Raw genomic sequence first — 288,358 nt, 5'->3', positions numbered from 1 at the left:
CAGATTCATTTTGCAGAAAGCAAGAATTTTGTTATTTTCTATATAGCATTTTGTATATAGTGTAGTATTTTTATACTACCACATATTACATGTAAATGTAATACACACACCCGTATTACAATGTACTGTAACAGTGAAACCCCAAATCCTCTAATTGAAAATACATGCACTGATGTATAAAACATCTGCATATCTTCATCATTTCATTGTTTAGAGGAGTGGGCAAGGGAAGTCAAAGGAAAATTCATGAACTTCAGAACTATAGTACCATACTACACTATGTAGAACTGTTGTTGGCCTGTTGGGCTTGGATAAGGGCAAAAATATGAACTAACAATGTTTGTCATTTTCATACTAATGATTTATTGCATCCTATAGCATTCTCCAGTCATTGCTGTGCCAAAAGGCTATGAAATCATGGCTTTTGTATCATGCCTGGGGATCTGGTTGTGGTTTGGAACTGCTAGATGGTTATATTGATTGACTCTAGTCTTAACTTACATTTGCCTGATTATTATTATGATTATTATATTTGTTCTAACTTTGGTTTTATGGGGATTATTGTTTTATTAGGATCTGCTTTTGTTTATTTTGAGATTGTTTTAATGATATGAGCCAAACAGAGTTACAAATCTAAGATGGGCAGCTCTACATATCATAAATGGCATGGGTCCGGACTATCTTCGGGAGCACCTGCTGCCAGCATCAACTTCCCATCGTCCTGTGCGCTCCCACAGGGAGGGCCTCCTCAGGGTGCCGCTGGTCAGGGAGTGCCGGCTGGCAGCCCCCAGGGGGAGAGCGTTCTCGGTGGGCGCGCCTGCCCTTTGGAATCAGCTGCCTGTGGAACTCCGGATAGCCCCCGACCTTCGCTCATTTTGCCGGGACCTAAAAACTTGGCTATTCGAGCTTGCCGGCCTGGACTGAGGGTTTTAGGTTAAGGTTTTAATTTTTAATTATTTTGGGGCTATTTAATTTTATTTTATTTTAACCTGTATATATTGTACTCTTTTAATTTGCCCTGTAAACCGCCCTGAGTCCCTCGGGAAAAGGGCGGTATATAAATCGAAATAAATAAATAAATAAATAAATAAATAATATATCAGTAATGAGGACAGGCTTTGTATCACCCTGGTATTGGCTAGAGGATTAATAATAATAATTAATAATAATAATAATAATAATAATAATAATAATAACAACAACAACAAAACAACAACAACAACAACAACAACAACAACAACAACAATAATAATAATAATAATAATAATAATAATAATAATAATAATAATAAAAGTTGGAAGGGACCTTGGAGGTCATCTAGTCCAACCCCCTGCTCAGGCAGGAAACCTTATACCATTTCAGGCAAATGGCTGTCCAGTCTCTTCTTAAAAACCTCCAGTGTTGGAGCATTCACCACCTCTGGAGGCAGGTTGTTCCACTGGTTAATTGTTCTAACTGTCAGGAAGTTTCTCCTTAGTTCTAGGTTGCTTCTCTCCTTGACTAGTTTCCATCCGTTGCTTCTTGTCCTGCTTTCAGGTGCTTTGGAGAATAGCTTGACTGCCTCTTCTTTGTGGTAGCCCCTGAGATATTGGAACACTGCTATTTATTTTTATTTTATTTTTTATTTTAATTCCATTTATATCCTGCCCTTCTCCAAAGACTCAGGGTGGCTTACAAGCTTAGCAGTAGCCTTCATTCTATGTATATGCCTGCTTATTAGGGCTTTCACACACACCCCAAGTGGCATTATTACAAAGTCAGCTTAATTGCCCCCAACAATCTGGGTCCTCATTTTACCTACCTCGGAAGGATGGAAGGCTGAGTCAACCTTGAGCCTGGTGGGATGCGAACCTGCACTAATTGCAGGCAGCTGGTGTTACTTAAGGAGGCATTAGCCCACTGCTCCACCCCTGTCACCCCTCACCCTTCTCTTCATTAAACTACACATACCCAATTCCAGCAACCGTTCCCTATATGTTTTAGCCTCCAGCCCCCTAATTCTATGTTATACGTCTCCAGTGCCTTGTCAAATTATTATAATGAAGCATGCACAATGAATATTAAAAGATCCATCCAAAAGATGCTGCTGCTTTACCAAATTATTTCTTTCTAGAATGACAGGATTAATTATTCTTCATACACAATACTGCTTCTTGCATGCAACCCATGAGAAAAAGGAATAAATTGCTGTTGAATTAATTTAACACTAGTTTTGCTAGCCAAGCAAGAGCAAGCTGTACATTTCTAGTTGTTGATTCAGCAAGAAACCAGTAAAAAAATTGTAGTACAATCCAGTCCCTGAAATCCAGGAAGATTGCTCTATGGCTGCCAAAATTAACCATTCTTTCCTTTAAAAGATTTCTTTGTCAAAAAAGCGTCACTTTGTCCCACCCCCACAGAAAATAAACATCTTGGGAAAGTAACTCATATTCTCATAGTGCAACAATCCTAGAATATATGAGTTGGGTTGGACTTTATAGGTCATGTACTCCAATTTTCTACTCTATGCAGAATAATTCTATTGGATGATCATTCACAAATGCTATCCAGTTCTATTTAAAAACCCACAGCCTTGGAGTTGATCCCTAATCTGTGCACAGTAGATCAGGGGTCCGCAACCCCCAAGCAGCAGATGGGTACTGGTCCGTAACTTGTTGGGAACTGGGCCGCAGAAGTGAGTAAAGTTGCATCTGTGTATGCAAGGGAATTAGGTAGCACACGGAACCATCCGATCTGTGGAAAAATTATCTTCTTCAAAAACTAATCACTGATGCAAAAAAGGTTGGGGACTGTTGCAGTAGATAGTTCCATTGCTTAATCAGGAAATTCCTTCTAATATTCAGCCTGAGTGTCCTTTTTTTTTAAACTTTCAGCATGTTGCTCCTTGTCCTGCTTTTGATTTCAACAGAAAAAGACTGTCTCTCTCTTGCATATAATTGCCTTTAGATATTTTAAAGTAACATTTTCCATTAGGCTTCTCTTGGGCAACCTAAACATGCCTAGGGCTTTTAATGGTTGCTTTTAAGATTGGATTTCCAAAGCCTCTTGGCAACTCTCATCTGGATCCACTCTAGTTTCTCCAAATCTTCTTTTAAGGGATGATGTTCAATACTCCAAGGGTGATCTAACCAGCACACTTTTCAAAGGAATAATTAATTCTGGGAATTCAATACTTTTTTTTATAACGCAGCTGAAGTTTTTGCTCCATCACACTACTTCTTCACCTTGGCTGGGGTCCACCAGTACTTCCAAGGTCTTTTATATATAATTCAGTCTCTTCCCTTCCCTTTCCTTTCTTTATCCAACACACATTCTTCCTATTTTCCCCATAACAACAACCCTGTGAGGCGAGTTGGGCAGAGAGCAACTGGTCAATTTTAAAATCATCCCCAGATTTCAATTACATAATCTAAAATATTGCTTTAGGAAAACTAACCCTTCCTTCTCCATTCAATTTCTTAATGAAGTTACAAGATGGAAATTGAGGTATTGGGCAATATATTTTTGGCTGAGACCAAGGATCAACTGCAAAATACCTTTGGTTCCCAAGTTTAATCATTCTTTGTACATTTTTTTAAACTTGCCATTTCAATAAATGTGTTTCACATTTGTTATATTAATACAACTGCTGGATTTTCAGGCACATTGTAATTTTTTTCTGATGCAGGTAGTCCTTGACTTACAACAGTTCATTTAGTGACTGAAGTTACAACGGCCCTGAAAAAAGTGACTTATGACCATTTTTCACATTCATGACCAGTGCAGTATCCCCATGGTCACATGATTTATATTTGAAAGCTTGACAACTGACTCACATTTATGACGGTTGCAGTATCCTGGAGTTATGTGATCCCCTTTTGTGGCCTTCTGACAAGTCAATGGGAAAGCCAGATTCACTTAACTATCATGTTATTAATTAAAGAACTGCAGTGATTCATTTAACAAATGTGGCGAGAAAAAACATAAAATGGAGCAACACTCCATTTTAAATTCTCACTTAACAACATAAATTTTGGGCTCAATTGTGACTGTAAGTTGAGTACTACCTGTATTCCAAACCATAGAAGCACGTTCTTCCTTCTTTCCTGTCCTTTTAGATTTTTAATCATTTTGTCTAATGAAAATGTTACAAAACTCCGTTTGGGTTTTTAACGTAGTATAGCTTTAAAGTCGATATAAACTTTTTTCTTCTCGCTCTCACAGTAAATTGGCCAACTTCTACAAAACGTTAATCAATCTAGGCACGTGATATCAGATAGTCTATATTGGAAAAGAAGCTTCTTTTCAGATTAAAATGGCTCCACGGGGATGTTTTCTGAAGATGCCGCGCCCTAAAATAAGATGGCGGTCCCTAAAACGCATTCAGTATCAACAATCCAGCCCTTTGAATTTCAAGATGGCGGTCGTCATCTATAGGTTGGCTTAGTTATGCCCTCCTCCAAGATGGCTCCTATATTTATCTTCAGACCGCCAATTTCACGTGACCTATGAATGCCAACATGGCGGCGCCCATCCTGAGAGGCGTGAGAGGTCAGGGCTGGGGTTTGTGCAGTGTCGGATACCGCCAGATATTCCGGAGAGGTAGAATTTCTTTTTTTCCTTTGCGTAATAAAAACTGGCTGGTCTCAGTGAGCGGCTAACGCTGCAGCCAACACTCCCAGGGCTTCTTTCGTTCCTTCAAGACTGGCCACCTGTTTGGCACTCAGATTTATTCCTTTAAGGTGGTTCTGTGCCTTTCGCTATTTCGGGAGCAGTATAAATTCAATAGTAAAAATCTATTCAATTTCCATAAAAGAAATTCAATTTCTGTTGAATTTTCCAGTCACGCTGCTGTTTAAAGATACAGGCAGGATTTAAGATGAGGATGCCTGGACGTTTTTCTGTTAGTGGGATCCGCTTTTGGGGTAGGGGGTGGAGATTAAAGGACCTGATCCGACAGTAGTTTTTGTTGAGGCGATTGTCAGTTTATTTCTTTTAGTAGAGGAATTATTGGCAGAGCTCCAGAATTAAATAGGCAATCGGGGAAAGTGCAGATTTTTCTAGCTTGGGAAAATGTGTATTTTTCAAGTGAGTGCAAATCCGAGCGTGAACTGAACCTACTCATAACCATCTTAAATTTCATTGAGATTGTTTTCAAATAAGCTTACTTAGAGAGGTTGTATGAATATTAAAGTCTTTAATTAAATATATGCAATAAAGGGGAGTGATACATATGTTTTAAAAAAAATTTCTGATGCTAAACTGTTTGTTGAGCTGACAGCTTTCTGTTCTCACATAATTCATTATACAGGTGAAACTCGAAAAATTAGAATATTGTGCAAAAGTTCATTTATTTCAGTAATGCAACTTAAAAGGGGAAACTAATATATGAGATACTCATTACATGCAAAGCAAGATAGTTCAAGCCGTGATTTGTCATAATTGTGATGATTATGGCTTACAGCTCATGAAAACCCCAAATCCACAATCTCAGAAAATTAGAATATTACATGCAATCAATAAAACAAGGAGTGTACATAGAACAATATCGGACCTCTGAAAAGTATAAGCATGCATATGTACTCAGTACTTGGTTTGGGCCCCTTTTGCAGCAATTACTGCCTCAATGCGGCGTGGCATGGAAGATATCAGCCTGTGGCACTGCTGAGGTGTTCTGGAAGACCAGGATGCTTCAATAGCGGCCTTCAGCTCTTCTGCATTGTTCGGTCTCATGTCTCATCTTTCTTGTATTATATATGATATAACATGATGTAAACATTCCCTTAAGTGTATATGTTAACAGCACAAAAGCATCGTCAAAGCATATATAAGGGAAGCCGCCTGACAGGAATACACGCGGGAACTTTGACAGCTGTCAAAGTTCCCCGTACTGCGCAGGCGCCTCCACTGACAGCTCGCGGCTGTCAAACTCCGGACCGTGAAGAAGACGGAGCTGTCAAAGCGTCCGCCACACTGCGCAGGCGCAGCCACTGACAGCTCGCGGCTGTCAAAACACCACACCACGCGGAAGCCGGAGCTGTCAACAGAAGACGACGCTGATTGGTCCCTGCCTGACACGGCGCCAAAATAAATACATCTGATTGGTCCTCGCTACCAGCTGCCGGCTATAAAAGCCGGACAAGTTATTCTCTGTCTTGCCTTGCTCTAAATAAACTTGTTGTTTAACTAGCCTGTCGTCCCGAGCGGTCCTTCGGCTACTTCACTGGCGACGAAGGTGGGATAGCTCCGGAGCTGAAGTCACGGCCGAGGAAGAGAGTTCCCGGCAAGAGCTGACACGGAAGTTTTAACTTCCATCGGAGCAACCCAGGACCGGACGACATGGCAAACTTCGGCCGTGTGAGGGAGTTTGATACCCGCCATCCCGAGAGATGGCAATCACACCTCGGCCAAGTTGAAGGATTTCTCCTCGTCAGTAAAATTACTGACGACCGAGCAAAGGCCGCCGCCCTGCTGTACATCAGCGGGCCCCCGGTGTACGACGCAGCCGTCGGGCTGTTCAGCCCAGTGCCCATCACGGACGTCTCCTACGCGGACCTGGTGGACCAGCTGAACAAGTACTACATGCCGGCTCGCTCGGAACTGTACTGGCGGGTGCAATTCGCACAAAAGAAACAACGGCAGGACGAGCCCGCCAACGAGTTCATCGCCGGGGTCAGACACGCCGCGCGGAACTGCTGCTTCCCCGACCTGGAAGACCGCATCAGGGACCAGGTGGTGATCGGTCTGAGGGACGAGAAACTACAAAAAAAACTGACGTCCAAACCTGACATGAATCTGGCTGAGCTGACCAGGGAGATCATGGCATATGAACACAGCCACAAAAAGAAGCCGACGAACATGACCCCAGAGACCCCGGCGACCGTCTACCAGGAAAGCGCAACCTTCAGCGACAGCGGAGAGTCGGTAGATTTCACCGATGGAGAAGCCCTACAGCGCAGGATGGAGCACCGACAGCCGAGGAGGGGAAAAACGTCGGACCGCCGAGGAGTCAGGGACCCTCCACCGCCACCCCCGCGTTACGTGCAACGAGCCGCCTGTGCCAGCTGCGGGGGCAACCATGCCCGTGGAAGCTGCCGCTTTAGGAACGCAAAATGCCACAACTGCGGGAAGACTGGCCACATCAAGCCGGTGTGCCGCAGCAAGGGCCGGGACAACGTCAATGAGGTGGAGGCAAACCCCCCAGGTAGGCCAGCTGCCCAGGCCAACAGGGAAACCCCACCAGGCAACCGGGTTGAGACAATCGATAGGGTAAACTGCATAAGTTCCAAGGTTAAGGTCTGGGTCAGAATTCAGGGGGTGCCTTGCCACATGGAGGTGGATTCAGGGTCAGCGGTCTCCTTAATTTCGCTAACTACCTATCAGGAGATCTGTCAGAAAGGCCGAAGACAAATTCCCCTGAAACAAACTCAGGTTCACCTTGCAGACTTCCAGAAAACCCCTATTCCGCTGGAAGGGAAAGCCAAGGTCCTTGTACAGTATAAGGGGTTCAAAGGCACCCTGGAGGTTTTAGTTACGCCAGGGAACCGTACCAACTTGATAGGGCTTAACTGGTTCACGCCACTAGGCATCGCCTTATCTGGGGTTAATACCATTCAAACACCCAGCCTGGAAGCCGTTTGCGAAAAGTACGCCGACGTTTTCGAGGGCACTTTAGGGAAATATACAGGTCCCCCCATTTCCCTGCAATTAAATCCAGCAATCCAACCAATTAAAATAAGAGCTAGGAGGGTACCCTTTGCCCTCAAAGAAAAAATTGAAAATGAGCTTGACCGACTCGTGAGTCTAGGGGTGCTGGAGCCAACAGATGGGGGAACCTGGGAGACCCCTATTGTCACCCCAATCAAACCTAATGGCGAAGTGAGAGTATGCGCTGACTATAAGGCGACAGTCAACCTAGCCCTCAGCCCCCATGCTTACCCGGTGCCAGCGGTAAGGGACGTATTTGCTTCCATCCGCTCTGGCACCATTTTCGCCAAGCTCGACCTCTCGCAGGCATATTTACAGCTGCCTGTCACAGACGACACCGCGGAAGCGCAAACTATTGTCACCCACCGCGGTGCTTTTAAAGTTAAGAGGCTTCAGTTCGGCATATCTGCAGCCCCGGGTATCTTCCAGGGTATCATGGAAAAGACCCTGAAAGGAATACCCGGGGTCTGCCCCTATTTTGACGATGTTCTCATCGCCGGAGAAAATGAAGCTAGTTTAGCTGACAGGCTGTCAGCTGTGCTGAGCCGGCTCAGAGAAGCCGGTCTCAAACTTAAGCGGGAAAAGTGCTCCATTGGAGTCACTTCTACAGAATTCCTAGGGTATAAAATCGATAGCCAGGGCATCCACCCCACCTCTGAGAAACTAAGGGCTATTCAAACCGCACCCAGCCCTAGGAATAAGCAAGAGCTTCAATCCTTTTTGGGACTGTTAAACTTTTACCATGCTTTCATTCCCCACAAAGCCACTATTGCAGAGCCTCTCCATAGGCTCCTCGATAAGGGTACAACTTGGTCCTGGACCAAAGAACATGAAAATAGTTTCCAATCGTTAAAAAAAATTATCTGTCAAAGCTCAACCATCACCCTTTTCAGAGAAGACACCCCAATATGCATCGCTTGCGATGCCTCTCCCTACGGAATTGGGGCAGTCTTAAGTCACCTATTCAAGGATGGCACACAACGACCCATAGCCTTCTATTCTCGCACTCTGACCAAAGCAGAAAGAAACTATGCACAAATTGACAGGGAAGCCCTAGCGATAGTAGCAGGGGTCAAAAAATTTCATGATTATCTGTATGGAAGACCATTTACGATATTTACAGATCACAAACCCCTGCTAGGCATATTTACTTGGAATAAAATTACACCACAAATTCTCTCCCCGAGAATCTTAAGATGGTCAACGTTCTTAGCAGCCTATTCTTATCAACTAATACATAAACCAGGTAAGGAATTAGGACATGCTGACTGCCTCAGCAGACTGCCCATACAAACCAGGGACTCAGATCCAGCCCCAGCCAGCCTAATTTTAGCAATCTCTCAGCTTCCAGAATGCCCCCTGACGGCAAACATTATAGCTAATAATTCAGCAAAAGATAAAATACTTGCCAGAGTCCTCAAATGGGCCACAACAGGGTGGCCAGCTCAAAACCCACAACCCCAATTCCAACCTTATTATAACAGGAAAAACGAGATTTCAACACATAGAGGATGCCTACTATGGGGAAATAGGGTCATCATACCAGAGAAAAACATAGACCAAACATTACACATTTTACATGAAGGGCACCCTGGAATTGTAAAAATGAAGGCAATGGCTAGAAGTTATGTATGGTGGCCTGGCATAGATAAACAAATTGAAAAGTATGTGGGTGGGTGTTATACCTGTCAGGAGACCAGGAGTGAACCCCCCCAGGCACCGATCCATAAATGGGAGACTACAAGGAACCCCTGGTCACGTATACATATAGATTTTGCAGGACCTATCCAGGGCCAAAGTTTCTTAATAGCAGTAGACAGCTATTCCAAATGGCTGGAAGTCACGCCCCTTAGGAAAACAACGTCCGCAGCCACTATTCAAGCCTTAAGAAAAATATTCGCAACGCACGGCCTACCTGACACCATAGTTTCCGACAATGGACCTCAATTCACCTCTCGTGAATTTCAGATCTTCGCTACGAAGAATTGTATTAGGCTGGTCACGTCGGCGCCGTTCCACCCGTCGTCGAACGGAATGGCTGAAATTATGGTACGATCCACGAAAGAAGCATTAAAAAAATTCGTTAAAGGGAACTGGCAGAGGCGACTCAGCCAGTTCCTCTTGTCACAACACACAATGCCATGCTCCACAACGGGCAAATCACCAGCGGAATTAAGATGGGGGAGGAGGCTAATAACACGTCTCGACAGACTGCACCCCGACACATACCCAGAAGAAAAACAGCACCCCCACCCCGGCCGCACACTCAACCCTGGTCAATTAATATGGGCAAGATCATACACAGATAAAAACAAGTGGGTTCAAGGGACAGTAATAAAACAAACAGGGCCCATCTCATACCTCATAGCTACGCAGGCACAGGGCAACATACGCCGCCATATTGACCAGCTCAGACCCAGACAACCGCCACACAATTCCAAGCAACCAACCAACGCCGACTTACAACCCCCACCGGAAATGCTGCCTATCCCAAACCAGGAAGTTGAACACCAAAACGAAGAACCAGAACCAGACCATCCACCACCCCTTCGCCGATCATCCAGGAATCGAAGACCACCCACCTACCTAAAGGACTATCAGTGGGCAGGGTCCAACATCCAAGAGGAAAGAAACGCACCAGGGGAGGGGTAAGGGGTGTATTATATATGATATAACATGATGTAAACATTCCCTTAAGTGTATATGTTAACAGCACAAAAGCATCGTCAAAGCATATATAAGGGAAGCCGCCTGACAGGAATACACGCGGGAACTTTGACAGCTGTCAAAGTTCCCCGTACTGCGCAGGCGCCTCCACTGACAGCTCGCGGCTGTCAAACTCCGGACCGTGAAGAAGACGGAGCTGTCAAAGCGTCCGCCACACTGCGCAGGCGCAGCCACTGACAGCTCGCGGCTGTCAAAACACCACACCACGCGGAAGCCGGAGCTGTCAACAGAAGACGACGCTGATTGGTCCCTGCCTGACACGGCGCCAAAATAAATACATCTGATTGGTCCTCGCTACCAGCTGCCGGCTATAAAAGCCGGACAAGTTATTCTCTGTCTTGCCTTGCTCTAAATAAACTTGTTGTTTAACTAGCCTGTCGTCCCGAGCGGTCCTTCGGCTACTTCATTTCTCTTGGCAATGCCTCATAGATTCTCTATGGGGTTCAGGTCAGGCGAGTTTGCTGGCCTATCAAGCACAGTAATCCCACGGTCATTGAACCAGGTTTTGGTGCTTTTGGCAGTGTGGGCAGGTGCCAAGTCCTGCTGGAAAATGAAGTCAGCATCCCCATAAAGCTCGTCTGCGGAAGGAAGCATGAAGTGCTCCAAAATCTCCTGGTAGACGGCTGCGTTGACCCTGGACTTAATGAAGCACAGTGGACCAACACCAGCAGATGACATGGCTCCCCAAATCAACACAGACTGTGGAAACTTCACACTGGACTTCAAGCATCTTGCAGTGTGTGCCTCTCCATTCTTCCTCCAGACTCTGGGTCCTTGGTTTCCAAATGAGATGCAAAAGTTGCTCTCATCAGAAAAGAGGACTTTGGACCACTGAGCAACAGACCAGGTTTGTTTTTCTTTAGCCCAGGTAAGACGCTTCTGACGTTTGTTGTTCAGGAGCGGCTTGACAAGGAATACGACATTTGAAGCCCATGTCCAGGATCCGTCTGTGTGTGGTGGCTCTTGATGCACTGACTCCAGCCTCAGTCCACTCCTTGTGAAAGTCCCCAACACTTTTGAATGGCCTTTTCCTGACAATCCTCTCCAGGCTGTGGTCATCCTTGCTGCTTGTGCACCTTTTTCTTCCACACTTTTCCCTTCCACATAACTTTCTATTAATGTGCTTTGATACAGCACTTTGGGAACATCCAACTTCTTTTGCAATTACCTTTTGAGGCTTTCCCTCCTTATGGAGGGTGTCAGTGATGGTTTTCTGCACAACTGTCAGGTCAGCAGTCTTCCCCATGATTGTGATTCCTACTGAACCAGACTGAGAGACCATTTAAAGGCTCAGGAACCCTTTGCAGGTGTTATGGCTTAATTAGCTGATTAGAGTGGGACACTTTGAGCCTAGAATATTGCACCTTTTCACAATATTCTAATTTTCTGAGATTGTGGATTTGGGGTTTTCATGAGCTGTAAGCCATAATCATCACAATTATGACAAATCATGGCTTGAACTATCTTGCTTTGCATGTAATGAGTCTATCTCATATATTAGTTTCCCCTTTTAAGTTGCATTACTGAAATAAATGAACTTTTGCACGATATTCTAATTTTTTGAGTTTCACCTCTGTTCATTAGAAACTTATTTGGGAGGGCAATTTAATTTTTTTCAAATTTTGTTGCTTTACCAGTGGTTCACTTGTTTATATTTTGCTCCACTTTGTTTTTATAATCTAGCTCATTGCTATGAGTAACATTTTTGCTTAGAAAGAATGTTAGAATCAGTAACAATTGGTAGATCTATTCCCAATTAGCATACAGTAGATAGACTTCAAAATTGTCCTGGAATCAGGTGGCCACTAATTACTATTATACACTATTATTCTGTTAATGGCTGGTTACTTGTCCATAATAAAAAAAATCTTCCATCTTTATATATGCTGACATGGAAAAATGATTATTACAAATAAATTATAGCTTCTGCCTTCTGAAACGCCATCACTCTCCCCCTTCAAGATTAGATTGGCCATCTTTTAGTAAAGCATTGAAGAAGTGGATGTGCTCCAGAGCATGGGAGCAGAATGTTAGATAGTCCATGAATTGTCCTAGTCTTGTTGAATGTTTTGGCAACTACTATATAACAGTTTTTTAAATGTTCTGTTAATACTGTTCTCTTTTATTTTTTGTAATTATGAACCACACAAAATTTCATCTGTAAAGTGGATGTCCATAAAAATTGATTTACTAAATAAAATTATTATTTGGTGACAGGTGAAATTCCAGTGGGAAGTAGCTATAACTCTTTTTAAATATTAACCATTTGTTATCAGATAATGAATGTCTTGAAATTGCTTCTCAGTAGCTACATTTTCATAGGTTACACTTTTCTGCTCTACATGTCACCTTTTAGATTGTGAGCTGTCAAGAATCATTGAGTCAGTCAGCATACAAGTTTTATAAACTTATTTATGAAAGATTTGGGCATAGATGGGCTTTCCACTCCAAAATACTGAATTCCCTCCAAATTAGTTTATTAACAATTGCAGTACTTGTGGGAATCAATCCTACAGGAGATATATGTCCTTGATAAAGCTTGGTATTAATGTATTGTCATTTACAGTAGTTGGATGCCATGTTCAAACATTTGGAATAATTTTAATTATTAAATCTTTTAAAATGTTGGTTACATATGTACATATTATAGCAACCCTTTTCTGAAATAATTCCAGTTATAAAGTGCAGATGCATAATTTAAAGGAAAAATATTTTTGAACTATACCTATGCAAACTGATGCAAGTTTAACTTAATCAGCTAAGTATATTTAACTGAATGAAAGAAATGCATTTGCTAAACTAATCATCATGTATTACAACTTTTCTGGCCCCAAACCTTCCTGATACTTTGAACTGGAACTCCTAGAACTCTTGGCCTTTTCGTTGTGTTAGTTAGGAATTCAGGGTGTTCTCAAAGCATCTGAAGGATACCAGGTTGGAAAGACTAGATAGCCAAAATATAACATTATTAAATGATTAATAGAAATGTGCCGCTGTCAACAGGAGTTGGTAAATTGTTTTATCGAGTTATGAAGACAATTCTTAAAAACAAAGGAGTCACATGTAAAGGTAAGGCAAATGTTTGGTCCTTATACATGCTTTTCTTATTTCAGAGATCAGTTTCAAATTAGATGAGAAAACAGCCCACAGCAGCTTGGATTTATTCAAAAAGGACACAGGTGTCCTCTATCGCATGCTGGGGATTGACCCCACCAGAGTGCCTCGAAACCCTGAACGCTTCAGAGACTGGGCTGTAGTTTTGGGTGATACCACCATCTCCAGGGGCTGCCATTACTGGGAAGTGACTGTGAAACGATCAGAACAGTTCCGCATTGGGGTGGCAGATGTGGACATCTCCCGGGAAGTCTGCATAGGAATGGATGACAATTCCTGGGTCTTTGCCTATGGGAATCGTTGCTGGAATGCCATGTTTGCTAATGAAACCACTCCAATCACTAACATTGGCCAATCAGAAAGAGTAGGTCTGTTCTTGGACTATGACCGCAAAAGATTCAGCTTGGTAGATATACAACAACACATGTTCATCCACAATATGTCACCAGAGTTCCGAGGTCCTGTGGTGCCTGCCTTTGCTCTCTGGGATGGTGAATTGCTCACCCATTCAGGCCTGGATGTACCTGAGAAACTCAAGCAAAGTTGAAATCTATTCAAGAGTCTTGATACTGAGATTTTTTTTCTTGGAAGGGCAAGTTCTGCCAAAATGCTATTGCCATATTACAATCCAGAGGTTCTCAAGTTTTCATAATCCGACCCACTCTCCTTATAGGAAATACCATATCTCTTCCTAGCAGATTGAAATATATTTCATTTTGCCATGTTGTAAGATTTGACTCAGTAATGGACCAACGCGCTTAGACATCTTGTTTCCTTGCCTTTTTGAGTGAAATTTGCCATCCTTTACCTATGCCACATTTATCTTGCACTGCTATTTTGGTTTTGTCAGGAAAAGATTTTCTTGGGGTAGGTTGAAAAAATGAGCTTTTTTAAAGCAGCTATTATCTATATGATCAGCTACACCATTTGATACCTATGCCTTTTAATTATATAAAATCTCCTTTTCCTGTTAGAAGTATTTGCTCAAGCTTTAAAATATTTAAGAGATTTCCATTTTGATGAGAACAGTGGTTTTTTAACACAAATGAACTATTGCCTCCTACTGATGTGGTGGGAAGGCAAATTAGCTTGGAACTAAGCAGATGGCATCTCGTGACCAGTGGAAATCCAACTCCTGAATTCATAAACAATATGGTGCACAAATTAATTTTATAGGAATTACTTTATTAATACCAGCCCCAGATCATCCTGTACTAGATTGGTTGAAGGAACAGGAATCAACCCAATATACGTCTGCAGATACATATATTCGTGAAAAAGGAATGATAAAGAATTTGCCACAGTTTATTACAATCATCATAGTTAAAATTAGCTGAAATCGACAGATATTTAAGCAGTGTTTTCTTTTTCTTGGTGTTGGATGTAGCAAGAGCAGGTCTGTATGCTCTGTTGATAATATTGTAATAAGTAAAAATAAAAGCATCTAAAACAAAACGTCATTTTATCTGGACTTCTGATTGAAAATATCCACTGTTTGGAAATCTTGTGGTAAAAAAGGCACACAGTAGTTTAAAAGTCTAGATGGAAAAAGTAGCCTACCAACCCTGCAGAAATGTCAGGTTGGCAGCAACAGTGAAACACAGCGTTGTACAGCTTCGAGGTTTCGGTTTTTCCTGTTCCATAGTGACTGATTTATGATGAGTATTTCACCATTCTACTCTAAAATAACTGAACGCTTTTGTTGGAGCAGTAGAGTGGTTGCTGAAAAGCTATCTGCAGGAAAAATGATAGTGCATTTCAAGCAGCTGATGGTCTTTTGCCATGTTAGGACATTGCAAGATTGCACGCATTAGCCCTCTGGAATTGAAGAGGGACTTATTTCCTGTGTGGCAATGCATGTGCTTAGGATCGGGCAGTAGTATTCTAAATATGGGGGTAATGACTGAATCTTTCCCTATAAATGTGATTAATTTTTAGGAGAGAAGGAGAGAAATTAATGATTGGAGTGTGAACAAGTGTTTGAAGTAGTGACCCAGAATACGAGAGAGCAAAGGTTTAAATAGAAGTAGAAAACCTATTTCCCCATTTTTGCTTTCCATTTTGGTGTTTCTGTAAATTATTTTTAACCTCTTGAATTTGGCTTTCTCAAAATGGAGGTTTGGGAATGGCTGCAAGCATCTTAGCAGTCATGTTGTGACTGTGCATGTAACATGCCGATGAAGATTCTCAATCATCCAGACAGAGTTGACTGAAGGTTGTCTGAAGTTGTCTGGTTGAATCATTGCAACTGGACTAATTTTTGTTGTTAGTTTGAGAGACGTTTGTGCATGTAACACCTTCAGCATTTCAAATGTTGAAGGGAATGGAGACTTGAAAACTCCCTACCACTTGTTACTTAGTCATTGCAAGTTAATTTCCTTCTTAAGCCCTTGGACTTTCCTTAAAAGCTAGGGCAAGGCTTATTAACTACGTCTTCTTGATTTAACAGTGTTAACATCTTTATCAATTTATTATTTTTTGAACATGCCAAGAATTGCTTGAGATAAATGTGTACAGGTAGTCCTTGACTTACAACCCCAAACTTTCTGTAGCTAAGCAAAACAGTTAAGTGAGTTTTGCTCCCTTTTACGACCTTTTCTTGCCAGAGTTGTTAAGTGAATCCCTGCAGTTGTTAAGTTAGTAATACAACTGTTAAGTTAATCTGGCTTCCCCACTGACTGGTTATCAAAAAGTCGCACCTGGGGATCACATGATCCCCAGGACACTGCAACCGTCATAAATATGAGTCAGTTGCCAAGCATCTGAATTTTGATCATGTGACCATGGGGATGCGGCAACGCTCATAAATTACTTTTTTCAGTGCCTTATAACTTTGAACGGTCAGGTAAACGAACTGTTGTAACCCAAGGACTACCTGCATCTTTTTGCTGTATGCGCCTTATGTCACTGTACTTCATTTCTTAAATGCCACAATGAGAGCACTAAATTAAAGTTGTGCAGTATACTGAAAAGTTTTGCTCCCAGGTACAGAATATATTGTAAGGCTTCTAGCAAGCAAGGCAGATCTGGAAAACACATAGACTACATCCCTTTTTGTAGCCCCCACCATTCTATCAAATAACATGACCAAAATTTGATGTCATGCATTTTTTAATGAAAATAAGAAGCAAAATAGATGCACTAAATTTCTGATTTGGTCATCAGCTACTGCACTTTAAAATTCAATTCCCTAAAAAGCAACAGTTGTATCTCCACACCCTCCAGTGGCATAACTGTATTATGAGATAGCCCTGCAGCTTTCCCGGATGGTGTGGGTGTAGGAAAGGGAGTGTAAGCTGTAATAGCAGAAATGGTTGGTTATTTTTGAAGGTGGAGACAAGACAAAAGTGAGAATTCATTAAAAACATTAGAAACAAGCATGTTTTCCCTTCTTGCTTAAATACCTATTGGGGGAATGGTTGGACAAGGGAGAGGATGGATTCATAGTGGAGGAAATGTTTTATTAAGTTACACAACTGAAGGAGACAGGAACTGAAGAGCCCTTTTTCCTTAAATGAATTCAGCCTTTATAGTGATAGCTGCTTGGATTTTATCAAGCAACCTAAAATGGCAGTTGAGCATTCTTTTTCTCCTTTTTCTGAAGCTAAAATTGGTTTCTCACCAAAAGTTACTCGGTTCCTGGGGATTTTCTCAATTTTACTTGTGCTGTCAAAGGAGGGTACTGAACTTTCATACAAGGTTCACTGGAGTCTCTTGTACAAGACTGTTTTGGAAAAATACCAAACAACTCCGTACTGCTCAACTGGACAGTTATGAGTTTGGAATGAGGAGAATATAGTTCTCTCTATACATCTCTCTTCTTCTTCAAGTCCTTAGCAATAGTATGTTTACTGTTACACTCCTTTCAGAAGTGAGATGAACCAGTCAAAACAGGGATAACGAAGCAGCTACAGAAACTACCATTCTCACACCATACTTTCCAAATTCTCCTTGGAGAGATCCTCAGCTGCTTCCTTGGCCTGTCTGGAACCCAATATGTAGTTTTCTTGATAATCCTTGAGCAACTTCACCACTTCCAGGTGATGAAACTGGATGGCATCATCCAAGGCAATGTTTCCCCATCTGCAAAGAAGGCAACACTATGAAGATTTGTATACTGTAATCACTGTCCGTTGAGAACAGTTTTTCTCAACCTGATGGCCTCTACTGGGTTGAGGCTACAAATCTTATAATTTCTAGCTAATGGCCAGAGTGCATGCCTGGCTGAGGAATTCTGGGAGTTGAAGTCCACAAGTCATAAAAAGGGCCAAGTTTGAATTCCCCTGCCATAGTGAATAAAACTCCTGAGAACTCTGTTCCCAACATATGCTTAAGATGCCAGAGTGGAGAAAACTGTTCTAGGTGCTGAGGAACAACTGAAAGCTTGAATCACCTCTTTCTCAACTAAGCAGTTCAAAAAGAAGTATTTGTGGATCAGGTATCCATATTGGCTTCAAATTAGGTTAATTTATGTGCCCCCTCCCCCCCCCAAAATACTATGTTATAAAGATTACTAGAATATTTTGTACTATGTTACAAAATGAAGATTACTAATAAAACAAGTGGGGCTTTATGTTTCTGGGATATCAAATCATATTGCATGCACTAGGAGAATGTAATTTCTTAGACCATCAATGTTCAATGAAAATCTTTCTTCCAAAAACATGATATGTCAAGTAACAACATTTCCCCAAAGTTATGGCACGCCTTATTGAGACAAGGAATCTGACAGTTTTTGTACTGTTACAGCAGTTCCTGATGTACCAGGGCAAAATAAGGAGACTTGTCAACACTCTACTTTGAATTTACAGAGCATCCTAAATTGAAACAAACTAGATCTAAGTTTAACAATATATGAACCTTTTTCCTACTCTGGATCATCAACTGTAATGCATCCTTTTCTCACACCTGAAGGAGAGAGAAGCTAAATTACAGCTGAGGCCTTTAGCTATATATGGATATCTTGATAGTCACATTGCATCAGACTAAACTTTTATTTTTTTCACAATTCTGTTCCAACAGAGGCCAATCAGCCCCAAAACAAGTTATGAGCATGCAAACGTCTTGTGTAACAAGATCAAAAAACTGATTTGATCAAGGAGTACTGAACAGAGAAACGGGAAATATATTATAGGCAGCTGCTGTTGGAAACAGCAAATAAGGTCCCTGTCATTGGCTTAGACAGGGAGAAGCTGGGTCTAAGATTGTATAATTCTGAGAGTAAAAAGCAAGATCTTGAATCTGTAACTGTCAGCCCATTTGTTCCTCACCTGTCCTTGACAAAAGGATTGACTCTGCAGGCCTCCATCAGAAACTTCACAACCTCCAGATGTCCTGTGGAGAATCATAAAGCTGGAACAATTTAAAAAGAGGCTCTTCCTCTCTCTTTCCAAAGATGAGCTTTTGAACCATCCCCAACGGATCATGCAACATGTAACCTAGTCTACAGAGTTCTTCAAGGTCCAGGGCTGCAGAATAGGGGTTACCAAGAAAGTCACAGTAGACATTTCAAGGATGGAAAAAATTTGTTTCTGTTCAGCTATGTAAGCTCTCTTGTAAGATGCAGATTTCCAAAGAATCTCTTGGTGTTCAGCAACACAGATCAGGAGAGTTGACAAATCAAGTGTTATTCTGAGTGTTTCAGAATGCTTATACCATCTCTTAGGAAATGTACTTTGGGGAAATTATTGTGATTGTGCAATTAGAGGTCCCATGCTTGCTGTAAGTGAGCTTTTTTATTTTGGAGGTGAGACAGCATGATTTATTTAAACCTTTACTTTTAAAACTCTTTTAAAAACCCTTCCATTTACTATATCAATGTTTGGAGAAATTTCTCCAGCCTGGAGACAGAAATATATAGTATCCAAATTTGCTTAACATAAATCTTGCAAATCTGAGTACAATTTGCAGTTGGAGGAATAAGCACTGAGCTTCTAGGAGTCTCAGTCATATAGCACTGAGCAGTTACTTAATTTTTCCTTTCTTTTTGTTTTGTGGTAGGAGAAAAGATGGAAGAGATAACAAGAAGATGATGATGACACCTGTTTAAGACAAAGCAATTACATAATAAATGTCTGGGAGAACATAGAATTTCCTATCTTTACACCTGAAATTGCTTTGGATTTTTAGAGAGATCTAAATGTAGGGAAATTCATACATCGATAGAATTCTCTTCATTGGCAGTATTATATTTAAAGGTAAAGGTAAAGGTTCCCCCGCACATGCGTGCTAGTCGTTTCCAACTCTAGGGGCCGGTGCTCATCTCCGTTTCAAAGCCGAAGAGCCAGCGCTTGTCCGAGGACGTCTCCGTGGTCATGTGGCTGGCATGACTAGACGCCAAAGGCGCACGGAACGCTGTTACCTTCCCACCGGAGTGGTCCCTATTTGCCTACTTGCATTTTTACATGCTTTCGAACTGCTAGGTTGGCAGAAGCTGGGACGAGTAACAGGCGCTCACTCTGCTACGCGGCACTCGGGATTCGACCCGCCAAACTGCCGACCTTCTGATCGACAAGCTCAGCGTCCTAACCCGCTGAGCCACCGCGTCCCGTATTATATTTACCTCGTACTAAATACTTTTTCACCTTTTACTGATACTTTTCATACAGCATCTTCCCTCAGATCCATTACATTGTTTTTATGATGGCTTATTTTTTTAAAGTGCACACTGATTAATGGTGATGGATCAATATTATATTGAACTTATATGAATGAGAACATTTCCTTCCCTTCACAAATCCCCCTTCCCCATTTTTGTTAGAAATGAGCCCCAGTGAAGCACTAATTACAAAAGGTCTGGTATGTGTTTCTACCATGCAAGCCTGCAGATGCAAATGTGGATAAAGAGCAGGTGCCTAGAAATCATAGCAGATTTGCATCCCGAACATGATACCTTCAGCTGCAGCAACATGCAATGCTGTGCGAGAGTCATAGTCTTTCTGTTCCATGTCCATAGCTGACAGAGCAAATCTAGAAGAAAGCCAAGAGGACAGAGTTAAATGTCATGGAAGGAAATTTCACTTATTTCACTTAGACTCAAGATCTCTCTTCAGCACCATCTTTCTCTGGATAAGTAAAGTCATACCTCCGAAGAGCAGAGATATCTCCACTGTGAGCAGCAAACAGCAGATTCACAACAGTTTTGTTCTGAAAAAATATGAAGTATATTGAGCACATCTGGCCTATAATAACTCATCTTCATGATTCTGGAGGCTTTTAAAAAGTCTCATAATGAAATATTCTGAATATATGCCCCCCCCAAACAAAAATCTTCTACAGCTGGGTTAGAATGTAGCTAAAATAAGCTTCCAGTTGACTAGAATGGAGGAAAACATCTTCATTGGAGGCAGTGCTGGTTGCTGTTTCCTTGCAGTTTTCCTATACACCATGACTGATCAACTGTTTGTGCAACTGTGAACTGGGGGTGGAAAGGCATCCCTGCATACCCACTTCTCCAGCTTATTTGTAGCAGCAAGAGCACAGCAAAGGTTGCAAATCAGAGCTACAATTGGCATCCAGAGTGGATGATCATATACATTGACTGACTGACTGATCTTTGCCAAGAAGGCAAAGATCTCTTGTGTTTTTAATAACTGTACAGTCCTCCTGAATTGAGAGCTTTACCTCTCTAGGTTGGCAACCCTTACTCTGTCCTCTCTAAGACTTCAGGTCCATCATTTCTTGATAAAATCTCTTTTATGCATCTTAAACCCTGGGCCATTCATCTACCTCTGCTATTCTAACCCTCTAAGTCTTCTGAGTTTCTCCTCCACTCTGGTTCACTTAAATCTGTAGTATCTTTCCAATACAAGGGCCCTTGGTCTCTTACCCTAACTTCATCTCCTTCACGGCGTGGGTCCATCTTGCGGGTACAATGCAGCAAGTTGTCATAGTTGTGAAAGTTGAAGAGGGACACCAATTCCTGAAAAAATAACAGTCAAAAGACAAGAAAAAGAATCAAAAGGGAACCCAAATGAAAAGTTATAAAATAAACTGTGTAATGCTTTCTAGTAATTGGTTCAAAGTAGATGGAAGCAATATCAACATCCAAGATGCCACAGAACAGTGGTTCTTAAACTCTGGGCATTTTCCTCCAAAAGGCTAATTTGAACATATCCTGGGAGTAATTAAACAATTTGTAGTTGCTTCTTAATGACTTGATGTTCCAGTTTAGAACTCCTGCTGCAAAATGCTCATGTAAAACAACAATCTGGGGATTTTTGTGTGTGTGTGAGAAAGGTAATGATGTTTGAGACCAGGAAAAAGGGTAATTGGGTTAATCAGTTTAAGAATCATTGCATTAGAAGATACTCCCTACTTACAAAAATCTCTACATTAGAAGATGAAGTCAGATCAGCACTTGGGTCATTACCAAGTCCGAAGACAATAGGAATTGATGAAATATCTACAGATGTATGGCAAACTACAGAAGAACAATCAGTTCTAGCTTAGCTCTAACCAAATTATGCCAGCAAATCTGAAGTGTGAGAAGATTCATTCTTCTAATACCAATACCAAAGAAACAAGACTTAATAAAATATGCAAACAATTGCCTAGTTTCCTTAACATATGCCAAAAAGTAATCCTCAGGACCATCCAATGCTGATTGGAGCCCCTTGTGAAAAGGGAAATACCAGATGTTCAAGTTCATTTTAGAAGAAGCTGAGAATCAGGAGGCAATACTGCTGAGAAACACTGGAAAATCTAAACATCCAAAGAATATCAGAAAGAATCAATTATTTTTATTTATATCCCATTTTAATTTGTTTAATAAATAATTCAAGGTGGTGAACATAGCTAATGCTCTTTCTTCCTCCTATTTACCTCACAATAACAACCCTGTGAGGTGGGTTGGATTAAGAGAGAGAGAGTGCCTATCCTAAAGTTACCCAGGTTAAGGCAGGACTAAAACTCACAATCTCCTGGTTTCTCTCCTGATGCCTTAACCAGTAGACCAAACTGGCTTTCAGTTCATGTTTCATTGATTACAGAAAGTCTTTTTATATTATTGACCTGAGTAATATCCTTAGGAAAATGGAATCTCAAATCATCCATATCCTCATGTGAAACTTATATATAGGACAGAAAGCCACAATCCAGACAGAACACGGCAAAACAGACTGGCTCCAGACTGATATAGAAATGAAACAAGGCTATCGACTCTCTTCTCCATATTTTACCCTATATAATTAATATATAGTGAAGGAAGCTGGATTGGAAGAAGATGAGAGTGGTTTTAAAACTTGAAGAAAAGAATTCAGTAACCTGCACTATGTTGATGACACTACTCTAATGGCTGACAATGCAAACGATCTAGAAGCTCTACTAATGAAATTCAAGGAGCATGGAGAAAATTGGATTAACTATAAATGTAAACTATTAATAAGTATAGCAACCAACCTTCATACTAATTGAAGGCAGATAGGTTCTGTCTTTTAGGATTGACTGTCTAGTAAAGAAACTAGCAATCAAAAAATAAGTCACTAGCTAGCATTTGGTAGAAGAGAAATTAAAGCCTTGGAAAAGGTTTTCAGATATGACAACGTGTCTGCCTATAAATATCAGAAACATGCATGAAATTCTTTTCCCAGGGACAGTCTATGGAAGCAAAAGTCAAACTCTGAAAAAACAGGATAGAAAGAGTATTGACACTTTTGAATATAGAGGTTTCCTGAGAATACCATGGATAACCAACAAACAAATGGATCAAAGGACAAATCAATCCAGAATTTTTATCTGAGACCCAAATTACCAGATTTTGGATTTATTATGCAAAGACTTAGTCCCTTGAGAAATCCAGGATGCTAGAAAAAGTGGAATAAAAAAAAAGAAAAAACCAGTAGCAAGACTGATGGATCTGATTTCAGCAGCCATGAATGCATCACTGGAAGACCTGAAGGGCCATGTTGGGGACAGATCATCTTGGAGAAGTTTTATTAAGTAGTTACTACTGTGTTTCCCCGAAAATAAGATCCAGCATTATATTATATTATATTATATTAGATTAGATTAGATTAGATTAGATTAGATTATTATATTATATTATATTATATTATATTATATTATATTATATTATATTAGATTAGATTAGATTAGATTAGATTAGATTAGATTATTATATTATATTATATTATATTATATTATATTATATTATATTATATTATATTATATTATAATCTCCAAAAGAGGCACCAAGTCTTATTTTCGGGGAATGCACTTCTTCTGCAGCCATTAGCCACTACTCACGTGCATTGCCCCCGGCCTCCATTTCACTGTCAGAGGCCTTCTGGAAAGACCTCTGCAGCTGAGAACAGAGCTCCAGATTGACATGCGTGGCGCCCCGGGCTCCATTTCACCATCAGAAATCTTCAGGAAAGACCTCTGCAGCCGAGTGCGTCAATCCAGAGCTCCATTCTCAGCTACAGAGGTATTTCCTGAAGGCCTCTGATGGCGAAATGGAAGCCGGGGGTGATGTGTGCAAATGGCAGCGAGTAGCCACAGAAGAGGGCCAGCGAGGCAGGTGTTGGGGCATGGGAGGCCTGGCTACAATGATAAGCAGGAGTAGGGTGTGTGGGTCAGCTCCACCCTCCCCATCCCCACCGTAGCTTGATTTTTAGACATGTGCTGCACCCCAAAACTAGGTCTTACTTTTGGGGTAGGGCTTATATTAGCGCCCCCCCCCCCAAAAATCAAGCTAGGCCTTATTTTCAGAGTAGTTCTTATTTTCAGGGAAACACAGTAAATATCAACATCAATTTGATTATCAATACCAATACAATCAAGAATTTCAAAATTTGGCATACAAAAAATGTGGGATTTCAGCAGTTCAAGCGCTTCATGGTAAAACTATTTGTATTTTCTCATAGATGTTAATTTTGATATGTTTTCATTGTTATGACATAAAATGTAGCCCTTAAATATCACAAATACATCAATTATATTGTCATTCCCCCCCCCCCAATTACCCTTTGTTTAATATGGAGAGTGCTTTTCATATTTATCTTTATTATAGCATTACTCTTAAGAAATGGAGACCGGGAGAGTGGCTTGCACAAAACCTCTGTGCCCACCCATCAACCCAGTTCTGTCATCATTCCATCCATGGTTCTCACAGGCTCTTTTTAAAAGGTTCGTTCTGTCATGTCTATAGTTTCATTAAACTTGCCTGACAAAACCCAATTCCTCTTGTGCTGTTGCCAGCTTTATCTAGAGGGGGCGATAGACACATCACTCCCATAACATTGGGCACTACCAGCAGGATAGCCCCAGAGACTGCAGATTTGGCAGGAAGACCAACCTGGTAATGAGAAAGAGATTACATGAAGGATACAATGAGTCACATTTTAAGTATCTCAAATCTCTTCCTCTTATTCAGCTTTAAACCAAATAAGTATAATTGAGGGACAAAGAGATGAAGTTGATCACTGCAAATGGCAAAGCAGATACCCAATCTGCAGTATATTCCAGTTGTATTATTAATTCTGGAAGCTCTTTGCAGGTGCAAATTAGGCTTTGCCTGGTGCAAAATTACATTTCATGCTGGGCTGGGAAAATGAAACTGGTGGCTATTACCATGCAGATGAAGCAGGAAAATAGCACTAGAGAGAAAAATTTCTGAAAGCAGAAGTGGATCTGTATATAACTACTGTAACCACATTTCTGGTCTGCTACATGCACACCTATTTTTAAGAATGGTGCATTTTTGGTTTTCCCTCTTTTGCAAAGCATCATGCCAAGTATTAGGAGATGACTGAAGAGAGTGGATAGGTACTACTTATCATTCAGAAACAAGTGCCCAAGAGAGGAGCTTGCATTGCATAAATCTAAGAAGTACCCTATATTTTTCCAGAGAATGCCAGTGTACAGCTGTCAGAAATGAGCTGAGATCAACACAAGCCAAGAGGTATCCTACAGCATCTTGTGCCTCAGCAAAATGTCTCCCTCTGAACCACAAGTCTCCAGCATGTACAAAAGCTTCTCTAGACAAAATTGTACCATCTCTTGATTATCTTGAATATTTGTGTGAGGCAAATATAGTATGATGTAGCTAGACCTAGTTCACACATCATACTATGATATAATGTGGCTTATTTGGTTTTAGTTGACTACGTCATTTGAACCCAGGCAATTATACAGGTAGTCCTTGACTTATGACTTCGATTGAGCCCCAAATTTCTATTTCTGTTGCTAAGTGAGATGGTTGTTAAGTCAGCTTTGCCCCATTTTACGGCTTTTCCTGCCATGGTTGTTAAGTGAATCACTGCAGCTGTTCAGTTAGTAACATGGTTGTTAAGTGAATCTGGCTTCCCACTGACTTTGCTTGTCAGAAGGTATCAAAAGGCGATGACATGACTCTGGGACACAGCAACAGTCAAAAAGATGAATCAGTTGCCAAGCGTCCAGATTTTGATCACGTGGCCATGGGGATGCTGCAACGGTCAAAAGTGTGAAAAACAGTCATAACTCACTTTTTTCCAGTGCTATTGTAACTTTGAACAGTCACTAAATGAATGGTTGTAAGTCGAGGACTACCTGCATTTTATTAAATGAGGCAAGCCATGGCATAGGCCTCAGCATAGTACAGGAACTTGCAAAAGTGTTGTTTCTGCTTCAGTAGCACCTGATTCATCTGAGCATTTCAATGGAGAGGAACGGCCTTTGGAAGAGAATTCCCCCTGAAATCAGCTTTTCATGGAAATAGTCCTATCCTCTTTCTGGATGCTCTCTGTTTCTTCCCACCCACCCAAAACAGAGCAGAAACTTACATGGAAGGCAAACTGCCCCGAGAAGTCGTACATGCCACAAGAATGCATGAGGCTAAGGGTGTTGCGGATGGCTTCGTCACTGAGGACACACTCGCCTGTGATAGGGCAGATGCCACCATTGGCAAGAGTGGCTGCCATGACACTGCCAGACTCACAAGTCACTTCAACAGAACACAACTTCATAAAGGGTGGGGAAAAAGTTTTCAAAAAAGAGAAATTAGTTATAACAACATCTTAGTAAGAAGCCCAGAAATCAGTCCTAAACTCTGCTTGGAGTGAAAATTTAGGGTCTGTACATAAATGTGGTTTAACACAGAGAAAACACCTGATATAATATTTCTTGAAAAATGACAGATAATTCTGATTATGTGAAGGTCTCTCCAGAATCAACCTTTTTGATCTGATGCCTGTTATATGCATCAGTGTAAACTGTCAGTCCCAAGAATCTGCTAGCTGGGGATGATGGGGAGTATAGCATATTGCAGTTTGGAGACACTGGCCTGTGGGATATTAATCTAAAGTAGGAGTGGGGCACTATGGCACCTTTATGATCTGAGAACTTTAACTCCCAGAATTCCTAAGCCAGAATTCTGGAAGTTGAAGTCCTCAAGTCATAAAGGGGCCATAGTTCCCTATCTCTGATATAGAAGAATAGGTTTGGATGAAAAAAACAACCAAATGCCTCCCCCCCCCAAACTCAGAAGGATTGTTTTGTATCCAACATACCACCTCAGCTCCAGTTCAAAATGCAACTTACCTGGAAATACAAGTCAAGAGCTGCCATCATGTCCGCACCATGTGGAAAGCACTGCCAAGTAGGGATTAAAGAAAATAAAGTTGGATCAGATCTTGGCAAAGTTGGTCTTTCCCAGTGTGAGGGGTTTCTTTCAACTTTCAACTGCATTTATCCTGGTCTGCTAGAAAGCCCAGGGTTTCTCTCCCCCACCTTTCTTCTTGTTACCTTTTTGTCTTTGAGATAGTAGCCAATGGCATAATTCCGATCTCCTGTTTCTTTCTCTGACTGAAACCTGCAAAGAAATGGGCAGAAATCTTCATTTCTCTCAGCCTCTGGATTACTCCATTTGGAGAATTATCATTCAGATTAAACCTGACATGCTGCTAAGCACTCTAACTGCAAGCCCATACATAGACACAACACATGTGCCTTACGTGGTATTGCTGAATCCCACAAATTCATTTCCAGCCATCTTCTTCAAATAATCCACCACCTAGAACAGAAACAAAACTGCATTTGGAAGGGACCTCTTTATGATCCAGCTCTTTTTTTTATTTCAATCTGGATTTTTCCAGTCTTTCAGTAACCCTTCTTTCTTTTTCTCTTGCCAGTCAATTAATTGTATGCCTAATTGCAGTATTTTTAATTTCACAGAACAGTTTGGTACCTATTTTGTTGATTATCACTCATCCTTCAAAATAATAATAAAAAAAGCGCATTAAAAAAATAGGGATGCTGGACTGAATGCTCCTGTAAGCTGCAGCTTCCCCATTCTTGTCCCTAATTGAATGTATCAGAACTACTGCTTGTCACTTTGTCATTTAGAAACCATGCCCTTGTGTTCTGCATGTGTTTCACCCTTCATCGGTAAATATTCTAGGGGATTTTTAAACAAATGACTAAATCAAATGTCAGGGTTGCATTGCAAGATAAATGACTTGATCAACCAGCATTTCCAGAAAATCAATTTCCCCTCCAACCCTGAGAAAGGGCAGACTCACGTAGTCAAACTTCTCTGCTTTATTGCAGCCCATCTGAGGAGGAAGAAGAAAAAGAGAAAAGAATCGAATGCATTCTGAGACCCAGTTTAATCTTGACAAATGTAAACATCCAGGATGGTGGTTGTTAGAAAGTTTAGAAATGCATTCTAAAACTTCTAGTTAAGATAGCTACAGGGGTCCCAGATCAGTTCTTGGTGGAGCAGTGGGCTAATGCCTCCTTAAGTAACACCAGCTGCCTGCAATTAGTGCAGGTTCGCATCCCACCAGGCTCAAGGTTGACTCAGCCTTCCATCCTTCCGAGGTAGGTAAAATGAGGACCCAGATTGTTGGGGGCAATAAGCTGACTTTGTAAAAATGCCGCTGGGGGGGACGGGACGAAAGCCCTAATAAGCAGGCATATACATAGAATGAAGGCTATTGCTAAGCACATTGGTTTGTGCTTTAGATTGTAAGCCGCCCTGAGTCTTCAGAGAAGGGCGGGATATAAATGGGATTTAAAAAAAAGTTCTTGAATTGGATAGAAAAGCTGTTAAATCTTGTGTAGAACTTCAGGGACAGAAGAATGGAGGAATATTTATCTTTGAGAGAGTTTTGGGTAGATGAGAAGAGGCTTGAGCTCCACATGCATCTGACATGAAACAAGGGATCCCTCAACTTTGGCCAAGAGTGAGAGAGTAAGACAGTTGTAAGTCTGACTAAGGAAGAAAATCATAATGGGAAGATCACTGCAGTGACAGCATATTATAAATGCAGCAAACAAACCCAAATTATCTGTAATCCTGCACCCTGGAGATAAATTGGAACCAGAATCTATCTTTGTAGGACCATATCAAAGCTGATCCTTATCAAATAGCCCAAATGCTACTTCTGGGGTGGGAGGAGTAGATGTGACAATGTGTGTATTGCAATATAGACTTTGCACCTTATGTACCGTCCCTTATATGGGAGTTATTCACACAGTGTCAGATCTGCCATCATACTGCTGCAGCCCTGCTTCGCTTTGATGGCATCCTACCATAAAGTATGGGAAGGGCAGATGGGAGGATATAGGGAGCGGGGATGACAGGAAACAGAAGTGCCAACCAGAGAAAACAGTTGAATGATCCAATGGGCCACAGGCGAGGGAATGGAATGCGAATGCCACCAAAAAGGTGCCAAATTTTAGAACTGTTACCAAAACAACTGGTTTGAACCTTATTGACCACTAAAAAAGATGAGCAAGGGGAGAGGGCCTGGGAGAAGAGAAAGTTACCAGGTTTACATGGGAATCCTCAGATCTGGCTTTGCTTAGCTGTAACCACTTGGCCCTTAGTAAAAGTATACTTTTCACTACAAATGGAGTTGAGGGTCTTTCTTTCCTAGATGCCCAAGCTGGGACAGGCCTGACACACAGTATACTAAGTCATACTGGTAGTTTACCAAACACAGAAGCTACTGAGTTCAAGTTACATGAAAACCAAACAAACCACATTCCAGTATTTGTGAAGTGAGTCCAGAGATATGTTGTCTTTAATCCAAACTGTATTATACTCTCCATTTGTTGGGTGACTCCAGCCCATGTCTAATACCAGTACTATAGCCAAAGAAACTTTACCTTGATAAGAGAGCTCACCACAATGGCTCCTGCATTCACCATAGGGTTGTGTGGAATCCCTGAATGCAAAGGAATGGATTAAAACAGGATTCTTTAAATTTTGCACCCTCCTCCTCCTCAATTAGGTTTCTCTAAAACACTGGCCTTCTCAATATAGTGGAATCTGTGTTGATTGTGAGGTGGAACTGCCAATCAAAGCATAGTCATGTAGGCCACCACCTTTCTGTTTACATTCTAGAGAAAAACTGAGGAATTATGGATTTGGGATGTATAGGTGGACAAATCTGAGAAAGGCTGAGAGTTTTAACCCTAGAAAATCTCCGTCAGTCAGGGAAACAGAGTTAGAACTAGTGCTAGAGCAGTGCTAGAGTAAGCAAATTGTGATTGGCTATAACTACATTGTAGAATCAAGTTAACTTATTTAATGAACTATTTAAAATTATTTAATGTAGGTCCATTCATTTCTTTGCTTTAAAATTAACCAGGTAAGAGTTGTTGTCCCTTATCTTACCCGTGTTCCATTTAGTCATGTTACCTCAGAAATAAAGGATAAATAAAGCTGCCTGGAGTCATTCCAGTTTCACAACCTTATAAGTATAAGAACAGAAAAAAAGAAATTCCAAACCTCAGCAGGGTTATGATGGCAGCAGGACAAATAGATCTTGCAGAGATCTTGCACAGTTTATGGGATTCACTTTAAAATTAATTAATTTTAAAATTAACAAAAAGAAAATAAGAAAAGTACACTCTCATCAAGAGGTCTAATTGGTGCCAGGTTTTTGTTGTTTTTAATGTTTTAATTCAGAGGTGTCAAACTGCCGGCCTGCGGGCCAGATGCATCACGCAAAAGCTACGCCCATTCCAGCTCCGGCAAGGGGAAAAAAGTTCTGACGTCGTGACATGTCATGTGACGTGGTGAGTTTGACACCCCTGCTTTAATTGGTTGAGTTTTATAGCTTTGAAAGTGATTTTATATGTCTTTTAATTTTTCATTGGGAGCTTTCCAGAATTGATTGAAAGATGGGACACTTTAAAAATGTTTTAAATAAATAAGATGGGACCACAGTTTCCAAATCCTCACTCAGTACTGACCAACTTTTCTGGCTGGATTTTTTAGGAGCTATAGAAGCCATTGATCTGCAGGACTTCTGAATTGGGAAAGAACCATGGTGGTGCAGTGGTTAAAGTCCAGTATTGCAGGCTGAATCTGCCTACAGTGAGGAGTTCAATCCTGACTGGCTCAAGGTTGACTCAGCCTTCCATTCTTCCAAGGCTGGTAAAATGAGGACCCAGATTGTTGGGGGCCATAGGCTGACTCTGTAAACTGTTAGAAAATGCTGTAAAACTCTACGAAGCGGTATAAAAGTTTAAGTGCTAGTGCTATGCTTGCTGCAGTCTTGTTAACAGTATAATAAGAACTATTGTTTTCATTTTTAGCATGACCCTAAATTATTGTTTATTCATATGCCATTATGCAGGCCTTACCGAAAAAGAAAAAAAATCCACAAATACTTTAATGAAGGATGCATACTTTTTCACAGGTTTGTTAAGTATCATTCACTTAATACATAAATATACAAATCATAAGAAAAAGTAGGACCAATGAACTAATGGACTGTTAGGCACATATACCCAATGATCAAACAAACAGAAAAATAAACGTAAGAGGTAAACAGTTCTCACTCCCCCCTTGAATATTTTCTGCGGGAAGAACTGCCTCAATTTTGCAAGGAACTTAAAGTGGACTGAAAGAGAAAAAGGTTTAATGGGGCAGATGAAGATTCAGAGAAAAGCTCTCCTTCTTACTTTCCATGGGAATATTAATAGGGAAAATACAGATATTTTATGGCCTGCATTTTCATACAATCTTTTAGTACACCAGGGCCTGTACACTTTTGCCATCCTAGAGGCTTAAAGCAAGTGTTTCACACATATTACACAACAACAGACTTTGTCTTTCAACAGAAGTTGCATCCTGGCTCAGACATGGGAGGTACAGATGTTTTCATCACAACTGGAATGGTCTCATTCACACAGTAAGGCTTTTAGTAGTCAAAGGGGCTGACAAAGGACAGCACCTGTGTTACAACAGGGTCTGCAAAGATTTAAACTACGGTCTCCTGTTCCTCAGCACACGTAGGCTCCTCTCCACTACTCACCTTCTTCGTTGAGAGACAGTTTGTCGTAACGCAGCCCACTGGGCTCTTTGCCTACATACTGATGGACTCTCTCTGTGCCCAGTTCACTCACAGCAACGGCATATTTTAAGGGCTTGACACATGACTGCAGGCAGAAGGGAGTCATAGTGTGGCCCATGGAATGCCTAGGGGAGATGGAGGGAGAGAAATAATGTGTACCCAACAACCCTAACATGGTAACCTGACATTTGTGCAAAGTGTGGGAATGCTGTTCCCAAAACATTGGACCTTCTGGTTTTATACTGCTAACTGACTAGTGGAAACTTCAGAATTTCTAACAAGGGGTGTCCAAAATTAAACCAAAGGACTCCTACATGTGAAGAACTCTGATCTGTGAACTTCAGTCAGTCTCTCAAGGCCCCAGGATGAGATACTTAGTGACACAGCAGAGTTCATAATTCAGAGTCTCCAACATGAAGGGAGCTAAGGGTACACATGGAAGATGGAAAAGCTCTTTTTTTGCATATCCCCAAAACTTGTTGCAGGGGTTGTGGCTGATCACAGAATATCAGGAACACCCTCTATCCCCTCCTTTGATCGTCTCTTCTGTCTGAAAGACCAACACCAGCATATTGATAAAGAGGCAGGCAGGAGTTTATCCCCAGTAGTTCATGCCACAGCCAGGCACAAGGACTGGTTCAATCAAAGTCATCATTTGACAAACCTGAAGCAGCCACAGTGGCTGGGCTGACAACATCCTAAGCCCAAACCAAACTGACTTCCCTGCTGTTACCCAGAACTACAGTACAGTACAGGTAGTCCTTGACTTACAACAGTTCAGTTAGTGACCATTCAAATTACAATGGCACTGGAAAAAGTGACTTATGACTTTTTCACACTTACAACTGTTGTAGCATCTCCATGGTCATGTGATCAAAATTTGGATGATTGGCAATTGGTTCATATTTATGACGGTTGCAGTGTCCCAGGGTCATGTGATCCCCTTCTGCGATCTTATGACAAGCAAAGTCAATGGGGAAGCCAGATTCACTTAACAGTTGTATTACTAACTTAACAACTGCAGTGATTCACTTAACAACTGTGGCAAGAAAGGTCGTAAAAACAGGGCAAAACTCACTTAACAAATGTCTCACTTAGCAACATAAATATTGGGCTTGATTCTGGTTATAAGTCAAGGACTACCTGTATTACAGTCCCGTTGAATTTGGTTTGGTGGTTAAAGCGCCAGGTTAGAAACCACGAGACTGGGAGTTTTAGTCCCCCTTACGCAGGAAAGCTGGCTGGCTGACTTTGGGTCAGTTAGACACACTCCGTCCAGCTCACCTCACTGAGCTGTTGTTTGGGGGAAAATAGTTTTTCCTCTTCTGTAATAATCACCACCACCCCTTTTTTGCACCTCAGTTCTTTATACACACCGTTGTCCGTCCACTGTGCAGAGAGATACACCCCAGATGTCTGGATTACATTTGGCCCTTTGTGGGATGTAATTTGCTACCTGTATAAAAGGAAAGAGAAATTGTTCAGATGTGGGACAAGCCCTAGGGAACAGTCATTAACCATTTGAGCCTTGGTGGAGCAGTGGGCTAATGCCTCCTTAAGTAACACCAGCTGCCTGCAATTAGTGCAGGTTCGCATCCCACCAGGCTCAAGGTTGACTCAGCCTTCCATCCTTCCGAGGTAGGTAAAATGAGGACCCAGATTGTTGGGGGCAATAAGCTGACTTTGTAATAATGCCGCTTGGGGGTGTGTGTGAAAGCCCTAACAAGCAGGCATATACAGAGAATGAAGGCTACTGCTAAGCTTGTAAGCTGCCCTGAGTCTTCGGAGAAGGGCGGGATATAAATGGAATTAAAATTAAAAAAAAAAAATTTGCAGCCCATCTAACTCAGGGCAATGGAGGAAGTTTCCCTTGGCCTCCCTTGTATACCAGTGAGATTGTAGGATTAAACTGAAACTAAGAGAAGCAGTCTGCATGAGTGCGCTAATGAGCAAAATCCGCAGCAGAGGAAGATATCTTAGACTGCTACATACATTTGTGGTTTTATTTTATTACGATACAGCCCTTGACTTGCAACCGTTCATAGCAACCATTTAAAGTTACAAAAGAACTGAAAAAAGTTTTGGAGGGATTTTAGTAAGAGTTAAGGGTACTTAAGGGGAGATAAAAGGGACGCGGTGGCTCAGTGGGTTAGGACGCTGAGCTTGTTGATCGGAAGGTCGGCAGTTTGGCGGGTCGAATCCTGAGTGCCGCGTAACAGAGTGAGCGCCTGTTACTCGTCCCAGCTTCTGCCAACCTAGCAGTTCGAAAGCACGTAAAAATGCAAGTAGAAAAATAGGGACCACTACGGTGGGAAGGTAACAGCGTTCTGTGCGCCTTTGGCGTCTAGTCATGCCGGCCACATGACCACGGAGATGTCCTCGGACAAGCGCTGGCTCTTCGGCTTTGAAACGGAGATGAGCACCGGCCCCTAGAGTCGGAAACGACTAGCACGCATGTGCGGGGGAACCTTTACCTTTACCTTTAAGGGGAGATATTCATGTTTCCTCTTCCCATGAAAGTTGAATAAGACAACCTCTCTCCTTAATTCTAAGGCCAGCCAGCCACCCTCTTTGCCTTCCTATCTGCCACTCTCCTATTCCACCCAAGCCCTGGGGAGCTTTCCATAAATATTCTTTTTTTTTTGAAGGTAGCAGTGTTCTGAACCAGCCCTCTTCTCGCACCCCTAATCAAAAGAAGAGACTGGAAAGCGTCCAAGGCTAAAAGGCTTCTGCCAAGATTTAATAGTAAACACACAAGAGCTTATCTTCTCAAGCAAAAGAGTTGCTTTCAGCAACCAGCCCCTCCCCAAACACTCCTTTTATAGAGAGCTCAGGGCGTGGTCTCCCTGTGCCTCCTCCCGAGGAGTCCCATAGCCTTCCTTTGTTTGTCCCTGCTCGACTGCCTCCTGCGTCGGGCGTCCTTGAACAGGGCCAGCTGTGGGTCATCATCCTCCGCACTCTCGGGCTCACACAGCTGAGCAGAGGTTCCCGGCTGAGGACTCTGCAAAGTCTCCAAATCATCATCAGCCGGTTCGTTTCCCTCCTCCCCCACATCTGAGTCCTCCGATACATCGGAGCCGGCTGTCGGACCCACAGGCTGACCCTGAGTCACAACACGCAGAGGAATCCTATTATTTACCTTCTGCTATGTGCAATCAGATCATTTTTACCTTGCCCTCCCTAAGTCCTTTGGTACACTCAAAGATCTGCTCCACGTGAGATGTAAACTCCTTGAAGTCAGGGATGACAAATTTCTTCCGGAAAGCCTGGGTCAAGAGAACTATGTTGCTACTCACACACCTGAAAGCCAAAATTATTGGTGAAATATTGAATGGCACATAGGGGAAGAATGTAGGATGTCTTATTTGGAGACCAAGCAGACATGAAAACTGTAACGACCATTTTATCTTCTTGTTCCTTTGCCTTGAAAAGCAGCTGACTTGGCAATATCAACCCAACGACTCAGAAGCATGTTTCCTCTTTTCTTGCACTTTGAACATCCAAACTTAACAAGTTAGCCAATTTTTTTTTAACTTTCAGCTTTTAAATGCTAACGGACTTATCATCTCTCCTATCTTTCTCTATAATTCTTTTTTTGGATAACCTCCTGTAGCTTCTAGCTGCCGCTTGTAAAGTCCATAGGAAAAAGAAGTCACAGAATAAACCTTCCCTTCCCATATATTGGTTGAATTGTATAGTGTAGTGTGGTATGGTTTGCTTGGTTGTAGTTTGTTTGCTTGGCCACAGTTACCTGGGTTCACAAAATGGAATATGTTGTGATTGACAAAACTTCACAGGTTGGATTCATTCAACAAAGCACCCAATCGAAAAAATACCACATGAAAACAGTATGTTGCTTGAATGCAGCTACCATTAAATCAGACATTAGGCATGGAGTAGAAATTCAAGTTATCCAAATAAAAACTTGAGGTTTTTCCAAAATAATTGGACATTTCTTTTAACATTTTGAAGCTATCCCTATTTCATATTTGCTGTTCCTGAATGTGCAAATTTAAGTACTGTAGCATGTATATTGCTTAACCAAAATAGCTCTTGTGTTTTTAGGCTATGAAAAATTGTGGTGGGCTAAGGGGAAGAAGATATAGTCAGGTAGGAAGAGATGCAAACTGGAGATATGTGAGAATATGACTACAGAAGGAATTCTGTGAATCGGGGTGCGATTGTTTACAGAACAAAATTTGTGTGCGACAGGATGAACGAAAACTAAATTTGCCTGCAGGAGCTGATATGCTTTGTTAAACAAACATAGATTGAGGGCTCCAGTTGCAAAGGGGCAGCCACAGCACCACCAGGAACACTTCAGTGTAATTCCTACCTCCGAAAAAGTTCTCGACTCAGCATTCCTCCACTGCTAGATCCTTGAGTTGCGGTCCGCATCAGATTAATGCAGTCGTGAAGACGTGGATCTGAGGTCCAAAGGCCAGTGCGCTGTAAGGCCTGAATGAAAAAGAACATGTCAGGGAAGAGGGTTGTAGTACCGTATGTGGTACCCAGTACAGCTAGTCCTCGATTTAGGACCTCAATTGAGCCCAAAATCTCTGTCATAAAGTCAGACATTTGCTAAGTGAGTTTTGCCCCATTTTACAAGACCTTCCTTGCCACAGTTGTTAAGTCAATCAGTGCAGTTGATAAGTTATAAGCTGGTTGTTAAGTGAATCTGGCTTCCACATTGACTTCGCTTGTCAGAAGGTTGCAAAAGGCGACCTCTTGACCTTGGGACACAGCTACGGTCATAAGTATGAGTCAACTGCTAAGCATCTGAATTTTGATCACAAGATCATGGAGATGCTACAAAGGTCACAACTGTGAAAAACAGCCATAAGTCACATTTTTCAGTTTGAATGATCACTAAATGAACTGTTGTAAGTTGAGGACTACATGTACTTTAGAACTCATTGGTATGAAGGGTGAATTCTTAATTAAACTTTGGTACATGCATGCATGTGCTTTTGCACGTGTGGAACCTCCCCATCCTGTTTTTCAGAGGGTGGATGGAACTCTCTTTAATCAAGTACTGAAATTGAAGGCTCCAATGAAAAATTATGGATATTGCCCAGAAAAATTAACTGTGAGAGTCAATTGTATTATAGGTAAAACAGAACCCATAGATACTCCATTTCAATAGGTATCAGAATAGCAGATGTTATTGTAATCTTTCCTTCCTATGGGGTAGCAATTATGACAGCAGCATCGCAGACAAGGCTCTTTGCAACAATTTGAATGCTGAGTGAATTCATGGGACTATGACAGGGCTTTGTTTTCAGACACCAGAACCTGCAAGATCTGCTCCAGAAAGATTAAGGCAGGGGAGTGGTGTTCTCCCTGAGTTCTTAAAGCAGGGGTCTTCAAACTTGGCCCTTTTATGACTTGTGGACTTCAACTCCCAGAATTCCTCAGCCAGCATGCCTGGCTGAGAAATTCTGGGGGTTGAAGTCCACAAGTCATAAAAGGGCCAAGTTTGAAGACCCCTGTCTTAAAGCTTTGTTAGTTTAATTCCAATTATATATACTGCCATTTGTTTTACTACTTGTGCAATTTTTTTTAAAAAAAATCTGGAATTAATCATGTTAACCTTCACTTTGCATTTCTATTTTATCTTCACATTGTCACAGTTTTTTAAAAAAAAATTAAATGTATACTATTATTTTCAAAATAACTGTACAAGATCTAAAGAGTTTGTATGATAGGTATCGCATTAGTAACGCAAGGTTTTTACAATTCTAGTATTTCCATTTGTCTACAATGGATTGTAGAATAATTGCCCTTTATAAACCTAGAGATGCAGCATGAAAACTTTTTAAGCCATTTGAAAGACCCGTTTTAAATAATTTTAAACAATCGTAGCCACTCTTAAGGTCATATCTTACAGTGGTAAATTTGTGAACAGAGATGCTTTCCTGTCCTTCGGCTATTGTGTAAAAGAGCAGATCACTGAGACGTGGCAGCATCCCATTCACTGAGGGGTCCCTGGAGAGAGATGGGAATGACATATCTATCATCATCATCATCATATAGCAAGATGTAGGCTTCTTCATTGAAAATTACAGATCATAATACCAATGAAGGAGAATATTTGTAGCTCAGGGTTGAAATGAGGGGTTCTTGGTGCTCTCTGAGCTTGCTTGTTTTCTTGCAGACATTTCATTACCCTAACTACGTAACATCATCAGTGCTGATGAGGCACTGATGGGAACACTGGTGATGTTACCTAGTTAGGGTAATAAAACATCTGCCAGAAAACAAGCAAGAACAGAGAGCACCAAGGACCCCTCATAGATCATAATTTACCATGGTGGTCCAATGTGGTTTGACAGATGTTTTCCAATTTTCCAGTCTAGGGCTTAGAAAATGTGACTGGCCAAAGTCACCCAGCCAGCTTCCATGCCTAAAGGAGGACTACTGTAGGTCTCTCTGCTCCTAGATACCAAAATTAATTAATTCCTGGGAAGAGAAGTATCTCCTAAAAGAAAAGAATATGGGCAAATTAAAGCCATGCTACCAAGAGAGACAGGAAACATTTTCCCCACGGGAAAACAATTCCACACTCAATTTATTCTCTTCATTAGCTCCTACAGGTCTGCTTCTCAGTACTCAAGACAAGAAAAAAAATAGATTTCCCCTTACCAAAGTTGGAGAGTCACCAGTATCAGGGATGGTTTGGAGCAGAGTTGATGGGACTGTACAAGGCATCAATGTCAATGATATTTGTCATATCATTAAAGTAGTATTAATTACATTATTTTCATATAATGAAAATGTGAGGTTTGATGAACATCTGAAATTTCATGGGGTCGAAGTTATCTATGTGGACTATTTATCAGGACCCTTCTGACTCTGGAATTCTGTAAGTCTACACTGTTCCAAATATTGAAATGCCTCATAATCAGGATTTTCTGTATAATAATGCTGGGGTAACTCTCCCAATCTAGCCATTTAGTTTCTATTCTCTCTATTGTCATGGGCCATGGGAACATAGAATAGACAACAAGATAGTTAAGGGAGGAAGGAATGCTGGCACAGAAGAGATTCTTGAATCCCAGGGAAGCATTAGAAAGAGAGTAATTCTGCCTTAATTACACTAGATATAAGTTATGCAGAAAAAATTACTGTGCTATGCCTTTAAGATTTTGTTGTATTGCTATACAAACAATAAATATATTTTTTAAAAACCCAAGTCTTTTTGTTTACCATGGAACTTGACATCTACCTAAAGGTAAAGGTAAAGGTTCCCCCGCATATGCGTGCTAGTCGTTTCCAACTCTAGGGGCCGGTGCTCATCTCCGTTTCAAAGCCGAAGAGCCAGCGCTTGTCCGAGGACGTCTCCGTGGTCATGTGGCCGGCATGACTAGACGCCAAAGGCGCACGGAATGCTGTTACCTTCCCACCTATTTTTCTACTTGCATTTTTACGTGCTTTCGAACTGCTAGGTTGGCAGAAGCTGGGACGAGTAACAGGCGCTCACTCTGTTACGCGGCACTTGGGATTCGACCCGCCAAACTGCCAACCATCTGATCGACAAGCTCAGCGTCCTAACCCACTGAGCCACCGCGTCCCTTTTTGACATCTACCTACAAAACTCTAAACTGGCTTTTGCTTTTTAATCATAAAGGTAGATTCAAAAATATCCCCATTTATTTTTTTATTCCTGAAAAATCCATTATACCTCATTCAAATTCATGTTTAATAATTCTTTGGTACTAACTAATGTGGCCTGTTATTTTTAATCTTCTCCATCTTTATTAATTTATTTCTGGCAAGTATTTGATATTGTAAATTTGATCATTGAAACTGTGGAACACATTCAGTTCCGGCATCTTATTTAATATAAAAAAAGATGCTAGAATCAGGGGAAAAGAAGAAAAGAACTAATAAAGCCTAATATTTTGAGATATAAATTGTACAGTGGATAATAATGTTCCAATGCTATTATTTTATTATTTATTATTTTATTATTTAAAATTAGTCTGAAGGAAAAATAATTTCTAGATAAATGAATTTAAAAGAAAAAAAAATCTATTTAAAATGATTTTCAGAAATGCATGGGTTCTAAAAAGTAAAGGAGCATGCCACCATAATAGTGATATAATGGACACTCATCAATATACATTCAGGTACCGGCACATTGAGTTGCACATCAAATATGAAAAAAGAGAGACAAAATAGCAAGAATAACAGCCTTGCACCACAAGTGGCAAAAGAAACATTATGTACAAAACCCCAATATTTCTCAACAACTAAAAATGTTATTTGAATGTTAGAAAAATGCATTGAAAAGTAAAATATGTATTTCTATGTTTGAATCTACAGTGTCCAATTATGATCAGATCAGGCATCCGACAGAAACACAATCGCTATCATTTAGGACATGGTGGATATTTTCTGCCCTGGAAAAAAAATTCCCCACAGTATTAACCATGTCCGATATATTTTAGATCATAAAATAGCGCCAAGGCTCAGTTTGTTTTTCCTTTTCCATAGTTGGTTGCATTTTGGAACAAGTGCAGTTCCGCTGCTGAGGGGATGTTTCTGAGGCAGCCAGCATTTCTGCTGGGAACAGCCTCAGATTTCACCCCTCAGATTGGCAGAAGTGAAGATGCTTAGCAGGTCTCTAAAAGTATTACTGGCTCTAAATAAATAAATAAATAAATAAATAAATAAATAAATAAACAAACAAACAAACAAACAAACAAACAAACAAACAAACAAACATGAAAATGCCAAAAACCAATAGGCACCAACCAAAAGGCAGTGACAATGACTTCTGTATATTTAGAGCAGGGGTAGGCAACCTCGGCCCTTTTATGACTCATGGACTTCAACTCCCAGAATTCCTGAGCCAGCCAAGCTGGCTCAGGAATTCTGGGAGTTGAAGTCCATGAGTCATAAAAGAGCCGAGGTTGCCTACTACCCCTGATTTAGAGAATTTAGTCAGAAACCTTGATGTTTCTTTTGTGTCTTGGACTGGTAGAAAACTCTCCGATTGTGGCTGCGCAGGCAGTGTGAAGGTCTAGATGCGTTAAAAAAAAACGAAAAGAAGCACCGAATGAAACAAATTAAAAGGCTGACACCCTGTTTGGGGAAAGCTTTCTTTTTCAACCCCCTCTCCTTTGCCCATCTACTTCATTTACTTGACTGAACAAATAAAGCTGGAGTACAGGTAGTCCCTGACTTATGATCACAACTGAGCCCCAAAATTCTCTTGTTAAGTGAGACATTTATTAAGTGAGGTTTGCTCCATTTTTACGACTTTTTTTGCCACAGTTGTTAAGGGAATCACTGCAGTTGATAAGTTAGTAACACAGTTGTTAAGTGAATCTGGCTTCCCCATTGACTTTGCTTGTCAGAAGGTTGCAGAAGGTGATGACATGACCCCGGGACACTGCAATGGTCATAAGTATGAACCAATTGCGAAGCGTCTGAATTTTGATCACATGACCATGCAGATGCTGCAAAGGTCGTAACTGTGAAAAACGGCCAGAAGTCACTTTTTTTCAGTGCCATTGTAACTTTGAATGGTCACTCAACGAACTGATGTAAGTCGAGGACTACCTGTAGCAGGAAAGCAGCATTTATCCTTGGGTGCCAATGTGAAAAAAAGTCTGGACTCACACCCCTGGATCTATCACATGGAGAAAGTTCACTAGTAGAAGCAAGGGGCTGCATACTAGAAAAAGCCAAAGATTGGGATTAAAGTGATCTTGCACATTTCGCCATTGGGAATGGCCAGACGATTCTCTCTCCCCCCCCCCAATTTAAGATCCCCCAAACTACAGCGTGACAAGCGGTAGCCCACGCCTCCCTTACTGGTCAGCGAGGCGCTGTTTAGGCGGCTGCGGCTGCTGGTGACGGCCATTCATCACCGCCTCTCTCCCTCCGGCGGAGGAGAGAGCTCTGCTCAAACCCCCGGGAAGGACCAGCTCCAAATCGCGTCCCGACGACCCTCTCCTCCAGTGGCGCCGAATCTCCCGCGTCTGCAGCGCTCCTGTCACGATCCTGAAAGCGCCCATGACCGCCAGCCGATGCGTTCGGGTCTCCGGAACGGGAGCGCACCTTGAAGGTACGGCAGGAAGCGTCCAGGAACAACGCGGCCGGCCCCGCGGCTCCTGGCCCTTTAAAAGAAAAACATCAGGCCGGCGGTTTCCAAATTGGGAGGGAGGGGCGAGGGGGAGCTCCAGCCAATCAGCAAAACAACAATTTTAAGGAACTGTAGAAAACCAATGAGGGATGGTGGGAGGAAAGGTCTTTGTATGGATTTTGCATTCCCTACCCTCCCAAGACAATGCTTCTTGGGTCTCTCTTTCAGTGACCTGAGGAACTACAGCATATATGATATAAGCATCTTCCATTGGCTTTGTATTCACTGTTTGGGATGCAGGGGTCTTCAAACTTGGCTCTTTTATGACTTGTGGACTTCAACTCCCAGAACTCCTCAGCCAGCATGCCTGGCTGAGGAATTCTGGGAGTTGAAGTCCACAAGTCATAAAAGGGCCAAGTTTGAAGACCTCTGGGATAGAGAGTACTACTAACACGATTCTTCCCTGAAATGTTAGAGGGGCAGCTTGTATTAAAGCTGTCCCTTACACTTGCTAATTAACAGTGCTAATTCTGATACTAGTAGAGATGCAGTGATTTAAATTTATGGGGATAAAGCTTCTGTACTTTTTAGACTTTTTTGTCCAGCTTCTGTTGTTTTTATAAATAAGTCAAGGTGAGGAACTTACCTAATACTCCTTCCCCCTCCTATTTTTCCAAAACAACAGGTAAGTTGGGCTAAGACAGAGTGTCTGGCCCAAAGTCACCCAGCCAGCATTGCAAGTTGAAGTTCTCTTCATTGAAGGCTATGGACTGTGTTCCATTATGCTCGTTCAGTGTGGGTTGATAGACAGGTGTTTTTCAGGTTTCTAGTCTATGGTTGAGAGAAAAAAATTGGCCCCAAATCATCCAGATTGCTTAAGCAGGACTGGAAGCTGGATTTCTTTCTTTTTTCTTTACTTCTTTTTCTTTTTCTTAATCTAACACTTTAATCACAACACCATATTGGTTTTTTATATATATATACTTGCAGACCTATTAATATGGGTGTGTTAATCATGGTTTATGGAATTAACATCTTCCTGGGTTTACGTGACACAGGGAATCATATCCTAACCTTATGGCTTCAACCATGTAGCATACAACACTCATTTCTGTAATGTGATGGATAAATGGTGGTTTGGTACGTGACGCGGAACCTGTTTCCATCTGAATATGTTAACATTTTTAAATTATCAGGTTTAGTGAAAGATAGAATATTATATAAGGTTTCATGTGGTGCCGTGTTGTTTTTAATGTGGCCATTTGTGTTATTAAATAATCTTGATACTTACCTTCTTTTCTTCAATTAAACGCATGCTATAAACTATGTGTTTGATTGTTCTACCAATTTTTTTAAAAGTCAAATTTTCCAAGGAAGCAGCTTTGTTTTTTAACTTGGATTATTGAATATGCAGTACAGCTAGTCCTTGACTTACAACAGTTCATTTAGTGAACTGTTCAAAGTTACAACAGCACTGAAAGAAGTGACTTATGACAGTTTTTCACACTGATGACCACTGCAGTTTCCCCATGGTCTCATGATCAAAATTCAGACTCATATTTATGATGGTCACAGTGTCCCAGGGTCATGTGATCACCTTCTGACAAGCAAAGTCAACGGGAAAGCCAGATTCACTAAACCATGTTATTAACTTAATGACTACAGTGATTCACTTAACAACTGTGGCAAGAAAGGTCGTAAAATGGGGCAAAACCTCACTTAACAAATGTCTCAGTTAACAACAGAAATTTTTGGCTCAGTTGTGATCATAAATCAAGAACCTGCCCTGATACAAAAGACAAGTGAAAAGATCAAAACTCAGATCAGTGTTTTGGCTTTAAAAGTAACAGAAAACCTTGCAGTTGCTTGTAATTAAAATGGCCATTCCTGAAAAGATAATTCTGTCTGAATGGTGTTGTTTCCAGTACTATGCTAAGTTGCTTTAGCTTCTTACTTATAAAAAGTTATTCAGATCATAAAGCTTAGGGGCAGCAACATACTCTAATGAGATTCAACCAGTGTTTATAGCTTTACATTCAGGAAAAAAAAGTTATTCCTTTGTCTGGCCTTAGGGAGAAATAGTGTGTAAAAACTTAGTATCTCCTCACAGTCATTACATTCATTAAAGGAATGTTTTTTTCTGTCATGAGACCCATTCCCTTCGAGGAAACCATGTTAGCTGTGGGGAAGACCAAAAAGAGCAACAGGGATGACCTAATGTAAAAGTGGTTGCAACCCAACTGCCTTCTTTTCATTCCCACTGCCACAATATATTGTGTTTTTCTATCATTTTCTCTCTTCCCATCTCTTATTTCCCTGCTTCCCTTTTGGTTAAAGTCACTTGGTCACTCATCCCCTGAAGACAGATATTTGAAATTAGGATAAATTGCTAATCTCTCCTCTGATTTAAAGAGCATATAGATATACTTTTCACATAGTGAACTTTACGGGTAGTCCTCATCTTATGACCACAATTAGGACTAGAATTTTGGTTCCTAAATGTTACAATTGTTAAGTGAGTCATCACATTACCAAACCCAATTGTACAACAATGTTAATGTGGTTGTTAAGTGAATCACATTATTGTTAAGAGAATCTGGCTTCCCCAATTGACTTTACTCGTTGGAAGCTGGTTGGGAAAGTTGTAAGTCACAATCACGTAACCATAAGATCTGCAGCTCTTTTAAATGCCAGCTGGTTGCATGTGCCCAAATTGTGATTGTGTGACTATGGGGGTGGTATGACAGTTGTAACTTCAAGGACAGATCATGTCAATTTTTTTTGAGGCTGTTGTATCTTCGAGCCGTTGTTAAATAAATAGTAGTAAGTCGAGGATCCCTGTATTTAATCATGGTTCTTTCAATCCATGATTGATTGGGTTCACACAATTTGCTAAATGTAAAACAGTAAAACCAATATTTAAACTTAGCATGTATGAACTAATAATATTAAATATTTTAAAAATCATGTGGTCATTCACTACTGCATTGAGACATGCCACTAGATGGTGATAGTTCTCCTGCTTCCCAATCAATTGACAAGTATCTTTTATTAAGAGTTCTGAAGAGAACTGTCAGTTTGGACAATATAGGGCTTCAGAGTTATAGGAACTAAATGAAAAATAGCTAAGCAATTACAGAATAACAAAGTTGGAAGAAACCTTGGAGGTCTTCTAGCCCAATACCCTGCTCAAGCAGGAAATGCTATACCATTTCAGACAAATGGTTGTCCAATCTCTTCTTAAAAGCCTCTAGTATGGGAGCACCCACAAGTTCTGGAAGCAGGTTGTTCCACTGATTAATTGTTCTAACTGTCAGGAAATTTCTTGGTTGATTAGTTTCCATCCATTGCTTCTTGTCCTGCCTTCAAATGCTTTGGAGAATAGGTTGACCCCCTCTTCTTTGTGGCAGCCTCTTAGATATAGGAAGGCTGCTATCATATCACACCTACTTCTTTTCACTAGACTAGACATACCTAATTCCTGCAACTGTTCTTCATATATTTTATCTTCCAATCATGTTTCTTGCTCTTCTCTGCACTTTTTCTAGAGCCTCAACAACTTTTTTATATTGTGGCGAGTCACTGGCGACCAAAACTGGATGCTGTATTCCAAGGGTAGTGTTATCAAAGCATTATATAGTGCTATTATCACTTCACACGATCTTGATTCTCTCCCTCTATTAATGCAGCCTAGGACTGCATTATGCTTCATATTTCATATTTTCATGAAAATCAGAAATTTTGTACATGATAGATCTATGATCTTTTTTGAGAGACATGTTGATAAATCCTACATAGTCAATGACACTTTATAATTCAGTGTATCTTGCAAATCTAGCAAATTGAATATATCATGGTTATATTATATTGATTTGACTTCAGTACTTCTCTAACCTAGGAATTCTTCCCTGTGATCGGAATCTATACTGCTGGCACCATCTGTGGGAAAAAGGTCAACAATGAAAAGGTGTCTATTGTAACAAGTGTGTCTGTGTGTGTCTGTATGTGTCTCTGTGTAAGAGATCTCAAATAGAGAATCATCCTTGTTCCTTTTTGCCCATCCTGTTTGGATTTCTGTTTCTTGGGCTTTTAGACATGATATGAACTGACAAAGGTGGTCCTCAACTTACAACTATAATTTAGCCCAAAATTTTTGTTGCTAAAGCAAGACATTTATAAGTGAGTTTTGCCCCACTTTATAACTTTTCTGCAGTTAAGTTAGTAACATGATTGTTAAATGAAACTGAATTCCCGTTGACTTTGCTTGTCAGAAGATCAAAAAAGATAATCACATGATCCCAGGACACTGCAACCGTCATAAATATGAACCAGTTGCCAAGCATCTGAATTTTGATCATGTGACCATAGGGATGCTGTAATGGTCGTAAGAGTGAAAAATGGTCATAAGTCACTTTTTCAGTGACATTGTAACTTTGGTCACTAAACAAATGGTTGCAAGTTGAGGACTACCTGTATTGCTTTTATTACCCCCTTTTTTCCAGTTGTACTTTGGTAGCAATTATTTGGTCAGATTGTAGCAGAAAAAATGCTGCACTACTGTAGTTTCATTGAAAGACCAGGATCTCTTAGCAATTCCTTTTCCTGAATAGGATGAACTCAGGGCAGTTCTTAAAACTAATTCTCAACCTGCACATGCTTTTTTCTCATCCCTCTCAACTACTTTTCCTCTTGTGATATATTCTTTAAAATATATACCTGAAAACAGGAATTGTTTCATTACTGCTTTTTACACTTTTACCACAAGCTATGTTTAGGCTTACTCTGTTACGCAGCACTTGGGATTCGACCCGCCAAACTGCCGACCTTCTGATCGACAAGCTCAGCATCCTAACCCACTGAGCCACAGTGAGCACCTGTTACTTGTCCCAGCTTCTGCCAACCTAGCAGTTCGAAAGCACGTAAAAATGCAAGTAGAAAAATAGGGACCACTACGGTGGGAAGGTAACAGCGTTCCGTGAGCCTTTGGCATCCAGTCATGTCAGCCACATGACCATGGAGACGTCCTCGGACAAGCATTGGCTCTTCGGCTTTGAAACGGAGATGAGCACTGGCCCCTAGAGTCGGAAATGACTAGCACGCATGTGCAGGGGAACCTTTACCTTTACCTTTTATGTTTAGGCTTATACAAATTATGGCGAAACATCTGGAAATATTATAGACTTTTCAGCCAGTCCCTGTCGATACCACTTTAATATCATTATCTCTGATAATTCTGATTTTTATGCTCCAGCCTCATTGCTGATCTTTGCCTCCAAAGCTTGTGTTACAGCACAATAGCCAGCCTTCCTTTTCTCTTTTTCAACTCCTGTGAAGACCTCTTTTGGAGCTGCAGAGTTTGGAACAATACAACTTTCAAGAGGAAACATTTGAAAGGTGTTTTTCCTAAGTTGACAATGTGCTTAATTTTATAAAAGACTTTTTTTAAAAAAATTGCTCTCTGCTTTTTTGCCCCTCGTCTCAGGCAAGCCTCTACAATACACATACCAGCTTTTACTTTTCCACGCCAAGAAATGCAGACAAGCAATAATATACTTTAAAAAAAACACAACAGCAGTGACTCCTGGCCTGGATTTCCTTTATCTGGAAGCAGTGCAAGTGTAGAGGGATTAAATACAACAACGGCTGGGGTTTGCCATTACTTTGCTGTTGCTCCCTTGAAGCCAGCTCCCCCTCGAGTCCCGTCTCCAGCAACATATTGCGAAGTCAGCCGTTTGGGGTCACTACAAAATAGGACCCACCCATCTCTCTTTCTCTCTCTCTTCTCTGCCTGCACAGAAAACGGATCCTTCAGCCAAAACAAACTGGCTGCATATTTCCCAACCATTTTGCCCCCACCTTCATGAAGAGTTGGGCTGGCATCCAACACATCTGCAGTTTACGGTCAGTCTTGCCAGCTGGAAAACCAGAGGCTGTGACGCTAGCAAAAGCTGCTTGGCCTGACAGTTCCCCAGATCTCACCCTTTCTACTCCAGGAGGAGGAGGAGGAGGAGGAGGAGGTAAAAGCAAGGACTTTCTTGGGACAACACACTGCCTCCAGAGAGATTAGATTGGCTTCAGCACCACAACTGATTTAAGGGCACACTAAAAGATCTGTAAGAAGTAATAACCACCAGCAGATCCTAATATATTTCCAGCTACACCATCATAGCCAACTCTCACAAATCAAGAATGAAAGGGCAGCGCTTTCCAGACAGTGTCCGTGCTTCACCTTAGTTAAGAAAGATGTGGTTTACTCACCTAAGTTATGGGTCTGCATTACACAATGGACCATAACCTAACCACAGAGATTGGGTTCATAAAATAGCCTAGATTGGAATGTGGTTGACTAGTTTGTGAGCCTGCGTCATGCAAGCCTGAAATAATCATGTTTTTTTTAAAAAAGTAAAGTTATAATTAAAGTTTGTGTAACTTACTATGCAAATACTAACATTAACTTAATAATTATATCCTTCTCTTCCCAGGAAATAGTGAGAACTGTAGTCTTGAGAAACAACCCTGGTCTACAAACCCCAGAAGTCTGCAAGTTAGTTTCTAATTGTAAGATAAGCTTAAAAAAATAGGGGAGAAAGTAAACCATATTTGGTGAATCTGTGGGATTTATATCCCACTTTTTGCTACTGTATTGTTATAGGTTAATCTAAAATCTGATGGTTTACTTCCAAATCCCTATTCCACTTTTATAAAACAACAATGGGTTCACCTCCAGTGTTGCATTCTTTAAAAACTGAGATTTCATCAGCTGGCCAATGAAATGTTCCATCCCATACCATGTATTCAAAGATACTCAGCTTTAGTCAAATTTATTTGGCAACATTTGTCCCATAATGCTGATTCATCAGTCAAGCTAATCCATAAAGTGGTGATTCAGTTTTCATTTAGCATCCTGGGCAAAGTAGCCATTATAGCTTGTAAGGGAATTTATTATTTAATGGGAAAAAGGCAATTCATTGTTTATTTAGTAAACCATGGCTTGCTGGAATCTGTCATTTATTTACTTAGGAATGTACAGCCAGCTCTAACTAGAGTATAATTTTAGTCTAGCATCATTCAATCCAAAGAAATGTGCATAACGTTGCTTACAGTAGTTTTTTTTTTATTTATTTTAATCACATTTATATCCCGCCCTTCTCCGAAGACTCAGGGCGGCTTATAATTTAAGCACAAACCAATGTGCTTAGCAATAGCCTTCATTCTATGTATATGCCTGCTTATTAGGGCTTTCGCCCCCCCCCAAGCGGCATTATTACAAAGTCAGCTTATTGCCCCCAACAATCTGGGTCCTCATTTTACCTACCTCGGAAGGATGGAAGGCTGAGTCAACCTTGAGCCTGGTGGGACGCGAACCTGCACTAATTGCAGGCAGCTGGTGTTACTTAAGGAGGCATTAGCCCACTGCTCCACCAAGGCTCCACCAAGGTTGCTTACATATCCCTATTTTTTCAGTATATCTAATTAGGTTTGCTTCTGGTATAATAAACTGGGTTTATAATCATCTCCATATTTGCTTACAGGTAAATCTCACTGAATGCAGTGGGATTTTTTTGAGAAAAAAAATACATAGGGATGCCTAGTGATAACTCTCTCTAACACAGCATATATCTAATTCTAAAAGTAAAATTTAGTGACAGATTTTATTTTCCTGGGCTCCAAGATCACTGCAGATGGGGACTGTAGCCAAGAAATTAAAAGATGTTTGCTCCTGGGGAGGAAAGCCATGGCAAATCTAGACAGCACACTAAAAAGCAGAGACATCACCCTATCAACAAAAGTGCATATAGTCAAGGCTATAGTCTTCCCAGTTGCAATGTATGGCAGTGAAAGTTGGACCATAAGAAAGGCTGAGCGCCAAAGAATTGAGGCCTTTGAACCGTGGTGCTGGAGAAGACTCCTGCGAGTCCCTTGGACTGCAAGGCGATCAAACCGGTCAGTCCTAGAGGAGATCAACCCTGACTGCTCTTTAGAAGGCCAGATCCTGAAGTTGAAACTCAAATACTTTGGCCACCTAATGAGAAGGAAGGACTCACTGGAGAAGAGCCTAATGCTGGGAAAGATTGAGGGCAATAGGAGAAGGGGACGACAGAGAATGAGGTGGCTGGATGGAGTCACTGAAGTTGTAGGCGTGAGCTTAAATGGATTCCAAAAGATGGTAGAGGACAGGAAGGCCTGGAGGAACATTGTCCATGGGGTCGCGATGAGTCAGACACGGCTTTGCAGCTAACAACAACAACAAAAAGTAAAATTGTTTGCTTTCTACAAAGGGGCTGCTATTCTGATTCTACAAATATAAACCTTGGAATCAGAGGCACACACTAAGTTAGCTGCTCATCCTGATGAAAAGGAAGGTTCCATCCCTCAGCCCGTGAGATTTGTGTATCTCCTACTCTCACCTCCTTCAAGCAAGCCTTTAAAACTTGGTTTTGCCCCCAGGCTTTATGTTTGGATGGTGGGTCGCTGGTGGGAATGCTGTATGTATGTATGTATGTATGCATGCATATATGTTGAGAGGGTACTGCTTTTATCTTTCTCAATGTTTCATTAACTTATTTGAATAGTTGTGTTTAAAATTTGATTTTAATACCATATGCTGCCCAGACTTGCTTTTGAATAGGTGGCCTTAGAAATTTGATAAGCAGTGTGAGCAGAATAGGGTGCAATAACTAGGTCCTTGCTATCACTTTTAAAGTCCTTTTGATGTAGGGCCTGGATACTTGAGGGACTGCCTATCTCACATGGTTTCTGCCCATCCAGTTTGGTGCACCAGGATGTCATCTTGTGGGACCCAGGAAGCACATCTACAGTATTGAGTTGCAATTCCTGGCCTCTGGAATGACCACTCCCAGAGATTCATCCCTCCCTAGTTCTTCTTCCAAGCCTTGCAGACACAGGGTGACAGGGGAGCCTGATTTTATCTTTTCGCTTGTTTAGTTTTGCATGGGTGTTGGTTTGGATATTTGATCTTTCAGTCAATTGTATCTTTCACATATATATTTTTATATGCATGTTGGTTCCTGGTTATAAGCTAACCAGGGTCATTTGGGAGCCATAATGTAAATAAATGAACAACGGAGCCACAGGCAAGAAATCAGTTGTTCAAGTAATGAGAGGAACAAAACCTGCAAATGCTTATAGATAGTCCTCAACTTACAACCATTCATTCAGCAACTGGCTATCCCACCAACTCCTTAGTCATGGGATTATAATCTGGGCAATTACTTATGACTGGTTGCCAAGCACCTCAAAATCAAAGGTTGCCAAAATCAAAGGTTGTAACCTTTCCTGCTGGCTTCCTCAGAAACTCAATGGGAAAGCCAGCAAGAAAGATCACAAGTTGCTGGGATGTCTCTCCCATCTATGCACTCTCCCCAACCCCTCTGCACTCGCACTGGCCACTCATGAACCACCATGCACCTCCCTGACCCTTGCCATGCCTCCCTTGCATACCCTGTTGCCTCCCTGTTCAACCTCCCCAACCTGCCCTGAACCCCACGTAACCTCCCTGACCTGCACAATATCTCTCACACATATTTGCACTCCCTTCTAGCCCATATAGCACCTCTTCTGCACCCTTTCTGAACCACAAGTTGCCTTTCTCTCTCACACACACACCTGTGCACTTCTTCCCTGCCCCACCTGGCAGTAGCCACTTACCTGCTTGCCAGTCTGGGACTTGCAACTTCCAGTTGACTTCTCCACTGACTTTGATTATGGGAAGTCGGCAGGAAGTTGTGTCACATAATGACTGTAGTATTCATTTAATGATGGCAACCAAGATTGCAGGGATTGCCATCACTGCAATGATGCAGTCATGTTTTATGACCGCATTGCCTAACAATGGTAATTCTGGTCCCAATTGTCATCATAAATTGAGGACTATCTGTATTGCCATGCACAACCATGTCTGTGTATTAGCAAGAGTGGCAACAAACTGAATCAGAAGTTCTTAAGTACCCAGCTTGAATTCAGTGGCTGGATTTGGTTCACACACTGAGCCTCTCCAGACTCAGTCTTGCCCTGGGATAAAGATGCTCCACCTATTGTTAGCTGAAAGTTTTCCTCACAAGTTTGCTTGTATCTGTCAATGTGCTGCTAAGACAGTCCAAGGATGGTTTAGATCAGTTTTTCTTATTTTTTTTTAACCTTTAGGATATTTTCCCACTTAAAAAAAAATTATGGAGTAGCCCAAAAAGGTTTTGTTTGTGTGGATTATATATATATTAATAATTACCATATTAAAGATTTAAAATGATGCATTCGCTACCACTACTGTACTAGTCTTACTATTGTTTGATGGGATTGTAATATTGTATTACAGTATTTTTCAGCCTCGGCTGGTAAATGATTTTGATTTTGTGCACTTCCGAATGAGTTTTTTGGGTCCTTGGACCACACTTTGAAAGACACTGGTTTAGATACGCCAGGTAGAAATTATGTTTTCTGTGGTATGCCAGCAGAAACATTTTAAGCAGACATTAGAATGGCATTTTCTCCTTTCTGCTAATACCATCCAAGGATAGACATAAGCTCCATTAAGATCAGTTAGCCTTTGTGAACCATTTCTTGGAGGGAAATAAAGGACTGTAATGGTTTGAAATGAGGGTGGATGGGAATTATTTTCTATTAACTTGCCTGCTAGACTTGTTTGAAATGAGATAGGTGACAAATAAATTTAATAAATAAACAAAATAACTCTAATGTGGCTGAATAGTGCTGCAACTTGGCAGGGGGAAGAAGTGTGAAGTGTGAACTGGCCTTAGATTGGGCTCACAAATTAACTCTGTTTGAATTAAATGAGCCAGGATTGTTTAAATCATAGACAAAATCTTTTTAGCCAGGGGTACAAAATGGTTGTCAATGGTGATTCATTGATCACAAAATGGCTACTGTAGTAAGCATAGCCAGTCACTAAAACACTGTCATTGCAGTGAGATCTTTGTTAGAATCCAACATTTTTAAATAATTAGCTGGGGGAAGAACAATTTTTGATTATATTTAAAAGAACATCAGGTAGAATATAAAGGCTGATATCCACAATGTAGATATATTGGTGTCTATGGGCATTGTGTTGCATAGGCCTGTTTCATGATTAGCTCTTTGAGGTAGTCCAGACAAGAAATATATCAAGGCATAGTAGCTCCATCTTTATTGTAAGATTTTATTTAACAGACTCCTGCAAAACTGAAAATAACTCCCCCCACCCTGTGAAAAACTTGGGAGGATCCCTTCTGAAACGCTTCCCATGCTTTTCCCTCCACCTGCAGATCCAGCTGCCTTTTATCAGACTATTGCCTAGCTGCAGGCATTCTTCCTTTCTCCCAAGGTCATTCCCACATATGGTCATATTTATGGAGCAAGCCAAAGTTGTGTCGTTTGCACAAAGTTACACTATGACAATGTGTCAGGTCTAAGTTACATTATAATTTTGAGGAGTTGGACAGGCTTATGCTTAAACCATCATGTGTGTTGTTGTTGTTTGACTTGTTAAACTTGTTAAACTTCCAGTCCAGTGGCTCAGTCCTTGTAAAGGCTGCATCTCACAGTATGCCCACCTTTGCAAGTTCTTCCACTTGACTCTTATTTTGGTTACTTCAAGATACTCTGCTTTTAAAAGTCTCCATTCTGTATTGTGGGGAAAAGGAAGAGAAAAGGACAAGAGAATTCCAAATAGGCTTTGGAGGTGGGGTTATAACAGTCTCCTCCCACACAGACTTAGAGAAGCTGTAACCTTTTAGTGAGAAAAGAAGAGTGAAAAAGCATGCTACTATGGCAACCCTGTGTAGAGGTGAAGGAACAATGGGAATAAGAACAGGGTTGCTGCAATTATTAGGGGTCTTCAAATAGTTAATGGTAAGGTGTGGCATCTTTAATAATTAATTCGTTGGTATTATATGTGAATGCTATATTTTATCTTCTTTTTCGTAAAGTGGCCTGGGAATTCTGCTAGGAGTGACAGGAAATGAAATATGTTTCTGGCAGAAGAGATAGGTTGCCAATTATTAAAATAAATATTAATGAGGTCACTACAATCAAACCAGGCCACGTTTTCTATCTAACTCTGGAGGTGGAGCCTCTGTTTAAAATGGTTGAAACATTTTCTGCCTCCTTTTGCATCAGTCCCTTTCATTGTAGGCTGTTCTGTTGGGATTTCTCTGGGATTCAGATGAGCTTTGTGGATAATTTTACCCACAGCAAGAGAGCTTTGTCTTGTTGGTAAGTTTATAGAGCAACAGAGAAAAAGTACTTTCAGCTTCATGATTTCTGTTCTTCCAGCAGCTGGGCCTTATTTCCACAGCATGCTAAATCATAATGTGATTTAATTAATTTTGGCTTAGCATGTGAACCAATTGTGGCTAATTCAGCAAATTGTAGCAGATTCAACTCTTGAGTGAATCTTTAGGCCTCTGGCCCAAAGATGGTGTCTGGTAATATTACACTAAAAACTATCTTGTGGTTATTTTGTTTTGATTTAGCTCATAGTGTGTGAACTAAATTGCTTGTCTTTTAAGAAACATTAATTAAGGGAACCACATCTAAATATGATAATGATGAAAAGTCTTCATCAATAATGTGACCAGGATCTCATTCTACTCAGTTTGATCTTCCTGATCATTAAAAGTAGCATGTCCTGTGATCACACTCCCTACCCCAAAATCAGGACTTAACACTAGAAGACTTAACAGAAAATAGTAAATTTTCAAAAAAGTCAGTGGGTGGTAGGTAGAGTAAGAAAACCAATATCAGAATATGCGTTTGCCACATGGTACACTGTTGAATCACTCTAAAGCACTTTCCCTTTTTTCTGATCCTTATTTTTTTATAATTTTCATGAACTTCAACAAACTAAAGGTTTGTTTGCCTGACTCCTGACTTCTCTGTCACATTTTAGTTCTTGATTTCTAAATGTTTTCCATATTTTTCACATTGTAATTATTTATTATTATTCTTTTACATTAAAATATTATATATACACACACACACATACTCTGTGTGTGTGTATATGTATGTTTCTCCCAGAAGAAGGAAGCTGAACCCACCAGCCTGAGGATGACGGATGGGATTCCGTCGAAACGTTGCTCCCACACCTTCAACTCTACGCGGGAAAACCCCCGAATGACCAAAGATCCATATATATATATATATATATATATATATATATATATATATATATATATATATATATATATATATAATATAAAGTTGGAAGGGACCTTGGAGGTCATCTAGTCCAACCCCCTGCTCAGGCAGGAAACCCTATACCATTTCAGGCAAATGGCTGTCCAGTCTCTTCTTAAAAACCTCCAGTGTTGGAGCATTCACCACCTCTGGAGGCAGGTTGTTCCACTGGTTAATTGTTCTAACTGTCAGGAAGTTTCTCCTTAGTTCTAGGTTGCTTCTCTCCTTGACTAATTTCCATCTGTTGCTTCTCGTCCTGCTTTCAGGTGCTTTGGAGAATAGCTTGACTCCCTCTTCTTTGTGGTAGCCCCTGAGATATTGGAACACTGCTATCATGTCACCCCTCACCCTTCTCTTCATTAAACTACACATACCCAATTCCAGCAACCATTCCCTATATGTTTTAGCCTCCAGCCCCCTAATCATCTTGGTTGCTCTTCTCTGTACCCTTTCTATATATATATATTTGGCTTGCTAACAAAGAATAAAGGGAGACCGATATGATCATTTCAAACTTATTTGTTCTCATCAGTCAGCCATACCCTTCTGAGATTCATATATACTGCTCAAAAAAATAAAGGGAACACTTAAACAACACAGTGTACTATATTTAATAGTAGGATGTCTTATCTTGTGTTCCCTTTATTTTTTTGAGCAGTATCTATATGTGTGTGTGTGTGTGTGTGTATGTATATATCTGTCTCTGTCTCTCTCTGTGTGTGTCTCTCTCTCTCCCTCCCTCTCCTCAAAGCTTCTTTCCTCAGAATTTTGTGTCTCTCCTTCTCCCCCCACCTTCACTTCTAAAGCAAGTAGCACTGACTAATTTTGGGAAATAGGATTTTTTTCCAAGGATGGAGTTTCAGTGGGGTATTTAAGCTGAGAAACAACATCAAACCTAGCCTTTTAGCTTCCAAGTCTGTTGAGAATGATATGATCTGGATGGAGATATTCAGATATTGCTCCAGCATTGAGTGTTTTGAGTGTCTGATGGAGAGAAATCAAGTCACGTAGAATAAAGGATATCAGAATGGAAATTGAATTTGTCAGTTAGGCTCGGTATGAATTTGCCTAAAAGCAAAGACAGAATTACTTCCTCAAATGAATTAGTTTTAAAAGAGTGCAAACTTAAATTCACCAAAAATATAGTTATATCGATAAATGAGATTTTTCTATTTTATGTCTTTTTGGGGGAGGGCTGGTCTTAAATTGAGGGTTATTTTCTTTTTCCTTTTGGAGCAAATATGAATATGTTTCAGAATGTGCAATTCTTTGTATACTTTCTTCCTATAGTTTTTATGTGATTATGGGGACTGGTGGTGCATTTCTGATACTCCATTTCCAAAAAATATAAATTAAGGAGGTGATGTTGAATGCTTTGTCCCAGTGGATAAAGCCATAAGGTGAGCAATGAAATCAGTGGATGCAACTGTCCCTGATTCAACTGCTTATTGCCATATTAATTTCTTAATAGTTTCTACCTTAATTAGACAGTGGGGTTTTTTCAAGATTCTAAAGAACTGCTGAAGGTCAGAAAACTTCTATATTTCAGTATTTCATTAATAACTTGGATAAGGAGGTGAAGGGAATGATTATTAATATATGGTAGTCCTTCAAGTCTGAAGAAAACATATTGTTGTTCAGTTCATCTCTGGACATGGAAGTAGCTCTGAAGTCCTGACCTGGACAGTAGGGCCATTGGTACTCCATTGTTGTGGTAACTGAGTGTTATTCTGTGATGTTCATGTTTTTTTATTAGTTTTGCATGGCACCTGTCTTCAAAGATACTAGAGCCATAATTGCACAGCGTTCCTCAGTGGCATCAATCAGCAGTTGCAGTTTCTAGTTTCCTTGACTGAATGTCACCATGGCATAGTGCCTCTTTCACAGTGTCTTTGTAGAGCTTGCATGGTTGACCTTGTGGTCTCCTCCCAGGCTCCATTACATTATGGAGAAATTGGTGAGGCATATGGCAGACATCATTTCTGATGACATGCCCTACCAATCTTATCTGGGTTCTGATAATCAGGGACTCAGAGCTGGTGGACAAGACCTCCAGGTTGGAGACACGGTCTTGTCAATGTGTGCCAAGAATGGAGTGGAAAGCACACATGGGAAATTTCTTCGGTTATTGATGGGTCTTCAGTACAGAGTCCAGGACTCACAACCATATAGGAGGAAAGGCATAACCCGAGTTCTGTAGATTTTCAGCTTTGTGAAGATACTTGGGATGATGCTTCCCAAGTATTTGAAGCTGTTTACATTTGTCAACTAGGTATCATCAACAGTGATTTTAGGTTCAATGAGCTTGGTATTTAGCATGGACTGGTAAAGTACTTCAGTCTTGTTCAGGACGTTAGGCCAAAGAGAATAGTTGTATCTTTAAAATTTGTTAAGCATCAACTGTAGATCACTGTAAGGGTTTCTTGAATGACCATATGGAGACACTTCTTACATTCAACTGGCGAAGGGCAGAGAGAAAAGGTGTACATTTCCTTCTTCAGACCCTGGCTCAAATTTGACAACATGCAAACGAAGAATAGATTATATTGGGCTGGGGCTAGTACATAACACTGTTTTACCCCATTGGAAATGGCAGATGTAGCTGGTGTATCATCGTCGTAAAGAACCTACCTTGTCATTCTGACATGGAGTAGCTGATGGTGGAAATCTGGTTTGATAATAGTCCGTATGAAAAAAATACTGTCATAGTAGTTGATTACGAGCTGAATTGACAGAGTGGCGTAGCTGCAGAAAAGATGAATGCATGTTGCATCAGTAAAAATGCAGCTCTCTAATCCAAGAAAGCAGCAGTTCAACCCATACAGTTCAGATGAACTGTAACAAGATCACAGAAAGGGCAATAAGAACCAAAGCATATGACTGAAGAAATGTTTAGACTTGAGAAGACTATGGAGGAATATGATAGTAGTCATATTCAAATACTGGAAAGGTTGCCACCCAAAAGAAGGCCAAGACTCATTCTCTAGGGTTCTTGAGTGCAGGACACAGAATAATAGCTTTAATTGCAGCAATGTAGGTGGCAATTCAATATTAGGAAACATGTCATAATGATAAAAGCAACTTGATAATGGGACCCATTTCCCAGAAAGATGGTGGTTTCACCTTAATTTGATTTCAATCAAATTATCTTTGCACTGAGCAAAGAGTTGGACTCCTTAGTGCCACATTCCCCTTCTGTGTCCTGTGATGACTTACTGTCATCAGAAAGTACTGAAGGCTTAAGTCACAATCAGGAAACTACCTCTCTCTCTTCTCTGGGTTAAGGTTGTTCTGCTCTTTGCTATTTCAGTTGTGTTTCTGCCTGGGAAGCAGCTACCAGGGTAATCCGCTTCTGTTAGAGGGAAGATAGGAGACAGTACTCATAAAGGTAAGTGATGAATCCCTTAATTCTGACGGAGAGCATATGAGTAAGATTCAGCGTTAACAAATCTAGGGTGCAAAGAGCATGAGAGAGATGTCTTGCGAGCAAGGAGTGGGATGTGGACCAAACCTCAATCAATCAAGAGATCTGGCAAGATTGTCTTAAGAGTTCCCACATCATTTCCAAGGAGAGAAAAGAGAAGTTTTTTCAAAAATGTTTCTTCCAATGGTGCCAAAATGTGTAAGAGAATACCCTTATTTTTTCAACGAAGATTAATAACTACTTCGTATTCTTTAATTACCCCTTCCATTTTACTCTGTTAAATAAGGAGGGCTGGATTTGTATGCTAATAAGGAAGCAAGAGTTGCTAGCCAGTGAGAAAGGAAAATATCACGGCCTGCTCTTGGGCTTTAAAAAAACACCCACTTTAGTTTGCAAAGCTTTTCTTAATATAGATATACTGTTATTGCCTAATAATGTGTGGATGTCACATATTATACTAAAGTAAATGTGGGTTTGGATTTGGCCTATTGTGTGAAAGCAGCTATAATTGTCTGTAAATCATGATTGATGACTTATAAAATGTGGGAATCCAGACATTGTCGATATCAAGCTGGTTTTAAAACAACTTTGATGAACCTGTTTTTGATAGTGGCACAGGGACATGTTGGTATATGTACACTGTGTAAATGTGGCCATGTGCGCATACACACACAAACACACAAACTACAAGGGATTTGTTTATTTTGTATAGCTGACTAAGGGATTCTGTGTGGTGAACAAAATTTTAAAGTAAAAACAATTACAGTAATACAAAAGATAAATACATAGCTGAGAATACATCACTCATCATAATCACTAAATTAACCAATAAATGGCTACCGTCATATATTCGGGGCCCAAGCATAGAGCTAGGCCTTTAAGGACATACCAAAAGCCAGGAAATTTGGGACCATCCTGATCTGGAGGGAGAATTTCATAAGATGGGTGCTATTTTAGTTTTGTTCAAACTAACTAGATACTAACTAACTAGTATCTAGTTGATACTAGACCCATGTGGTTGGTGTCCTGTGCTCAGATGACATAGTAAGTTAAAGAGGCATGTGCATTAGGATCTAAAATGGCACCCAGTATTAACCATGTGTTTAGTAGAACAGTAAGCAAATGCAGCTTTTATGAAGAAAGATAAGGACAATTTCTAGCCTATACAGTATTGAGCTAATTCTGGCTTATCATATTTCTGATTTGGGGGATTAACTCATATTTCTGGTTACAGGGAACCTATTTTTACTTTGGTTTACCATGCAAATAGATTTGAAGTGCTATAATTATCTGGAACAAGATGAGCTGCTCAGGAGGAGCTTGTTGCCTTTATGAATTGCGGGAAATCAAGTCTCTGTGGAGTTTATGGTAGCAAGAGGAGGGCGGATGCCTTTAGGCTAATGGTTTTCATACTGTGTTCTGGATAACTTTTGAGATTCTTCAGATGCTTAGTAAGGGCTCCTCAGAGCTATATCAGTAATAGAACATAAGGTTGCCCCTTGGTTACCTATGTTCCTACTTAGACTAAAACTGCAGCAGAGCACAAATAACATTATCCATTCAGGTAGAGGAGATGGAAGAATGGCTTAATAGTGCAACATGAGTGAGATGAATTCACTTCCCATACTAAGCCATAATACTGTAGGTTTCGGTTCACTTCTGAATTGGTGTGTTATGTTAACCCAATCACTTATTCATGCAGCACCCACCACATTGGCTTAGTACATTATGTGAACACAGTCTTGCAGTGCTTCCCCAAATCCTTTGTAAGATGCTCGAGTTGTTCAAACAATTCTATGAAATCTGAACCTGATTATTGTAATGCTTTTCTAGAATCTAGATAATATCCTAATGCAGGCAGGGAAAGATCTGTGGCTCTTCAAATGTTGTGGAATTACAATTCTCTGTGTCCCTCATAGTTGGCATCCTGCTGATGTTGCTGAAAGTTGCAACTCAGCCAGAGGTTCCCAACCTGGAGGAGATACTTGAATTCATATGATTAGTCCAATAAAGTTTAGTAACGTAGACCAGTGTGTGAGTGGGAAGGCCATTGAAAATCTCCAGACTTTCTCTAAAGTCACAGCTAATGAATTAACTTGAAATCCTTTTAAACTTGTGCAGTGCTAGAGGTAGGTAAATTTTCTGGAGTACTTTGAGTTTCTTGTGGAAATTAATAGGATTTAAATTATCCCACCTGTCTCAGTATCCATGATTTGGTTAAAGATTTGGATTATTTTTTGAAATGAAAATAAAATTAAATCTAGCATCTTACGTAGTCTGCATTTAAAGAAATTAAATTCTTTATATGGAGCAAAAATACTTTTCTTGAGAAGTTGAATCAATATTGGGCAGTGGCACAGTAAAGTATAATGCAGTTACCATGCATTTTAGCTCTTTTTTATAGTTTTTTTTTAACAAGCACCTGAATAACAGATCTCATACAGCTTTAAAACTTTTGAACATACCCGAAGTGGAAAATCTCTGCAGTGCTGACCTAAAGAAACTAAATCTTGTAAGTACTCACTTATACTAAATTTGCATATTGTTCTAAAGTTTTTGTTGGCTTAGGGTATTGTGAAAACCAGCCAGTTGTGGTTTATATAGTAAATATGGTGAAATAAGCCTTGCATTAGTATAATGTATGAAGTTGGCAACTGTGTGAGAGTTCACAAAAATGAGAATATGAATGTGATAAAGGGTATCCAGATAAAGGGAGGAGAGTCTGCTTATTCCTTTGGTGTTTTTTCCCCAATCAGTTTGAGAATATGATGTTGAAATGCCTTTCTAGATGATATTCTTGCATACTTTACTGTTCCTTACACTTGAATGTTCCAGCAGGTCAAGCTCTAGCAAAGGGAAGTCTCCAAGATGAAAAAGGATCCCTGCGCTCCTTAGAGACTTATTCATCTTAAATATGAATCAAGAGGAAACTGGAAGGAGAAGGCAAATGAAGAATGTACCTACCATTGGCACATTGTTCATAGATCTGTTTTTGAGCCTTGGTGGAATCTCTAACTGATTGCAGAAGTTTTGTAGATGAATCATCAAACTGCTATTGATAGTACTTAATGCAGTATGTATCATAACGGGAAAGAAAGGTAGGTGAATAAACAGATTTCTGATTAGTTATTTCAGTGAAAGTTTTGCAAATCACTTTGAATTTTTCCAAAGTGATAAAAATACATGAACTGGGTAACAATGACTTTTAAAACTGTGAAATTAAGCTATCAGTATCACCAGATCATACAAGACTGACCCATTAAAGAACTGCAATGATTGATCCCAATAAATATCAATTGGAATCAAATTCATAAACAAAAGGGCTGTTCTCAAGAAGGCCCTATTCCTCATGTCAATCAACTGATCTTTTTGCCGGGCTGGTGTATGCTATAGAATCTGTTCTACTGAACCTCATCAAGTGGGCATAAAAAGTTTTGGACTTTAAGCCCAACATCAATACATTTACATTGCAAAGATTAGTGTAATCATTGCAGCCAGTGAATAATATCCATGTCCAGTTGCTTTGCACCTATCAGTATCAATACAAATTTTCTGAGCTAACTTTAGAAGGAAGCTTTACAGAAATATAGACCAATTTCTAGAATACTTTTTAGCCAGCAATAGGCTGGGATTGTAGTGTATATACTAGTCAGGATTAAGTTTGGAGATGATTGCAATCTAGTCATAAAAGAGCCAAGGTTGCCTACCCCTGCAATAGACCATTAAAAACTGGAATAAAGTTTATTCTGTCAAAATGTTATCTCAATATGCTGCTTAATCTGGTAAGAATTATGAATTATTGCAGGCCCCATAGATTTCACATACTCCAAGGAATTTATCAAAGTCTGATTATAAGCCACCATCCTTGAAATGTTGGACTTCTTACACAGAGTTCTTTCCTCTTGCCTGAGTTAAGTCTTAGTTGTGCCCCAAAAGCAGCTCCAGAGACCAGCTCAAAAGTTGCACAACAGAAAATGGAAAGAGGTGAATGCCAGTCCAAAGCTTTTAGTGATTTCATGCAGATAATAAAAGTTGAAGCAGATAGAACAGACTATTGTGGTGTCATCTAAGACCCTTTAACACAGTTCTACTTTTAGAAGGTTTCATGCAAAAATGGGCATGATAAAGGACCAAAATGGCAGGGACCTAACAGAGGCAGAAGAGATTAAGAAGAGGTGGCAAAATTACACAGAAGAACTATACAAGAATGAGCTTAATGTCCCTGATAATCACAATGAGGTGGTCACTGACCTCAAGCCAGACATCCTAGAATGTGAAGTGAAGTGGACCTTAGAAAACCTGAGCAACAACAAAGCTAGTGGAGGTGACAGTATTCCAGCTGAGCTATTCAAAATCTTAAAAGACGATGCAGTAAAAGTGCTACACTCAATTTGCCAGCAAATTTGGAAAACTCAACAATGGCCACAGGATTGGAAAAGATCAGTTTACATTCCAATTCCAAAGAAAGGCAGTGCCAAAGAATGTTCATACTACTGCACCATTGCACTCATTTCTCATGCTAGTAAAGTTATGCTTAAAATCCTACAAGCTAGACTCCAGCAGTATGTGGACCGAGAACTACCAGAAGTACAGGCAGGATTTCGAAGAGGCAGAGGAACTAGAGATCAAATTGCCAACATACGCTGGATCATGGAGAAAGCTAGGGAGTTCCAGAAAAACATCTACTTCTGCTTCATTGACTATGCTAAAGCCTTTGATTGTGTGGATCATAACAAACTGTGGCAAGTTCTTAAAGAGATGGGAGTACCAGACCATCTTATTTGTCTCTTGAGAAACCTATATGTGGACCAAGAAGCAACAGTGAGAACTGGACACGGAACCACCGATTGGTTCAAAATTGGGAAAGGAGTCCGGCAAGGCTGTATACTGTCACCCTGCCTATTTAACTTATATGCAGAGCACATCATGAGAAAGGCAGGGTTAGAGGAATCAAAAGTTGGAATTAAGATTGCCGGAAGAAATATCAACAACCTAAGATATGCAGATGATACCACTCTAATGGCAGAAAGTGAAGAAGAACTAAAGAGCCTCTTGTTGCGGGTGAAGAAGGAGAGTGCAAAACTTGGGTTGAAGCTTAACATTAAGAAAACCAAGATCATGGCATCCGGCCCTCTCAATTCCTGGCAAATAGATGGGGGAAAAATGGAGGTAGTGACAGATTTTATTTTCCTGGGCTCCAAGATCACTGCAGATGGGGACTGTAGCCAAGAAATTAAAAGACGCTTGCTCCTCAGGAGGAAAGCCATGGCAAATCTAGACAGCACACTAAAAAGCAGAGACATCACCCTGTCAACAAAAGTGCATATAGTCAAGGCTATAGTCTTCCCAGTTGCAATGTATGGCAGTGAAAGTTGGACCATAAGAAAGGCTGAGCGCCAAAGAATTGAGGCCTTTGAACTATGGTTCTGGAGAAGACTACTGCAAGTCCCTTGGACTACAAGGTGATCAAACCGGTCAGCCCTAGGGGAGATCAACCCTGACTGCTCTTTAGAAGGCCAGATCCTGAAGTTGAAACTCAAATCCTTTGGCCACCTAATGAGAAGGAAGGACTCACTGGAGAAGAGCCTAATGCTGGGAAAGATTGAGGGCAATAGGAGAAGGGGATGACAGAGAATGAGGTGGCTGGATGGAGTCACTGAAGCAGTAGGCGTGTGCTTAAATGGACTCCAGAAGATGGTAGAGGACAGGAAGGCCTGGAGGAACGTTGTCCATAGGGTCGCGATGAGTCGGGCACGACTTCGCAGCTAACAACAACTTTTAGAAGTCATTTCTCCAGGCAGAAGTGGAACCATCATACCACTGTGTTTCTCAAGACCAAGATTAATGGCCAGTCCAGGAGTATCAAAAACTGCTAGGGAATCTTTGAAGGTAGCTAGGAACTTCAAGACTTATTTAATAGCAGTTGCCTGCCCCCAGTTGTCTCTGCTGGTTCTGAGTATTCAGTTGCAGCAGTTACCATTCCAAGGAAAGAAGGGAAATGTATTTTCCCGGCAAAAGTATACTGATGTGAGTGAGGCATGTCTGTTTGTATATGAAATATCTGAATGGACATTTAAAACCCCTTAAATGTGCAAAAGACAGGCTCCAGTTAAAATAGCTACATTGTTGTTGTTGTTGTTGTTAGTTGTGAACTCGTGTCTGACCCATTGCGACCCCATGGACAACATTCCTCCAGGCCTTCCTGTCCTCTACCATCTTCTGGAGTCCATTTAAGCTCACACCTACTGCTTCAGTGACTCCATCCAACCACCTCATTCTGTGTCGTCCCCTTCTCCTTTTGCCCTCAATCTTTCCTAGCATTGGGCTCTTCTCCAGTGAGTCCTTCCTTCTCATTAGGTGGCCAAAGTATTTGAGTTTCATCTTTAGTATCTGGCCTTTTAAAGAGCAGTCAGGGTTGATCTCCTTTAGCATTGACCGGTTTGAACGCCTTGCAGTCCAAGGGACTCGCAGGAGTCTTCTCCAGCACCATAGTTCAAAGACTTCAATTCTTTGGCGCTCAGCCTTTCTTATGGTCCATTGTTGGTATTAAGAGAAGGTATTTTTCCCTAGTGGAGGGCAATGAAATCCCTGGAGAATTTTGCACTCTTAATGTTATAGAAACACAGTAATGGGCATTTTATATCTTTTCTTTATTTGTCATGACTTGCTAAATCCTCTGATTTCCTTTAAAAGAGAAGTGTATGTGTGTGTGTGGGGGGGGTACCACTTGTTCTCTTTGGAATATTTGCACAGATAGGAGAAGCTGCATTGTTTTGCTATCCTGTCTTATTTATTTTTATTTATTTAATCCCACCATTATTATTTTTACAAAAAACTCAAATAGCATACCTTCATCCTCCTTTTTTTCCTACAACAACCCTGCGAGCGAATGTGGGGCTAAGAGTGAGTGACTTAACTCAAAGTCACCCAGTTGGTTTTCATGGCTAAAGTGGGACTTGAACTCATGGTCTCCCACTTTCTAGCTTGGTGCCTTAATCAGTAGGCCAAACTGACTCTCGATCCAAACTGGCTCTCTTATCCCCTATCCAAAGTTCTCTGAATACTGCTCAGTTATAATATTGTGAAGTTGCTGAATTTATACACATCAAGACATGGTTTACTTTAACCATGATTGGTTAAATACAATGGCTAGATTTATAAGACTTGATTTGTCAAACATAATGTCTTAGTTTATATACAGCTAGTCCTTGACTTACAACGGTGCTGAAAAAACTGACTTAGAACTGGATCTCGCACTTACGACCAATGCAGCTTCCCCCTGGTCACATGATCAAAATTCAGGTGCTTGGTAACTGGCATGTATTGTGACAGTTGCAATGTTCCAGGGTCAAATAATTGCTACTTACGACTTTCCTAGCTGGCTTTCAACAAGCAAAGTCAATGGGGGAAGCCACATTTGTTTAATAACTATGTGATTCCCTTACAATTGCCATGATTTGCTTAAAAACTGCAGCAAAAAAGGATGTACGATTGGGTATGATTGATTTAACAACCACCACACTCACTTAATGATGGAAGTTCCAGTCCCTATTGTGGTCATAAATCAATGTAAATAACCTGTACCATAGTTACCGTTTGCTCATAGATGTATAAGTATAAGGTATATTAATTTAATTTCTATAGAATGTATTATAGAAATTATACATTACAACCAGGACTTTCAAGTAAATTGAGGTTACTTTTTTCTCCTGAATCAATAGTACAGGTAGTTCTCAACCATCATTGAACCCAAAATTTATGTTGCTAAGTGAGAAATTTTGCCCCATTTTATGACTTTTCTTGCCACAGTTGTTAAGTGAACCACTGCAGTCATTTAAATTAGCAACATGGGAATCTGGCTTCCCCATTGACTTTCCTTGTCAGAAGGTCGCAAAGGGGGATCCTATGACCCTGGGACACTGCAACCGTCATAAATGTAAACCGGTTGTCAAGCATCCAAATGTAAATCACATGACTATGGAGATGCTGCAACAGTCATAAGTGTGAAAAAATGTCACAAGTCACTTTTTTTCAGTGCCGTTGTAACTTTGAACGGTCATTAAATGAACTGCTTTAAGTCGAGGACTACCTGTATACAATTGTGGAACACAGTTCTATCATGAAAGACAACTACTTAATTTGTTTTAAAGTCAATTGAGCTGAGAGGAAGTTGCATCTCTGTATGATTACATGATCTTACCTTGCCCCTCTGCCTCATCTCCACAAGAGGGTGAGTAATTCATTTGAAACTTATCAATGAATGTAGCAGAGGAGTATTTAATTGTTCCACATACTGGGACGGCAGAATTATTGGCCATCAGGGAAAGCTATCCCCACAAATGAAGAACTGTGGTCTTGCTTGTGTTTCAGACTGAAGCTACCCTCCAGAGCAATGCATTGTCCACAGTCAACAAAGAACAGCTTCTCTCCTCTGACTCCGAATCTTGGTTGTTAAAGAGTAAACTTCTTTTGATTTTCCCCAGGTAGGAAAAGAAAACGTGTTCTAGAATTTGGAAAACGTGCGATGGCTTTAATCAATAAAATACTCTGAGGCTCTGCTTACGCTCAATTGTAGAAATGACAGATAGGAGTCAGTTTTATCCAGGAAAGAAAGGAATGGTCCAAAAGACACAGAGTGTATTGGAAATTGGCTATCCCAGGAAATCCGGAATGCAGCATATTCTTCTGCAACACTCCTACCGGTAGTGAGGTTTTAGTTTGTTCATTAGTCACGTAACGTGGTTTGGGCAGTTGTTGGCATATAGCATCCTGTGTGGTGAAAAGAAGGGGCATTGCCAGTGCGTGTTGGACACCTGATAAATAGCTTAGCCATATGACATTTCTATTTTTTAGGGCAGCCAGAGGCCGGAATCAGTGACAGGAATGCTTTTTGGCACGTAAGGTTGCTTATGGTTTAACTTCTGCACTTAGTTTCCCAAATTTCCAGTTCCTTTTGAAGGAACCTCTCTTGGTTTATTCTAGTGTAGGCATTAGGACCTGGCGGAATGCAGGCACCCTAGTCCTAGATTCCAAGCTGGCTTGCTTTGGTGACGTAAGCCAGAAGCCCTGTCTCTCTCTCCCTCTCTCTCTCTTTTTTCTCTCTCTCTGTGTGAGTGTGTGTGTGTCTCTCTCTTTCTCTTCCCCCCTCCCCTCCCTTTCCAAGCTCTCTAACATTTAAGCGAAAATGCTTCTTTCTGTGCCTCCTCGTGCAGGAATTGCCACTTTTGGCTACAACAAGAGCAACAAGAAGGTAAGGAAGCCGTTCACCCCATGCCCCCCCCCCACCTCGCTTCCTATTTCCCAAGATCTTGGAAACGTCCTTGGCTTAAAGAGGGAGGATAGGTTAAAAAAAAAAAGGAGGGTTGTGAAGGTTTCCCCCCCACTCTTCCGAATATCCTGGTACTGCAGGGGAGGGGGGTGGTGGCAGCGATGAAGGAAATAGAGTCTTTCCAGTTTGGGGGAGATTAGAAGGTTGCCTTCTCAAAAGGGAAACAAATCTTTGGGGTTGGCTGATTGTAGCTCCGTTCCCTTGGTGGAAACCACCCCCTTGTCCCCATTCGGCTGGCCCTCTTGCTCAGGCCAGAGTGTTCCCAAGGGCGAGTTTCAGTCTGGAGTAAAAAAAAAAAAAAGGGAAGGGAAGGGGGGAGAGCAGAAGAGCCGGAGAGACGAAACACAGGCAGTGAAATCCCATTTCGCAGCACTTGCTGACTTTCCTCAAGACATCGATAGCCTCTCTACGTTCTTCCCAGCACCCCTGCTTCAAGGACTTTGCATGGGGAAGCGAAGGAGGCGAGGGATCCCCAAGAGACTGGGGGTGGTCTCTCTCTTTCTGGAAAGAAGTCGCAGTAGAGATTTGAGACTTGGGCTTCAAGTCAGAATCACGCCAAGGGCCTGGTTTTTAACCCTCTCCTGATGCTCTCCAGGGTGAGACCGACTTCTGAGCCCACCCCTCACTGGGTGTTCTCGAGGGTGGGGTTCCAGGATGTGGTTTCTATGGCATCCATGTGTTCTCAGGCAGCCTGTGCCATAAACAAGGCTCCTCTTCTCCCCCCCCCTCCCCGCCACCCTCTGTTTCCCCCCCCCCCCACACACACACACGTCTCAGGCACGGAGACAGGAGTATGTGTGCCTAGGAAGATGGAACCTCCAGCTTGTAGGAAGCTGCAAGGGAGTTGTAACAAATGTGTGTTTGCCAGGGTGGGGGGTGGGTGGGAGTTGTATGACCACCCCCACCCACAAGCAAAGCTATCACTGGAAACCCGAAAGGCCTTGTCAGCTAGGGAAAATGCAGGTTGGCTAGCCTGGTTGGTTGCTTTGCTTGAAGATTGGGGCGTGGATTAGTTTCCCCTGTGGCAAGAAGTCTGGTTTAGTGTGGGTACAGGGCGTTGAGGCACCTAAGTTATCTCGCCAATGGGGTTGGGAAGGTGGGGTGCAAAGGCAGGAATTGAGAATCAAGACTTCCAGCATTTTAAAGAGCTTATCTCTATTGTTGATTCACTGAATGACCTTGTATGCCAGTGTTGTGAATTTAAAAGAAACGGGGTGGGGGTGGGGGGGGAGTGGAGAGGAGAGGAAGGGGAGGGGCTCTTTCTGCTTCTTCTTTTTTTTTTAAATTCCTCTGTGTCCTCTCCACAGCCAAAAGCAGGAGTTGACAGTTTTACAGTCAATGAATGGGCACATTAAAGCCTCTGTAATAAAGAGAATGGGTAGGAACCTGATAAGAAGGAGGCAGGCTAAATTTGGATTATTAATTGTGTTTGTCCATATTTGGGATGGGTATGGTAGCGGAAGGATTTCTAGCTTTTTTATCCTCCCTGTGCTTCCCTGTCAGCCTGTTTTTGAACCTGGGTCCCATTTTTTTTTAATTTTCTCATTCTGATTTATTGGATGATGGAAATATATACAAGGAGGCAGGCTGAACTTACAGGATGGTGGAAGAGTGATGTAGGCCTGAAAAGATCAGAGAAGATTTTTGTGTGTCATATACTGTTATGAAGATACATATTTGTGTGTCCTAAAAGCCCACTTAAGGACAAATCACCAGGCATCTTTTAGATTCGAAGTAAAGTTGCAATTACTTCTGTAGGTTTGTGTATATGGATGTACATTTCTCAGTTTTCCCACCGCATGAATCCAAATTATATGTGTACATTGCACATGTGAGTTTGAAAATGTCTTCATTATATTGTTTTATTTCAAGAGTGTTCTTAAGTGAATTTATTTAGGCTAAAGTTATGGATTTTGTGCGTGTATAAGTGCTTGTTTTCTAGTAATTAGATTACCAACAGTAAGTATGGGGGAAATTCATCTTTCTGTGCACTGATGAACAGGTGTAACTATGATAATAGGTGTGCAATCCCATTTAGGTATTAACAATATTGAATTTGTATGACAGCACAGATATGGGCGTGCATATCTGGATATAAATAGAATTTGATCAGGCGAAATGTCACAACATAGGTATACAGATGCATCTTTGGAAATGAGTCTGATGGTATCTGTGCATGGTGGTGATTTGGATCTACAACAGGAGTGCAGAGTCTGTGGGCTGGAGGGTTGCAGGCTTGCCGGGCATGTCAAGTGCAGCACTCCAAATGGGTTGGGCTAACATTCCCTGGGGATCTTGTGAATCTGAAGGAGTCTCTGCAAAACTTGAAGCACCAATTTTGCACTTTCGCTTTTCCTCTCCGAATTACTTAAAAAAAAAGGCCACATGTCATGCTCTGGCCGCATCAATATGGAAAGCTAGTAGGCTGTAGATAGACAGCTCCTTGGCTGTACTTTTGCTCCACTGAGCTACAATATACAGATTTTACTTCAGCTGAAAAACTTCAACTTCCCCATCGCAAAGGTGCTCTCTAGAAACAAATTTCATTAAAATCAATGGATTTCTGTTTGATTTCAGAGCCAGATGTAGCCAGCAGAAGCTTTAGGTGCAATCCCCAGAGCCTTTGCAAAATTTGTGACCAAATTGCAGATGTAATTTGTTACAGAAGTGGAAATTATCAAATACCTGGGGAGTAATCCCATTAACTCTTTTGAATTTACATTGAGTTAAATTGGAATTAAATCCGTTCTTGTCCTAACTGAGGGAGAAAGAGAGGAGGGGAAGCATGTTTAGGATTGTAATGGTAGCCAACGGGCTTAGGCACAAAAAGTTGAGTTTAAGAAAGCTCTGGGTTTCATCCTGTGTTTCTCTGAATTGGGTCTCATATTGAGGTTCTATTCTGAATCCATGACCACATTTGTGTGAACAATATTGCCCTTACGATGTATGTTGATTGTAGAACCTCCCTTGAATACAAAAACATGGCTCTTAGATTATGAAAAGCTATGTTAACTACAGGTTCAGCCATTTGCATTGTTTACCTGAATGCAAGTAACAGAAATAATGCCGTTGTATGGAAAGCAGGAGATCTCAGCCTGCATATCAATGGCACTGGCCTTTTGTGAAATAAGATTAATAATGAACTTGGTGGACATGTTTCTTTCATTACTCTGCTGTGGAAATTATACATCCAGCTTGCTTTATCACGGATCCGCTGTGTCTGGCATTAGCATCAACATGAGTCACAACTTGAGCATCCATCTTGAGTCTTGACCATGTTGTGTTGACTCAATGGTCTTAAGCATGGCTTAATTGTGAGTTGTTAAATAATCCTTTCCCTCATAATTTTAAAACCACACAAAGTACACAATGCCTTAGTGCAAGGTACAGATTCACTCTACTATATATATAACTACCCTCTCAGTGAAGCAGATGGTACAGCTTGGGGAAAACTGTATCCATCAGGAGTTAAAAGCAAACTTGGTTATTCCTTGCTGGTGAATGGAAATAGTCTTTCCTAGAAATTTAGATATTTGGACCCAACTGGATTTCTCAAGCAATTTGGGCCTGAAAAAGGGTTTTAAAATTAAAATTCTAAAAATAAAATTATATAGCTGTTGGTTGATTGGTTGGTTTTTAGATAGGAATATCCTTGATGGATCTAAAAGATGTAGAAGTTTCTGGTTAGCTCCTTTGTCCAAGTATACATCTGAAAGAAAGCAAAGGATTGGTGTCTAGTGGTAGATCTTGATGTGCTCTGAAATAAATGCATGAGTTTATCTAATGGCAGTAACAAAATTACCTACTCTGGATATACGAACAAACTCTGAGATAAAGTCTGTATTCAATTATTGATGTATGTCTTTTTATACCATCTGCTTGTGAGAGGACTTCAGGGCTTTAATAAAGTTAAATCAATAAAGTATAACTTCTTCAGCTTTGAAGACCCGAAACAAGTGGTTCTTCTCTGCCCCACTATTAAGCTGATAGCATTTCTTTTGTAGAATCAACTCTGTCCTTTCTCATTTTCATACAACATCCTGTTTGCCCACTTGTTGGAAAAGCCATGTGATATTTTGAGATTTTTCTCTCTTGACTCCTTTTTGAAATTGACTTCCTTCAAATGAGGTACAGAGTCCAATTGGGTCGATTTTTAAAAGGCTCTTAAATGTATCTTTCCCCTGACCCCCTGCTCATTTTCAGAAACTCAAAGAATGAGTCTTTTTGGCTGTAATATGTTATGGTCATGCTGGGGTTAGATAATTGTTAAATTCATGCATTTATTTTTGTGTGCTCACTTAATTGTTGTATGCTTCCACTATGCTTAGATATAGAAATTTTGTTTGCTGTCAGTCAAAAGTACCACTACCAGTACTACTGGGGAAGCTAGATTGAAAGATAGTGATTTTCATAAACATCATGGCTGAGTAGGGATGTGCACTGTATATGTTTTGCATGTTGAATACTAATCAGTTTTCAAGCCTTGCCTTTCATTTGTTCGTGAACTGGTCTGGTCACTTTCTGTTCTTCCCCAAGCATTGCATTGCATTGCATTTATTTCTTCATCTTATAGCTGCATTCTTCATGTAACTGCTTTCTTTAATTTGTAATAAATGGCTGTTGTAAAACATCTATATTAAAGATGGAGGAGTGGATGGGGTGCCTGGTGAGTACTATTTAGTAAGTACTGTAAAACATTGATCTGAGAATCCCAATCTCTGACACTTACTAGGTGTCATTTCTTTAACTTTTCATTTTTTAGATCTATTGATTAAAACTAAAACTAGTAGGCAGTTTGGCAAAAGATTTGGAAGAATTGAATTAGGCATTCTCTGAAATTGTCATCTTTTCGTTCATTTACTCTTTATGGTATATCGTCACAATTTTCATTTTATTTCATTTTAAGATTTCTTATGTTATCCCTTTTCTTTCACTTTGTTATTATATTTATGACATTTTAAAAAAGTAAAACAAAGTGCAATCACAGCCCATTCCTATGTAGCTTGTATGGACAAAAGAGTACAAATTTTCTAGGCCTCTTGTATCTTTAATTAAAAGATTCCCTATTTTCAGTCCATTTGATTGAATTCAAATGGATATGGGTGAAAGATTAATGATGAATCTATAGCTGTATTGCCCCTTGAACAGTCTCTGTTAAATTACCAAGATTCAATGGAGAAAGATTTAATTACTGTTTAATTTAGTTAGTTTTAGAGTGCAGGAATCCTATTCTGACAAGAATTAAAAAAGTAATCTGAATAAAAGAGTAATACAGTCTTCCATTTTCTTGCAGGTCAAAACTTACAGAGCAATTAAAAGAAGCTAGTGTATCACTATTTTCTTTCTTACATTGTCCTGGAAGTAAAAAAAAAAACTAGTGTATTTACAAGGAGGAATCTATTAATTAAAGTTGCAGTGCTTTGCTTAAATATGAGAAGGTCTTTATTCAAAAGTTACCATTGCTAGATAGTATTTTAACAAATGATTATATCGAGCCTATGTTTTAATTCTACTTTCTTATAGTTGCAGAAAAGCAAAAATTGCAGGAATAAACTAACAGGGATGTTAGTATCTCCCAGCTTATATTCTCCCTGTGAGATTTTAGGAAATAAAAGTGGTAAAGCACTTTGTATGCGCTAATGATTTATATAAACATGAAGTGGTGATGGAGTTGTCAGCTTTATGAGTGATAACTAATAGGTAGCTTCCATAGTCAACCTTTCTTCAGTTTGGGTTAGAAATGCTGAATGTTTGCAGTATCATTTCTCTCCTTCAAATGTGTTCCATGTTAGAAGAATACACAGTGTAGATTTTTTTTGTCCGTTTACTCCACTGAGTTCTGTTTTTACCACCCTTGCTACCAGAAAGGAAATTTAAGCACTCAATGTTTGTGTGTGTTTGTGTGTGTGTGTGTGCTACACATTATTTTGACCCATAGTTTATTTTAATATGGGTTGTTGACTGTGTAGCATCACAGTCAGAGAAACTATGTTATGCCTTAGGGCAGGGGTCTTCAAACTTGGCCCTTTTATGACTTGTGGACTTCAACTCCACAAGGACCAAGTTTGAAGACCCCTGTCTTAGGGCCAGAGTAGGGAACTATGGTCATTTTATGACTTATGGTCTTCAACTCACAGAATTCTTGAGCCAGCCATGCTGGGAGATGAAGTCCACAAATCATAAAGGGGCCATAGTTCTCCACCTCTGCTTTAGGGTAACGTGTGCATCTAGGCCCATGAAACATTAAAACTACAGAGTACTGCTCTTCAGTGGTTCTTTAGATGTATTATGTGGCATAAGATTGTTATATATTCTGCCATTTCCCACAGCCATTGGTCCCCAATTTCATTGTTAATCTAAATAATCTTTTCAAAAAGTTAAAAGATTGCATTAAAGAAGAGTTACTGTTCAAAGAGTGTACATTTAATGACAATGGTAAATATGTTCTTCAGTTTTATTCATTGTTTAAGAAGATTGTTTGAGCCTAGGCCCACAAAAGAAATATATGTGAACCAATGCCTCTCTCAGGATACATTCATTCTTGGAAAGTCTTGGTTGTCTTTGGCCTTATTTATTCACACCCACTGCCTTCCAAATGATTATTTCTCTGATGTCTCCGATCAGGGGTAATTAAGATGCAGCAAATGGTTATTCTTATGGAGCTTTGGATGGATTGCTTTTGGTATCTTGCTTTTCCTCTAAGAAGCTTAGAGATAGGAAAAGAACCTTTGTTTGGACTGTAATCGTACCAGTAGCAATCCATTCATTTTGATGGAAAGACTTGATCTTCCCTAAGGCCACTTGATAGTTTCCTTTTGGAGAAATCAGCTTTCGTTCTGCCTAAGAAGTTTCCAGCCCTCAAAGCTTTTAAGACAGTTTAGGAGATGTAGATCCATTTTTTTCTGTGAGAACCCATACATTTTTTGTTTATCCTAACTGATTTAGTGAATTGTCTGTGTGATTGCAAAACATGCTATTTAATTTATATATTCATTAATTTGGTAACCTGTATTCTTTCTCAGGGAGATCAGGATATTGTTATTTTGTTATTTTATCCAGTTTTTATATATGGTCAACGCAAGGTAGCAAACATACCCACTATTCCTACAACAACAACCGTGTGAGTTGGGATGAGAAAGAATGACTGGCCCAAAGACTCCCAGCTGGCTTTCATGGCTAAGGCAGGACTAGAACTTACATTTTCTTAATTTCTAGACCAGCATCTTAAGTGTTACACCAATGTACAAATTGTACATTTTTTATTATATAAATTATTTTATTATGTTATTATATGTAATTAATATAATTATACAGATTATTACACAACGATGTTTGTGTGTCAGTTTGTTTACATTATCAGATTGATGTCCCACCTTTCCTTCAAGAAAACGATATTGTTTCATAACGTCTTCCAAACAATCCCAGGAAGGTAGTCATAATTGCTGAAATAGCATTTGATGGTACCATCTCAATGTTTTTGGTTATCCAAAGAGGAAATCCCAATGCTCCATTCCTTTTTCATTATGAAAATAATTTTTCCTTAACCCAAGAATTTTGGAAAATTACTTCATGTTTTATCTTTTGGATTGAGCACAGCTGCTAAAAATAATAAAGGTAAAGGTAAAGGTTCCCCCGCACATGCGTGCTAGTCGTTTCCGACTCTAGGGGCCAGTGCTCATCTCTGTTTCAAAGCCGAAGAGCCAGCGCTTGTCCGAGGACGTCTCCGTGGTCATGTGGCCGGCATGACTAGATGCCAAAGGCGCACGGAACGCTGTTACCTTCCCACCGTAGTGGTCCCTATTTTTCTACTTGCATTTTTACGTGCTTTCGAACTGCTAGGTTGGCAGAAGCTGGGACGAGTAACAGGCGCTCACTCTGTTACGCGGCACTCGGGATTCGACCCACCAAACTGCCGACCTTCTGATCGACAAGCTCAGCGTCCTAACCCACTGAGGTAGGGCTTAAGTGCATGAATTTTGAGTTGGATGGGGATTTTGTATTTGAGGACCTACTGGTTGAAACAGTACTATGTTGTTCATCCATATGCTTTGGGGGGGGGTATAGCTCTTCCTATAATCCACTGAAAAAAGTACCTTATGACTGTTTTCACACTTAGGATAGTTGCAACATCTCTGTGGTCACGTGATCAAAATTTGGATGCTTAGCAACTAACAGTTGCACTGTCCCAGGGTTGTGTGATCATTATTTGTAACCTTCCCAGCTGGTTTTGAACAAGCAAAGCCAATGGGGAAGCCAGATTCATTTAACAAGCACATGATTCATTGAACAATTACAGTGATTCACTTAACAACTGTGGCGAAAATGGGGCAAAACTCACTTGACAACTGCCTTGTTTAGCAGTGGAAAAAATGAACACAAAACTAGATATTTATGGTTACCAATTTAGTTAAGTTCCTCATCCAACTAAGATTTTACTATTATGTTGCATACTGCTCCAAGCTATATGTGTTCATGTTATCCATTATTCTGTATTAAACTGGCATCTTTCTTTTTTAATCCTTCGAAAATAGGGTATTTAAATAGGTATGATCAACTTCTAATTAGCACTTTAATCTGCAAGATACGGGTTAGTTCATTCTGAATACGAATATACCAAAATCAAATTTCTTAAGCATTCCTAGAAATAAACTTGTCTACCTCCTAACCTATATATCTGCAACATTGCTTTAGCATTAAGTGCAAAATATTGGAGAAATGGAGCAACACCCACCCAGTATCAGATAGATGAACCTCTGGGTACATATTTAACTATTATGGGCTTGTTTAGCCTCTAGCATCATCTTCATTTAATGACACTTTTGGTCCCCACACAGACTTCACAGGCCTTTTTAGAAAAGAAAATGGATGGGTGACTGTTTAAAACTTGCTTATTGGCCCAGAGGAAAAAAACTCAAAGGTCAGCCCCCGTGGTAAAGAACATGGGGGGTGGGGAGGAATGGGTGTGTGTGCAGTGCCCCAATAATTAACAACTTTCTGGTAATTTAGAGTTGGGTTGACCAGACATGCCCACTATAGCAACCATTTTGTATCTAGGCAGCCTTCCCCTCAGCCATCATGTTTTCATTTTCCAGAAGAGCTCACTAATTCCAAAGAAATGGGGGCCTGTATCTGGATCATATCAGATCTTTCTTGTTTTTTTGCCTATTAACCCCATCAATGGGAAAAATAGATCTCACTAGCCTGCTGGAACCAAGCTTATAACAGTAGTCCAAGCCAAGAATTTTGTTGTGCTGAATATTTCGTAGTATGTCTCATTTTGTGTGATCATTACAAACCTACCTTCCTTCCTTCCTTCCTTCCTTCCTTCCTTCCTTCCTTCCTTCCTTCTCCAAAAATATGAGGGCATCAAAACATTCTCTAAAACTATCCAAAGTAAAACACAAATCAAAGATTAAAGGTTCTCCCGTAAAACAGAAATCAACAATAACAGCCAACAATCACTGATTAGCCAAGGATGACAAATCAGTGGGAGCCCAAGGGCCTTGCATCATAAAACAGTTTTTGTAGCTTTTCTAATTGTTTGGGGCCAGATCTCTTGATGGGACATTGATTGCTGGTTTCTCACCCCAAACATTCAGAGAGGGAGAATCTGAAGCATGTCTTGTTTGTGGAGTTTGGTCTTCAGGGAAACAAAGATTATAAATAAAAATCCTTGATACAGGTATTGTATGTGGGTTATCAACATATGGGCTGTGATCATTTCTCAGAAGAAGGAGAAAGGATAATCCCAAAGGGGAAGGAGATTTTTTTTAAGTGAATCCCTTGTGCAGTAAAGTAGGAATGACTTTGGGAGGGAGAGTGCAGATGGCGAGTAGGATGTAAAAGAATTCAGCCCCAAGAGATGGTGTGAGAAATGTTTAAGAAGGGGCTTTCCTTAGTTTTCTGGAGAGTAAAAGGAAATGAGGGAAGAAATACTTTCAGTCCTGGAAAATTATGTTAATATAAATTTACAATGAAGGTAGAGTAGTACTTCTGGTTATGCTTCTTGTCTGGACTACCTCAGGAGACTTAACATAGCACTGCAACAACAATTAGGGATCGGTGCCAGTATTAGGAGTTTGTGTGTTTTGTTTGTTTACACAGGTTACAGGCTGATCTATCAACTCTGAGCAGTGTGCAACTCCTCAATACATAATTGGGATTAAAAATATGTTACCTATCTAAAAACAACTACATAGTATTCCTATGAAGCAAGGAGTCATGAATACAGTGACAGTAATAACAAGCCCAATCCATTGAACTGAGAGGTAATCACAACAACCCAGCCCCTGAAAGTTGATGGAACACCCAGGTTTTTGCCAATTTTTTAAAAGCCAGGAGCAAAGGGCCGAACTAAAGGAATGCTAGATGGGGTGGGGCAGGGTACTGTCACAAAATGTCTGCTGTTGGAAAGTGGGATGAGGTGTTGACTCCTTTGTTGCACATTCAGTTTCCTGTATATTAATTTCCTTTATTGGATCTAAATGAATCTGCATTATTAGACCAGAACTTCTTCCAAACCTTGATTGTCTTGTACAATTTATTTTGAATCCAAATGACTATTATCTTGAGGTAATTTGCTTTTTTGCCCTTCTCCTTCCCAGTTCTTTCTCTTCTGGATCATATCTTTTAGACTGTAAATCTGAAGGCTTGTAGAAACCTATTGTAAATCAAGTGTAGAAATTTCATTTAAATGCTTTAAATAAATATTTGTAGAATAAAGTTGTGAATCTGGGGAAGTTTTTTTTTACTAGATTATACTCAAGAAAAGGGCTTAGTATTTGTTGGTATGCATTTGCCCATAAAATGATGTGTCCAAACATGAAGTGTTATGAAACATATTAAACAGAGGCAATTGAGTCCAGAAAGAGTCAATGGTAGAGAGATCTTGATAAGAGAGATTAATTTTAAAAATCGTAGCTTTTCTCTAAGCACTCGGAATCCTTAAAAAAAAGACATGTTTGATACTTATAATAGTCAGCTTCTCATTAAATGTAATTCTAAAGTAGGGATATAGCTTTTAAAGAAAGCTAAATAAAATGCTACACAAAATATTTTATTGCGCAAAGAACTACGTGAAATCCTTTTTGTCCATACTTGAGAATTTATTATATATAGTTCAGAAGGCTGATGCTGGGCAGTTAGGATCAAATCTCTTATCTATGATGTGAAAGATTTTGAAGCCAATAAAAATGTATGGCTCATTGGAGAACCGGAGATGGCATGTATTCAGCCATCTTTTCAGTCTCCTTCCAATATGATGCCGTCTCATTGGAATCCCCAAAGGTGCTTTTCCAAAAGGCAACTGGACTTTCTTGGTTAACCAAGAAAGTCCATTTACCTTTTGGAAAAGCACTTTTGGGACGCTAGGGACTCCGATAATTGTGAATATCCATAAACATCTCTCATTGGAATGCGTATGCAGTCATGGTGGTTAGAAGTTTCTTCCTAGTCTGAGGAAGCATCACTGACACTTTGGGTTGGGGAAAAAACTTTTTTCTCTCTCTTGAAAAAATCCAGGTAGTTTGAGAGACTCCCAAGAAGAAGCTGTTAGGGTATGAGTTGGGGATGGGGAACAGGGATGCTTCTTCAGAAGAACCTTTATTGCCACCTCTCCTTCAACTGAACCTATTCTGTTGGCTGAGAAAGAGGTACAAGGTCTTTTTCCCATCTCGGAAAAGCTTCTCTGCATTTTCCGTTAGCACCAAAAAATAACTTGCTGCTCTGGGGAATGTCAAGAGGAGCTGAGGAGTCTTCTCCCCTTCTTTATTAGGGGAATTAGAATTCCTTCTGGCTGTGACTTCTGTGGCTCTTTTAGGTCTCAGAGAGCAAGAAGAAACAAACCATGATAAAAGTTACAGATCATCCTCATTTGCAAAACGACCTATCCATTTAAAGATTGTAGAACCAGGGTATGAAAATATTTCCATTTCTAAATGTTTTGAGTTCCAGGCACTTGCTTTTGAGTTCAAACAGTACAGTTGTGTTTACTGACACCATTCTAGTATTCTTACTACTCCAGAAGTATTCCAAGCTTGAAATAGCTCTATATGTGTGAGAACAGTTTGAAAGAGACTAATTCGCGTTTGAAATGTTCAAATTTGGAACATTTTGCATGATCTTCCTGATTTCTCAATTCTTCCTTTGCCCTTAGGAGCAGATCTGGGGTATGCAGAGCCCTGGTGTGGAAGGGAAAATTTAGTCCATTCCTTCAATAATGGCATGCTCTACTAATGGATTACCAGATTAGAATTTCTGATGATTGCTTACTATAGTTAAGATAAATTGAAAAACTTTTCAGGGGTTGAGTATTTTTAGGGGTCGAGCAGCAGATTATGAACAAAAATCAAAACCAGGTTATCCTCAAATTCTTACATTTCATTCTAAAATTTAATTAGACGTTGGTGTTCTTGCCTGACATTTTGTGAGATTCTTACTTTGAACGCTAGCATTTTACTAGATTTTTCGCCATTATAATTTTTTAAAATTTAATCCTGTTGTATCTGTGAATCACTATCTACTGGGGATATATAAAACTCATCAGTTGAGAAATATAATGTTCCAGAGCAGTCTGGAACATTCCATTCCCTCTCTGGACTATGCTAAGGCTTTTCTTGAATGATGTTTGCCAGGACCAGTCCAGAGGTTTCCAGAAGGTTTCCTCTTGAGAACAGACAGATCCTGGTTCTCTGGAATGATCCTTTCCCAAATAATGAGTTTTTGCATAATCCTACTCTTTGCAAATGTCTTAGAATAATACTTTTGCATCTGCAGGTGTGGTTTTTCCATCCTCGGAGAAATCCCTGCTGTATTTGTATCCACATTTTTGTATGTGTGAATGTAAAATATATTCATGGATTATAGTTACCGTAACCCTGGTCATATAATACACACACGTGCCTTTTAATGGTTCAGGTCTTACTTTGTTGTAAGGATTCTACACACTATTATGTTTCTTTGTCTACCCTAAGAACAAAGAACTTTTGTGTGATGGGGCATGTGCCCTCAAGGAACTGAATGTCTGCGCTGCTGCACACTTCAAAGCACCTTCATGGTTATTTGCCCATTTAGGAAATAAACGGCTTGTTTCTGCACAGAACTTGTTTTAGACAAAAGCAGCTCTTGCTAATCAAACCTGCATGGCGGCTGAGTCCTGTCCTAATGCAGAAAGCATTCAGAGGCGCTGTGTTAGGCTTGGGATTACACATAAGATCAGAAGGCATATCCAGGTGATGATGTGCAGGAATGACAGGGATTTTCTAGGTGACTACAAAAAGGAAATAAGAGGGAAGAGATTCAATAGCTAGCTTTAATGGGGCAAGGAAGGCAATGGAAAAGGGAAAGTTGACAGAGGTTTATTAACTCAGGAATCACTCAGAGCAAATTGATTTGGCAGGAAGTTTAGGAAAGGGGAATTTTTTTATTAATTTTGGAGATTAAGCTCTCCTGTTAACACCATCATGATTAAAAATTAAATATAATCTAACAACCTAAAATTGAATGCATTGAAGGGAACCAAACTAAACCAAGCAGTATTAAAAGTATAATTGTATTTTTAAATTCTTAAGAATAATTTTCTTATTTTTAAAAAGTCTGTGCAAATAACTGCTTTGGCCACAGAAATACCAAGCAAAATATTTTTAAAAATTGGAACAAGGGAACAAAGGTAGGTTAAGGTTCCAAAATGCAAGACCACGGGTATGAAGTGTAGGTAGCCCTCAACTTACGACTGTAATTGAGCCCAAATTTTATGTTGCTAAGTGAGACATTTGTTAAGTCAATTTTGTCCCATTCTTGCCAGTTGTTAAGTGAATCACTGCAGTTGTTAAGTTAGTAACACGGTTGTTAAGTGAATCCGGCTTCCCCATTGACTTTGCCTGTCAGAAGTCACAAAAGGTGATCACATGACTGGGACACTGCAACTGTCATAAATGTGAGTCAGTTGCCAAGCATCTGAATTTTGATCCCATGACGATGGGGATGCCGCATCAGTTGTAGAAGCGAATAATGATCACATCAACTCTTTTCAAAGCCATTGTAACTTTGAATGGTCACTAAACAAACTGTCATAAATTGAGGAATGCCTGCAGTTAAGCTGCAGATCTGTTAAACAGATGATCATAAAGGTTACTGAATAGGGAAAGCAGCATTCTTTAGATCCAGAATGCCTGATTCTACCTGATCCAGAGCACCAGAAATGACATTGCTTAATCTAAATCACTATGTACATAGCATAATCTGAACTGAATCCTGAAATTTGTGATTTGGAAAAAGTGATCTCTTTAAAATTCGGCAAGGGAGGGGGCTCTTTTATAAGCATGTAAAAGTTAGTAGAGAACCAGTTTGATATAGTGATTAATGCAGTAGGCTAGAAAACAAGAGGACAGTGACCTTAGTCCTACCTCAGCTGGGTGATCATGGGACAGTCACTCTCTCTCAGCTGTAGGAATGGAGGCAATGGCAAACCACTTTTGAAATCTTCCTAAAAAGACTGCAGGGATTGACTTGAAGGCATGTGTCGCACACACACAATATCTGTGCAGCTTTTTAGTCTGTCTATTTTTTTTTAATGTCCATAATGTTGTTTTGGAATAGAAGGTAATAAAATATATAAATTATATTCCCAATCAAAGCACCCATGCCAAATTTCAAAGAGATATATTGATTTTTTTCATCAAAAAGGAATAAGTATTTTCAAGTAATTCTATAGCTATGGTAGGGCTGATTTGTGGGATATGGTGCAATTATAGAGGATTAACTGTTTTTTTCATGAAATAAATCAATTGCTAGATCAATTAGTTCATGCAATTCAGAAAAACAAACAAACATTGTGCTACTCACTACTCAAGATGAGAGAGCGCCAATGATATATCACGAAGCAAATGGTCGTACCATCTACAAATTCTCCAGCTCCAAGAGGGGTAGGGGTAATTGGTGGGATCTGATGGGAAGGATCAACATGACAGAAAAGCAGATCTCTCAGTTGCTGAATCCAAGATTTATTTTCCCACTCTTTTCCCTCATAGCAACTTATATAGATGCCACAAAAGGCTTCACAGTACCCCAGAGCTGGATGAAGACTGGAATGTCTCAGAGGCCCAGAATAATGATGGGTTCCCATTCTTGTATTTAGACAAATCTGATCACATGCCAGTAGTGGTGGGGAAACTTTAAGCACATAGAGCAGGGGTCCTCAACCTTTGCCTGCTGCCCACTACGGTGCCTTGAGCCTTTCCAAACCAGGCCATGTGAGCGATGGATGAGTGCACGCACATGCGCTCCATTTGCGTGAGGGGCGGATATGTGCACCCGCCACTTGCACAAATGGAACTCCGTGCTTGCGGAACCATCCCTTCTCCCTCCCTCACCCAGTCCATAAAGCCGAAAAGGTTGGGGAACTCTGATATAGAGATTTCTTTTCTAACCAGAAGAAAGACAGATTCATGTGCACATTATTTGGTTGGCAATGAATTGTTGAAAACTGAGGAGAAAGAGCAGAGTGTCTCAGAGTGTTCCACTGTTTTAGGGTTGTTTAGTCCCAGCTTGGATCAGTGAGTGAGCATTCTTGATTGCTGTCTTACTCAGCCTGCCACAATAGCTTTTAGGTTGGCTTTTGCTTTAAAATGTTTGCTTCAGACCTGGGACACGAAGAAGAAGCCATAAGCCAAGCATGTCCCGGTATCAGCCATTCCACACCACACCCTGACAGCATCACCACACAGGCATCTTGTGAGAACCTGTGATGTCATTAGCTATTTCCTCTGCTGACCAGACTCTCTTCTCCTCCAAAGCAATTGGAGTCTGTTGAGTGAGATCGTAGGACATTGTCCGTCTGATGTATGAATCATCACACAGTCATCTTGGAGAGTGATTTAGCAAAGCAACTTTCATCCTGGTGTGGGAGCTCTGATTCATGATGTTGTTTTAAGTTGGCATAAATGTATGTATATAAAAAATTTGACTGAAAAAATTAAGGAAATCCGTGGGAATCACTGGCATGTGAGATTTAGAGAGTACCTAGGAGTATTCAGCCATTCAGATTGTTTCGCTGGTGATCCTGGACTAATCCCACACTCAGCCTGACCCATTTGAATTGCTATAAAGGTAGGAGAGCTTGCATGCCTTGGGGAAAAAATGCAATCTTTCTTGTGAGCAATGCTTCATTTTTTAAGATGTAGTTATGGAAGCTAGAAATACGCTTCTCTGTACCCAATAAAGTTGCTGCTATCAAGCATGTAGGACTTTGCAATTGCATAGGAAGTCATTTTAGATCATCATTATATGCAGATATGTATGTCTGCATATTACTCGCTTATTAGAAAACCCAGAGAGAGATGAAGCTATAAACTTTCTGCATCTGTGAACAGAGTTGAGCACATGAATAAAATATAACTTGTTCAGATGTAGGTATGTCTACATTACAGAACGGATCCTGCTTGCTTATGGTTTACCATTCATTGTTTAAAGATCATCTTCCCTCCGCTGAGAAATCCCACAAATATTAATGTTTTTGAGGGTGTGTGGAATTTATTAACTTTTATCTCATTCATAATGTCAAAAAACTCCCAAACATAAATACTTTCATTTCAGTTGGATTACATGCTTTCCCATCTGAACAATGCATTCTTATATTCATCTTGCTTACATTTTAATACCAATAAACCAGCATATAAAATCCAAATTAACAGTGGTGTTTCTAATATCAATTTGTCTAAAGGGCCAAAGCAAGTATCTTTCAAATTTGGGTCATGTTGTATGATTTAAATAAAGGGGCTGGGGAACAATTTAATTTGCAAAGTTACCTCTTTTTTTCTTATGTTGAGAATTTTAAGTGAATCATAAGAGATATGCTGTCATTTACACAATATTACTACAGCTGTCTTCATGCTTGCCTTTGCTATAATTATCTGATGAGTGTTCATTTCAGTGAAAACAAATTAAGAACACTTCCAGATCACTCAGTTTCTACTCCCTGGTCTCTTGTTTAAAATGGACCAGTAGTTGCCCTCGCTTTTGTCAACTTTAAAATGCAGAAAACGTGGAAAAATCATCATGAGCCAGCTAAGATTCCCTCCAGCCAACTAACTCTTAAGAGTGTAAAAGCATTCATTCAGTACCGTGTCACACATCCCCTTGGCTACCACTAGTCCTGGGTTTAAAAAGGAAACATTCAGGTTGCCATTAGTTGCCCAATCCTTCAATTTAAACCCTCTCTGTGAACCTTACTGGTGAAGTGAAGGGATCTTGCAATGGAAGAAAGCAAAAAGGAAGACAGACAAGACTTCTGGTTAGGAAATTGGACCTCTCCAAATTTTGCAGAATTTTGCAAAGAAAATGCTACCTCTAGAATTTTCCAACAAATAGAATAGAATTTTCAAACAAATCACAAGACAAGCCATAAAAGAGTCTAGCCCAGCTGTCAGAAGCAGCAGACAATTGCTGAGAATTGGAATTGGATCCATAATGGCATAATTTTCTTGGATAAAGATTCCTCTAAGACCCAGAGGTTGTCTTGCCAAAAGCTACATGATAAGTCTGTGGGAGAAATGGAGCTTGTCCGCAGATTTCTTACATTGGACTTAATTCCTATATTCACTGGTTAGAAACACAAAGCTTTCTCAGAAACGCTCTCTGAATTATGTATTTCCTGTTGCTTTTGGAGCTGGCCTTTAAGAAAGTTTTACAAGTGTCTTTGTTCCAAAGGGCCTTTCACAAGAAAGGCACACCATTCTCAACAATCTCAGCTTTAATTTCCTCAGTGATTGCGCATTTTCATATATGTGTGCATGTCATGTGTGTGTATGGATCCATCACTTTGGGGAAGCTATAACTCTGAAAAGCATGTCATAAATGTTCTAGTGAAATGAATAGTAAAGTCCTTGTGAATATTGGCTTGTGATTGTCTCTCCTGTCATATCCTTTCTCTGGTTTAAGTATTACCACTTCATGTTCTGCCTCTTCCTCAGCCAAAAATGCCACTGGAGTTAGTGCATTTCTCCATCGTAACATGATAAAAGTGGCACATTTCTTCATTACTTCTCCCTGGCAGAAAATTCATGCGTTATCAGCTGGCATGAAAGAAGACCAAGCAATCTTCTGCCTTGTTCTTTCGTATTTATTTTATTGAAGGACTGGGCATGTATATTTTAAATTTAGGAAAGAACGAGAGATGATTGCTGCTGCTATTGCTATAATTTCTCTCTTTTTGTTTGTTTTTCCTTCAAGAGTTTTGTAAATTAGGATAATTGCAGTTGTAACCATTGCCAAGGGGACAAAAGTATGTAACTTGGTTAGGGTATCTGTTAATAGGAGCCAGAGAGAGAGAAAGAGAGATTAGAAAATTATTATTTTTCATTAAACCTTTCCAGAATGTGTACAGTTCTGTAATAAAAATATAGTTATTTCTGCCCAGAAATACTGTTTTTGCTATCGGAAAAACTGCAATAAATTTCATACCTTTTTGCATACCTATTTGTTCATGAAGGTTCCTGGTGAAAGGTCACTTAAGGCTGCACCACCTGGGTGCATGTCCTGTTTTTTTGTTTTTTTTTATTTTTAATTCCATTTATATCCCGCCCTTCTCCGAAGACTCAGGGCGGCTTACAAGCTTAGCAGTAGCCTTCATTCTATGTATATGCCTGCTTATTAGGGCTTTCACACCCACCTCCAAGCAGCATTATTACAAAGTCAGCTTATTGCCCCCAACAATCTGGGTCCTCATTTTACCTACCTCGGAAGGATGGAAGGCTGAGTCAACCTTGAGCCTGGTGGGACGCGAACCTGCACTAATTGCAGGCAGCTGGTGTTACTTAAGGAGGCATTAGCCCACTGCTCCACCAAGTCTCTTGTTCAGCTACAGGGACTTCCTTTTGCAGAGAGCGTATGGGATTGCACAGTAACTTCTGCTTCTTGTCATGTATGTATGAAATTGCCTGCTAAAAATGAAGGTGCTTGTAGGAATTAGCTCAGCCAGATTTTTTTTTTTGAGGAGACAAAATGTCATGCTTGCGTAGGCTGTCCCTAAACTGAGAGGGCTGGTGAGAAACAAGACAGGTTGTTCTCAGCTGTCCTGAGATTTCTTCAAAAGTGCTGTCACTGGGGGAAGACTCTTATCTAACGCATGTTTGGCTTTCTCTTCCTTTGTGTCAAAGTCAATGTGGCCTTGAAAGGTTGAAGAGCACCTGAAGTTCTGGGAAGACACTGCCAGGTGGAGAGGACAAAGCAAGGCTAGGAGAACTTATCCCAAGAAGTAGTGGCTTCTTTCAGGATTCTCTCAATTGATCCCGAGTGGCTGCTCTGTAAGGCAGTCTTGAGTGGTCCCCAAAGTGCTTTTTCAAAAGGCAACGGGACTTTGTTTTTTCCTTGAAAACGTTTCAAGGAAACGTTTCTTGGATGAGAAGCGAAATGTCTTCAAGGAAAAAACGAAGTCCAGCTGCCTTTTGAAGAAGCACTTTTGGGACAACCATGACCTGGATGACTGAGACTCTCCATAAATATTCTTGTGTGGGTTTTCTTTTGACTCAGCAGTGATTAAACCTCTAAGGAATGAATCACCGGTTCCACCAATGGAGCCTTCTCAAAGCCACAGGTTAGAGAGGAAGAGAAAATTATAATAGCTTACTTCTAATAGTAGTAGTATGCTTGTCCTGTCCAGTTAAGGATAACAGTATTTCAAGAATGGTCCTTTACAGAACTATATGCATTAAACTAAGTCTCAACTTGGAGCTGTTGGGAAATGCTGAATAGCAATTCCCAGAATAACTTTCTAACACTTCTGGAGGTTAGAACTTGTTGGAAAAAGCTATGCTACCCAACCGAACTGTAAAGTAGATAGTTATACATGGTAGAGATGAGGTACAATTTGGGAATTAATGAATGATGCTGGGCTGGAGTTGTGCTCCATCATATTTCTCATTTTAGAGATCAGAGCCATATTTAATTAATAATAGAGAAAACTAGTCAGCTGCTTACAAGATGTTGTTTTCCATTCGTTTGAAATTGGGAAAATTCCTTTCAATGAAATTTGGGATATATATATAAAGTATTGACAGCCTGGACTAAATGGGGTGTCGATCTGAGTCAATCTCATGTAAACTCCTTATATCTCTGCCCTTGATTGAACTAAACATTTTTTTTCCCAAGCTAAATCCATGCTTTCAAAGATGCTTGCTCCAAGCCGTTCTTTCTCAGCATTTTGCAGATTTTTATAATCCTAGATGTTGTTCCAGAATTTGGCAGCTTTGCATATTCTTGCCATGTTGGCAAAAAAAAAATGCTTTCTGGTTGTTGAGCATGAAGTACATCAGAAGGCCACAGCTGCTCTCAGCTGCTGTAAGAAGAATAAAATGGGCACTAGGACCGAAGGGCTGCCTGGCACTCCAGCCTCGAAGGATTTGGCAGTCTTTGTGGCTAAGACTGAACTGAAAGCTAGCAGCAGCAGCAGCAGCAGCAGCAGCAGCAGCAGCAGCAGCAGGAGGCTATGAATCATTTCCTCCTGTTGCCAACACCCCCTGCCTCAAGGGCTGCCCTCTTTCTACCTTCAGCCCCAGCATGTTTCCTGAAGGAGCACATCCTCTTTTCTTCCCCTCAGCCCCATCCACAAGTCCTCCCAGTCCCTCTCAATGAAGAGGTCTTTGCAAGCAGGAATAGGTGAGTTGAACCAACGTCCATGGAGTTTTCACAGTTTTAACAGGAAACATCCTACGCGAACATCTGGTGTTTCAGATAAACCTTTGCTTCTTCTTTTGGTGAAAAAACACTGCTGTCACGATGCTGGAGGTCAGGATTTTTGGTCACTGGCACAGTGTCCCAATTCTCCCCCCCCGCCGTTTGTACTATGTCAGTAGCTGAATACAAGGGTGTGAATTTGGACCAGGTATGTGACCACTATAAGAAAGTGACCTAGTTATGGGCACTTCCATATAAAGGTAATGCTTGACTTACAACAGTTCATTTAGTGACCATTTGAAGTTACAACAGCCCTGAAAAAGTGACTTATGATCATTTTTTTGCACTTACGACCGTTGCACCATTCCCATGGTGACGTGATCAAAATTCAGACACTTGGCAACTGACTCATATTTATAATGGTTGCAGTGTCTCGGGATCATGTGATCATCTTTTGCAACCTTCTGAAAAAGCAAAGTCAATGGGGAAGCCAGGTTCACTTAACAACCATGTTACTAACTTAACAACTATGGCAAGAACGGTGGTAAAACGGGGCAAAATTCACTTAACAAATATCTCGCTTGGCAACATAAATTTTGGGCTCAATTGTGGACATAACTCAAGGACTACCTATACAACCCAGCTTGATGCTTTTTCCCCTTTGCAGCAGCTTTGTCACACCCATGATTTTGCTGTCGATTATGCTCTATCCCCCCATTTGGCTTTTCTGTCTTTCTTCCAGCAGACCACTACAAAATGTGAAAAAAAATGGTTAGAAATAATGGCCAGTATGTGGGATGGTAGCAAAGTCATTCCACAGAAGAAGTAGGAAGGACTCGGTGAAGATACCGACGTTGCCTTGACTCTTGAGGCTGGCAGAAGGAAGAAACCCAAAGAGAGGAGGAAAACAGGAGTTCCCACCAGTGGGGAAACCACCTGCTTTGCAGCTCCTGAATTCAGCACAGCAAAACTTGTCTGAGCATTTCTTTTGGAACAGTAGCTGAGCTGAAAGTTACTAAGCTCAGCTTGCAATCACCTACACAAGGTCCCTAAGCATTGTGGAGGCATAAAAGCGTGATGCCAATCTCAGATTGATGCAGCTCTTGCATAGGGAAGGAGCCTATTGCAGTCGATAGTGATTTGCAAAACTAGTGGATTAATTTAGGGCCTCTCAGGCTTTAATTTCCTGGCAGCTGGGCAGCACCTGAGGTTTAAAGAATCTCAGTCTGAAAGACTTCTAGAGAAGAATTAAACATGTGGAGGAGAGGAGGATCTGCCACGATAATGAAAAACTCCATATTGTCTGTGGAAAGCTTAGAATGATAATCTACCTATTGCTAAGTTAAATTACCATCCAACCATTCTTGAAATCGGCAGAAGTCTACACAAGCAGAAGGTTTGCTGTTCCCACTCTCTGCCTTGCATCAATTCCTTCTTTTTTGATTTGTTGTTGATTGGTGTTGTCTCGATAATGCATGCGCATGGCAGGTTAAGTGATTGGTTAAACCTTCTGGATTAACTGCCATTCCCTTTGCAAATGTCACCAATCAGTGGGACACATCTTCCAATCATGATGCAGAGATGGGGCCTGGAGAAGGGGTGAGTTTTAGCAGGTGACTTGGCTTGGCTTTCCTGTGCACAGCAAAAAAAAAGCAACAAAAAAACACAGAGCTTTTCTCATCCACTCTGCAAGCCCATTGGACTAGCGTTTGGGTGGCGAGCTTTGCAGGTGGCTCAGCCTGTGTTTTTCTACTTCCTCTCGGGAGGGTGCAGGTGAGTGCTCTTTCTGTGCTTCTGCAGGCCTGCTGAATGGTTGAAGAAATTCTGGGAGACGTGGAGCTTTGAAAGAACAGCAAAAGGTCTTTCAAAACCTGGTGTCTTTGCAAGCCCACTGAATTTGAAAGATCTGCAGTCTTCAACTTTGCCACACTCTTGGTAGAGAGTGACTCTTTTCAAAGCTTCTCCCCTTTGCAAACGCACTGAGCTCAATGGCAGTCTTCTGTGTTTTGGAAATAAGTCCCCTGAGTCCAGAGGGGGGAATTGTGTGCCTGCACTGGTTGAGGTGACCATCCGGCGCTTGGTTGATCCAACACTTTACAAGACATCTGACTGTATTGCCAGCCGCATGGATGGTGATGGGGGTCAAACCTGGGAGGCCTCGAAAAAATCCACTGCTGGCTATTGGTTGAAGTTGGAAACTCTATCTTTAACACTGGTGTAGTTAGAGATTACGTATGGCAGTCTCTTGTATGTGCTGCGTACAAGATGAAGGTAAAACATCATGAAGACAGCAGAGTAAAATGTTGCCAGGGCAGTGTTCAGACAATGGTAAGATGCAAATGGGGAAAGGCTCTTTTTCTGATGCCTACTCTTTAGAAACCTGTGTTCCTTGCTATATAGTAAGATAAGCACCAGGGTTTATAGAAACCTAGAACGAAAGAACTGGAAGAGCTGTTGGAAGTCGTGGGCTCTTGGGAGCAGGAATGATGACACGAGGCTGAGTACACGATAACTCATACTTTTATTCTTGCTGGAACTGTACTGGAACTTGGGCCGCAACCAACCACAATATACAGTATAGTCTAGCCCCTAGGCGGCAGCCAATAGGTTTGAACCTACTCTTGCCACCTGGGGCTAACCAATTGCAGGACCGAAGACGGCTTGTCTGGGTTGCTGGAGAGCCATTAGCTGCTCCAGCAACCACATGGTGTATCACCACAAGCCCAATACATAACACCCCTCCCCTCTTAGATCAGACTATGACACCCTTGAATAGTCTTAACGGCTGTCAAGACTTATTAATCGACTCCCAAACAACTATAGTGATAATAATAAAAATAATAAATCATAAATTCATTGTGGCTACAATGAGATTAAACAATGTCTGAACAGGCTTACCAATGCAGTAATAGCTACAATGACATTAAACAACGTCTCATGAACAGGCTTACATTGCAGTAATGGTAGTTTCACAATCCACAAGTTTCTGTAGTTAGTGGTACAAGTTTCACCACTTTATTTTACAATGTAATCTGTGAGGTACACATGAGGCTTGTGTGGCCTAGAGGAACGTCTTGGAGTTCCCATCACTTTGTGGTCTACCAGCTTATGCAGTGGGCTGGGTAGACCCATGTCCCTTTGTGCTCCAGTGTCAAGGGAAATTGAAATGCTCTGGCTGTCCTCACCAGATTGGCCCACTCCAGAGTCAGTCTGTTCTGCAGAGTAGGCACAGCGGTTGCTGAGGTTTGGCTGGCTTGCTTGGTCAGGGGTTCCATGTTGCACTTCTGTGCTTCCTGGTTCTTCCTCAGATTCCACCTCCGCTGAGAAGGGAAAACCCTGGTGGTTCCAGTGAGGGCTGCCTTGGCTGTAAGTTTGAGGACCTTGGGAGGGACTTATGTCGCAGTCCTCACTTAGTAACCGTTCTGGAAACCTTTTCCTGAGTTGGTCGATGTGTCTTCTGTCGCCCTCCCTCCAACCCCACTTCATAAGATAGGGGTCCGGATGCCTTGGTTATTTGACCAAGTACCCATAAATTCCCATGACCATAGTTCCTGGCCCAAACCCAATTGCCCATGTGCAGCCCCCTCGGGGGTTTTGGTCGAGAGGCTTCTGTTGCCACTCTGTTTGGATGCAACCTGTCCAGTTTAGTAATTAAACGCCTCCCCCAACGTAGTTCAGCAGGACTTTTACCTGTAGCAGTGCAGGGCGTAGAATGCTGGCAGAGTAAAAAATCTGCCAATCTGTGATGCCAGTCACCTGTGACAATGCGCTTGAGTGCCTCCTTTGTTGTCCTCACCATGCGTTCGGCTTGTCCATTAGAAGATGGATGAAACGGTGCAGACGTTGCATGTCTGATGAGATTAGTTCTAAGGAAAGCCTGAAATTCAGCAGAAGTGAATTGGGCCCCATTATCAGAAACTAAGACATCAGGCAACCCATGTGTTGCAAAGAATTTTCTCAGCACCTGGATGGTCCTAGCAGTAGTCATGTTAGGAACTGGAATTACTTCCAGCCATTTTGAGTGGCTATCCACTACTATCAGGAAAAGCTGCCCCTGAAAAGGCCCAGCATAGTCTATGTGAATCCTAGACCAGGGAGTGTGCATTTCCTCCCACCTGTGAACTGGGGCCTGAGGCATTTCAGGCCTAGACTGCTGGCATGTATAACAACCATGGACTTGATCCTCGATAGCCTTGTCAAGGCCAGGCCACCAAAGGTAGCTTCTAGCTAAAGCTTTCATTCTGACAATGCCTGGATGACCTTCATGTAAGGAGTGTAAGACCCTGTCCCTTAGGGAAGTGGGAATTATGACTGTTCCCCCACAAAATGCAGCCTTTATATGCAGACAACTCATGCCTCCTGACAAAATAACTTTGAAATTCAGAGCCTGGACTTTTTTCCAACCAGCCCGTGTATATTTTATTTATTTTATTTTTATTTTAATCCCATTTATATCCCGCCCTTCTCCAAAGACTCAGGGCGGCTTACAATTTAAAGCACAAATCAATGTGCTTAGCAATAGCCTTCATTCTATTTATATGCCTGCTTATTAGGGCTTCCCCCCCCAAGTGGCATTAATACAAAGTCAGCTTATTGCCCCCAACAGTCTGGGTCCTCATTTTACCTACCTTGGAAGGATGGAAGGCTGAGTCAACCTTGAGCCTGGTGGGATGTGAACCTGGTGGGATGCGAACCTGCACTAATTGCAGGCAGCTGGTGTTACTTAAGGAGGCATTAGCCCACTGCTCCACCAAGGCCCATGACAACACTCTGCTAAGTATTTTATCTGTGGCAGTTCCAGCAGCAATATCCCCTGCATGGAGGGGAAACTCAGGTATGTCCTGTATGGACAGTATTCTAGCAGCAGGAGCTGGATCAGGATCCATTAGTGGCAGTGGTAGTCTGCTGAGGCCATCAGCATGGCCCATTTCCTTTCCTGGTTTATGAATTGACTTAAAATTGTATGCAGACAAAAAATAGACTATCTCAACATTCTTGGAGATAGTATGTGGGGGTTTGTTTGTCTGTTGTGAACAGTCCCAACAGAGGTTTGTGGTCAGTGTAGACAGTGAAATCCCTGCCATATAAATAATCATGAATTTTTTTTAACTCCAGCAACTATGGCCAGGGCCTCTTTGTCAATCTGGGCATAGTTGCGCTCAGCAGAGGACAAAGTCCTAGAGTAAAATGCAATAGGAATCTGTTTCCTATTATTCTCTATGTGGCTTAAGACTGCCCCCACCCCATAGGGAGATGCATCACATGCAAGACATACAGGTTTAGACTCTATGTAACACGTTACAGTGGACTTTCCTGATAGAAGTGCTTTCAAATTCTGGAAACTTTTTTCATGTAAGTTAGTCCATTTCCAAGGAGCTTTTTTGTCAAGCAGACTGTGGAGGGGCTCTGCTATTGCTGCCTTATGAGGCAGGAATGTGTGATAAAAGTTTAGGAGACCCAAACATGCTTGCAGCTCTCCTTTTGATTTGGGCCTAGGAGCCATTTTAATGGCCTTCACTTTAGAATCAGCGGGGTGAATACCATTAGCATTAATGCGGAAACCCAAGAATTCTGTTGATGAGACCCCGATACTACACTTGTTCTTCTTTAATTTGAGGCCTGCTTCACGAAGCCTCTGCAAAACAGCCCTGAGCCTTCTGGCCAACACTTCTGGGGATTCCCCAGCAATAAGAACATCATCAAAATAAGGGCAGACGCCCTGGATACCCTTAAGTGTACGTTCCATAATCCCTTGGAAAATACCCGGTGCAACACTGACTCCAAACTCTAAGCGCTTGACTTTGAATGCCCCTCTGTGAGTCATGATTGTTTGAGCCGCGGCTGTGGCCTCGTCAACCGGCAATTGCTGATAGGCCTGTGCTAAATCAAGTTTAGCAAAAATGGTTCCCCCTTGCAAGGAGGCTAAAGTATGGTTGACTACAGGAACCGGGTAAGCGTGTTGCTTGAGGGCCTTATTTAATGTGCATTTATAATCAGCGCAAATGTGAACTTCCCCGTTGGACTTCAGTGGGGTGACAATAGGAGTTTCCCACTCTCCCCCATCAACAGGCTGTAACACGCCCTGTTCTACAAGCTTATCGATTTTGGAATCAATTTTGTGCTTTAAGGCAAAGGGGACCCTGCGAGGTTTAACCCTAATTGGAACAACATTAGGATCTAACTTAAAAGAAATTGGTGGGCCAGTCTGTGTCCCTAGGGTTGAATCAAAAACATCCACGTATTCTTTGCATACTGCCATGAGGTCTGCAATTTGTGTCCGGTTTATGCCAGTAATCTGAATGCCTAAGGCATCAAACCAATCAAGTCCAATAAGACTCATTCTTTGGCCCCCTACTACTATTACATCCAGGTGCCCCAAAAACCCTTTAAATTTTACCAATAATGTGGCTTCACCCTTAACTTTAACGTGAGCATTCTGGAAATCTGTTAAAATGATATCTGAGGGTCTTAATTTAGCCCAATTGTTACTGCGCCTACACACGAAGTCAAATGTGTCTTGCGAAATGATTGAGACTGCAGAGCCGGAGTCCAACTCCATCTTACATGGAACTCCTTGTAGCTCTACCAAGAGCTTAAGTTTAGGCTTGAGGGTGCGTCAAGCCCCGGTGCGGCAAACGCTTCTCCAGCTTCTGAAGAATCCCACACTAACTGGACCCTGGGCCCCAGTACTTCTCCTAGTCGGTTCCTCCGACTGGTGTTTGGGTGGCCGGTCTCTCTGGTGGGCTCTGCAAACTACCGCGATGTGGCTGGTTCTTCCACAAGCTCTACACATGGCCGAACGAAATCTGCAGTTGGCGTGAATATGGTTGCCTCCGCACCTTTACATCTCAGTAAGAGAACTGCCTTGTAATCGTTCTCTCTCTGGTGGCTGTTGCGGTGTTGCGTGTTGGGTTGCCTTTGGAGTTTGTTGATTTCGGGTTCTGACGATTCTCCAGCACATTTGGCGACCTCAAGATGGACCGATTCTTCGACTTTTGAAGGTTTGGTGGACTGAACTGTCTGCACGGCACCCCCGGCGGCTTCGTCGGCCATCACCTCGTCCTGTGCCTCGGAAAACATTAAATTGGGTCTAGCAAATAGTCTCTGCTGAAGCGTTCTGTCTCGTAGGCCACAGACGAGCCGGTCTCTTAGTCGTTCTTCTAAGTTTGAGAACTTGCAAAGGCGTGCGGCCTGCCTTAAGCCTGCAATAAACTCTGAAGCTGTCTCCCTGGATAGCTGCACTCTTTGGTCGAATTTGAATCGCCACGCCATCTCCGACATCTTGGGCTGGAAGTGCCCGGTTAGCTTCTTCTTAAGGTCTGTGTATGAGACTGCTTCGATGGGCGTCAGCGTGAAAAGGTTCTCTGCTAGGTCAAACGTTGCTGGGCCTCACACGCAAAGCAACGTGGCGGCCTTCAGGTCTTCCTCCGCAATTTGATTTGCTCTCAGATAGTCCTCTACTTGCGAAAGGTAAGATGGGCATTCTTCCGGATGCTTCACATCAAACTGTCTTAGTTTGCCGACCTTTGGCATCTTCCCTCAGATTCCTGCGATCTTTGGATCCTGCTTCTAGGCTCAGGGAATGCGTCCTCTGAGCACGCGGCCGCTACGTGGCTTACTAGCTGGCCTAGAGGGGGGGAAATGCCTCTTTCCTCCAGCGTGTATTGCCGACCGCTCGTTGACTTCAGTCTTAATCGGCGAAGCAGGATTCCACCTCCGTTGCCACTGTTAAGTCATGGGCTCTTGGGAACAGGAATGATGACACAAGGCTGAGTACAGGATAACTCATACTTTTATTCTTGCTGGAACTGTACTGAAACTTGGGCCGCAACCAGCCACAATATATAGTGTAGCCCCTAGGCGGCAGCCAATGGGTTTGAACCCACTCTTGCCGCCTGGGGCTAACCAATTGCAGGACCAGAGATGGCTTGTCTGGGTTGCTGGAGAGCCGTTAGCTGCTCCAGCAACGCACGTGGTGTAACACCACAAGCCCAATACATAACAAGCAGCATCCCTGACAGATGGCCACTCAGTCTGTTTATATACCTGATGCAAAGGAGAGGCCACCACCACCTCCAAGGGCAGTCAAGCAGCTTTTACCATTAAGATGCCTCTTCTGATATCTAACCAATCTCTGCTTCCTTGTGACTGAAGCCTACTCTTTCTTGCCCTGCCTCCTGGAGCAACTTGCTTGCAGCAGTCTTAAATCCAAATGTTTGTCTTATGTATAACACTTCTCACCTGCTGCAGTCAAATGACTCTAGGTGGCCTAAAGGTTACACGAACAAGTCTCAAAATATGCACAATAAAACCAATTTTAACAACAATAACTACTTCAGCTCCCATGTAGAAAGAAGGACACAAAAACAAATGAGAGCCAAGAAGCGAGATGGCATCAGACAAGGACTTGAAGAAAGGACTGCCAGAATGATCCATTTTTTTTTAAAGAGTTTCTGGAAACCTGAAAAGGCAGGGACCAACCTCATCTCTATTGGGAGGCTGTTCCAGACTATTAGCACAGCCAGAGAAAAGCTGTCTACCCCCCCCCCCCCCCACCCTACAAATCTTTTAGAAATGAGATGTAGAAGAAATTTCTCCCAGCTGTTCTAACCAGTGAAAACAAATACAGTACTGGTTGGATCAGATGATCCTGAAGGTAATATTTAGTGGTCCATACAAAAGGCAAAGATTTAAGATAGGAAGAACAGAATAATTTTTTGGTTTCTTTCTCCCTTTTTACTCTCTCACTGGGCAAAACTTTGAATAGGATTTCAAGAGGACTACAACATGTGGACTGGAGTCTTCAGTGGAAACATTTCTTAAGGCCATTACGGGTCCTCACTTCTACAAACAAATAGAACCAATTCCTTGGCTAATTTACCTCGTTCCCTTTGCCAGCTACTCAGGCAGCAAAATTCAGTTCAGCAATGTATTTTAACAATATTGGACGTACTGAAGCGGTACATTTGGCAAAGGCTGTTTTCAAGAGACTGTTTGACCTGAACAGGTAGCAAACGTATGCCATCTCCAAGTCACTGGGCCCTGCTGAGTTTTGATGTGAGGATTAACAAACATCCTTTTGTTTGTCTGTGTAGTATAAAAAAAAAGAGAGAGAACTTGTCAGCCCCCTCTCACACACGCATATGTCTTTGTCTGCATGTGTTTGAGTATCTGGTAGTTTGAGGGGAGAAAAATCTTGAAAGGCTGGTATAGGGATAGGAGTGGCGAAGGAGGATTGGTTGTAAAAATGTAAACAGAGCTCTTGGGATTCTGTATGTTCACAGTGGCTCCAAAATTACAGCCACCTGAATTGTGTAGTTGACCTTGTTTTCAAAGGCCTTGCCTTTCTTATTTGCTGTGTTTGTGGTTGCTTGTTAGTAAACTAGGGAGAGTGAAAGATCTGTCTGTGATACACACACAACCAGGCTATTGGAAGTTGATTTTCTAATGCACAACTCCATTCTTTTCACATAGTAGTTAAATAGCTGAACAGCAATGGAGGCGAGAGGTGGGCAAGAATTTCCTTCAGGGCGAAATAGATCATCCACATTGGCCAAAGAAGCTTGGATAGGCTTCTCTGCCTACTAGTAATGGCGGCCTGTGATGGATTTTAAAGTAACAGTGATATTTCCTTGTTAGAGAAATTGACAGAGAGGGAAGCTGCATACATCACATTAGCAATGGCATAATGGCTGCATGGCTGAAAGTGCCAGCAGATATGTATTCTGCCAGCTGATTAAAAAGGGAATCTGAAAGGGTCCCGCCTGGTACATTTTTATTTTTTTTTGTATTTTCAAAACTTGAAGAAGGGGAGTGCATGATGGCTGCGTATGCGCATCATGCTTTGTCTTCAGAATACAATCTGTACAGCTGGTTGCCGAACATTGTGCCTGTTGGCTCCTTGCCTTATGCAGAAAGCAAACTGCCAGTCCTTGGCATCATTTTGATTTCCAGGAATACCTGTGAGCCCATAAGCTTTCTTAGAAAGTAAAACTAACGGAGATTTAAAACCCGGTGCTTTGAAAAGTGCTTTGAAATCTCCCCATGCCTCCAAGGGTAAAGCTAATCTGGAGCAGTAGAAAGAATCCTGCAGGAATAGACACAGGTAGCAGTTTGGCAAATCAGTGCTTTGCAATTGCTTATAACTGCCCCAGCAGCAGTTTTATGAAAAGGTAGAGTATCCCTCCACGGCTTCCAAATTCCAAATGTGCTCAGCTGCCCCAAAGGTTGTGGACTCCTGGCATAAATGTAAGTCAATTATATTAATTTGAGTCACATTCCTACTATAGCTTCCCATGTTTTATTTCTAAATAATACCAGCTGACCCGCTGCAAAATTTAGCTTAACCTTGCAAAGGACAAGCTCATGCTAAGAGCAACGACTTAAGCTTGCAGGGATGCTCTTGTGCTTGTCTTTTGTTCCTGTCAGCAAAGTTGTATAGAGAGGAAAGCTCCTAGGATTAAACTCGACAGAAGACCAGGAGATACACTTGAAAATGACGCTAACAAAATTCAAAAGAGAAAGTGGACGCCTTTCAATGTTTATCTTCCATGATTTCTATAGAGCAAGAGAAGGCAACCTGCTGCCCACCAAATTTTAGTTTTTGGGATACTAGCTTCATTAGCAGCAGCTACTACATCTGATGGTGAGGAGCTTGAAGAACTATAATCTAAAGTGCTATATAGTTCATGTTTGCAGGTTTGTGGACCAGCACTCCTTTCTGATTCAAGTAAAATTTAGAAGAGCCATCCATTCCATTACTCCTAAACTGGAACATTTCTTCAAGTAAGAATAAGATTCTGTTATTCTAGCAGAACAAGGTTCGTCTCCCTTGGGACTCTAAAGCTCAGAGGTCCAGCAGACAAAAGCTGGAACAAGACCAATTCAAGTGGCCTAGATTAGGAAGAGCCATATATTTTTAAAAATTGTATATGTATTTTTATGAAGTCGTTAAACATTGTAGGAGAATACCCTTATATTGAATATGCAGTGTGTAATTTACAAAAATAGGAAAAAGGTCTACATCTATTTTTTTCAGAGGTTTTGGATTCTTGATACTGGTCTCAAATTTAAAGTGAGATAAGAAGTAATGATAGAATCTATCTTCCTTCTAGAACATGAGGTTTCTTGAGTCCTAATAGACCTGGAACCAATCAGCTGGGGGGGAGGAAACTTGTGCAAGTTTTTACAGGCCAGAGTTATGATGTTTTACTAATAAGTTGTTTGAATGTGTTCTTTAGCATTTCTGTAGACAGAAGCTGGAATGGTGGAGTTTGACCTATTTTGGAGTGGCGTTGCTTTTTAAAAAACTTTTATCCATTTCTCTAAGAAAAATAGTCCTTTTCCTCAAAGCTACTATTAGGAAAATGAATACACAACTTCTTTTCATTACATGCATCCATATGAAACTAAAAGATGACTCCCACAAGGCATTTGGATGACTGTCTCTCACTGGGGGACACAATAGAGAATCAGCAGAAAAGGTTGGAACAGGCACCTTGCCAGCATGTGAAGGGGGTGGGCTAAGACAGCTGAGCTAGCATTTCATTCGTCTGTGCATCTGTCAGTTCCATTGGGAAGATGTCTGTGCAGTTAAAGCACCTGTTAAGAGTTCTCTTAGATCACGGGTATGAAACTCGCTGCGTCACGTGACGTGTTGTGACGTATCGTGACTTTTTTTGCATTGCCGGAGCTGGGGTGGGCGCGGGCTCCATATGATGCAACCGCCCCACAGGCCAGCAGTTTGACATCCCTGTGTTAGATGATCTTCTATTTTCGCTCTGCAAGAGAACTGGTCTTGTAGGTCTCCATCCGGTGGAAAATTCCACTGTGAGAGGGGGGAGCCATCACTAGGAAAGCCCTGTAATTTTTTTTCTTCATGGCATTAGAGTTCATATTTATTTATATACTGGAGGAAATAGGCTGCTGTTAGAGTTGCCACCCCACAAAGTACCTGTGTTAGTGTAGGCCCTCATTTGTTCACTTGGAGCAATGCTTCCTTTTCATCCCATTGGGTTAATTTTATCTGTGCGTCCATGCACCTGTCGAAAATGTAAACTTTATTGGAAAAGAAACCTTGTAATCCCCAACAGCAAACTTCTCCAAAGGAGAACGTTCCATTGGGTGTGTTTACAATTTTTTGAAAAAAAAATCTTTTCTTTGCCATAACACACACAGGTACTTCATATTCTTTGCAGTCCTTAGGGTACAGATCTTGAATATAAAGTGCTCTTAACAATCTTGAGAGTTAGGTAGAGAGTAGTCCAAGAATTTGAACAACAGATGGCTGCCCTAGGAATGCATCCAGCTAGTTGGTGTCCCTTTCAAGTTGAACCTCCTACATCTGTCTAATGCTCTTTCTTAGCATTAGTCTGTTTGTCCATCATCCTTTCAGAAAAGGGGGTATTTGTGTTAGCTTAGGCCACTAAGACCAAGACATGCAGTGGTCTTCTGGTTTTGCAAGACTATTGCCCCTAATAAATGCTCTGATTTATCAGGATGAAGATAATAAGTTTTTTCAAATGCCTTAGTCTAGAGCTCAAGCTGCTTCATCAAAGATGGCCATCTAAGGACTGCTCAGGTGAGACGGATCTATACGGCTGAGAAGGGGAATTTATACTCCTTTGAGGAATACTAAGCTGTCATGCTAGTGGCTGATCAACTAGCTAAGCATAGATCTGAGCCGAGTCTGTCACATATGCGATATAGTTGTGATGTTTTATAAAATGGGTCACCTTGTGGATTTTCATTCACTTCCTCATCCTGTCCTTGGAAAATATGGATTGGCGCAAGGGAGATCCTGTCCAACACTATGAGCCCGGACATAGGAAATCCAAGATAGAAAGAGGAAATATTGGTTGTATCTTTTTTTTTTTGGACAGTCTCAGTCTGAAGATTTCATAAAGCTCCAGTTGGCCTTCTATCAGAAAGCTGCAAGGCTTCCCATAGAAAACAAACAAACATTTGTTTCATTTTAAATCAGTCACTAAGCGTTTCCCACACTGAGGCATTCAGGATGTGTGGTGGAGAATTACCAATCAACCTTCTGTGAAGTGCATTACAGCAGCGGTCCCCAACCTTTTGGGCATCAGGGACTGGTTCCACAGAGAGGGTTTTTCCATGGACCGGAGGGTGCGTGGTTTTGTGTGCTGCCTGCATCCTGCTTGTTTGTGCGGACCGGTTGCTGGCATGCCACGGACCAGTACTAGTCCACGGACTGGGGGTTGGGGACCCCTGCATTATATATATATGTGGTACTTTTCTGAATCAGTTTTGCTTTTGGAATAAAACCAACTTTTCTGGGACTGCAGGCTGAATCTTCTCGGTTGGGTACATACATTTTATTCATACCACACATCCTACATATAACATGTATAACTTTGTACGCGATCTGGGTTTAATGCCTATTATGCACTGGAATAGGAAATTTTGCACATTGTATATGCTTCTATTTACGAATTACAGGTAGTCCTCAGCTTATGACTACAATTGAGCCCAAAATTTCTGTTGTTAAGTGAGACATTTGTTCAGTGAGCTTTACCCCATTTTACAGCCTTTCTTCCCATAGTTGTTAAGTGAATTACTGCAGTTTTTAAGTTAGTAGCCTGGTTAAGTGAAACTAGCTTCCCCATTGACTTTGCTTGTCAGAAGGTCGCAAAAGGGGATCACATGACCTTGGGATACAGCAGCCGTCATAAATATGAACCAGTTGCCAAGCATCTGAATATTGATCATGTGATCCTGGGGATACTGCAAAGGTTGTAACTGAAAAATGATCATAACTCACGTTTTTCAGCGCTGTTGTAACTTTGAACGGTCACTAAATGAGCTGTTGTAAGTCGAGGGCTATCTGTACATTTTATTGTTATTTACTGGTTTTCCTCTCTTTTTAAATATTGTAAGAAATGTGAATGTTTCATTTACTGAAAGAACCTCAGCTGGATTTGCACACTTCTCTATTAGCCCACGGTCTAGCAGTCAGTATAATAGATACCGATGTCACCATCTTTCTGGGACTTCTCTCGCTGCTGAATTGAAATGTTCTCTGCCCACTCTTGAGTCAGCAAAAAACTATGCTTGTGCGAAATATGCATCCTATTGGCAATCCCTATCCTGTCTCTATTGTCTCTGTTTCAAGTCTCTGCAGTCCCCTGCCTTCCTTCAGCCTAACAGGTTTTATACACCTTGAGGCAGTTCTTGGACAGTGCTAGGTCAAGAGGGAAAATATTTCAAAACCTGTTCAGCTAAGGATCTTTAAGCCTGCCTCCCTTGTGGGGTGGGGATGAGAGGAATGTGACATCATGCAGACATAGCAGGAAAAAGATGCCTACAATCTCCCATTGGGGAGTTGCAGAAATTTGCTGAATTGCAACCCTCCCCATCGCTTGCTGGAATGGACTGCTAGGAGATTTAGTTCATGTCGCCTTTTATAGCAGTAAAAACTGGATGAAGAACTAGAGATGGTGGCATGCTGGCAAAGAAAGGATATCATCTCAAAAGACTGATCAAAAGAATAGAGAAATTGGCTAGCTTTTCAAATTAAAAAAAAACTTTGCTGGCTATAGCTTCTCTCTACATATCATCAGCACTGAGAGGGTATTTTAAATATTCCTTCTTTCCTTTTAAAAATTAGGAGAATTTCTCCAAGCAACATGCCCAGGCTAACTTAGCAACAGCTATAGAGAAAGGCTGCACTTCTTTTAATTTAGGCTTTCTTTTGGTCGGATTGTTCAGAAACATCTTTTAAAATAGTTTCATAGCATGCTGGAAGGGATTGTGAGAAAGTATTTGGGACAAATCTGCAGTTGTAGTTTATATTACAAATGGAGACAGTGGTTTATGGTAATTTTGCCGCCTGATCAATAGTTAGCATTATTCCTCCATTGTTAATGGGAACGGGGCTGATGCGAGGATTATAGTTTACAACAACCCTGAAATATAACCCATTGTTACAGTTTGGGGGATTATGTTTGGAAAGAACAAACTTAATAGTCAGTCTTCAATATATTTGACTATTAAGATCTCAGTCAAGTTCAGGCATGGTTGAAATACACATCCCCTACACCACAGGTGTCAAACTCGCCTTGTCACGTGACGTGTTGCGACGTATCGTGACTCCTTTTGTATTGCCAGCAATGGGGTGGGTGTAGCTTCGGTATGATGAAACCAGCCCGCGGGCTGGCAATTTGACACCCCTGCCCTATACCAGTGCTTTTCAACTTTTTCACCCATTGTACCACTTTTAGGATATGGCAACATCCGAGTACCACCAGTCGCCTAGCAAGGTGTCAAAAACTTGATGACCAAAAAAAAAAAGTAAAAAAGTGATGAAGTACAGGTAGTCCTTGACTTAAAACAGTTCGCTTAGTGACTGTTCGAAGTTACAATAGCACTGAAAAAAGTGCCCCCCAAGCCAGAGCCGAGCAAGACACCTGCCTGCCTGCCAGGTGGTGCTGTTCCTCCTGTCCGAGGTTTTCATTGTGAGCATTTCTGTTGAGGATTGGCAGTGGGGGTGGGGTGGGGGGTGTTTGGTTTTTATTCGTCCCCCCTCTGCTGGGTGGTTGCAGCAGGTTTTGGTCACTTCACATGGCCCTGGGACACTTTGACCATCATAAATACTGTATGAATCAGTTGCCAAGCATCTGAATGTAAATCACAAGTCTCTGGAGATGCTGCAACATTCCAGCTGATCGGCGCGTCTTCTGGGCTCAGCAGAAGCGCCAGGATCAGCGCCAAGCTCTAGCTGGAGCCTGGCACTGATCCTGGAGCTTCCGCTGAACCTTGACAGCCCTGCAGCTCCAGCCGTCTCTCGCTCAGGCTTGTGCAGTGCTGCCTCTGGTTCAGCTCATTCCCCTCCCCCGCTACCAATTTTCTAGGATGGTCGTGTACCACCTGCCAAGTGCCAATGTACCACAGGTGGTACCTGCACCACTGGTTGAAAAGCCCTGCCTTATACCATCATAATTTCACCTTATTCAGTTGCCCCTTATATTTCCTAATTGTAGGCCAGCTAGCATTATTTATTTATTTATTTATTATTTAAACTTGTATACCGCCCTATTCCCGTAGGACTCAGGGCGGTTTACAGGGAAAAATTAGAAATACATAACATACAAAGTTAAAATCGATTAAAACTAAGATTAAATTAAGTCCCTGAATTTAAACTAAAAACCTATTAATAAATAATTAAAACCCCTCAGTCTGGGCCAGACAGCTCAAAAAACCAGGTTTTCAAGTCCCTGCGAAATGAGCGAAGGTCGGGGACAGTCCTAAGCTCCGTGGGAAGTTGGTTCCAAAGGGCCGGTGCGCCCACAGAGAACGCCCTTCCCCTGGGAATAACCCGCCGGCATTCCTTGACCGGTGGTACTCTAAGAAGGCCCTCCCTGTGGGAGCGCACAGGACGATGGGAGCTTGATGCCGGCAGCAGGTGTTCCCTTAGATAATCCGGACCCAAGCCATTTAGAGCTTTATAGGTCATTACCAGCACCTTGAATCTCACCCGGAGGGCAACCGGAAGCCAATGCAGCTCACGGAGAAGAGGTGTTACATGGGAGTATCGGGAGACTCCCATAACAACTCGTGCAGCTGCATTCTGAACTAGTTGAAGCCTCCGAGTGGTCCTCAAGGGCAGCCCCATGTAGAGAGCGTTGCAGTAGTCTAGCCGGGAGGTCACGAGCGCATGGGTGACTGTGCGTAGGGCATCTCGGTCCAGATAGGGCCGCAACTGGCGCACCAGACGAAGCTGGGCAAAAGCCCCCCTGGTCACGGCTCCTATATGGTCTTCAAAATTGAGCCGTGAATCCAAGAGGACGCCCAAGTTGCGAACCCTATCGACGGGGGGGTAACACCTCACCCCCCATCATTAGTGGTGGAACAACCTGGTTTATCCGAGATGCCAGTATGCACAGCCACTCAGTCTTGGCAGGATTGAGATGAAGCCTGTTTCTCCCCATCGAAACCCGGACCGCTTCCAGGCAACGGGACATCATGTCGAGTGCATCACTGGGTTGGTTCGGGGTGGAGAGAAAAAGTTGGGTATCATCAGCGTACTGATGATACCCCACCCTGAAACCATGAATGAGCTCGCCCAGCGGTTTCATGTAGATGTTGAACAGGAGGGGAGAGAGAACCGACCCCTGGGGGACTCCACAAATGAGAGACCTCAGGGCGGACCTCTGCCCTCCCGTCAACACCGACTGTGAGCGGCCCAGGAGGTAGGAGGAGAACCACCGTAAAACAGTGCCTCCCACTCCTAACCCCCTGAGACGCCGCAGTAGGATACCATGGTCGATGGTATCGAAAGCCGCTGAGAGATCTAAAAGGACTAGGACAGAGGAACATCTTCCTGTTATCAGGAAGAAGCCTCTTGCTCCACTGATACGAGGCTAAGATTTTATATATTCAAAAACAAAAGAACAATATACTTTGAATATTATATGAATGGAATAAAGGCGATCAATTCTGTCAAAAAGCTAGGGTTTTGTAGCTGTGACACAAGTATCACTGTGAACCTTCCTTGAGATTGAATTGGACTCCTAGATTGGGTAAAAACTCTGTAATCTCAAGCCTGTATTTTAATTGCTAAGTAATCCATTACTAGGAGCCATGGAAGCACAAAATATATCAACTGTATATTCAGAAAATTCATGCTTAGCCATTCTATTTTTTCTAATTTATTTTATTGACCACTAGTTTGATATGCTGTGAGATTATTGATTATATTTGTCCGCTATGCTCAAGCTAATCTTATTGATTATCCAAGATAACTGTATGTGTTTATGGCTAATAGAAATTAAGCCTGATCTAAATCTTCTCAGATTTTCATGTAATATTTGGTCTTGACCAGCTTTGAGAAAACTCTTGTCTATCAAAAATAAGACAGATTCTCAAACTAGATTTATAAAAGATTCCAAACTGTACTCCAGAAATCAGTAATTTCAGCATGCCAAGGAGTGTTCATCATGGCCAAATACTTTATCAGCATTTTGTGCCCCAAACTTTAAAAATTTTTTTGCATTAACCAGGCAAACTGTCTTACTTTTAGTTCCTTTAAGAAAGGATTCATATAAAATGGTTTATACCCAAGTTCCTTGAAAAAAAAAGGAATCAATAATACATATCCTTCTATATTGACTTTTCTGTCAAATTGGCATTAAATTTTTTTAATTTAACTTCTTTCAGCATCCAGTCCTAGCAAATCAAAGGCCAGTCTTGTTCTTTCCCGGGGGTCTTCAAACTTGGCCCTTTTACGACTTGTGGACTTCAACTCCCAGAATTCCTCAGCCAGGCATGCTAGCTGAGGAATTCTGGGAGTTGAAGTCCACAAGTCGTAAAAGGGCCAAGTTTGAAGACCCCTGCTCTATCCTCTCAAGCAGAACTTCAAAGTGGCCTCCAGGAGTGGCCTTTAGGAACAGCAATCCTGCTTACCAGGCAGTTGTTTAGTTTTCCCTGTTTAGAATCTTCTGGCTGGAATAGAATTTTAAAATGCTAATCTTAGTATTTTACAGTGCTAAATAACAATCAGTGATCGATAATAAACTTGTATTCATTCATTGGTAAAATTAAATATATTGATTCATCACGAAAAGGCTCAGACTTTTAGTTGCAATTGAATTAAAATTTACATATTTAATTCTGTTTATTTTTAATATTTTATTCCTTTTATTTTTACTAATTTGTATCTTGTTTAATAATTGTTTAAGCCAGTTAGCTCTTATATTTTTAAAAGTTCAATTTTGTTTTATTTTATTTCAGTCCGTCTCTATCCTGTTTTCAGATTTTATTTGAGTTGTTGTCTCTAAGAGTAAAGGTACCATTGTTACATTTATTTACTGAAGTCAAACTCTGTTTTAAACCAGGGCTTTAATTGGAAATTTAAAGCTGTCATTTTGGTACAGTGTTTCCAATGGAGTACCCATTATTTCAATGTATGGTTGTAAATTAAAATAGAAATTAAAGAGTCATCCCGGTTCTATTTAGTAGATTTATAGCCATGTACAAATAGTCTTCGACTTGCAGACATAATTTGAGCAAGATGGTTTTAAGTGAGTTTTGCCCCATTTTGTGACCTTTCTTGCCACAGTTGTTAAAAGAATCACTGTAGTTGCTAAGTTAGTAACCCGGTTGTTAAGTAAATCTGGCTTCCCCATTGATGTTGCCTGTCAGAAGGTTGCAAAAGGGGATCACATGACCCGGGGACACTGCAACCATCATAAATAAATACATGCTAGTTGCCAAGTGTTTGAATTTTGATCACCTGACTGTGGGGGATGCTGCAACAGTCGTAAGTGTGAAAAACGGTCATAAGTTACTTTTTCCCGTGCCGTTGTAGCTTCAAATAGTCGTTAAACGAATGATTGTAAGTCGAGGACTATCGGTAATCAAAGTGTGGTAACTAGATGAGAAGGCAAAACTGAGCTGCTTTTATTTTTTTAATGTGGAGCAGGACACATACCCCGGCCTACTTGTCTGGGTCTTGTGTCCCATTCTGATTTTGCTCTGCTTCCTTTCCCTTCTGATCCCAGCCTGTGGCCTCTCTTGAGCGTTGAGCCAGGCCTGCTGAATAGCTGAGCAGTTTTGCAATGGAAGTACTCCACCCCGAGTGTCCCCGTGGGCAGGTCAGACTCAGTGACTTCAGCAGCACTTTGCCAGGGAAGGTTGAGAATACAGCCTCTTCTTGCACAGCCAAACATATGTACATCTGGTCTTGTCCTGCACATGCCCCGGAGCGGAGAAATAACTTGGAAACGCTCCACCTTCTTCCCTTTGCATCTGCTTCCCACAATCGGAGGACCTTGTAAAAAAAAAAGTGCCTGAGGAATCATGGGATATAGAGGGATCTTAGAAAGAGACCGAGCGATCCTTTGGATGAGCAAAATTGTAGCTTGGCTAAATCGTAGTTCTAAAAATACTAACTTGTTTTTCATTTACGAAGAAAGTAAGCCAAAGTATATAAGAATGAGAATGAACTCTGCTTCTCGGCCTTTAAAATCAGTCTGGTTTGCAGACGTTAGCAGGCACTGCTAGGATTGTACTGTGAAAAGAATAATCACCTGACTTTTGAAGCTAACACTGCTAGATGTCTGGGTAGACATAAAAGCTTTTTCCCCCTCCATACTGGCCAGGTGACCATTTTGGATATGATTTTTTTTTTTTTTTTTGCATTTTCAGGTCTCCAAGAGACTGTCCAGATTTTTTTAAAAAGGACATATTTTCACTATACGTATATATTGGATTTATACTGTTAAAATTCCCCTACTCCCCAAATACTGGAAATTGTACTTTCGTGTGCTGAGAACTTTGTTAAGTGATGGTTAGTTCTCTTTTTTAAGAAGCGCAAATTCCTAGAGTTACCTGGCAAAGTAATTTCTTTGTATTAACTCCCAATTTAGTGCCAGTCATATGCTAGTGGCAACAGAATGGTGCATCGGAGTATTTGCTTCCTAAAACTGTAGAGATGGTCACATAAACAGTATGAACAAAAGGAAAAGCTGCATCCTTTGGCCTTAGAGATCGTATTGAACATTAACCACCATACCTTGCATTAAACTATACTTGATTTAAATCTAGTGTACTGAATCACAATTGGAAGGATTTGCATAAGACGGGAAGCCAGAAACTATGGCTTACAAACCAAAATTGCTGAATTTCTACAATGTGCTAAATTAAACCTAAATAGAGCTTATTATGGTTTGGTGCAAGCTCACTATATTAAAGCAAAAACATTCAATGGGGCAATCACAGTCACCAATAAGAATGAATACGCTAGTTAGAAAGCTAAAATTCTGCAGCAAAATTGTTGTTTGGATACTAAAAAATGGGGTGGCTTTGGGACGGAACAACCCTTGCTCTTCTGAAACATGAGCAAAGACTCTACAAGTTCATTGCACGGAGACAGGAATTGTCTATAAAAAGAGTCCAAGCTGAGAATGTTCTAACCAAATTTACTTGCTGACTGTATGATTATGACATCAAAGGTGTCTTGACCAATGATTGTAAGGCTGTTTTTTTCCCCCTTCCTTTTATACTATCCTCTCTGATGGTTGCAGTGTTCGGGGGCCTTTGTTACATTCAGGGGTTCAGATCCATCGGGAGGGTGGAACTTCTGATCATCCTGGATGAGGAAACCTCTTTACTTCTCCCCATCCGGGGACTGAAGGCAATTGATCAGGGACCCCTTTGGGGCAGGATGGGTGGGTGTGAGGGGATTCTAGCCCTGAGAGCGGGAAGGGGCTTGAAACTGTCTGGCCCAATCTGATCTTACAATTGTATGTTTTAATTTTATTTAACTTGTAAAGGCTTCCACCTCTAGGAAGCTGAACAAAGAAGAAATCTGTGTCTCAAGGGTCTCTCCCTCTGATGCAGATCCATTATGGGTAAATTAGCTGGGGTCTTTGTACCAAAAGGAGACGAGACAATTCTTCTTATCTTCCACCTTTTCAGCAAGGCATTCTACATATATAACTTACAGTTCCTTTATACTCATAGTGATTAGAGGTCAGAGTTGCCCATTTATGAAGAAAAAGAAAAAATAGACCAAGTGCAATGGGAATTCCACACTGCTCACTGTGTCTCTGTCATCTACAATGGAGCGTTGTCTTGCTAGCTGTCTTTGCCTTGCCTGACCCAACAGCCATTTAACAAGCTCTCTCTTCTTTGCCATGCAGCCTTATGTCTCAGTGGCCCAGCAGATGGCACCCCCAAGCCCCAGTGGCAGCTGCAACAACAATAGCAGCAGCAGCAGCAGCAGTGGCCCAGGTGGTGGCGGAGGTGGCGGGGACCAGCTGAGCAAAACAAACTTGTATATCCGGGGCCTGCATCCTGGTACCACCGATCAGGATCTTGTCAAGCTCTGCCAACCGTAAGTTACCATCATCCAAGAAACATCTGACAGTCACTCATAGGGTGGGAAGTAAATCCAGGTGGCCAAATGTTGTGTCCTTACCAGTTAGACCTTGCTCTGTAGTATTCTGTTTTCAGTGGGAATTGAACTTAGCGGTCTTCTCCAGTACTGAATGCTATCCACACTTCCTGAATTCAGCAAAAAAACTGGCATGTAATGTGTGTCCCCATTGCTAATCCCTATCCTGTCTGTACAACTGCTCTTTCAAGCCATTGCAGTCCCTGACTTCCTCCAGGTGACAAGTCCTATCAGTCGTCTTGAGGAGGCCTTCGGATAGCGCTGGGGGGGAAAAAAGAGAAAATAGTTCTGTAACACTAGTAGTACAGGTAAAGGATGAATGAAGTCTCATCGTGAGGGCAACATGAAGGCAGTCGTATGAAACATAGTAAAGGTAAAGGTTCCCCCACACATGCATGCTAGTCGTTTCCAAGTCTAGGGGCCGGTGCTCATCTCTGTTTCAAAGCCGAAGAGCCAGCGCTTGTCTAAGGACGTCTCCGTGGTCATGTGGCTGGCATGACTAGATGCCAAAGGCGTACGGAACGCTGTTACCTTCCCACCGTAGTGGTCCCTATTTTTCTACTTGCATTTTTACATGCTTTCGAACTGCTAGGTACAAAAATGTTTGTATATGTTTGGGGGCAAATGGCACGGTTGTGCATTATTGGATCAGGGTTGGATCAGGCTCTTGGAGAGGATACCGTTCCTTCTCTGTAATAAATAGATGGGCCGTGGTGGCGCAGTGGTTAGAATGCAGTATTGCAGGCTACTTCTGCTGACTGCTGGCTGCCTGCAGTTGGCAGTTCGATTCTCACCGGCTCCTTCTGAGATCGGTAAAATGAGGACGCAGATTGCTGGGGGCAATAGGCTGACTCTGTTTAAACTGCTTAGAGAGGGCTGTAAAGCACTGTGAAGCGGTATATAAGTCTAAGTGCTATTGCTATTGCTCATGTGATGTGGCAACAAGCCAAATGATTTACCAAGAAATATAGGCAGTGAACCACTTTCGCATCATGTGCCTGTGTTGAAGCCATGAGATGAAGCAGAAAGAGACTTAGCCATGTCACCAAAATCAAAGGAGAAGTTTAAGCGTTCCACAAATCTAGAACTCTGAGATTCAATGATCATCCAGTTATTGTCAAGTATGGATCAGGTTTGCCTACAGATTTAGGGGCTTTTTTCTGTCCTGTTCATTCCTTTGCCCTATTCTCCTATCTCCTCACTCTGGTTCTTCACCCATTTTCCTTTCTTTTCCCCATTCCACAACTTAAACTGGAGCCAAACATGAAAGTGTATGGATGACAGTTTGGCTTTCTTCTACCTGGCCCCTTTGGGATATTCTAGGTGAGAAGTCAAGAAAGGAAGGAAGGAAGGAAGGAAGGAAGGAAGGAAGGAAGGAAGGAAGGAAGGAAGGAATTAAGGAAGGAAGGAAGGAAGGAAGGAAGGAAGGAAGGAAGGAAGGAAGGAAGGAAGGAAGGAAGGAAGGAAGGAAACTCTTTCCCGCACTTTGGTGAAGGACCATGTCCTTCTTTGTAAGGATGGGAAAGCTGGCAGCATCAGGTCTGAATCCAGCCTTCTGCTCTGGGTTTTACAGTCTCCTGGAACTGAAGTGCAGCCTGAACAGAAAGGTCATTATTTGTAGGAAGTTGATTCAGGTTTGGAGTGCTGCTACTGCTGTGGCTCACCTGTTTCTTGGATCCTCGTGGAAACTTGTAATTCAGGGTCCTTGTTTTAAGGATATCAGAAGCCTAAGATCTTAGTGCTATCCGCTGTATTGAACTCCGACATCTTCCAGAAGCTCAGCGCAATACTGGAGCCTTGACTAATAATCAGTGTTACCTTGGTATCCCCCTGATTTGCCAAGTTATCTAAAAAGTGATGGGAAGGCATCTCATTCCCAGCTAAAGAGTTCTGAAAGTGACTTCGGCGGGGGGGGGGGGAATTGAAGGGGACTAAGTAGAGCGCAGTCACGTACACATTGCCTGCAGCAACATACTGACGTTGTGAAGTCTGTGGCTCCCTAATTGCCTGCCAGGGTTTGCTCTACTCTCCGAGCCTTGCCCGAAGGAGACTGAGCAAAGCTATAGTACTTGAAGACGGGAGGCCAGGAGGGGTGGGTGGGCAGGGGGCTGTTCCTCGTTTACCTCAGCTCACCCCAGTCTGGAATGCTGGATCTGGCCCCAAAGCCACACTTGACAAACACGCCTGCTTCATACCAGGAATGTGTGAGAGAAGGGATCATGGATGAGAGCTGCAACCAGCAGTGGAGAGTTTGGGGAGGACCAAAGGGGAGGGGAGGAAACAAGTCGAGAGACTTAATACTGGCAGGGGCTGGGAATTCCGGGCAGCGTTCCTGATTCTGCCCCTATCTTGCAACATTTATGTGCAGTGCCGTCCTCCTCCTCCTCCTCCTGTGCCTTAATTCCCACATCTGCAAAGCAGTAGACCCCCCCTTCCTCCCTCCCCCCCCCATTGGAGGTCTGACCACAACCACAGAATTCAGCATGATTCATCTCACTCTGCAACCCTGCAGCTGGACTCCCCTGAGTACTGGCTGGGAGGCGCCAGGACTCGGTTGTTCTTGGCGCCGGTCGGATTTCCTGGGCTTGTCCTTCCCTGGGCAGGAAATCCTGCTCAGGGTGAACAGGAAGCATTGCGGGTGGGGTCAGAGGGCAGCTGGGATGGACTCCGTAGGGCTCAGCACTTGGGGGAGGGGAAGAGAGCCAGAGTTCGCTGGCTATTTTTAAAGGGAAACTAATTCAGGGCTTGCACTGGCGGGGAGGGGGGGAGGTGTTGTGATAGGATGGAGGAATTTAAGGGTGTCCTAGGAAGACTGGCCCAAAGAATTGCATGCATTACTGTGACTTCCCTCTCAAGATAGTGATAAGGAAGCTAATAAAGTGATTTACAAGAAAAGGGCTATGAGGGCCGTTCTTAGCAAATGATTACACCAGCAAGGCTGTTTCTAATTGTCCCAGAACTATTCAGAGGATACTGGAATAACCATTAACCTCTTTCTTCACTTCTGTGGGAAACTGTGGCAGGAGCATATCCTAGTAACCATCTTTCCTGGCTGGCCCTGTCTTGGTGGTGCTGCTTTCCTTTCCTCCAGGGAGCCCTACCTGAAGCAGTTCAAGATTGTCCTTAGCTGTTCCAGGGTTAAAAACCTGACTTGTCTCTTTAAGCATTGGGTACGTTCCCATGGTTTTGACACGGGAGGTGTCTGGTACCCTTCAGCAGCTGTTTGGCTAGTGTTGCAGCCAGGTCACCCCCTAAAGGGCGAGATTGGCCAGGGACCTCTGGCACACCCACATTCCTCTGACCCCTGGGCGTTCTCTTTGAAAGCCTTTCCGCTTAAGCGGCAGGAGAGCTCTCATCAGATCCCATGCTTGGTGATCTGCCTCGGCTTAAATGGTAGAGGTGGGGTAGGCTTCACAGTGAAGCAGGAGAGACAGCCAGCCCCTCCCTCTGTGGCTGTCCGGTGGAATTTTCCCCTTGAACTGCATTGTCTGTCCAGGCCGCTTTCGAACGCAGTTTTAGTGCCCTGCTAGAACAGCTCCGAACCCCTATTTGAAACGAGCTTGAGCCAGCTGATACTTGGCCTCCCTTTGACGGCACCTGTACCAAACGTGCGGGCAAAACCAAAGCAGGTTTTGACAGGTAGTGCAGCTCACCGATTTAGCCCTCCGTCAAAAAAAGTTGCCTCTGCCTCATATCTCACTCACATTAAGCTCGCCCCACATTAAGGGAAGGGTTTTCCCGCCACTTTGGGATGGCCGGAGAGAGGAAGGAATAAAAGTCAGTAGAAAAACGTATTGATCCCTGCTGTTGGGTGTTTGTCCTGCTTGCGTATTAATAAGAACTGCACCGTATCCGTGGCAGGATAGAGATCATCGCTGGGGGCAGCTTATGTTATGCTGGTATAGTTTTCTGCTAGCTGGGAACCAGCCAAGGGAATAGCCGTGGCTATTTTAATATTCCCAGCGCTCACCTTTCGAGGTTTTAATGTAGGCTCCTGTAAGGACAAACGTTCAGGCTTCTATATGTGTCTGTGGAAGTTCTACCACCCAGACTCAGCATTCTGGGACTGTATTGTGCAAAACTGGAATTTCAGATCTGGTGAGGAACTGCACATCTTCCAGAGTTCGACATTTTATTTGCAAGTTATAATTAGGAGTGTGCAGTTTCTCTCTTTCTTTTCTTCTTTTAAAGCTGAACCTCAAATACCACAAAGGTCAAATTCTTCTGTGCACAGTATAAACCAGGGGTAGGCAACCTTGGCTCTTTTATGACTCGTGGACTTCAACTCCCAGAATTCCTGAGCCAGCCATGCTGGCTCAGGAATTCTGGGAGTTGAAGTCCACGAGACATAAAAGAGCCAAGATTGCCTACCCCTGACTGTTGGATGCACCAATGTGACTGTTCTCTAGTGCAGAGATGGATAACCCCAGCTAACGCAGTTTCCAAAAGGTTTTCTTTGGGCTCTCAAGCCCATGTCTGACCATGCTACTAAATACTGACTGCAGGATGGTTAATTTGAGCAACACAATTTCCCACCATTTGGAGGCACTCAAGGATGGGAATAATAATATAAATAGGAAAAACACAAAATTCCCACTCAAAAATGGAAGCTTGGCCTCCATCCTGGTGCGTAGCCAGCCTCCTTCCAGTTCGTATCACTGAGCTCTCGGTAGTCCTCACTCCCCCAAAGTCTTCGAATACGGCTTACATCACAAAAACTCGCCTAGCCTTGTTATACCAGGTAGCCTTCAATTTTGCGATCCCAGTTGGGATCCTAATCTCACTGCTAAGCAAAGGGGTTGTTAAGTGAGCTGCGTCTGAGGTTACGACTCTTTTTTTGCCACAATTGTTAAGCATATCACTGCAGTTGTTAAACGAGTTATGTGGTCATTAAGCAAGTATGGCTCCCTCCCATTGATTTTGCTTGTTGGAAGCTGGCTAGGAAGCGAATGGCAATCAGGTGACCCTCCGGGACGCTGCAACCATCATAGTTCCATGCCAGTCGCCAAGCGCCCAGACTTGGATTACGTGATGGTGGCGATATTGTGGCGGTTGCTCTATGTGAGGACTGGCCATAAGTGCCTTTTTCCCCAGTGCTGTTGTAACGTCGAACAGCCACTAAATGAAAGGGTGTAAGTTGAGGACTACCTGTAATGATTCACGTGAAATTCAGCATTACTTTGCCATTCATTTGCTGTCAGAACTCAAGCTGTGGTGCCTTTGAAATGGGAAGACCCTGCACTTAATCTAGTGAGACCTCTTTCACACTGAGTTATCAAGGCTGCTCCATGTCTGTGAACCACTGCTCAAGATGGGCCACCTACTATCACACACACCCCCGATATATGCCAGCTATATGTTCTAATAGTTTAAAATGTCACGACTGTCCCTTTGGAGACCCAGACCCTTTTTTTGGCAAAATAATAATAATTAGAGGACTGGAGGCTAAAACATATAAGGAACGGTTGCTGGAATTGGGCATGTCTAGTTTAATGAAACGGACGCGGTGGCTCAGTGGGTTAGGACGCTGAGCTTGTCGATCAGAAGGTTGGCAGTTTGGTGGGTTGAATCCCGAGTGCCGCGTAACAGAGTGAGCGCCTGTTACTTGTCCCAGCTTCTGCCAACCTAGCAGTTCGAAAGCACGTAAAAATGCAAGTAGAAAAATAGGGACCACTACGGTGGGAAGGTAACAGCGTTCTGTGCGCCTTTGGTCATGACCACGGAGACGTCCTCGGACAAGCGCTGGCTCTTCGGCTTTGAAATGGAGATGAGCACCGGCCCCTAGACTTGGAAACGACTAGCACGCATGTGCGGGGGAACCTTTAACTTTACCTTTAGTTTAATGAAGAGAAGGGCGAGAGGGGACATGATAGCAGTGTTCCAATATCTCAGGGGCTGCCACAAAGAAGAGGGAGTCAAGCTATTCTCCAAAGCACCTGAAGGCAGGACAAGAAGCAACAGATGGAAACTAATCAAGGAGAGAAGCAACCTAGAACTAAGGAGAAACTTCCTGACAGTCAAAACAATTTAATCAGTGGAACAACCTGCCTCCATAAGGTGTGAATGCTCCAACACTGGAAGTCTTTAAGAAGAGACTAGACAGCCATTTGTCCGAAATGGTATAGGGTTTCCTGCCAGAGCAGGGGGTTGGACTAGATGACCTCCAAGGTCCCTTCCAACTCTATTATTGTTATTATTATTCTAAAACTTTTATTCATTAAACATGAACTTCAGTCAGCTGAACATTCAAATTGACTGGCACTAATGGTTGACACGGGATGATGGTGATGATGATGATGATTATGTAGCAACTGGCTTATTGTCAGGTTCTGTCCAAATAAAGGCACCTATGAAGAGTTTCACGGTTGGTAAAGGAGAGCTGTGCGAGATGATCAGTTGTCTTTTTTGTGGTTGCTTCGTTCACCTTCCTGGCTAAGGGTTGCTTCACGGAGATGGTACATCACAGCTTGCAAATATGTGACAGAGCTATCCAGGGGATTACACAAGTCTGAATAAACTTTTCTAGACACTTTCAGCTTCTTGACTGTTATGGTGAAGAATTTACAATTCTTCTGTAGGATTTGGTTGGGAAACCAATGCAGCTGGCGAAACATTCTTTTCTCACCAGTAGTGGACCCTGCTTGTCCTGCAATTAACTGAAGAGCAGCTCTTAATTCCTGAGTAGAGAAAATCTTTATTTTTCAGTCTTCTTGGGTGGAGGGTGGGGGAGCAGAGAAGAGTCCACGAAGGAGAAGTGTTTTCGGGGAGGATAGTTAGGACTCTCATATCCACTTCCCAAACTTGCTTTAAGAGCTGTGCTTATTCCATCCCTTATCTTGATGCTTTTCTGTACTTACAGATACGGCAAAATTGTCTCCACCAAGGCCATCCTGGATAAAACAACTAATAAATGCAAAGGTGAGCTCAGCTGGATTTTCTTCTCGCATGGAGTAATATTGTGGTATCCACAGGACCTGAATCGGAGTCTGGATAACAAGTGTGGGTTTTGCTTGGGGTTTCTCCGAGGGGGGAACGCAGAGCTATCCTGTTTTGCTCCATTCTTATCACACACAGAGTCTTGCAGCGGTCCGAGAATTTAATCTCTCCTTCAAAAGAGGGTTTCTTCCATCCACACCTTCGAGGCTGGCGAAGTTGAAACCCATGGAAGGCCGGGGAACAGGACAGGCTCAGCATCCTATTCTAGAGCCAAGTTTCCTGAGCAGGATGGGCTCGGTCTGAAGGCGGGGATGGTTTATTGGCACCAGGGTGATGGTTGGGGGGGGAGTTGCATTCCTGAAATGCCAGACATTGCTGGGGAGAAAAAAAGATGGAGCATCCGCTCAGAGTACAAGCTGGAGGAGGAGGAGGAGAGGGAAGAGGAAGAAGAGAAGGGGGATCCTGCAGTCTGTATGGTTTAACGGTGAGACAGATCCTCCCTCTCTTGCCTTCGTGCCAATGTTTGCGAACCCGCCAGATAACAGGCTTGCCCCTCAGAATGATTACCGGTTGTGGTGTGCTGGAGGGTGTGGTGCAGCTGAGAATGTGAAGGAGGTGGGGTGAGCCAGGAGGGGTTTGCTCCTGCTGCAAAGGTATGTCTCTTTGCTACTCACCCAGAAGTAGAGGGCTGTAGGAAGAATTCTTTGTGATACAGGTAGTCCTCAACGTACGACCACAATTGAGCCCAACGTTTATGTTGCTAAGTGAAATACGTCTTAAGTGAGTTTCCCCTCATTTTACAATCTTTCTTAACCACGGTGAATCACCGCAGTTGTTAAGTTAGTTACACGGCTGTTACGTGAATCTGGCTTCCCCACGGACTTCACATAAACATGAGTCAATTGCCAAGCATCTGAATTTTGATCATGTGACCAGGGGGATGCTGCAGTGGTCATAAGTGTGAAAAACGGTCTTCAGTGACCTCATAACTTTGAACGGTCATTAAATGAACTGCTGTAAGTCGAAGACTACTTGTCCAAGCTAGAACTGGAATCTCCAAGGTCAATACGATTATCTTTTCCTCTCCTTGAACCTTCAGGTTATGGCTTTGTGGATTTTGACAGCCCCACAGCAGCTCAGAAGGCCGTGACGGCACTCAAGGCCAGTGGGGTCCAAGCCCAGATGGCCAAGGTAAGCCTTGAGCTGCAGGCCCACATGGCAGAGCCCTCCTCCCTTCCAACAAAGGAAAATGGGGATCTTCCTGACTAAGACAATCACGGTTAAAACTTCTAGTTTAACCTTGTTCCTGGTGATTTAGCCCGGTTGAAGTGAGATCTTTCTTATAACCTGCCATGATGGAGAAGCTTTTCTGCAGAGTGTATTCTCCATCGTTACTGCGTTGCCCAGGGTTTCAAGGGTACCATTGGCGCTTCACGCCATGTGGTTGGAGTGGTGGTACTGGTTGAAGTCATGACAAGTAGATGTGGTAAATTCTGCAGGAACCTGGGTTTTCCATGCAAGCCATCATTCAGACAAGTAGACAAGAGCAGCACCCACAGCTAATGTATCTTAGTATTATGTGTGAATCAGACCCCGGCAATTACATGAGACTCTACCATAGCAGACTGAATTATGTATCCATTAAGTTCAATATCCTGGCCTTAGAATCCCAGAATAATTCCAGTATTACTCAGTCTCACTTGGTCAGGCGATGATTCCTTTCCCAAGTTCTCTGGGAAAAGAACACTTTCCCCCCCCAAAAAAACGTCTCTAGAGCTAGAGAGGCTAATGATTGAAGATAAACTGTTCAGTTATATGACGTATTAATTCCTCCCCAAACATGCACCTTGTATCTTGCTGATCACTTTAATTCCACTTTCCCCAAGCTGGTGCTTTCCAGATATATTGGGAGATGTTCTGGAAATTACAATGCCCCCATTTGGTTGGGGCTGATTGTTTGAGCCATGTGGCAATGTTGATACTGAATTAAGCTGCAGATCCTCTTTCTCCTCCAACACACACACACACACACAGAGAGAGAGAGAGAGAGAGAGAGAGAGAGAGAGAGAGAGAGAGAGAGAGAGAGAGAGAGAGAGAGAGAGAGAGAGAGAGAGAGAGAGAGAACATGAGAAGGGGTCCTCAATCCCCGGTCCGTAGCCCATTGCAAAGTAGGTTGTGGCCCCTTGGGAACTGGGCCTTGCATGAAACCATCCCCTCCCCTCCCCCCTCCCCGCTGCTGGTCCACAAAGCTGGAAAGGTTGGGTACCACTGTTCTGTAGGCCAAGATCAGCTGCTACTCAAAGAAGCAGAGAGCATCATTGTGGTTCCATGTAAAAAATAAGTAATGCTCTCTTAGCCCAAGAATATCTATACATTCAATGGGTGGCAGATGTCGTACTCTGATACTCCAGTAGATTTGGATTTACTCGGAGTAAATTACACTGTAATCGGGTTGTGGACTGGGGATCGAGGACCCCTGCTATAGGAGGCTTTCTCTTTCTCATTTTCTCTCTCTCTCTCCTCCCCCCCCCAGTATATCCTCTACATTTTCGTAAATTAAAGCCATGGCCAGCGGTGGGATTCCCTTGGAATGTCTTTGACAATCTATCTATTTGGAAAGAACACACAGCATTCACACATACACGTAGGGCATGTATGTCCTTCCCCGTGTGCAGCTCTTGCACTTAGCACACTTGTATATGTGCTATAGCCAACAGTACTACAGGCCATGTTTGCTGCCTCACTTGCTCTCCTGGATGCTGGATATTTCCAGTGCATCAGCTTCTCTTCATTCTGCTTCACAGCAGTGAGTCTCACTGGTGGGGGTTGCCCAGAGCAGAAACTGGGCTCTCTACCGAGATAATACGTTGAGTTCTCTTTATAAATGGAAAGGCCTCAGTATGCCTAGAGAAAGAGAGGCAGCGAGCATCTCAACAGAGGCAGGTGACACGTTCAGGAAGGGAAGGGAAAGTCCAAAGGAATGCGTCCCTGGGATGGGATGGACTATTGCTAGGCAACAGCCTGACTTCTTGTTTCCATAGCAACAGGAGCAGGATCCTACCAACCTCTACCTGTCAAACTTGCCTTTGGGCATGGATGAGGCTGAATTGGAGTCGATGCTGAAGCCATTCGGACAAGTCATCTCTACACGTATCCTACGTGATGCCAGCGGCACCAGCCGAGGAGTTGGCTTTGCCAGGTCAGGGAGGATGGCTGGGACAGGGTTGGGGATCGTTTGGTTTAATGATACACTTTTTCAGCTCTATACAGTAGTGCTGGCTTAAAAAGACAAAGAGGCCTAGCCTGTGCTCACTCAGGCAGCCCTCAGAAATGTGGTGCATTCACATGTGGTGCATTCACATCTCGTATGTGTGCAAGCACCTTGAACCATTCCTTTGCCCAAAAGTGGTTTTCTGTCGGAATACCTGCACAGAGATTTGCTTGGCTAAATATTCCCTTATGCATGGAGAATGTGCAAATATGCTGAGCATTTGCAAACATTTCCCTCTTCCTTCAAGGTGGTGATGGGCATTTGCCTTTCTTTACTCTTCCATGTCCTATTTCTATGTTGTAGGGCTGGGATAGCTATAGTTACACTCTTCTGTGTTGGTTTACTGGGAACTAGATATGGACATTTAGCTGTTCTATGGAAGTTTTTCTACATGCCTCTGAAACCATATCATTTTAGCTCACTGTGTGTCTTTCAGTTTTCCCCCCTAAATATGCCATCACCAAATGTTCCTAAAAGATCAAGATAGGCTGCAGCGAAAGATGGTTGAGCGTTGACACTCAAAATGATTCTTTTCCATGTTTGGCAGGCAGAAAAAGTTGAACTTCAATGGCACATTTTATGTCCTAAAGCCTTATAACATGTGGCTAACTTGTGGGCCAAAGAAATGTCCCAAATGTTTTGATGCGGAGTACAAAGCCTTAGGTTACCTCCTTCACTTTTCCCATGACACCCAACTGCTGTTCAGTCTTCAGTTTAGCCTTAGGGAGAAGCAAGATATTTAGCCAATTGCTTGAGAGGGGACGGGAGGAAAACTGGAAGCAGAAAACTCGTGATTTAGAAATGGCTTGGTGTGGAACAGGAATGCTGAAAGACAGAAGCACCATTGATCCTGCAGTTTCCCGATTCATAATGACGTTTTGCATTGTTTGCAAAAGACATCTGTATGCATTTGGTTCCTAACCCAAGATCTCTGCTAAAGATTTCTCTAACTGTAGAATTACTCTTGGGCAGTGCTTTTTTTGTAAAAGAAAAAGGTGCCGGAACTCACACATGTCATACAACCCGCCTTGCCTACCCTACAAGGTTACATCCAAAAAAGGTGCCGGAACTCCGTTCTGAGCGTTCAGTGACAAAAAAAGCCCTGCTCTTAGGCGTAGAAGGGTACCTCCAAGCTTCTCCTTTGCTGCTCAGACATCCACCTGGGTGGGCAATTTTGTTCTCTATTCTCCCTTTCCTGTGTTAGCTTGGCCATTCTTTTCTATCCTACATTGCCCTCTACTGCCAAACTTTCACATTGCAACAAACAGTTCCTGGCTCCTCCATATTTTATTTCCTTCATACCTGAAAAAGTAAACCTGGTTGAATTAGCAACAGTTGGTTAATTATATATCCCTGTTTCTTATAGCTGGTTGTAATGGATGAGGGTCTCATAAAGAGAGGAGAGAAACTAAAACACTGATTTCTCTCTCTGTCAAAGCTGATTTGCTACCCCTGCTTTCTTTCAAAGTCTACAGCTCTAAAATATTTTCCCGGAGTCCTTAGATGTAGCATTTGAAAGCCAAAAGGGATAACAAGCAAATGAGATGTTTAATCATCATAGCAGAGCCATGTGGACACACAGGCCAGCATCAGGAAAGCAAAGGCTCAGAATGAACAAAGATTTGCAACAAAAGTCAAAGGTATTAAAAGTTTTATTTCAACATATAACTGACAAGGGGAAAAAATCGAAACAGTCAGAGAAAAGATGAGAAAGAGAAAAGATGGAAAGGAAGTAACAGGCAGTAGAGAAAAAGCAGAGCTGCTTAACTTATTCTTTGCATCAGTCTTCACACAAAAAGAAACTATAGCCCAACCTACTAAAAACATAACTGTAAAAGACAGACTAGAAATAAAAATTAAAATAAGCAAGAAAATGGTAAGAGAACATCTGTCTGATATTGATGAATATAAATCACCGGGACCTGACTGATTACACCCCAGAGTTCTAAAGCAGGGCTTTTCAACCAGTGGTACGGGTACCACCTGTGGTACATTGGCACCTGGCAGGTGGTACGCGGCCATCCTAGAAAAGTGGAAGCGGGGGAGGGGAATGAGCTGAACCGGTGGCAGCACCGCGCAAGCTTGAGCGAGAGATGGCTGGAGCTGCAGGGCTGTCAGGGCTCAGCGCCAGGCTGTAGCTGGAGCTAAGCCGCTTCTGCTGAGACCAGAAGAAGCACCGATCAGCTGGAATGTTGCAGCATCTCCAGGGTCTTGTGATTTACATTCAGATGCTTGGCAACTGATTCATATTTATGATGGTCACAGTGTCCCAGGGTCATGTGAAGTGACCAAAACCTGCTGCAACCACCAAGCAGATTGGGGGGGGGGAATAAAAACCAAACCCCCACCCCACCCCACCCCTGCTGCCAATCCTCAACAGAAATGCTCACAACAATGAAAACCTCGGACAGGAGGAAGAGCGCCGCCAGGCGGGCAGGCAGGTGTCTTGCTCGGCTGTGGCTTGGGGGGCACTTTTTTCAATGCCATTGTGACTTTGAACAGTCACTAAGCGAACTGTTGTAAGTCGAGGACTACCTGTACTTCATCACTTTTGTCCTTTTTTTTTTGGGTCATCAAGTTTTTGACACCTTGCTAGGCGCCTGGTGGTACTCGGATGTTACCATATCCTAAAAGTGGTACAATGGGTGAAAAGGTTGAAAAGCCCTGTTCTAAAGGAGCTGGCAGATGTCATCTCAGAACCACTGTACCACATCTTTCAAAAATCCAGAAGCACCAGGGAACTACCAGAGGACTGGAAAAGAGCTGATGTGGTTCCTATCTTCAAAAAAGGAGGGGGGGGGGAAAACAGACTCAGAAACTACAGACCAATCAGCCTAACATCAAAAAACAGATCTGTGAACATCTAGAAACAAAGTAATAACTAGAAGTCAGCACAGGTTTGTTAAAAACAGATCATGCCATTCCAATCCCATTTCGTTATTTGAGAAAGTGACTAAATTAGTAGACCAGCAAAATACTGTGGGCATACTATACTTAGACTTCAGCTAAGCGTTCGACAAAGTAGACCACAACCTACTTCTTGGTAAGCTAGAAAAAAGTGGGATAGATAGCATCACCACCAAGTGGATTTGTAACTGGCTGACAAACTGCTTAATGAGTAGTCCTTAATGATACTATGTCTACATGAAGGGAAGTAAGCAGTGGAGTACCACAAGGTTCCGTCTTAGGCCCAGTACTCTTCAATATCTTCATAAATGACTTAGATGAGGGAATAGAAGGGGAACTCATCAAATTTGCAGATGACACTAAGCTGGCAGGAATAGCCAACACCCTAGATGATAGGCTCAGGATCCAGGTGAATCTTGACAGACCTGAACACTGGGCCCTATCTAACAAAATGAAATTCAATATAGGGAAAAATAAAGTTTTAGACTTAGGCGAGAGAAACCAGAAGTACACATATAGATTGAGTGAAGCCTGGCTTAATAGCAGTAATTGTGAGAGGGATCTTGGAGTCTTAGTAGACAGTCAATCAAATGTGAGCCAGTAGTGTGCGGCGGCAGCCAAAAAAGCCAATGCAATGCTAAGTTGCATTAACAGAGGGATTCAGTCAAGATCACGTGAGGTATTAATACCACTCTATAAAGCCTTAGTAAGACCACACCTAGAATGATGCATCCAGTTTTGGTCACCACACTATAAAAAAGATGTTAAGACTCTAGAAAAAGTGCAGAGAAGAGCAAGAAAGATGATTAGTGGACTGGAGGTTAAAACATGTGAAGAATGATTGCAGGACCTGGGCATGGCTAGTCTAGTGAAGAGAAGGACCAGGAGAGAAATAATAGCAGTGTTCCAGTATTTAAGGGGCTGTCACAGAGAGGAGGGGGGGGGGTCAACCTATTTTCCAAAGCACCTGAAGGCCAGACAAGGAACAATGGTTAGAAACTGATCAAGGAGAGATTCAAACTAGAAAAAAGGAGAAATTTTCTGACAGTGAGAACAATCAACCAATTGAACAGTTTGCCTTCAGATGTTGTGGGTGCTTCATCACTGGAAGCTTTCAAGAAGAGACTGGACAGCCATGTGTCAGAAATGGTATAGGGTCTCCTGCTTAAGCTGGCGGTTGGACTAGATGACCTATAAGGTCCCTTCCAACTGTGTTATTCTTTTCTATTCTATTTTGAAAGCTCCTTGCAATATTGGAGCTACTTGGAGTCATAAATTCATATCCAACTAGAGATTCAAAACCAGTGGATTGGTTTGTCTAGTCCAGGTTAATTCTGATGTCATATTTTTGCATTCTTGGATTCATTTTTTAATAATCTCCCTGAGGAAATGTTGCCTAGGAACGAGCTATCTCATAAATTTTCCGATTTGATCTGTTAGCTTTGATGAATCTTGATTAGGAGATTCTAGGAGAATCACGGGCTATTAATTCCTATCTAATTTTTCCAAATACTGATGCTCATCACAAGTCTCTGAGCTTAACAGAAAGTTAAGTACGTGGATTTCTTATTACATTGTTCTCCCTCAAGAACTCACCCCAATGCACCTGTCCCTTCCCCCTCTGCAGAGTCCTGTAAATCAGTGTTTAAGGTGCGTAGATTTCAACTCCCAGATTTCCCCAACCAGTGTGATGGCTGAGGAATTCTGGGAGTTGAAGTCCACACATCTTAAAGTTGCTGAGATTGGGAGACGCTGCTTTAAATGGAAGCAGCGCCATTTAAAGGGCTGTTTCTCAATCTTGACAACTTGGAAGAGGAGTGTCGACATGAATTGGAGTTGACATGGAGCTGTTTTTCGTTCAGCTCCTCGTCAGTTCAGCCACGTATAATCCAATGAATTTCTTCATAGGAATTATGGGTCGGTAACTTTCACATCTGGTATATTTTGAGCTGCAGGTCCTATCAATGAGGAGCAGGTTGCCTAGATGTTTTGCGGAGATTGCCCACATCCCTTCTCATGGCTGGGTTGCTCATGTCTGAGAGCCTCGGAGTGCCACAGCACTTGTTAACACAGCACATTCTTCTCCCTACTTATTCCTGCAAAGAAACATTTGGCATTTTCTCCATCCCAGCTTCATGGATGCTTTCTTTTCATTGCTTCCCCAGGATGGAGTCTACAGAAAAGTGTGAAGCCATCATCACCCACTTCAATGGCAAATATATCAAGACACCTCCTGGGGTCCCAGGTGAGAAAGTCCTATAAGAGGGAGGGTAAATTGGTTCCTTTCCAGAGGAACAAAAGTTTAAGGTAGTAGAAGCAGCAACAGCATCAAGACCAGTAGTGTTTTTTCTTGCATCTGTAAAAGGGCACCATACCAAATAATAAAACAACATCGAGACATTAGTACAGTAGCTTCCTATGCTACAATTAAGGTCACAACTACTATATAAAGACTCGAGTTAGCCAGCAGTTAAAGGTGGTACCTTTCATAAATACTAATCACTTTGGAGCCCACTGATTTAGGAAAAAAGGAAGGATTCATTCAGGGACGGTTCAGAATAGGACACACTGTGCTGTTCTAGATCCAGATCATCAGATAAGGAAAAATGTTAGGTGACCTGCTAAGAGACTGCTGCAGTAATCCAGCCAAGGGATGATCAGGGCATGAAGCCATTGCTTTGCTGTTTCTGTGAGGAGGAACTGATAAAGCCAATGAATATTCTTTAAATAAAATCTCCCAAGTTTTTTTAATTATTATTATTATTACCTGTTCACAACAATGTGAAGTCAAAGCTGCCATTTTAAAAACTGTGTTAGTCTTCATACACACAAGAGTTCTTCCCAAGAACCTAGAAAATCATACTGTTATCAGTGTAAAGGTAAGGTAAAGGTTCCCCCGCACATGCGTGCTAGTCGTTTCCGACTCTAGGGGCCGGTGCTCATCTCCGTTTCAAAGCCGAAGAGCCAGCGCTTGTCCGAGGACGTCTCCGTGGTCATGTGGCTGGCATGACTAGACGCCAAAGGCGCACGGAACGCTGTTACCTTCCCACCGTAGTGGTCCCTATTTTTCTACTTGCATTTTTACGTGCTTTTGAACTGCTAGGTTGGCAGAAGCTGGGACGAGTAACAGGCGCTCACTCTGCTACGCAGCACTCGGGATTCGACCCGCCAAACTGCCGACCTTCCGATCGACAAGCTCAGCGTCCTAACCCACTGAGCCACCGCGTCCCTTTTGTTATCAGTGTAGTATATGATAAATGACAGGTGGGAATTTTGTGTAAGTGCAGATTTTTTTAAGTTCTGTCCCAGATTTTTTTGGGGTTGGTACCCAGTATGCTAATAACCACTGGATGCAACCGGGCCCCTTTATGGCACATTCATTCAGTTTTGGTGATTAGTTCTTGATACTTGGTGACGTTCTCCAATTCTTTGTCTTCTGTCTACTGCTATCCCTTGGTATGGTCACATCAGTTATCCACATTTTCTTTTCAACCACAGTTGAATCCAGAAATCTCACAATGTTTTAACCTACTCATTTTCAACTACTTTTTCGGCTCTTTTTTTCCCCCACCAATTTTTCAGTATGGGTACACGGTCATTTTTACAGATATTCTGCTAAATTGGTTTTTTTTTTTGGTTTTAAGTTTTTATCTTGCCTTTTAAAAAAAAATTGTTCAATTCAAGGGGGTGAACATATGTTCAGCCTCCTATTTTTCCCCCAGAACAAAATTATCAGGGAAGGTTTTTTTTTTTAATAAAAATGAATCATCGAGTTGGACTTGCTGGTGGCAACTGGCTGCCCCAAACCAGAAACGGAGAGAGAGAAGGGTTGAGACACAATAGTCTTCCCACTTAGCTTGAGATGGAGGAAACCCATCCAGCCCAATATCAACATCCATCCAGGCATTTGGAAAGATACTCCAAAATACACCTGTGTGTTGTCTATGAAAAACCTAGGATACTGTAATGTTCCACATCACAGGAAAACGTGTTGTCAGATGAGTATGAGTAAAACCAATGAAATACAGTGTGAGCAGTTCCAAGGTAGTTTCAGAAGAGGGCAATGTGGCTGAATGGTTAGGGCAGTGATGGTCAACCTTTTAGAGACCGAGTGCCCAAACTGCAACCCAAAACCCACTTATGTATCATTGGGTGCCGGGTGGGCGTGGCCCATTGGGCTGGCGTGGCCCATTGGGTGAGTGTGGCTGCGGTGGTAACGGCAGACTGGGTGGGACTAAAAAGTTCAATCAATCAATTCCAACTTTGTGAGATCTTTTTTTTTCCCCTGCAAGAGTTGAAATTGATTGATTGATTTGAACCCTTTTTTTTTTCACACGGTGACGGAGGCCTAAAGTGAAAAGGTTTTATAAAACCCAGCTGAAGGCCTAGGACTGGGGCGATAGCACGCGTGCCCACAGAGAGGGCTCTGCGTGCCACCTGTGGCACGCGTGCCATAGGTTCACCACCACGGGGTTAGGGTTTCAAGTGCAGCAGAAAGAAGTTACAGCCCTGAAACTGGAGCTACGTGGTTCTCCATTTATAATGTGTAAAATGTGTTGCTGTGGGTAACCTGATTGAAACAGGTCGATGGAATTGGTGAGACAGGGAAGGAACTGAGCGTTGCTGAAAAAGAACAGTTTACCAGCCTAATGAGTACAGGCAGGGGGAAAGGCCACGTAGTCAATAAAGGAAGGTGGGAATTGGATCAGAAGGGCTGTTCTGATCAAATGGGTCTGCTGAAATTATTTTGGCCAGAGGCCCCCAACCTTTAGGGCCACCGGGACTGGTTCCGTGGGGAGAGGTTTTTCCGCGGACCGGAGGGGGTGTGGTTTTGTGTGCTGCCCGCATCCCGCGGATGGGGCTTTGTTTGTGCGGACCAATTGCTGGCATGCCACAGCCCTGTACCTGTCCACAGATTGGGGGTTGGGGACCCCTGATTTTGGCTACTGCCTCTTCCTGAGAAGTATGAATTAAGTCATCTAAATCTGACCCGGTGCTAAAATTGTGGCCTGAAGAGGAGGGGTAAAACACTTTGAGCAGGAAGAGACATGACTGGACTAAGCAGATAAACAAGTTAGAATAGCAGGATGCTCTTAAGAGGCACGTGTGGCGAAAGGTTTGGAGTCATTTCCTATGTGCAGCAGCATTAAGGAATCGTACTTTTTCCATGGAGTAAATTTCACAGCGTGGTTCCCAACAAAGGTAGTTTATAAGAAGGGCATTTTTATTTCCTTATTTGCATCCAGCTCATCACATCTCAAATAAGTGGGGGCGCTACCAAAAAAATTAAGGGTTTCTTGCCATTTCCAGGCTATGATCAATTGATCATGTCTGGTAAATACAATATTGCACTGTCTTCTATCCCTTTCCCTTAGCTGCCTTCTATAGGTTGCTTCTTGGTGGTGGTGAGGCTGCTGTTATTGCATTTGTGTCCCAAATTTTGTCTGAACACTCCAGGAGCTTAGATGAAGACTGACCTTAATTTAATTCCCACAACAATAAAGATGGATTATGTTGAGAGAAGATGACTGTCCCCAAATCACCTAAACAATATTTGTGTCAGAGAATCACTTCAATATGAGTCAGCAGTGTGCTGCAGCTGCCAAAAAAGCCAACACAGTGCTAGGCTGCATTAACAGAGGGATAGACTCAAGACCACTTTACAGTGCCTTGGTAAGGCCACACTTGGAATACTGCATCCAGTTTTGGTCACCACGATGTAAAAAAGATGTCGAGACTCTAGAAAGAGTACAGAGAAGAGCAACAAAGATGATTGGGGGACTGGAGGCATATAGGGAACGGTTGCTGGAATTGGGTATGTGTAGTTTAATGAAGAGAAGGACGAGGGGTGACATGATAGCAGTGTTCCAATATCTCAGGGGCTGCCACAAAGAAGAGGGAGTCAAGCTATTCTCCAAAGCACCTGAAGGCAGGACAAGAAGCAACGGATAGAAACTATTCAAGGAGAGAAGCAACCTAGAACTAAGGACAAGCTTCCTGACAGTCAGAACAATTAATCGGTGGAACAACCTGCCTCCAGAAGCAGTGAATGCTCCAACACTGGAAGTTTTTAAGAAGAGACTGGACAGCCATTTGCCTGAAATGGTATAGGGCAGGGGTAGGCAACCTCGGCTCTTTTATGACTCATGGACTTCAACTCCCAGAATTCCTGAGTCAGCATATCTGACTCAGGAATTCTGGGAGTTGAAGTCCATGAGTCATAAAAGAGCCGAGGTTGCCTACCCTCCAACTTCTTCTTCTTCTTCTTCTTCTTCTTCTTCTTCTTCTTCTTCTTCTTCTTCTTCTTCTTCTTCTTCTTCTTATTATTATTATTATTATTATTATTATTATTATTATTATTATTATTATTATTATTATTATTATTATTATTATTATTATCATTATTATTTGCTTGATCGAGTCCATGATACACATCCAATGCTGCAATGGCTTCAGCTGCAGACTCTCCAGTGCAGGCTGCGATAAAACTAGGCTGCATAACGAAACCCGAGCTTGGGGAGAGGGATCACAACCACTCCACTCAGAGGAAGCATATATGATTGGGGCATAAAAAAGCATGTCTGTCCAACTATTATTATTTTTTGGCGTTCTTTCTGACAAGCTATTTTTATAATCTGCTTTTTCAAAGTGGCCATACCTTGTGCCCTCCCCACCCCCCACCCCCAATAACTCACAATTAGCGGCTCCTTGGTTTTGGTGCATGTATCAGCTGGCCCTTCTGACTAGTGGGCCAAGGGCCCAGTGGAGGGAGGTAGGACTAGAGTATCCTCTTGTACGTAAGTGCTGCTCATGTGGTAGTAATTCAGAATGCTATGTAGCTCTGTACACTCTCCCAGTTGTGGGAGAAGAGAGTAGTTGCTTGGCAACAAAAAGGAAGGTTAACCACAAGCGTTCAAGGAAAACAGTAGCATGACACTGAAGTCTGCAAGTCTTTAAATGGAAAGCTGCCTGGGCCACACACACTGTGGATGGAGGCTGTTGCATTCCCGACAGAATGCTAATATGCCTAGCACTAATGTGAAAATAAAAGTCTGCAGATGGTCTCACAAAAGTCACAGAATTGATGCTAACTAGCTCTTCTGACTTCCCCTGGGCACGGCTGGATCGCGAACAATGGCAGGAGGTTTCGTTCTTTGTTCTAACCAGGAAGGGTGAGCAGCGCTGTGTCCAATGTGATCAGCCATGGCTGTCCATTTTGGATCTTCAGGTTGATGTTAACAGTTACTGCTACAAAGCAAAGTAGCCTCTTGTTAATGAGTGCACCAGAGACGGAACAGTGTGTCGAGTGGAATTCAGTGTATCAAGTCAGCTGTGAAGAGAAGGTTTATGTTTAGATTCATTGCTTTGCACTGAGAGAATACAGAGCCCTAGGAATATCATTCAAACTAGGAGCCTCCAGATCTGTTACAACAAAAGTCCCAAGTCTAATCCCAGGTTTATTTTTTTTCTGCAGCTCCTCCAGATCCGCTGCTTTGCAAGTTTGCTGATGGTGGCCAGAAGAAGCGCCAGAATCAGGGCAAATATGTGCAAAATGGACGAGCCTGGCCAAGGGAAAGTGACACGGTAAGCGTGAGGGTCAGCAGGAGATTAGAGGGCTTCAACAGACACAGAACACTCTTTGGTCATATATGGTGGCCTAACGAGAACTTGATAAAAAGTTTGTCATGTTCGCTCCTAGCATGGAACTTCCTTTTTTGCAATAATTTTTATTAAGAATTGCATTGTAGAAATAAAACTAATGCAAACAACAAAAGATTAAAAAAGCCCAGCAAGTATAGTTAACATAAACAACTTTTCTCTCTCTCTTAAAATACAACCGATCATTTCTTCATCCCATATCCCATCCCGTTCTCTATCAACAAATCTTTAAAACCGCATCGCTCCATTTCCGTCAGTAAAAGTCCATTAGGATTTAAGAAGTAGCAACATAACTATTATAAATTAGGGAATGGCAGCAGGTGCAGGAACAGAGGGCCGTATCGACTCCAGGGAAGGCCTCTCCGCTACTTGCAAGCGGTGAGGCATTCCGACCCTCTTGTTCTACCCCGAGGTCCCGGGAGTGAGGATGTGCAGCCTCCTGAGCTCCGGCTGGTGTACCTGAATGCCAGGTCTGTCGTTAATAAAGCTCCTCTCGTCCGTGACTTGGTCGAGGGTGAGCAGGCGGACCTGGCTTGCATCACGGAGACTTGGTTGGGCCCAGAGGGCGGTATTCCTCTGGCTGATCTCTGCCCACCAGGTTTCCGGGTGCTACACCGGCCTCGGGCTCAGGGTAGGGGTGGGGGAGTGGCTGTTGTTATGAGGGAGACCTTAGCTCCGCGGGAGGCCACCGTTCCGCAGATAGTCGGTTGTGAGTCTCTCTTCTTGAGATGCGGCCCTGGTGCGCAGTTGGGCTTGCTGCTGGTGTACCTTTCGCCTAGTCACGCAGCAGCAGCCCTGCCTGAGCTTCTCGATGTCCTCTCTGGGTTGGTGGTTGAGTTCCCGAAACTTATAGTTTTGGGGGACTTCAATCTACCATCTCTGGGAGGATCATCTGAGTTGGCTCGGGAGTTCATGGCTTCCATGACGGCCATGGACCTGACGCAAGTAATTTCAGGACCGACTCATGAGGGAGGCCACACCCTTGACCTAGTTTTCTTATCTGGGCGGTGGTTAGATGATCTTGGTGGGGGCTCCCCAATTATTATGCCCCTGTCATGGACCGATCATCATCTCCTGCGGCTGGTCTTCCGTTTTGCCACCCCCCGCCGTGGGTGTGTGGAACCAGTTAGATGGTACCGCCCCAGACGCTTAATGGATTCCGCGAGATTCCAGGCAGCGCTGGGGTCCCCACCTGCCTCCCCCACTCACAGCTCGGCAGATGCCTTAGTGGAAGCTTGGGAAAGGGCAGCCACTGAGGCTCTTGACCGAGTTGTACCCTTGCGGCCCCTGACCCGATGCAGATCCCGTCGAGCTCCATGGTTCTCCGCGGAGCTCCGGGAGATGAAGCGCCGGAGACGGGGCCTAGAGAGCGGTTGGAGGTCCAGCCGATCCGAATCCGACCGATTGCGACTAAGAACCCATATTAGGTCTTATCTCGCTGCGATAAGGGTGGCGAGGTCTAATCACTTCGCTACCCTTATCGCGTCCGCAGATAATCGCCCGGCCGCTCTGTTTAGGGTGACTCGCTCCCTCCTTAATCAGGAGGTGAGGGAGGAACCCTTGCAGGGTCGTGCCGAGGAGTTTAACAATTATCTGTCGGACAAAATCACTCGGATTCGGACCGGTCTGGACTCCGACTGGGCAGAGTCTGGCGATCAGGACGCGGGTGGTCTTGTCGATATCACTTGGGAGGAGTTTGATTCTGTGACTCCGGAGGAAGTGGACAGGATTATGGGGAGACTGAGCTCCACCACATGTTTATTGGACCCGTGCCCTTCCTGGCTGATTTATGCAGCCCGGGAGAGGACACGCAGCTGGTTCCAGGCAGTTATATCAGCTTCTTTGAGTGAGGGTAGCTTCCCTGCCGTCTTGAAAGAGGCGGTGGTGAGGCCCCTCCTCAAGAAGCCTGCCTTGGACCCAGCTGTATTGAACAACTTTCGTCCGGTCTCCAACCTTCGCTTTCTTGCGAAGGTTGTTGAGAGTGTGGTGGCGCATCAGCTCCCTTTGGTCCTGGATGAAGCGGATTATCTAGACCCATACCAATCGGGTTTCAGGCCCGGGTACAGCACGGAGACGGCATTGGTCGCGCTGGTGAATGATCTCTGGAGGGCTCGGGACAGGGGTCATTCCTCTGTTCTAGTCCTATTGGACCTCTCAGCGGCTTTCGATACCATCGACCATGGTATCCTGCTGCGGCGTCTCAGGGGATTGGGAGTGGGAGGCACGGTTTTACAGTGGTTCTCCTCCTATCTCCAGGGACGCTCGCAGTCGGTGTTGACAGGAGGGCAGAGGTCGACCGCGAGGTCTCTCGTTTGTGGAGTTCCTCAGGGGTCGGTCCTCTCGCCTCTCCTGTTCAACATCTATATGAAACCGCTGGGTGAGATCATTCGTGGCTTTGGAGTTGGGTATCATCAGTACGCTGATGATACCCAGCTTTTTCTTTCTACCCCAAACCACCCCAGTGATGCCCTCAACGTGATGTCCCGTTGCCTGGAGGCGGTTCGGGTCTGGATGGGGAGGAACAGACTTCAACTCAACCCCGACAAGACCGAGTGGCTTTGCATACCTTCATCCCGGGTCTATTCGGATATTCCATCTCTTTCTATGGGGGGTGAATTATTACCCCCCGTAGATAGGGCTCGCAACTTGGGAGTCCTCCTAGATTCGCGGCTTACCTTGGAAGATCACATGGTGGCCGTGACTAGGGGGGCTTTCGCCCAGGTTCGCCTGGTGCGCCAGTTGCGGCCCTATCTAAGCCGGGATGATTTATGCACGGTCACTCACGCGCTCGTGACCTCTCGTCTAGACTACTGCAACGCCCTCTACATGGGGCTTCCCTTGAGGACCACCCGGAGGCTCCAACTGGTACAGAATGCAGCCGCGAGAGTTGTGTTGGGAGTTTCCCGATACTCCCATGTGACACCTCTGCTCCGTGAGCTGCATTGGTTGCCAGTTGTCTTCCGGGTGAGATTCAAGGTGCTAGTAATGGTGTTCAAAGCCCTCCATGGCATGGGGCCGGAGTATTATTTCTGATTTTCTTTAAACAAATCCCCCTATATTGTTTTTTCAAATATTTATTTATTTATATCCCACTTTTATTATTTTTACATATACCTGAAGGCCGCAAAATTATCCGACACATCTTCCTCCTCCTATTTTCCCCACCACCAACCCTGTGAGGTGGGTTGGGCTGAGAGAGAATGACCGGCCCAAAGTCACCCAGCTGGTTTTCATGGCTAACTTGGGACTTGAACTCATGGCCTTCTGTTTTCTAGCCTAGACCAAACTGGTTTGTAAATAAACAAAACTTTTAAAACATAAAACAGTTCTAGTCCACTTAAGTCTATTAAACATTACCAGAATTAGCAATCAGTCTCTTTTAACCTTGGTCAAATAAACCAACTATGTAATCTTTCCCCTTTCTCATAACAACCTTTAGTCTTCTCAGATAATATCCAAACATCTGTTTTCTTCTCATGTTCTCTTTATGTCTTCTCACAAAATCACTGGCACCTTTTTCAAAGCCCTTCTGTAGCTCCAGTATAAAGAGGTTATCCACATCATTCTTCATATTCTCCATGTTTCCTCTCACAAAATTGTTGATAACCTTAACAAATTCCTTTTGCAAATCCCATATGAAGAGATTATTCACATCACTCTTCTGGTTTACTATTTACAAGTTTTTTTTTTCTTCAATCAACCAGTTTCACTTGTATGTCCAACAGCTCTCTTTTTTTTTTGGTTTCCACTATTCACCTTTTCCCTCTGTTTATAATTTTTAAATCTGCATTTAAATCAATTTCAACTTTATTCAATAAAATCTGTTTCTCTTCCACAATGCCATCCAATTTATCTTATCCTGGCAACTAAATTTAAAATTATGTTTTGCCCCAGAAAGTCATATACCTCACTCAATAAATCTCTTGATACATTCATTTCCTTCTTGTGCCTTCAAAGTCATCAATTATTGTTTTCAAATATAAATACTGAATGTTTCTCATGGGAAAAATCCTTTTAATTAATTTCAAAGTTTTAATTCAAGTTCCTCTAAACATTTAATCTATTTGAAAATTTCTAGAACCCAGCACTCTAATCACTTTTTGCTATATATTTTTTTAAAAAAGTTTCTACAAAATCTTAAATTCATGATTTTTCCTAAAGAAAAGAATGAAAATTGAAGAACAAAACCCTTTTCCAGTGAATACAATAAAACTTGTGGTTCTGAAGATTTTCAATCTTTAAAAATACCTCACTTTAAGAAGTGAGGTTTTGTTGAACCTTGAGTTCAGGAAATGCTTCAGTAATGTCTCTGGCTCATGTACAGAGAGTCCTCAACTTACAACCATTTGTTTAGTGACAGTTCGAAGTTACAAAAGCACTCAAAAAAGTGACTTAGGACTGTTTTTCACACTTACGAGCATCGTAGCATCCCCTTGGTCACGTGATTAAAGTTGGGATGCTCAGCAACTGGCTCACATTTATGACGGTTGCAATTCCTGGGGTCACGTGATCCCCTTTGGTGATCTTCTGAAAAAGCAAAGTCAATGAGGCAGACACTTAACAGCCATGTTACTAACTTAACAACTGCAGTGATTCACTTAACCACCGAGGCAGGAAAGTAATAAAATGGGGCAAAACTCACTTCCCAACTGTCTCACTTAGCAACAGAAACTTTGGGCTAAATTGTGCTCATAATTCGAGGACTACCTGGAATCCCACGACTCCCAGCTGATTGCAAGCAGTGGCAAAATCCTTGGTTTCTGCCGTGTACTCACAAAAAAATAGCTGTCTGGAATACATATGAGTAATCTCAAATGTCTCTCCTTTCTCTGGAGAGATTTTGGCAGTCTGGATCCTGCCTCCTGCTACCATTTTCAACCGTAATCTCTCCCACTGCTCCGTGGTGGGTCAGCGTGCTATTTCCTCACTGCATACAACTGCATCCCTGGCATGGAACTTCCTAAGCAAACTGGTTTCCCATCTCTCCCTTTGGATTTTGTGAACCGGCCACAAGTTGTGCAGTCTAAGCTTAGAGACAGGAGAAGTTCCCTAACAGCTTGACCGACTGTACTGACATGCCACTCTAAGCTGGTTGAGAGAACAGCCTCTCTGCTGGCCTGGATAAGGCTTGCAACTTGTTCCCAGAAAGGGGAAATAAAAACTACGGCTTCGCTGAGCTGAGAACCTGGTGCACTGGGGAACCGGAAGAGGCATGAGCCATATGTGAATTAACTATTGTTTCCTGCAGGGTGGGATGACCTTGACTTATGACCCTACATCAGCGTTACAAAACGGGTATGTCTTTGTTCTTCTGCCTTCCCCTTTTATTGGTAGGGTAATGTTTTTATTAGAAAATGGGGCCTGGCAGAATTAAACTGGCATGGCAACCAGTGGGAAGAGAGGTCTGGTGAGCGCTCTCGTCAGTTTTGGACAGACTTCTAACAGGCAGCTTTGCTCCCCCTATTTTCTCTGCAGGTTTTATACAACGCCCTACAGCCTGGGCCCAAACAGGATGATTGCCCAGACTGCGCTCTCCCCTTATCTCCCATCACCTGTTTCCTCCTACCAGGTATGTTACTTTGGCAGCTAATACTGGAGAACACAAACTCTGGGCCTGAGTCACAACAACAGATGAGAGCTTGGAAATGGCTGTGCTCAGAATGGGGAGGAGAAGGAGGCAGCCTTTGTTTTTCTTCTTCAGTTCTACGTGTTGGCCAAACACAATCACAGGATTCCGTGATTAACAAGGCTTGGGTTACTAAGAACAAGTCAGAAATGGCAAGAAATGATGTGATGGTATTGTGATGCATTTATTCAACCCCTTGTGTTTCCCCAGCAGGGGGGAAAAAAATGAGAACACATGTCTGATTTTTAGAACAAATGGAAGGTAATTCTGGTTAACTTTCCTGTTGTACCTCCTATTCAGCTAGCAGAAGTCACCTTGTCTAGATGAAAAGTACTTTAACGAGAGAAAATATAGCTATCCCTGCTACTTGTAAAAAACCCCGTTCGTTGACTTTGTGTGTGATGGGGAAGGTCTGCCTTTAAAGTGGCCTTCCATGTTCAAAGATTATGGGAGTTGTAGTTCCAAATCCACTTTTTAGGAAGGAACCCAGAGTGGGGGCAAGCCAGGTTAAGCGGAAAAGTCTACAAGGGTGTGAGCTGTGAACCAGAAGTCCTTGGTTGAAATCTTATCTGCACTACTTGGATATTGTTTCTCAGCCTGCTTCGTGACGGGGTTGACTAGCTCAATCAATCTACCTTTTAGGACTGTTTTGTTAAGATACCATGTATAAAACATGCTGCCTTATTCTAGGTCCACAGTCCATCTTGGATGCACCATCAGTCATACCTCATGCAGCCCACGGTGAGAGCTATTTCTGCCTACCTGCCTGCCTGCCTACCTACCTACCTGCCTGCCTGCCTGCCTACCTGGAATCCTCCATTAAGGAAAATGTTGCAAAAGTTCTCATAGTGCTAATTAGTCCTTTTAATTGTGAATTCAGATGGAACAGTAAAAGTTGGACTTGAGTTTTTTTAAAAAAAATTTTTTTGCAAGAGTTTGGGCTTTCTCCCTTTCTAGTCCAAACGACAGGAAAAATGATTAAACTGTGTACTGTTTTTTGTTTTGTTCGTCTTCCTGGACCAGGAGGGTAAAAACACTTACGTGTCATCCTTATGTGTTAACACTTACGTATTAACTAACAACTAATATACTTTACTACTCATTGGGAAGACCTTCTTTGCTTTTAATTCAAAGCGCTGTGTGGCCCAGAGTGCTGGTCAGCAGGTCCCCCCTTTTCTAATTACCCTCCAGTTTGAACTTTTGGGAAATGCAGTGCTTTCATGCCAGAGTCTGTGGTAATAATGCACATTGTTCTTAGGACGTTTCTAGACTCATCCCTTCATTGCTTTCCATTTTGTCTCAGACGGTGCCCTCTTTTATTATGTGTTTTGTTCCCAAGCAGGGGACGGTGCTGACACCTGCCATGGACCACGCCATTTCCATCCAGCCCACTTCCATGATGGGGCCTCTCACCCAACAGCTGGGCCATCTGTCCCTCAGCGGTGCTGGCACAGTAAGGACCCCTTTCCTCCTTCCCCTTTTTTTGTGGGGCTGAGACCCAGTCCTGCTCTGGCCTCTTGACATTTTCTCTCCTTCTTACCAGTATATGCCAGCGGCAGCAGCTATGCAAGGAGCCTATATTCCCCAGTATACACCGGTGCCTTCCTCTAGTGTCGCGGTTGAGGTAAGAGGCCCTTTTCCCCTTCCTGCTTAAATTAGGAATGCTTCCTTGGTACAGATTTATGCCTTGAAACCACAGCAACAAAAAAAAAACCCCGCATGCTGAGTTCACATAACAACTTTGAGTAAGCTAAAATGGGGATGGGAAATGTGTGGCTTGTTTTCTCCCAGGGTCTCAACCTTTGCCTTAGCAACTGGCTCTTACGTCAAACCATTTAGGGTGAGTGAGTCACGTGACACATTATGTGACCCATTAACTTGGGTTTGGGATTTGGTGTGTTGTGTGAACGCAGCCTCTGGACTATATATTGTCTGGGGTAAACTACACACCTTTGCAGAGATTGTTTATCTTGCACTGATACACATTTTGGTTTTGTGTGTTTCCAGTAAAAAGGAGCAGGTTAACTGAGGGTAAGCTGGTGGGTGGAAATCCAGAGCATGCTTTATAGATTTTGGAAATGGCATCCCATAGATGGAAGAGGATTCCATATTCCACTGCCACCCTTGCCATTACTTTTGTGAACTTTTCTTCACACACACACACACACACACACACACACAAATTGTCTTTAGGAGCTATGGCATACATGCTTCGGGTAATGATGTTTCCCAAACTAGCTTAAATTACTCTGGGAAGTTGATTAGCCATAATCTTTAATAGGTCCTATTCCGAAATGAGCTCTTTCTTCTACACACTGGTGTCTCCCAACAGAAGCCCTTGAATGCTTTTTCTTCCCAGCCACATAAGAGTCTTTCAATGCCGAGCATAAAAACCAGCATGGGGAAGGCATCCGGCTCCCATCACAGGGTTGGGGATCTGAGTCTGTGTGGTGGGTAAGACGAGGAGCCTCTGGAGACCACTTTGCTGCTGGTAGAAAAGGCACGTGGCCAGTTGCTGAGCTCTTAACGAGGGAAGGGGAGAGGTCTGATTCCCTACCAAGCCACATGGCGATTTGATCTTGCTCATCTTAGTGGGGCTGAGAGGTTGGGGGAAGATAACGGCTACCATCCCAATTCCCCCAATGGGTATTTTGTCACAGGAGAACAGTGGCCAGCAGAGCCACGTGACAGTGGAGTCTCCATCGGATCATGCTGCCTACTCGTATCAGTACAACAAGTAACAACAGGTAAGGACAGGAGTGTGTGTGTGGGGGACTGGCATATATGTATATGTATATGTATATGTATATGTATATGTATATGTATATGTATATGTATATGTATATGTATATGTATATGTATATGTATATGTATATGTATATGTATATGTATATGTATATGTATATGTATATGTATATGCAGTGCTTTTTTTGTAAAAGAAAAAGGTGCCGGAACTCACACGTCATACAACCCGCCTTGCCTAACAAGGTTCCATCCAAAAAAGGTGCTGGATCCATTCTGAGCATTCTATGACAAAAAAAGCCCTGTGTATATGTATATGTATGTATGTATGTATATATATATATATATATATGTTTTTGTAGATTTTCACGGGTACAGATATGTAGGTCTTGGCGTATTCGGGTCTTTTCCCGTGTAAGATTGAGTGTGTCTTGGCGACGTTTCGACGAGGTCCCACTCGTCATCTTTAGGCTGGTGTCTTCGCCTTCGTGCTTGACACACTCAATCTTACACAGGAAAAGACCCGAATACGCCAAGACCTACATACCTGTACCCGTGAAAATCTATGAAAACGTGTGTGTGTGTGTGTGTAAATTAGTCGTCTTCTCCCAGAGATAGCTCCATTTTCATTCACTTGATCCTTTGCCAGTTCTGAGCTCGTGCCTGGGGGCCTTGGGCAATGGCCCATGACCACACGAGTCATTTGAGCAATCTGGGTAGATTCACCCCCTTTTATCTCCTCCCCAAAGGAGGAAGAGAGGTGCAAGAGAAAGAAAGATAAGAGAAAGCAAGAGTTAGGAGTCCATTGAAGGTATTTTCTCCAGCAAGTCCAGAAACCTGGATTTTGCTCTGTTTGTCTTATCCACATGCCAGGAAACTTCCTTAAAGGAGGTCAGCATGGCACTTGAGAACTGGGCCACTGACTAGAACTGTGAATGAGTCATGGTGTGTGTGTGTGTGTGAGAGAGAGAGAGAGAGAGACTTGTTACAGCATTCAGTCATGGCCAATTGGAAAATGAGATCCAGGGTCCTCCCCACCCTGTTCTTTATTGTGGAGGGGCAGCAAACGTGGCTTGGAAATTAAACAACACTCCCCTCCCCAAAATCAAAACCCATCCCATGTGATTTAAGTAACTGCAGGAAACCGGTTTGTGGACTTGTGCTTAAGCAGGGTTTAATTTCTAAAAAGAAGAAAAGAGAGTTGCCAACCGCAAGGCTTGTAGTGGAGCCCTGTGCGTCTTCCTGCTGCTTAATTCAAAAGAGGAATAAAAAAGGGTTTTGAGATGCTTTTAAGGACAGACAGGAGGCCGAACTACTCTGTTACTCCTAAATAAGGAAAAAGGAAGCCAAGAGGCTAGACGTCAGTCTCCACATCATGTTCCACAGAGCATTTCTGCAATGAGCTGGACATTGTTCAAGTGTGTGGCCTTTGTTCCCAGAATTTTATAGCAGTAGCCGTGGTGACTGGGGCATTCTGGGAGTTGAAGTCTTCACATCTCGAGGTCACCTAGGCTGGTGGAGGCTGTCCTAACCTCCTGAGTTCCGAGAATGAAGAAGGATCAAACGTCTCACTGACCTCGGATGCAGAATCTACTTCTTGTCCCAGGAACGGGCCCAGTTTCTGCGTTGGCTTCAGTTTTTTTCTATCAGGACCCTCAGATATGGACCTTGGGCACAACCACAAACTGAATGAGCAGAGAGCAGAATGTCAATGAGACTAATAAGGATTCTCCCCTTTGCCTAGCCTGGCAATGTGTGACCAAGCGATCTCTTCATCAGGGGCTTGAAGGGTGTGTGACCTTCAGAAGGGACAAGTGAAGATCCCCTGCTGAACCTTTTGCATGTTCAATGAGACCTACATTATCTATTGATCTTCAAGGTGTCACAAAACACACTTGTTTGTTCTCCCAAGCAGGCTAATATGACTCTTCGCTTGGAATTCTGAGACCAGCTCTCAGAATGACCTTTTTTGAAGGAGCTCCTGGTGTGACATCCACATTTCCCGCAGCGAACACTTGAAAGAGGCCCATGTTCTGTGTCTCAGAGCGGCGTCTCCTTCGTTCGCTGCAGGAAACGCAGGGCAAGGCTTCCTGCAGCAACTCTTCAGTGTGGAGTTGCCCTAACTAATTCAGACCTAACCCTTCAGCCCAAAGGCCTTCTCCCACATAGGCAAGCAGCTGAAGGTTGAGGCCAAGTGGCTGAGAAGCTTGCGTGTGCTCAGATCGATTCTTCAAATGCTTCCTAGCACATTGGTCACCAGGGCGGTTGCCAAAAGTTGTGAGGGTGGGGAGAGGCTGAAGGTGGAAGGCTTGGGACTGAGACAGTTTCTCTTCTTGCTTACTACTTTGTGTGCCACACACACTACCTCCACAGAGGTCTTTGTTGTCTGCTTTCGTAATTCCCTCCATTTTTCATCCCTTTAGTGCCACCGAGCAGCTCAACTCTGAGCAATCACTTCGAGGGAGACAACGCGTTCTTTTTTTTTTTGTTGTTGTTGTTGTTAAAATTTTGTGCTGCGTTTAGAAGATGTTGGAACCATTTTTGTTTTTGTTTCTTTTTTCTTCTTTTTCTTTTTGGCAAAGAAAAAGGTTGTTTTGTTTTTTTAAAAAAAGGAAATAACCGCAATAGACTTTTGTCACCGAGGAACCAAAGGAGGTCAGAATGGGGGTACAAAAAAAAGAAAATGCCCTCAACCCTTAGATGTACAGATGGACTAAGGACTATTTTAATACGAGAACATTTGTGTGTGTATGTGTGCGCGTGTGCGTGCGTGTGTGCGTGCGTGTTTATTTTCTTGATAACAGCAAAGTCAAACGCTTTGGATGCCCCAGAATTCCCCAGAGAAGAAAATGAATTTTCCCCCCCCTTCTTTTGGAAGCTGGTTTGGTACCTCTGGGAGGAAGGTTTTTTTGCTCCTTTGAATTCATTTCGTTTTCTTTGGTCATGTAAAAGATTTTTTAAAGGACAAATATGCAAAAGTGTTTGAATATTTTTTTTGTTGTTGTTTTATAAGGAAAAAAAAAATGAAAAGCCCCACCTCGCAGCTGTAGGATAAAAATCAGTGCGGAGTTTTTTTTTTTCTTCTTCTTCTTCTTCTTCCTTGGGGTGGGAGTGGGGAGGGAATTTTGCTTTGAAAGGATTATTTTATTATTTCAAGAGGGTATTTTTTTTCTAAAAAAGACAAATTTACAAAAAAATAAAAAAGAGGAAATTTACAAAAAAAATTCAGAAAAAAGGAAATCTTAAAAAAAAAGTTGAACTTTGGCGGCAGCAAGAGGGGTTCGCTTAATGCTTGTCAAGTTGGAATGAAATGATGCGGCTGGAGGCATCCGATGAACTTAATTTTTTTTTTTTTGGCATAAATTTTGCCTCAGCTGAGAGAGAGAGAAAAACAGAGTTTGCGCCAGACCTCAATTTTCTGCCCTCTGTCCAATTGGACTGTTTTTTGCTGGATGTTTTGGACTCTGATTTGAGCTTCTGTGCAGACCTGTCTTTGCTTCCATGGGGAGGCCTCCCCCCCCCTCGCCTGCCCCGTCTTGCCCTGGACCAGGGGAACAATAAACGGACTAAGGAATCTGCCGCCAGTGATGCGTCATCACCTCTGGACTCTCGGACGTTGAATGGACACGTTGCCAGCAGCAGTGCTTCGCCCCGTCCCCATCCCCAGGATACACAAACACACACACACACACAGTGCCTTCTGCTGCCTGCGGTCCGGACTGTGCTGCCGTAAGCCCCCCCCTTCCGCCCCCCAGTTCCTGCATGCCTGCCAAGCCCAGGTCCACAGGGCGCCGTTCTCGACCAACTCAGCTGGGAAAAGGTGCTTCTCCTTCCGACTGGTGGGGACTGCAGGAAGCCCGTCCCAATTGCTGTGAACCGAGCAACCAAGGAGCATCGAGCACCTTGCAGGGGATGTTCCAGCTCCCCGCTCCCCCCCCTCCAGAGATCCTAGTTACTATGCACGTTATCCCTTCCTCCCCCAGCCCTTGATTGCTGGCTGCCCCCTGAGATTTGCAATAGGAGGAGACTATGTGCAATAATTCAGCCTTTCCTACCTTGTGTTTCCCTGCAGGGCCTCCCGAAGTGCTTTAGACACCTCTGCATGTACCCTTCCCCTCTCCCCCCAACCAGATGGTGCTAAAAGTCATCCTCTACTTCCACCATAAAGTCACCCCCAGCCCAGCTGGCATGTAGCTGACCCTTCCATCCTCTTGTCCAACCACCGTTGCTTTCCCCCCCCTTCATGGGCTGTGATCACCTTGCCCCCTTTTCTCTCCTCCCCCCTCCTCCCTGCTGGCCCCTTCCTTTGAAGAAATGGCTCTTATGCAGCTGACAATCAGGAAGGAGCAATGGCGGAGGCCATACGGGTGTCACGTGAGTCTAGGAAAGCAAGAGTGCGTGTGCATGTGTCCCTATCTGTCTTGGTTTGTGTGTGTACCATCCATGTCTTTGAGGGAAGGGAGAAAGAGCTGTGGTAGGGTGGCATTGGAGGAGGTGGCATTAATATACCGGTGTCATTGGATTTGTGCACTGCTCAGGATCCTTTTGTTGTCTTGACCACTTTTTAACCATGGTCCTGACCCAGCAGGAGCAGGCTGACTTCCTATTGGAGGTTTGGGGAGGGTTCAGTTCACCCCATCCTCATAATCCTTCAGCCAGGCTAGTTTAGATACCTTCCTGCATTGCTCATGAGAAGGGACGACCCACAGACAGGAGACACAACTGTAATGCCCCCCAGGAAAGAGGCAAGACCGACAGTGCAGGAGCCCAGGGGATCCAAAGGCTGGCTACATTCGGTGCCCCTTTCTCTGGCCTGGCCAGACCCTCTTGGTTGGCATAACCACCACCCCCATACACCTCCCCCTAGTGCTGAGAGAAACTGAAGTGCCTTTTTTGGGGCATGCAAGCTTGCCTTCATCTTTATGTTATGTGACCTTCGATGGGCCTCATCCGTAGCCCAATGGAGTTTTGCAGAGTCGGGTCCCAAAGTGGGTTGGGATGGCTAGAGAAACAAAAAAAAACCCAAAAATTAACAGTAAGTTGAGATTCTGGCTCCAACTGTCCCTACTTGGGAGGCAAAGGCAGAGGAGCCCACAGTCCCTGCAGGACTAATAAAGGAACTTCCCAGATAGATTGGGGTTTATACCCACCCACCCTTCTCTGTCTTACGTGCCTGCAGTGCTCACATGCCAAACTACAGGGAAACTTTGAAACACCTCACATCTGCACCCAGAACAAATGCAAGCTATAAAAGGATTCTACTTGAGGAATTGATTCCAGATGTGCTCCAAATATGGGCTGCAACCTCAGACTACATCGGGGTACACCTGGTCCTTAAAAGGCCACTCTCCTGCCTTCCCCCACCCCTTTTTTTTGAGCAGCTTTTAGAAAGGATATAGCAGAGAAACTCATTACCTTGAATTTTCTTTTTTTAACCCCCCCCTAGGACCTCTTCTTAAAAAAATCCATGTGGGTTAAAGCATAGCTTCACATCTGGAAGACACCAGGTTGAGGCAAGGCATCCTTTGAAATTTTCTTGGGACGCTTTCTTAGAGTGAGTGAGTGAGATCTGTAGAAATCTTGTTTTGATAGGATTCATGCTGCCAATTTTTTTGTTACATTAGGATTTATAGCTGCTTTTTCAAATCCCCCACAAGATCTTACTAAAACAACTAACCGTGGGTGGTTAGTGAAACCCGTGTTTTTTTAAAAAAGATAAAATGAAGGGGATATTGTCTACAGGGGTCTCCTCATCCTTTAGTTTGATTCCTACAAATGGTTGAGTTTACAATTAAGATTCTCCTGGTTTGTGTTAATAGACTTAAATTCAATCACCTCCAAGCACCCCTGCCCATAGCTATTTTAGATTGGAGTGGGAAATATGCTAGATATTTAGGCATTTGATGATGGCAACTAAGAATCTCGATAGGATTAAATTAAAATTTAGTCTGTGCTTGTAGAGCCTTTAGAGTGAGGCCATTTTAAAATGTAGCAGTAATCACAAAATAAAATTAAAAAGTCCCTAGTCCTAAGCTCTTACCCAGAAACCTGTTAGAAAATAAACACCAAGGATTCGGCTTAACTGTGTTATGTTGCCTTTAGTGTAAATTCAAAGCAGGTAATGAAAACATGAGTTAGCTTTCCAGCCTTTCAAGTGTAATCATTAAAATCAGGGTTACCGTTTCCTTAAATAGTAGGAACATATTAAAATTAATTAAATTATATATAAAAAGATCATTAAGATAATTGATTAATAAGTAAATAAAATTAGCAAATCAGGACTTTAAAACAGACCTTTAGACTTGGTTTGTCATTGTTTTCAAGTTGTGAAACACAGCAGCCCTCCGAAGGCACCTCTCCCAAAGCTCTATGCTGCAGTCTAAGGGAAATTTTCTTTGAACCCAAGCTAATTTGGGAGATCAAAGGAGTTTAGTTAATTAGCTATCAAGTTTATTTTGCCCCGTGTATGAAATGAGAAGTATCCTAGCTTTCTAAATTTTGTTTCTTACCACCAGCACTTGGGGGTGGGGGGGAGCAAAGAAATTCAGGATTACAACTCAGTAAAATTCAATTATGATTAAGAGAGCAGTCCTCACCAAGAAGAAAATTCCCATAAATTCAGGAAACTGACTTTTAAGCAAATGTGTATTTTGTAGCCGTAGTGAAACCTTAAACTGCCTCCAATATTTCTGACCCTCTAGTGCAGGGGTGGGGAACCTTGGCTCTTTTATGACTTGTGGACTTCAATTCCCAGAATTCCTGAGCCAGCATAAGCATCCCAGCAGTTCAGTGAGGGTCAGATTAGCATTGCGCTAGAGCAGGAGTGGGGAACCTTGGCTCTTTTATGACTTGTGGACTTCAACTCCCAGAATTCCTGAGCCATGGCCAAGTCATAAAAGAGCCAAGGTTCCCCACTCCTGCTCTAGCGCAATGCTAATCTGACCCTCATTGAACTGCTGGGATGCTTATCTGCGCACAGAAATAAATGTCTGCACTGAAAGCCCCCAATGGCACTGTAAAAATCAAGTGCCAGATCAAGTACTGCTTTGGAACAGAGTTCCTTCTTTCAGCCTGCCTGGATTGCTTTCCTGAGCTCTGCATTTGGTATTCGGCTGCCATTAGATACCTAGCCTATCCTAAGCAAGTTCCCACCCAGAAAGAACATGTTGGCTGTCCCTTTGACAGCATTTGTCTCAGGCATATGATCCATTTATTTTATTTTTCTAAAAAAAATCCCACAGCCCTCTACCTTATGATGATGCTTAATGGATCCATAAATGTCTGTGGCAAAAAGCATGTTTTCTGGCAAGGGGGCAATACACTTGTGGTCCAGTCTGCGTGTATCCTGCTCACCTAATCTTGAACCCGTAAGACAGAATCGGAGCACGCCCACTTGTCCAAATTGCAGTATTCATTTCTAAATGAAGATGAAAGCCCACTTTCCTCTTTTTTTCTTCTGATCTCTGAAAGCTGTTTCTTCTTTTTAAGCGTTGCTGGGTCTTTCTCTTGTAGAACCAGGGATTAGGCTGGCTCACCGTTGGTCATCTGGAATGTGGAATAGGAGGTAGCATTTGGCAGAGCCAAAGTCCAAGCTATAGGATGGGGGGAAATGTAGGGAGCAGTGTTTCAAAGCCAGTTCTGAGGATGAAGAGGGTGCTGGACTGTAAATAGAAACGGACTCGGCGTGGTCTACCAAATGCGACTCCCTAGGAATCTTAAGTGATCCCACAGCATATTAGAAACAAAAGCAGACCTGAATCTACAGTACAATTGGCACCCGGGAATTGCCACCCAAAGGCATTGAGGCTTTTGGGACAATGGTAAAAGAGAGGTTGAGATAGAGTAGCAGTGGCCAGTGTGTGGTGTGCATGCCAAGAGACAGATTGCTGAGAGTTTGGAAAAGAGGACAGCTGTAGATTTAAAACGTTTTGGAGGAAGTCTGCTATGGCTAAGATTGAAGAAGATCAAAGCTAGAGATGGATGGATGCAAGAGTGAATGTAAGCTGACAGAAGAGAAATACACATGCAGACATGTATTCTTTCCCACACATTTTGCCCTAGCAAAGATTCCTTTTAAGCCTCAGCTCTATTCTCATTCCTCTTCCTGGACCACTGCCTCACAACCCTTTCATCCACGCTAGACACTAGGTTTGTGTAGCACTCTGGGTCTAGTTTCAAGCAGGTCCTTTGGAATGCAAGAGTGCACAGACATAGCATCTCTCTGCAACTCTTTAAAGCAGCCGGATTTTTATCTAGGAACCCAGGCCAGCTGAAGAGGACAAGTGTGTTATCCCAGGCAAAGATGCAGGGGGTTAAAAGAGTTGAGGGCAGGTGCTATTTGCACACTCAAGATGCTCCTGTGCAATCTTACTAGATATGTGCTTTGGGGCAGTAACATTGTATTATTTTGTTTATTCCATCTTATCCACACGGAACGTATGCAGAGTGGGTGATGAGAAATGCTAGGCTCTTCTTTCAACGTCGGTAGGCTGCAGAGGGCACCTTGGATGGCAGCCTTTCTGCTCCAGCCCCATCTCATGGTGTCTGCTGAAAGCTTACAGGAAGGTTCCAGTTTCCTGGCAGACTGCAAGTCAAGTCCCCAGCTACAACCCACCTGCGGGCTGGGAAGATCACTGTTACAATGCTTTACTACACATAAAACCATCCCTTGCTTCATGATATGGAAGCCTGCATGCTTCGTGCAGGGACCAAACACAAGCAGCTGGGACCTTTGGAGCCCGCACCTCTGAGCTGCTGGTATTTTTTTTTATCTTGTGCCTTGATTTCCCCTGTTCCATTCTGACAGCGGGGGAAACCAGTCCCTGCACTTTATAAATGCCCAGTCCTAGTTCAGCCTTTCTCCGTGTCGGTTTTCAAAGCAAGGATGCTGTAGTCTTGTCCTTCCTTTCTACCTGGCTGCTGCTCCTTATTCCAGCTCCCCCTAACCCAGCCTTTACCCATCTTTCCACCCGCCACACTGGAGGAGAATGCAGCAGGCTGCCTCCCAAGGCTAATAAGGCGAGCGTCTCACATCTTATGTCCCTTTCCAATGCGGATACTTTAGAAAGCGAGCACCATCACCCCAAATTTTTTAGCTGTATCATGCTGGCATTGAAACCTGAACTCCTTGGAAGTTGGGGGTGTATGGGGGTTGGGGTTGGGTGGAGAGAGAGAGAGAGAGAGAGAGAGAGGAAACCCGGTTCAGAACTTCCCTTCATTTTTATGCTCATCAATTCCAGTTTTTGTCATTCTTAGCTACACATCTACCTCACATGCACTCGCAGTTCATTTGTATACCCAGAACCGGCAAACTGCACCTTCTCCAAGGGATACGTTCCCCACCTCATCCTTAAGAGATAAAAACCTTTAGGCTCCTCTGCTTTTGGGAAGGGGGGGGGGGAAAGAGAGAAGAAAAATGTTGGTTTGAATGAAAAATGACCCCTATGTTGCTGCTAATTAATACAGTTTATGTTCAATGTACTCGTTTTTGCTTTGCTTTTCTAATTTTCCTTGTAAAATGTTATTAGTTTATTTAAAATGGAGCAGAAATGGTTTTATCTAGAGAAGCATTTTGGTGGCTCTCTTGTGAGTCCCCAACTGGGCAATAGTTGACAAGACCACGAAGTTGCTTCCCTCTTTCTCCCTCTCCTTGTTTTGCCACAGTTCTCGAGTTTTCCTAGGGCTTCACTGCTTGCACTGGAGATCAAGGGAGGTTCCAGAATGAGAGCGGGCACCATCACTTTTGTTTTATAACAGAGAATGGTGGTTAATGCTTTCTGGCAAAAGCAAGACATTACCCAATTTCGGAAGTATCAAAGCGTAGAAGAGGCTACCGTCCTCCTGAGAGTTTTACAGTAGCTAAGTACAGTCTTCACGAGGCTTTGGTTTCAACAACAGAATCATTGCCCTAAGACACACCACACTTTCTAAACCACCAATACCTGTTTCTCCTGTAAAAACCACTGTCAGGTAGTATGCAGACAACAAAAAACAGCCAGACCCTGTTAACAAAATTAGCGGAAAGACTACTTTTGAGTGAGGACTTTTCATCATCTGTAAAAATTGTATAAGGTGATGTATGAATAATATAGCTTTGGGGATGAAAAGGGGGTGGGGTAGAGATATATTTAGTGCTACTATACTGTTAAATTTTTCCAAAGATCAAACTCTGGTTCATTGTAAAGAAGACATTATGTGGATCCTTTGTTTGGCCCAGGATGGCTGATCTAGAGCCCACCAAAAAGGATTACGTGCTTGATACAAACCTGCTCCCAGTAAGAGCTGTATAATGGTAGCCCACGTACCCTGGGCAGCCCTGTCCCCAAGGAATGTCAGCTCTTCACCCCCCCCCTCCCCCCAAAGCAAGCATGCAAGACAGCACGCTCGGCAGAGAGGATGGGCTTCAGCCATTCCAAATCGACTTGTAAGTTAACCAGAAGTTGTACCCGGCCAATTATATTCCAAGACTCTCGGTGCTATGATTTCCTGCTTCCATTTTTGCCGCACACTTGGGTTTTCTAGAGATGGCCCCAACAGAACAGTGAGCAGCTGTCTCTGGGATGGGTCAAAGGTTGGTTGGGCAGAAGAGGCGATGTTTTTTTTTCTTCTTCCAAACTTACCATGCGGGTGATAATTTGAAACTGTGTGACTTAGAAAAAAGAAAAAAAAGTAATGAAATCAGAACAGCCCCCTCCCACTTTTTGACTATTGCTGTGGAATAAATGTGTACGGTTGCGGACTATTTAGTGTTCTTCCATAGTCTTCCCATCCCTAGCAGGAAGGGCCTGTGCAGATGAGCTTAAACTAGGATCTCTGATTCAATGCAACAAGGTTCAGCCTAACTTGTCTTGAACAAATCTCTAGCTTGTCTGCACTTTCCTCTGGAGCAATATGCCCTTAACCTGGGGGTTGTGATGGTTGCACTGATGCCTTGTCCTCTAGCAAATTGCCCTTAAACAAATAGCAATAGGCATCCACCCTACGCAACGTCCTTCTCATGCTGGATCATGGCTATAACAAGCTACAGGCTATTTCATGTGCTTCAGTGTATTTGTACTTTTTCACGACTTGGGAACAAGTTAGCTAAATGTTTGCTTTAAGAAAAAAAACACGTCATGGATGTAAAAATGTATTTTGTTAAAACACATTTGGCAGTCAACCCAACTGAGGATGGAACCTCGTTTGCCTTTATCCCATTTCTTACTCAAGACCTTCAGAACTCCCATTTTGAAGGTACTGGAATTCTTAAAGGCTTCCATTCGCCACAAACCAGAGGAAAGTTCCTGCCCATCTCTCCATTCATTGTACTGACTAGTTTTATTTATATACTTAGGGACTATTTGTACAGGTTTTTTTAATTGAGAAGTTTCTATTGTTTTGTATCCTCCATGCTACATACCGCCAGGCCTGTTTCTCTCTCTCTCTCTTTCTCTCTCTCTCTCTCAACCCTGTACAATTGCCCCCTCTGTGGAGCTCTGACTGGTCTCATTTTGAACAAATTTTTGTTTTGAAATAAAAGATGGGAAAAAAGTGCTGTCTCGATTGTTTCAGGTTTCACTTTTAAGAGGGAACATGCACCTGATGACCATCATGCACGTTTTAGTGGGATTTGGGCCATTTGTTAATATGAGAGCAATTATTCAAGATTTAATAGGGATTATTGGTTAATAACAGCTTCAGGTTATATTCGAGAAAACCCTTTTGCTCACTGCTGTTCTTCCATCAGCTGTGGAGTTACAGGAATAAGTGGTTAATTCTCCAGGTTGAAAACTGGGACATTGTCAAGTTCTAGACCCGCCTTTGGCACAAAACCAGCTGGGTGACATGAGCCAGTCGCTGTCTCAGTCCTGGAAAGGAGGCACTGACAAGCCACTTCCGAAAAACCTTGCCAAGACGACCACAGGGGCTTTGTCCGGACAGTTGCTAGGAGTCAACACTGACTCAAAAGCATGCACAAACATACATTGGGTTCACAAGGAAGATTTACTTTTATGTGGCCAAGGAAAAAGGCACTGCTCCTAGGCTGGGTGATTCAAGACTTGGGCAAAAGGATGCAGGCTACTGAATCCCGTGTTCTTTAAGCCACGGGGGTGGGGGGAAGGGGGGGGGAGCTAGCGAAAGCCACCCAGAGCAGCAGGAGATCCTGAAGCAAAGAGCCCAAAGCCAGAAGCTCTCAGACGTGAGGAACACGCTGCCCCACTAACAGCCTGTGAATTAAAATTGGGTACCATCTTAAAGCCAATGATTCCTGTTTACTCGTGACATATCATTGCTACACGCTAGACTATTGCACTGTGTGTGAGAACTTAAATTTCCAGCTGAACCAAAGCTTTATTAATCTACTCTTTATATAACTCATCTGTGAAAACGTTTCAAATTGCTTAGTGTGTGAAGAATGTGGATAAGAAAACCTAAATTGTTCACTTATCCTTTCAGGCCAAATGGAAGTACTTTGCCCCAAGCAAATTACAGACGTGATAGTAGTAGTAACCACCACTTTTAAAGGGAAAGAACAGCTATATTTTTGGAGCTCTTTTAGCAGCTATCATCTCTCTATTTAAAGCCAGCAGGCCATTAAGTATTTGCTGTGGGAAGAAGATCTTTTCTTTGCTGGCAATTCTCCAAAGGTTTCCTGTATAAGCCATTAATTGGAAATAAAATGGTAAGACGAGGAGGCTGGGTTCCTCTGGAAGGGCTTTTCCTGTAGGACAAAATTAAGCCACTAACAATTTGTGGTGAAAATACCTTTCTCGGAGTAGAATCACCCATTGTTAAATCTGATTACTTTGTAATTGTTTGTGTGATTCAGCTTTTCTTGCCTGGAAAAGTCAGCTAGCCTGTTCTGTAGGCAAAGGAAAATGGACCACAAAAATGGAACATTTTTTTGACAAAAGAGAATTTCCTCTTGGGTTGGCAGAAGTCAGATAGCAACCTGAGGTGTCATGGAGTAGCCTTTCTCCCATACGCAGGGCAAGATTTCCAGGTTTGGATTTGTTGGGTTGGAACCAGGGGACTGGGAGTTATAGTCCTGCCTTAAGCACAAAGCCAGCTAAGTGATTTGGGGCCAATCCCTCCCCCTCTCAGCCCTGGGAAGGAGGCAGGGGCAAGCCGCTTCCAAAACTATTTGTTCTAGCAGTCTCCGGTCAGGGGTTGACTCAATGGACCGTAATAATGACAACTTTTTTTTCAAAAATCAAAAAATCCCAAACAATGTGCTTATACCCAGAAAACTAATCCACCATGTGGGAAACAGTTGTGAGGGGGAGAAAAGGCAATATTTGACCATTTTGTTTTGATAAAAAATAAAAATGTTTTTAAACATATACTGTCCATGAAGTGGAATCCTTCTCGGAATGAAAGGGTGAAAACAATGCCAAAGGTAGTGCCACTAACCCCTTAGAAGGTCAGGTTCCAGTCCTGAACCTTCCAATCACTTTAGATCCCACTATCACACTGTTATACACAGCATTACATGTGACTCGCTTGGTACAGATTCTGCACAATAAAGGGAGATTTAATGGGATGTTTAAACAGCCATTCATCTACCTGGTACCTTTTCTTCTGGGAGCGGTAACGTGCGAGAACACGTCTACTAACACAGCCAGAGATTTTGCAACGGTAGCGAGCAAGCCAGCGTGAGCTGTGTGCAGACATGGCAATTCAGAGGATTTAGCTTTTGCCAATCTTAAAACTGCAGATTTTATTTTGGGGGTGGGGAGGGGACTAATTTTTAGCACCTCCAATTGGCCATGTAAAATCTAAAGGATGAAGACAAAGTCTGATGAAACTGGAGAATAGGACTGGGTTTAAGTGCCTATAGAGAAAATCATTTGTCTCTGAATTAAGTTACTCACCTCTTCCTCCAAATCTTTTAAAGCAGTTGTAGTATACTGTAGTGAACAGTGCCAACTGGTCCCCAAGCATTCAAAATGAGCAACATTTGCTATTTACGCACATTTGTTCCAGGCAACTACGTTATCGTGAGATGAAGGCTACAGTTCCGATACCAGTTCTGTAGTTCATACTACAGTTTTGATATCATTGAGAACAGGTGGAGAACTGCGGGCCCTGTGGCTGCCTCTGGCCAGACTACTGAAATTCAAGCCCAGAAAAGTAGAAAATGAGAATTGTGATTCTTTACCCGTTCCTAGCAGGGAATGCAAAAGAAATGTGCCTTAAAGACTAATCGGTGCATCGCGTAGTAAGAGCGGAGGAGGGGAGGATCAAGGGGATGCACACACACACCCCCAAGCAGGGATGATCCAGAGCTCCTATGAGAAAAGACAACATCCTCAGGCAGTTTCTTCTCTATCAAACATGGGTTGTTTTTGTTTATTCTTTGAAACTTGACAAGCACTCTAACATCTGTACTTGTGGAAACATCACAAGGAAACAAACAAGAATTCTAGACTTTTTTTCTTCCTTTTAAACCTTATTAAAAATGAGGTTGGTCCTAAAAATATAGAAAGAAATCAATTTAAATTCACAAAAAACTGTACATTATCAAAAATTCACTAAAACAAACACATTTGGTTATTTCATATAAAAAAGTTTGATTTCCCCCCTCCCCCTTCCTGCTGTTCAGAACATCTCACAGGATGATGGGTTAGTTGGCTCCTTTCCGATACCAAATTAAGATGAAAGGGGAAGAAAAAGCCAGTGGTGAATGATAAGGCCAATTCTAGTTGCAATTCTTAAATTAAATTCCAAAATCCATATAACTTTCAATAAACAAGTTTTTTTAAATAAACTGATTGAAATGACCATATCCCTTAATGAAGATCAAGATTAGGTCAAACCTGGATTCATTCTTTTAAGATGTCTGAGGCTTTGAATCTAGAAATCCAATGTTTCTATAACAAAAAAGAAACCCCAAAACCAAAACCATGAAACTCTAAATTAAAAACCAAAAATTAACATCTCCAACTCTAGTTCTTCATGACTGATGAAAAAGAAAAACCCTAAATGATCTAGAAGGAAAAAAACTACTAAAAACCCACCAAAAGAAGTTTTGTTACAGCACGTTTAGATAAAATATAAATATTTATGCATAATATAAAGTCAGTTTCAAATAGACTTCAACTCTACCTCTTTATTTTAAAAGCCAAAAAACAAAAAAAAATCCCCAAATTTAAAATAAAATAAAGATTGAGGTTATTTGATATAAAAAGGCTACGTTTTGTTGAAAACAATTGGGAAGGAAAGTGAGGTTGGGGTGGAGGAAGCACAGTAAGGGAGGTTTCCGTCTCCAGGTTATATCACCTGCGGTTACATTTTACTTACATCAGTGCTCTTGCAATTGGATTGGTTGACGCGGATTGAGAAAACACCCACACACGTGCATGCACCACGCATACGCACACACACACGCACGCACACACGCCCTTACGTCACTCCGATCTAGCACAGGTGGATATTGGGGAGAAAGCCATCTCCTACTAGGACCCTGCCAGCCAAGTATCTGCCCCAAGTGATACCCGTAATTATAATGGTTTGAGGAGCCAGGCTGGATATGAAAGCAGCGAGGGAGGGAAGGATCCAGGGGGTGGCTTTCTACGCCTCTGATCCACCAAGAGAGATGGAAGAAAAATGGAAGAACCAAGCTTGTTTCCTCTGAACAGACGTCTAGACCTTCTGGAGGGTGCATGGGAATAGGGCTTGCTCAGTCCCCTGCTTCTGGGAGCAGAAACTGGCCAAGGGCCGAACAGCAGAGGCCCCTCGTTGTAGTGTGCCTGGGCGATGGGATTCTCCCAGTCGTGCAGCTCCTGAACCGAGCCCAGGCCAGTGAACGGGTTTCTCTGGCAACTCTCACATTCTCAGCAATGGTGGGAAATGGGATCTCCTGGGTCGTGTTGGAATACAGGTTGCAAACAAGCCTTAACCTATCATCAAGGAATGACAGAGAGAGAGAGAGAGGTTACACTGGGACTGAAAAGAACTGGCCAATTTATCTTTTGTTCAATAAAACCGTCTCGGGGGACGGTTTTTTCTTTTTCTTTTAAAGGACCAACCAGCCAACTGGTGAATGCACTGGCGTGCAATGTGTGTAGTATACACACACATATACATAGACAGGGACATATTGAGATGGAGCCTTTGTTGTGACCACAATCTACTTCTTGCTTCAATAAGAGATAAACAAGGGAGGGAATGACTTGGAGATTGGCTTCAACCAATATTTCAATCTGGCAAGTCTCTAGCACCAGACACTCAAATGCACAGGACCAAATGACAAACTGGTAAAAATGATGTGCGGGAAAACTATTATGGTTGGACTAAATCAAAATTTTGCTTCCTCCTCTCGAAACCTTCAAAACTACGTCCAGATATAAAGTAGATTAAAATATTCACACGTGGTATGTGTATAAATTAAATACTATATAGAAAATGTAGACCAGAAAGAAAAAGAAACATGTATAAACAGATCTGGATCTTTAAACAAGTCAGCTTTGTGGATATTACACAAAGATGTCCAGCTGAGCACTGCTCTATTTCCAATTTCTGAGCTTCCTGGGCAGACGTAGGAAGCAATAACTGGTAGCCCACCTCAGAAAGATTTCGACTTTGCCTTCACTTGCCTTAACATCCAAAGCTGCATTTAGGCTAAGTCTCGGCTCTGATAATCAAAGGAGGCTGCATTTTAGATTACATATATTAAAATATGGTCAGGAAATAGAAACCTAACATAGAAGAAAACAGTAACAATCCTCTATCATCTTGTTGAGGTCCAAATAGCTACTGAAGAACGAAAGGACTGTATTCCTTCCATTACAATGGAGACAATCTCACAACTTTCTCATAAGGGAAGCAACCTTACAATAAGATTATGGTAGTCACGTGCCAAGGCAAGAAACAAACAGTCCTGCCACACATACACAGAGATGGCAGATCAAGCTTTGTAGACGGAAGTTATCCCTGAGGAATAACACTGGGGCAGAGTTGGATGGGGAGAGCTGTGGACATTCAAATAAGGCTGAGTCCTCATTATACGATCTTCAGAAGAACTGGCATCAAGCACCCAAAAGCCAGTTCCTCTAAAGGTACCGACTGGAGGAGCCCAGTCTTGCAAGCTTGCGTACTTTGGTCCCTCATAGGAAATGAACTGTATGATCATTAGACAGAGGAACCTCCTCCCAAAATACTAGGGTAATTCCACTGATTGCCCCTGTGGAGAGATCTGGAAGGGGAAAGAGTGGAAAGATTAGTCCGAGTCAATCATCGTTTGCACAGCTAGAGAAAAATACAATCTGGGTGATACTGACTGCTTAGTGGATAACTGCTGGGGGTCATTTCCACTTTGTTGCATTATTTCCTTAGAAATAAAATTTGGAATAACTCAGTAACTCTGAGCAACGGGGGTTTAAATGTGATAGCTGATGGCAATTAATCCGCTTGCGGAATACCCCACCCACCCTTAACTTTTCATACAGAGGCTTGTATTTGGATACCTCTCCGGCGAAGGGGGCCATCTTGTCTGACTAGAAGGACGAAGCACTTTCAAAGGGAGTGTGCACCCTGCACCTGCACGGGCAGAGCCCCTCGACCTCCTATCCCAATGCACATACCAACTCTAAACTCTACTCGCGGGTTTAGAAAAGGAAATCGGGCTAGAAGAAAAAAGTCGGCCACAGAAAGGAAAGCTTTTCCGAAAGGGGGGAAGCGGGGGTGAGGCAGAGTTGGGAGGGGCAAGGAGAAGAGAAGCAGCATGTTTTAGTTTCGTCAAGGTTGTCATTCCCAGAGGCAGGAGTGATCTTCTTTTATACATTTCAATGAGAATCTAAGAAGGAGGAAAACTTAACGTCCACATTACTGGCCATTAATGTATGGTACTGACACTGCACAGAAAAAAAAAGTGTTCTTACACATTCACTAAGAACTATTGCTATTATTAAATAGCCCCAGCTAAGGTGGGGGATGTGGGTGGTTGTTGTTGTTGTTTTCCATTTTGAAAAAGGAGAAAGATATATATTTTATTTGGCTTATACAGTCAAAGTTTGTGTTGCTTGGAGTGAAGAGAATCAAGGCGTGATGTTAAATGCCAATCCAAGTCCAGTCATTGTGAGGGGGGGGGGAATTAAATCAGCAGGTAGCAAGTTGAGCTCCAGAAGAGACAAGTGTGCAGCCCAGGGTAAAAGGGGAGGCACTTTCCCCCCCTTCGGCTCCTTCCACTTCTGCCCGTTCTGCCAGCTTCATGGGTTTGTCTCGTCTTTTCCCTGATAAAATTCCTCCCACCGGCTCTCAAAAAAATGGCGCATAGCCAGCCCCGCCTTGCCCACCTCCGACTCATCTTCGTTAAAGGTCCGGCAGTTGTCAAACACCAGGAAAGCATCAGCAGCAAACTCCTCACAACTGCTGTATCTGTGGATCACAAAAAGCAGGGGTGAAGGTAAAAGTATGGCACCGAGACACACGTGTCAATTATTGAGCATTTCCTTTTTTTTCCCCCAATAGCTTCATTCTCCTCTTTTCATTTCTCCTCACAACCCTCTGCCAATTGTTGGCATGTCTTTCTGAATTTAATACAGGCCATATATAATGACATTTAGCAGCTCCTCAAAACCATCCCGGTCTGATATGCCTCTCTTCAAATAAGCATTAGAACGTGCTCTCCACAGCAGACCTCTTTCCAGAAGCTCTGAAGTTGACTGCCATGATGGCTAACCCTCCCTCCCTCTCCGAAACTGAGGAGAAATGGAAATCCCCACCCCCATCCTTACAGGAAGCAGCCCCAGCCATTTGGTCTCATCAGATCTCCTCCACCACTTGCACAGCCCTGAAAAAGATGGGAAGTGCAAGTATTTTTTGAAGGAACGGCGGTTAATCATTGACTAGGAAAAAAGCCAGCAGGTGGAATGTGGCACTTAAGTACGATAAACGTGCTCCTTACACTTGGTTACTTAAATGGTCGCTTACTGACAAAGTTACTAACTTACCGACAGTTGTATCTATCGGTAAAGAGAGGGAAGGAAAAGGAGGGTCTCTCTGCAATTCCAAATGCCTTGCCCTGGCTCTATTCACAAGCCCTGCCACGTACTCACCCGCCACGCAACAACCGGGCCCTCATGGTGGCAAAGTCCATGGGATTCTTGATGATCTTCCGGTAGCCAGGCACTAGTCGGGGGTTAACAGGCTCCAGGAAAGGCCAAGCAGCTTCATGGGATTCCATCTCCATCAAGATGATCCTGAAAAAGAAGAGCCGACACTGAGTGGCATTCAAGGGAACAATTCTGGCCAGAAGAGAGGAGTGTTATTTGGCCTCTTTTAATCCAGAAAGTCACTTTTGAGTGACATCTCTCTCTCTCTCTCTCTCTCTTTTTTCCTCCTTATTAACTTTTGCCGATGCATACCTGAATCCCCGTTCCCACCTTTTCCAATTCCCTCTGGGAAACGTCCCATAAACCTCTCCCTGACCCTAATTGGCAGACGTGAAACACCTACTCGCAGAAAGTCAGGTCAGCGCTCTGGCCTCGGGTAGACACTCTTCTTCGTTTGGAGGGAGAGAGGCCTTCACCTGAGTAGCGAGGGGATGTATTTGCCAGGACACCACTGTGTTGCTGGGAGGCGGCTGCAGCTGCTGACCGAGATCGAGGGCTCAGCTCTTCCTTTCCCCCCAAAGGCCCAGAAGTGCCACTTTTCCGCTTCTTACCCCGTCGTGGAGAGCCATACTCATCTTGATATTCCCCTTGCATCTGCATCATGAAAACATTGGGGGACAGAAAGAGAGAAGAGAGAAACTATCATCAAGTCCTGGATTAGGAGTCCCTTTCAGTGTAGTCAATGCTATCTGCTAGTAAGCGTGCCAGTTTCCTCATAGGTGAGCGTGGCACTGCGTCCCGCCCTTTCTCCCCTGGAACGCGAAGGCACTCGGTGAGAACAAAAGGAAATCTTGCCAACCCAGGAAAAAAAGATCAGGGTCTTGGAGACAAGACACGAAGTGGGTACCTGAGCGATGCAGAGAGAGCAGAACCAATCCCCGTCTGGCACCTCTGCCATCTTGGGTCGATGGCAATAGAGATGGCAGCCGCGGTCACAGCTATCGCACAACAGCAGATTCTCATCATCGTCCCCTTTTCGGCACACGAGGCAAGTCTGGAAAACAGAGAAGACAAAAATGGATAACCCCAAATCTCTTAACAGGATTTCCTATTCTCCTTCTCTAAAGTGAAACATCTTCTCACCCCAAAGGTGAGCTCCTCCTGGATGAAATTCACCCAGGCTAAATCTTTGCTTGAGATACACCTCTTTCGAACAAAGATACCACCCCATGCATCCAACAACTTTTCTTTTTAAACTTCTGGTTAGCATTAGCTTAGCCATATACATGCCTATAACCAAGCCAGAAGAAGAGTCACTAGTACTTTTTCCTGCAACAAGCATTTCACGGGTGACTTAACTGGCTTGGGTATCTCTTTTAGATTTGGTTACACTTCCTACCCTAACGCTCTTTCAGCCCTAGGCCCCTTCCTCACCGCTCTGACAACGGATTTCTCCCATGCTATAGAGAGCTCCAGTTGGTAGATGCACAAAGAGACTTGTGCTGCACTATGGCATCTTTCCAAAGTCTGGCGCCACATTCGCATCCGTGGTGTGATTTCGTATGTGCTGTAGAAAAAAAAATAATAATTGTTAGATAAGGAACATCAATTTCAGTCAGCAAAATGTATGATTAGTGAAGAGACATCAAAGAACCTCTGTAGAAGGTCAAGTCTAGGGGACCTGCATCTCAATCCTTACTTGTATAATAGATTACAACGATTATCGGATTCAAGTCGCTAGAAGTTCAAATAGGCTGGAAATCAGGCGACCAAGAACCATACCATACCCATGTCCTAAAAGCTTTGTTCCAGAATGCCAATGAACCCAGTAGATGAAATGGGTACCAAAGGCTCAAGCCTCTTATTCTATTAGAAGATATGGCAAACTATGATGATGTTTACCTCTGACTAAGAGCTGAGAAAATTGGGCTCAGAATCTCAATAATAAGAACATCTAGATGAGAGGAGACAAAGGAGTAAGTAAACTAACAATTTTCTTCTGGACAGTCTTTGATTAAAGTATTTGCTTTGTCTGAACCATCTGCTCCCTGGAATAGAATTCCTTTGGGGATCCGTAGGGCTCCCACCCCGTAGCTCAAGGGTGTCAAACTCAATTTCATTGAGGGCCGCATCAGCATTGCGGTTGCCCTCAGGGGGCTGGGTGGGCGTGGCCTACTGGGTGGGCGTGGCTAGAGTGCGTATGGCCTACTGGGTGGGCGTGGCCAGCTCTACATCCTTCGCATCAAGGGTGCCCATGGGGGCCTGGGCAGGAGTGGGAGAGATCTGAGGGTCTCTGGCAGAAGGAGGGTCTCTGGGCCAGGGCCAAGGCAGTGGGGGCCGTTCCCTCACTGTTTCCAGGATGGCTTCGCGGGCCACATGAAACCACTTTGCGGGCCGCATCCGGCCCCCGGGCCTTGTGTTTGACATGTCTGCCGTAGCTGTTCCACAAATTTGACTTAGATTTAGAGAATTCCAAAGTCCAAGAGACAGTGACTTCTGCTGCTGGAAGGCCACATTCCAAAAGCAGAGGGCTTGAAATTGTGGGGATTTAGGGAGTTGATTTTTTTTTTAAGGAGTACAGGTAGTCCTTGGCTTACAACCAATCATTTAGTGACCATTCAAAATTACAGCAGCATTGAAAAAAGCGATTTATGACCTTTTTTTAACACTTACAACCGTTGCCGCAATTTGGACACTTGGCAACTGGCATGTTTTTATGATAGTTGTGGTGTCCTGGGGTCACGTGATCACCTTTTGTGGCCTTCTGACAAGCAAAGTCAATGGGAAGCCAGATTCACTTAAGAACCATGTTTCTAGCAACTGAAGTGATCCATTTAAGAACTGTGGCAAGAAAGGTTGTAAAATGGTCCCAAACAACTGTCTTGCTTAACTAAATTTTGGGCTCAACTATGGTCGTAGGTTGAGAACTACCTGTAAAATGGGCACCTTAAGCCTTGGCAAAGCTCAAAGCACCATTTTTTGCCCCTTAAATCTTCCCCCAGCACCCCAAAATGCAAGAAAGAATCAAACATTTTGGCCCCACTATTCCTGGGAAACCTCTAAGAGGTAATGAAAGGATGCTGGTGGGCTGCCCACAGCCTGAGTACAGTTTTTATAATCCTACTCTATTTAGCTCTTTAGAAGGCCAGATCCTGAAGCTAAAACTCAAATACTTTGGCCACCTAATGAGAAGGAAGGACTCACTGGAGAAGAGCCTAATGCTGGGAAAGGTTGAGGGCAAGAGAAGAAGGGGACGACAGAGAAAGAGGTGCCTGGATGGAGTCACTGAAGCAGTAGGCGTCAGCTTAAATGGACTCCAGAAGATGGTAGAGGACAGGAAGGCCTGGAAGAACGTTGTCCATAGGGTCGCGATGGGTCGGACACGACTTCGCAACTAACAATAACCACTCTATTTAGATGCAGCAATACAAGTTGTCATCCACAGACCACAAAGACTGCCTTTTCTGGTCACTTAAACTCCTTCTATTTTTAGTTTGCCAAAATCTTCCAAAAGATTAGTTCCTAAAATGCCTTAGCACATGAACATGTATCTTTTTAGTAAATTTTAGCCATTTTGAAGAACGCTGACATTTTCTGGTAAATTTAAAATATTACCAAATTAAATGCTACAGTCCACTAACATGCAAGTATTATTTTCATACATTCAGTAGAAAGGCTCCATTGTTTTCCCCTGGTGCTACTGTACACTACAAACAAACTAACAAAAAAGAGCAAGAAAAATCTCCCCGAAGCCCGTTGTGGCCAACCTTGGGGTCCTTCTTCCTTTTAACACAGAGACACATACAAGACAAGGAAAGTCTCAAATCTCCCCAGCCCCGTCTTTTTTTGTTTTCATTTCTCTTCTTTTAATCTTTCCATATTTTTTTCCTCTATGAGACTGGAGGTCATAGGCAAAAATGCTGCTTTTCTTTTTTCCAACCATGTTTTTGCAGAAAGGGTGCGTTTATAAAAGAGAAGGATAAGCAAGTATCAGAAGATGGGTAGCAAACAAAACTTTACAGTAGTTCTTGACTATAACTGAGCCCGGAATTACAGTGGTAAGTAGTTATGATCGTAAGTTGAGGCACTCACGTAACCGGAAGTAATTTTCCAACCTGTCTTGCAACAGTTGTTGAGTGATTGCCGTGGTCTTTCAGGGACCTTACTTATTTGAACTGGCATTTTTTGCTGGAAACTAGTAAAAACCTCCCCGAGTCGAAGGCACATGATTGCAGAACTCCATGATCATAAAAGTTAACATGCTTGACGTGTGGTCACGTGACTGTGCCGGGGTGGGGAAAACAAACCATTCATGATGGATGTGGAGGCTTTGCAGGCCATTAAGAACCGATTTCACGGCCATCAGAACCTCAAGTGGCCACAAAAGGACCAGTTGTTAAGTGAGGACTACCTGTACTCGGTTCTATCCCAATAAAACAAGTTTTCTGCTCCTCTTGCATTAGCTGATAACAGCAGTTATCACATCCTCCTGTCATCTTCAATCGGGCAACTGGCCTAGAAATCAATCATTCTAAAAAGTTCACATCACGCCAGTCTAGCGAAATGTAAAAAAAAAAAAAAACAAACACAACGCGCAATCAACAGACTTTGGGATTCTTGAGCCGCTGTTTTTAACAACCTGGGATATAGAATCACTGGGTATAAATTTGCCAATTCAGCCATTAATAAAAGAAGGAGGCGCTCACATTTCCGTGGTCCCCTGCTCCAAGGTACCGGGGTTACTCAGCAGAGCTTTTTCTACCACCACCTCATGCGTGGGCCAGAGAGGTTCTCTGAGGTATCTCCGCTCCAAGTTCTGCTCCAGGTCTGCAAGGCGGAGCACCGCAAGATCCAGAGGGTTGTTCGATTCACGCTGCAGGACAGATCCCTCTCGCTTGTTTTTTACAGTGATGTCTTCCAGGAGTTCTAGTTCACGTTCACAGTACCGCAAGTCTTTCCTAACGGAATCAGGATCTGGGCTCGTCCATCCCTAGAGGGAAGGCAAAGGATCAAAACCAAAACGACAAATAAAAAAAAATATTCGGAGGAAATGATGACAGCACAGGCTGTGAACGCTCAGAAGCAATTTGGAAGGTTTCTCCAAATAACGATTCAAACCGGTCCCGAAAGCTACTCTTTGCCATTTCAGACCCTGACTGTTCCTCTGCCACTGCCCCTGGGAAGCTTCGTGTCAAATGGCGATGATACTCACCGAATGGAGTCCCGGTATTCTAAGAATGAAGAACACATCCAAAATAAAATCTACCTATCTAAACAAAACAGCCTAAATTATGACCACAGGGAAGCAGTGTCCATGCAACTGTAATTTGCCACGGAAAGATAGCTATACTCAAAATACTTACTATCCAAAATCAACTAGTATTTTGCAGTTTCATTTAGCTGCCGTTTCAGCGCAACTGTCCCTTTAGGAGAGTAACGCCAGTAAGTTAAAAATGAAAATGTTACCATCCATCCTAGTGTTTTAAGATGGCCTAGATGATTTCTCTAGTCCAGCGGTCACCAACCTTTTGGGCACCAGGTACCGGTGCCACGGAGAGAGCTTTTTTCGTGGACTGGAGGAGGTACGGTTTCACATGCTCCCTGCATCCCACAGATGGGGCTATGCTTGTTTGTGCAGCCCAGTTTCTGGCATCCCGCGGCCCAGTGTCGGTCCACGGACCGGGGGTTGGGGACCCCTGCTCTAGTCCTGAGTGCTAATCTTCAAAACTTAACTTCACGGTGCATCGAATGATTATTTTCAGGATGAGCTTTGGAATCTAAGCCTCCTTCAACATCCTGGTCAAAGGGCATACCACTGTCGACAGGAGAGCAGATTCCACAGAATCTTAGCACTTACTCGAATCTGTAGATCGGCCATGAGCACCCGCTGCTCAAGCTCCTCCACCCACTGAAGCACTGATAGGTCTGTCTCAAAGGCACGCTCAGACATGGACCACTGCACCAGGGCTTCTTGAGAGATAAGGTGGCTGGCCACCTCAGAATGAATCTTGAAGATGGGATCTAGGTAGGAAGGTCAAAAAAGTCAATTAAAAAAAATCAAGCTTCTGCTCACAGGCAGCGGACCAGAGAACGGGAAATTCTTACCACTGGCAGCTCGAGCACACACATCCCGTAGGTAATCCTTGTGCTTGGTAAGGTGCTTCTGCAGGGCTTTTTCCCGGATGCCTCGTGGGTGTAGTACCTCCACCACAGCTTCCAGCTCCTCTGGATCCTGCAACCACCACCAGCCACTCTGCATCTCTGCAAGGGAAGGACAGAAGATGCTCAGAGCCTGGCACCTTCCCAAAATTACCAATTCCAATAGAAGCTAATATCTATGGCTCAGGTTTGAACCGCGGAGACCTTGGCGCTCGCTGAATTTGGTTGTTTGCCTGCAGATGTTTCATTACCCGATTACATTTCATCATCAGTGTGCACTGAAGATTTTACCTACTTAGCAAGCAAACAACCACTACCGATTTCATCAAGATGCTTGACACCATGGCATATCCAGGGTATCCACCGTCTTGAGTATACAGGTAGGCCTCGAGTTACAAGTGTAATGGAGCCTGCCCACTCCACTCGTAGAGTGAATCTCATACCTCAAATGAGGTCACTCCCTTGCTCGCACCTAGTTAAGCGAAGATGAGGTATCTCAGGGTGGGGAAGGGCACGGAGGGCCTAGTGATGGAACAGGCCCCCAAGGCCTCCCCGACCCACTAAGATGCCGCATGCTTTCCCCTCTCTTCCTGCCGTGCCGGACTCACCTGGAAAAGATCCGTCTCCTCTCTGCCGCAGTTCCTGCTGCCACCCGGATCTGAGGCTGGGGGATGCTTCCATTCCCCCCCCCCCACGGCCCGATCTGGCCTTTTGCAGGCTGCCGCCCCCGCCCAGAAACAGACCGCCGGAGAGCTACGTAAGTGTTCCCTGGCCTCAGATTCGGGCGGCAGCAGCCTGGAAAAGGCCTCTGGGGCTCCGATCCAGCCTCCGGAGGCAAGTGGAAGCGCCCACTGGCTTCAGTTCCATTCTCTGTTGCAGTGAACAGAGGCCTAAAGTACCATGAGATCATGCGAGATCAGTAGCATGAGATCTCACCCCACTGATCTCACGTGATCTTGCGTTACTTTAGGCCTCCATTCTCTGCGAACTGATTGAAGGCCTGGAGCAGCCAAGAAAGTGAAGGATCTCAATCTTTGTAGGGAAAGTATTGAAGGCCTGGTGCCTAGGGAGACCCAGGATGGGGAGGGAGGGAATAACCAGGGTGAATGCTGCAGAGCCACTGAAGTCGCTCGTAAGGGCGAACGACTGCCGTGGTGCTGCAATATTTGTAACTTTGGGACTTGCTCGTAAGCACTAGGGGGCGCTCATTGTGTAACTTTGAATGAGCATTAACACTCGTATAACTCGGGGATTACCTGTACTGTCAAAAATGTATACATTGTGTGTGTGTGTGTGTGTGTATACATATATACATACACATATACATATATATACACACACATACATACATATATACATACATCTACACGCACACACACACACACACAAGCATGCTCTCTCATCACCAAAAAGTTTCTTGTCCCTTAGTTACTGAATGGCTCACAACTTAGTTGTGCATCACCTAGACATGAAACTGAACTAATTTTCCCAACTACGCTTTTGCAAAACATAAAACATATTTTTTTTCACTTTCTCTTTCTGTCATCCCTTCAAAGAATCCAGCAGACGGACCAGGAACTACAGATGTGTTTGTCACTTACCAGGAGGTATAGGCTGTGCTGTCAGCTGGGTCAAGTATTTCTGTTCAATTTGTTTGAAAAGTTTAGTGGGGGGGCGCCCCCTTCGCCTTGGCTGCCCTAAAGGTTCAAGGATCTTTTTGGAACTATCCTTGGCTCTGGAGCAAGTGCTGTGGACCCTGGAGCTGGAATGCAATGGAGTAGAGGACAGTGGTGCCAATGCTGGGCTAGAGGTGGAATAGCCATTCAGCTGTGGAAGGGAAAATTCAAAAAGCATTTGCATTAAGCATTGCTATAGGAAGCATAACAACATTTAGAAAAGAATAACATCATTAGAGAATTGGAAGGAAGCTTAGAGGATGCCAAGTCCAACCCCTTGATCAGTACAAGGATTCTCTAGAGCAGGGGTGTCAAACTGCTGGCCTGCGGGCTGGACGCGTCATCAGGAAACTGTGCCCACCCCATAGCCGGCAAGGAAGAAAAAACTCCGATACATCATGCGACGTCACGTGACGTCGCGAGTTTGACATGTCTGCTCTAGAGCATCTTTGACAGATGATCATCTAGTCTCTCTCTGAAGACCGCTACCATCTTTCCCCGAAAATACAACCTACCCGGAAAATAAGACCTAGCTTGATTTTTTGGGGGTGGGCCTAATATAAGCCCTAACCCCCCACAAAATAAGACCTACTTAAGACCCTGCCCACTCTGTCCCATCGTAGGTTTTTTGGCAGGCCAGATCGCATGCCTCCCCCTCCCCTTGCCTTGCCTGCTGCCAATGCCGCCGCTGCGAGATGGCCTGAGCGCTAAGGGAGCCGGGGGCCTGAGGAAAGCAGAGGCTGCCTCCTTCCTATCCCTGCCCTGGATGAGGGAATCCAATGGGCAGGCGGGGGTGGAGACTGGCCGGGGTCTCAACCAGCAGCTTCTCTCTTTTGCTCTCATCCCAAAGCAGCCTCTGGACGCGGCCTGCCCTGCAGGCTTCGCCGGCTTTCTCTTCCTCTGCGGAAGGGCGGGAAAGAAAGCTGGGCATCCCGAGATGTCCCATTCTGGGAGGCGGATCAGGTTTCCCTCAGTGGGGGAGGAAGGCTTTGGAAACTGCCTTTTCATTTACATTTATCATCAATATTGTGATCCGTCCCTTTATTTAAAAAAATAAAAAATGATTTGTATTTACCACGATTAGCCTCCTTGATCGCCAATGGGACGGCACAGCGTGAATCCTGCGCATGAGCTGCGGAAATACAGACACTCGCACCCTCAAAGCTCACACCGCTTCCTCACTCGGAGTGCAGAACCGCTTTACGTGAGCGTTGAGCTTTGTGGCTCAGCTAAACTCTTCAGCTGTGGCGGGCCGCAGTTCCCATCAGCTTCAGGAAGTCTGGGCGATGGAAACCTTAGGCCAGGCTCCTGGCAGCTGAAGCAATCCGCCTCACCCGGGGTCAGGTTAGCCGTTGCCAGAGGCGTGGCCCATCCCCGTCCTCCAGCTCCGCCGCACCTGCGGGACAAGCCTCCCACGACGGCCAACCTGACCCTGGGTGAGCCGGATTGCTTACAGGGAGAGGCTGCGCGTTGCAGGAGGATGACTGCAAAGGGCGCTCACGGATCCCTGCAGCTCCTGGAGGCTCTGAGCACTGTTTTCGGTGCCGCTCTGTTCCCTACCCTCGCTAGGCTGATCTGGTGGACGGGACTGTCTTCCGCCTTCCCCACCACTCCGTTGGCAGCTGATGCTGCCCTCCCGAGAGGTGGCGTAGCGATTGGACGGCAACTATGCTACAAAGGGGAATAGAACATCCCCCAAACCTCAGCCATCCTCTCCACAGCAAGCTGCAGCTGATCCGAACCGCTGCTTAAAACAGCGAGGCAGACACGCACACACACAGAGTGCCAAAAACAGCCCTCGGAGCCTCCAGGAGCTGTGGGAATCCAAGTGTGCCCTTTGCAGTCGTCCTCCTGCAACGTGCTGCCTCTCCCTGAATGCACTCTGGCTCCCTGACCCCGGGCAAGCCGGATGGCTTCAGCTGCCAGGAGCCTGGCCTAAGGTTTCCATCGCCCACGTTTCCTAAAGCTGATGGGAACTGCGGCCCACCACAGCTGAAGAGTTTAGCTGAGCCACAAAGCTCAACGCTCACATAAAGCGGTGGCGCGCCCTGAGAGAGGAAGCGGTGTGAGCTTTGAGGGTGCGAGTGTCTGTATTTCCACAGCTCATGCGCAGAATTCACACTGCGCTGTCCCACTGGTGATCAAGGAGGCTAATCGTGGTAAATATAATTTTTTTTAAATAAAGGGACGGATTACAATATTGATGATGAATGTAAATGAAAAGGCAGTTTCCAAAGCCTTCCTCCCTCACCCAGGGAAACCTGAGTCACCTGGTGAGACGAGGCGACGGCCGGGCTGGGCTTTGTGTTGAAAAAAATAAAACACCCTCCGAAAATAAGCCCTAATGGGGTTGTTTTTTTTTTGGACCAAAAATAAGACTCGGGCTTATTTCCGGAGAAACATGGTAGTGATCATCAGTGATTATTTGGTGTTTTGTTTCACTTGCTGACAGCTCATAGATTCAGGAAGTTCCTCCTGATATTACTCTGAACCTCCATCCATGTCCTTTTAACCCATGTTTAAAGTCGTACAGAAAATAAGTTCTCTCCTTTTTCTGTTTAACAGCCCTTTCAGATAGTTTAGAACCGCTATCGTACCTCATGTTTTCTCTAGGCTAAGGGTAGCCACATCCTTTAAGGGTTCTCATTGGGTTTGGTTTCCAGGTCCTTGGCCGTCGAGGTAGCCTTCCTCAGAATTTGCTCCAATTTGTCACTGTTGTATCTAGAACTGGACTTAGTACCCCACGTGGGGTCTGATCAAGGCAGAGCAGAACAACTAACTACCTTCTGTTATCTGGACTCTCTGCTTCTGTTAATGTACCCCAAGACAGCATTTCTCTTTTTAGCAGCTGCATCAACTGTTGGCTTAAGTTTAACTTGCGGTCAACAAAGACACTTAGAAGTCTTTCACGTGCAGTACTGCCAATCCAAGGCTCCCCCATTCTACATTTGTGCCATACAATTTTCCTACTCGTTTTGTTCTTCTAAAAACATTTTTTTAAAAAAAAAATGTTTTCCCTGCAGAAGCCATACCATTCTTAAGGAAATGGATCTTACGTGTTACTAATGTGCGACCTCCAATCCCAAAATGTTCCAAGCCTTTGTCTCAGAAATGAATAAAGCTTTACATCCCCCAACTCCTTTATATCCACAGGAACAATTTCCTTCTGCCGAGTCAAAGCGAAGCTTTTAACCTGGTGTTAAAGCACTCACCTGCTGAGCAGAAGTCTTTGACTGGTCCTTGGTAGATGGCCTGCAGAGCTGTGAGGTTCGAGAGGGTCGCTCAGTGGAAGAAGGGGCAAGTGAAGAGTCATTGCACGATGTCCTGGGCAGCAAATTGAACCAGGTCACCTGTGTTTCGGAGATACTTTCGTCATCTGCTGTAGAGTCCGGCAGGTCATCTGGAGGTAACGGATCCCCTTTGCCAGGGCTGCTGTCTGGGGTGAGCACAGAGCTGTTAAACAATGAAGAGGCCTGCTGCGTCTGGCTGAGCCAAGAGAGAAAGGCTGACTGACTGAGGTCATGCTGAGACTGGCCCAGGGACACTGGATCTTCCAAAAACCCATTGACAGACAAGGGCGTGGGCTCTGGCAACTTGGATTCCAGATGCTCTGGTGGTGACAGGCCTACGTTGCCTCTCCATGGCCAACTCCACGATCTCGAAGTTGTGCAGTTCATATAATCGGGATCTGAGGGTGTGTCAGTGTTCTCCTTTTTGACTGACGGTGCTTCATGTTCTTCCTCTTTCAGAGCCTCTCCCTTTTCCAATGAGTTCTTGGACACTGGGAGGGATGCTGCTTTTGGGGGGACAACAAAGAAGAGAAAGTTGGGTAACTTTCACCACTAGATGGTGCTCAAACCTACTGAAGTGAAAGAAGCAACAGAATCTAATGTCCTACCAGCAGCATCTAAACTCCCTTTTTACGACCCTGTAATCCCTTAATCTGAGGTAGAGTCAGAGTGACTGGATGGAGCTGAGCATTTACTGGCCAGATGCCCTTCCTGATGCCACACGAAGTTCGCAGCAGATATTTTTTTTTCTTTTGCTCCCTAGGAGAAAAACATCTGCCACTACCTAGGATTGAACTCTCAACCTTCCAAATGGGAGGCCAGTGTCTTCACCACTAGGCCACCGTGCCACTCACTACCAAAAAATATCTACGCCACTGAAAGTATCCCCCAGTCTCCAGTTGCCAGATACACACCGCCAGGTAGATATCACACTAGAAAAATGGCAGAGGATGTTCTAGAAGGAAAAAAAAAGATGGAACAAAGAAAATAGTACTTTCCTCTTCCCATTATAAATTACCCAGCTCACAATTTTTTTTCAACTGACGGCATGATGGTCAAATTGTACAACCAAAATCCAGAGGGCAATTTGGTCAGCAGATACTGTAATTCAGTGATGGAGTTATTAAGGAAGGCTTTGTAAAGCGCTATTCTTTATTTTCTATTTACACTTCTTTAAATTTGTCTTATTAGTTGTTACCTATTGCCAATGGTAACCATCCTGCTCCTTGGGGGCCAGTAATGAAGGTGTATCGTATATAAGTAGCCTTCAACTTACCACTGGTCAATTAACAACCATTCGGGATTATGACGGACTTGAAAAGTTACCTGTCCTTGAAGTTACACCTGTCGTATCTCTGTGGTCCCGGCTGCATTTCAAGGCCTTGGCAACTGGCTCATATTTATGACTGGTTGCAGCATCCCACAGTCACCTGATAGCGTTTTGTGATGCTTTTTGCCATTTTCCAGCAAAAAAAGCAAACAAACCCCAATGGATAAAATGGATTTGCACTTAACAACCATGTGGTTGATTATGTGGCTTGCTTAACGACTGTGACAACTCACTTAACCACCACCATAAAAGCAGTCACATAGTGCCTCAATGTATGACTGTAATGACTCACAATCAAAATTCCAGTCCCAATGGAGGTTGTAAATGAAGGACTACCTGTCCTGGATGATACCACTTAGAATCCAAACCTCCCTCCCTCCCTCCACGAAGAAGGAACCACCCGCCCACATATCCAAGCCCTGCATACCTTCTGAAGCCTCGCAGCCTTCTATAAAGATCCCACCTAGGTGGGGCAGGACCCAATACCGCCGCCGATATCGATCTTGCCCAAGTGATGATGCGCGTAACAACTGTGAGGAGTGGAGCAGCTTTTTGCGAAAGAACATCTGGCGCTGCAGGAAAAATCAGAACACCAAGGATGTAAAAGGAAAAGTCAGTTGTTTTAAATAAACTTTAACGTTTCCACCTATCACCCTTACAGGAAACCCCAATAACCACTGCTACGTCTGGCAGAAGCTTCAACTCTTCTATTTTCTTTATTTTATTTTTTTTCAACAGCAAACATTTACCTTGGAAAGTTTTTCAATTTGCCTCTCTAGCTCTGGCACGCTGGAAATCAAACTTTCGTTCTGTGGGAGGAGGAGAGAAGTTAAAACTAGATTCCTGATTACCTCCCCAAATAAGTTTTGTTTTGAAAACACTCTATCTCCCAAATGTAAAACGTCCAACTCTTTTGCTTCTCTTGGCAGTTGAAATGTTTCTCATTAAAAAGCCAAGAGGGAAGTATGACAAATGTATTGGTTGATAGCTGTAACTCTTTAGGGAAATGCAAGCTTCATTTAAAGACAAAGAAGATGCAAAAAAAACCCTCTTAAGAATTTTTAAAAAGAATGTTGTGATGCTTACAATAGAAATCCTCAAACATCCTTCCTTAAAAAAAAAACATTTTATGCCAGAAGTTGCAACATAAATGTAGGGTTCCAGTTACTCAGTATTTGCTGTGTTAAGAGATTAACATATTTCTGTCCAAACGCGTTATCATTGTTAGACGACAAGAACACATCATATTCCTCACTGACTCCGTGGTGCTAAGACCTACTTCATTATCTCTCCGGGTTTTGCATGCCCTTCTTCTTTCCTCCTCTTCGTCTATTTCTTTGTCCTCGTTTTCCTCGATGATGCGGGAGCTCCGTCGCCACCGTCCTTCCTCCAAACCGGTGATTTCCGATTCAGGACGCCCGGTCTTTTTAGCTAGGGCAATCTTTAATCTTCAATACAAGGAGAAGAACGGGAGGTGTAAACAAAAGGGGGAAAGGGTCGCGTTGCCTTACTGCGAAGGGCTTAAAGGATCCATATAGTAAAGGAGAAGAACTGGAGAAAAAGATGTTATTCCTAAATCCTCTGGTAAATAAAAAGTGGTAGAATCCCTAGGGTCACAATAATATTCCATACTACTGTGATTTTCACATTGAATAAATTTATGACCAGTATGTTTTTTATTCTTCTTGTCACGGCATTCCCATAAATAGAATACTTCTGCAATAGGCCCACATTAATTCTACAGATACATACCTGCGTAACTTTCCCTCAATGATCCACTTATTTCTCCTATGGTTGGACATGCTCTCCAGAGTCTTGTCAATTTCACTGCAGGATGTAGAAAGAGTTGTTAAGAAAATGGGGAGGATAGCAGAAGAATGACATTCCTTTATCAACATCTGCGTGTAATGCTAATTTCAAAAGACATCTGAAAATGCAATCTGGCTTATAACAATGGATATTCACCAATTCCTTCTTTTGGGACAGATACCCCCAGGTTATACGGGCATAATGTTTTGGACCCTGCTGCTTCCACTCCCATTTCATCAATACTATTTTACTACTGTTTCCTAAGTTTGAGCATCAGTGGCAACGTGTCTGCACTGTGAATACGTTCTCTACCTGTCTCAGAGAAGGCCATTGCAAGCACCTGCATAGGTTCTCCTGTGGATCAAAGCTGCATCCTGACATAGGGCAGCCAGAATTCTTACGGCCGGTACATACGTCTAAACCTAAACAGCACATATGTTGAGAAACTGATGCCGAGGGCCACGTATGCATTGCCTGCCCACCCTGCAGCTTTTGAATGTGGCCACCTGGGAATTTTCCAAAAATTCTTACCAAATTAGCTTAACGTTTTAAGCTAATACGAAATGGGAAATATTACATTCAGGTACCGCAAGCTACAGCCACACTCCAAAGCTGCTTTTGGGGAATGGTGTGTGTGGCACTGTGCTACAGGGCTCTCTTGCATGCTTTTACCCTCCATCTCGTGGTAACAACAGAATTTTGAGACTCACGCTCTGTCCCGATCCATATCCATTTTAAACCTTCGATGCCACACACATAAGGCGCCACATAGGTCGCACCTAGCAGGGAGAAGCACAACTGCAGGAGTCACCTAACCTGACATCACTTACTTGATGATAAGGGTGCTGCTGTTGAGCTCATTCACCAAGAAGGCCAGGATGGCAGCCTTTTTATCTGGAGGCAGTGCCTGGAAGGGTTTAGTTCTCAAGCTATCACACAGGCTTCTGTCTCCCCCATAGGCTATGAGGAAGCAGCGCAAGACCTCAGACACGGTGTCACGGTTCAGGCTTATTTCTGTGAGTTTTTCACCAAGGATCTTCAACGCCTGGCAAGCAAAATAATAAAAAAGGACCATAGATAATTTTGTTGTTGTTGTTGCTGACACACACATATCCCAATTCCTCCTATCGACAACAGATAGAAACGAAGGGCAGGCACTGTGTACAAAGTTTTAAAAATAATTTGTCACCTTTGCTGAGGAAGCAAGTTCTAAGCAACTAAGCAAGCATTTAAAAATTCTACAGTCTATATAACTTGTACTAGATTGCATTTTCTGCAATAAATGTAAAATAGAGCAACGGTGAAAAGGTATGGGGGGGAACCAGGTATTTAACCTGGATCTTGAAAACTCTTCAGTTATGTTGCACTTTGTAATTCAAGGTCTAATATGGGATAAACCAAGTCCAGCAGTCTTTTAAAAGGCCAACTTTCACTTAAAAGAACAAAATCTAAAACAAACTGGCTGGAGAGATAGATATGAAAATATGCCGACTGCACCTGGTGAAACCTCAAAGCCAGTGGTGGGGTGGAAATAAATTTGCAAGTTATCAAGGGAATTGCACATGTTGCACAGTTTCTCCCTATGCTACTAGAGATATATCAAAAGTATAAAGGGCAATTAGTTTTTGCACTATTCTTGTTTATACAGCATTGTTATTTTATTATCTTTCTCCACCACTTTTAGTGATGCGCAGCTGACGGCATCACGTAGCTGGGATTGGATTAAAATGAAGGAATACAAAAACAACTTGCAGCACAATCAGCCAAGCCTTCCTTTTCAAGGATTCCTCTCATAAAACGCATCTACGTTTCGCTCTGCAACCTTGAAAACTAACAACAGGTTCAGGGAAACTGATGGATGCCTTAAGAGTTCCTTTGTGTCAGAATTGAACCCATAAAGCAATGGTTCCTATAAAAGCAACTTTCTCTTCATTGTAAAACAGAAATTATATAACAAGCAAACATTCTCCAGTATGGAAGGCAAGAGAGTCTGAAAACTATCTGAACGCTAGCCGATGTTGTGATTCAGGGTCAGCCTGTGGGTTCGGCAGTTGGGTCGGACGACTCAGAGGAGGAGGAGGGGGGTGTTGAAGACCTTGCTGAGGGGGTTGAAGATCTTGCTGATGAGAGCCCTCAGCCAGGCCCCTCCCACTTGGTCACCACGGAGACCCAGCTGTGTGAGCCTGACAGTGTGGATGAAGATGACCCACAGCTGGCCCTGTTCAAGGACGCCCAACGCAGGAGGCAGTCAATTAGGAGTAAACAGAGGAAGGCAATGGGGCTTCTCGGAAGGAGGCAGAGAGAAGCCACGCCCTGAACTCTATATAAGGGGAATGTGTGGGGAGGGCTGGTTTGCTGAAGGCAACCGCTGGGATAGTTCATGTTTCTTAAAGCTCCTGTTTCTTGGTTTGTCTTGTTCCGTTTGTTTTTGTGGTAATAAATTTGGCAGGCGTAATTCCAGCCTCTTGCCTTCTTGAAAAAGGGGTTGTCCCTGCCTTTTCTGCAGGGCCGGTAGCAGGCTGGTACAGAACAGCCAACATTAACACCAACATTTAAAAAACATGCCCTTTCCCCTTTAAGCGTACCTTTTTTTCCTCCCTTCTTTATTTTCTGCCCAACCTGTCTATTGTGTTAGCTGGAGAAGAAAACTTGAAACTCTGGGCTTCTAATAAGGAAAGCAGCAGAAATGCTTGCTACGCCTCTGTAGCCATTTGTGAGCTCTTTTGTTTCAGTATGGCAACTACCAAGTAGGTTTGTAAATCCAATAAGCTTTAGCTTGTTTAATTGTAGTTTACTGAACACACCACAGCTAGCTAGGTTCACATGTAACAGTGAATCATAAACTATGCAAAGTGTAAGGTAGGTCAATCAATTCAGACTTTTGCTATTAGCTTAATCTGCATAAAAATCAAATTATCAGTACAAAAGTATTGCCTGGATACAGAGATTTTGTAGGACTGTGCAGCATTTTGGATTTGAAGGTAGGGGGAAAGAAAAATGCTCCGGAGGATATAGAGGCACTCAGGTAGTTGTTGTCAACAACTCCTTAAAGCCACCGAATCTCTTCCATGGGATTGTTCATGGGACTCTGCAGAAGAAGCTGGGAAAAGACCATTCAACTCAGGAACCAGCGTTATGATAGTGCTGCTATGTGCTCCAAAACACTTTTCCCCCCCCACTTTGAATCCAAAGCATTATACAGCAATCTTACTCTGAACTTGGGATTTAGGTCAACTGCTCCATGTTAATGTGTAGATCTTTTCAGTGGCTACAACAGGACAATAATCCCTGTTACTCTACAAGGCTGACTTCTAGTGTTGGCATTTGGTGACAAGCCATCTTAGTCCATATCCTATTTAACAGGCTACATGTTGAAATGAAGCCAACCCTGCACGCATTCCTCATTTCCACAGCGGAGCAAAAACCATTAGGTGCAGCTCTCTCATACTTGGATCTTCCTTATTTCTAACTGTTAGGACTCCGTTATCTGCTTGAAAATGTGGCTGTAGTATTCTTAAGTCCTAAAGGTTGGCTAAACAGGATGCTCAACATTTTCAGTTATAGCTTCAGTTCTTTGCAGAGTCCATTGACTTGCCTGATGATAAAAGAATTTACGTGACAAATAAAGTTAGTTTTGCAGCATTATGCAAAGTAAGAAAATTATTCAGTATTATCTCATTTTTCTGGGTAAAGAATTTGGACTGCTTGAGAGTAAGGGGCATCCTGACAACAGATATACACAAACCTACCTGACAGCATGAAGGCAGGCCAGGGTCGTACAACGCCACTTTCACCAGCTTTACCAGAAGATCCAACACTTCACCCAAACTATCTCCTACATTGAAGAGGCCTTCTTGGAGGGTACTCAAACTGGGAATTTCCCTGGCTACATCAAAACCCAGCACTTTGCCATAGTTATGTAGGAATTCCACAATGGCTAAGCAATCTGAGAAGGCTTGGCTGGGCAAAACCAATCCAGGAATGCGAGAAAATTCTGGCAGAGGCTGGAGAAAATGGAGAAAAGGCAAAAATATTAACACAATACGAAAGGGAGGTATGGCACCAACTGACACGAGAGGCAATAGCGATTACTGGTTCCAGGGAGGTAGAGCCCAAGAATATTTATATATTAGTAAAAATCTTATTCCCACAATCTTTAACTGGTCAAAATGTATCACAGGGCAACAATTTTTGAACCAAATGGACAAACTTACAGAATGTGTCCAAAGTCTGCGACCCATGAATCCCATGAAATTGGAATTCGACAAATTTTATAAAATCTTTTATGACATAAAACATAAAACAGTTTATGACGTAAGACGAAACATAAGACATTTCTGTGCTGATGTTCGACCGTGCTGCATAGTTCAATATGAGTTATTTTTAAAACGGATAATATCACTGAACGCATCGCAACTTTCCCAATGAAACTCAGTATACTGGAAACTCAAAAGTCACTGATAAATGCACTGAAGAATCCGGTAAGAAAATATTTCTGAAATGACGGCCCAAGGAATGACAGGCTGTCTAGTACAGTGGTCCCCAATCCGCAGGCCATGGCCCACTGCCTGGCCGCAGCACGTTTGGAGCCGGGCCGCACAAGTGGCGGGCGTGTCCTTGTGCGCGCACGCAGCTCCGCTTGCTCAAGCAGGGGACACTCGTGCTCACACACGCAGCCCCGCTTGTGCAAGCAGCGGGCGCTCACGCATGCAGCCCCACTTAATAAGTACTTTCATCCTGGCACTAGCTGTTATAGGACACATTATACTATGGTACGTGCGCTGCACGTTTCTTCCCACATACAATCTGGGAGAAGACATTTCAGTGCTGGCACTTTTTCCATTGGCTGCTGCATGAAGAAGCTGAAGACACCTTCCAAATTAGTAAGGGTTGCATTCCAGGTATATAGCTTTAACAATTTGCATAGCTTAATCTTTCTATTGCTATTTCCCCCCCCCACACTTTCCCAATCTAATTTATCCTATATTCCCAAAAAGGTCATAATGTTTTTCCAAGAACTACAAAGACTACAAAATGCATTCACAAATATTCTAAAGATTTAAACCTTAAAACGAATTAAGAATTTACAGGTGAGAAATTGCTGAAGGTACTTTTTACGCGGCATTCGCCGTCTTCTGGTGCAGAAATCCCTTCTTTATTGGAAAAGATCCCTCTGAAACAGCAGGACAAACTGGTACCTTTACAACCGGAATCGAGCGCCAAGCAGATCAACGTACCTGGTGGTCTCCTAAACACATATCCTCAGTGGGCTTTTTCATTTCCTCCAGGATCATTTGCTGCCGCTGCCGTTCTTCCTGACGGCGCTGAGCAAGGAGATTCTTATCAGCCTTCCGGGGAACCTTCCCTGAGGGCGCCGCTTTCTTCTCCTTGGGCTTCGCTTTTTCTTTCAATTTCACTTTCTCATTCGGCTTCTCCGGTTTGCTCTTTTCTGGCTTGCTCTTCTCCTTCTTGATCTGGGGCTGGGGGGGTGGGGGAATGGGGGAGAGAGAAGGTAAGTTGTTAAGCTTCGCATAAGGTTATTCCCAACCCGGCAACTTTCCTCTTTTTCCAAGAAATCCCTCATAATCACTAACATCTACCTTAGTTTTCTTTTTCGCTTCCTTAGACTTGGCCTCCTTGGACTTTGTGGTCTTGGCTTCTTGCTTCTGCTTATTTTGTACCTAGGGAGAAAACCAACCATGCTGAGAACACAAGGGAAAAACACCAAAGGGGGGGGGAATAATTGCTCCGTTTTTAAATAAAACAGTGGTTTTCCCCAACTTCTACTGCATAGATTTATCCATCATATTTTGCCTGTCTCGCATTCTAACCAAAACATTCTAAACCCCCAAGATTCTGCTAACCGAGACATGATCCACTTCGCGTGGCTTAGATTCTCCAGGAAGCGAATTGCAGGATTTGGCATTTAAGTACTTCGGTTTTAACAAATACCTCCTTCCCCTTCCCCCCTACAACTGTAGAGAAGCAGCTGTAGAAATACTGGAGCTTTCGCTCCTTCCCAATGTCAACATTCAGGTAATTTTGGTTCTCAATTCTTTTTTGCTGTTCTATTTTTCCCCCCACTAAAACCACTCCCCCCCCCAATGTCACATTATTTTAAAATATGAAAAAGGTATGTGAACATAAATTCAGTTTTGGATTTTCTCCTGTACAATATGGAAGGCTTATTAAACCTCTGCATATCAGCAGCCTTACTAGCAACCAAGAAAGAAGGTCTTACAATATATCACCTCCATCCTCTACATTTTTGAGTTCAGGAATGCTTTTTCTCTCCCAAAAAAATGCCCACAAGGATGACCGAGACTTCTTAAGCAGAATGCACAAGCTTTTTCTATTTTGTGTACCTTTTGTCTCATTTTCTTCTTGATCTTGGTCATCTTCAGCTTATCTTCATCACTCAGAAACTCTGCAGATACAAAAAGGGAGAATGAGACTAAACTAGCTCTACATCTGATGTCTAACAATACCTTTATTCTTTAGAGGAAGGTATTAATTTTCCAAAAGACGTGGCTGACATGGGCCAAAAGAAATATACTCAGCGTGAACACAACACAGTCTTTTTTCATAGCTAAAGTTTTGTTCCTTTCTCAGGTTTAACTGTTTCAGCCATTAAACAAGCTTTCGTGATCATGATTTTTTTAAATATAAGCTCCATTGTGAGGAATGAAATCTGCGAACTCTACCCACATATAAACTAATGAGCTGTTTTAAAGATATTTTGTGAACTGCAAGAATATAAATACTCTAAGAGCACGAAACACTGAGCAATCTACTCACAGGTCCAACAGCAAATATGAATCTATTGCATGATTTTAGTGCTGCTTAGTAATTAAAAATAAAAAATAAAACTCTTTCTGTGGACTGTAAGGTCAGATCAAGTGCAGGCAAGCTATAATGTCGGCAGGTGGCACTGAGGATTTTATTTCATTGTATAATGAATAAAACATTTCTTCCTATTTGCCTCCATCTCTTGTGTATTCCACACAGTGGCTTCACCAGATGAAACTGGCAGCGAGCCCAAAGAGTCATAATTAAATCAATGTGGCTAAATTGCTCTCCCCTACAACACCCAGGCAGGGCTGTAGCTTTATTAGGAAGCATTCGGTATTCAGGATAGCGAGAGCATGTTACTGCTTAAAGTATAATAATTATGGAGACTAGGACACCCTGGATACTTCAAATTTCTTGCAATTAAAACAGAGGTAGGCCATCTCTGCCCCAGAACAGCATGTGACCTGTGTGGCCTCAGAATATCCTCTGCTCCTATTTGCTGAAGAGTAACAACATAGTTCCTCACCATATTGAGTCAGAATGCAAACCGTAGTGATGAATCCAACAGGGGCTTAAAATAGATTAAGATATAAAAAAAAACCCACACAAAATCCATTCCCCACCCCAACAAAATTTAGCCCAACCCACTGTGCCTGACTGCCCACCTGCTATGGTCCTAAGGCTACCAAAAAATATTCAGTGACCTGATTTGAAGCTGCTTAGAGTAAGACAGGACTGATGGAGCACCCATGGCTGCACTCCACAAAGGTTCTATTTATATATCTGATCCTAAATCTTTCAGCTTTTTAAATAACGACAACAACAAAAGTTCTAGCCCCCACTGCAATGGAAACATAAGTGAGAGCTAGGAAGAAGGTGGTACCTGCAAGTACTTCCAGTTCTGAAAAGCACATCTCTTATTTTCTGCGTAACTACCTGCCCCTCCCCTCAAATTCTCCAGGCATGTTCTCTTACCTATATATTCTTACCGCCCCTTGCTTATCCGTTCCTCTCTTCCTGCTGCCACACCGCTCCTTGACAAGAAATTCCAAATTTTGCAAAAACTCACACATCAGTTTCCAGAAAAGGCATGCAAATGAAAAAATAAGCAGATTTGCATGCATCTTGTTGATTGGCATTATTTTTGAGAGCAAAAGTTGAATTTTCTTGCTGCACATAATGAACAGCCTTTCCTCCAGAAACTGACAAAACAACCACTGCCACAAGCTAGAATGTTTTCTTGTGAAAGCTACAAGCATGCAAAAAAAAAAAGGCTAGTCCAACTGGTACCTTGGGTTTCCAGCTTTTTCAAAACTCTGACATCGGTCTTGCTCAGCAGGTCGAGCACTTTCACTTTGGGAGGTCGGCCCCGTCCACGTTTCACTTTGGGCATTTCCTTAGCCTTGATTTTCTCGGTATTTCGAGGGCGGCCACGCTTTCCCGTGATGGCCTGGATACGTGAAGGGATTTCTTCATGTGACAATTTTACCCACTGCAAGCCCTGTGAAATGAAGAAAAGGATGCTGCAGATGTTGTAGCTTACACAGGTCAGTATCCCTTTTGCTGGCCATACTGTTTAGTGCTGATGGAAACTGAAGACCGCAATATCTGCAGGGCAAAGGGCATATCCTCAGAATCCACAGAAACAAATCCTTCCGTACACACCTGTAACATACTTTTGGTCTAGAAGCAGAAAAACAATTTGGGGAGAGGATGAAGAGTGGACTAACTATGTGTTTCAAACTCAGTTTACTAAGCCATTAGGCCAGATAGAAACAGTCCTTGACCTACAACAGTCCTTGACCTACAACCACAATGGGTCCGGATTACCTACGGCAACACCTGCGGCCGGCGTCAACTTCCCTCCGTCCAGTGCGCTCCCACAGAGAGGGCCTCCTCAGGGTGCCTCCGATCAAAGAATGCCGATTGGTGGCCCCCAGGGGGAGGGCGTTCTCTGTGGGTGCGCCAGACCTGTGGAACCGCTTGCTGGTTGAGCTCCGGATGGCCCCCGACCTTTGCTCCTTCCGGCGCGATCTAAAAACTTATTTATTCGAGCAATCTGACCTGGTCTGATGGGTTAGGGGTTTTAATATGTTTTAATTAATTACTGTTTTAAACTTGGGCATAATATTTAATCGTTTTTTAACTTTTGTATTTCGTTTTTATATTTATTGCCCTGTACACCGCCCTGAGTCCTTCGGGAGAAGGGCGGTATAAAAATATAATAAATAAATAAATAATAATAATAAATAATTGAGCCCAACATTCCCATTGCTTAGCGAGTGAGTCTTGCCCCGTTTTACAACCTTTCTTGACACAGTTGGTAAGTGAATCAATGCAGTTGTTAAATTAGTAACATGGTTGTTAAGTGAATCTGGCCTCCCCCATTGACTTTGCTTGTCAGAGGGTCGCACAAGGTGATCGCATGACTCAGGGACGCTGCAATCATCATAAATACATATCAGTTACCCACAGTGTCCAAATTTTGATCATGCATTCATGGGGATGCTGCAGTGGTCATAAGTGTGAAAAAGTCACTTAAGTAACTTTTTTTCAAGTGCCATTGCAATTTTGAACAGTCACTAAATAAATGGCTGTAAGTCAAGGACTACCTGTACTATGCTTCAAGAGATACAGCTGCTGTTCATGAGAATGTCCTCCCTTACTTAAAATACTGAAACTAGGATCTATGTAGATACTCTGTTGTAATCCTTGGCCCCAGGATTTCTAGCACAATCTTGACAAAAGGACAGATGCTAAAAAAAATAAATCACAAGTTGCCAATGATTCCTCAGAAGAGGAAGATCTACCTCAGATGTATCTCGCTCTTCAAAGAAATCGCCCACTGGCATTCGGGGACTGAAGCTGAAGTGTTCACGGCGGACGTTCTGCCCATCATTTCTGCTCAGGTACTGCAGGAGAATAAACCACCAAAACATTAATCAAGCACTTAAGTTTCTTTTTAAGATGGAGGTTCTCTCTGAAGTGAGCATAGTACCTTTGGAACTACTGAAATACTCTGAATTGGCGTCCAGATAACCATGTAATCTAAACAAGCATATTGGACAGCATCCATTATAACTGATTAACAATCTTAGATTCTGCTTGGTGTCTTATAAGAAGTATTCAAAAAGGGCAAAGCAAATCTTATTCCAAGACCAAGATAGGAACTACATTCATATCCTGATAAGAGAAGATGATGAAGGTAGTCACATGGTAATAAAAGGCAGGAGATGCTACATGATAGGGCCGACAGCCTGGAGTTTACAAGGAAGAAATGAAGGAGTCTTGGATAACAAGAGGCCACGGTCTGAAACAGAGGATCAAAGAACAATAATGCAAGCAGATGAATAGTACTGAACCTCACGCTGCAGCTCTGCTCAAGAAGCAGGAGAGTAGCCATGGTTCAGGGAGGCCTTTGAAAAAATTTTTATCTAGTGTGGCAATTGTGCCCTTTCCTAGACCAGGAGAGTTCGTTCACGGTCCATGTTCCTTGGTCACCTCCATCTGAATTACTGCAATGTGCTCTAGATGGGGTTGCTCTTGAAGATTACCCCAAAACTTCCAAATGGTCTAGAATGCACCAAAACACACAGTAACTTGAGGCCCCTAGTAACACCTGACTTGGGCAAGCTGCTCTTGCTTCGAGTTTCTTTCTGGGTACAATTCAAGTGCTGGGTCATCACCTTTAAAGCCCTTTATTTCGTGGAATGAAGTTAACTAAAGGACTTCCTTTCCCTAAAAACATCTACCCATCCTACCAGGTCAGATGGGGTGGGCATACTCCTAGTCCCTTCCCCTAAACATTGCCATCTTATGGGAGCTAGGAAGCCTGATTTTTCTCTGGCAGCCCCTGTTTCATGGAACATTCTTTACCCTCAGATTGTCTGGGAAGCATTGAAGAGACTGCAGATCAGAACTCTGACTTAGCATGAAATGTTTCTAAGAAGAAAGCAGGGAGGGAGGGAGGGAGGGAGGGAGGGAGGGAGGGAGGGAGGAAGGAAGGAGAGAGAAAGAAAGAAAGAAAGAAAGGAAGGAAGGAAGGAAGGAAGGAAGGAAGGAAGGAAGGAAGGAAGGAAGGAAGGAAGGAAGGAAGGAAGGAAGGAAGGAAGGAAGGAAGGAAGGAAGGAAGGAAGGAAGGAAGGAAGGAAGGAAGGAAGGAAGGAAGGCAGGAAGGCCAAATGAGTGCGGATCCAGGTAAGAAGGTGTTCTGACACAGTATCTCTTCTCTTTGGAAATTCTGAAAAAAGAGGAACTTTGTCTGGGCTGGAAGAAAGCAACATTATTCTCAGCAGACAAAATAAATGTTCAAGAATGATTTTAAAACTGTGTTGCAGAATAGTTCTCTCAAATGGAGAAGTCACTTACAAAAGAAATCAGCCACCACCACTTCCTATCTGGGAACTTTTTTTTTTTTTACTTACCTTGATCACCTCTGGAAACTGCTTCATCCTTTTGCCACAGGGTCCATAGTACCAGGTTTCTCCCTGCCATCGGTTGCTCCCTTTCTTGATGCGCACCTCCCTTCGCCATCTGAGTACAAAGGTAGCCTATCAAAGACTGGAAACCTGCACCCTAGCTCAGAAGTATTACTTGCTGTGCGTGTACTAGCGCGGTGCAAAAGCAAAAATCCTTCCCGCCAGGAGAATGGGAAAACTTACCCATGTTTCAAGGGGTAGTGCACCTCTTCTACTGTGGCTATTCTCCTTCTTGGAACATCACCTGTCAGAACAACCAGCCATTACCAGTGCTATCAACTAAGTTAGATTTAAAGGCAGCCAAGTAGTTTAGAAGCACGAAGAAAAGAGTTTACTTACTTTTGGCAGATACATTTAGCAGTGAAGCTTCTTTGCTGTCCCTGTCTGTTACAGGTGTAGGATTATCTGGACCACTGCTCTTGACTGCCTCTTCCAAAGAGGCATTTAGAGACTCTGGTTCAAGGGATGCCTGCGAATCCAGAAACTCTGTGCCCTCTTGCCCTACTTCACTGACACCGGTCAGCTCCAGGCTGCTCTCTATAACAAGAGAGAAGGAATAGAGGAATAGAATGGCACAGAGAAAAGAATGAACACACAATGAAAAAAGTTCGTTGAGCATTGCAGAGAATAAGACATTTCTTACTTCTGCTGCCTTCCTAGTCACTTAGTGGAATGCTACAAGCTGTTAACAGTATACAGCGTAAGACTTAGGATGCAGATCTCAAGTACTCAGCCGGGTCACTTGGAAGCTCTTTCAAGAATTCAAGCTTTCACATGATAATTACAATTGTTATGTGAACAACGTAGTCCTTCGTAACTTACTCAGGATTAATATGCAGTATTGTCTTTTCTTCTAAATACTGTTCGAGAAGGATTTTCTACGCTTAATTTTAAAAAATAAATTTCCAGCTGAATAAAATAGCTACCGAGGACTCCGTTAAGCAAATATATATTGTACCGTATATGGTATTCCAATATACGCCTTTCCAAAGTTCTGTATACAGTTAAATTTGATTTCTCTCTTCCTAATTAAATTCCTAACCATACCGAAAGTTTATAATAGCTTCCCCTCCCACAGATCTATGCAATTTATTACTTGGAAATGTGTACCTCTAGATCCCACAATTCCCTTTGCAAGTACTAAGCAAAAGCTTCTGTATTTGAAGGCAGAGAATTGATCAAGGATGAGAACGGAGGAATGGGTGGGTCTTGCTTACCTTGCAAAACAGACTCTCCAAGAACAGGAGGCAAATTGGCACTTCCAAAAAGAGAGGTGTCAGGCTGACTGTCATCTGCCAATAGGCTGAAGGAGTCAGAGTGGTTGAGAGAGGGACTGCCAGGACAATCCAGGGCAGAAATGTCAGGAGGATCCTCCAGTGGAGACTTGCCACTCACAAGTTCAGATGTATCCATTTCATACAGATCTCCTGTCCCTGGGTCTACAAATCATATATTTGTAAAGATCTTACAAGCTATTCAAACTAGCAATTTAATTCCAACAATGTCTTTGCATTACTATCCGTAATTTAAACACTGAATATACATAGTGCTCCTTACACTTCTTTGTGTAATTAGACCGGTCCTCAGAAATGCTATACTAAAGAAACATTTCATGACATTTTAAAGAAATGTCTTGTTATTTTTACGAAAACAGACTGCCACCTGCCTAGGGCTTAGCATCCTAAACATTTGTTACACCAACTTCCAAAATCTGAGCCATTGTGCATCTTTTAGAAATCCACTTTAGGAAAGGAAAAAAATTAAGTGTCAAATAGAAAAATATGGAAGTTAGCCTGTTACTAGCAACATTTAGATGAAGTGTTTGCATCCGTTTCTACTGCTTACATCTACAAGACATATAAGCAAAAAGCACAGTGGTTAAGATGTTGAATTAGGAACTGGGAGACTGCAATTTCTAGTCCTCCCTTGGACATGAAAGCTAGCTGGGTGACTTTCAGCCAGTCACTCTCTCTCAGCCCAATCTCCTTCGCTGGATTGTTGTTGTGGGAAAAACAGGACATGGCAATATTATGTATGCCATCTTGAATTGGACAAAATTGACTCAGCCTTCCATCCTTCCGAGGTAGGTAAAATGAGGACCCAGATTGTTGGGGGCAATTAAGCTGACTTTGTAATAATGCCACTTGGGGTGTGTGTGAAAGCCCTAACAAGCAGGCATATACTGTACATAGAATGAAGGCTACTGCTAAGCTTGTAAGCCGCCCTGAGTCTTCGGAGAAGGGCGGGATATAAATGGAATTTTTAAAAAATAAAAATAAACGTAGGATATAACTCTAATAATAATGTATAGCAGAATGTATAGAATGGTTGGAAAAGGCACACAGGTTGTTGGGTTGGAACTTGTATTTTCACATAACTGATACATACACGACCCCTTTATTTATTTAACCACTCAAAAACACTACTAAAAACATTTCTTTTTCCCTTGTTCTCCGTTCTCCCACTGGTCCCGTATCAATGAAACTAAAAGCAACTATTGGAATTGGAAATCATTTAGACATAAAATGTGGGCAGAAATCAGAACTAACCATTAGTCTTTTGTCTTCTAAATCTAACTAGTTGCCTCCATCATGGTATCGGTCTCTTTTGATCTTTATAACTAAATTATAAAACTGGATTTTAAATCTATATGCATTGACACAATACAAAATATAATTGGAATAATAAATTCACGAAGGAGACTGTGCCTCTACCACTAGTCCACAAAGCGTTTGGTTAAGCCTCTAGCCGTGGACAGCAATAAGATAGGAAAGAGCAAGTAACAGGGCTGCAGGAGAATTGCTTGTTTGTTGTTTTGTATATTGCTATATTGCTAGGTCTAAAGTGTCTACATTTCCAAGAAATGCTGCTGCTGGAGAAGTTGCACATCAATGACAATAACAGCAAACATTGATATAGATCAGAGGTCTTCAAACTTGGCCCTTTTATAACTTGTGGACTTCAACTCCCAGAATTCCTCAGCCAGCAAAGCTGGCTGAGGAATTCTGGAAGTTGAAGTCCACAAGTCAATAAAAGGGCCAAGTTAGAAGATCCCTGATATAGATTATAGAAGCTACATTTAGGCAAGATAGGTTTTCTTCACTGTCATTAGTTATAAGACCTTAAGAAAAACATTGCCAACAAAACCGTTTTCACAAGGTACCATGTTACTCATTTACAGAAATGTTAAAGTCACCATGCATCTTAAAATTTAATCCAGTTTACAACGGGATAATCTTTTATGACTCACAGCCGCCTACTTCCATTCCACATGAAATGCATGGAATACTGTGACAATTGGTGAAACGTGGGATACCCAGATCTCTACAAAAGAGCTCTTGCATTTTGAACAGTAGAGAGGGAAATTTCATCATGAATAGCTTGTATAACAAACTACATTTTCTTATTTACTCAAGTATGTTGATGTCTTATATTTTTTTCATATTTTTTTTCCATTCTACAAGGACATCATTTCTAAGAAACCACCAGCTCAAATTGTATAAATACAAAAATGCAAAGAAAAATTTCACCCACTTACCTCTGTCTAGTGACTCAAAAGGCTCCAAAGAGTCTTCCAGAGGAGGAGGGATCCGAGAAGCATCCTCAAGGCAACTAGCTCCAGCATTAGGTTCCAAGACAGAGGCCTCTTGGCTAAGAGGCTCAACAACTGGAGAAGAACCATTGTAGCCACATATTTTCAGTTCTACAGGAAATATTATTAAAAGTGTCACACTGAACTTTCTAAATTGTGATTTTAAAAATTATATTTCACTTCAGGTCTTGAGAAAGCTTTAAAAATAAGCAGAATCTCACAGCAAACAGACACGCACACCATGAGTGAGGAGGGTCTTCCTATTTTGACGGTGATTGGGAGGGGCAGAGAGTGTGGGAGCAGAGGGCTTTATCGCAATTGGGGAACGGGCCACCGCTGTCTTCAAGCAGTTGCCTGTTCCTGCCCTCGTGGCTCTTCTTGCTCCCCCGGGGGCATAGGATTGCAGGACCCTGGGCTCAGGTTGGTTTATTTCAACGCCAGGTCCGTGGTGAACAAGGCTCCCCTCATACATGATCTTATTGAGGAGGAGAACATGGACCTGGCCTGCATCACAGAGACCTGGTTGGGCCAAGAGGGCGGTGTCCCCCTCTCGGAACTATGCCCACCGGGCTTCCGGGTGCTTCACCAGCCGCGGGCCCAGGACAGGGGTGGGGGGGTGGCGGTTATTATTAGGGAGAGTCTTTGTCCGCGAATGGCCACTGTCCCTCAGATAGGTGGGTGTGAGTCTCTCTTTTTGAAGTTGGGCCTATTGATTACGTACCTGTCTCCCAGCTGCATGTCATCGGCCCTGCCTAAGCTCCTCGACGTCTTGCCCGGGTTGGCGATTGAGTTCCCCAGGCTTATAGTTCTGGGGGAGTTCAATCTGCCTTCTGTGGGTGAGGCGTCTGAGTTGGCCAGGGAGTTCATGGCTTCCATGACGGCCATGGACCTGATTCAAATAATTCAAGACCTGACCCATAATGGAGGGCACACACTCGACCTGGTTTTTATCTCTGGGCAGTGGCTTAATGATCTGGGTAGGGGGGGATTTAACTATCCATCCCGTCATGGTCCGATCATTTCCTTCTCCGGCTAGACTTTCAGTACGCCACCCCCCGCCGCTGGGAGGCGGAACCGACCAGGTGGTTCCGCCCCAGGTGCCTGATGGACCCTGAGAGGTTCCAGACGGAACTTGGGACATTTCCTGCTTCCCTTGCCCACGACTCTGCCGAGGCTCTAGTGACGGCCTGGGAGAGGGCGGCTGCTGGGGCCTTGGATCGAGTTGTGCCTTTGCGGCCTCTGACCCAGCGCAGATCCCGGGTGGCCCCCTGGTTTACTGAGTGACTCCAAGAGATGAAGTGCCAGAAAAGACGCCTAGAGAGCTGTTGGAGGTCCAGCAGATCCAAATCTGATCGAACACGGCTAAGAACCTGTCTTAAGTCTTACCTAGTGGCGATGGAAGCGGCAAAGCGTGTTTACTTTTCCGCTCTCATTGCGTCCGCAGATAATCGCCCAGCCACCCTGTTTAGAGTGACCCGCTCACTGCCTAACCAGAGACCGAGGGATGACCCCTTGCAGGGTAGGGCTGAGGAATTTGTTCAGTATCTGCAGGACAAAATCGCTCAGATCCGGACTGGTTTGGACTCCGACTGGGCAGAATCCGACGGAGTGGAGAGGGCAGGTCTTGGTCATACCATTTGGGGTGAGTTTGACCCTGTGACTTTGGATGATGTGGACAGGAGTATGCGTAAGCTGAGCGCTGCAACTTGTTTATTGGACCCATGTCCCTCCTGGCTAGTTTCGGCCGCTGGGGAGGTGACAGGGGGCTGGCTCCAGGCAGTTGTCAATGCTTCATTGATGGAGGGTGTCTTCTCCTCCGCCTTAAAAGAGGCGGTGGTGAGGCCCCTCCTCAAGAAGCCTGCTCTGGACCCGGCCTCCTTGAATAACTATCGTCCTGTCTCCAACCTTCGCTTTGTAGCGAAGGTTGTCGAGAGTGTTGTGGTGCGTCAGCTTCCGCAATTCCTGGATGAAGCGGACTATTTGGACCCGTACCAGTCCGTTTTCAGACCTGGTTACAGCATGGAAACGGCATTGGTCGCACTGGTAGATGATCTCTGGCAGGCCCGGGACAGGGGTTGCTCCTCTGTCTTGGTCCTACTTGACCTCTCAGCGGCTTTTGATACCATCGACCATGGTATCCTGCTGTGACGGCTCGAGGGATTGGGAGTGGGAGGCACTGTTTTATGGTGGTTCTCCTCCTACCTCTCGGGCCGTTCGCAGTTTGTAGTGGCAGGGGGGCAGAGATCTACCCCGAGGCCCCTTTCTTGTGAGGTACCTCAGGGGTCGGTTCTCTCCCCCCTCCTGTTTAGCCGCTGGATGAGATCATCTGTGGCTTTGGGGTGAGGTATCACCAATATGCGGATGATACCCAGTTATTTATCTCCACCCCGAGCCAACCCAGTGATGCCCTTGACGTGATGTCCTGGTGCCTGGAGGCGGTGCGGGTCTGGATGGGAAGGAACAGACTCAGGCTGAACCCCTCCAAGGCTGTGGATACCGGCATCTCGTACTATCCAACAGGTTCCATCTCTTCTGATGGGGGCGAAGCTATTGCCCCCCTCAGAAATGGCCAGCAACTTGGGTGTCCTCCTGGATTCACGGCTTAATTTGGAAGATCATCTAACTGCTGTGACCAGGGGGTCTTTTGCACAGGTTCGCCTGGTATGCCAGTTGCGCCCCTTTTTGGACAGAGATGCCCTATGCACGGTCACCCACGCCCTTGTTACCTCTCGCCTGCAATGCTCTCTACATGGGGCTGCCCTTGAAGTGCGCCCAGAAGCTTCAACTGGTGCAAAATGCGGCCGCGCGGGTGCTTATGGTTGTATCTCGATACTCCCATGTTACATCACTACTGCGCGAGCTGCATTGACTTCCGGTTGCCCTCCAGGTGCGATTCAAGGTGCTGATAATCACCTTTAAAGCCCTAGAAGGCTTAGGCCCGGGGTACTTGCGAGACCACCTGCTGCCAATGTCAACCTCCCATCGCCTGGTTCGCTCCCACAGAGTCGGCCTCCTCAGGGTGCCGTCGGCCAGGCAATGCCGGCCGGCGACCCCCAGGGGAGAGCCTTCTCTGTGGGCGCACCGACCCTCTGGAATGAACTGCCCCCGGAGCTGCGGACGACCCCTGACCTTTGGTCCTTCCGCCGTGACCTAAAGACCTGGTTGTTCCAACAAGCGGGCCTGGACTGATCATAGTTTTTAAATTTGGTTTTTTATTGGTTTAAATTGTTCTTATTTCTTATATTGTTTAATCCTGTTGTAATATTTGTATTTATATCTTTTAACTTTTTATTGTTGTGAGCCGCCCTGAGTCCTAAGGGAGAAGGGCGGCATATAAATTTAATAAACCTTAAACCTTAAATTAATCGAAGAACTTTTCATTCATTCCTTATCTCAGTAATTCAAACCCTATCACTTCATCTGCCTGGAAAAAATACTTTACCATTATTCTACAAATGTCATTCATGTCCATGGTACCTGGCGAAACAAGAAGAAAACTGGCAGATCCCTGCCCCAAGTACAATAGTCTGTAATATAGATTTAAAAGAAGGCCATAGTCCTTGGTAAACCCAAAAACCGTGTTACAACATATTACAGTAAAGTAATGTGACTGTTGGTGGTTGGTAGGTAAAGAACCGAGTATTGGGAATTACTATTGTAAGATGTATTTCAAGGCCACACAGATGCCAAGGTGGATATGCTACTATTGTACTGAAGTGTAGGAGGAACAGTCATTTATTTCTAGAAATTTAAAGAAACAATTAGAAGTGGCAATATTGAAATCTTAACAGTAAGCAAGACTTGTACAGTGCCTACTCTTCCAGCCTAAGTTGGAATTAATCATAATGTATTACTGGGCTTAAGATAAGTCAAATTTCAGCATGTCCTGAAATACTGACTAAAAATTCCGAGGTCCATTTGTGAGTTATACCTGGCTGTGCATTTTCCAGCTCCATACTGCCCATCAATCTGCTGCCATTTTCTGCAGCTGTAGAAGGTGGTTCTTTCACAGCCTCTTCATTGCCTGGCTCATCCTGCTGCGGTGAGAAGTCCTGATTCCCTGAAGCAAGCATGGGAGAAGGCTGAGATGATGTGTAGAAGCTCGTTGGGCCGTTTTGTAGGATTTCAAAGTTCTGATCATCAGGGAAAGAGTCGTAGAGCTCTGCTGAGTCAAAATTTAATCCCATGGTCCCTGGGGTACCATTGGCCCAGAACTCTTGCCCACTGCTTCCCCTCAGACTGGTGTTATGTCCAGGTGAGTTCTGCCGATTGTTCTCAAGGGTACCATTCAATGGATATTGGGAGAACAGTGGACCATCTTTGAGATTGTTGCCGTTGCCCGAGGGATACTGGGAGTAATTCCACAGGTAGTCATAGGGATGATGGAGGTGAGAGTTGTTTGAGGAACGGGTCCCTGAAGTACTAGCATGAGATACAGTAGATAAGCCATTAACATTCATGTCTCCATTTAAACCTGCCGTGAGGGAAAGAAGAAGAAAGAACAAATAGTGAGAGCTAGTTTGGTCACCCTTCAAAGTTGATACCAGCCAGGGCATAGAAAAACTCTAAGAAGCAATGCAATGTCAGTAGGTTGGAGAGATTTGGCCCATGGAATCGCGAAGAGACAGAATGGATAACATCATCATCAGTTTGGTGCAGTAGTTAAGGTGCTGGCCTAGAAGCCAGGAGACGGTGACTTCTAGTCCTGCCTTAGGCGTGAAAGCTGACTGGGCAGGACTAGATTAGGGCTTGGGCCAGTCGCTCTCTCTCAGCCCAGCTCACCTCACAAGGTTGTTGTTATGGGGAAAACAGGAGAAGGAAGAAGTTATGTATGTTCACCATCTTGAGTTACTTATTTATTTATTTATTTATTTATTTTAATTCCATTTATATCCCGCCCTTCTCCGAAGACTCAGGGCGGCTTACAAGCTTAGCAGTAGCCTTCATTCTATGTATATGCCTGCTTTATTATGAAGTAATAAAGGTGATATTAAAAAGATCTAATAAATCAATAAAAATAACTACCAGGAACAGTGACTAAGAGAGAGATTATCTTCTTCTTTTAGGCCTGCCTTCTTTTTCAAAGTAGAACCAGCAAAATGAGATAAGACATAAGAAAGCTGAATACTCTACTCCACTAATGCAAGTCAGCATCCTCTCACATTTTCTCAGCTCGCATCATTTTCTGGCTATTTCCAACTCCATCCTTCAATTTCTCTCACTACGGAGTTGCTTGAAGACATAAAAACAATGCACGGATACAATTGTATTCTCATTCTTTCTTTTTGCACTGCATTTTGAACCACAGCCATATTTCAAGCACTTCTGGCTCAATTCACTTTCTGCTACAGATATGCTTATCCCTGCAATGTACACCACAACAAGAAAAAACGTTTTCCCACATCTGTCACACAGGGAGCAGTCAGAAAGGATATTTTATTCTACTTTTATCTTGCATTAAAATGTTAAGGGTGGAAGCTGTTGCTGAAAGAGAAGTATAACGTAACAAAGAATGTAGGCGAAGAGAAGAGTGATGAAGGCAAAGAGAAGTAAAAAATGATTCTAAATGAATTGGGAAGAGGAAGAATAAGCACTCCGTTTTTATGTTAGGTTCTAATTTCTAAAGATTTGTCACACATTCTACTGTGTGTCATGGTTTTGACGATAACCATGAATGATAACATGTATGAAATCTCCTGCTCTATGCAGTCAAATGGTACTGTTTCAGTACGAAAAAAGCTAGAATCAAGCCGTTGTTTATGTTCTACCATTTTCCCTTAATTCATCCATAAACTGAATAGCTTCGTGCTGATTTTTATAGTACAAGTAGTCCTTATGATCATAATTCAGCCCAGAATCATTCATCATGGCAGACATTAAAAGGATCATCACTTGACCATATCCAATTTTACAACCTTTTTTGTGGCGGTTGTTAAGCAAATGCCATGGTTAAGTAAACCTGATTTCTTCAATGGGCATTTTTTGCCAGAAGTTGGAAGTGAATGCGGGAAATCAGAAAAAAAAACCCACCACAAATCAGTGACATGATTGTGGGACACTGCAAAAAGCCACAAATGTGAGTCAGTTGCCAAATGCCCAAAATGTGATCATGTGACCGTGGGTGAGGGTGCAGCCATTTGGGACTGTTTACCTTTTAGCAACAAGACAAAACAATAGCAGCAATGTTTGCAAACTTTTCAAACTAATGTGAAGTTTAACATATGGTAAGGAAAATTACATTTGATTAACAATTTCTATTTGTAGCAAGCAGATTACCTTTAGATGTTCACTAGACAACCTATGACTTGTCAGGTCATTGTTTCAGAGATATTTCCTTACCTAACACTTGCACATTCTCCTCTTATCACATCACTCTAGTATCCTGACACATCTTCCACAACATGCGCCCCCTCACACACTCTCCCCATCTCTCGCACTGCATCCTGTGCAATCTCTCACACACTTGCACAATGTGCCCAACCCACATTGTGCTTCATGTGAACTTCCTTGTATTCCTGCAACCCACATGGTGCCTTCTCCCCACAGGAAGATATGCAGGGATATGGTGCAGGTCAGGAAGGATGTGCCCCACATATCAGGGAGGGCACGGGGGGGTGCATGGGGATGGGGAGGGCATAGGGGTGCAGAATGGCTTAAGGTCCAGCACACGTACAGAGAGGTTGGGGAAGTTGCAAAAGTGGGGGAGACTTAACCAAGCAACCTGTGATCTTCCCTGCCAGATTCCCCATCGCCAACACTCCCTGCAAGCTTTCCATAAAAAAAAATATTTTTCTTGTGGGAGGTGGCAGAAGTGTTGCAATCACGATCGAGTTTATACTTCCGGCTGGCATTCCCACTGACTTATGAGAGAGAATGGTGGAAATAACATCATGTGACATGGCTGACTGCAGCAGCGTGGCAGTGCTGAAGCAGTCACTTTCCCAAATTTCATTCCCAGGGAAGTAATGGGTAGTTTGAGGTACTTTGCTTCAGAAATTGTTGCCCTACAATGCACCATTTTGCTCAAATGAAAGTTTCAAGCAGAAACAAAGAGATTTTGTGGTATATAGATATTTTCAATGTAAACTAAAAAAATCATATAAGGTCTAGACCTTTCTCTCCCCCTAATAATAAAATAGGAAAGCTCAGACTTTTTGTGCACCAACTCTACTATCTGCATGGATGTAAGGAAACACAAAATCTTTTTTATTACTGAATTATCCATCTCTATTAAGACCTTCTGAACCCCACATTTCATTGCAAAGTAATAAAGTAATAATTCTGTACCCAGAGAACCATACACCAAAAAGAGAACAGCTGGTAGCATTAGTAACTGGACCATGTATAATCAAGGATTAAGTCTACTATTAATATCACAATAACGGTCAGGTCAATTGGTCTTCACTTACTTTTGCCTTGTTGGGGGAAGTTCATAGGAGATCCATTTGTGTAGACATTGTCCCCTGAGGAAGGAGCAGGTTTCAGTCCTGAGGCAGCAGGTGAAGAGGGAAGGCCAGTGAAATTAAAATGGTTGTTTGCTTCCATTTCTAAAATAAAAAGACATTCAAGGAAGACTTAATGGCAATACAAAGATGCATTCTAAGGGTCCATTAGTATACTGCATATAACCACCTAGTTGATGGATGGGAACAACGGTATGTTGGTTTCCATGGTAAATTAAGAGATTTAAAACCTTAACTTGCATAGAATAACAGGAGCATGCCTCTGGTAAAATTGAGTTTTCTGGTAAAATTGAGTTTTGGTAGAACATTTGACATACTAGCCTACGTCTGCCAAAATTGATTGATATTGTACTGTAGATAGAGTTAGCAATCAATGAAGCAGGTGGCACAGGTAACCTAGTGTACACCCTCTCTATCTTACTAAAAACCATTAGGTTGGAACCTCAATTGACAAAAGCTGACAGGCAGAGATGAACAGGCAGAAATCAATATTTATGGATCTGACTGGGTGATAAACACCTGGAATGAGTTTTAAATAAGTTTTTTCTTCTTGTTCATGCCTTTAAGATAATTCACTTATTGTTGTTTTTTGCTATTCTATGCTTTTATTAATGTTGCTTCTCCTTGAAAAGTTATGCAAGTAGTCCTCAACTTATGTCTGGTCACTTAGCAACCGTTCTATGTTATCAGAAGCCGCCCCCACCCCCACAAGATACTTATGACCTGGTACCAAAGTTCTAATGGCTGACCTGCCTCCTCTGGTCCCATGATCATATTTTGAGTGCTTGGCAACCAATCTGTATTTACAGCAACGTGATTGTGGTTTATTTTTTCCCCCAAAACCAGCACTTATGTTGGGTTTTGGCAAAAATGCCCCATAGCAAAAATGGGTTCGTGTAATGTCCACAGTGTCCACTTACTGACTGCTGCAAAAAAAGTTGAAAAATTGGGTCGGTCTTGTGGGTGATCCTCTTTACAACCATCACAATCTACAACCTTAATGGGCAGGCTCCACCACAGTTGTAAGTCCTTACAGTTTTAAGTCCATTACGGTCATAAGTTGTGATCGTCATTTAATGATGATTCAAAGTTACAACCTGTACTCAATTAAAACCCTAGGAGCACATGTTCACAATTTGGGCAATTCTATCCAACTGATACAGGATTTTTTTTCTCTTATATTTTAAGAGGAAAATGTCTCAACTACTAATGAAAGCAAACCAGGCTGCAGTCCACTCTGCCAACAGAGGCAGTCCTCAGCTTACGTTCATTTGTTCTACAACTGTTCAAGGTTGCAGCAGTGCTGAAAAAAATGGAACATATGACCAGTCACCAAAATTCCAGCCACTGCAGCATTCCCACGGTCACGTGATCATGATCTAGGTGCTGGAGTCACAATTGCAATGTCCTAGTGAGTCATATCATGTGATAAGTCATTTGTTATCTTCCCTGCCAGCCTCCCACAACCAGTTGTTTGTTTATTTTTCACATTTCTGTATTGCCCATCTTCCTGAAAGAGGGACTTTTGGCAGTGTATACTAAAATGTTAAATTATAAAACAGTTTATATAAAAGTTTTAAAAAATTAAAAAGTTTAAGAAGAAGCAAGAGATTAAAATTAGTTAAAAGATGAAGGGAGGGCTTTCAGGTTACTGAGGAAGCCGGCAGGGAAGGTTGGAAATTGTGCCAATAAGTTGCTTCCAAAGCTTTTTTTTCTCAGTCTGTCTGCCGTGGACTATGTGAAGGTTGGAAATTGTGCCAATAAGTTGCTTTCACTGCTTTTTTTCCTCAGTCTGTCTGCCGTGGACTATGTGATCCAAAACACCTTGTACTAAGTAGGGCCCCCTGCCTGCTCACACTTCATAGTTTGTGCCAATCATCCTACAGGCCCTCTTACAGCGTCTGCCAACCCTCGTGCACTTTCTAGTACACCCCCCCCGAAAGCCTTCCCCTATGTTCCTTACCTAGGACTCCTGCCTTTTCCCTTGTGACGATCTGCAAGTCCTAGGCCAGCGGCTCCCAACCTTTCCTATACCTCGCACCCCTAGAAAGCTTCTGATATATTCTCGCACCCCTTACAAGAGTTCGAAATAACGGCAACGAATTATGCATATACACTATAATTTTGAAAACCCAAGTTTTCACATCCCCTGAAATATCAACTTGCACACACACCCCGGTTGGGAACCCCTGTCCTAGGCTTACAATGGCCACCAGCCTGCTGGAACTTCTGCTAATCAGTGATGAATGTACAAGTAGTCCTTGTTTACCATCTACAATTGGAACCAGCAGTTCACTACCATTAAGCAACATAGTCACTAAGCGGAAAATGAGACCGTGCTGGACTCATGCCACTTTCACTCTCATTGCTAAGCAAATCACCATTGTCATTAGGTGAGATATCACGTGACCATGACTTTCAATTTCACTTCATTGTTCTCCATTAATTCTGCTTATTGGAAGCTCGCAAATGGCAATCACATGACTACAGGACACTGCAATGCTTGTAAATGTGCACCAGTCACAAAGTGCCTGAATGGCAATTATGTGATTGTGGAATGCTACAATGGCTATAAATGTGACTATTAATTACAGTGCTTTTTTTCCAACCATAACTCTGAATGGTTGCTAAACAAAGCTATCGCTAAGCGAGGACTACCTCTGTCAGTAAAGTTAAAGGTCAAGAATTGCTTATTTTATTCATCTATTTTGCAAGATGAAAAAGAAATAAACTACAACAAAAAATCAATAATGGTGTAGAATTAGAAGGAATAACAGTTAAGAAATCCAATGAGTATACTTTAAAAAAGGAAAGGAAAATAAACACATTCATGTCAATAAATAAACTTGAGGGTAAATATGAACATTTTCAGATTTCCTGCCAAAATTGTATTTCTACATATGAAATGAATCAATTTCTTGTGAAGGGTTGACATTTGTTAGGAAATATGCAAAGTAAATCAGTCTCAAATTTCACATAAAATATTGTGGGTGATTTTCTTCAAAAAATAATGCTTAAGAACTTAAAAAAATGTTAGTAATAGACTTTTAACTTGTCCTATGGCACAATAAAGATGATTTACTGGAAAATCTCATTTCATCCTCCACCAAGTAGCTCAGCTTGAAAAGTGCTGTCTGTGGCTCCTTTGGAACTTAGTTGTGTCTGTAGGATAATTCTGTGAGGGTTTCCACGGATTGTTTGGGTTTTCTACAGCAAGGCCGTCTGATTAGCTGCTCCTAGAAGTAGACATACAGTAAATTCTAAACAAGCCACAAACAGCAATCACCAGTAGAATTTCCAGCAATTTCTCTATGATCTGACAAGTACTCGGGTATGTTTCCAAATCAGCTATTTTTATAGGTTGCAAATCATCTCAGCCATGCTTAATAATTGAGAGTCAATGAAAAAAAAAGGCTGGATAATCCCAAAAAAGTAAGAACAAACTCAATCAGAAACTGATGCATTTGGTGAGGGTCACAGCTATATTCTGAATGCAACAGCAACTTTAGAGCACGTTTATATATATATATATTATTCAGATTCATAAACCAGGAACATGTCATGAATGAAGTACATACATACTTGTGTATATGTGTACTTCATTCATGATATATTCTTAGTTTATTTTAGAATATGAATAACTAAACTGTGCAAAAGAAATAATTAGAAGAGAAAGCAAATAAGAGTCCCGTTTCTCAGCTGCTTATTCAAGTAACGCGAGAATCTATTTATACACATATATACACACACCACAGACTCTGTGTGTGGTGTGTGTATACGCATAATTGCTCTGCTACTATACTTACATGGTATTTGTTAGAAAACAATGCTTCCAAGCTATCTGTGATTGCTAAAAGTTGAAAACAATTTGACGGTACATTATCATCATTATCATTATCACATACTGGAAAGCCACTATTATTTAAAATAAACTGTCAGGGGATATTTAGGAGGAGGGCATTCCTTAATGTGAGGGTCATTATAGAGAAGCATCTACTTCTCATTTTTACACCTTAATACCATAGCAATTACTAGCAGAATTCCCAGGAATTTCTTTCAGGATATTTTTACTGGACAGACTGATTCTAGCGCAGGAAGTGCAGAAAGAGTAATGCTACCTGAGTCTCACAATCACTCTCTCTAACCTAGTAATTCAATTCAACTCAAGTTCTTCTTTTCAAGATAACAACAAACTCCCCAATAGAACAGCTGAAAGCACCACAATTATTTTAATCATAAGACCAGGATTCTAATGGAAGGTATAAGTATGGTATTGCTTGGTTAGTATGCAGATCCCATGGCCACCAAGATTTCCTTAAGAGACAGCAGATTGAGGTTTCAGGCAGATAGTGGCCCCAGATGGCTTTCATATATTGAACATAAACTGGTTAGATATATGTTAGTGGCCATCACTGAGAATAAACTTATACTAATTTGGAGAAAGCCACTGGACAGAAGACTGTAGACTGAAAATTCAGAGATACTATAAAGCAAAGAGGCTTTCAGGACTGCAAGCTGGAAAGTAATTTTGGGTTCCCATGCTGGCAAAACATATTACTACCACATGCGATTCAAAGACAAACTGTTCCATACTGTTTATTTTGTTTCAAGAATTTTAGGAGTAATAATAAGTGTACACTACACTGTATTTTCCCCTAAGACAAAGGAAACAGCAAAAAAGGCCATCTGTTGTGGAAAAATTTATACCTCAACTTTTAATGTTCTTAAATAAAAGTTCTTCTACAGAAAAGATGCTGTTGGCAGCAATAATGTAAACAGAATAAATATACTATGACCCAAATGTATAAAAATAAAAGTGCAAACTGTCAGAAAAATATGGGGATAAAAAGGACCAATTATTCTAGATTAAATTGATAGAAAAGATTGTTCTTGTTGCTGAATGATGAGTGAAAACTATATATAGGAAAACATGAAATTTTCTCTTTAGGTATGTGCATTTCTTTTGACAAGTAGATTCCACACCCAATTCTAGAAGGCACAGAAAATCATCTGCACATAATTAAGTCCTTACTCTCAGGCACAATCTTATGAAGATTTCATATACTCACAAGCACAGGAAGAGATGAGTGATTTAAAAAGGGGACAATTTTAAAGGGAGAAAAAAAAATGTAGAGAATTTTAGAATATATTTTTCCTTGTCACCCTGAAATCTATTCATGTGATTGATCTGGCCTAAATAACTATTCCTTTGCAGATTCAATAAATCTCACATTAGGGAGCTTTTTTCTCACTCAAACACAACCTTCTATTCCTGCAATGTCATATCAAGCTTTATCATCTAAACTAGAAAGCTTCTATAACTGCAAAGAAAAGGGGAAAAGGGCAACAGCTAGAAGGAACACAGGAAATATTGTTCCCTGTATCTTCCAAAACTATATTAAGGACATCCTATGCCACTTACTGTTTCCTCTTCAAAAAAGCAATGGATGATATCCCAAGAAGTGTCCTAAGTCATAACATTGCTTTGCATCTCTCTTTAAGGGCCAGAGTATCAGGAGAAAAAAACAGATGCTGTTCCAGCACAGAGAGCTGGGAGTTGAGAGATGCTAGGGAAGCATTGTAACTAAAGAGGAAAACAGAGTGGCTTGCTAGGAAAAAGGCCAAGCAAAATGGTTGAATTAATTGTACTCAACACAGGGGGAAAAAGTGTAAAGGGTGTGTGTGTGTGTGTGTGTGTGTGTGTGTGGTTAAACAGAAACACTGGGATAATGCTGAGCAGTTGGTTAAGTCAAAGAGGCTTCATTTATATCAAAACTATATTTTTATGACACTGTAACAGTTCATGTTTAAATGTACAAGAGTAGTAGTAATAAAAGCATGATAGTCTAAAGAGGGCTAAGAGATAACGTATTTCTTTCACATAGTATTTAACCAGGTACAGTTGTTTCCATGTGGAGAGGAATGGCATTTGCAAATAACTTAGGTGAGGCATACTCTTGTGTAGTTATAACATTTTCCATTCTTAATTATGCTTTAACAAATTTTTTATGGAGTTTATATAATCTCCTGCACATCCTCAAAGAAACAAGGAATTGTGCCTAAAAACTGGAGAATTCCTGATTTAAGCAGTGTGAACTATTTTGATGTGCTCTATTCTCCTGGCCAATCCTATCCCCAGACTTGTCTTGAAATGTTATCCTTTCCTGTTCTACCAAAATTAGTATTTCTTAAAAAGGATACTTAAGAATTGTATTTAAAGGATCTGTTTGGTCTTGCAAAAATCCTAAGGATCTGACCAGACTACAAAGAACTAAAGCTGTGAAATGCCAATCAACTCCATATTTTAAAAGTATTTCACAATATCAGGTTTTTACCAAGCAAATATATTTTATTGAAGCTTTCCTTGTATGAAAGATAAGGAAAATCCGAGACATGTAATAGAAAGTCAGAACTTTCTTAAAAATCAATAATCAGCTTTGTGCAGTGCAAGGCAATTTACCAATAATGCCACATCCAAAATGAAAGCGTACAAGAAGGACATACAATTTTTTAGGCAACAACTGTTCTCAGAACTATGAAACCTCTTTATCTGTTTAACTGGATCCTTTTTAAAAAAAATCTCAAAAAGATGGATGTCTTTTTTGTAGCCTGGGGCTTCATTTTTGTTATTGTTAGATGGAGCAAGGAGCAAGATTTTGTTAGCTGTAAAGAATCAGGACCATTAATACAGCTGCAGCATAGAAAATTCATTCAAAGCTTAAATAGGAATCTAGTCAACTAACAGTACTAAATTGGCGCTAGATAAGGGTCAACGGAACTCAAGTAGGGCTGGACTTGGATCGCTTGTGGCAATTCAACAACTCAAAACTGATGATTTGTTTAACTCCACTCCCAGTTCTGCCTGCTCTTCTACAGATTTTGAGCCCATTTTTTTTATACTCTCCAAGATTTGGGGATTTCCCAACTTGGGGGCTGGGGGTAACTATCCACATGCAAGTTTAAAAGTTTAAGGCACCTGGTTTATTTGTCTTTATTTTTCATAAGTTTGAAGAAGAAATAAGAGGATCCATTCTTTTAAATTTGATACTAAAAAATAGGGATGAGCAGTGAGAACTTTGAAAGGAAGTCACCATGTCATCTTCTGGTTCAGGACATTACAGAAAGACAATTTGGAACCTAGTCATCTATTTAGTTAATTTCAAATGCTTAGAGTATTTTAGCATTCATCAAGAGAAGTCCTTTGGTGAAAGAGTGCAGAATGGTTGGAATAAAATAAAAATAAAATATTGAAAGTACATCACAAACCAGTTTAATGAGTACTATAAAAAAGAGAAAATTTGGGAAATGGAAAGTGAATGTAATAAGGGAAATGCACACCAGACAAAGATGGATGGGGCTGAGGGGGGGGGGGCAATGGTTTACAAGTTAGTAACAAGATCCATTCTGACAACTTGAAACACTGAGTAGAAGACAGTAAGATGAACTTCAACAAGGACAAAAGCAAAATCCTACACTGGATAGGAAAAAAATCAGAGGCATCAGTATAGGATGGAAGAATACCATACTATGTAGCAGAGCATGTGCAATTCTACATGCAATTCTTGCTGCGTCAACAGTTGGTCAGACTATATCTAGAATATTATGTTCAAATTTTAGGAAGAACACTAACAAACTGGAATATATCAAGAACAGAACAATCAAAATAATAGGATGCTTGGAAAGTGAGCATATGAGGAACAGTTGGTATGGTTAACCTAGAGAAAACTGCAAAAAGACACAATAGTTATCTTCAATTATAAAAAAGGCCTCTTATATAGAAGACAGGACAAAATTGTTTTTCAAAAAGACAAGAAACAGATCTAAATTACAAGGAGATTTTGGTTGGATCCCAGGACAAAATTTCCTAAGTATTCAACAGCAGAAGAGATTGGAGATAATAAGATTCCTTCTACACTGAAACTGTTTAAACAGAGGCTGCATGGCCACCAGTCAAGGATGCTATCTATACTCCTGTACTAGATAGGACAAAGGTTGGCAATCTTCATCTCCATAGGAGTCAGAGGCCATGCTGCTGCCACTGTTGTTTCTTCCTCCTTTTCTGCCCCACAGTTTGTTCTAACTAGCACCAAGCTAGTTAGTGCTAGTTGCACTTGTTGCTCCACCTATGACTGGGCAGCTGGTGATACTGTCACCAAACCAGCTCTCCAAGGTGGTGAGCTGTCACTGCCAGTGAATAGCTGCTCTTCCTCTCTCTCTTGGGGGCTGGGTTAAATGTAAGTTGCTTTACAACTGGTCTCACGCTTACGCCACAGCGTTCCCATGGCCCCCTGAACAAAATTCAGGCACTTGGTAAATGGAATGTATTTATGACAACTGCAATGTCCCAGAGTCATGTGATCACTTTTGTTACCTTTCCACCTGGCTTCCAACAAGCAAAATCGATGAGAGAAACCATATTCACTTAACATGATTCACTTAACAACCACAGTGATTCGCTTTACAATTGTGGCAAAAAGTTCGTAAAATGAGTTGTAATTGACTTAACAACTGGCTCAGCAACAGAAATTTTGGGCTCTATTGTGGTCATAAGTCAAGGACTGCCTGTAGCAGTATTAGCTGTATTATTGAATTTTCATGCAAAAAGTTAAACAGGTATATTCAGGCTTTAAATTACTTGAAATTATCCCTCAGGCTGACAAATAATAAAAAAATTGCTGGGGAGAAAAATATTTTTCTCCAAACATTACCTACCCTGATATGACTTCCTATGTAAGATCATTTAGATGCGTTTATATATTCCCAGTTATTCCCCAAATTTATGCACTGAAGAGCAGATGTAAAGTATTAAAACTGTAATAATAAATAAAAATGGGGAAGAAATGGAGGTAGTGACAGATTTTATTTTCCTGGGCTCCAAGATCACCGCAGACGGGGATTGCAGCCAAGAAATTAAAAGACGCTTGCTCCTGGGGAGGAAAGCCATGGCAAACCTAGACAGCACACTAAAAAGCAGAGACATCACCCTGCCAGCAAAAATGCGTATAGTGAAGGCTATGGTCTTCCCAGTTGCAATGTATGGCTGTGAAAGTTGGACCATAAGAAAGGCTGAGCGCCAAAGAATTGAAGCCTTTGAACTATGGTGCTAGAGAAGACTCCTGCGAGTCCTTTGGACTGCCAGGCGATCAAACCGGTCAGTCCTAGAGGAGATCAACCCTGACTGCTCTTTAGAAGGCCAGATCCTGAAGTGGAAACTCAAAATACTTTGGCTACCTTATGAGAAGGAAGGACTCACTGGAGAAGAGTCTAATGCTGGGAAAAGTTGAGGGCAATAGAAGAAGGGGTCGACAGAGAATGAGGTGGCTGGATGGAGTCACTGAAGCAGTAGGCGTGAGCCTAAATGGACTCCAGAAGATGGTAGAGGACAGGAAGGCCTGGAGGAATGTTGTCCATGGGGTCGCGATGGGTTGGACACGACTTCGCAACTAACAACAACAAATAAAAAAGGATATGGTTTTAGTACAAAGCCCAATTTAGGGCACCTTCTAATACAGAGGTGTCAAACTGCCGGCCCATGGGCCGGATGCGTCATGCCGAAACCACGCCCACCCCATTGCCGGCAATGGGAAAAAAGTTGTGATACGTTGCAACATGTTAAATGACGTTGCGAGTCTGACAGCCCTGCTCTAATAGATATCAATGAAGTAGAAAGACTCCAATTTGAGCTCAACTCCTGGTCATATTTATGCAGTTTTTATGTAATTTTCTTAGCAGCAATATAACAATAGTTTGCTAATATCTTTGCCCGGAATTATTTTCTGACTCTCTAGTCTAGCTTAAAGCACAGGCATTCTTTGAAAGTCCCTCCAAATTTGAGCCAGGCTCTACTCTGTTTAGTTCCTGAAATCAGACTAAGTCAAGGTCAAGTCAAGTGCTGCCACCTGCTGAGACACCAATGAAAGGGTTTCAGTATCTCTTCATTTCAAATGTAAATTATTTAAAGTATATTTTTTTACTGAAAATCATTTAAACATCTGGGCACCTTTGGAGCTATATTTACGCAAGGTTATGTTCCTCTTTGTTAAAAACAACTCCAAATAGGAAGCCATAAGAAAATATTTGTGTGTGAGAAATATAGTAATCCTTTAAGTTTAATTTTAATTAAGTATAGAAATATATGTCTACCTGAAAAGGGTTAGCGTCTTTGAGCAAGTTGTTAGATGTGGATCACACTGTAGGATTTGCCATTTTGCTAGATTAAAAGATATGCATATGACTGCCTAAATCCTATATAATGTTTTTAAAAGGCAATATCTTCAAACTGCAGGAATTTTATTTACTTCCTTAATTCCTTGCAGAGAAACAAGGATAATCTAATCAAGGAGCTTAAGGGAAAGTTATAAAGTGAAGCCCTTTCTGATTAAAAAGAACATTTCAAAAAGCAACAAACACAGCTGCCATTTCCAGGCAACTTCCTGCAAGGATGGGGGAGGGAGCAGAAGAAAAGGATTGTTTGCATCAGGTTCAGCACACATGATTCAGCAAGGGAAAACAACAGCTCTGAGCATTCATTGACCCTAGAGCCACTTAAGGCTCTTTCACTAGGCTTGCATCCCACCTCCACCCACACAAAAGACTCTCAAGCCTTAGCCATTATCTACCCGAACTATTCTCTCAGTCTCCTAAAGCAGGTATATTGGCCTTTCCAAGAATTTAAGAGATTGCCACTAAATAGCACCTCAGATTATCTACAGGCAAGGCTCTTTCTCATAGGCACGATACGCCCACGGAAGAAGAAAAAAAAAAGGAGATTCCCCGGCATCAGACTGCACCTCCCCCACTAAGTATGCCAGCGATGATGCCAGAATCTCAAGCTCTGCTACCGGCAAGAAACCCAGGTTCTTTCTCATATGCCCAACAAAAAAACAACAACAAAAAAAGAGCTCCTCTTGCCAGCGCCAATCACACTCGAGGTAGCAACGGACGCCGATCAGCCAATACAGAGGCTCCGGGTCCCGTGCCTTGCTCTTTTACCCGTATCTCTTTTCCAAAGCCATTTTCTTCACAGCAAGGAAGGATCCAAAAAAAGCTCAGACGAGAGATTCTTCGGCTGGGCCACCTCCTCCCACCCGCCCGCCTCCAAGAAAGTCTTCCTAACCTCATCGGATATAACGCTCTTCCTGCATCCCCGGGAGCCCTCTGCCCCGCAGCCCCCTCCTCCTCCTCCTCCTCTCTTTAAAAGCGGCGAAAAGATGGGAGTTCTTCGCTCGCGTCCCAAACTCCCCGCTCGAGGCCCATCACCGGCCTTCCCCCCCCCCTCAAAAAGTGCGCAAACACCACCCCCACCACCCAAGTTTTCGGGGTTCGCCGCTTCACAGGCGAGGCTGCTGCGGTGGCTAATGAGAGATACTCTCCTCGCCTTTTCTTCCCCACCAGGCCAGGCCTCCCGGCCGGCTTCCCGACGCTCTTGGCCGCCGAGCCTCCCTCGCTCACCCCCTAGAAAGCTCTCGAGTCTTTTTCCCCCCTTCTCCCCACCCCCCAAAGCCCTGCAAGAGCCGCGTCCCCGCTGCCCTTTCACACGGGAGAAGCGCAACCGCCCTGAACTCTACCCCACCCGGCTGGGCTTTCCCACGAAAACGTCTCGCACCGACTCCTTCCCCAGGAGGCGGCTCTCGCCCAGCCTCTCTCCTCCCCACCCCTGAGGGATGGCCGCCAGGACTTCCCATCCCGCCGGGGCCATTACCGCTCTCGCCTCACACCCATCCCCCGCGCCTTCCCTCACCGCCCGTGCGAGGCGAGGAGGGACGCGTCTCCCGGCGGTCGCCAGACCCCTCGCCCGCTCTGCCGAAGTAGCGCTGCTGCTGCTGCCGCCGCTCCTCCTCCTCCTCCTCCTCCTCAGGGATCCGGGCCCAAACTTCCTTCCCTCACTTCCTCTCAGAAAAAAAACACGGGGCCGCGTCCCAGGCGCCCCGCGGCCTCCTGGAGGAGCTCTTTCCCCTCACCTGTGGGAGGTGTCAGCCGGCTCCCCTCACATGGCCGGCCGAGGAGCGGGGTCGGGCCCTGAGGGGGCAACCTGGCCGGGGCCGGCGCGCGGAAGGAGCCGCCGGCCGAGGCGAGCGCAGGCGAAGGCAGGCCGGAGCCAGGCCAGGCGGCCGTTGTCGTTGTTACCCTCCTGGTCGTCGTCGTCGTCGTCCCTGGCCAGGAAGCCGAGCCAGCTTGCGAAGGAGCAAGAGAGCGCCGGGACCACGGTCGACGGCAGCCTCCGCCACTGCCGCCGCTGGGTCCTAGCGCCCGCCCGCCCTCCAGAGCCGCGCTGAAGATGGAGTAGGAGGCGCGAGCGCCACCTCCGCCGTCAGAGGAGACGCGCGGCCTAAAGGAAGAGCGAGTCGGTCCGAGATCGCCCTCCCCGCGCAAGAGCGAAGCTGCTGAGGCGGAAGAAGGTCTGCAACGAACACCGAGATAAGGTCTATCGACTTCCTTCTGCGAGGAGGCGACGTAGGGATTGGGATTGCCAGCGGAGGTCAGTCTAAGGCTATGGGATCTTGCGGGTTCAGCGAAGGCTCTGCAGGCGCGCACGTACAGTTGTACCCTCCTCCCGTCAGGGCTGGGCTTGGGAAGGACCCCGCTCTCCAACTCTGGACAATCTTCGCCAGGAAATACGACCAAGATGATTAGCCTCAAGACAACTTCGGTTCACGTTCCAGATTTGGGAAGGGTTTTGTTTTGTGATTAAGTATAAAGGCACCCTGGATACGATTCTCCATTGCCTCATTCTATTTCACAACAGATGTCAGGATGACAGAAAGGAACTGAGCGAGACACACAGTGGCTGAGGAGCTAATAAACCAGCACTTCCTTGACCCGTTGTGTCCTTTTGCAACCCTGGCTCCAGCCACTGTCAGGTTATCAAAGGATAAGGAATAGAGTACAGGTAGTCCTCGACTTACAGTTCATTTAGTGACCAAAATTACAATGGCATTGAAAAAAGTGACTTATGATAATTTTTCACACGACTGTTGCAGCATCCCCAGAGTCACATGATCAACTGACTCATATTTATGATGGTGCAGTATCACCTTCTGCAACCTTCTTAAAAGCAAAGTCAACGGGAAAGCCAGATTCACGTAACAATCGTGTTACTAACTTAACAACCGCAGTGATTCACTTAATAACTGTGGCAAGAAAGGTTGCAAAATGGGACAAAATTCACTTAACTCTCACTTAGCAAAAGACATTTTGGGCTCAATTACAGGTTACCTGTAATTTGTTGTGCGTGGGCTATTAAGCTAGCTTCAATGTGAAGCATTTTGTGGGAAGTGAGGGGATGCATGCACTTAAAAGCAATTGTTTGGGAAATCAGAAAGGGCTTAATTTGAAACAGAGAAACATCATAGTTAGAAAAGATGATGGGTGCAGGTAAGTTTCACTATATGACAAAACAACAATTCTTTGATTTTACAGATGTGTGGTTGTCATAGACAATCCCCCAACCCCCGGTCCATGGACCAGTACCGGTCCGCGGCATACCAGCAACCAGTCCACACAAACAAGCAAAGCCCCATCTTTGGGATGAGGCAGCACACAAAACCACACACTCTCCGGTCCACAGAAAAACCTTTCTCCATGGAACCGGTCCCTGGTGCCCAAAAGGTTGGGGACCTCTGTCACAGAGTGAATTTAGACTGATGTAGGCTGATGCAATAAGGAACAGGAAAGAATATCACAAAAGGCTTATTGCACAGAGACAAGCTAAAAAGGGTTTCTAGTGACCAAGGGTGCTTAGTAGAATGGTGACTATCAGACAATGGGCAACTGACTGCTGTAACGCCAGCAATAAAGATAAATCCCTTAAACAGAAAAAAGGCATACCAAGCAATATAGGGAGCAGGGGGATTGGCTCCTAGCCTGATCTAGGATCTATCAAAAGAAGAACATGGTGCCAATGAAACAAATTCTTAATGGAAATTAAGCGTAGTTCTTGGAGGTTAAGATTGTGTGGCCATGGGCCTTTGACTACCGTGTACAGTAGACTGTTTTGGGGATCAGTGTGGAGGCATGTATATACCATTTAATATGCCATTTATTATTTATTGTCAGAGAACTGAGCTGTAGTAACAGGAACAACAGGAAGAGTATTGGTGTATATAGGTAAACATAAAGGTTCCCCCGCACATGCGTGCTAGTCATTTCCAACTCTAGGGGCCGGTGCTCATCTCCGTTTCAAAGCCGAAGAGCCAGCGCTTGTCCGAGGACGTCTCCGTGGTCATGTGGCCGGCAAGACTAGAGGCCAAAGGTGCACGGAACGCTGTTACCTTACCGTAGTGGTCCCTATTTTTCTACTTGCATTTTTACATGCTTCCGAACTGCTAGGTTGGCAGAAGCTGGGACGAGTAACAGGCGCTCACCCTGTTACGCGGCACTCGGGATTCGACCTGCCAAACTGCCGACCGCCTGATCGACAAGGTCAGTGTCCTAACCCACTGAGCCACCGCGTCCCTTATTTGGTGTATATAGAGATATACAAATCGGTGGATCTGGAGAACAAGCATCCTGGGAAAGAGCTGTTAACACAAGGATTTAAACTGAACAGCAAGTCTCTGGTGTCACCATTCCTAATCTATAAAGAATTAAAGGGATGGTAACAGAATTAGACAACTGCCCACTCATAGGCTCTATGTGCTCTTGTGCATCTTTAGGAATACAGTACTGAAATATTCTCTGCTGCAGTATCAAGAGCGCTCTTTAGTTGCCATAAAAGAAATAAAATTGTATACTTCTGTCTTCTTAACTGGGGTGTGGGAATCTGTGAAACTCTCCTTCCAAAGCTATCAGGCTTTTTTCCCCTCTACTATGACAATGCAAACCTGGGGGGATCTGGGAAGGCCCAAGGTTGATCTGCTGAGTAAGGGAATAGAAAACCAGCAGTTTTAAGTAGCTGTAAACCTGTAGATGGCCAGTTCTGTTATTTAAAAGGCAATGGAATGACTCTCAATCTGTCCTAATGATATTCCAAAATCTGGTTTGTGTTTTTGTAAATTTACTGTAATGACATAGGAGTATGTCTAGATTGAACCAAGTGTCTTATTTTGGCAATAGTATCAAGCTATTTTGTTTTAGAACAACCCACCCATTGTTCCCCATCCTCAAAACTACGCATTTCATTTTTTTATCATTCTGTTTTCCTTTGAATATTATTGGCCCTCACTGGTGCATGCAGCAGCATATTTCATGTTAACTGTATAGTGAATGAGGATTCTCTAGCTCTTTGTTTGTGTGTGTGTGTGTGTGTGTGTACACCTTTGAGTCAATCTTGACTCAGGCAAATGGAAAGTCCATGCAATCTTTTTGACAACACTTTCAAAAGTGGTTTGGCATTGTTGTCTTTGTAGCACTGAGAAAGTAATGGCTAGCACAAAGTTACCAGCTAGCTTCGTGGCTAGGCTAAGCTAATCCAAGGCTAGAATTCAGTGCGGCCTGGTTTTTAGTCCCATGTCTTTAACCATTACACAGAACTGGCTCTCCTCCATAGCATTATGAAGAGGGAAATCTCTACAAATAATTGTCTGGATGTATGGAAGGTATAGATAGCTGTGTTGGCGCACGAGCGCCAATTCAAAAACAGGGAGGGGGGGTGATAATAGCTATGTTTGGATCAGCTGAAGTGTCACAATCATTCACAGTAATGTGGCAATTTTGTTGGTTCCAATAAAGCAAGAGTAAGCAATCGTGCCCTTCGCATATTTAATACTACAACTCCCACAACCTTTTACAATTGGTCACATTGATTTGGGCAAAAGGGAGCTAAACTCCAAAATGAAGTGAACATCAGGTTACCCTCCTGCTGTAGTGAAGATAGAGCTCTGTTATGTTTTTTTGACTAAATGCAGCTGTGTTATACGAAGTCAGCACAAACTGGTCTACTCGGACTGGCAGCAATTTTCTGGCATAGCTTTTATCATGAGTTTATAATGACAATTTCTATGAAAGATCAGTCAGATTGTATGTGTAGCTATGGTCCCCTTAGGTTATTTTATTAATGTGAGACACTATCCCTAAGCCTGTTGCTTTTCAGATGTGTTGAACTAACTTGATCATGCCCAGCTGGTATGGAGGGGAATTATGGGATGGATCCACTCTGAGAAAGGCTTATGAAATTGTTGAACTTCATTTATGCAGTCTAACAGTATTTCTTCCTGATGCACTTCTATTAATATTAAGGTAGGTAAAATGAGGACCCAGATTGTTGGGGGCAATAAGCTGACTTTGTAATAATGCTGCTTGGCGGGGGCTGAAAGCCCTAATAAGCAGGCATATACATAGAATGAAGGCTATTGCTAAGCACATTGGTTTGTGCTTAAATTGTAAGCCGCCCTGAGTCTTCGGAGAAGGGCGGGATATAAATGGGATTAAAATAAAATAAATAAATTAGCGATCCTTTTGTAATGATAACATGGAAAAACTGTAGCTGACAACAATTTGCATTTTTCTCTCACTAATAGGGGGCGGGGAATCATAAAACACATCTCTTGCAGACCCTTACTCTTTCAGCTACAGCTATCTGGATTTCCTCATCCACAAATGTCCTATCTTTTTTAAAACGCAAATGAGGGAATTAATTTCTCCTTACAGAGTGCAAGATTCTAAAAATATAAGAAGACCTCTAATCCCTGTTTTATGAATGTCTGGTTTATCTTATGGCATGCTCATCCATAGTATTGAAACCATTCACAAACTTGGAGGAGCAGGGCACAAGATTGCTTAGGACAGGACTATAAAGAACTCCTTTTCACAAGCCCACACAACAAGAGGCATGTAGTGTGTATGTGGGACTACAAAAGCAGCAGCTTCCCCATGCAGATGCCCACTGCTAAGTTCAGCTTTCCCAGCTGCTTGTGGTGTGAGGAGACTGGAACTGCCACAACTCACCCACCCCTCCTTTTCTGAGATACAGAAGCTGACGCCAACAATGCTCACAAAATATATCTCTTGTGGCTGCAGGAAAAATCTGAACCAGAGGGCGGGGGATGGAATCAGAGGGCAGCTGGAGGACACAGGGAAAACACAAATGTAAAAATCCCGCTAGCAGAGGGAAGAACGGAAGAAGCACTCATGCTTGCACCCCACCTGGAGACCGTAATGGGGAAAGACTACAATCTATAGGGAGTGGGACCTAGATCGTAATGGATTGGAAGAAAATGAAGCAGAACGCATCTTCCTCTCTTCCCAGTTCCCTCCATTCTTTGCTGAATCCGGCTGGTTGAGTCAGCCAGACGCAGCAAAACAACGCATTATTCTTATCTTCCCTCAGCTCAGCCTCCCACCTCGTATGCTGAAAGGCACTTATTAATTAACCACTGATAACGATTTAGCTATACTCTGCAGTTGGGGAAATAGAGAGACATGAAGCATTACTCTCAAGTAAGTCAGCGGAGAATACATCAGGGCCAAGCAGCGTTACACCGCTCCCTCTCACAGCATGTTTGTATTGGCTCTGCTATCTCCCTTTAAAACAACAGTGTGCTTTTAAAAACCTTAAAGCTGGTTTCAAGCCTTTATGGCCAAAGCACCCCTTTCCCTCTAAAGAGCCTGTCCACTCTGCATTACCATGGAAGCCATTTCTGCCATAAAAAGCTTAGATATCCTTCATATCATTATAGTTTATATTAGGTCTGTATCCAAAGGTTTGATATGAAGAAGGCAGGCCAGCCGGCCACCCTGAAGAATATAACCACTACCCACAGCATTTAATGTCACAGATTACTCATTACACATACATTTTCTATTCCACAAAACATGGAAGAATATAACTGCTAAAATTATATTGTAACAAATCTGTCCACTGGTAAAAACTATAATAAAGCTATAGACAACACTTATGTTTCTACAAAATAAATGGCTTGAAGGTTGCATGCTTACAACTGCAGTGAGAGTATTTGATATACCTCTGGATAGATACGAGAGAAACAGCTAACATCCTGTTCCAATCGAGATAGGAATTCCTTACATGTTTTGCCCAAAATGCAGTACAAAAATGTCGGTATAAAGCCCCATCAATTTCCCACAAGGCCTCCTCAGACTCCCCTATGTAAGGGGAGGCTGAAGGACTTCACTACTATGGGAAAGGAAGCCTGTATGCAAATATTAGATGTATAGATTTCAAAACAATGCTGTGTATCCATCAGCTTTTAGGTTTTAAATAATCACTGATATTTGATCAATTCCATTAAATATATTCTTAGCACATATATTTCCTAAATTCTTATGCTTCCTAGGGGCTTAGTGGATAATTACAAGTGAAGTTACAGTACAGGAATTAGACTTCTCAAAAATACTACAGTATTGTCTGCTTACTAAAGACACGGCCCAGGCCGGTACAGAATATCTAATTACACAGAGTTCCAATCATTTTGTAGACTGGAAAACAAGACCAACAATGATCACTTTAGGAATGTTAGCCTAAACCAGAATTTGACCACTTCTGCTTCATTGGGACAGATATTGTAATCTATGATGAAAGCATGCTGGCTCATCTTTCAACCTGCAGCCAAACCTGCTTGCAGCTATTTTCCAGTTTGTCCAGCATTTTCTGAGCCAGACTCTCTGCAGGAGTGCATCAGACAAACCCATTAACCAAGAGCTGCAAGCTCTCAAAATCCAGCAAGTGGAAGGGAGGTTTTCCCAGCCCTGTTTGCTGGGAGCAAAAGTAGGTTACAGTGTGTTGCAGGAACCTTTCTGTGCATTCAAGCATAGGGTGGGGGATATATTGGATCTAAGAGGCTGTCTGACAAGGAAATATAAAGACAGCTGCCTCACGTTTAGGTAGCAGTAAAATGAGTTCTCATTTGCCAGCACTTTTCCTTGGAAAAATACTTGGTCTTTACAGGAATTGAATTCTGAGGTTTTTGTTTTGTTTTTTTCTTCCAAGTTCAGGAAATCTGCCTAGGAACTGTCCAGAAATAATACAATCAAGTAAGGAAATAATTGCTTCACAACAGAAGCTACTGTGCCTCAGCGCCCCCTTGTGTAGTACAGGGATACTAATAGCGTCCTATAAACTCCAACACAAACTTAATACAAATTTAATATATGTGTTATGGTAAAGTTGGATCTGAATTCAAATTCTTATTCAGATATATAAGCTACTAGGTAACTTTGGGGCATGTCACATCTGGTCCATACTTTGCTAATATCCTGCCTTAATTATTGCATTATATATGGATCTATCCTTGAAAAGTTTCTTGAGGTTGCCTTGTAGCAAGTCTGCTACAGGACACAAGGACCATATGATGCCAATATGGAAATATCTACTCTGTTTGCCAGATGATAAATTAAGGTTTTTATACTGAACTTTTAAACCTCTAAAATTATTAGGGCAACTATCTGAAGGACTGCCATTCTCTTTTCAAATCTGTCCACTCATAAGGTTCTACAAGAGAGGCCTTTTGAAGATGCTCTGCTGTCAGAGGCTTGTCTATAACATACATGGATGCATTACTTGCATTACTCCAAGGATGCAGAATGTACCACATTTAAGGAGTTTTGTCTGGACCCTCCTTGTGTATTTGGAAAGTCTCTGAAGATGCACCTTTTAATCAATCTCTTAATTGGTTTTGTGTTGCAGTACTACTTAATCTTTTAATATTAATTAATCTTTTGTAGTTTTACAAACTTGCTAATTGCCATACTTGTCTGAACAGAAAAAAATGTTATAAATTCAGTATAAGCTGAATGAATACACACACACACATACTCTCACCTACATTATATCTTAAGATGATGAAATATACATTATCTGTGCTTTTTTAAGTGAAAACCAAGATTCAGCAGTGACAAATTTGAAGTGAAATAATGAACATCTCTCCCATGGTGATTTTATACTTTTATTCTGCTTCCTTCATTTAACACTCTGCCCTCATAGATTTGCATCTAAGAACTGTAAATTTAGTTTTTGTGCACATCTCTCTCCCGTAATACCATCACGTTCACTGCAAATTATTTTTAATCGAATAAAATACTGCAGTGACATGGTTCCTATGTAGAAAATGTATAGGTTTTCAGATTCTGCCTTTACTTTTCACAGCAGAAAAGAAGAAAACAAAAGCAGGGATTCAAGGTGTGTTTACTATAAAATACTATCAGATCATGGCACGACATTCCTGTTGGCTAAAATGTGTTCAAAATCCAACACTTCAGCAGTTGGGAGTAACAGCACCATTTGGAAATTCATTAAACATCAGAAAAGAAAAATCAGAATTTATCATATGTCCCTGTACCTTACAGGCTTCCTGTACATTCCAAACACACAGAGATTTTTGTATACAGATTTTCCTTTGCAGATGCCCACACATCTGCTGCATAAACATTCAGGGTAGCACCACTGTGGGAACCATAGAGACTGAGTAACAGCATGAATCCTCAGTGTAATTCTATGAAAGGACCTATTGTATTAATTAGAGGGCTTGTGTGTGTGTGTGTGTGTGTGTGTGTGTGAGAGAGAGAGAGAGAGAGAGAGAGAGAGAGAGAGAGATGGAATTAACTTTTCAAAATAAAATAAGAGACCAATTCCTTTTAAAAGTGGAGATAGGGGGCCATTGTTCAGATTGATCCTCTCATCTCACAACAGTCCTACACTAAAATCTATATAGGGCATCATGTTGAAAAAACAGATCTTTGAAATCCCAAAGATCTGTCAAAAAGGAACCCTGCCAATGGCTGAGGCTGCCTGTAGACAGGAGCATCCTATAAATCGATTCACCAGCAATAGTCTCTGTCCTGTCAGTCTCAGAAGCGTCAAAAAGCAAGGGTGTGGGATGTCACAGTGACTGGACAAGACATGGCAAGTTTCTTCTGGATGCTGAATGGAGAAAGTTGCTGATGTATTGTTTCTGTTTTTATATATTTCAGAGAAAACGCCTTCCTTTTCTCTGAGAGATCCAAGCTGAGGGAAATGCATCTCAAGCTATTGGAAACAGTGACCAGGAACCCTGTGGGAACCAGCTAGGGCCTCCAGGACTATGAGCCAGGGAGTCAGTTGTTCAGCTTGGGGCCCACTTCAGGCCTCCCTTTGACCAGCTGAGGTAAGCTGGTAAAAGCCCTGGTTTTCTAAGCCTCAGTCTTCTTAGCAAAATGGGGACAGCAATACTTGAACTCCCTACAGAACAAGGATTACTAAAAGCACATACATGGAGTCAGTGGTGGAATTCAAATATGTGAACCACCGGTTCTGTGTGTGGATGCCACCTCCAGAAGTCCATTCTGGGACTGGGCAACAAAAAATTAGCTACCGGTTCTGACGAACTGGCTGAATCCCATCATTGCATGGAGTGCTTTGAATATTAAGTATTATTAGTTGAGGGGTCCTTGGTGCTCTCTGAGCTTGTTTTCTTGCAGACGTTTCATTACCCTAACTAGGTAAATCACCAGTACTGACGATGCACTGATGGGAGCACTGAAGATGTTATCACCAAGGACCCTTCCTTTCAACCTTGAGCTACAAATATTCTCTTCATTGGAAGTTATTAATTAGCAGGCCATTTCTTTTACAGCCAAAGACTCGGAATAGGAGTACATTGCTCATCTCGCTCGCTCTGCGGGTTTTGAAGGCATTTTGTTTCTGAAGGAAAATATGCTTCTTATAGAATTTATCCTCCTCTGCGCGAGGAAGCCGAGAGAGGGGTTTAAATGCTCATTTAGCAGACGGGGGAAACTGCCTCGGACTAGCCCAGGCAAGGAAGGCCCCTGGATGGCAAACTGAAATAAACTCACTGCGTCAGGAGTGAAAACATAGAGGTCAAAGGGATGCCAAACGTAAGCATTCGGGGATGGACTCGCGAAGTTTGTTATTTCGGGACGAGGGGAGACTTCTTCCCAGAAAGGCGTTTCGCCTGGAGCTTTTGGCACGTCCTTCAGGCCGCTCCGCAGCGACAACCCCAACGCCCTTCTCCGAGGGACCTCCGGCGGCTGTGAGGCGCTTTTCTACCTCGCCTCCCCTCCAAGGCTCGAGCTGCAGGCGGGAGGCGCTCGGGAGAGGACCGAGAAGCAACTTCCTCGAGTCACGGGGGATAGAAAACAGTGGGGCGGGCCGCGCGTCCAGACAACACAGAAAAGCACGCAGCGGCTTCTCGGGGAGTTGGCGGGGAGAGGCGGGAGGGGGTGGTGGTGAGTTGGTCGATGGCTGCTCCCAGGAGGACGGCTGGACAAGGCCGGGATTGGCTCTCTGAGGCAGCTGGGAAACTCCCCGTCTCTCTTTTATCTCCTCCTTCCCGCTCCATTTCGTTTGTCGCTCCCAAGATCTGTCGACACCCACCCGCAAACAAGAAAACAAACCCAGAGGCCATTAGAGGCTGCGTGCGCTTGCAACGACGCTGCTGCTGCTGCTGCAAGGTGCAGGCTGGTAAGCCAGGAGAGGCGAGATGGTTTAAGGTTTTGCGAGTCCCCTCCTCTCTCTCCCCGGCCTTGCCCAGCTGCAGCCGCCAAAGGCTTCCTTTCCCACACAGCGAAGTAGCGGCAGGAGCGGGTGGGCGCTCGCACTCTTCCCCGCCTCCCTTTCCTCTCTCCCAGGGCCTTTAGCCCAAACCACCGTGTTCTCCCCCAGCGTGTGAGTCACGCTCGGGGACTGACTAGCACAGAAGCCTTTCCCGCCCTCAGTGAGGCGGCCTGATAATTATCCTCGCTAGGGAGACCGGCAAGAAGAAAAGGCGAGCTTGGATCCAGCATTATTGCCCTTCTGATTCAATTCCAGCCCGGTCCAAACTGCTGTTCACTGGTAACCTGGTGACTTACATAACAGCCAAAAGTCTCAGCCAGTCCAGCAATGAGTTTCCAACAGATTAAAGAGGTGACCCTGTGTTGTGGAAGACTGCACTACGTTTATAGAAATAAGATGAGGAATCGTCCTTGTAATGACCTCAGCAACTCCAGCATATCTATAAGAATCCTTGAATGCATCTGGTTTATTTTTAAAATGTAAGAAAGGATAGGATAGCTTTCTAAAATCTAAAGCACCTTACACTGATGAATTGAAACAATTTGATGGAACTACAGTCATATTGGACCCAGATTGTTGGGGGCAATTAAGCTGACTTTGTAATAATGCCGCTTGGGGTGGGTGTGAAAGCCCTAACAAGCAGGCATATACATAGAATGAAGGCTACTGCTAAGCTTGTAAGCCGCCCTGAGTCTTCGGAGAAGGGCGGGATATAAATGGAATTAAAATAAAATAAATAAAAATAAATATGGTGCCGGAATCCCCATGCCTGCAGAATAGGGGGATGATTAAGTGACTGGTCTGGTATAAAAGCTGCCTAGATGACTTTGAGCCTGTTACCCTCTCAGTCCGATCTACCTCACAGGGTTGTTGCCATGGGGAAAAATGAGGAGGCCATGCCATGCCTGACATCTTGAACTCCTCAAAAATGAGATAACTAACCGATAAGGAATCAAATGATTGCTCATTTGTAAAGAAGCTGAGAAGAGACGTCAGACATCATATAAAGGTAGTCCTTGACTTAAGATAGTTGACCCCAAAATTTCTGTTACTAAGCAAGCCAGCGGATGTTAAGTGAATTTTGCTCTGTTTTGTGACCTTTCTTGCCACGGTTCTTAAATGAATCTAGCTTCCCCATTGACTTTGCTTATCAGAAGGTTGCTAAAGGTGAGTACATGACCCTGGGACACTACATAAATATGAAGCAGTTGCCAAGCATCTGAATTTTGATCATGTGACCAAATGCTGAAAAATGGTCATAAGTCACTTTTTTCAGAGCTCTTATACCTTCAAATGGTCACTAAATAAATTGTTATAAGTCAAGGACTACCTGTACTGCAACCCCTGCCTAGTACAAGGATCCACTTCTGCAACAATCCCTATAGATGTCCATCTGGCCTGTTTAAATATTTTAACAAAAGAAAAATGTCTACCACTTTCAAAGCATTCTGTTCCATTTGAACAGCTCCACTGTTAAGAAATTCTTCCTGGTGTTTAAATGAAATAAACATATTACATTTATATGCCGCCCAACTCCGAGTGACTATGTTCCTTGTCATTTTAAATCAAGTATTTGTCTTGTCTCCTAAAACAGTGAACAAATTTACCTCGTCTTCTACATGGCAGCCCTTCAGAAGAAGCTGTCATGTCTCCCGGTTCTCTTAGACTGCACAAACTCAGTGCTTCTGGCCTTCTAAGTTTTTTCTTCCATGCCCAGAACTAATTTTCGTCCTGAAAAATGGTGTTCACAACTGGCCATAGCATTGAGGTGCAGATCAACAAAGAAAAGAATGTTAATTTCTCAAGCATGACATATTTCTATTGATGTAGTTAGGATTGCATTGCGTTTCCCCCTAGCTTTATTACACTATCACCTCATATTCATTTTGTAATTAACCAAGATGCCCAGATCCTTTTCACACACACTGCAGTTCGACATAGTGTCTTCCATCCTAAATTCATGCCTGTGATTTTTCTACCCAAATGAAGGATTTTGCATTTGTCCTTGATAAATTCATCTTGCTCGCTTCTCCCCATTGTTCCAACTTGTAAGGGCCTTCCTAAATCTTGATGTGGTCCTCTGAAGTGTTAACCTGTCCACTCATTTTGGTGTCATCCACAGATCTGATAATTGTATTTTCTAGCCTTTCTTCCAAGTCTTATATAGAAATATGTTGAACAGCACAGAGCCCTGTGATGTGCTATTCTACTCCTAGCCCAGTGATGGCAAACCTTTTAGAGACCGAATACCCAAACCACAACCCAAAACCCACTTACTTATCGCAAAGTGCCAGGGCCACATCAGCATTGTGGTGCCCTCAGGGGGGGGCATGGGGGCATGGCCCACTGGGTGGGTGCCCACTGGGTGGGCATGGCTGCAGTTGTCACAGCAGACTGAGTGGGCGTGGCTGGGGTGGGCATGGCCACCTCGATGTTGCTCATGGGGGGAACTCCTGTGGGGGCTGGGCACGGTTGGGGGAGATCCAGGGGGTCTCTGGTGGGTGGGACGGTGGGCAGGAGGCCCAGCATAGATGGGGGGAGGCACGCAATCCTAGCTGGGACTGGGGGGTCATGGCGCCGATGGGGATCCGGCTTTCCCTGCTCGGGGTGGCCTTTGGCTTGATGGATGTGGGCGTGCTCTACCATCTCTACTCGAGCTTGCTAGCTGTCCGCTTCACCTCCTTTGTGCTGGGTGGGGCAGCTGCTCTGGGCGGCGGCAGCAGCCTAAAGGACCTGCGCAAGGTGCTGGCAGCGGTAGCGCATGTGCCCACAGAGAGCGCTCTGAGTGCCGCCTCTGGCATGCGTGCCATAGATTCGCCACCACTGTCCTAGCCTGATGCAGTGCCACTAATGTATAATCATTGGGTGCAACTATTCAACCAGTTCTACATCTATCTAATGGTAGTATAACCCACCCCACATTTTCCCATCTCTGCCTTTAGAATTTCATAAAAGGCTTTTTCAACAAAAGGCGATTTAAGCAATAAATATCAATTGTTAAGGAGTCGATATAAAAGCTTTGGAATTTGGAGCAGTGAACTGCCAAATTTGGGTTAAGTGGTCATCTCAAACGTTTTCCATTGTCTTGTGATCTTTGAAGCTTATTGGGTCTTCCATCTAAGAAATCCTTACCTAATCTGTAAACTCTTATGTCATTACTTCAGGTGCAACCCTAGATTCTGAAACGCATGTTTCTGAAAGAAATTCCAGCAATGCATAAACATTTGATTTATCACTGTTTTCTGAAGGAACAACAGTTGACTGGATTGACAGAACCGACAAAACCACAAAGACTAAGTTCCCACAAATCGCCAAGTGATTATTAGTATGGCTTGTGTGAAGCCAGTCATATTCTCTTTTTCCAAGCCACTGCATCTGTTGGCTAAGGTAAGTAATCCTAGAATACTAAAGGAACTGCCCTTCAATAAGTGAATGGAAAGGGAGTAGCTAGTGAGTTTATATTAGTGGCATAATAGAAATCTCTAGCCAAGAATTGCATCGCTGTCCTGAAACCTGAGAACTATTTTACCACATCTAAGCCACCAGAGAAATGATTACATGTAGTTTAGGTATCCTAAGATAGTGTTTTGCTAGGCTGATTAATAAACTATGGTTAAACAAATGAGTGAGCCCAACATGTGAACTCATTTATTGGCTCAGCTCTGATGTCATGTCAAATAATGGTTCAAACTAACTACAAAGTGTGATTTAGTTCCATTAGTCCTGATTCTTGACCCAAAATCCTTCCAAGCTGAATGAGAGTCAAATAATGGATTAATCTCCCAAATCATATTCTTTCTGTTTTAGCCAGATCACAGTCAGCTTGACTATTTTCAATTTCTTTCTACTTAGCATCTTGCATTCAGAGGCTAAGGTAGATCAGACTTATTGTTTCAAGCCTGAAAATTCTAACCTGCAAATATTACAATCACAGCTAGCAAACTCAGTTCAGACTATAATTTCTAATGTAGATTTGCTGGCTGGTTGCAATCCATTTCTGGTTAGGTCATGTCCATCTCTGATTAAAATCTCCTTAGCAGGGAATAAGATATGCTCTTATTTATTGATGCTCTTATTTATGCTCTTTAAGCATAAAGAAACACCTAATTTGGGGCACAATTTTTTCATTATTTAGATCTATTACATGTCTTACTAAATCTAAGTACTTGAAAAGGAAACCTAATTCCAAACAAAAATAAACTCCATAAGATGTAACGTTGTTTTTATTTACATTATATATTTAAATTTATCAGCTGCCAACTCCTGTGGATTCCATTTTTATAATAGAATTGAGGTTTTGGTTCAAAGAGGAGAATTCTTGCACTTTTTTTGTCTTTGCTGTGATTCTGTTAGAGCTTGAGTAAAACATAAATATTATTTATAGTTACAGGTAGTCCTTGACTTACAACAGTTCATTTAGTGACCGGTCAAAGTTACAACATCACTGAAAAGTGACTTATGACAATTTTTCACACTTACAACCGTTGCAGCATCCTCATGGTCATGTGATCAAAATTCAGACTGTTGGCAACTGTCTCACATTTATGACAGTTGCAGTGTCCCAGAATCATGTGCCAACCTTTTGTGACCTTCTGCCAAAGTCAATGGATAAACCAGATTCACTTAAAAACTGTTACTAATTTAACAACTACCATGATTCACTTAACAACTGTGGCAAGAAAGGTCATAAAATGGGGCAAAACTCACTTAACAAATGTCTACCTTAGCAACATAAATTTTGGGCTCAATTGTGGTCATCTGTCGAGGACTACCTGTATTTTTGTCTTGTGAGCTGCCCAGAGCTGTTGGAAATCAGGCAGTAAAAAAGTTAAATAAGAACTATGTTTGCACTTTGTACTATGCTGTTATAGCTTGTTTGGTTTTGCTTTAGCTTTTCTATTCACCCATCCAAACATGGTTTATTGAATAAACCCCTGTCTTAAACCATGCCTTAGTCATGGGTCTTGGGAATAGAATACAACTTTGAGAAGTCTTAATCCTTTTTAGGATTTAAAATGTAGTTAAAAATGTCTATCCAATATTTGCTGAAAGAGTAAAAATTGTTTGGGAGAGACTTTCAGCACTAAGGTTAATTTGCCATCCCTCATCTCTAAAAAAATCAGAATAAGTTATGAGAAATGTTAAATTGCACAAAATAAAGTGCCAGTTTCTATTCTCTGTCTAGTTTTGCATAATTCTACATTTAAATGAATGAGAAATTAGGTATATAAGATTCAGCTTTTCTCATTATAGAAGTTCAAGTTTTCTTATTGCATGCATCTTTTAAAAGATCCTGTAGTCTACTGGATACGTTTCTCAACAGAAGAGTAGACTAGAACAAACAAACATAGGAACATTTAATTCATGGAGCAAGTGATCTAGTTTAGGAAGCACCATTACTAATATTCTGAGCACTGAATCAAAAGTCATTACCTGAAGAAAGAATTTCTCTTTTTCCTACCACACTGGTTTTTCAAATCAGGATGCATGCACTATAGAGATGTATTCAGACAATGCAAAGGCCAAGGTCACAAAGTGATTTTCAGGGTCAGATCTGAAATTTGAGAGGGAAGAGGTATGTGGTCATCCTGTGTCGATTATTATAGACAGGAAAAGAAAGCATTCTGATGTTACAGGTAGTCCTTGACTTACTACAATTGAGCTCAAAATTTCTGTTGCTAAGTGAGACAGTGAACTGATTTTTGCCCCATTTAGGACCTTTTTTTGCCACAGTTGTTGTAAATCACTACAGCTGTTAAATTAGAAACACAGTTGTTAAAAATCTAGCTTCCCCATTGACTATGCTTGCCAGAAGGTTGCAAAAGGTGATCACGTGTCGCCCAGGACACTGCAGTTGTCATAAAAATGAGTCAGTTGCCAAGCGTCAGTTTTGATCACATGACCATGGGGATGCACCAGTTGTAAGTCTGAAAAACCTGTCACAAGTCACTTTTTAAGTGCCGTTATAATTTTGAATGGTACTACATGAACTGTTGTAAGTCAAGGACTACCTGTATTGCATTTATTTCATCTAAGGTCAAGGAGAGGAATCTTGTGGGACTTCCTGTATTATGGACCAAAACTCACAGCTATCATGAAGGACTATGTGAATTTGCTGCTCTGACTTGGGTAGGCCAATACCTGGAGCTGAATCTGTAGCCATGCTGTTTGCAGAAATCACAAACTAGCAAACCATGTTTCAGTCCAGCATGCTGGCTAAACCCAAACCATGTTACCAGTTTATAGTTCATTGCATCACATGAACCCAGGAAACACTGTTATTAAGATTGGTTAAGAATGTATGCAGTGCCCTGCTGGATCATACACTTGGCCCAACTAGTCCAGGAGTCTGTTCTCACAATGGCCAACCAACTGCATAAGGAAACTCACTAGTATGCCAGGAGGTGGCCTTAAGAGACAGGCACACTGACTGCCATTGAGCTCCAGAACTTTCATGAATTGGTCCAGTCCTTTTCTGAAGCCAGCCAAGCTGGTAGCCAACTTAAACCATGGACAAGTATGTTATATGACTGTATTAAGTTACATGGTTTATGGGTTACATCTATTGTCTACATCAGGGCTTTTCAACCTTTTCACCCATTGTACCACTTTTAGGATATGGCAACATCCGAGTACCACCAGTCGCCTAGCAAGGTGTCAAAAACTTGACGGGGAAAAAAAAGAAAAAAGTGATGAAGTACAGGTAGTCCTCGGCTTACAACAGTTTGCTTAGTGACTGTTCGAACTTACAATGGCACTGAAAAAAGTGCCCCCCCAAGCCACAGCCAAGCAAAACGCCTGCCTGCCTGGAGGCACCCGGTTTTCATTGTTGTAAGCATTTCTGTTGAGGATTGGTAGTGGGGGTGGGGTGGGGGGGTGTTTGGTTTTTGTTCCCCCCCCCAATCTGCTGGGTGGTTGCAGCAGGTTTTGGTCACTTCACATGACCCTGGGACACTGTGATCATCATAAATATGAATCAGTTGCCAAGCTTCTGAATGTAAATCACAAGACCCTGGAAATGCTGCAACATTCCAGCTGATCGGCACTTCTTCTGGGCTCAGAAGCACCAGGATCAGCACCGAGCTCCAGCTGGAGCCTGGCGCTGATCCTGCTGTTTCTGCTGAGCCCTGACAGCCCCGAAGAAGCTCTGATCCTGGCGTTTCCGCTGAGCCCTGACAGCCCTGCAGCTCCAGCCATCTATTGCTCATGCTTGTGCAGTGCTGCCACCAGTTCAGCTCATTCCCCTCCCCCGCTACCATTTTTCTAGGATGGTCGCGTACCACCTGCCAGGTGCCAATGTACCACAGGTGGTACCTGTACCACTGGTTGAAAAGCCCTGGTCTACACTGATTCACAAGTGACAATTAACTGTATTCATGTATGTCACCAAAAGACAAATGATTTATAGACTCGATGTGTGAATTCACCCAAGACAAGACAAAATCAAACACAAAAGATTATGACAATGTGATATGTTGATCTAGTCAATCAATAGCAGCTTTTTCATCAGTCTGGAAGCTGGCTAAGAACCAACTAGACCCCATTCAGGAAGCTTGGGATTTACCTGGGACCAAAACACAAGGTCAACAGCAGAAAATTCTAGAGCAAAAACCATTAACCACCCCCCCCCCAGACTTAGCCAACCCAAGCTTTAGAAACGAGGACTTTTGCTAGCGCTTGAAATGAGAAAAGGGCTCTCCAGTCAGGTTTCGTTCCCCTTCTTCCTATGAAGGTGAAGAAGCCAGCTAAGACGGTCATTAGCATACCCACCTCTTCCAGGGTGAAACGGCTCCACCGAAAGTGCTTTTCATGAAGACTGTGAAAATCCGGGAGCTGCAAAGCAAATGCATTTATTCTGCAAACTCATTCACCTTCTTGTGGGATAGGAATACCGTCTCCCAATTTCACCTGAGAGGCAGCTGAGAGTCAGAGCACCGCCTCTCAGAATAGCTTTTCACCCATCTCTCCCCAGAGCGGAAGGGTTGTTATTACCAATATCCTTTTTAAAAAAAATTTTAAAAACCCCAGCCCTGTGTTCAGGATGCCCAAATACCTTCAGGGGGCTGTTCAGGCTCTATTAAAACACCATCCTCGACTTAAATGTTCGTAACAGAGGACAGAGCTGTGCTTTCCCCCATTTCTAATCAACTGTGGATAAAGCCAATTCACGATCAAGGGAAGTTTTATTTATTTTATTTATTTATTTTATTTTATTTTATTTTATTCGATTTTTATACCGCCCTTCTCCCGAAGGACTCCGGGAGAGTTCCAAAAAGGAAAACACCCAACGGCTCACTTCAGGATCTTAAAGAGAATCGCTCAGGTAGCCTAAGGACCAGATAACACGTCTTTCATCTAGTAGTTGCTTCGTTTCATTCAGGGGACTTCTAGAAGCCAGGATTTCCTCTAAGCCGCCCCGCTAGCCTTTCCAATTTTAGATCTCTTTTCGGATTTAGTAGGAATTTACTGTTTCTTGAGGGGTCTAATGGCTTGGGATTGGACTGCAAGAAGAAAAATGAACACTCGGGAGAACTTGCTTCAGAGACAACCTCCCCCCTCCCCCCCCCCCCGCCACCTCGGTTTGAATCCCTCTTCTTAAAAGTGGGGAGGTGGCGTTGTCTCCCCCGCCAGGGCTCTCCACGGCTTAAAACAGGGGTCTTCAAACTTGGCCCTTTTATGACTTGTGGACTTCAACTCCCAGAATTCCTCAGCCAGCTTTGCTGGCTGAGGAATTCTGGGAGTTGAAGTCCACAAGTCATAAAAGGGCCAAGTTTGAAGACCCCTGGCTTAAAACAATGTCAAGGAAAACAGAAACCGCACGGAATCGTTCCGGCTTTTGGACCCGGGGGATTCCGAGCGGCGGCGGCGGCAGCTGCCGCAGGCAGGGCATGAAGGACGAGAGAAATAAGGCGGGGGAAAAGTGATGGTGAAGCAAGGACTCCCAGGCTCCGCCTGGATCGGATCCGATCAACTCGGTGGGATCGTCTGGGGTTTCCCCCCCACACACACACGCTCCCGCGCCACGCGTCCTGCACGTCCCGTGCCCGCTTACCTGGTGGAGGAAGAAGGTTCTCCCGAGGCAGAGCGGGTCTGGGGAGCCGGGCTGGAGGGCGGCGGCGGCGGCGGCGGATCCGACGGGGGTTCCCAGCCGTTTCCTCTCTTCCTTCGTCTCCGTCGGGGAGCAGGTGGCTGCTGAAGCCCTGGCGCTGATGTCACCAGGCTGCTGCTGCTGCTGTCTCCTCCCCAGCCCCATGCAGGAGGCAGAGGCGAAGGCAGGACGATGAATTATTTAAAGGTGCAGGAGCCTCGCAGGCAAAGGCGAGGGAGATCGCAAATGGGGGGGGGGGCGCACCCCCGTTTCCTAGTCCAGTTACAGCCAGCCTCCCGCTGTAGCCAGAAATGGGGATACAGGGAGATCCCTCCGGCTAAGGAGCGAGTCGAGAGGGGGCAGAAAAGATCCTTAGTAATAGGGATTTCTCTTCCCTCCCCCTCCTCCCCCCCCCTTCTTCGTACTCCAGGAGGTCACTCACGGGTCTATGTCACGCGGTTGGTTGCAGGCGGACGCACCATCCTGGGTACCTTAATGCACCCTGGGGAACAAACAGGCAGCCCTGAGTTCTTTCCTTACAGCCCTCGGATGAAGGCACCGGCCCTCCCTTCCTCTCTCTCGCCCGCTCTCTGGGAAACCACGAAGGCTGCGAGCGGACACGGGATCATCTCCGGGGCTAGAAGTAAATCCTACCGCAGTCGAGAGGATTTATTCCAGCGGGAGAAAGACGCTTTACGTCGGGCAGTATTAACTGCGCCTTGCGGAGGGGGGGAGTAAAGCATACGAACGGAAAGAAATGCCCTATCCAGACTTCCGAGTCGGACTGAGTAACCTTGTCAACAAGCTACTCCAAGCTCACAGTGAGGGGCCCTAAGTAGGACACGTATTGGCCCCACCCCGCTTTTATAACTCTCTTGGCAGGAGCAGCTCCAAACGGACTATAGTCCTATGGTAATGGTACTGTACAATCCCCTCCCACAGAAAGCCCCGTTTCGGTGAATGCTTCCCCCCCCACACACACACACATTCAATTGCTGTGTAAGAGATGGGGTGGTAGTGAGAGACTTAATGAGTATCCTGTTTCTTCCCGTTACTGAGAATACATATATGTCAATCACCTTTTTCAAATAAGGCTCGCTTGTATTTGTTGCTGTTATTTCTTAGCTTTGGCTTTTAGCAGATTCTGCAGCCTAACCTGAGCAACTAGGATTTATACTGGTGCTGTAGCATCAGATTTAGCCTGGTCACCAGAAGTGCTGCAAAATAAGGAAAATTTTATGAGAAGTTATTAGATTCTGTACAACACCAGCACCATTGCCATCACTTTCCTCAGGGAGGCTTCTTTTTTCTAACTTCATAGTCTAGTCTGCAATTTATACTAATGACAGGTTAAATTAAATTTGCCCTTTTTTGTTTTTCTTTAAAAAAAAAAACACCTGAGACAAGTTCTATTTTTTATTGACTTGAAACGGGATACTGTATTTTAAATCAAATTCAGAAAGTGTAGAAAGAGGGGCAAATCTAGCTGAATTCCCAAAAGCCTTTATAAGATTGGAGCCTTTTTAAAAATGGGTCTAGGGGATCCCTGTCTTATAAGTAAGTTGGGGTTGCTAAGCAAAATTGGGGTCACCCATATCTGGGATGCAAAAATTCAGATAACCACTAGGTCACTTTTTTCTCAATCTCAGCAACTTTTAGATGTTGTAAACTCCCAGAATTGCCTGGGCAGCATGGGTGATGGTAGCAAAAAATTAGAGATTCTGTATCACTTTGCTGTCCTCTAGTGGCTGTCCAGATGTTTGCAACTTGGCCTTAAGCAAAGCATCTAGAATTGGTTTTGCTGTTCACGTTAACTGTTTAAGTTGGAACCTGTAACAGAAGAAAGACCTCCATCAAGATAGTTCCAGAGCAGAATGACCTCAAAACAAACTGGCCTAAGGAAAAACAGTGGCAGCATCACAAGTTCAAGGAAAACAGCAGAAAGAGTAGGTGGGCCCACAAATGCATAAGGGCTGGATTATTACATACCTGAAATAATGGAAGTGCTACCCAGTCAGTTAAGGAAAACATACAACCATTAAATCCATAATCTAAAATGAACTGGAGCATTGCTAAAATGAAGGGCTAGCATAGAAAAAGATGTAAAAAAAATTGGGCTATTGGGGTTGCAAAAGCTAGATGAAGGCTGCAAACAAATCAGATGACCACTAGATGGCAGCAATGATATGCAATACCGCAAACTTTTAGTCCTTGGCAGCCACCTAGTGTTCCTCTGAATTCTTGCTGCCCAAGTCTAGGAACCCTGCAAAAACTACAGAAAACAACTTCTAATCTAATACACCATGCCAAGGCGAGGGGAGACCTCCAAGTTCCCAGTCATTCGTAGATTTGTATTAGAATGTATACATTCAAAGCACATTTTTTAATAATCTATATATATATATATATATATATTTAAAAAGTTTTACAATACATTGTAACTTTAATCCCCCCCTCCCCCACCCCCACCCAACCCTCCCTATCCCTTCCCCCCATTCCCTCCTCCCCCCCCCGACTTCCCAGAGCTAAATACAGGGTATAAAATCAAAAAACAAACATAAGCACCCCTATGTTATCAACAATAAACTATTAATTCTATCTCCCTCTAGCTCATATAAAATGAATACAAACAATATTAATATTACAAATAAAGTAAAAAAGAAAAAGAGGAAAACAGAAAAAGAGCTTTACTCAGAATAGATTTTCTTAATCCCAGTCCTTATTCATATTAATTTCAAAAAAAAAGAAAAAAAAACTTTCACCTACTATTTACATTCTCCAACCTTTCTAAACAAATTCTCAGTTACGCGCCAAAAGCGCCTATCTCTATTAACCTTAATAATCTCCAACCAAACTAAACTATGATCAAAAATAGTTCTTGCATGTATCACGCCAAATGTCTCGCAGTTCCAAATCATCCTTGAGTTCAAATAAAAAGAGTAAAATAAAAGGTTTATGCAATCTGTAAGACAACTTTTTGTTAATTAGGAGCTTGCATACCCATTCTTAGTTCAACACATACTTTTAGTCCATAACCCTAATATACTTTTCTAACAAGCAAATAACATCAATCTTAAATTGTGTTAAATATTAAAAAAAAACTTTCTTTCTCCTCTATGATAAATTTAATCCATTGACATTCTAATTTAAAAATTTAATCACCAATCTTGACGCTCCAAAGCTTTTGGAGCACGTCTGTCATGACCCCCAAAACTTCTTTGGACCGCGCCCCTCCCACAGCTTCACTGTAAGTACACTTTGGAGATTCCATAACTTTCTGCTGGTCTTGCTCTTGCTCTCGTCTCGCTCTTCTTAGGGCGGCACGCGTCATCCTCTGGCCTCCTGCAACAACCGATGAGACTGTATCTTGATCCCCACCTGTTCTGTACCAGCCTGCTACCGGCCTTGCAGAAAGGCAACCCCTGTACAAACGGCAGAGGCTGGAGAGCGTCTGAGGCTGGAAAACGTCTGCCAAGATTTATTATACAAACAAGCAACAAAACATGAAACCAGATACCGGAACTTTGATCCTCAAACGGAGCGGTTGCTTTCAGCAACCAGCCCTTCCCCAAACACTCCCTTTATTAGAGTTCAGGGCGTGGCCTCCCTGTGCCTCCTTCCGAGGAGTCCCACAGCCTTTCTCTGCTTGCTCCTGCTTGACTGCCTCCTGCGTCGGGCGTCCTTGAACAGGGCCAGCTGTGGGTCATCATCATCCGCACTGTCGGGCTCACGCAGCTGAGAAGAGGGGCCTGGCTGGGGGCTCTGCGAAGCCTCCAAGCCATCATCAGCAAGTTCGTCTTCAACACCCTCCTCCTCCCCCTCGTCTGAGTCATCCGAGTCATCCGACCCGGCTGCCGGACCCACAGGCTGACCCTGAATCACAACACTATCCCGCACCGCAGGGCCCTTCCCCCGGGGCTGCCGATCTGGATGCGGTCGGGATGGGAATTGTTCGTGAAAAGCAGTCACCAACGCAGGGGCATGAACGGCGGTCGCGTCTTCCCAGGTGAAGTCCTCCGGCCCGTACCCTTTCCATTCGATCAGGTACTGAAAACGACCTTTCAGCCAACAGGAATCCCTGATGCTGGCGACCTCGTACTCGGGGGTGCTGCCTCCATCCCGAGGTCCTGATGGGGGAGGTTCCGCTTGGCGGAGTGGACAAGCCGGTTGCTCGGGGACCAACAGAGACCGATGGAAGACGGGGTGCACGCGCAGGGAACGTGGCAGAGTTAAGCGATAGGCGACCGGATTGATGACAGCCTCGACTGGGAACGGTCCTAAATATCGGTGGTCTAACTTCCTCGCCGGCCGTGTGGACGGTAAGTTCCTGGTGGACAGCCAGACCCGATCCCCCACCGATAGTGGAGGCGTATCCCGTCTTGACCGATCAGCAAACCTTTTGTAATCGGCCTTGGCCTTCTCCAACTGCCGTCGCACCAATCGATGGATCGCCTGTAACTCTGCCATGAAGTCGTTCGCTGCCGGCTCCGGTGAGTCCACGGGAGAAAGGGGGAAAAACCGGGGGTGATAACCCACATTGGCCAAGAACGGTGTCATCTGTGTGGAGGTGTGCTGCGAGTTGTTAAAGGCAAATTCAGCTATGGCCAGATAGTCCACCCAATTGTTCTGCTGCAGGTTGACGTAGCAGCGCAGATACTGTTCCAGGATACCGATGACCTTCTCGGTTCCCCCGTCAGTCTGAGGATGATGCGCGGACGAGAGGCAAACCTTGATGTCCAACGCATGCATCAACTCCTGCCAGAAGCGGGCTGTAAACTGGGCCCCCCTATCGGAGACGACTCTATCGGGGAGGCCGTGCAGCCGAAACACCTGTTGGATAAACATACGACTAGTGGCGCGAGCTGACGGTAAGCCGCGACAGGGGATGAAGTGTGCCATCTTGGTCAGCATGTCCACCACCACAAACACTGTCGTGAAACCAGAGGATGGGGATAAATCCGTCAGAAAGTCCATGGACACAGCCCCCCAGGGTCTCTTGGGTGTTGGCAAAGGCTGCAGTAATCCAGGCGGGGCCCCTGTCGCTGACTTGGCCTGCCTGCATGGGATGCAGGAGGTGACATAAGACTGGACGTCGTGTCGGACTCGGGGCCACCAGAAGGTATGGGAGACCAGGTTCAGAGTCTTGAACAGGCCAAAATGCCCCGCTGCCGGGTTATCATGACACTGGCTGAGGACGAGTCCCCTGAGTGGCCCTCCCGGAACATAGAGCCGGTCACGATAATACAAGAGTCCATCCGTGACCGTCCAAGGCGAATCTGGCCCCACCTCCTCCTTCCGCTGAGCCACCCACGCCTCCTGCTGCTGTGCCTCCCGGATCCGAGCCCGTATATCAACTGGCTCCCGCACCGCAGCAAAAGACTCGACGGGGATCACTGTCCTGGGCAGAAGCTTGTCTTCCACTTGGGTATATTCGGGCTTCCTGGACAGAGCATCCACTCTCTGATTGTGCCCGCTTGGTATGTACCGAACCCGGAAGTCAAACCTCGCAAAGAAAAGAGACCACCGGATCTGGCGTTGGTTCAAATTTCGAGCGGTCTGCAGGCTTTCCAGATTCTTATGGTCCATCCGGACCTCGATTTGATGCCGCGCTCCCTCCAGATGATGCCTCCAGGCCTCGAACGCCGCTTTGATGGCCAGCAGCTCCTTCTCCCAGATGGTATAGTTGCGCTCCGAGGGGTTCAATTTTCGAGAGTGATACGCGCAAGGGAAAAGGGTACCGCTGGGCGTCGTTGCCTGGAGTAACACTGCCCCAATGGCAATGTCGGAGGCGTCCGCCTCCACGACAAACGGCCGTTGCGGGTCAGGATGCTTCAAGATGGGCTCCTTCATAAAGGCGTCCTTCAAAGCCTGGAACGCCTGTTGTTCTGGTGCGTTCCACTGGAACCGAGTCTTCTTCTGCAGGAGCCGGGTGAGGGGGGCTGTCAAGGCAGCAAAGCCAGGGATGAATGTTCGGTAGTAGTTGGCAAATCCAAGAAGTCGCTGAACATCCTTCACGCGACGCGGGGGTTGCCAACTCTGCAACGACTCCACCTTACTCGGCTCCATGGCGATGCCCTCAGGAGAAATGCGGTGACCCAGGAAATCGATGGTCACCTGGTAGAACTGGCACTTCTCCAACTTGGCAAACAGCCGATGTTCTCGGAGTCGCTGCAAGACCTGACGGAGATGCTGATGATGCACTTCACGCGACGGGGAGTAGATCAGGATGTCGTCCAAGTAGATCACGACAAACTGGTCCAACAAATCCCGGAAGATGTCGTTCATAAAATGCTGAAACACAGCGGGGGCGTTGGTCAGGCCAAACGGCATCACCGTGTACTCGAAATGTCCATAGCGAGTACCAAACGCCGTCTTCCACTCATCACCCGACCGAACTCTGACGAGGTTATAAGCTCCACGCAGGTCCAGTTTCGTGAAGATCTTAGCCTCCCGGAGTCGGTCCAAGAGCTCGGGGATGAGGGGCAGCGGGTAACGGTTGCGCACCATGATGGCGTTGAGTTTCCGGTAGTCGCAGCAAAGCCGTAATTCGCCCGACTTCTTTTTGACGAAGAGCACGGGTGCAGACACTGGCGAGGACGAGGGCCGGATGAAACCGCGAGCCAAATTCTTCTCCAGGAAGTCCCGCAATGCAGCCAACTCGGGCTCCGACATGGAGTACAAACGCCCCACTGGGAGAGGCGCATCAGGGACTAAGTCAATGGAGCAGTCATAGGGCCTGTGCGGGGGTAACTGATCCGCCTCTGACTCGCTGAACACATCAGCAAAGTCGGACAGTTCGGGAGGCAAGGAAACCCCTGGGGAACCCTCCACCTGACCGGCACAGATATGGCGGGAGTGGTCCACGCACTGCAAGCTTGGGAAGGTGACCAAGTTCTGTGACCAATAGATCTGTGGGTCATGCGCCCGGAGCCACGCCAGTCCCAAGACCACGGGGAAGTGCAGATCCGAAGTGATGTAGAACTGGATGGCCTCCACATGGGAACTGATGGCCATACATACTGGTTGCGTGGCGGCCGTAATAGGCCCGGACAGGAGCACTCGACCATCGATAGTCTCCACTAACATGGGCGGATCCACCGGACACTGGGGAACAGCCCATTTGGCCACAAAGGCTGAGTCCATAAAGTTTGTGGTAGCCCCAGAGTCAATTAAGGTATGGACTGGAATCCCCTCTGGCTTGCCAGGAAGGATCAGACGTGCCTCCAAAATCAAATGCCGTGGAGGTTCACAGGCACCATCAGAACGGCGTCGCTCGGTGTTGTTGTGGGACGCCCGATCTCTCACACCGTCTAGATCGGGCTCGGGGCGTTTCCCGACAGCAAAGTAGGGGACTGTCTCGGGGCAGACTTGGTCACTGATGCCCGCTGACGCTTCTTTGGGCAAGAAGCAGCCAAATGTCCAGGGTCCCCACAGTAAAAACACAACCCCCCCGATCGTCGTCTGTTCATTTCCGTCACCGATAGACGAGACCTGGCGGCACCCAGCTCCATTGGCTCCTCCCTTTGGACTGGGGGCTCACGCACAACAGGGGTGGCAGGGGTCTGTGGGGTGGCACGGCGACTCTTTCGCTGCTGCAACCGGGCATCGATCCGCAGGCAAAGATGGATCAGCCCATTCAGGTCTGAGGGAATGTCCACACGGGCCAGCTCATCCAACATCTCCTCCGACAATCCGTCCTGGAAGGCATCCACGAGCGCAGCCTCATTCCAGGCGGAATCCTGGCTAAGCAGCCGGAAGTCGCTGATATAGGCCTGTAGGGGGCGTTGACCCTGCCTCAGAGCTTTCAGGCGTCGGGTGGCAGTCTGCGTCTTAATTGGGTCCTCGTACATTAGACGCATATGGTCACAAAACCCCACAAAGTTGTCCAACAATGGGCTAGGTTGAGCCAGCAGAGGCGTGCCCCAACGAGCTGCATCCCCCGAAAGAAGGCTTAACACAAACCCCACCTTATCCCGGTCAGTGGGGAAATCCGCCGCTCTCACGCTGATAAAGAGCTGGCATTGTCCCAGGAAAGCAGGAAACAGTTCAGGAATACCTGTAAATTTGTCCGGCATTGCTACCTGGCATTTTCTCCTGGGTGGGGGTGCAGCATGAACCTGTGCTTGCAGTTGAGCCACCTGAGCTGCCAGCAAAGTGAGTTGTTAAGTGAGCTGAGCATTCTCGGCACGAAGCTGCTCCATAATAGTTGTAAGGGGTGGGAGGCTGAAAGCAAACTGTTCTGTACCAGCCTGCTACCGGCCTTGCAGAAAGGCAACCCCTGTACAAACGGCAGAGGCTGGAGAGCGTCTGAGGCTGGAAAACGTCTGCCAAGATTTATTATACAAACAAGCAACAAAACATGAAACCAGATACCGGAACTTTGATCCTCAAACGGAGCGGTTGCTTTCAGCAACCAGCCCTTCCCCAAACACTCCCTTTATTAGAGTTCAGGGCGTGGCCTCCCTGTGCCTCCTTCCGAGGAGTCCCACAGCCTTTCTCTGCTTGCTCCTGCTTGACTGCCTCCTGCGTCGGGCGTCCTTGAACAGGGCCAGCTGTGGGTCATCATCATCCGCACTGTCGGGCTCACGCAGCTGAGAAGAGGGGCCTGGCTGGGGGCTCTGCGAAGCCTCCAAGCCATCATCAGCAAGTTCGTCTTCAACACCCTCCTCCTCCCCCTCGTCTGAGTCATCCGAGTCATCCGACCCGGCTGCCGGACCCACAGGCTGACCCTGAATCACAACACCACCAATACCATTGTCCTCTGTCTGTCTATCTGCAACATCTTGAAGCTTTCCCTCGCCGTATCCCTTTACAGCTTCCAAAAATGATAGGGGGGTTGCTTTTAACACATTGCTATAAAAATCACGTGCCTGGGCCACAGTAACCAGACGATATCTTTTACCTTCGTGCGTCACCACCAGTCCAACTGGAATCTCCCATCTAAACTTAATATCACATTTCTTACGTTCCTGTACTAGAAATGCAAAATCTTTCCTTCTCCTTAAAATCTTCGGAGGAATCTCTTTTAAAACCAAGACTTCTTGCTCAGCCACTACCAGTTTAGTATCATAAGCAGCTTGAATAACTTCATCTCTAATTACTCTCTTTGTAAAATAGACCACCACATCTCTGGGTAACTTCCTCTGTCTTGCAATCCATGAATTTACACGAAAAATTTTGTCCATATTTCCCTCAATTTCAGATGCTGGCTGGCCCAATAGCCCTTCCAGAGCCTCAGAAATCAGCTGCTTTAAATCTTCTTTACAATTCTCCTTTAAACCCCTGATTCTAATAGCATACTGCATCTGATGATACTGAACAAGGCTCAATTCTCCGTCCGTTTTATCCCTTATATTTTCATTTTCTAATACCTTTGCTTCTAATATAGAGTTCTTTTGACTGAGATCCTTCACTTTTACATCCAGCTGTTGCACACATTCAGCTACAGATTCAATCATATACAACATGTCCACCCTCATTGCTCTAAACTTCTCTTCCATCTTCTTCTCCAATTTCTCCATTTTCTCCTCCATTTTCTCCTCCAGCTTTTTCAACTTTTCATCCATCATGTCAGACATCAATTGTGAATGCTTTCCAAGAGCATCTTGTAAATCCTTAAGCGTCAATGCCGGAGGAGGTGCAGGAGGAAGCAAAGCTTGCAATGAGGTCTGTTGCACCAGGGAAGACCCCGCACTCCAAAGAGCTTTAGAAGTTTTAGCCGCCATCTTCCCCCACTTTCACTTATTGCGCACTTTCACTTTAAAGCTATAAAATCCATTGAGCTAGAGAGTAAAGATAAGAGTCCACATCACCTTGACCTCCTGTACCGCTCTGCCTGCATCTTGATAATCAAAAGTATTTCCTTTTGGCAGGGGTGGTTGCTAACGCCTGGCTCTGCTCCATAAATCCCGGAGCAGGGGCGCTGCGCAGCTCGGAGCAACCCAGGCTTCGGGGGGGCTCAATCCTTCAGCCACCCAAACTCTCAGCTCAGGCGGCCCCGGAGAGCTCAACCCCTACCTGGGGCCTCACCCCCTCCTCTTCTCCTGAGGAGGGGGGTTCAAATCCATCTAAACAGCTGATCGGCGCTGTTTACGATGGAAAAACACAGCTGCGGAGCGGACAGCCCGGAGGCGGCTGTCTTCGGCGCCGCGTCGCCACCGGAAGTCCTAATAATCTATATATTGAAAAAGTAATACAAAGATTGAGGAGCTGTTCCAAAGTTGAAATATCAAAACTCTACCAACCCATAGTTGGACTGCTAAATCATCTAAAATTATTTATTGTTCTGTCAAACAGCCAATCAGTCTGCAGCATTTTGTAATCAACAAGCACACTTGGCCAATGCTGTTGGAGGAGGCTGATTTTATATGTGCCTTTTCAGCAGGGGTCTTCAAACTTGGTCCTTTTATGACTTGTGGACTTCAACTCCCAGGCACACTGGCTGAGGAATTCTGGGAGTTGAAGTCCACAAGTCATAAAAGGGCCAAGTTTGAAGACCCCTGCTTTACAGGCATGGCCTGATGTCTGCAGTTAGTCACTAGAAAAGGTAGCTCAAGAAACAAACTGGCTGTGGCTTCAACACTTAAAAGTTTCTGTTCCCATAGGCACATTTTTCCCTGTACTGAGTTATCATCAGTGTGATTAACTACTTTTGCCAGGCCAAATCAGGATTATTTGCTCTATCGGACAACAGAAGAAGGAGAAACAAAATGGAAAGAAGAAGGGGGAAATGCAATCATTTCTTAATTTCTTTAAGATGGTTAGTAGGCAGGTATGGGACAGTAACTTTGCACCAGGCTACATTCTCCAGATAAACATTCTTTCATCTTTCCTGCCCTGATATCTTCTAGGACAGGGGTCCCCATCCCCCAGTCCGTGGACCAGTACTGGGCCGTGACATGCCAGCAACTGGTCCTCACAAACAAACAAAGCCCCATCCACGGGATGCAGGCAGCACACAAAACTACGCACCCTCCGGTCCATGGAAAAAAGCCTCTCTCCATGGAACCAGTTCCTGGTACCCAAAAGGTTGGGGACCTCTGCTCTAGGAATCGAGTGAGTGAGCTGGGAATGATGGGGCCTATAGTCTAATGTGCCTGGGAGACAATAGGTAAGAAAAGACATTTCTATGTATGCCATCGTATCTGGTAAAGAGGATTTGGTGGGTGCGGTGTTGATATCCCTGTTAAAGATATTAAATTTTTAGGATGTAGACTTGCCCTCTTGGTAATATCTCTCATGCTGCATTGTGGAATCTTTCTGATGAAAGCTCACTTGGGCTATCTTTTAAGCATTTTAATTTAAATGCAATAGCATTTAAATGTCAGCTAAATTGCAGTCCTTTCTATGTTTACTTAACAGTAAGCCTTACAATGGGACTTACTTTGTGTAGTCATTCCCAGAGTGAATCTCTGGAACATTCTTTGCTTCTTGTTAGATTTGACTGTGATTGTTTTAATTCTGGTTTGTTTTGTTTTAACTGATTTGATAGGCTACCCTAATGCATTGGCTCTTGTAAAGAATTGCAGTGCACAAATGCTAATTATAAAATAACTATAATGGAGAATGTTTTAAGCATTTAATAAATATTACTAGAACTTTCAACACATTTGGAATGAAAACTAAGCTATTAGTTTGGACCTCATGGGTTGCTTTATAAAGAAATGAATATATATCACTAGGATGATAAAACCAGCACATACAAAAACATGTTAAGCCTCAGAAATGTGTGGTAGATACCAGTTTATCTAGCAGCCACAGCTGTGAAAAAGGGCTTGGATAATTAACCAAATTAATCAAACCGAACCAAAACTCTTTCTTTTTCTTGCTCTCATTTTTTGTGCTCTTGTAGCTGCCTCTTAACTGCAATGGTTAAAAATAGGAAAGTCAATTTCCTACCATTTCAAGAAATCAGATGGAATCTGATAGCACTTTTTCCAGCTAACAAATTGTATTTAAGACATAAGCTTTCTTGAGCTGCAGTATCACATGAAGAAAGTTATAATCTTTTAATAACATTCGTTAATCAGAAATGGTACACCCAGGTTTCTCATTTTTTTTGCTACTGTAAACTAACATGGCTTTACCATTGTGGGTCATTTTGAGGCAACTAAAACGTTTAAACTGTAGCGTAATTCCTAAAATAGACTTCATTGTTGAAATGTAGGAGAACCTCAAAGACATCTCCAAAGCCAAGAAAACTCCCACCCACTCCCAGTCTTGGCCTTGTTTTGATAAGTCATACATGGGTTTGCCTGCTTTGCATAATTGCTCAGCCTTCTGCATCTCTTGGTACCTTTCCAAAATTACGGGTAGCAACTGTGATCCCAAATTGCTCAATGCTATATCTAAATGAATTCTGAAATGTGAAGGATTTCCTTTCATTTTATGTGTCAGTTCCAGAGAAAGTTGCATTTGGGGTGAGCCCCCACCCCCAAAAAAAAAAGTTACTGAACCGGTGCTATTCAGGAAACCTTACTTCCCATTTCTTATCATGTAAAGACAAGTCCCCAGCTACTCAGTGGTGAAGAAATGATACTGCACATACTCAGACACACCCTTGGGTCTTGTATTATTGCTGATATATTCTGTGCAGAGACCTGTGCTAGAAAATAATCTTGAAATCTTGCAATATGTTGATCTTAACTTGAATCGAGCATTCTTCCTTAGATGCTCCATTGTTAGGAACAGATCTGCTTCTACATATTCCTCCTTCTGCTTTAAAGGGAATCAAGCCAGGTTGGAGATTTCACTTCAGGTAATTCAGTGTGCTCTCTGGGTAGGTAATTAGGTGCTTGGTGAGCATGTAATATTATATGCTAATAAGGATTGACATTGCCAGTTTGAGCAGAAGTGGGGGGGAAAAAGATGTGAATCTCATGGGAGGTAAGGTAGGCTAGCTGGGGCAATTGTTAAAACATGAGTCCGGTCGCTGCAGGGCAGATGGTAAAAGGCACTTAGGTGTGTTGTTATCTTGCAAAGACCAGGGCAATGCAGATTGCTAATATCACTCAGGAAAGCTGTCTAGGTTTTGTTAAATTACAAAGAATACATACTGTCTCTTTCTGTCTTGATTTCTGCCTACACTAGCCATCTAGACTAGAATCCAGCTGTAGTGCTTTATTTTTCAATGTGTTGTTGTTGTTAGCTGCGAAGTCGTGTCCGACCCATCGCGACCCTATGGACAACGTTCCTCCAGGCCTTCCTGTCCTCTACCATCTGCTGGAGTCCATTTAAACTCACACCTACTGCTTCAGTGACTCCATCCAGCCACCTCATTCTCTGTCGTCCCCTTCTTCTATTGCCCTCAATCTTTCCCAGCATTAGGCTCTTCTCCAGTGAGTCCTTCCTTCTCATTAGGTGGCCAAAGTATTTGAGTTTTAGCTTCAGGATCTGGCCTTCTAAAGAGCAGTCAGGGTTGATCTCCTCTAGGACTGACCGGTTTGATCGCCTTGCAGTCCAAGGGACTTGCAGGAGTCTTCTCCAGCACCATAGTTCAAAGGCCTCAATTCTTTGGCGCTCAGCTTTTCTTATGGTCCAGCTTTCACTGCCATACATTGCAACTGGGAAGACCATAGCCTTGACTATACGCACTTTTCTTGACAGGGTGATGTCTCTGCTTTTTAGTGTGCTGTCTAGATTTGCCATGGCTTTCCTCCCCAGGAGCAAGCGTCTTTTAATTTCTTGGCTACAGTCCCCATCTGCAGTGATCTTGGAGCCCAGGAAAATAAAATCTGTCACTACCTCCATTTCTTCCCCATCTATTTGCCAGGAATTGAGAGGGCCAGATGCCATGATCTTGGTTTTCTTAATGTTTAGTTTCAACCCAGGTTTTGCACTCTCTTTCTTCACACGTAACACGAGGCTCTTTAATTCTTCTTCACTTTCTGCCATTAGAGTGGTATCATCTGCATATCTTAGGTTGTTGATATTTCTTCCGGCAATCTTAATTCCAACTTTTGATTCATCTAGCCCTGCCTTTCTCATGATGTGCTCTGCATATAAGTTAAATAGGCAGGGTGACAGTATACAGCCTTGCCGGACTCCTTTCCCAATTTTGAACCAATCAGTGGTTCCGTGTCCAGTTCTCACTGTTGCTTCTTGGCCCACATATAGGTTTCTCAAGAGACAAATAAGATGGTCTGGTACTCCCATCTCTTTAAGAACTTGCCACAGTTTGTTATGATCCACACAATCAAAGGCTTTAGCATAGTCAATGAAGCAAAAGTAGATGTTTTTCTGGAACTCTAGCTTTCTCCATGACCCAGCGTATGTTGGCAATTTGATCTCTAGTTCCTCTGCCTCTTGGAAATCCTGCCTGTACTTCTGGTAGTTCTCGATCCACATACTGCTGAAGTCTAGCTTGTAGGATTTTAAGCATAACTTTACTAGCATGTGAAATGAGTGCAATGGTGCGATAGTTTGAACATTCTTTGGCACTGCCTTTCTTTGGAATTGGAATGTAAACTGACCTTTTCCAATCCTGTGGCCACTGTTGAGTTTTCCAAATTTGCTGGCAAATTGAGTGTAGAACTTCTACTGCATCATCTTTTAAGATTTTGAATAGCTCAGCTGGAATACTGTCACCTCCACTAGCTTTGTTGTTGCTCAGTTTTTCTAAGGCCAACTTCACTTCACATTCTAGGATGTCTGGCTCGAGGTCAGTGACCACCTCATTGTGATTATCAGGGACGTTAAGCTCATTCTTGTATAGTTCTTCTGTGTAATTTTGCCATCTCTTCTTAATCTCTTCTGCCTCTGTTAGGTCCCTGCCATTTTGGTCCTTTATCATGCCCATTTTTGCATGAAACGTTCCCTTTATCTCTCCAATTTTCTTGAAAAGATCTCTGGTCCTCCCTATTCTATTGTTTTCTTCTATTTCTTTGCACTGTTCATTTAAGAAGGCATTCTTATATCTTCTAGCTATTCTCTGGAATTCTGCATTCAATTGGGTGTATGAGAAGAAAGGACTCACTGGAGAAGAGCCTAATGCTGGGAAAGGTTGAGGGCAAGAGAAGAAGGGGACGACAGAGAATGAGGTGGCTGGATGGTGTCACTGAAACAGTAGTCATGAGCCTAAATGGACTCCAGAAGATGGTAGAGGACAAGAAGGCCTGGAGGAACATTGTCCATGGGGTCGTGATGGGTCGGACACGACTTCACAGCTAACAACAACATGATGACTATGGACTTTTCCCAAGCGGTATCTAGTGTTGCAAGATTCCCATTGAATGGGCTATGCCATTTGGTTGGTGTTAATGATCTGAGAGTGTAGGAGCTTTCTTCAAATCTTTTTGCCATAGGCAAAGTTGATTTTAATCTGACAAGAGCTACAGATCTCTGCAGGAATGGGTGGAGTGGTTAATCAGTATAGATTCCTAATTAATTTAGTCAGTCTGTAGGATAGAAATATTGACTAGGTAGGGGAACAATACTATCAGGTCTGCTCATCTAACCTTCAGTCAGAACACTGTCAAAGGGCTTCTCAAAAAAAATGTTTTTGCATTTACTTTTACTAGTTTCCCCTATTAATGTAATAATAGCATCCTTCCAATTGCCAGGCACAGAGGCTTTGCACATACATTAAACAAGTTGCACACCACTTGATAAGCAAACAAGATTCATTTTTTACAATTTCTTCTGTAACGTAATCTAAAACTTGACTGGTGTCCAACATTTTCACAGTACTTACAATTTCCCTTTTATCATCGTTTTTCCTGAAGACTAGGATTTATGGCATTTGTTTCAATTGTTTCATTTGTTTCACTCTGTGATACCGTAGAAATTTCTAAAATTCCAGCATTCATTTATTTAATTTTAATCTCAAATAATTTCTCGTTATATTTTTAATCCTATTGACTGCACTGAATAGGATTGTTTTTTCATATTTCAAACATCCTCTTTTCATGTTTCTATCCAATTTGCTCTGCATTTTCCCAGCCTTTCTTGCTCTCTCTAATTACATTTGAAACTGTATTTTTTTCTATAAGTATTGTAGAATATCTTTCTCTCTTCATTTTTTGCAATTATCATTCTCTTGAATGTATATTATGTGTCATCCACAGGCTCTTCCACTTCATCATGCCACTCAGTTTTTCACACATTACAATAATGGAACTCAAGAAAGTTCTGTAGTACTTTGTAGAATATATTTATTTTTTATTCTGTTCCAAATAGTTTCTATATCCTCTTTCCTTATGTCTACTTTGTGTTCATTCTTTGTGGATATTATCTTATGACACGTCTTTATACAGGAATCATACCTGCACCCTGCAGTTATTCTATTTTCATTTCTTTTACTTGTTCCCTTTTCTTCAATGTCCATTTCATCTCAAGATTATTTCTTTTCTTTTTATTGAAAAGTTTTAAAATACATTTTAAAAACATAAACTCCCTCCCTCCCCCTCCCCTCCCACTTACCCTCCCTCTCCCTCCCCCCCCCCAACTTCCCAGAGCTGAATACAGGGTATTAACTTTTCAAATTTAAGCTAAAATATGCTAACTAAAAAAACACCTTAAATTCTACCACACTTTAACTCCCCTTAAACATAACTAAATTACTAACTAATAATGAATAACTAGTAATACATCATATAAAACTTATTCAAATGCTAAATGAAACTTTTTAGTCCCATATTTTTTCTGAATATATTCAATCCATCTTCTCATCTCAAGATTATTTCTTGGTGCAATGAAAAAAAAAGATGTTTCCACAGTCAGAACTCTCATCACCCTATTTCTATAACTGAATCAATCTTTCATCATAAATCATGATATTAGCCATGCTATTACATATATATTCATACCTTTGCCATCTATACCTATGAACAGACTTAACTATTTCTGGCTATTTGGAAGCAGAAAACAATACCCTAATCAGGAACTACCAAAGACAAAAGCACACTCCCACCAACACTGGCAGGGCAAGCTACAGTTTATAAACAGGGAACAAACACCCCAGTCATTAGCACTGAATTTGTTACCTAGTTGGGTAATGAAATGTCTGCAAGCAAACAACCGAACTCAGAGAGCACCAAGGACTTCACAGTTAAAGTAAATCTTTCTTTCTAAGCAGATACTTATCCCTCACCATTTTCATTCATTCTTAGGTCTCCAAATGGCTCAATCACTTTTTCTGTTCTCCCGGCTATTCCCATCTAGTCATGTCATTTAACAGTATATATTTCTGGATCACATACAACACTGTACATTCCTTCTCCAACTAATTCTTATTTAGTGGTAACTATTCATTAGAACACATCATGTGACTATCGCCATCCTATGGATTCCTACTTTCATATACAATTACAACAACCTTGATGACTTTCTGACAGACATTCTAGTAGTTCTTTCATTCATAATTAAACCATTTCCATAAATGTATTCATTAGCTGTACTCCACACAATCTGCTTCCTTTCATTCACATCAATTACACCCCTCCCCTTTCTCTTGGCTTCACAGACATAACACATTTTTGTTTTTCTTCTGCAATTTCATATGCTAATTCATATTCTTTACCATTTAATCCTCTTCCATTCCTAGCCACACTGTTCCATATGCTGTGATTGGGCCCCCACCATGAATCATTATGGCTTTCACATAACACTGTTTCGTAGGGACTGAGTTACCAGCCTACGTCATTCTATATCACACACAATATTCTCTACCAACAGAGAATACAGAATAACAGACTTGGAAAGGACGTTGGGGGCCTTCTTGCAGGAGACAGAGGGGTCAGTTCAGGCACATTTTGACTAGAATGCCACAAGTGGAAACCAAGCTGTTTTCCCCAGCGTCCTTATACTGTATTATGCAAGTTAGGCTAATAATTATCTTACAATAAATGTATTGTTGCCCACAGCCCATTAATTAAGGAGCACATGGAGTGTACAAAAACATTCTCAGCACGCAAGTGTGGTTTGCGGTTTACTCTATATCTATATATGTACAGAAGACACTCAGAATGCAAGTGTAATTTACTCAGTAAACTATGGTTAAACAAATCATGACTCGGGATGTTGCATAAACCCAGCCACTTTATCAAGTGCAATTTCCCAACACCCACATATAATAGCGTTTATTTTTTCCATTTCTGATTTGAAATATCATAAAAATGACTGAACTGTGTCCTATGGAAATAATTGTGCATTAAGATCAGAAACACATTTCAGGTATTCAGCAGAGAGCCAGGTATAAAAATATTGAAGATTCCACTTTTCATGTTGCTCTTCTTATCTGATAGATGCAGGTGGAAAACAAACAGATTGGAGGAGGGACAAAGCAGACTGACTCATCCCCCCTCCTCCCAAATTTGGGTTACAGTAGGAGAAGAGAAAGTTGCCTTTTCTTATCCCTGTGCTTTTGATCTTCCCGCCATATGTACGTACACAAAATTACATTTTAGTAAGGAAAGGAAAAATATACCTGCAGGCAACATCCTAATATATCATTTAACTCTTAGGTGTGAATCTCCTATTCCTTCATATTAGGAGTAGAATTTTTAAGGCCAAAGATTCCTAATGAACCAATAAAATGGGAGTTTCTTGCATCAGAAGTCTTCGAGTTTGAGAAATTAGGTTTTTTTTTCCTATTCTACTGAGGAAGCAAAGGAGGGAAGTTTCATAACCCTGCTTCAGATTATCTATTAAACTTCTATGCCACCTGCCTTGTCAAGGCAACTCTAGGCGGCTTATAGTCATTCAATAAAAATACTATATAAAACATTAGAACAATAAAGAAGACCATAAATGTAAAATTCAATTGACCAAGATGGAGAATAACGGAACAAAGTGTACATGGGAAGGAGGTGGGGTCTGTCTAATCCACTAACCACCTCCAAGATACCACTTCCCCATTGGGGCACCAGGCCAGCTGGCAGAGCCAGGTCTTCAAGCCCTTTCCGAAGGGAAGGTGTGTATCTCATCTGGGGAGGCCTAGTGTTCCAGAAGGTGGGCACCACGGCTGAAAAAGCTCTTGTCCTGGACTCCGTCAGCTGAAATTCCTTGACTGACAGGATCCGCAGTATGCCTTTTCTGCCGGCATGGAGTGGGGGGGGGGGGGAGGCTAATTGCATCAGGGTGAGAAGGTTCCTCAGATCAGGGGTCCCCAACCTGTGGGCCGTGGCCTGGTAGTGGGCCGTGGCCTACTGGCCACCGGGCTGTGAGATAGGCTGGCCAGTGCGCACGCGTGTGCACGCACACCCCCTCACTTGCACTAATGCTGTGGCCATGGGGCAAGGTGCAAAAATGGATAATGACACGCCGCGAGGCGGGGAAACAAGGCGCTGTGCCATGCAAGAATGGGGCAGGGCTAGTGAGTATCGTGTACATGCTAGCCCTGCTCCGTTTGCAGTGCGCACATGCACGTGTGTAAAATGCTTCCCCCCCCTCCCTTTTCCTCCGGTCCGCCAACTGACAAAGGTTGGCGACCTCTGCCTCAGATAACCTGGGCCCAGGCCATAAAGGGCTTTAAAGGTGATAGCCATATACCTTGAATTGGGCCCAGAAGCAAACTGGCAACCAGTGCAGCTTGCAGAAACTGGAGGGAGGGGGGTTTGAAACTATTGAGAACCCCCTTGTCCTCCATTATAATTATAATGAAAGGAAGCAAAACATGATGCCGCATAATTAGGAAAGAGAGAGCCTCAGAGAAAGCAACAACTCCCTCCTCTGTTCTACACCAAATAGTTCCAGAGGCACTGAAGTCACAGGTACATATTGTGCTGATTTCATGGCTTCCATTATTTTGCTAAATTAAACTGATCAGGATAGGGAACTTCTAAGGACCCAAATCCCCAGGGACAAAAAGTAATGAACTAGAGCAATGTAAATAAAGGAAATGTGCGTCAGTTCTGACATGCTGATCATCCTTTTTGTTCCCTCTTCCTCCTCCTCCTCCTCTTCCTCCTCTCTGCCATTTCTTCACTGACAAGGGGGGGGAGTAATTAACAGGGGATGCTTTCTCTTATTCTTCTAGCGCTCAGCGGAGAAGATTTCAGAAACTGGAGGTGGGTTGAAAAAAAGAAAAAGAAAAGACAGATTCGCTTTTTCTGTTGCTGCTGCATTGAAGACAGCGCACCCTGACCTCTCCCCACGGATGGGAGGATGGGAATGACGCAGGCCTCATCTTGCTAATTAAAGGGGAGTGGAGGCGGAAGAGAACCACGTGGCACCCCCACCGCTCTGCCTGCAATAAGCCAGGATTTCGCAGACATCAGGCGGAACTGCAGGCTGAAGGCTGCCCTGGCGGTTAGATGGTACCCTAGCAACTCCCTAGGGGAAGAAGGAAGACGACCTTTTGAGGTCTGCAGAAAATTTCTAAAAAACAGGAATGGACCACAAGGGAATAAACAGGACGTTGCATCGGATGACCGGTAGCTATATCCATCTCAAGACTGCGTGGAACAGCAATCCCAGGGTCTTATATTTTTGCCCACCGATTGTGCGTGTTTGCCGCACACAGCCAGCCCAACCAGCGCTGTCACATTCGCCACGTCAAAATTTGCACCAATCAGACCATTTTGAGAAGGGCAGTAGCTTGCAGTTAGTTGCGGGGTGAACTGATCTGCAAAAGGCGGCAGGCATTTGGGCTGCTGTTTTCAACAAAACCAGAGCTGTCTAATTCAGTGCAGTATCAGCTACTGTTAAGAGCAGCAGCTCTCCGAGGGAGAGAGAGAGAGAGAGAGAGAGAGAGAGAGAGAGAGAGAGAGAGAGAGAGAGAGAGAGAGAGAGAGAGAGAGAGAGAGAGAGAGAGAGAGAGAGAGAGATATGCGTTTCTGAAGTTGCACTTAGAAATTCATACAATACGGCCTTCCGTCCTCTTTAATATTGCAAGAGTTTATGCTCACCTCAACTTCTTTTGTGATGGGTTCAGAACAGACAAAAAGAGGTATTTCTTCAGGACAGGCATAATTTAATTGGGGCAGTTTTCATTCAGTTAGCTTGCTTTCAGAAATTATTAGATCAAATGAAGAAATACGGGGCTATTTACTGTTACAAATCTCAGTAAGTAAATGGGATTTATCTGCTCTAGACAATCAGTGGCTGGAGACAACTTCATGGAAGAGAACTGCCACGTTTCTCGACCTTTGGGTGCCTCATGGAGATAAAAACAAAGTGAAAATGATCATAACTGGCAGTAAAGTGATACAGAAAGCTTAAACACGTTGCTGATGCTAACGACTGTCCAGATTTTTGCAGAGTATATCTACCTCTGGTTATAAGCACAGGTCCCCATTGTAGAAGACTCCAAATGAAAAGCCATACAATCTTTGTTAAAAAAAAAAAGGTTCCCGTCTTCCTTCAAAAAAGGATTGTGAGCAGCTTATGTGGCCTCAGATCCATTTTGTAGCCTTCAAGGAACACCCACTCTGTTTTTCAGTGAAAAGACATCATTTAGCTATCTTTAAGCCTTCACAATACTTAAGACACATTACCCACCCCGACCCCCGCCAATGGGGGGATATATTTGTCTCAGGTTACTTCAATAACGCAATCGACAAAACTCACTCCTGTTGGTCCTCAGAGGGCTCCCTATATAGGACTCCAACCAAAGAGTGAGTGAGGTCATATGGATCAGGACATCATCGGACATATGGTGCAATGTTCATAACCGGTGTCATCTGGGTAATTACGTCATTTTAGAGGAAGGCAGAATGGAAATAAAAATTGGAAAGAGGAGAGACCATGAAGGGCAGCTGGGGGAACGATGGGGAAATTGAGGAAAGAGAGGGATGGCAAAATAGGGTTTGAGGTGGTTCTTTGCTGGGTATCCATGCTGGCATTGCCAGGATTTAGCAAGTAAATGGTTTTCGTGCCTGAAATTGTAGAAGTCTCGTATATACAAGGTTCTGTATATTTGTTACTTCTCTTTTTTAATTTTAATGTAATTATGTTTTGAGTGCATAATCCTGTATTCCAAGGATCACAAAAAGTGATGCTTAACCGTTTCATCAGTGGCAACAGCGATGCTGCAAGCAAGCTGGAATTGCTGCATTGAAAAGCTGTAAAAAGCAAGAAGCGGTGAGGCTATATGAGACAAATTGTGAGTGAGATTTATCTTTGAGCCTCAGCAAAGGCTCCTTCTAGCCTGAAGACGTAGGATGGCACTTTCTGGGTTTGGAAGTAATGTCACTAATTTTTCTCAGTGAAGCTGATGGAGGGGGGGGGGACCCCACCCACTTGAAAGTGATGGTATTCTATGTGGTGTGTCTCAGCAGCCTAAATAACAATGCACTATCATGTAAATATAAAGACCAGCCAGAGGGAATAATTCGTCAGGTATCCTGCAGGTGCATGTCATTCGCTCACGAAGCAAGGAGCGGTGATGTCGGAGATTCCAGAAAAAGGAACTTGTAAGGTAAGGGAGCAGCTTGCATTCAGTCCTCCCCTTGAACTCCCATGTGAATTGGCGTCCAGTCCTGGCACTTACAGAAAGCCTGTATCCTTCCTCTCAGCTCTATTTTCCCTCTCCTGAGGGCACCAGGAAGAACATCTCATATGCATAAGCAAAGACAGGAAAAAATCATTCTGCTCCAGTTAATTGCTTGGAGTTTTCCTGCCTCCATCTTCCCCCACCTGCCTTGCACTAAAGAAACACAGCTTCTTGGCTAAATGTTACTGCTTTGCACCTTTCCTTTCAGCAATTGCTTTGTTGTATCTCCGCCCCCCTTTTTACTTAAAGAACATGCAAATTAGATGCCAAGCATCCTTCCTACACATATACAGATGGCAACCTTTTGCTCTGCTCTGCACTGGTGAAACAAAAGGGGGGGGGCAGTTTTTTTACAAATCCATCAGGAGTATGTCAGGGCACAGTAAGCTATCTCCAGACGTGCCAGTCTTTCATAATGCCACACTTCCAAACGGAAGGGCATTCTCACTTATTGTTCTTTTCCAAAGGTGAGAGGCTGTGGTGTATGAGTAAACTACATATAGTTGACTCAGTTGTGGTTTACTCCATTCACCAAATTGCTGAGCTCAGTACAACACAACATGCTATCTGCTTAAACAAAGCAGATTGTAGCCTGGTGCATTGCATGGTTTTCAAACCCAATGGCTTTTCCTACCCATTTTTTTTCCTTTTGGCAGCCACTCAAGGATTGCTATTCTTAGTGGCTCACTCTTATAGATCAAGTCTCCTTTGAGTTCCTCTCCTGGTTAAGTTCACAGACATATTGATATAGTTCTCTCAACAGAATGCGGTAATGGTTTATTGTCCTCTTTTTCAGGCCATCTTTTAGCCTACAATTCTGAAATCTTTTATCCAAAGATTAATCAGTATTAATCCCACTTGGCTTTCTAGCTCAGTCAAGGTCAGCTAGCTGATCTAAATCATTATTCCAGGGCTAGAGATGAGAGTTTAAAAATCAGAACTGCAGTTTCCAGAACCCCAGCATCCTGGACCAGTATGTCAAATACTTCAGCAACATTTGCACAGAATAGTTCCCTTTTCCTGTTTTATCCCACATTCTGCTTCAATGGCAACTACCAGCAATACCCACCTGCTTACATCATTACTTCGACATCCTCACTAGATGTTCTTATGCCCCAGGCCAGGCAACTTGATGTAAAAACACAGCATTTGTCACCTGTCTTTACAGTGGTTATAGCTGAACAGCTTTCCTATCCTGCAAAGCCTCTTTTTCATTCAAGTTCATCTGGCTGTAAGATAGCACAACAGAGATGCAAAGAGCCTAGAATGTACAGAAAGAAAACTGGATCCTTTCCAGGACCACTAGGTAGCAAAGGAAGCAACTGCAATGTGTACAAGCAAATTCTGCTCCTGGAGCATGTAAAATTGCAAGATTAGTGTAGTTAAGATTTGCTATACCAGTAGTGCCATGTAGTATCCTATTAGGGGAAAAGGGGAGTGCCAAAGGACTGGTTGACCCATACTAGAGTTAAGTTACTGATCTAAGTCAGTTATATTTATATATTTTTTATATTTAAATTTATATATCGCCCTATTCCCGTAGGACTCAGGGCGGTTTACAGGGAAAATTAAAAGTTAAAATACATCATATACAATTAAAAACGATTAAAACTAAGATTAAATTAATCCCTGAACTTAACTAAAACCCCATTAAATAAAAAATTAAGTTAAAAAATTTTAAAAAATTAAAACAGTAGTTGCAGACAACCTATCCCATCCAGCTGATCCTAGTCAGGAAATTAGCTACTACTGTAGTTAGATGCAAAGATGACCCACCAAGACTATGACCTGGATGACTGAGAATCTCCATAGACACCAGATAAATAGTATTTCAAATGCATGCTGGAAATGTAAATGAAAAAGGACCTTTTACCATCTCTGGTGAATTTGTGACAAAGCAAAAAATTATTGGAGTAAGATTGGTATCTTAATACTGAAGATTCTCAAAGTGAATATAAAAGTAAAATCAAACTTGTCTATTAGACTTAATGGACAAAGAATTTGAAAAAAATTAGAACTTTGATGTTATACAATGGTACCTTGGTATTCCTCATTAATTGGTAACAGGAGGTGCAATGAGTACCAAAACTGAGTACATTTTTCCCCATAAGGAATAATGCAGTGAATCACAACACGGCCAATAACAAGAAGTTTTAGCTTGTGCACTGAATACCAAACAATTTGGAGTACCAGGACAGTTTTTTTGCGTAAAAATGCATTGTGTACCAAATCTGATGAGTTACACAGTAGTTGAGTTCCAAGGTACCACTGTATACAGTATACTGGAAGCAGCAAGAATGCTCTGTGCACAAAAATGGATACTTTAATTCTGATTGCAAAAGCTGATGGAGCTAGCAGTTAGCTAAATTGCCTGCTTTAATTAAGGAATAGAGCTAGCTTTGTTTCCATTTGGAAATCGCTTCTGGACTTTTGAGGTGGGAAAAATGAAATGCTGGACAGATTTATGTTATAAAAATGGTTAGTATATATTACTATGTAAGCTTAAGAATTGAGGGTGTATGTTATTATCTTATTGTACTGCCCTATAAGAGCTGGAAATGTTTTTTTTCCTCTTACTTTTCCATTATTTTCATTCTTCTTTATATATTTTGCTAAATTAATAAAAAATTTAAAGGCAAAATGGGAAATGACAGCGTGTCAAGGTATCAAAAATGAAATTATTATTTCCAATTAAATTTATATTTTCTAGATTCTCAAAAAAGATAAAATTACAAAATGTAAGGCCTGGCGTAATATCTCGTATGTGGCATTTAACTGGGCAGTTCAGCATTACAGAATAACTTCTTTAAAAAAATGTAAAGGCACTCCTACAGCAAGCACGCATGTTTTAAGATGACTTCTAGGATTAAAATCCTAGACTGAATGAAATGGACAATTCTACTTCCCTTGAACAGAATATCCCATGGTTCACACGTTGCATGGTTTGATCAGTTAACCAAAACTAATCAGGTGCAGAAATACATCAAATCCAAGATAAGATTCATAACTGCCCTGTATCGTAGCACAAGCTAGGTTTACTAGGAATCTCTCATTTACATGAAGGGTGTGATTTTTGTTGTAATTGTTCCCAATGTTTATTATAACTTTTGCCATGGATCTTCTGTCAATTCTAATTGCAGCAGAGTAGAAATGTAATAAATAGCACATAACTATCAAATCTCAGTTTTGCAGGACACAACCTACGTGTGATAAACCTTCTCAGCCATAAAGGACCCTCTGAAAGTCTTTTCCTAATGGAAACCCTACTTGTTTTAGATCTCTTCATTACAACCAAGGTCTGCCAAATTGACTTGTTTTGTGTTTTTGTAAAGGGATCAAGAGATTCTGTAACCAACACTCCCAGACACAGGCAGAGCAATAAGCTTGAGAAATTGATACGAGAGCAATTACCCATCCCTTGAGTCTTAGCCGATTAATCCCAATTACTTTCATTTTACAGCAAGTTATTGATTTCTATTCTTTCTTTGAGCATTCAGGCATAACACCTTTAAAATGAGTTTGATGAAATTGTTTATACATGGCAACTACATCGAGGTTAACGTTGCCCAGTTTCCTTACAGTAGGCAAATTGCTGTCCCCCTCCCTTCCAAGAGGCAACCTTAATGGGCCATGGTAGGTAAGGGAAAAGAGAAACACATCTCCATATATAGTGTGGGAGTCAGTTAATGAGATTCAGGAGGAAGTTGCTTAAGTACTTAAAAACCAAAGCTAGTTCAAGATTGAAAAAGCCAAAGTGAGTAATATCTCTTTTAAACATACTTTGTTGCATCAGATTAAGTGGCATTTTTTTTAGGTTTATGTAGTTAGGTAGTTTTTAACCTTGTATATTACTGGAGTCACACAATACAATAAGCCAGAAGTGCTGCCAAACTGGCAGCCCGTGGGCCAGATGCGCCATTGCCCATCCACACCCACTCTGGCTCTGCAAAGGCAAAAAAAAAACCCCTCGCACCACCAGATCGGGTTTGACACCCGTGCATTAAGCCAAAACTAGATAGGTAGTGTTGTGGCTTGGTACAAAGTTGTGGAAACACAGAGGGTTTGAGTGTCAACGAATCTTCAGATTCTATTCTAGGATTAAGATTTAGCAACATCTGAGCATTCTTTCAAATAATGGTCTTTTCAAAGACTTACGCAGCCAAAAAAATTTCCATTCCAACCTTCCAAGTTGTATCCATTCAACTGCATTAGAGAACATGGCACTTACTTGACCAAACCTGGGTGAAGCTGCCTACAAAAAAACTGAACAGAGTTTTGGAATTCATAGCAAACGTGCCTGTTGTGGGAGAACAAGATTTCAATGCACGCTATCTAGAATATTCAGAGGCATTTCTGGACTGCTGTCCAAGGAATCTCCGCCTGCGTGAGTAGCTGGCTGTAGGCCAGCATATTAAATATGCTAATCTGTCTTATTTGGCAAATGCTTTGGAGAAGAGGAAGGAATCAGTAAGTGCCAGCACTTAATGATCTTTACAGGGTAGAAGGATTTTCTGCATCAACCCAGTTCTCATCAATTCTCTCTGTGGAATATTCTGGGCAATCACCATGTTGGAATTAAACAGCGCAATCTTGCTTTCTAATACAGTCAGCAAGAATGCCTTACTCGTGGTCAGAGAATCCAGAATCAGAAAATTTGGTCTGCTTCAAGCTATAGCTTCTCTTCCTGTTCCTGATTGCAACAGTACCATTAACTACTTCTATAATCGCACCAGATGGTTTATTGGAAACTTAAATATTTTCAAGAAATTTCCAAGAGTTTCAAGAACTGTGAGGTGGGACAAAGGGAACCCCTGGACATTTGAAAGTGTACAGGATTTGCCTCAAAGGTAAACTCATGAGTGTTCTTCTGCCAGCTTCTCGGCCTTGGCCACAGCTTCCTCAATGGGCCCCACCATATAGAAAGCCTGTTCTGGGAGGTGGTCATATTCTCCTGCAGAGACAAAAAGTCAAAAATTGAAAATCAGTTAAACTGTTAAAGAGACAGATTATGACTACATGCCTTTTCTGCTACATGCCTTTTCTTCTACCATCACCTAAATAGCAAATAGCAACTGAGGCAGAGCACGGTGAGGTTGGGGATGGCTGCTGCTGGTGTGGGAGTGTTTGCAGTAGCCGCAGTAGTGTCTCAACACTTCAGGAAGGGTGCTGTGGGCATGTGTGCACAGAATAGAGTACAAGATTCTTGAGGCCTTGTACCCCTTAGCCGGGCTCCTCAGGAGAAAAAGCATCAAGAGCAACTTGCGACCTTTTTGCCACCTTCCCCTAAATTGATTTTGTTTGTGGGAAGCTGGCTGGGAAGGTTGCAGATAGTGATCGTGTGACTGCCAGATGCTGCAGCCATCATTAAACACAAACATGGCTCGCCAAGTGCCTGGATTATAGTCGCACGCCCTTAGGCAATGCTGGGACCTTCAACGACCAGTTCTAAGTACTTGTTTAGCACTGCCACAACTTCAAACTATCGCTGAACAAGAGGTTGTCAACTGAGGACTACCTGTAATTACTCATAGTCTCATTACAGAAGGCTATTATTTTTCCTAAATTTGAATGGAAAAATGTTGGATGGTAATCACTAGACAAATTACTTGGAAAAATGCCTATATTACATCTGAAAAGCAATGAGACTGTAGTGCAGTAGATGCCTTATAAGCAGAATAGGGAAAATTATCAGTGAGAGAAGGTGGCAAGAAGACGGCCAGCAGCTTCAGGGGTTTTCAATTCCAGTTGTCATACATACCTATCAGAATCTGTTGGAATCCTTTGATTGTTTCTTTCAGAGGCACCAGCTTGCCTGCATGGCCAGTAAAAACCTCAGCCACCTGGAAGGGCTGGGACAAAAACCTCTGGATCTTACGGGCTCGTGCCACTGTCAGCTTATCCTCTTCAGATAATTCATCCATACCCAAAATAGCGATAATGTCTTGGAGGGATTTGTAGTCCTAGAGAGGAAGCCTACAGGTGAGTTGAGACAGCAAGGGCACCATGGAGTAGATCAAGCCATAGGCCACCCTCTCTACATTCTGCCTCTTCCAAGCGGCTGTTGCTGGTTTGCAGTATAACCAGTCTCACTTGCTATAAAAATGTGTTAACATTCTACGTATGCAATTAAAAAAAATACAAAAAAGCATTCACTAATTTGTAAGTTAGGATTCCTTGATTTTCACGCCATTCACCTGCAAGATTTTTTGCACCCCACGGGCCACGTCGTAATGCTCCTGTCCCACAATGTTAGGATCCATGATACGTGAAGTCGAGTCCAGAGGATCTACAGCTGGGTAAATGCCCAGCTCTGCAATGGCACGAGACAGCACGGTGGTGGCATCCAAGTGGGCAAAGGTGGTTGCAGGAGCTGGATCTGTCAAGTCATCAGCTGGTACATAGATGGCCTTGGGAGAGAGAAGACGATTTATAGGCAGTTTTAATGCTAACCATTAGCAGCTTTGTGCAGCTCTTCATACGGAAGGGCAATTCCATCAGATCCCACAGGGAATGGTGGAGATGAAAATAGAATTTCCTTCTAGAAATGAGACAGTAACATCGTATGCCCTGAATTGGTAGACAATATAACTGGAGAAACGCATTTATAATAAGAAATTACCTGCACAGAGGTGATAGATCCCTTTCTTGTGGTTGTGATTCTCTCCTGCATGGTACCCATATCAGTAGCCAGAGTAGGTTGGTAGCCCACAGCTGAGGGGATTCTACCCAGCAAGGCGGATACCTGGAAGAGAAGATTAAAATCTTCTGCATTTGCCAAGGTTGTTTCTTTTATACACAGTCTCACATAACACATCTATGCTTTCCCTGTCCACTATTTAGGAAGATCCTACTATTCTGTTTTGATTGACACATTGGTTTAAAGCTTACCTCAGATCCAGCCTGTGTGAAACGGAAGATGTTATCAATGAAGAGCAGCACGTCCTGACCCTCCTGGTCTCTGAAATATTCAGCAACGGTCAAGCCTGTCAAAGCAACTCTGGCACGAGCACCAGGCGGCTCATTCATCTGCCCATAAACAAGAGCAACCTGCGGGAGAGGAAAGAAACTTAAAATAACACAATGTTAACAATAACACACAATTTCATTAGCATATGGCTAAAACTTTCCTGCTCCATAGCAATCAACTGGTGTACTATGAGCTATACCCAGAAATATCCTAGCTCATTTCTTATTATCCTACCAACTCTAATACGTCTTTCTGAAACATAATGCAGATTTACTTCTAATAATGTACTACTTCTTCCAGCCTATGTAATTCCTTCATAGAGTGACTGTCTAGTATCTGCACACTTTGTATTTTGTTCAAAATATTCCAGGTGCACTAGAAATAACTTCAGTCCTTGAAACTTTCTCTAGTACTGTCAACCCATGACCCAAGATCAACACTGGAAATTCAGAAGTGCACGCCCTCAAGAATAATGGCCAATTTTGGGCGCAAGCAAGACAGATTAAGCCAACCCACATGACACTTTTGGAGTCTAGGGCCACAGCTAAAGCCTGACTAGTTTGCTCACCTTGGATGTGGTGTCCTTCAAGTTGATGACACCGGACTCTATCATTTCATGGTACAAATCATTCCCTTCACGGGTTCTTTCTCCAACACCAGCAAATACCGAGTAGCCACCATGAGCTTTGGCAACATTGTTGATCAGTTCCATGATCAATACAGTCTTGCCTACACCAGCACCACCAAACAGACCTGGAAAAAAAAAGCTGCTTCAGTACTAGAGAACGATCAGGAGCTCCTCTACAATTTCACATTTTCCTTCTCAGAAGATGAATTGCTTCAGCAATCTCAGAAGAACGAAAGTCAAGAGTTTTGCTCATCAGTGAAGGAAAGACAGCTAACACAATGTGTACGTAAAACATTGAGACTGATAACGATTTAAAGTCCATGCTGTGGCAAGGGCAAGGAAGCAGCAAAAACACAACCGGTCACCATTCCACCTCACTTACCAATTTTACCACCCTTTGCGTATGGGGCAAGAAGGTCCACAACTTTAATGCCAGTCACAAGGATTTCCTGTTCAACGCTCATTTCCACAAACGCAGGTGCTTCAGCATGAATAGCAGCAAACCTGAAAAAGGTGGGTCATATGTTAAGTATATCTTTTCCCAAGATGACCCACGCTATACTGTTCCCCAAATGCAGACGTATATTTCAGTGTCATATTTCATACTAACGTTGGCATTTTTATTTTCTATTTCTTTTCTAATGATCCCTAATATGGAATATTCTTGTCAAATGCAACTATATACTAAGTCAACATTCACTAGGACTCATCTAAGACCACTTTTCCCAGTTAGGTAGACCAGAGTTCCCCAACCTTTCTGGCTTTGCGGACCGGCGGGAGGGGTGAGATGGTTCCGTACAAGCAGCTGGCAAGCAGATGTGCTCGCCTGCTCCTGCAACCTGGTTCCAAACGGTTCACAGCCCAGTAGTGGGCCACAGCCTGAGGGCTGGAAACCCCTGAGGTAGATAATTCAGACACCACATATGTGCAAAATTAAGTTTTCTTGCCCCTTAAAATGTTTGGGAAGTGGCATGGAAATTAGTGGATACACGTCTCTCCTTTTCCATTTTACTGATGGGATTTTGTGGTTAAAATATAGTTCCCTAGGTGGGGAGGAACACCAAACAAACAAGGCCAACCAAATGATGAATGATGGTTGCCTTACTCCTTCCCCCAAATTCATGCTTACTGTTTGGTTTTTATTGGACCTCTTTCATCTATTGGCTCCCCAATCACATTCATGATTCTGCCAAGGGTCTCAGGTCCTACAGGAATTCTGATTGGTGCTCCGGAATCCAAAACCTTTTGGCCTCTCACCAAACCTTCAGTACCATCCATAGCAATGGTACGAACAGTATTCTCACCTGGAATAGAAGAAATATAATAGAAGATGCCTTTACCCTAAAAGAATGTTTGAGCAACAGAAATGTATTTTGTAATTTGAAAAGTTACACCAATGGGTAAAAATAAAGAATCCAAATAACTTTTAGGAAAGTTGGTAGAAGGTTGTTTATAGAAATGACATGCCTTCTATTATGTAGGTAATGCCAGCTTTAGAGATACACAAAACTCATGCGGCCAAAAAATTATTTTAACAGAAATCATCTTGCTTGAAAAATTAACTGGTATTGAATGCCCAGTTAGACATGCAAAATTTTAAGTATTCTTTTATCCGAGAGCTTCGGGGACATATTGAGCCTTGAAACATAACAGGAGGCTCATAAAAGCTGCTCCACAATATCAACCAATAATGCTAGCCTAAAAGACCTTCCTTTTCAGATCACAAATATGACTTCATTATGTTCAGAAGAACGAGTCATTTTTATTGATCATCATGAGGAGCATTAACAGACTTATTCAGGTTTATCAATGTCATTTACCTAAATGCTGAGCCACTTCTAGCACCAAGCGTGTATCTCTGCCTTGTACCTCAAGGGCGTTGAGGATTGGTGGCAGGGCATCATCGAACTGGACATCAACCACAGCACCAATGACTGCGACAATATGTCCAGTGGCAGCTCCAGCTTTAGCTGCAGGAGCTGTTTGTGCAGCATAGTTTCGGCCTACAAAAGAAAGTACAACCATCATCAGGCAAATTAGATGCTTAATTATACTTCACATTCAGCAACTTAAAAACACCTTCCCCTTCCTGAAAAAGATTTAAGATTGAGATTCTCTTTTCCAAAGTTGTTGGGTGTTGGGCAACATACATTTTATAAATAATTCTGGCAATTATGCAAAATCACTCAAAGCAGCAATCCAGTCAAATATAGAACCCTGGAGGAAAATGAGTCTCAGGTTTCCCATGTTTTGAAGGGATTTTATTCTAACAATATATTTCCTTATCACAACTGGAATTCTCGCAGATCAACAATAAGCTCTGAAAAAATTCAAAATGCAGATGCCTAAATGGCTCTCTCCCTAACACCAAATTATTGATAAAATAATTTCCTCCTCACGAAACCTCCGGGCCAGGTTATATTAATGATCTTATCTACCTAAACCTCATGAAACCAATGGTCACAAAACTGAACGCAATGATGAAGCATTGTGGAAAATTCGTTTTTTTTTTTAAAAAAAAACACCAAAAAAACTCCTAAATCGATCAAGCATTACTAAATTCTTGTAAATCGTTCCCAAATCCTGTCGGCGCAATTTATAACTGTCTCTATATATACACCATAGAAATTCATGGGAGAAAGGTCCGTGCCTAGATCTGAAGAGAACCGCGTGGCAATCTCGTTTTATCTCGCTCGGCCATTCTGCCGTGCCTTTCTTTCCATCTTCGCCCGGCTTACTGCACCCACAGAAGAGGGGATGGCAAAAAACAAAAAACCCACGGCGTCCAGGATCTGAAAAAGAGCTCCGCAATGCCTTCCCGTGCCCTCTAGTGCCGAAGAACGCCATCTTTGTCCTTGGCAAAAGAGCGATGAGCTCCGTGATGCTCCCGGTCCGTCTCCCTCGCTCGCTCGCCGGATGCGGCGGACGGCGGCGTCCATCGTCCCCAGGCATCTTACACCAAAGCAAGAAGGTACCGCGACACCTCTGGGGCCGCCCCTCGGCGTCTTCCCGCCCATGCAGAAAGGCCGGACCCGAAACCATCGTTTCCCCCGTAATCTAACGGGGTGGGCAAAAACCGAAGGATGAGATTTATCGTGGCGAAAATCCATCCGTGTGGTCGCTAAGAAGAGACACCGCTGACACGTAACCAACGACCGGGTTTCGGGCATCTGTGCGTTTCTGCAGAGGAAGGCGCTGGGGGGGAGGGGGCAACACGCCGCCCCGTCTATCTATCTATCTATCATCTATCTATCTATCTATCTATCTATCTATCTATCTATCTATCTATCTATCTATCTATCTATCATCTATCTATCTATCTATCTATCTATCTATCTATCTATCATCTATCTATCCATCTATCTATCCATCTATCTATCCATCTATCATCTATCTATCTATCTATCTATCTATCTATCTATCTATCTATCTATCTATCTATCTATCTATCTATTGTTGTTGTTGTTAGTTGCGAAGTCGTCTCCGACCCATCGCGACCCCATGGACAACGTTCCTCCAGGCCTTCCTGTCCTCTACCATCTTCTGGAGTCCATTTAAGCTCACGCCTACTGAATTATATATATATATATAAATACTCACAAACACACAGAGAATCAAACCACCTTCTGGGTTCTCACGGGCGCATGCACCCTTCTAGGTGAGGTTAGCCAAACGCGTGGCTCGATGAGCCGTGAGAATCCCGCAGAAAAAAGGGCGAGAACTCCGCTTCCCCTTCTTCCGAGGGCAGCGCCGAGAGACGTGGCAGGGAAGGCAAGCCTCCCATCCGGGCCGAGCAGCACCCTCGGTGCAGATGCTTTCCTCGGTCCTCCTGAATCCGCCCGTAGCCAGTCCCCGCCGCCACTTAGGCCCCAAGGTGACCCCGCCCTCGAGCTCCCACTGTGCTTCGCCCACCACTTACGGGCCTCGGCGGCAGCGGCAACGACACCACCCCGACGTTGCAGCAGACCCTGGAGGGGACTCGGCGCGCCTCGCGCCCCCCTCAGTAAAAAAGAAGCCGAAGAGGCGCAGCAGCGACCCGCGAACCCCAACATGGCGGCCACCGGCGAAGTGGAAGAGCAGACCTACCGCCGACCCAGATCGGCTGCTAAAGGGCTCGCTTTGTAAATTCTGGATCGGGATTGGCCAACGACCTTGCCTTTCTAAAGTCTAATTGGGTACCTTCCTGTCACTCACTTGCTTGAGGACTTGCTGATTGGAGAGGTTTTAACTCCCTCTGCGTCGCTCAGGCTTCGAAGGGCGGAACTATGGCACATGCTGAGCTCTCCCAATGGACAGCTCTTCCTGGCCGTGAGCTACTAGCTTCACTAAAGGGCCTCTCGTATTGGACACCATCGATGCGCTTCAAAGAAATCCTGCTTATGAATTGGACAAATTTTAAAAGCCACGCCTCTAAAGGAACTAATGAGTAGAAAAAAGCGGATAGAAATGTAAGAGGCAGTGTTTTTTTCTAGACTGAAAGTTGAACAAACGACCTAGGCTTGTCCTTGTGTAAAATGAAAGCTTCGGTTGTTTGGTAGGTCGTAGAAATTATGGGGTGTCCCACTGTCAGCTATGAAAACATTGCGAAAGGCAGAGTGCGTTAAGAATTCGATTTATATTGAATTGAAAAGTTATGATCTTGTGCAGCAGAGAATGAGGTGGCTGGATGGAGTCACTGAAGCAGTAGGCCTGAGCCTAAATGGACTCCAGAAGATGGTAGAGGACAGGAAGGCCTGGAGGAACGTTGTCCATAGGGTCGCGATGGGTCGGACACGACTTCGCAACTAACAACAAAATATTGTGCAGAGTTAACCATATTTAAACCCATTGAACTAATGATATAAAATATGGTTCAGATCTAAGTTAAATTAGGTCATTAAGTTTCCAGTATAACTGTACAAAGGATTGCAATGTAAGAATATTAACTCTCAGTAGAATCAGGGGAACATAACTCACAAGCATGCTTCTGAGTAAATATGTATAAACTGGATAATGAACAGCTACAGTCCCTAGGAAGAAGTGAGCTAGCTGTGTAAGATGGGACATAGATTTTAACACTTTTCCGTAAGATTATACCTACAGTACCAAGATTCTTTCAATTTTAAAGATTGATGGCTCATGTTAGCACTGTAGCAAAACACATACCTAACATCTGCATTTTTGGATCAATTTAAAGTATAACCCATACTTGAAACTATAGGACAGACCAGGGCATCCTGCTTTCCTTTCCACATTAAAGCCGATATTTGGTCTTGCATGATAATTTGAGGAATATTTCCTTGTTGTTGTTGTTGTTAGTTGCAAAGTCGTGTCCGACCCATCGCGACCCCATGGACAATGTTCCTCCAGGCCTTCCTGTCCTTCCTTCCCATTGCAACTGGGAAGACCGTAGCCTTGACTATACGCACTTTTGTTGACAGGGTGATGTCTCTGCTTTTTAGTGTGCTGTCTAGATTTGCCATGGCTTCCCTCCCCAGAAACAAGTGTCTTTTAATTTCTTGGCTGCAGTCCCCATCTGCGGTGATCTTGGGAGCCCAGGAAAATAAAATCTGTCAATATTTCCTTATACCTGTTAGTAACTTTGCGGAACTATAAGGATCTCTTCTATTATCATTTAATTGTCCTTTTACAAGATAAGTAGATATCAGGATTGAAACTGATTTCAAGGATTATCAATCAAATAAATTGGAATAATTTAGGCCTCTTTGAGTGTATGTTAGTTTAAACTACTTTTATTATAGAAAGTTACGACACAAAAAACAGGAATTTTCTTTTTATTCTTAGATTATTCAATACATATACTGGTAAAATATATACAAAACATGGAATTTTCTTTTTCTAGAAATACAGGCTACATATTTCACACTCTACTGAAAAATATAGGTATGTAGAATGGGTCCTTTTTTGTAATTTTTACTCACAAAAAAGGTGGAAGGCTTGAAACCCTTACACACTCCCACCCTGAAGTCATGCACCTAGAAGCAAAAATGTATTTATTCCAAAGCCAGAGATGAGCTAACAACTAGGTAATCAGGAAGGAAGGCACACTTTTTGCCAAGAAAAGTAACCTTAGCCTTGGCAGCCTTGTAGAAGATCTCAAAATTAAGAAATCAGGGAATCTAACCTACATTGACGGCTCATTGATAGTGCAAATGTTATTATCTTATGTGAATTAGGTGCTACCAAAATACTTATGAAGCATGCATACCATCTTTTCCCATAGACACACTGTAGTTCATCTAATGGAATTGGATTTAATAGAAAAGGACATTGAAGAGGTCTCTTGGTTTCTATTCTCTATTGCAAATGAAAGAAGTTGGGATCTGGTGAACTGGTGGACAAGCTAATTCTAGCCTTGACCTGTAATAGTTAGTGAATGAGAATAGGATGTATGGATGTCAAGAATCCAAAAATTTCTGAGAATAATGGATGTGGTACTTGGGGGCTAGGTGAAAGCAGAAAACCAGTTGCTTGCATTGCTTTTCAAAAATGTCTGGTCCATGATATCCTGGACATCAGAGTGCCAAGGTGTCCTTGATGAGGCGACGCATGGTGGTGGTGACAGAGGTCCCAAGTGACTCAGTGATTTGGTAAGAAATCTTGTATAAGTAGGGCTGGACATCCCTCAGCCCTGTATCAAAGACGTTATCCACCTCTGACTGGGTAGGCATCTTGGGCAGGTACTCATGTCGGTTCATCACTTCTACAATGTTGATAATCTTTTCACAAAGTTTTTCACCCACCTTTTCACGACATATTTGCCGTTCCTGCTCATTAGCCAGACTCACTACATTTACCTTGACCGTCCAAACTTCCCAAAGGATACATTCATCTGAGAAAGGCCATCGTGATTTCTTCTTCTGATAAAACTCCAGGGAAATTTGGCCCATCCCATCACCACCTGAGTTTCGCAATGCATCCTGGGGGAGAAAAAAAGCATTATTCCATGTTTCACTGGAATAATTTTAGGTTTTCAGTACATTTATAATAAAATATTATGAATATTTATTTGGAACAAAGTTATGCCATGCTCAACGATGTTTTCTTTTTCTGTAGAGAGAAGACATTCTAAAATCGAAGTCTCACTAATGAAACAAAGACAATTTTGTTTACATATGGTACCCTCTAATAAAAAGACTTGAAGAAGGATCCTTATAGTAGGTCTTAACACACGGGGATAGTTTCAGTCAGACTATTTTCTCAACATCCGTTTCTAGTTTTCAATTTACAGCTGGTCATTTAACAACCATTCAAAATTACAATTGTCTTACTTATAACCTGTTTTTGAAGTTACAACAGCAGCACCCCACCCTGGCAGTCATATGACTGCATTTTGGGCACTTGGCAACGGGCTCATCTTTATGGCCATTTGCAGCCTTCTGCAATCATATGACAGTGCTTTGCAACATTTTTTGCCAGTTTCCAGCATTTACTTTCGTTTGCAACAAAAAATACCCATAACAATAGCAACTGCAAAAAAAGTAAAAAAAAAACCCCATCAGATCCAGTTACGTGACTTCCAACTGCAATGACTTACAGCTTTTATACAGATAGAAAAGTGGAAACTAGTTAAGAGTGTTATCTAGGGGAGGAAATTCACTGAAAAAAAGATGATAGAAACATAACACTTTCTAGAACAATAGCCATTTAGCTTGTTCCAGTACAAAGTATTCTGTGGCACCATCTTAAAGATAACATATTTATTATGGCATCACCTTTCATGTGTACCAACTATTTCATCAGATGCATGCTTTGTAATATATTTACTTTCATGGCAGCAGAAGAGGAAGAAAAGATTGTTAGCAATGTAATGTAAAAATATAGCCAAGAATAATTGCCTTCTAACAGTGGCCATTTATATAATGATTATTGACTTTTGTCAATGTATGAACTTGTATGAACTTATGTACTTTTGCAGTGGAAAGCTGTAAATGATAGCATCCACAGAATCTTACCAATATGCACATTTTTTTAATAACGATACTAACACAGTATTGAAATTGTGATATTAATGCGTATACATTTAAAGTTCTTTTTTTTAAAGGACTCTCCCCCTCCCATCAATTTATTCAAATGGCAATCTAGAATGTTTGCATTTTGCATTGTACATTTCAAATGGGGGTTTCTGCTGGTAGTTCATTCTGCTGATTGGAATGCTCCCTGCCTGAGCTGTTAGAGACAGTTTTAGATTTGATGTGTAGGACTTCTAGAATATTGGTTTTAGAATACTACAGTATTTAAATGGGGACTGCCTTACAGGAGCCACTGAAACTGTTATAACTCCCTTGATAATGAGTGTCTTAAGTTGTTACTGCGCCAACACAAATAGCAAGTCACACTCTGGATTTTTTTTTCCTAGTGAGCAAGTGGATGGTGGTTTGAAAAGAGGGCTATGTTTATATCTGTTCTTCTGTCATAGATTTATTTTCTATTGAAAATAAAGCTTGCAAAGACTATTTTTCACTGCAGAGGTGAGGAACTCTATCATCTCAAGATGATAGATTCCAATGGCTTCCAGAAGGCTCTGAAGCATTTTCCATGATCCCTGTAAAATATTTGACTACAGAAATGATGACAGCAATTGAAACAATTGCTCTTCAATCTCCTCTTCCCAATGCAGAGTCCATTCAGTCCCTTGATATACATCTCAGCTGAGTGCAAAGCAGGCAGTTGGAGGAAGACTAAAACACAGGTAGAAGAAAACTCATCTTGACTCTGATTGGATGCTAGTAAGAACTTATTATCAAGCCTATACTGTACTGCGACAATATTGGAAGATTTTTTTTCTCCTTCTGTTGTGTACCCTCAGCACCATTGGAACTTTTTTAGTGGTGCAAGGAGTGCAGGGGTCTGGCTCAGACGTGAATTATATGAGAAAAAAATGATAAGTTTCTGATGATATGTCAACTAGATACTTCAAGAACAAAATTAGTCTAATTTGGCATGGCAGACTCTACTATTTCAACTGTTCAGGCTGCAAAATGTCCAAGGACCTGTCAGATATTTTGGGATAAGTTTCAGTTTTTAAGGCTTGATGATGCAGATAAGGTGCTTGATTATGTTTGGCTAGCCATGCTTATTTTATATTTGCTCCTCGTGGCTTAGTAGAAAGGGAGTGTTTTCCGGAACTTGAGGACTATAAATTCGTTGCTGCAAGAAGTGGTCCTAGCTTTATTAAAGGAGGCTACAGTGAGATGATTACTAAAAAAATTGTAAATATTTATAGGCCAGTATCCCTCTTCTGATTAAGGGGATTGAGCATGCAGCGGTTAATCATATCCAAACATTTTTAGCTGAAAATTTCTAGGTACCTTTCAATAAGAATGTAGACCTAATTTAGGTCCTGAAACTGCCTTGGTCATCATGTTGAATGATCTTTGCTGGGAAAGAGAGAGGGAGAGTGAAACTCTCTTGATTCTCTTGGATCTCTCGCTTGATACCACCAGAGTGACATTCTTTTGCACAGGGTGTCCACTTTAAAAGTGAGTAAATGGGCTTGGAGTGGCTCGGCTCGTACATGGATAGCTTTATCCATGGCGTTTATGCTGTCTAGTTCTGTAAGGTTTCACTGTTATCCCCCATGCTATTCAATTTTTTACACTGAACCATTGAATGTGTTGAATATTTTAAAGTAAAATATTAGCAGCATGCTGAAATTAACCTTGATCTTGCCTTTTCATAGGGGTCCACGTGACACATTGAAACTGCTGAATCAATGCCTGGTTGCAGTAACTGAACAACAAACTGAAATCACTCCAGAGAAGACAGGAATGCTGTTAGTGGATAGTTTGCCTATCCAGATTTATTTATTTATTTATTTATTTATTTATTTATTTATTTATTTATTTATTTATTTATTTATTTATTTATTTTATATACCGCCCTTCTCCCGGAGGACTCAGGACTCAAGATGAGCAGAATTCCAACTGTTTTGGATGAAGTTATGCTTCTCAAAAGGATTAAATATGTGCCCTATCATGTTTCTGGATCCATTCTGACTCCAGTGTATTCTTACTCAAACTCTTACAGTTCTTACACTCTATGTCAAACTGGAATTTGTTGAGTAGCAAAGATATTTTTATATTCCTAGGGCTTTCAAAACTATGTTAACGATGTTATGTTCTTAAACTTTTCAATGCCAGTTTTTGTTCTATGTATTAACAGTAACTTGCTAATGTTGCATTTTTTATTTTACTGAAAGTTTAAATTTTATAAACTGACTGTATTTCACTACTTACAATTTTAATTATAAATTGCTTTGAGGTTTAATATGAACTGATGCAGAAACATATTAAATACATAACAAAAATGCAGCAATTTAAGTGAAGTATTTTAAATCATTATAGAGAATAAAAAATAATATAGAAGTAATATTGTTTTCACAGCTTGCTGATGTGTACTGATGGAATCAAGAATATTTCCCTAAACAAATTGTTCCATAATCTGCATGTGGAGACTCCCTCTTTTAGGAACACTCATTGCCTGAAAAATAGTAAACAATTTCAGCAAAGGAACAGAATTCTTGGACACTATTTTGAGATATGTTCCACCCCAATCTGGTTTGGGCTTTGAAAATTAACGTCAACCTTGAATTAATCCTGGAAACAGTCTGTTAACTATCTGGCATCTGTATTCTGGGCCAAAGAATGTTTCTGTACCAGCAACATGGAAACACACATCATTCTGAAATAAACACAGTAACTTTTACCTTGAATTCTCCAACTGCCTTTCTCAATGCACGATCAAGTTCCTCAGAAGAAACCCTGACATAGGTGAAATCAATGAAGTCGCAATCAACATCTTGTGTGCCAACTGTCCCAATCGAATAGGTTCCTTCTTTCTTGTAATGGAATTTCCCTGTGCTGCGATGAAGTAATATGGTGTGCAAAAGTGCCAGCATAGCTTCTTCAATCTGGCGACCTTCAACTGATATCTCCAGCACCTCTGACCGGCAATTCATTGTGACTTCTGCAGAGGAAAAATAAGCAGGCAATCCTGAAAAAAAAGCTACATGAGCAGACCGGAAAACTCTCACCTCGATGGTATGATAGATATGTACAGGTGGGAAGTAATATGGAAAACGTATTGCTCCAAACTCTTCTAAAGAACAGCATAAAACGTGCCATTTTAAGGATTTTGCTATTGTTCTGAGTTGCATGTTAAATAGCTACTTTACAGTTCAATCCATTCAGGACTGCTCCAAATTATCGCACTGTTTTCTGGAACTACAAAATTCTAATAAAAATGCTGACATTGAATAAATTATGAAGAAGCACTCTAAGGCAAATCAAAATCAGTCTAAATTCTACAGTGGTTTTAAAAATTGCTTTCTGAAAACTGAGACAGTCCTTAACAATAATGCTAAAAAGGTTCAATTTATTCCTTAAACAACGGTAACTTTTCAACCAATATTATTAATTCATTGGAAGCAAAATAAGCGATAGAGCCAAACATGGCAAGAACCCAATGTGCTGTGTCATCAAATGCATTGACTGAAACTGATCTACGAACAAACAAAAAAGAATCCCATTATTTCCCAACACTTTCGAAAGAGGCAATACCCCTCGACGTAGCAGCACTGTAACTTGAAAAATTGCTCTTAAAGGCCACCCATTGCTCCAACGATAAAAGTCAGGATGTTCTTTTTGTCCTCATGTACTTACCTAGAGATGAGATCACTTTTATGTTTTAATTCTTTCCGAATGACCTGATTGGCTGGGACATTTAAACGTATATAATTCAGCCTTTTCACCAATACAACACGCTGGCTTTTGAACCCCACCAGGGAAGAACATGTTTTGTTCCTAACGCAGGTCGCAGCCCTGAAGATCGGGGGGGGGGGTTTGGGGGTTAAACCTCTTGTGACTTCCGCCGTCCTGTGACCAAAAACATCCTAGGCTTTCCTCGGGGGAGGAGGCGCTCGGTAACTAAGGTAACCGACCGGACAAGGGCTCGCGCCTTCTGGAAGGTGGGGGGGGGGGTTTAAAGAGGTAGAGGGGTGCCCGGTGGGAATAACAGCTCGCAACTCACCTGTCCCAGATCTGGGTGCTTCCCTACACAAGCAACTTAATCTTCGGATTGGCCCAACTAAGAAAACATGGGAGAGAGGGATTTGAAAAATCATCCTCAAGGGCGAGTCGAAGCTATTCTTCTTGCCACGGGTCGCTTCCGCCCTTCCTCAGACGGAAGAAACTTCTGAATTTTATTTACCTAAGGCCTTTAAACCCTGTTCCAGGCTTTTAAAATATAAATTGCTGATAAGCTTTTCCCCCTGCCGCTCTTGGTACCGTCCAAGAAAAGCAAACCACAGACGAAACCAGGAAGGGTCAACTTCCGGTTCTTAGAGCACCAGTTTCGCCCTTTGCTGCCCCCTGCAAATTGGAGATGAGCTCGTAGGGCTCTCTGCAGTAAAAGGTCGAAAATTTGGTGATGCTTTTTACTGGTTAAAAAGAAAGCTTATTATTTTATTTCATCGGCGCTTCATTTCATTGGTTAAAAAACACGAGATGCTGTACAAAAAAAATGAGGGCGGGAGTTTGTTATTCATTTGTTTTTGTTTCATACCCTGAGCGATTGCGTAACAAGATGCAGTTTTCCCCTTCCCTTCCAGAAAACTCCAGAATAGCCCCACAGTATGTTTTAAATTAATTTAAATTGTTTAATTTTAATTAATTTTAATTGTTTAATTTAAGTGAAGAAGAACTAAAGAGCCTCTTGTTGCAGGTGAAGAAGGAGAGTGCAAAACTTGGGTTGAAACTTAACATTAAGAAAACCAAGATCATGGCATCTGGCCCTCTCAATTCCTGGCAAATAGATGGGGAAGAAATGGAGGTAGTGACAGATTTTATTTTCCTGGGCTCCAAGATCACTGCAGACGGGGACTGTAGCCAAGGAATTAAAAGACGCTTGCTCCTGGGGAGGAAAGCCATGGCAAATCTAGACAGCACACTAAAAAGCAGAGACATCACCCTGTCAACAAAAGTGCGTATAGTCAAGGCTATGGTCTTCCCAGTTGCAATGTATGGCAGTGAAAGTTGGACCATAAGAAAGGCTGAACGCCAAAGAATTGAGGCCTTTTAACTGTGGTGCTGGAGAAGACTCCTGCGAGTCCCTTGGACTGCAAGGCGATCAAACCGGTCAGTCCTAGAGGAGATCAATCCTGACTGCTCTTTAGAAGGCCAGATTCTGAAGCTAAAACTCAAGTACTTTGGCCACCTAATGAGAAGGAAGGACTCACTGGAGAAGAGCCTAATGCTGGGAAAGATCGAGGGCAATAGAAGAAGGGGACGACAGAGAATGAGGTGGCTGGATGGAGTCACTGAAGCAGTAGGCGCGAGCTTAAATGGACTCCAGAAGATGGTAGAGGACAGGAAGGCCTGGAGGAATGTTGTCCATAGGGTCGCGATGGGTCGGACACGACTTCGCAGCTAACAACAACAATGTTTTAATTGGCGGAGAAGCAGGGGAAGAAAAAAAAAAGCTGCAACTGCGTGTTTCTTCTACAGCAGGGGTCTTCAAACTTGGCCCTTTTATGACTTGTGGGGCCAAGTTTGAAGACCCCTGTTCTACAGCAAGGGTAGGCAACCTCGGCTCTTTTATGACTCGTGGACTTCAACTCCCAGAATTCCTGAGTCAGCATAGCTGACTCAGGAATTCTGGGAGTTGAAGTCCACGAATCATAAAAGAGCCGAGGTTGCCTACCCCTGTTCTACAGTAATAACCCCCCCCCCTCGTTCTTCTTAGTTCCGATCTCCCTGGACCGACTTATTCTATTGCCACAATTTTGCATTTTCCCCACACCTTATAACTGGTGGTTCAAACTGACTGTTGAGAAGGCATTGTTTCTTATTAGGACTCCAGTACGGCAGACATAGAGCAAATCAAATTATTTCTCGGAACAAGGAGTGATCTCCGAGACGTACATTTTCACTCTTATGCTGCAGAGCCAACAGCCGATTTGCCATCGTTTTGCGTTCCTCGTTACAAACATTGGAGTAAACGTCTATGGAGATTCTCAGTCATCCGGACCAAGGCTGTCCCAAAGGTGCTTTTTTTCAAAGAAAAACAAGAATGTCCAGTTGCCTCTTTAAATGGGACATCATTTGAGTACCATACCTAATTTGTACCAACCGGAACGATGTAGGCCGCGACTGCACATGCGCAGGCGCCTTCTTGCTTCCTTCTGTGCAAGAGATAATACGTCATTCGTGTACAGCTACAATACCGGAAGAGGCGGGCACAAAGCGAAAGAGTAGAAACGAGGCGTAGCGGGAATTCTGAGGTCGCTTGAGCGACGTTCTGTGCGAGGGTGAAGGCTCCCACGATGGTGGATCTTTGGTGTTTGTGAATAAAAACGGCGGCTGCCAGGTTATATCAATTTCTGCCTCTTCTGTGCGTCTTGGTATTCCTTTGTCCTTCTCCCGTTTCTTTTTTGCAGCAGTGTTTTGCAGCAATTCTTTAGTGTCTCTTTTGATTGTCCCAAAGGTGCTTTTTCAAGAGGTAACTGGACTTTCTTGTGTTTCTTTGAAATTGTTGCTAAAGGTGGTTCAGTTTCAAAGAAAATTTGAAACAATTTCAAAGAAAAGTCTAGTTGCCTCTTGAAAAAACACCTTTGGGGACAATCATGATCTGGATGTGGTTAGGTGTGTGTATGTATGCGTTCCACTTTGGGAGCGGGCAACTAAATTTCATTTTTGATGTGTGCCGTTGTGCCCACAGTAAAAAAATGACAAGGTTATCTTATGACGGAGAATCTCCATAGACGCCTCTTTTGATGCCATCTTCATTCATTTCAGGTTTTACAAGGTCTCCCGACTGACTCTGAGCGGCATACAACATAAATATAAGATAAAGAGAATAATAAGTTATTTACAAGTGGCCAATATATAAATACAAAATCTAGAAGCTAAACCAACCTATTACAAATAAGTGCCTTTATATTGTAGCTATGTTTTTCATGTTTTTTGTTTTGTTTTTGGTAATTAAAAACTACACTAATCAAGGTGTCTTGTTTTTTTGCTGGCAAAAGAATTTTGTTCAGACCAGTTTAGGAAGCTTCATGTCTGGTTCTCACAATTTTATTTACATAAACTTTGACATATTTGTAGAAATGTAATTCCTTTCAAATTTTAAGGTTGATCTATTTACAAAATAATTAGAATAATTAAGAAACTATCAAAGAGACTTTGTCTCTTCCCCCCCAAAAAAAGACATAAGAACATGCATATTTAAGGATTGAGTTCCACAGTTTTTAAAGGTAGCCTAAAACATAAATTATTGGGGACTAAAATAAAAAGATGATCCAGCTTTTATTTTTCATCTTTGCTCTTGAAATGTTGGATTCTCCCCTCCCCCACTTCTAATGGCTGATCCAAAGTGCCTCCAAATGTTTGAGGCCCACTTCTTATGCCTTACTGCAATATAAGACTTTTTTTCTCCCTTAGGTAATTAAAGAATGGAACTATTCTACTGATGGTATTTCTAATTGTTTCTTTTATGGAATATATTTCAGTAAAATTATTGAAAAGGTAAATAACTCATGACAGATTTTAAAATTGACTCTGCTGCTGATAGCTATAAATGTAGGTTATTTGTTTCTGACATTTATGAAAACTTGATTGGTCATAGGGTTTCTTCATTTTTATTTGTCTGAATTGCTACGGAAATGTAGAAAAAATGCATTAGGAATAATACAATGTATTATTTCTGTTTTAGGCCACCCTTTCTCCAAATGTTTAGGCAGTGTATATGATTGTTTTCATTCTACTTCATGCTGAAGAAAAGTGGCTGATCTCATACAACATTGCTTGTTTAAGTATGGTTTACTGAGTAAATCATGCTTAGCTGGGTGTATGTTACATGCTAAACTAAAAACATGCTACATTTTGGCATAGCTCGTTGTCTATTCAGTATTACTGATCTTAAGGCCACAACTGAATTTAATATTTGAGTTAATACCAGAACTGTGCAGCTGTAAAGACTGTCTTGTTTAATAATAAAACAGTACATTTTTCCTCAGATTTTTTTTTAAAAATCCTCAAATGTTGAGAGGAATCTTTCAATGCTTGTAACTGCTTTTGCTATTTTGGTTCCTATCCTTCCCCTTCCCCTTTTAAAGTCAGAAGAGAGTATGCATGAGCTACAGGAAAACATGGATCATGAAGCCAGATAGCAGCAATAAATCTCTTTTTCTGAGTGCTCACAGCTGAAGCTGCTCTAGAATGACAGCAATCTTAACAGATCATAGGACCCCATACTTTCTGAAGGACCACAAAAAGATTTAGTGTAACATTGATTAGTTCCATTCAATTCAACAGAAACATGTTTTACTCGTTGCTTTCTTAATGTATTCAGTAATAAAGGAAAACAAAAATAGATAGAATCCCAGGTTAAGTAGAACTCACTTTCACCCAAGACCCCAAAAGCCCAGCCCAGTGGGGCATATACAGGTCTTCAATTCCTCCCATGTAGTTTTGAAATCAGACAAACAATCCTGACCAACAAAATTGAGAGCTTCTTGCTCACAAAGCTTTTTGGGGGTGGGTGGGGAGGGGGTGTGGTGAGGAAAAGTTGTCCAATATGGCATGACTTATTGAACACAGATTTCAAACAATGAAGAGTAGATGGCAGATAGCAAACAAGAAATTTCCATCTTCCCTGAGAAGGGGAGACTGGACAAAAATTGTCCAGACTGATAGGATCCAGCAATGGCTTCTTGAGGTGGAAGAGGGGGTACACCAGTGCCTCTTTAAAAGGTGCTGGGAACAACCCTTTCAACAAGGATGAATTCATTACTTAGACCAGGGGTAGGCAACCTCGGCTCTTTTATGACTCATGGACTTCAACTCCCAGAATTCCTGAGTCAGCTATGCTGACAGTTGAAGTCCATGAGTCATAAAAGAGCCGAGGTTGCCTACCCCTGACTTAGACCCATCCACATGACATGCTTATCATCTAGCATTCTGGAAATAAGATAGTGTTTGTGATACGTTATATTAATTTTAATTTTTATCTTAACTTCTGTATTTATTATATGTTACTGTTGTTAGCCGCCCTGAGTCCTTCGGGAGATAGGGCGGCATATAAGTCCCAATAATAAATAAATAAATAAATAAATAAATATTAAGTGTACCAAAAGTCCAATATGTTTTTTTGTGTTTGTGTACTTGATTTATACAGTAATGTCTTCTATGAAAAGACTCTTCACAAATCAAGCATGTCATTCATGACTGAAACTTGGAAATAGAGCAACAATTGATCTTGTGTATGTAGTCTGATTAATGACTTCTCTGGTTTCCATATTTTATCAGCAACTGCCAGGTTGCCTCATTGAACTAATATTCCTCAATAAACGCTGTGTAAATTTTTAAACATAAATGGTCCTATACCATCACTCCGGATGTCCAGCTGTTGGGTTTGATTCATGGTTGAATATGCTTATAGTTACTTCTTTCAGGTTCACTAGAAAAGAGTCTCTTATATAATGGTGTAGCTAATATACTCTGACTCTGTCTCTGCTCTGATCAGAAGGGTCAGCAGTGATAGAGGTGGTGCAAGAAACAGAGAGTTCTCTGTCTTTTAAACCAGCATGATCTACTCTTGTGATAAGTGGAGCAAAATAAATGACTGTTAATATTCGAAAGAGTTACGGTATGTCCTTCAATTAGAAATGAGGAATGTATGGAAATGGCCCAGCCCATGGCAGATAAGTCAGGCTTGTGTAGCCAGAGAAGCGCAGGAAATTGGCTGAAACCAAAAGGCGTATTTTGTGCAGTGCAGCTGACTTGTGAGGGAACAGTCCAAAGTTTCGAACTGGGAGATTCTACAGTTGCATTGTTACAAATAAGAAAGTGAAAATAGCATAGAATCCAGTGTTTTGAGAAATGGAAGAAAACCTAGAAGGACACCCTTGGGGGAAAAAAAAGAATGGTTATATTGTTGGGAACTATACTTACCTTCTTTGAAGTTGCAGTATTTCTGCTTCTTTAGAAATCAGACATTGGTGAACTGATCTTTTTGAATTTTTAAAATGCGGTAAATATATAAAGGAATACTTGCCACAGGTACTCAACACCAGTGATGTTGACTACCTATTGCAAGTCTTCCTTTATATACTGAGGACCAAACAGGATGGACTTTGTAATATTTGCAATATGGTTTTTGTAGTACTGTTGCACTGGCTGACTAACATGGGTTTTCTTGTATTTTAAATTTGCTTTTCCAAATGTATAGAATTAAATTTGGCTGTTAGAACTAGATTTCGTAGAAGATAATGTGGTCTCATTCTAAAGAGATGGTCTCCAAAACGTAGTTATAAAGTAATCAATATGAGGAGAAGATACTGTATTGGAATGTCTATTGTATTTAATTTTATGTAAAATATTGGTAGAGGACAGGAAGGCCTGGAGGAACATTGTCCATGGAGTCGCGATGGGTCGGACACGACTTCGCAACTAACAACAACAACAAAAATTGAACCTATATTAATAAACTGACATTATATTTTAGTTAATGCAAACAGATTTATAAATACTATTAAGAAACAGCAATAGTGCTCAGTTTTTTTTTAAAAAAATTAAGGTATATGTGATAAAAAATCAGAGACTACTGCCTCCCTAAAGTATTATTTATCTCCAAGTGATACATTTATTGGGGGAGAAGAGAATGATAATTTTCATTAAATACATCTGGGGAACATCAATTGAGGAAAGCAACTTGAACTGCTAAATAATATCCTTTTGAGGGGAAATATATTCCTGTACATTAAGAGATCATTGACCTTATAGAATGTTGTTCTAATGCTGCCGGCGTCAACTTCCCTCCGCCCTGTGCGTTCCCACAGAGAGGGCCTCCTCAGGGTGCCACCGGTCAGAGAATGTCGGCTGGTGGCCCCCAGGGGGAGGGCCTTCTCTGTGGGCGCCCCAGCTTTATGGAATCAGCTGCCGGTTGAGCTCCGGATGGCACCTGACCTTCGCTCCTTCCGACGCGGTCTGAAGACCTACCTATTTGAACAAGCCGGCCTGGCCTGATGGGGGATGTGCTGGGGTTTTGATTGGGGTTTTTAATATTATTCTACTTTTTTTAGCTCGGGCTCTTATTTAATTCTTTTTAAAATTTTGTATTCTGTATTTTTATATGTGCCCTGTTCACCGCCCTGAGTCCTTCGGGAGAAGGGCGGTATACAAATATAATAAATGAATGAAATGAAATGAAATGAATAATGCTTCCTAATTGAAGATTGCTTTTACACCTGTGCACAAAGCTGAGTGCAGCCAAACCTACAGCATTTGTCTCTTGTATCACCAGAGGGAGTGGAGAAGAGCCAGTAGCTTCCAATGTGAGATGCAGAGCATACACCGGAAGCACCCTAGAGAACCAATCTGTGGACTTCCACACCTTTTTGAGGTTTTGCAAAAGGAAGGCTGGACTGAGAGCGAGCAAAGGGCCTTTGATTAAGCTCTGTTGGTGCTGGGCTTGCCTGTAATTCTCCTGAAGCCTTTAAGCCAGATCTCCAGGTACACTACCAACATGAGCTGCAGAGCGTGCACTGTGGCTCTAGGAAGCCATGGTCTCTCTTCAGTTCTATTGCTGTCTCAAACAGTGTCTTCCTCACAGCCTCCACCTCCTGCTGCCTCTTCTACCTCACCCAGGGATGAAGTGCACCACACCATACCTCACTGTCCCATCCCACCGCCTCCTCCCTAGCTGGGCCCGGCAAGCTCTCTTCAACAGACAAGTCTTTGCCGCCCTTTCCTGCTTGTCACATTCATCCCAGAGCTGTACTCTCCCCTAGTGCCCGGGTCCCAAGCCAGTGCCAGGAGGAAGAAGAGGGTGACGGTCAGCTGGGGATGGTAGGGATAATCAACAGAGAGAAGCATGGCCAAATGGGCAGAGAATGAGGGTGGGAAAGTTGAAGTGGAGGCGAGCACACCAGGGCAGGAGAAGTGTGAGGTCCTCATTCAACAATGGGGCAGCTCTCACCTAATGACCACAACTGGAATTGCCGTCACTAAGCAGTGCAATCACACAATGTTTTGCCAGTGACCCCTGCGCTTAGTGATGGAAATTTTGGTTCCAGTTCTGTTCAGCGAGGATTATCTGTATAACTTTTGCCACAGAAGTGGAGCACAGAAATGCTGCAAGATCTGAATGAAGGCAGGAAAAGAGAGCAGGTTGACTAGCTGATGGAACTGAAGAAGGCAGGCAGTTCAGCCGGATGCTTTGAAACCCAAGACAAAAGCAGCAAGGAACTTTGGAGAGACCGTTAAAGAAAATTAGGCCAACGGGGATAACGGTGGCTGACAGCGCAGAAAGGAGCACCAATAGCATTGCTTCGTTTTAACTGCAGCTCCCTTGGCCCAAAGGGCAGAAAAGTTTGGTTTTGTAAGTGGGGATAGGTGCTCTCTTCAGCAAACAAGGCTAAGCTGCGCTCTCTGTGCATGTTGCATTGCTACATCCTCACCCAGTGCTTAGATCAGTGTTTCCCAACCTTAGGAACTTGAAGATGCGTGGACTTCAACTCCCAGAATTCCCCAGCCAGCTATGCTGGCTGGGGAATTCTGGGAGTTGAAGTCCACGCATCTTCAAGTTCCTAAGGTTGGGAAACGCTGGCTTAGATTCTAGGCCCAGGAGCAGGAGAAAGAAGATGGTGAAATTCAGCTGGGGGCAGCGATGGCGGAAGGCAGCAGGGGCATACGGGCAGAGTGCAGGAAAGCCAAAAGGGCAGTGATCAGGGGAGAAAGATGGATGAGGGGAGTTGAAGCACTCCTATATGTTCGAAGACAAGGATCTGAATTTTGGTCATGTGACTGGAGGTTTGCTGCAAAGGTTGGGAGTTCGAGGACCAGTCACGGCTATAATTTGTTCAGCACCGCCATAACTTTTGAATGGTCACTGAACAAATGGATGTCAAGCCAGGACTACCTGTAATCTTTTACATATTTACCTCAGAGCGAATCGCACTGATCCACTGGAGCCTGCTGAGAAAACATGTACAGAACTGCCCTGGTAACGAGGACTGTGGCATCAGCTGACAACCCGCTATCCTTTCCAAAGGTGAAAAGCGGGGCCTTGTTATTGATCCCCTTCCCTCCCCACTAGAGGCGCGCGCCCTTCTTGTCAGCTACTGCCTGAACTTGACCAGGGTTAAAAGAGGGGCGTAATAACTGTGAGTGAGCTTGCACCATCTCAGATGTCTTGTCTGTGGTCCAAAATGACTTTGTGTCTGGACATTTATGGTATGGGTTACTCGCCTGCTCTTTTTACAGTCAAGGACACTGCTAAATCCAGACCAGGTTATTATTCCACTTGCCTGGCATGTCTGCCAAGTCCTTCCCCAAGAAAGTTGCAGCAAGGAGATGTGTCAATTCACTCTGGATGCCTTTCCCATTACACTGGGCTCTTTCTACATGGGGCTTTTCCATTGAGCTCTGGCCCCTCTTAAGCAGATGACTTATCATACGCAGAGGGCGGTAGAGGCTCAGGGATCCTTTTTAAAAATAGACCTAATTTTGCATAATTCAGAGCGAGTCCTACTGAGTACCTTGGTTGCTCAATCCTTCCAATGTTAATGGAAGATATAGGATGCTTATTACAGTAAGCTGGGGTACTTTCTGGGTCACTATAGTAAAAACCTCAAGAAGACTCAGTTGCTAAGCCATTTGCTAAAGCTAAATAATTGTACTTATTTCGATATAAAATGCTGCTTTTCCTAATTAGAAGCAGATTGGATAGGCCAACCCTCTTTCATGAATCCATTAAATATTGTCTTGTCTCCTCAAGGCTAAAGACCTTAAATAAGATGTTAGAGTGCAATTGCTGAAGCATTTAAAAATCTACTCTGTTTATCCTCAGTTTATCCTCCCCCCCCCCCGCCGCCTATTTAATCCCAGGTGTGTGTGTGATTACACTAGTGGTTTTAAAATTAAATCTCCTGTACACGCTTACATAGGGTGGGACTGAGTATGCTTCAAAATTGTCTGCTGCTAATACTCCAAAGGCTAGTACTCTATGACTCTCACATTAGCCTACCGAGAGCTCAGAAAAAGGCACTATGTAAATATATAAAGACAGTACAGGTAGCCCTTGACTTACAATGGTTTGTTTAGTTACCATTTGAAGTTACAACGGCTAAACGAAAGTGACTTAGGACCATTTTCCACACCTATGACCATTGCACCATCCTCATGGTCACATGATTTACATTCGGATGCTTGACAACTGGTTCATACTTATGTCGGTTGCAGTGTCCCGGCGTCACGTGATCCCCTTTTGCGACCTTCTGACAAGCAAAGTCAGTGGGGAAGCCAGTTTCACTTACAGTAACAATTGTGTTACTAATTTAACAACTGCAGGGATTCAGTTAACAAATGAAGCAAGGAAAGTCGCAAAAGGGGGCAAAACTCACTTAACACATTTTTCACTTAGCAACATAAATTCTGGGGTCAATTGTGGTCATAAGCCGAGGACCACCTGTACACAAATACAGTAAATCCATATTCTAACGTTCCCATGATTTATTTTGTGGACTAAGGGGAAAAAAGTGTACAAAGTGATAGAAAAACACAGGACAACTAATTCTCTTGTGCCATGTATTATGCAAACCCTGCCATGTGATTGGACTCGGTTTCACTTAGCCTTATAGCACGTCAGTGAAATAATAAACTCTTTCCATTTTAGCGGGTGAAATGTGCTAGTTGGAAAAGGTGCTACTAGACTCCTCCTGACTTTTTGCCACCTTAGACTAATCCAGCTCTCCTCCTACAATGAGAGGTCAAGCCGTCTCTTGTCACTTTCTGTCAGGCTGCACTGCTTCCACATAAAGATGCACTAATTTTTCAGTCAAAACCCCTTTTCTGTACTAAGCTCTGCAGGCACTGCCATTGGTGTGTATGCCAACGTTTTTCAGCATAATCTTTTAAATCTGTACACCGCATGGATTACTGTTCTTTTTTTTTATTTAAAAAGTTTTACAGTACATTTTAACTTTATCAATCCCCCCCTCCCCCCCCCGACTTCCCAGAGCTAAATACAGGGTATAAAAACGAAAAACAAACATAAGCATCCATATGCTATCTACAATAAACTATTAATTCTATCACCCTCTAGCTCATGTAAAATGATTACAAACAATATTAATATTACAAATAAAAAAAAGAAGAAAAACAGAAAAAGGAGCTTTACTCAAATGCTAAATGAAGGATTACTGTTCTGATTTTGCTGGACTGCTGCGTATAAAATCACAGCCTGCGCTGTTATCTTTCCTTGTAATCAACCATCTAGTGATTGCCTTCCATGTTACAAAAGTCCCAGCAGGAGCTATAACTCCCTTGTGGCGTTTTGGTGGGCATCTGCCCTATGAATTCCAACTTTAAACACACAGGAATTTAGCATGCAAAATCTTTTCTGACATAGCAATATGGGGTAGGAAAAGGTATTTTGCATTTCCTGTTCTAGACTATCCCTAAAAACCCGGGAGCCAGAACAGATTTAAAAAGAACAGGCCCTCTTTTCATCCCCAACTGCTGATCTGCAACAGCACCAGGGTGTTGTGTGTGCCAGTAGCTATGACAGCAGAGACGTGTCTGTTCCAATCTTTCCGTGCAGCTGGGCGTCCAGCCAAAACTGGGCTCAGGGAACATCCCTATCTCATGCTCAGAAAAATTGCCTCGGGCTCCCCAGCTTAGGTAGCATGTGATTATTGATAAATATAGGGGTGTTGCAAGGATATACATGTGTATGTGTCACCTGAACAAGTTCCTGTACAGAAATAAACTACACAGTGACTGCTCCAGTTTTAGATCCCCAATTGCCTTGTTTTGTTTCCTTAATTGCACAACCACCCCTTACAGTCAGATTGAGGAAAAAAGGACGTTTGGGCAAGAAGAAGAGTAACTTTCCAGGCACTATGCACAAATAACAACAGGGTTTGGGCACCGTATATGAAAAGCCCATACAAAAAGAACATATAAAGAAACCAACACAGATGCTTGCTGGGAACAGTCATTGAAGCATAGCCAGAGCACCACCATCTGGAGGGCACCAGATTGGAGAAAAGATTCTTCCAAATTACATAACAGGCTCTCAGATGGGCATCTTAAATTTTAGAAATTATTATTCCTCGATGGAGCTTTGGGAATACAATCCAAATTCTCATCGCCCCATCAGCTACAGCCAGGCTCTTACACCATTGTTAAGTATTATCATACTGTAGTTTTACTTCAATAATTTGCTACTTCCAATCTTGTTTGATTGGGACTGTACTACATTTTTTTTAAAAATACAGATTGCTCTCAGTATTCCATGAGGGGTAAAAATATATAACAACTGGCAGCATCATATGATGTCATTCTTGGATGTCCACAGCTATATCTGTGTGAGAGAGATCCCTCTGCTAAGCCAGTAAAGCTGTGCCAGTTCCTGTGTTCCAGCCTTTTAGACAGAATGTGCAAAACTAGACACTCTGAGATCTGTTAACCAAACAGCCAAACTAGGAAGTGAACAGAAAAAATAATCTCTCTCTCTCTCATGTTTATCTGTTTCAATGGAGGAGCAACACATGTCTCCTCTGCTGATAGAATTTGAATTGCCTGCCTGCATCTTATGCATGTTTTAGTGTTTCTGGAAAAAAATAATCTAGAATTATGTCTTTTACTTACAGTAATAGCAGATAAAACCCTGATTAATGCCTAACCTTTCAAAAAAGATATCGGGCTGTGATCAGTTTCCCAAAAGATCTTTGCTAAACTGCACTAAAGCAATCTTCCAAGGCCAGGCTTTGTCAACTCTGTTCACTTGTTAATTTTTCACAGGCTTCTTAACTGAAAAAATATGTAATTGATTGCAGAACTGTTAAAACATCTTTGTGACAAGGGCTCTGCCATTCTTGTGACATCAGTTAATTTCATCTTGGCCCAGTTTCAGTCCTTACATAGGAGACAAACTGGGTTGCTTAGTTACCACCCAGGCTGCTTTGGGACATGCTTTGTTGCATCCTAGACAGTTTTGTTTTTTGGGGAAACTGGATTCCATGATTGTAGATAGAACATTTTTTTATTTTTTAAATTTTAATTCCATTTATATCCCGCCCTTCTCCGAAGACTCAGGGCGGCTTACAAGCTTAGCAGTAGCTTTCATTCTATGTATATGCCTGCTTATTAGGGCTTTCACACACACCCCAAGCGGCATTATTACAAAGTCAGCTTATTGCCCCCAACAATCTGGGTCCTCATTTTACCTACCTCGGAAGGATGGAAGGCTGAGTCAACCTTGAGCCTGGTGGGATGCGAACCTGCACTAATTGCAGGCAGCTGGTGTTACTTAAGGAGGCATTAGCCCACTGCTTCACCAACATCTCAACAGCATTTTAACTTTTCTTGGAAAATTATTGCTAAGCACATTGATTTGTGCTTTAAATTGTAAGCCGCCCTGAGTCTTCGGAGAAGGGCGGGATATAAATGGGATTTTAAAAAAAATTCCTGGAAGGAACATAACCCAACAGCATTGACTTGTAGCACAAGCCTGTGTGTGCACACTGAAGCATATCCTATTGTATTCTGTATAATTTATAAGTATGTGTATATGGGATTGCTTTCCCTCTCTGCTTCTTCAGTAATGATACTTAGCTAAACTATTTCTATTCTGACAAAGATTCTTGAAAGACAAGGACATCTTGGAATCTAATGTGACTGAAACAAGATGAATAGACAAGTATCCAATATCGTCACTCTTTTTCCTGCCTGTTATACAGTCTGTAAGAAAGATCTTGTTAGCACACCGTGTGTCAAAAACGGCCACTTGGACTGCAAAATGTAAACATTGGTTTGCAATGTATCTTTTCTAGATTCTTTGAAAAACTCTAAGTAATAAAGATTCAAGGTTAATGTAATCGTTTTAATTGTTTTTAATTTTTGTAATTTGCTGTATTGTTTTTAAAAAACCTTGTGAACCGCCCTGAGTCCTACGGGAGAAGGGCGGTATATAAGTCTAATAAAATAAAATAAAATAAAATAAAATAAATAATGTACAGAAGGCATGTTGAATATATGGCAGCCCTCTATAAGATATTGAGATATTACATAGGATAACCATATGCATTTGTTTGGACAACTTAAATTATGTACATTATGATCAACTATAAATATTGTGGTACATTTTATGATGGACTGGAATATGGCTTGAATTGGCTAGGTTTACAATTAATACATACCGGAAAACTCATGGGAGGTTTTTCTCTGAAAAACAAGTTTGGGATTAGACTTGCACATTGCAAAGTTAATAAGAGCCTTGGCAGAGCAGTGGGCTAATGCCTCCTTAAGTAACACCAGCTGCCTGCAATTAGTGCAGGTTCGCATCCCACCAGGCTCAAGGTTGACTCAGCCTTCCATCCTTCCGAGGTAGGTAAAATGAGGACCCAGATTGTTGGGGGCAGTAAGCTGACTTTGTAAAAATGCCGCTTGGGGGCCCCCGAAAGCCCTAATAAGCAGGCATACTGTATACATAGAATGAAGGCTATTGCTAAGCACATTGATTTGTGCTTCTTAGATTGTAAGCCGCTCTGAGTCTTCGGAGAAGGGCGGGATATAAATGGGATTTTAAAAAATATATGTTTATTGGGGGAAAAAATCAAAGACTTCAACAGTAGTTACTTTTCAATAACCAATGTTTGATATGATTATTTAATGATAATTAGAAACAGTGCACCACTTTAGTATATACTATGTTTTATTTTTTATTTATTTATTTTATTTTAATTCCATTTATATCCCGCCCTTCTCCGAAGACTCAGGGCGGCTTACAAGCTTAGCAGTAGCCTTCATTCTATGTATATGCCTGCTTATTAGGGCTTTCACACACACCTCAAGCGGCATTATTACAAAGTCAGCTTAATTGCCCCCAACAATCTGGGTCCTCATTTTACCTACCTCGGAAGGATGGAAGGCTGAGTCAACCTTGAGCCTGGTGGGACGCGAACCTGCACTAATTGCAGGCAGGTGGTGTTACTTAAGGAGGCATTAGCCCACTGCTCCACCAAGGCCGAGCTTTATACCATACACCAATTAAATAATTTTTCTGGGTCTATATGGAATCACATTTTGTTTAGTGTTTCATTGTTAATTGAAACTGATTAGAATATTTCAAAACAGAGTGCATTATATCAAACATGAAAGCACCCTTCTTCTTAAGTCTTTTTGTGTCATGTATTATTGTTCCAATTATTATTTTATTTGCTTTCTGTACTATGCTTTGTTATAAGAGGAGAGTAAAATTAGTACTACTAAAGCTACTATATCTGAGAATAAACTTCATTTAATTATTGTGGCTTGAGTATAAAAATCAATATTATATCTGTGTATCTGAAATCAGACAGATAATTATTTTGTATGTTTCCATTTGTGAACACAATAATAATAATAATAATAATAATAATAATAATAATAATAATAAGAAGAAGAAGAAGAAGAAGAAGAAGAAGTTGGAAGGGACCTTGGAGGTCATCTAGTCCAACCTCCTGCTCAGGCAGGAAACCCTATACCATTTCAGGCAAATGGCTGTCCAGTCTCTTCTTAAAAACTTCCAGTGTTGGAGCATTCACCACTTCTGGAGGCAGGTTGTTCCACTGGTTAATTGTTCTCACTGTTAGGAAGTTTCTCCTTAGTTCTAGGTTGCTTCTCTCCTTGACTAGTTTCCATCCATTGCTTCTTGTCCTGCTTTCAGGTGCTTTGGAGAATAGCTTGACTCCCTCTTCTTTGTGGCAGCCCCTGAGATATTGGAACACTGCTATCATGTCACCCCTCACTCTTCTCTTCGTTAAATTACACATACCCAAATCCAGCAACCGTTCCCTATATGTTTTAGCCTCCAGTCCCCCAATCATCTTTGTTGCTCTTCTCTGTATCCTTTCTAGAGTCTCAACATCTTTTTTACATCGTGGTGACCAAAACTGGATGCAGTATTCCAGGTGTGGCCTTACCAAAGCATTGTAAAGTGGTATTAGTACTTCACTTGATCTTGATTCCATCCCTCTGTTAATGCAGCCTAGCACTGTGTTGGCTTTTTTGGCAGCTGCAGCACACTGCTGGCTCATATTGAAGTGATTATCTACTAGGACTCCGAGATCCCTCTCACAGTTACTACTATTGAGCAAGGTACCACCTATACTATACCTGTGCATTTGATTTTTCCTGCCTAAATGTAGAACCTTACTTTTTTCACCATTGAATTTCATTTTGTTAGATAGCGCCCAGTGTTCGAGTCTGTCCAGATCCTCCTGTATTTTAAGCCTACCTTCTGGAGTACCTTAACCTTGGTTTCATTCAGTGAAAGTGTTTTATTAGTAAAATATTTTTTTCAAACCATAGACTATATACATCGCTTACAAAATGATCTATAAAAATATTTTCAAACTCTCAGGTGCAATTAAAAATGTAAAATTAAATCTGCAGTGATAAATATGTAAAATTCAGCTGCAGTTGATTATGAACTTACATGAGATCTAACCCCATTCAATCCCAACCAATTTCTTTTCACTAAGAAAGGTCTCTCAGTCTTGACCACAGAGCAACATGCAGCAAGAAGGCTTTTGATGACACTAGTTTTCCCATTAAATTATATAGGATATGACTGCTGTGGAGACATGGGCAGCAGATCAGACATAGCCTGTGGCGTCACTTATGGCTCCAGCTAAATTAGCTTGAGAAATACTGAAAGCTAAGTTCAGAAATACTCCCTGAATTTCTTTTGATGGAATCAGATGTCATTGCTTGCATTGAATTATTGAACCACTGAAATATGAGCTGGAAATTCATGCTACAAATTAAAAATTGATATCCTGGTCAAAGCATTAGCTTCTGGTTTGCTCTGTCACACTGCTGAATCAAAGTGGGAATGAACATATAAAAGAACAGCTTGCAAGGATCTCTAACTACTAGAAGAGACCATATTTCCTAAAACAAAAGCTGATTGATCTAAAGTCAGTGCCTGAGGAAACCATATGTACCCTTTCAACAAGGTTGAAGAGAAAACGTTGATAAAAATAAGACAACGCTTAACTCAGACATGTCAAACACAAGAACCGGGGGCCGGATTCGGCCCGCAAAGTGGTTCCATGTGGCCCACGAAGCCATCCTGGAAACAGTGAGGGAACGGCCCCCACTGCCTTGGCCCTGGCCCAGAGACCCTCCTTCTGCCAGAGACCCTCAGATCTGTCCCACTCCTGCCCAGGCCCCCATAGGCACCCTTGATGCGAACGATGTAGAGCTGGCCACGCCCACCCAGTAGGCCATATGCACTCTAGCCACGCCCACCCAGTAGGCCACGCCCACCCTGGCCATACCCACCTGGCCCCCTGAGGGCAACCGCAGTGCTGATGCGGCCCTCAATGACATTGAGCTTGACACCCCTGGCTTAACTCTACTGCTCCATAAGGATAAGGATTTCGGGCTAAATTCTTCTTTTTGTACAACTAATGTCTCTTGTTTTCTCCTGTACTTACTTGGTCACTCAGATTATGCTTATTTACAATAGGGCAAATTCATCTTTTTGTGCCTTCTTGTGATAGCAAGCCAGTCGTAGTTAGCAGCTGGCCAACAGAGGGAGCTAGCACTTCAGACTTTGCGCTGCAGTTTTGGCATTTGCTAAACAAGGGAAACTATATATTTGGGTTGGTCATATGAGCTCGTGTTTTGCACCACAGGATGGTGGCATTCTCTTTCTCCAGTCAGAAGCTATTTTTTTCAGTGTATTCAGATAATTTGTTATGAGCCCATACCCACCCATAACATGTTTTCTTCTGAGGGATAACCAGATGATTTTGAATTGCTTTATTATGACTGATTTCATACATTCTTATCAGTTTGTTTATTCAGTAAACCACAATAAAACTAAAACTATTGTTTAAAGCTGCAGTGAATTCACCTGGCAATTAAAGGGAAAAAAAAGAGTGATCAGAGTGATCATTTTAATAGAGAAGAAGAGCATGCTGGCTTTTCATTGGATTTTCATACTGGGAAGAACTGTGGAATCCCACCTGAATAGCCTTCCTTGGTATACTCAACATGTTTTGGATTACAATTTCTACCATTCCCAGGCGGCATGACCAGAAGGTATACTGTCTGAAAGTAATGGGAGTTCCAATACAACACGTGTAAAAAGCAAGTTGTTATCCTATAATCACAAAACTAGGCCATGCAGGAAGCAATGGATTGCTTCTCTTTAATAAGGGCAGGATTGTCCCTTGCTTATTAGCAGTTCTTCTTTCTTTGTTATGTTGAAAACCAAAAATGTGTAAAATATGAAAAGACATTTTAGGAGTATTGTATCACTGGGCTGTATTATATGCTGTACATGGGGCTATCCTTGAAAAGTATACGGAAGCTTCAGGTGGTATAAGCAGAGTTCCCCAACTTTTCCGGCTTTGCGCACCGGTGGGGGGCAGGGAGAGCGATGATTCTGCACAAGGAGCAGGCAAGCGCTCGTATCCACGCAGCTCCATTTGCACGAGCGGCGGGCACCCTCACACACCGCTCGTGCAAATGGAGTGTGTGAACTTGTGCTTGCCTGCTGCTCACATAAGCAGTGATGTGCACATATATGCACGGGCATGCTTTCTCACCGCTTCCACAGCCCTGTTCTGAACGGCTCACAGCCCGATAGTGGGCTGTGGCCCGGGGGCTGGGGACCCCTGGTGTGGAATGCAGCCACGTGAGCAATCCTGGGGACCTCAAGGATGGAGCGTATAACACTTCTGCTGCATGAGATGCATTGGGTGCTGGTTTGTTTTCAGGCCCAATTCAAGGTGTTGGTTATGATCTTTAAAGCCCTATGTGGATTGAAGCCAGATTACTTTGGGAGCCATTTTCACCCCATTACATCAGCCTGCCCCACTCAGTCAGGCACAGAGGGAATGTCACAGACCCTCTGGGGGGAGTTTTTTCCCCCAGGAAAACAGCTTTCTCTGCTATTGCCCCTGCCCTGTGGAACATTCTCCCCCCAAAAGGCAATACATGCCCCCACTCGTAACTTGTATGAAAGACAGACCTTTTGTAAATGCTTGAAGACTTGGCTCTGTTGACTCACTTGGGGCCCATAGAAGCGCATGCAGTCATGGGACTGTTTAGCACCCTGAAGCCCCCCCCCACCTTTTAATCTTGAAATTTAATTATTTTATTCCTCTTTTAATTGTTTTTATGTCTATTTGTACAGAGTCACTATATAAGGGAGATGAGTGGTTTTTAAATATATGTAAACAAATAAAATAAATAAGTACCTTATTTTACATAATTTGAATACATACCACCTTTATTACTTCCCTTCTTTTTATTCAAAGAAAATCAAAATACAGTTGATTCCATAAAAGTTACTGGCCTGCCCAAACTTCTAAGTAGCCCATTTTCTTTACCAATTTTTGGTAGACAAAAGCTGCTCATTGATATTAAATATAGGTAGAAGAAACATACATACATATTGATATGTGGGAAAGCAGCAGCTAGAAAAAAAAATTCCTGGTTTTTCATCTACATATATTCAACTTTGAAAAGTAAACTTATGCACTAATAAATTAATATGTACAACAAAATGGAGAACTTGGTTCCT

The 288,358-nt window shown here is 42.8% G+C and overlaps 6 protein-coding genes and 3 long non-coding RNA genes across 19 annotated transcripts; 3 read left to right on the top strand and 6 right to left on the bottom strand.

The window, feature by feature from the left end:
• Positions 1-4,488: 4,488 nt before the first annotated feature.
• On the top strand, positions 4,489-19,718 carry SPRYD4 (SPRY domain containing 4; the record flags this gene model as incomplete). Of its 2 annotated transcripts, none has more annotated exons than XR_014025423.1 (2): positions 4,489-4,581; positions 19,528-19,718. XR_014025423.1 is itself a non-coding variant. In XM_081320000.1 (2 exons), 2 exons carry the CDS (start codon positions 4,500-4,502, stop codon positions 14,072-14,074), a joined length of 630 nt encoding a protein of 209 aa, XP_081176126.1. In that variant the 3' UTR covers positions 14,075-15,522. The 2 variants fall into 2 exon arrangements, 1 of the variants encoding a protein (XP_081176126.1); XM_081320000.1 differs by lacking the exon at positions 19,528-19,718 and adding an exon at positions 13,527-15,522 and having other exon boundaries at positions 4,500-4,581.
• GLS2 (glutaminase 2) lies at positions 17,454-41,848 on the bottom strand (the record flags this gene model as incomplete). Its single annotated transcript, XM_081319999.1, has 18 exons — positions 17,454-17,610; positions 18,798-18,861; positions 20,420-20,496; positions 20,612-20,673; positions 21,356-21,448; positions 24,692-24,823; positions 26,292-26,468; positions 27,049-27,099; positions 27,253-27,319; positions 27,462-27,520; positions 28,029-28,061; positions 29,623-29,681; positions 31,782-31,945; positions 33,197-33,276; positions 34,991-35,120; positions 36,157-36,278; positions 37,709-37,808; positions 41,646-41,848. The coding sequence occupies 18 exons, from the start codon at positions 41,846-41,848 to the stop codon at positions 17,454-17,456; spliced, it is 1,830 nt and encodes a 609-aa protein (XP_081176125.1).
• A 25,754-nt stretch (positions 41,849-67,602) lies between these two features.
• On the top strand, positions 67,603-144,582 carry RBMS2 (RNA binding motif single stranded interacting protein 2). 3 transcript variants are annotated; one of them, XM_081319498.1, is made up of 14 exons: positions 67,603-67,781; positions 110,192-110,385; positions 117,305-117,363; positions 118,481-118,572; positions 120,429-120,580; positions 125,725-125,804; positions 131,034-131,143; positions 136,467-136,513; positions 136,694-136,787; positions 137,535-137,585; positions 138,184-138,297; positions 138,388-138,468; positions 139,505-139,591; positions 142,010-144,582. In XM_081319498.1, the coding sequence occupies exons 1-13, from the start codon at positions 67,716-67,718 to the stop codon at positions 139,583-139,585; spliced, it is 1,221 nt and encodes a 406-aa protein (XP_081175624.1). In that variant the 5' UTR covers positions 67,603-67,715; the 3' UTR covers positions 139,586-139,591; positions 142,010-144,582. The 3 variants fall into 3 exon arrangements, with proteins under 3 accessions (XP_081175624.1, XP_081175623.1, XP_081175622.1); XM_081319497.1 differs by having other exon boundaries at positions 120,423-120,580; positions 138,187-138,297; XM_081319496.1 differs by having other exon boundaries at positions 120,423-120,580.
• Positions 107,931-112,684, bottom strand: LOC308663235. The gene is made up of 3 exons (XR_014025328.1): positions 112,110-112,684; positions 110,470-110,706; positions 107,931-108,318 (listed from the first exon to the last, which is right to left on the bottom strand). It is a non-coding gene; the product is annotated as an uncharacterized lncRNA (long non-coding RNA).
• LOC308663234 lies at positions 130,328-151,103 on the bottom strand. Of its 3 annotated transcripts, none has more exons than XR_014025325.1 (5): positions 145,881-151,103; positions 144,499-144,588; positions 135,634-135,745; positions 134,333-134,504; positions 130,328-130,889 (listed from the first exon to the last, which is right to left on the bottom strand). It is a non-coding gene; the product is annotated as an uncharacterized lncRNA (long non-coding RNA). The 3 variants fall into 3 exon arrangements; XR_014025327.1 differs by having other exon boundaries at positions 146,940-151,103; XR_014025326.1 differs by lacking the exon at positions 134,333-134,504.
• A 2,782-nt stretch (positions 151,104-153,885) lies between these two features.
• BAZ2A (bromodomain adjacent to zinc finger domain 2A) lies at positions 153,886-227,219 on the bottom strand. Of its 5 annotated transcripts, XM_081317274.1 has the most exons (31): positions 226,706-227,219; positions 225,424-225,486; positions 223,087-223,207; positions 195,156-195,293; positions 191,678-192,220; positions 187,693-187,857; positions 185,372-185,593; positions 184,494-184,691; positions 184,338-184,398; positions 184,101-184,209; positions 182,487-182,588; positions 180,967-181,177; positions 179,250-179,311; positions 178,485-178,565; positions 178,122-178,364; positions 176,634-176,888; positions 173,715-173,929; positions 172,828-172,902; positions 172,355-172,523; positions 171,825-171,884; positions 171,503-171,647; positions 169,668-170,251; positions 166,381-166,606; positions 164,726-164,881; positions 164,478-164,641; positions 163,327-163,610; positions 160,055-160,187; positions 159,528-159,674; positions 159,024-159,274; positions 158,624-158,767; positions 153,886-157,943 (listed from the first exon to the last, which is right to left on the bottom strand). In XM_081317274.1, the coding sequence occupies exons 4-31, from the start codon at positions 195,289-195,291 to the stop codon at positions 157,775-157,777; spliced, it is 5,310 nt and encodes a 1,769-aa protein (XP_081173400.1). In that variant the 5' UTR covers positions 195,292-195,293; positions 223,087-223,207; positions 225,424-225,486; positions 226,706-227,219; the 3' UTR covers positions 153,886-157,774. The 5 variants fall into 5 exon arrangements, with proteins under 5 accessions (XP_081173400.1, XP_081173402.1, XP_081173401.1 ...); XM_081317276.1 differs by lacking the exons at positions 223,087-223,207; positions 225,424-225,486; positions 226,706-227,219 and adding an exon at positions 216,933-217,213; XM_081317275.1 differs by lacking the exons at positions 223,087-223,207; positions 225,424-225,486; positions 226,706-227,219 and adding an exon at positions 207,170-207,972.
• Positions 171,615-175,344, top strand: LOC308661965. The gene is made up of 2 exons (XR_014025063.1): positions 171,615-171,687; positions 174,569-175,344. It is a non-coding gene; the product is annotated as an uncharacterized lncRNA (long non-coding RNA).
• Positions 227,220-252,240: 25,021 nt separating the features above from the next.
• ATP5F1B (ATP synthase F1 subunit beta) lies at positions 252,241-260,876 on the bottom strand. The gene is made up of 10 exons (XM_081320647.1): positions 260,688-260,876; positions 258,589-258,771; positions 257,898-258,072; positions 257,151-257,272; positions 256,709-256,893; positions 256,062-256,220; positions 255,793-255,915; positions 255,368-255,580; positions 254,932-255,133; positions 252,241-254,124 (listed from the first exon to the last, which is right to left on the bottom strand). Exons 1-10 carry the CDS (start codon positions 260,818-260,820, stop codon positions 254,027-254,029), a joined length of 1,593 nt encoding a protein of 530 aa, XP_081176773.1. The 5' UTR covers positions 260,821-260,876; the 3' UTR covers positions 252,241-254,026.
• Positions 260,877-262,525: 1,649 nt separating this feature from the next.
• On the bottom strand, positions 262,526-268,871 carry ATG101 (autophagy related 101). 2 transcript variants are annotated; one of them, XM_081320648.1, is made up of 3 exons: positions 268,799-268,871; positions 267,477-267,736; positions 262,526-263,688 (listed from the first exon to the last, which is right to left on the bottom strand). In XM_081320648.1, the coding sequence occupies exons 2-3, from the start codon at positions 267,726-267,728 to the stop codon at positions 263,284-263,286; spliced, it is 657 nt and encodes a 218-aa protein (XP_081176774.1). In that variant the 5' UTR covers positions 267,729-267,736; positions 268,799-268,871; the 3' UTR covers positions 262,526-263,283. The 2 variants fall into 2 exon arrangements, with proteins under 2 accessions (XP_081176774.1, XP_081176775.1); XM_081320649.1 differs by lacking the exon at positions 268,799-268,871 and adding an exon at positions 268,432-268,740.
• Positions 268,872-288,358: the final 19,487 nt, after the last annotated feature.

Source organism: Vipera berus, assembly GCF_964194415.1.
Source record: "Vipera berus genome assembly, chromosome: 2".
Lineage (NCBI taxonomy): Eukaryota > Metazoa > Chordata > Lepidosauria > Squamata > Viperidae > Vipera > Vipera berus.
The sequence above is the reverse complement of the archived record's forward strand: the minus strand, read 5'-3'. Positions and strand labels throughout refer to the sequence as shown.

What these genes read in the sequence shown, in the direction of transcription:
- ATP5F1B (XM_081320647.1), bottom strand. Translation starts at nt 260,820, where the DNA reads ATGTTGGGGTTCGCGGGTCGCTGCTGCGCCTCTTCGGCTTCTTTTTTA. An exon ending in CGCAAAGGGTGGTAAAATTG is followed by an intron (nt 256,894 to 257,150) that starts GTAAGTGAGGTG and finishes TTTTTTTTCCAG; the next exon opens with GTCTGTTTGGTGGTGCTGGT. An exon ending in TCACACAGGCTGGATCTGAG is followed by an intron (nt 255,916 to 256,061) that starts GTAAGCTTTAAA and finishes CTTCTCTTCCAG; the next exon opens with GTATCCGCCTTGCTGGGTAG.
- ATG101 (XM_081320648.1), bottom strand. Translation starts at nt 267,728, where the DNA reads ATGAATTGCCGGTCAGAGGTGCTGGAGATATCAGTTGAAGGTCGCCAG. An exon ending in AGGCAGTTGGAGAATTCAAG is followed by an intron (nt 263,689 to 267,476) that starts GTAAAAGTTACT and finishes TTTCTCCCCCAG; the next exon opens with GATGCATTGCGAAACTCAGG.
- BAZ2A (XM_081317273.1), bottom strand. An exon ending in GTGTGCTCGAGCTGCCAGTG is followed by an intron (nt 164,642 to 164,725) that starts GTAAGAATTTCC and finishes CTTCCTACCTAG; the next exon opens with ATCCCATCTTCAAGATTCAT. An exon ending in AGAAATCCGTTGTCAGAGCG is followed by an intron (nt 159,675 to 160,054) that starts GTGAGGAAGGGG and finishes TCTGTTTTCCAG; the next exon opens with ACTTGCCTCGTGTGCCGAAA.
- RBMS2 (XM_081319496.1), top strand. Translation starts at nt 67,716, where the DNA reads ATGCTTCTTTCTGTGCCTCCTCGTGCAGGAATTGCCACTTTTGGCTAC. An exon ending in ACAACAAGAGCAACAAGAAG is followed by an intron (nt 67,782 to 110,191) that starts GTAAGGAAGCCG and finishes TTTGCCATGCAG; the next exon opens with CCTTATGTCTCAGTGGCCCA. An exon ending in CACCTGTTTCCTCCTACCAG is followed by an intron (nt 136,788 to 137,534) that starts GTATGTTACTTT and finishes GCCTTATTCTAG; the next exon opens with GTCCACAGTCCATCTTGGAT.